This window comes from Nycticebus coucang, chromosome 22 (assembly GCF_027406575.1).
Source record: "Nycticebus coucang isolate mNycCou1 chromosome 22, mNycCou1.pri, whole genome shotgun sequence".
Lineage (NCBI taxonomy): Eukaryota > Metazoa > Chordata > Mammalia > Primates > Lorisidae > Nycticebus > Nycticebus coucang.
The window spans coordinates 19,599,679-19,884,534 of NC_069801.1; the positions used below are offsets into that span (position 1 = coordinate 19,599,679).

Here is a 284,856-nt window from a genome sequence, read left to right on the forward strand (position 1 = left end):
CCTGCCAGCAGTGATATCCTTGGGAGCAGCAGTGGGTCCCAGTCCTGCAGGTCGCCCCAGGCCACAAAGGCCTGTGCCAGCAGCTTCTTCTGCCTGAGAGAGATCAGGAGGGAGCATGTCTTGAATGCTGCTTTATTGCAATAAGTTTGTCTATTCAGCTCATTACATTTAATTAGAATTATTTAATTAGAATCTTAATAAAAGAGTAAAGCAGGAAGGAGGCTGAGGGAGGGAGGTAAGGAGATCCGTGCTGAGCCTGTGAAGAAGACTCAGCTGGGAGGGGGAAGGGGCTGCCAGGACATGTGCCTGGAAGGCTGGACAGAGCCACCAGCGCCCAGGGATAAGGAGAGGAAGACTTCAGGCAGGGAGGGTAGGGGATGGAGTTTGAGGCACCTAGGGGTGGGGACAGGATGAGGAGAATGTTCAGAGCAGAAACCTGGAAGCACCCCTCCAAGACTTGTTTTCCTCATCCTATACATGGGGGCAGTAATGGAACCCACCTCATGGGGCTCTTGTGCAGATTAGATGAGCTACTTCATGGAGAGCACTTGGGACACCACCTGGTACACAGTCAGTGCCGTGTGCACTAGATATTGTGCTTGTTGGTATTGTGTGAGTGGAGATGTCCAGTAGATGATCATTTAAGCCAGCAACGCTTCAGAGAGTAACCTGGGCTGGGGACATAGCTTTGGTAGTCACTAGAGATGCTGCAGCTATTGGCGAGTTCCCCACTTCAAAGCATATGGTAAAACTGTTGTCACCCAACCACTTTCATTTCCTTTTTTCTCGTTCCCTGGAAAACCCGTTTCGTTCAAAGATCTGTCCCCAACAGAGCGCTGTTCTTCCAGGAAAGCTGACCCCACACCCCAGCTCCAGAGGGGATCCTGGTAAGACTAAGCCAGTCTGGTCATGCCATCCCCTGGTGCTGGCCACCAGAGAGGCTGGAGGGCATGACCTGGTTCCATGTGTGCGCACGCGCTCTCTCTCTCTCTCTCTCGCTCTCGCTCTCTCTCACATGCACGCTCTGTCTCTCTTACTCTCTGACCCTCTTTCCTGGACATGTAAACAAAGAAGTGGGAGGCCCATGCCACCCATTTAGGGAACCAGATGTAGGATGTGATGTGCTGGTATGCCACTTCTTCAATTTAAAAAAAGGAAAGAAGGGGGCGGCGCCTGTGGCTCAGTCGGGAAGGCACCGGCCCCATATACCGAGGGTGACGGGTTCAAACCTGGCCCCGGCCAAACTGCAACCAAAAAATAGCCGGGCGTTGTGGCGGGTGCCTGTAGTCCCAGCTACTCGGGAGGCTGAGGCAAGAGAATCGCTTAAGCCCAGGAGTTGGAGGTTGCTGTGAGCTGTGTGAGGCCATGGCACTCTACCGAGGGCCATAAAGTGAGACTCTGTCTCTACAAAAAAAAAAAAAAAAAAGGAAAGAAAAGCCCTGATTTGTAGCATTCGCTGATTCTGAGTATAAATTTTCCCACCATGGCCAATTCCAAGCTACCAACATAACATCACTGAGCTTGGAGTTAGCATACACTCGATCAGTTCTTACAAGCCAGTATGCACCAGCTTGAGCCTACTCCGAGAATGGCAGAACCGAGAGAAGCACCTGCACACTGACAGCAAACTGCACCATGCCAGGAACCCGCCTACCTTTGGGCGTTCACATGCACAGTTTTCTGTTACTTGCCGCCAAACGCATCCCACGTGCTGTAGGGCTGCAGAACGAGACGGGAAGAGGACCCAGAGCCAGCCTGGAGGAACTGTTAGCATTTTCACAGCAGGCAGAGGAGCAGGCTGTGGCTCAGCTACCACTGTCATTTAGCAATACAAAGGGTCAGACTTTTCATTTGGTTTTCCACAAACTCCATCTGGCTGCCATAAAAGATAAGAGAATTTTCAGCCCACTTATAGAAAGTTCCTAGGCTCCCATCTATGCCTTGAGCCAAGAATTTAGGGATTTAAGCTTGTTATCCTTTTTCTTGTAATTGTCCAGTGTTATAGAAGCAGCCACCTCATCTCTGAAATCTTCATGCCATTCACGTGTTCAGTGGCAGTGTTGACATGAGCCCTCAAAGTTCTGCCTTTAATGGCATTTTTTCCCCAGTTGTCTGCAGGTCATAATTAATTAATACATGTTCAACTTAATTAGCTGTCTTGCCACTACATACCCCAGGCTGCTAGATTCTCATGCCTGGGTACTAACTGGATTGCCCCTACCTTCAGCCTGACTAGACCACATAATCGTTTCCCCCATTTCCCTAAAGATGTCTGAAACCCATCCCACCCCCCCCCAGACCAATTCCAAACCAGTCAAGTTTCTTAGTTGAAAACAGTGGAAACTGATTCTCACTAAGTTAAGCAGAAGAGGAGTTTATTGGAAGGACACGAAGAAGTTCATGCCATCAACTAGAGAAGTGGGCTCAGGGACAGAACAGATGTTGAGGAGTCTGGCAGCTCAGGATACAGCCAAGGTGCCCCAGTGTTTGGCTCTACAGCTGCAGCTGTGGCCGCTGTCACTGGACGTCATGCTTTAGCACTGCTACTGGCAGAAGATCTCAGCTATTCCCTGCAGTGCCTTTGCATTGCCCTGGTTCAGGGCAGGCTCCTGATGGATCCAGCCAGTTGTCATGTCCTCTCCCAGCTGACTGGGGTGAGTGCCGGTTTGTGTAGTGGGAGGACAGAGCTGCCTCCCTCCAAGGTTCACCTCAGGGGTAGTCCCCAAATAAGAAAGGTGGTTGGGCTGGGCATGGTGGCTCACACCTATAATCTTAGCACTTTAGGAGGCCTGAGGTGGGAGGAATGCTTGGAACTGGGAGCTTGAGACCAGCCTGGGCAGCGTAACAAGACCCCTTCTCTATAAAAAGATTTTTTGAATTTGCCAGACATGGTAGGTTAAGCCTGTAGTCCTAGCTACTCAGAAAGCTGAGAGAGGAGGATTGCTTGAGCCCAGGAGTTTGAGGCTGCAATGAGCTATGATCTTGCCACTACACTCTAGCCTGGGAGACAGGGTGAGACCCTGTCTCATTAAAAAAAAAAAAAAAAAGGCAGGTGTAGGGGGATAGGGCTTGACTGCTAAGCAGAGGGAGGAAAAAGCAAAATCAAAAACCCCAGCAAATGTTCTCCTTGGATGAACGTTGTGCTAATATTTTGGCTGCATTATTTCCATTTAATCCTCACAATTATCTTTGGAAAGGTGTTACTTTTATCAATCCCATTTTATAAATGGGGAACAAGCTCCGAGTTTCTCCATCAGTAATAACACCTAGACTTTGGGGTGCTGCAAGAACAAGGGTGGACCTCTGAGACAGTGCATGGGTCAGAGCCACGCTTCTGGGGTGTGACCATAAATTTAGGCCAACCTTGGTCTGGGGGCCTCAGCAGAGGCAGGAAGAGCTTGTCCAGTCTGAGCCCTTCCTGGTTCTAGATGATGCTTCTCTTAGCCTCCTAGGGCAGGTCCTAGACCAAGGGGGTGTCATATCAGGGACTGTGCAGGCACTGTGAGAAACAGAAAGGTAGAAGTCCCTGGCCCCAGGACTGGCAAAAGAAGAAGGCATCTGAAAAAGAGAAAAGCCATCCAAATCCCAAGGACCTACTGGTGGCTCAGGTCTCCCCCCATCAGACCAGGGGCATTTGAATCTGGGTGGTCTGGGGCCCCCCAAGGGTAGAGCTACATCTCCTCCAACCTGGTGGTGGGAGTTCCAGTGTGCAGGACTGTGTTTGCTACTGCAGATTGAGTCTTCTAAGGGCCGGCTCTTCCCTCCAACTACAGCTACCTGCAGGCAGGGCTGAGTGTTCTAAAACTCGGAGTCAGCCACAGCTTTGCTGAAACCAGGAGTGGAAGCAGAGCTAGGAAAAGGAGGAAAAGGAAACTCGAGGAGGGGCAGGGACCGGCTGAGCTCATCCCCCGGGGTGTAACTGACCAGGGCAAAGGGACAGCAGGGCAGCATCCCAGTGTCCCTGCCTCCCAACCAGGAGCTTCAGGTGAGGGGTCTGGCCTCAGTAACACAGCTCCCAAAACAAGGCAGGAAGGGCGGCCCTGCAGGGCCCAGGCTCAGCGCTAAGCTGCCAGCTGCACCCTTGGAAGCACCTCCTGTTTTATCCTGAATGTTTGAGTCCTTGGCCAGGTTCCTGGGTGATTGCCTCATCCCACTGAGCGTGACAGATGTGCACAGCTGTGGGAGGGGGCTATCCGTGAAATCCAGCCCCGCCCAGCGCCTGCCTGGGCCAAGAGGTAGAAATCTGGGCTCTGATCTGGGCCTCCACGTTTGCGCTTTTGTGTGGCCCCGGGCAGCATGAATACCTCCTTCTGAGCCTCAGTTTCCTTCTCTGTTAAGTAGGGAGGCTCTTTAGTCTTTCCTTAGGTATCAGTGGAGGCTGGCCCTTTCTTGCTATCCTGACTCCAATATTTGGGGAGTGCATGGTTTGGGTCTGAGATAGTTCTCACCTTCTATTTTAAAATTTATTTTTTAAAGTATGGTAGAAAATACAACACATTCTATACAATTATACAATATAATTTGCCATTTTTACTATTTTTAAGTGCACAGTTCAATGACATTAAGTACATTTTCATGTTATATAACCATCATCAGTGCTCATCTCCAGAACTTTCTCATCATCTTAAACTGAATCTCTATTTTTAAATAACAGCTTTATTGTGATATAATTTACGTATCATACAATTCATTCACTTAAAATGTGCGATTCAATAGTTTTTAGTTTGCAGTGTTACAATGAGTTTCGGAACATTTTCATCACCTCTGGGAAAAATTCCCTAACCATTAGAAAAATTAGTTTTTATTTTACTTTTACTTATTCCTTCTCTGATGCGCTTCCTACTTCCTCAGATCCTAATTAGATCTGAGTTTCTAATTCTTATCATTTCAGCTCTCTCTAAAGAATGAAAAACTAAAATATTTCTTGTGGCAGGCATGTTGGCTCACCCCATGTCACCCCAGCACTTTGGGAGCCAGGGAAGGAGGATCACTTGAAACCAGAAGTTCAAAATCAGCCCGGGCAACACAGTGAAATTTCATCTCTTAAGAAAAAAAAAAAAAAAAGAGAAAGAAAAATTAGCTATGTGCAGTGTTACATGCCTGTAGTACCAGCTGTTCAGGAAACCGAGGCAGGAAAATTGCTTGAGCCCAGGAGTTTGAGGCTGCTGTGAACCATTATTACAACACTGTATTCCAGCCTCAGAGATAGAGTGAAATCCTGTTTCTAAAAAAAACTTTTTTTTAACAAAATAAAACATGTGCCAGGCATAGTGGTTCATGCCTGTAATCCCAGCACTTTGGGAGGCTAAAGCAGGTGGACTGCTTGAGCTCATATTCTTGACTAGTCTGAGCAAGAGTGAGACCCCGTCTCTACTAAAAGTAGAAAAAATTAGCTGGGCATTGTGGTAGGTGTCTGCAGTCCCTCTCAGCTACTTGGGAGGCTGAGGCAGGGTTGCTTGAGCCCAGGAATCTGAAGTTGCTGTGAGCTAGGGTGATACCACAGCACTCTATTTGGGGTGACAACGTGAGACTTTGTCTCAAAAATAAATAAATAAATAAACAATTATATATACACACACATATGGTAGAACCCCCATAGTTGACCACCTCCCTACATTTACCACCTCCTTAATTTGACTTAATTTTCATAAACTGGACACACACTATATGCACTTATTAGTACGACAGGCCTACCTAGTTCCTCAAGCTGACCACCTCCTTCTTTGTCAGTTTCTTCATTTGGCAAATATCCACGCTTCTTAGTTTATTTCATTTCCATTTCACAGAAGGCCACATAAGGGAATCAAGGAAGTGACACTCAGGTCCCTGGCATCCATCCCAGGGCTATTTCCCCCAAGGCTCTAGGCAATGCCAATCTCAGGGGACTAATGGTGGGTAATATGGATGGTTTTGGCAGAGGCCCAGACTTCTGAAAACAGGTAGCCCTGGTGCTCTCATGACAGGTTGGCTGGGGAGAGTTGCATCCTGAGCTGCCTCCCTATCCCTAAATCCATCTCTGGGCCTAAGGACTGATTCTGGTTTTCCTGGGGCTCCATCTGAGCTGTGCAGACTGGTACCTGCAGACACCATGTTCTAGCAGTGTCACAGTACTCCCCAGGGCCTTGTGCCCAGGTCTCTGCTTCCCACAATGCCTGTGTGTGTGTGTGTTGGGTTGGGAAGGGGGATGAGTTAGAAACCCTTGAACATGACACTGTAGCAGGGGATGGAGCTTTTGCTGGGGCTGAGGGTGGCTGTGCCTTTGCCCTCTCTGGGCTCCTCCCACTGGCTTTCACTCTAGCCCCACTCATACTCCAGGCCTGAAGAGCTGGGACCCCTGCCCAGGGAAGCCAGAACCTGATGATCCTCAACCCATCTCAAGGCAAATTCACATCCCTGAGCCCAGGCCCAAGGTGAACTACAACTCTAGTTCAAGGCTGAGACCCAAACCTGGACTTTGACTGAGCTTTGACCTCAGCTCAATGCTTAGCCCTGATCATTGTCCCAGATTGAGTCCTAATCCTGGTTCCAGGATGGGTCCTGACCCTGGTACCAGGCTGAGCCCTTACTATACACTAAGCGCTCAACCCAACTAAACCTTGACACTGATCAGAAATTTTGTCATGATACACCTTTAATTTCAGCCCTGAGCTCAGTCTCTGGCTGAACTATGACCACGAACAAAATCTAACCCCAAATTTCCAAACACCAAAACTAACCCTTGACCTCAAACCTAACCCAAATGGGATCTCAAGATCCCTTTAAATGGCAGAATTTATACTGAAACTAGAAGAAATGTGTTTTGTTGAGCAGAGCTGTGGAAACTGTGCATAAGGCATCGAGCAGGAAGGTATAGCCTGGAAACAGCCACATGGAAGAGAGAAAAGGGTGACTAAGGACTGGCCTTCAAGTTGGGAGTGAGTGTGGTAGAAGGACTCTGGATGCAGAGTCCACTGCGATGGTTTAATTCTATGCTTTGCCACTTATTAGTATGAGTCAAGTGGCTTCACTATGGTTGTTTCTCTGCCTTAAAATGGGTCCACTTGCTTTCTTCTTAGGGCAGGTAGCTCCTTGAGAGTGCTGCTTAGGTCATTTTACATACTCCCCCACTCTGCCTGGGCCACTCTTCTTTCCTTGTGCACCCTGGCATCCCCAAGGTGAAGTGTCTTTTCCTGGTGGTGGGCATAGGAAGGAAGTGCACCCCCACTTGGAGCACCAGGTCCTTCACAAAGTGGGGGTGCTGTCTCAATAAGCCTTCACCCTTCAGCTGTCATCCTATTGAGGGCTTCCCCCATCCAGAGACTGACTAATGACCTAAGGGAGGTGGTGGAGGGGAATCAAACACTCAGCCATCTCCAACCAACTCAGGACAACTCAGAAGCGCCATTCAGCTCTAGAAACTGGATGGATCCAGCTAAGGCTGACCTTGGGTCTATACTGCAGCTTTCCTCTTCTCTTCCACTCACTCCCTTCCGTAGACATTGATTTTAGGACACACCTGAAGGCTGGTCTCCATCTCAGATTCTGTCTCCGGAGAACCCAGCCTGTGACACCCCCAAGTCCTAGGTTATTCCCATGGCACCTGGTCATTTCCTTTGTAGCATTTATTACAATTTAGGGTAATTTCCACTAGAATTATAATGCTAGCTGGCCTGGACACACAGCACTAGAGCAACATGTAGATGGAGCTGGTCAGGGAGCAACCTAGAGGCGGAGGAGTAAATTGTCCACAGTCTTTCAAACTTGCATCCTCCTCAGTGTGGGCTCTCAGCCTGGTGAACATGTCCTCAACATGGCCAGTGTTCCAGCAAGCTGGACATACAATAAGCTCTAGGAGAAAGGACCTGCTGTGGCCTAAGAGGGAGGAGGGAACATGTGATTTCTCTAAAGAACAAGAAATAGGCTGGAAGTGAGCAACAGTATGGCGTGCGCTCAACAAGCATAATTTTATGTGTCAACTTGACTGGGCTGCGCAAGGGTGCCCGGGGAGCTGCCAAACCCATAATTATTATTAGTGTGTCTGTGAGGAGATTTTCAGGAGAGATAGCATTGGAATGAGTAGACTGAGTAAAGAAGATCTGCCCCCCTCCACTGTGGGTGGGCACCATCCAATCCTTTGAGGGCCCGAAAAGAACAAAAGGGCAGAGGAAGGAGGCTGGGCGTGATGGCTCACACCTGTAATCCTAGCACTCTGGGAGGACAAGGTGGGTAGATCGCCTGAGCTCAGGAGTTGGAGACCAGCCTGAGCTAAAGTGAGACACCATCTCTAAAAATAGCCGGCATTGTGGTGGGTGCCTGCAGTCACAGCTACTCGGTAGGCTGAGGCAAGAGAATCAGTTAAGCCCAGGAGTTTGAGGTTGCTGTGAGCTATGACGCCATAGCACTCTACCAAGAGTGGCAAAGTGAGACTATCTCAAAAAAGAAAAAAAAAAAGTCAGAGAAAGGATGAATTCTGTCTCCCTCTTCTTGAGCTGGGATACCATCTTCTCCCGCCCTCCAACATCAGAGCTCCTGGTTCTTGGGTCTTCAAATTCAAACTAAATCACACCACCATCTTTTCTGGTCCTCCAGCTTGCAGCCAGCAGGTCGTGGGACTTCTTGGCCTCCATAATTATGTGGGCCAATTCCCATAATAAATCTTCCCTTATAGAGTTCTCTATGTATCCTATTTGTTCTGTTTCACTGGAGATCCTGCCTAATACACCAAGGCCTGGTCTATGCTGAGGACTCCGGAAGAACCTCGAAGAGTCAAGAACACTGGTAGTGCCAAAGCTGATGTCAGCAGTTCCCCCAGCCTGGCTGGGTCTAGCAGAGACAACTCCAAGCTACCAAAGGCAGGAAGAAAACAAACTGGCAGGGTCCTCTAGACTGTCTCTGATTGAAAATTTATGCTTCAGGTGGGCAAGGGCTGAATCTGAATCTATCTTGTTCCCTGATCAGCAATGGTATGTGTGCTATGCACACAGAAATGAATAAATCCAGAGATAAGGATAGAAGAGCAATTTATAAACCTGACACATTACAGGGCATAGCTGGGGAGGAATGCTTTTTCTAGAAGTTATTCCGTAAGAAAAGGAAGGGGGGAAAGTCTATTAATAGACCTGATTAATAAACACCAGCCAAAGTAAATGTTAACAGGAAGTAGGCAATTCTGCAAATGTTGGGGGTGTCTCAGGCTGGGCTCAAGGTGGGCTGGCACTTAGGCCAAGAAGGCATCCTCTTTTTTGTTCTCAGGCCTACGGGGATCTCCTTCCCAAACCCCAGAATGGCTTCTCCAGGCCCAAGTTTGCTGCTCCCTGGAAGCTCTACCTTCCACGTGCATTTCGGTCACTCTTGCAGTTTTTTGGGCTTGTTAAAATTTACCAAAGTGTCATGTTTGCTTATTTACAGGGCAGCTTTGTGGTGGGCACCTGTAGTCCCAGCTACTCGGGAGGCTGAGACAAGAGAATCGCCTAAGCCCAGGAGTTGGAGGTTGCTGTGAGCTGTGACGCCACGGCACTCTACCGAGGGTGATAAAGTGAAACTGTCTCTAAAAAAAAAAAAAAAAAAAGAGCAGACTCTGGAGTCAGGCCCCCTGGGTTCAAATCCCAGCTACGTTGATTACTGGCTTTGTTCTCTTGGGTAAAATTACTTAACCTCTCTGGGTCTCGGTGTCCTCATCTGTAGAATAGAGACATTAAATACTAGGAAGGTCAGAGAGGTACTTGTGCTGGGATCTGAAGGAGGAAGGGTGGAAGAGAATCACAGACAGAAGGGAGGACCTTCTGCCTTTCTGCAGGTACAAAGGCCCTGTCGCCATAAGAGGAAGTAGAGCAGTTACTATAGACTGAAAGAAGGCCCAGGACTATAGAGATACTATAACTTGGCTTGCTCGGCATCTTGTGCCATGTGCCTTCCTGTACTAGAGAGACTAAGGAGCTAGATGTCTCTGAAGCCAAGGGTGCAGATGTGATTTAGGCCCTATTGATCAGATGTACCACAGACATTATTAGCATTGTAAGGCAGAGGCCATGCTTCTTTGGTTTTTGGGCAAGCAGAGTCACAGGGCTATTTGTTTTTCTGCATATAGAAATGTGTGTTGTGATTGTAGGAGAAAGCTTTGGTCACACATTCTGCTGCATGAATCAGGGCAGAATATTGCCCTGGAGCCAGCAGTAGTGGTGGCACCTGCTTTCACAGCTTCTGGATTATGGCAGAGACTACAGCTCTCGTGGTAGGCCAGTTCTGTAGTGTTAATCTAGGGATCATTTCTGAAGCCCAACCTAGAGCCAGACCGTCCAGACCTCCCAACAACGGTGTAAGCACATTTCCCCCAGTATTAAATTCCTTTCTGCTTAAAGGAGCTACAGTGCTTTCTGTGATCTGGGGCTGAGAGTGACATGGTAGATTAAAGATGGCTACAAATTCCTCCCCTTGAGAAATGGAGCTTATTTCTCCTCCCTTCAATCTGGACTGGGCCTCTGACTTCTTAAACAAAAAAGATTAGAAATGTTGCAGGAAATATTCCAGGCTTAGCCTAGAAATTGAGAGCTATTGGAATGCTTACTCTTGAGATACTCTTTCTCAGAACCCAGCTACCAGGCTGTGAGAAGTCCAAGGCACGTGGAGAGGCCATATACTGACAGTCCAGGCTGAACTCCCAGGTGACAGCTGGCATCAACTGTTAGACACATGAGTGAGTGAGTCATGTTAGAAAACTAGTCCAATCAAGCCATCATATGATTGTAGCCCCAGAAGAACCACACAGCTGAGTCTAGTCAACCCCAAGAATCAAAAGCTGTAATAAAATGGTTGTTTTAAGGCACTAAGTGTTGGGGTGATTTCTCATATATGAAAAGATAGTGAAAACACTGACTGATACAGCCGGAGGAGTTAAGAGAGAGGGAGTTGAAGTCAGAGCAGTCAGCAAGGATAGATGATGTGGTAGGCCATGGTTACGAGTTTTGTGTTCATTCCAAGAGCAGCAGAGAGCCATGGAAAGATTTTTTTTCTATTTCTTTTTCTTTTTTTTTTTTAAGATAGAGTCTTACTTTGTCTCCGTGGCGTCAGCCTACCTCACAGCAACCTCAAACTCCTGGGTTCAGATGATCTTCCTGCTTCAGTCGCACAAGTAGCTGGGACTAAAGGAGCTCACCACAACACTTAACTAATTTTTTCCATTTTTACTATAAATGGGATCTTGCTCTTGCTCAGGCTGGTCTGGAACTTCTGAGCTCAAGGAATATTCCTACCCTGGCCTCCCAGAGTGCTAGGACTATAGGTGTAAGCCTCTGTGTCTAACATGTGGAAAGGTTTTAGATAGAATGGTAGCATGTTGCATTTACCTTTCACATGGGTCGATCAGCCTGCTGTCTGGGGGACAAACTGAAGGAAGCCAGAGAGATGGACCAGCTTGGAGATTATTGCTGTTGTTAAGGAGTGTAGCTTGGGCTGGAGGGTGGGGGTGGGGGAGCTGGTGGTCTTAAAAAGGAGCAGAGTATATCATTCAGAGCTACTTAGGAGATAAAATAATAATAGTAGGATACTCGGTGACAGCTGAGGGGCTGTAGTCACTCCGTGTGAGCACTACCTTCCAAACTCTCTGTGCCTCACTTACTCAGAGCACCTGGTACCTTTACAGAGTCACACGATGGAAAGAGCCAGTGATTGGCTCGGCACCCGGAGCTCAGTGGTTACAGTGCCAGCCATGTACACGGAGGCTGGCGTGTTTGAACCTGACCCACGCCAGCTAAACAACGACAACTGCAACAAAAAATACCTAGGCATTGTGACAAGTGCCTGTAGTCCCAGCTACTTAGGAGGTTGAGGCAAGACAATCACGTAAGCCCAAGAGTTTGAGGTTGTTGTAAGCTGTGACACCATGGCACTCTACCCGAGTGACAAAGTGAGACTCTGTCTCAAAAAAAAGAAGGAGCCAGTGATCAGGTAACAGATACACTGAGTGTTAGTCCCAGATCCACCACCTACCTGCTGTGTTACCTTGGGCAATTCACCTAACTTCTCTGAACTTCAGTTTTCCTCTTCAATTAAATGGGACAATAGGAAGAATGATTAATAGAAATTCTGTCGGTTTATTGAACAGTACCTGGCACACAGTAGGCACTCAGTAAATATTTGTTGAACAAATGAATTGAATGGCGAGAATTGATGGCATACAAGGAGGAAACAGCCTTATTTTTCTCCTCTCCCTGCACTGCAAACTTGCCCTGTAAAGGGGAGGGTTTTCTCCCTCACTCCTGATGGTAATTCAGGCAGATCTATGACTTTCTGGTTGCTTTTGGTCAAAGTAAACAGTTTCATTTTGGTAATTAAAACTCACCTGCAGTAGCTAGAAAGTTCACTCTGACCCACTGAAAGGGGAAAAAAATTTTATTTTGAAGACAGTCTCACTTTGTTTTCCTCAGTAGAGTGCCATGGTGCCATAGCCTATAGCAACCTCAAATTCTTGGGCTCAAGAGATCTACTTGCCTTGGACTCCCTAAGAAAGGGAAACTTTTGATTTTACCTCCAGTTCAAAGTTTAAACAAATCCATCCTTCAATAAGCACCTGTGTATTGTATAGGCAGCTAAGGGCAGGTTGAGTTGTCAGATAAAGTACAGGAATCCCTGTTAAATTTAAGTATCAGATAAATAATAAGTAATCTGCTAGTGTATATATGTCCCCAGATATTGCATGGAGCATACTTGTTGAAAAAATTATCTGTTGCTAGTATCAAATTTAAATTTAAGTGTACTTCCTGTTCAGTATTTTTATTTGCTAATCTGGCAACCTTAGGGGCTGAAATGACTAAAAAAAAAAAAAAGTAACATTTATCTGCAACTTTGATTCTCAATATATAGGTCCCACGCCAATATCCAAAGTCAAAAAGAATTCTGTCTACCCCCAGGTATGAGATCAATTTCTATGGCCTCAGTCTCATCCTCCCCTCACCCCCTCCAATCTTTTATGGTTTCATAAATCCACAGCTCATATTCGGTGGAGAAGAAAGTGTATCAGCTTCCCCAATCCCCACCCCAATCTCAGATTTAGTGAATCTCTACTCCTGTAATACTGGGAGTAATAAGAAAACATTTTAGATCAGGGTGTCCAACCTTTTTTTTTCTCTGCTGCACATTGGAAAAGTGGGAGTTGTGTTGGGCCACACATTAAATACATAAACACTAATGAAACTTAATTAGCAAAAAAAAATGGTCTGTGCATTCTTTTGGTGGTATCTGAAATCACAGATAAGCAAAAAAAGTCCTCACAAAAATCAGCATACAACCAGACCACAGGCCAAAGGTTGAACACCTCTATCTTAGATAGTTACAGTTTTTACTTTCAACAGGAGCATCTTGAAAGGATTAGCTAAAGGAAGGGAGATAGCAGCCAGTTGTAATGCAGAAAGGAAAATTCCCCTATTGCAGACTAAATAAGGAAAAATGGACTTGAAATCTAGCCATACCCTGCCTTGCGAAACACTGAATTTCTTTTCCTAAAGCTCCTTTGGACAAGGGTAAAGATTTATTTATTCAGGATTCACTAGAACAGAGTGTTTCGAACTGAAGGTCATTAGCCATTACTGCCAGTCACTAGCCACATAGGGCTTATGGTGCACTTGCCCTGTGGCTAGTCTGCATTGAGATGTGCTGTGTGGCTGTAAAGTGCACACTGGATTAGGAAGACTTGGTGTGTAAAAATAAAAATGTAACTGGGTGGCGCCTATGGCTCAGTGAGTAGGGCACCGACCCCATATACCGAGGGTGGTGGGTTCGAACCCAGCCCCAGCCAAATTGCAGCAAAAAAATAGCCGGGCATTATGGCAGGTGCCCGAAGTCCCAGCTACCCAGGAGGCTGAGGTAAGAGAATCGCCTAAGCCCAAGAGCTGGAGTTTGCTGTGAGCTGTGACACCACGGTACTCTACTGAGGGTGACAAAGTAAGACTCTGTCTTTAAAAAAAAAAGTAACCTTTTTTATTAAGATTATTAAAATAACAACTAAAAGGATAATTTGGATATATTGAGTTAATATAGTATTAAAATGAATTTCACCTATAAAAAACATTTTAAAAGTCAAAAACTGGCCAGGCACGGTGGCTCATGACTATAATCCTAGCACTTTAGGAGGCTAAGGCAGGAGGATGTCTTGTGGCCAGGAGTTTTGAGACCAGCCTGAGTGAGGCTCTATCTCTACAAAAAAATAGAAAAATTTGCCAGGAGTTGTAGTGGGTACCTGTAGTCCCAGCTATGTGGGAGGCTAAAGCAGAAGGATGCTTGATTCTAGGAGTTTGAGGTTGCTGTGAGCTATGATGATGCCCCTGCAATTTAGCCCTGTGATACAGATATACTCTGTATCACAGGGCTCAAAAATAACAACAGCAAAAACAAACAAAAAACTCAGTGGCTTCAGAACCCAGAAGCCAACACAGCACAATTCATCTCTCATTTAAGCTCCATGCCAATACAGTATGAAGGTCTGCTTGTCATACCCACCCAGGGACCCTGGCCGATGAGCAGCTGTCATCTCAATCACTGTCTGTTGTCTTGCTAGTGGGAAGCTATAGCTCTGGAGGGTGCCCTTGGCAACAACATACCCTGGCCTGAAAGTGATAGCTGTCATTTCTGCTCACAGCTTATTGGCCGGAACTAGTCACATGGCTGTACTCAACCATAAAGAGGCAGGACAATCCTACCAGGTGCCTAATAGAAGAAATATTTGGTGAACCAGGCAAATGACTAGTTCAGTTCAACATTTTTATTTCTTTAAAATTCATAGAAAATAATAATAGAAACGCAGAATGGAAAAAATAGGACATATGGTGCATTTAAATTTAGAGTACATTTCAATTTTTTAAAATTATGGTAGCGGTACAATAAATATTTGTGGAATGTTAAAAATTCTTTCTGAAAAGGGATCATAGCTATAATAAGTATGTTTGTTTTGGTTTATCCATAACAAAGCACTCACCTGTTGATTATCTCATTTTGGGTATAATGGGCCCATTTCATGGATGAAGAAAGTGGCCTAAGAGAAATGAGTGACCTGCTCACATCACCCAATCAAGTGGCAGAGATGGAATTTGGGAACAGTAAGATAACTAATTGGATTCCCTCTTCAAACCCCTATTTCTCTTCTTTCATTTATCAACCTCTAATCTTAAATTTTCCTTTCTTTATTACTTTTAATATACTAACATTTAACATATGCTGAGTTTGGTTTTATTATCATTGGTATTTAATACCAAGGAAAGTGAGGCTCAAATAGAATGAGGTGACTTACTCAGGACGCATAGTCCCTAAGAGTCAGAACTTAGATTAAAATCCAGTTCTATGAGAATCCAAGCCACAACCACAAGGCCCTCCTGACACTCTGGCTTATTGATCTAGTTCTAGAAAGAACTTGAATGGCATAAGGAGTAAGTTCTGAGGGAACTTCCCATGATTGTTTTCAGTGGTTCTCAACCTTGGGTCGCGACCTCTTTGGAGGTCTCCTGCATATCAGATATTTACATTATGATTCATAACAGTAGCCAAATTACGGTTATGAAGTAGCAACAAAAATAATTTTATGGTTGGGGGTCACCACAACATAAGGAACTGTATTAAAGGGTCGCGGCATTAGGAAGCTTGAGAACCACTGTGGATGGTCTTCACCCAGCAACTCCTGCCTGATGCCTTGGATGCGTCTTACCTAGAGGGGAAGATATGTTGAGATTCTGCATAGAATCTGGAGCCTCAACTCATGGACATTAAAACACACACAAACATACACACACGCGCAAACAAAAACTCTTTGAAATTGGCAAGTTGAATCAGGTGACTAAATTATGTCAAGGTTGCATTTTAAAGAGACTGTTTTATGTCTAGCTTTACGAGGCTTGATGTAAGCTTTTGGAAATGTATTTTTATGAGATTCAAGGATATTTATTTTATATGCCCTTTTAAAAGTGTCAGTATCATAAATAATAATGGTTAACATTTAGTTCCTGCTATCTGCCAGACACTCTGCTAAGATATTAACATGGATTATTTCACCTCATCCTCACAACGTTGTGAGGTAAACATAACCCGGGACCGTGGGAATTAGAAGAAACTTGATGCCTTTCTATGCTGGTCTGCTTCCCATTGCAAGTTGCTTATAAGTTCTTTTTTTTTTTTTTTTTTGTAGAGACAGAGTCTCACTTTATGGCCCTCAGTAGAGTGCCATGGCCTCACACAGCTCACAGCAACCTCCAACTCCTGGGCTTAAGCGATTCTCTTGCCTCAGCCTCCCGAGTAGCTGGGACTACAGGCGCCCGCCACAACGCCCGGCTATTTTTTGGTTGCAGTTTGGCCGGGGCCGGGTTTGAACCCGCCACCCTCGGTATATGGGGCCGGCGCCTTACCGACTGAGCCACAGGCGCCGCCCCTTTTTTTTTTTTCTTTTTTTTTCTTTGTGGTTTTTGGCCAGGGCTGGGTTTGAACCCGCCACCTCCGGCACATGGGACCGGCGCCCTACTCCTTGAGCCACAGGCGCCACCCCGTGCTCATCTGCAGTATTCTACCATGGAGCTGAATGATCTCAAAACTCTTGGTAAGGAAGAGCTTCTCTGAGTAGTGCTTCTCACAATAGGACTTAATAAACAGCCACTATCACTATCGCCTGGACAAAGACCATATCTTTGGAAATGAAAATCAATGTGTACAGTTAGACAAATGCACCTTATAGGGACCATGGACAGAGCATTTGAAATTGGAGCTTTCCTGGAAACTTCTGTTACAAAGTTTCCGTTTGGGTTGCTATCTCTAGGTTGCCACTAGGAAATGAGGGGGCACTGATTCTTTTTTGTCTTTTGTGACAGGGGTTCACATTTATTGAGTATTCACTATGTGCCAGACACTGTGCTACGACGTTTACAAAATTTAGCTCCTTGGACCTCACAACCATGCTAAAGGTACTACAATCCTCTCTGTTTCACAGATGAGAAAACTGAGGCTTCCTGAGGTGAGCAGTATGCCCAAGATCTCACTGCTGGGAAGTGATGAGTCTAGGCTCAGGGCTGGCCCTCTAATTTCAGGGTCCTCATTCTTACCACTCTGGTTTTCCTCCTCCAGCAACATGAGGACTTGGCTTTGAGAGTAGATCAAGAGTATGTCCAACCTATCTGCTCACTTGAAGGGTGAATGCAACATTTGTTTCAGGCTCTTTATAATCAGTCATTTAATTCTTATATCATCTCTCTGAGGTGTGTATTACCCTGTTTCCCCGAAAATAAGACAGTGTCTTATTTTAAGGTGTGCTCCCAAAGATGCGCTAGGTCTTATTTTCAGGGGACGTCTTATCTTTCCTGTAAGTAGGTCTTATTTTCGGAGGATATCTTATTTTTGGGGAAACAGGGTACTACTAACCCCATTTGAAAGATAGAGAAACTGAGGCTCTTAAAGGTCAGGGAAGATCCTGGCTAGATCAACTAGCCAATGGGTGGAAAAGCCAAGATTCAGACCCAGGCCTTTCTGACCTCAAAGGCTTGGATTTCTTACCCTTTGCCCTATGATATCTGGGACCAGATAACTCTTCGTTGTAGGGGACTGTGCTGTGCATCATTGGGTCTTTGGTAGCATCCCTGACCTCTGTCCACAAGATGCCAGTACCACTCCTCTCCTAATTATGACAACCCAAACTATCTCCAGACACTGCCAAATGGTCTCCAAGAGAAAAATTGTCCCCTTGTAGAACCACTTCTATAACCACTAAACCTCCAGGGATAGGTCCCATGGCAAAAGCCTAGTCACAGGTCTGGAGACTAAGGCAAGAAAAGTTAGAAGGAAACTTTCATGCTCTTTTAAGAGTTTGAGAGAGGTGCTCTGAGTTCCCTGACCCTGAAATTGGCCTCCACTACACAGCAAGGTGTTGACTGGGTCCTGCAGCCTGCTGGAGTGACCCTGGAGTGCTCTCATAGAATCCCCCACTGTCATCATTGTCTGGTAAGGAAGCTGCCCAATGGTTATCTCTTGGCTGTAGCTTGGCATTTATTCTAGTCTTCGATTCTAAATGAGACTAACGGACTGAATGAGATTCAGACTCATTCTCAGTGCCTTCTCAGCTGCCTTGTCAATGTAGGAGGTAAGAGGAAGTCCCTTACAGCTTGGTTCACTGCTCTCATCTTAGCCCCATACTGCAGGCATGTTAGAGACCTGGGAGATTCCTCCCTCTCTATCAATGCCAAATTTCAAGCCATTACTCGATCCAGTCAATTTTGGCTTCTAAATATGGTTTGGATCCTGGGGTGCTACCCATTCCCCACTCTCCTAGTCCAGGCCAGTACAGACGATTGCAATATCCCCCAAAAGGCATCCACTTCATTCACTCCTGCCTTCCATCCTGTTTTCCACACTGTACCTAGAGTAGCCTTTGAAAATGTCAATTTAAATCCACTCAACCAATTCCCAATCCTGCTCTAAATCATTCCATGTTGCTTCTTATCTTTCTGCTTATCTATCTTACCTATTTTACCTTATCATCCATCTTATCATCACTCTCTTTATTCCAGACGCCCTGACATCTTCTGCTCTCAATAACACCATGGCTGCTTCTACCTCAGGATCTTCGCATATGCTGTCCCTGCAGCCTGGGCATTCTCACTACCCCTTTTTGCCTAGGTAAATCTACTTATCCTTAGGGGAAGTCTTCCTTAGCCAACACAATTCAAGCCTGTATCCATATCAGTTGTTGTATTTTCTTATAGCAGTGTTTCTCCCTCCATCCATTCTTAGCTCACATACTTCTTTGGCAGTTATTTGTTTAAACTCGTCTTCCCATATAGACTTTAAGCTCTATAATGGGAGCAAATTGTCTGTTTTTGGTCTCCATTGTATTCCTAAAGCCTAGCATATTGCCTGGAAAAAATTATATATATATATAACAGGTGCCTTATACATACTTGTTGAATGACTGAAAGACTCACATATTCCTCCCCACAAGCCCATAACTATCTTGCCTGAGCTGGCACAAGGGTGAGAGAGGACGTGGGTGAAGCTCTGGCATTGTGCCTGGTGGTTCCCTTCCTGATGGGCCAAATTGGTCTGTGCTGCCTTTTACACAAGCAGTTCCATGAAGGAAGGCTTCATGTCTTCATCAGGGCTGTATTTCTGTTTTTCATAGTCCATGTTGGAAAGGTGTTAGTCCTGGTCTGGCCCCACTTTCTACCATGACTCATGAAGCCATGACTAGATACTAGTCAGAGTGTCGCATCACAGTGAGCATCGCATTCAGACATCCACTTCCAAGACTCAGCTTTACCTTCCTCCCCTTCTCCTGAATCCTGCTTCACAGGGGACTCAGCAGTGATTCTCCTTCACTCTCAATACACAGCAATGCAGAAGAAGCCTCTAGTAAATGCTGCCTGGTTCTCCAAAGACAAAGCTGTCCTTTCCGGAGGAGATGCTTGAGTATTGGAAACATAGGAGAGGCGAGGTTAGGTCTCTGGGCTCCTGCACCCAAGTGTGCACAGCTGGCTCTGGGCAACTGACTCCTGCCAGACAAGCTCACAAGAAACTGAAACATCTAAATGAGAATTTTATATTTAAGCTAGGTGTATGTGGGGTTGGGAGAGATTATTCATCTCCAGTGACCAAAAGAGTTGTACCTGTCACCCAAAGTAGTCTTTTGTGTTTTATTTTCAGTTGAAAGGAATTTACATGCCAGGGGTATTTAATCATCAAGGGTGGGTCTGCTGTCAGTGGCCTGGCCAGAGGTAGAAGGATGACTGAGTCCTAGTGGCCCATCTGCAGCAGGCCTTAGGGAGGAAGCAAGATTTATGAGGTTGAGTGCCTGCTTGGCCCGCTGCTTCTATTCGGAAAGGCCTCCCTGCAGTATTTTCTGTCTCGTCAACACTGCATTTCATTTTAAATTGCAGCTGAAAGCAGATATTTTCCCTCTTGCCTATTACACCTCTTAATTTGTCTCTCCCTCTGCTGTTGTTTGTCTCTATAAAGTGTTTTGCATGAAAGACCCACACAGCACAATGTTGCTTTGCCCTAGGTTAGGTTTAAAAAGAAGGGAAGACACAAAGTCGGAGGAGGACCATGTGAAGGTATTGGGGTTGAGGACGTGCGTGTCTGGGAGCACATGCCTTGCAGTGTGTACAGGTACATGGTTTTGGAGGTATCTGTTACCTGGGTGTAGGAGTGTGCACGCACATATCTATATTTGCATTAATGTGTATATATGTATATACTTTGGCACAATCACTTGGGTGTCCATACCTAAATTGAATGTATGTTTGCATGCAAGTACACACACGTGCCAGTCGCTGTGCCTACACATAGAGGCACTCATGTGCACATAACCATACGTGGGCATCTGGGTATGTGTATGTGGTCTTTTGTGCTCGTGTCCAGGGTTCTCTACCTTTCCCTGCTTCTCAAGTATTGTGGTTAACATTTCTCCCTGCCTCACCCAGCGGCCCTGGCCCCATCTGGGGTTGTGGGAAAAGGAAGGCAGCGCAGTGATCTGCAGAGGCCAGTGGAAACACTGCCTTAGCCCGACTCTGACGCTGCTACAGCTCTGGCATGCCTCCAGCACCCCCACTCCCCACAGCCTGGCCCGAGAGCAGCACCGCCGCGGCTCCGGCGGAAGCACAGAGAGCCCCCCTGGGCAGCCCCCAGGGCGCGGGCCGCCAGCTCCCAGACAATCCCGGGCTGGCATTGAGGGGGCGAGAGAGGTCACCCAACAACCGGCAGAGGCCTCCAGCCTAGCTCGGTCTCCTGCTTGCTCCGGGGGACCAACCACCGGAGCAGTGCCGGTGGGAGGAGGGTGGTCTCGGTCGCTCTCAGTCCAGGGAACGCTGGGCAGTAACCAATGGACGACTAGGGCCCAACGGGCATCCCTCCGAGGCAGCCAATGACCTCGCTCCGCTCTCCACCCCGCCCTCGCCATCCCCGGGCAGCTGGACCATTGGCGCCGGTGGGATGGGGGGAATGTGCGCGACGCTGGCCCTGTAAGGGAGGGGGCGTGGTCTGGAGCCAGTTTCGGCTCCCCACTCTGGCTCGGCCCCTGCACCCCTATCCCTTGACACTAGGCAGTTGGGCCGGCTGCAGCGCCGCTGGTGTAGTGCGGGGACGGGCTGCGGGGTGCGCGCCGGTGGGCGTGGCCTGGGGGCGTGGCCCGGCGGGAGGCGGGGCCGCGGGCGCTGTCACAATGAAAGCCGGAGCGAGTCGCGGAGGCGGCGGCGGCAGAGCAGGCGTCCGGGCGGGTGCGCGCGCGTGTGGGGCGCAGTCTCGGCAGCCGCAGCCGCGGCGGCGGCCGGTCTGGAGCGGCCGCTGAGAGAACGCCAGCTGCAGCGGGGGAGGCGCAGCCGGGGCTCTGCACTCTGCGGAGCCGGCGGCGCCGGGGAACAGGTGATCCCAGCGGGAATCCGGAGCCCCACCGAGTTAGTGAGGAGAAAGCCCGCGCTCCTGGGCACAGCTGCAGCCGGCCATCCGCGGCTCGTCGCGGACGGCGCCCGGCTGTGGACCCGGGCTTGGGCATCCCTCAGCTCCCGGCAGCCCGGGCAGCCCCCTGTCCTCGCAGGCTCGGAAGTGTGTGCTCCTGCTCCCGGGCCTCTCCCCACTCCCCGGCGCCCGCTGTGCAGCGGAGCAAAGTTGTGGACGTGTCCCAATAGCCGAGCCAAGGCGCTATCGCCGTCCGACCGGGTGTACGCGCCCTCGGAGCGACGCTGACACGCCAACTCCGCCACCGCCTCGGCCCCCGAGCCAGCCCCCTCTGGAAACTGCTTCTGAGGCCGAAACTTTGGGCCCCGACGAGCGCGGGAAGGAGGCTGCGGGACTGACGGCGGCTTGGCGCGGGGGACGAAGACGCCGCCCGGCCCGGGCCTGCGGGCGCCGCCGGGCGCCGACAGCCTGGGCGTCGCGGACGTTATGTGACGGCCCCGGCGGCGGCCGCAGCGCGGGAAGACGCGGGCCCCGGCCGCTGCAGGGAGGAGCCGCGCGGCGGCCGGAGGGAAGGCTGCGGCGCGCGGCCGGCTGCTGCGGGCCCGGGCCCCGAGCTGTGCCGCCCGGCTCGCCCGGGCCCCGCCAAGGCCGGTGTGTCCCCGCCTTCACGCAGGGGGACTCGCTCGAAACTCGCTGAACTTCAGGGACAGTCCTTGAAGCGTCGAAACTGTGAGGGTTGGCAGCCCTGCCCAAGGGCCCCCATTCCAGGCAGCGCTCCTGGACGCCCCTCTCCTCACCGAGTACCCTGAGGACACGTGTCTGGACTCCGAGGGCCTCTGGGGACCCGGACAGAGCTGACGGTCCCTAGCCCTTTGCCAGGCCACCATGCTCATGAGGAAAGCGCCCAGCTTCGTCCCGGCCTCCCCGTGGGGGCTACGGCTGCCACAGAAGTTCCTTTTCCTTCTCTTCCTCTCGGGCCTCGTCACCCTGTGCTTCGGGGCCCTCTTCCTGCTGCCCCACTCCTTTCGCCTCAAGCGCCTCTTCCTGGCCCCCCGGACCCAACAGCCTGGCCTGGAGATGGTGTCAGAAATCGCCGGCCATCCCCCAGTCCGCGAGCAGGAGCCTCCCCCCAACCCTGCTCCCGCAGCTCCGGCCCCGGGTAAGGTTGACCACAACAGCCAGGTCAAACCCCACCGAAGGAAAGGGTGGCTGCGGCACACCCGCCCCACCGGGTCCCGGGAGGAGGCCACGGCGGCCCTCAGGCCGGGGGACGACAACGTCCTGTTCAGTTTTGACTTTAACGCGTTCCGGAGCCGCCTCCGTCATCCGGTCCTGGGGACAAGGGCCAATGACAGTGAGGAGCCCCAGGGTCGCGTGCGAGCCCAGAGGGAGAAAATCAAGGAGGTAAGGATACCCCATTTAAAGAAGAGACCCTCTAGCACTCTCATGTCATTCTCCTGGCCCCAGTCCCTCTTGGTAACTGCTCTTCCGACACACGCTGCACGTTCCTCTCTTCCCAAACTTCCCACCTTCTCTCCTGCCCGCACACTGTCCCAACATTGGGTTCGGTTAATTGTCCCCACCCTGACTGGGGATGAGCTGCTGGATGCCTAGGGAGTGGTAAGAGGTGTGAGGGTTTTGTGCTTTGCAGATAAGTGATGGTAGCTACACCCCGGGACGCCCAGACTCTCTGGTCTTTTCTGTCCAGTCCCCAGCCCAGGTGAGCTCCAGTCCTTACCTCCTGGAGTTGTTTGTGAGAGTGGAATTCAAGTTCCTTAATGAGCACCCTCTGTTTGTATTTGTAGCTGCCGGTCTACATTCTTTCCCACTATGTCCTTAATTCCAAAATCCCTGTAGGACCTGCTACCTGGAAACCCAGGATTTGGGAGGTATTTGGTGGCCTGAAAATATTTTGTAATCTAGTCAGCTGCCTATGAGGAGGATGTTGTGTATTCTTGCTATTTCTGTTGAGCTTTGGAACAATTGTACATAATTGCATGTGATGTAAGAAGAAATGATCAATAAGGCAGTGGTAATGTTTCAGAAGCAGCAGGGTTATGAAACGGGTCTTGGACAGGTTCCCTATAGGGATTGTACTAGGGAGGGGTTTAGAAGGATTACTTTGAGCCTAAGTCTTAGTTTAAGAAATCAAAAGCAAATGCAGCCTCACGTGGTTTGAAGACAGTTGCCAAGTTGCCACTGGTAACTAAATATTCTGCTCAACCACTGTTGGAGCTGCCTGCTTGAGATTTGTGCCCAGCAATGCAGAGTGGGCTGCAGTGACACCCCCAGGCCACAAGGGGGCTGTGGGCAAGCTGTGGGTCAGGTTCTCCTCCCTAGAAAGGAGAGGATGTTCTCCCCTTCCCAGGACCCAGAGAGAAAGGGCTGCATCTGTCAGGACTTCTGGGTTTGCTGCAAAGGATGCAAAGGAGTCACAGGTCTACCCTAATTTCCAGGGAGTGCAGGCAGCAAAGGTCAGAACCTGCCCTGCCAAGACCCACTCAGACCCAGGGTCTCCATGTTTGAACTATCCTCCCTTCCAAAGCCCACCTCTTCCCCACGTCTTATCCCTGTTATTACTCAGCTGTCCTATACTAAGCCCTGTTTGGAGACTGTCTTGACTAGCAATCACAGACGTTTTGTGAAGTCAAGATAGGAAGCCACAGGGAACCTGAGTCCTTGGGGTATGTACCTGCATGAGTACATGTGCTCTCGGTTTCCAAATTCTTATTGAAATCCAAAGGTTAACTGAAGGCTGGAACTTGCAGTAACTAAGTAAAGGGCATGCACTTCTTTCCTGTGTTGCTGAATACTCATCTGGGCCACACGCAGCTCCCTGGCTGAGCACAGCCACTCTTTCTGCCCTTCTCATCCTCCTAAAAGGACTGTAACCCCCAGTGAAATTGCATATAAACTGCATGTGGTTAGTTTTTTGTGGGGTGTCTAGAGCAGTCACCAGACTTTCAAAAGGATTAAGAATTAACTTCTGATCTCTTCAGAAGAGGTGCTTTCTGCATTCACTTCTAGAAGGTGGTCCATTTCTGAAAGCCTGGGGTTTGAGAGCCATGGCTGCAGGAGTGGGCTGGCTAGTGAAGAACTTGATTTTCTCCCCTCTATGAGAAGACAGCCTCTTTTGCCAGTAGAGGCTGGGAATGATGAGCTGCTGTATGCCTAGGGAGTGGTAAGAGGTGTGAGGATTCTGTGCTTTGCAGATGAGTGTAAAATTGCATGAAGAAGGCAGTCCAGTTTGGTTGCCAGATGTCTGGATCTTTCTATATGGTATCACCTCGTGCCCTGGTAATAGCTGGAAGCATGCTTGCATATACTTGGAGTTGTTGTTCAACTAGCCCTCTCACTGTCTTGGAGATCTTAAGCGTCTCAGAATGGAGGTGTAGTTAATATACACTGTGATGGAAACCTATTGTCTTCTTCAGTTTGACCTTCCCACCTACAACCTGAAAAATGTGGAGCAGAGTTTTTGATTTAGTTGTAAACACAAAGTTAGCCTCCCATTGTCCCACCTGGAGAGGGATGGATATGACTATTGCCAGCGGGTGTCTTTACTTCCTTCTCATTTAAATTTCTGTATGCGTCATGCCCAGCGGTAGATCATTTTTAGAGAGGTGCCTGTTTTCACAAAAAGGACTGCTGCCATCCTCTCTGGTTTATTTGCAGACATGGATTGATTAGACCCAAGGAGCAGAGGGGGAGCTAGCATCAGATAAAAAGGGCCCTGTTCTTATGAGGTTTTTAAAGTGAAAGTAAATTTCAAGAGGGAGTCAGAGAGTGAGATAAATGAGCTTGAATGAAAACTGGATACTCTGGCTCTAGATCAGCCAAATGTATTTATGAACATGTAAGAGCTGGACATAGGCACAAGGTCTGTGTTGAGATGGATTGAAGCTGCAGGTCCTGGGCACACATGCATCAGGAAATACTCTTATCACTAGAACCAGCTATTTTTCCTCACTTCCCTACTTTGGAACTGTGGGGAAGAAATCCTCAGAACTCTGACAAAAGTACAGTTACTTGGGAGACAAGTAGAGAAGGAAAGCGGCCAGAAACCAAATTTCATGATTACAGCACTCCCCTTCCCATACTCTTGTAAATCCTCATGACCCTGACAAGAGTACAGCCATCTTAGGAGGACAGCTAGTGATAGAAAGCAGGTCAGATACCACATGGCCGGTTCACAGCAACCCCCTCCCCACCCTCCTGAAATGCTTTAAGGCCCGTATTCTTGGGAAGCATCAGGATCTCCTACCCTGGTCCTGGCTGGCACTAGAGAAAAGGCCTTGTGCAAGTTTAACATCTTTTGTGGAAGGCAGTAATTCTAAAATCAGTCTTGGACATAGTGTCTTTCACTCTGTAGGAGAGATGACTTCCCTCACGTCTTATGACCCCTTCCCACATTCCAACTACACTAATAAAAGTCCCTTGAAACTGTGTGAGCTGAGCTGACTTCTGGTCAGACTCCATTCTGCTCCTTTAAAATAAAGCCTATCCTTTATCCCTGGGCTGGCCTCCTCTCTTGAGGACTCTGGCAGGACTCTATCCCTAACCCCTCTGGAACCTTGGAGAAAGCAGCATGGTAGAGAGAGGAGACCCTGAGAACATGGATTGGAGTCTCAGCTTAACTGTTAACTGTCTGACTTTGGGCAAGCCAATTCCTCTGCTTCCTAGGCCTTCTTGTAAAATGGGGTGAGGATGAGGAAAGTAGGTCATAAACACTCTTGTTTCTAGCCCTGGACCCTAAGTGGACTGTTAGTGTCGTCAGAGACACCTTAGCAGTTGGGCTTTCTCAGCTCTGTTTTTAACATATCTTAGTTCCATAAAGTCAGGGACAGTGGTGTGGCAGTGGTGGTGTTGATGGTGGAGATGTTCACTGCTATCTCCTAGGACCTAGCCTAGAGTAGATATTCAAATAGTTGATAAGTTAATTATTTCTGTCACCCATCTTGAGCTTTGGAGATGGGCTTTAACAGTGATAAATCCTCAGCTTGGGATCATGAAGAGGAAAGGTATTGGCTGGAATGTAAAGGGGTGAAGGCTTGGCAGCAGCCTTCCCTTGCAGATCCAAAGATACCATGGGTGATGGGGGACATTGTCCATAAGTGGGTGTCTTATGGATTCAAATTTAAACAGACTCTTCTTTCATATGACAAGAGTTGGGATGTGTATAGCTTGTCAGAGTTATGTCCCAGTGAAAAAAAAACTTCATTGAATCCTACTGATGGTGGTTTGCCAATCTGGGGTACCTCAGTTGTCCCTTTCAGTGAAAGGGGGTTTTGTTAAAGGGAACTGGGCAATCTGCGGTAGTGATTATGGGGTTCTGGAGTTGGGGCCTCGCCCAATCCATGTGGTGCTTTCAGGCAAACTACAGGAAGGGTATTTTCCTCTGGGAAATGCAGCTCCACTCTGGAGTGTGGGGGTGGGTGAGATGAACATGGGTTAATCAAACCTCACTGTACTGTCTGGCCAGGGCTCTTATACACTATTGTGTTCAGTAGTCCTGCTAAGAATACAACCTGGGTTCAAGTCTCCTGTTTATCACTGGGTGTCTGTCTTCATGGTAAAACCAAGAGGCTGGCAGTTAGGGGATTCTCTTCCATCCCCCACTTATGCTTGTTTACTGCCCAAACACCTAGAGTCGGGTCTGGCATTTAGTTGGAGCTCAGATACTTTAATGAATGACTGTATTAAAGATTTATGACTAACAGTTTAAGTTGCTGGTCCCAGAAGCTGGATATTCCCCCAGAGGCACCTGGAATTCTAAGGAGGCCCAGAGTAGGAACTGTAGTCAGATTTGTGAGCTTAGCAGCTCAGTGACCCAAGAGACCTTTTAGAAGTTGCAGTAATTTTCCAAGTACAAGTGTAACTTGAAGGGAGCTGAGAGGTGGCACCCATGAGTTAGTCTCTCATGCCTGGAGAGCAGGCATCTGGAGGCTGCCTGTGACTTGGCAGGGAGTGCCCTCGCTTTTGCCCTCTGTGCCTGCTGTGTTCAGCCTCTAGGATATTGCTGGTTACGATATGTGATAGTGTCTGAATAAGTCATCTTGGTAAATGATCTTTCCTCCCCATTAATGGACTGATTCGTTAGTCATGTGTGATTTCTCTATATATCTGATTTATCCTCACTGGTACCAGGGACAGGTAGGAAAATTAAAAGGCTTTGTGTTCTTTGTAGCATGTGAATCTGAGCCTGTGAGATGTAGAGGATAATTAATATTAGAAACAGCTCAGATTTAAATAGCTTTGCTTCGAAGAGCTCTGTTTGAGTTGCAAAGCCATGGAAGATCTTTTTCTTCCTCTCCTATCCTTCAGTCTCTTCAGTTTCCCTCTTGTCCTGCTTTATGATACATTTAACATAGATGGAAACTGGCCTATAATGACTGGACAGGTCCCTTGGAAGACCCTTACATCCTAAGCCTAGTGACACACACCTCCTTCTCCTTTCTTAGGATTAAGGGCCACAGTTAGAGTAAAACTAAGAACTTGTCCCTGCCAGGTATATATATAGCTTAACACCCATAGGTTGGTTGGGTCTCTATTTTCATTTTGAATCGCACCATCATTTTGGGAAATTAGGCATTCCAGGAACAATTTCTTCCCAGGCCTCACATTGTTAACTCTGTCTTTAGTGTTAGGGCTACAGACAATAGAATGACACTTTAAAAAGTCAACTGCTTATTTCACAGTACAGTTAGTAGTGGGGTAAGAATAGATTCCCCTGTGATTTTTAGAGTGACTGATTTACACCCAAGTCAAGAAATGCCTTTTCTCTAGCTTTCCCAAAAGACTGATCCATTAGTCTACAAAAAATAAATATTGTGATATATATCAGGCATACTTTGCTGAAAGGGACTTACATCTTTTCTTTTATTGAAAAAAATAAATCAGGCTTTCAGATTATAAAGCCCGGCTGGGAAGCTGCCTGGTAACCCAGGTGGGCACTCAGCCTTATGGGTTCTGGCTCTGCTTGAGGATGAAACCTCTCTTTGTATACTAAGTTGAATCTGTGTTAGGGGAGGCAGTGGGAGCTTTAGGAAATTCTCTCTCTCCCTGCCTTACTTTCATTGGCCAAATCAGGGAAGCCTTTGCAAGAGAATGATGGACATAAGATTCAGGAGAGTAATTGCCTTAGGTGAGCTAGTGGGTATTTATTGCATTGCTTGAAAATAGGGCCCACATATGGAGCAGGGATGAGTGTCATGTGCCAAGGATGATGATGATTCAAGTTCTATGCCAGGCTCATGAAACAGTAAGCCCTGGTTCTTGATTTCTCTCTACTCCTGGGTCAAGGTCTTCGTGTATAAGTGTTTACATAATTTGGGGAAAAGAAAACACATTTCCTTAGCTCTCTATTTCCATGGCACATGATGGTAAGAAACCAAATTGGAGACTCTTCAAAGAATTCCAAGGACATGAGGACCTGAGACTTCCATTCCCCCTTCCTCTGATGACTAGTCAGTAGCTAAAATAGCATAGTTTTGGTTCTCTTAAATGTACTGTTGAAGCAGCAGAGACTGTTGTAAGACGGCTTTGGTGGTGTGTCTTCCTGCAAAGAGAACAGAAGCCATTGAGATACAGCTACAGGTCTCATTGGTGACCCAGTTGCAGGTGTTTCCTCCCCCAAGAAGGCTGTTTTCTAAGATTTGGGTCGAAAGCTCCCTATACTTGGCAGTTCTAAGGGTGTCTAAGTATGTCTCTTGACTCTGAAACTTCTTTAATTAAGGCTGAAAACAGGGCAGTTGTCCATCTGTTTTAGTGCAGTGCCTTTAGTGGTAACTTTTACAGCAAAACTTTGGCATATTGATAAGTGCTGTCCTTAATAGATGATCAATAATTGTGCTTTTATCTGGCATCTTCTGGGAATCAGTTAGCTGCTCTAAAGGTAAACCTATGCAAACAATAGTCACTAAACAGCACCATTTTCAGTGGCCAAATAATAATAGATTTTTCCTCCCCTCCCTCCACCTTGGCCATCTTTCCAAGCATCATACTAATCACAAATCATTCTTGCTGCCTTGGTGGTCTTTATAAAGTCCACTGCGCAACACAAAAATGTCTTGTAGAAGCTGATGAGTGGTAAAACTAAGACTATTTAACTCTCCATGTTTATTCTTTGCGTTCTCATCTTATTTTTTTACATAACCTTTTGATGTAGGTACTATTTATAATTTACATATAGTGAAATACACAGGTATTAAATACAGTTTTCTGAATTTTAAGAAATGCAAAAGACCATGTAAACCACAGCCTCATCATCTAGGGCTGTGGTCCCCAACCCCTGGGCCATGGACCAGTACCAGCCTGTGGCCTGTTAAGAATTGGGCTACACAGCAGGACATGTGTGGTAGGCAAGCAAGCAAAGCTTTGTATTTACAGCTGCTCCATATCCCTTGCTCACCATCTGAGTTCCACCTCCTGTCAGATAAGTGGCAGCATTAGATTCTCATAGGTGCACATTCCCTATCATAAACTGAGCATGCAAGGGATCTACGTATATGCTCCTTGTGAGACTCTAATGCCTGATGACCTGAGGTGGAGATGTAATGCACTTGAATCATCCTGAAATCACCACCCCCACCCAGTCCATGGAAAAATTGTCTTCCATGAAACTGGTCCCTGGGTACCAAAAAGGTTGGAGACCAATGACCATTACCTCCGAAAGTTCCTCTGTTCCTTGCTGGTTGAGCCCCTCATCACCCACCTCTCATCAACCTCCATTCACTGTCTTTTTCTTTTTCTTTATTTCTTTTTAGAGACAAGATCTCACTCTGTTGCCCAGGCTGGAGTGCAGTGGTGTGATCATAGCTCACTGTAACCTCAGACTCCTGGGCTCAAGTGATCTTCTTGCCTCAGGCTCCAGGCATAGGCCACTGCACCTGACCCACTGTCTTGATTTCTATCAGCAGAGATTAGTTTTGCCTGACAAGGCTTCTTTCACTGAGGATAACGTTTTTGAAATTCGTCCATGTTGCATGTATCAGTACTTCATTCCTTTTTATTATTGATGTAGTCCATTGTATGACTGTACTGTAATTTGTTTATCCATCCATCTGATGTTGAACTTTTGAGTCGTTTCCAGTGTTTGGCTAGTGTGAATATGGCTGCTACGAACATTTTATGTACAAGTCTTTGTGAGGGCTGTGTTTTCATTTTTTTCACATGACTGTCTAAGGGTAGAGTTGCTGGCTCATAGAGCAGGTGTATGTCTGACTTTGTAAGAAACTGAAACACTTTCCCCAAGTAGTTAGACCATTTTATACTTCCATTGGCAATACGTGAGAGTCTGCATCCCCATCAACGCTTGTTGTTGTCAACCTTTTTAGCTTTAGCTATTCTATATGATATGCAGTAATATTTTGTTGTGGCTTTAATTTTTGTTTTCCTATTAACTATTGGTAATTGAATGTCTTTTCATGTGTTTATTTGCCATTTATGTATCTGCCTGAAAGTATCTGTTTAAACCTTTGGGCTTTTTTTTTTTAACTTAAAAAATTGGGTTATCTGTTTAAACCTTTTTTTTTTAATTGAAAAAATTCCTTACTGAGTTGTAGGAATTCTTTATATATTCTGGATATAAGTCCTTGGTCAGATACGTGTATTATAAGTATCTCCTCTCAGTCCATGATTTATTTTTTCATTTTCTCAATGGTGTCACTCAAAAAGCAGAATTTGAATTTTTTTTCTGAAATCCAAGGTATCAGTGTTTTCATTTTTATTAGTGGTGTGTCTACTTTTAAAAAATCTTTGCCTGCCTCAAGGTCATGAAAATAATCTTTTAATTCTAGAAGTGTAATCATTTCAGTTTTTCCATTTAGATCTCTCATCCACTTCGAATTAATTTCTATATATGATATGAGATAGAAGCTGAGGGTCATTATTTTCGATTTAGATGTCCAGTTGTTTAGTACTGTTTGTTGAAAAAATTGTCCTCACTGAATTGTTTTGATGACTCTGTCAAATTAAATGACCGTATATATGTGGTTTTGTTTCTGGATTCTTCCATTCTATTGATTTATGACTGTCATGTTATTTGGATGCTGTGGCTTTATGGTAAGCCTTGAAAACAGGTAGTGTGGTGCATCTTACAAGGGTATATGTGAAACTTAGTAAATGTAGAATGTAAATGTCTTAACACAATAACTAAGAAAATGCCAGAAAGGCTATGTTAACCAGTGTGATGAAAATGTGTCAAACGATCTATAAAACCAGTGTATGGTGCCCCATGATCGCATTAATGTACACAGCTATGATTTAATAAAAAAAAAAAAAAGAAAGAAAAGAAAACAGGTAGTGTGATTTCTTCATCATTGAACTTCTTTTTCAAAATTGCTTTGGCTGTTCTAGTTCCTTGGAATTTCTGCATACATTTGAGGACAGGCTTGTCACTTTATGAAAACTCGTGCTGAGAGTTGTTTTTTTTTTTTTTTTGGCCTGGGCTGGGTTTGAACCCACCACCTCCGACATATGGGGCCGGTGCCCTACTCCTTGAGCCACAGGCACCGCCCCTCCTGCTGAGATTTTGATTGGATTTGCCTTTGATTGGGTAGATCACACTGAAAAGAATTATTGTTTTAACAATATTGGCTTTTTCAATCTATGAATGTGGTGTCTCTCTCCTATTATTTAGATTTTCTTCAATTTCTCTCCATAGTGTTTTGTAGTTTTCAGTGAAGAGGGCTTGAACATCTTTTTTTTTTGTTCTTTTTTTTGAGATAGGGTCTTGCTCTGCTACCTTGGGCTAGACTGTAGTGGTGTCTGTCATCATAACTCACAGCAACCTCAAACTTGGGCTCAAGTGATCTTCCTGCCTTAGCCTCCTGAATAGCTGAGATCACAGGTATGCTCAACCACACCCTGCTAATTTTTCTATTTTTTGTGGAGATAAGGTCTCATTCTTGCTCAGGCTTTTCTGACCTCAAGTGATCCTCCTGCCTCAGTCTCCCAGAGTGTTGAGATTACAGGCATGAGCCACTGTGTCTGGCTTTGAACATCTGTTATTAACTACATCTCTCTTTTATGTTTTTGTAAATGGTTTTCTTTAAATATTTATTTTCCAATTGTTGTGTCTTGTAGTTTGTTGCTAATACATAGAAATGGTTTTTTTTTGCTTTTTGTATATTGACTTTGTATTACGTGACCTTGTTGAATTCATGTATTAGATGATTTTTTTTTCGTAGATTTCTTAGGTTCTATTATGGATACAGTCTTGTCTATGTCAAAACAGTTTTACTTCTTCCTTTACAATTTTTATGTCTTTTATTTCTTTTTTCTTGTTTCATTGCACCAGCTAGGACTTCCAGTTCAATGTTAAACATAAGTGGCAGGGCCAGGTGCAGTGCCTCATCCCTGTAATCTCAGCGTTCTGGGAGGCCAAGATGGTCCGATTGTTCGAGCTCCGCAATTTGAGACCAGCCTGAACAAGAGTGAGACCCTGTCTTTACTAAAAATAGAAAAACTAGCTGAGTGTTATGGTGGGCGCCTATGCCTATGGTCTCAGTTTCTTGGAGGGTTGAGGCAGGATGATCGCTTGAGCCTAAGAGTTTGAGGTTACTGTGAGCTTTGATAATGCCGTGGCATTCTACCCAGGGTGACAGAGTGAGACTCCGTCTCAAAAAAAAGAAAAAGAAAAAAAAGTGTTTTTGATCTCAAGGGAAAAGCGTTCAATCTTTTATCAAGTGTAATGTTAGATATAGTTTTTGGTAGATATCTTTTATCAAGTTAAAGAAGTTCCTTCCTATTCCCAGTTTGCCAAAAATTTTTAACAGAAATAGGATTGAATCTTGTCAAATGTTTTTTCCTAACAAATGCAAACATTGTAACCTAATTGTTTGTACCCTCACATTAACCTGAACTTTTTTTTAAAAAAATGGATTTTCTGCATCTGTGGAGATGATGATATGGTTTTCCTTTTTATGTTAACCAGTTTGATGAAAATATTTCAAATTGTATATGAAACCAGCACATCGTACCCCACAACTACATTAATATACACAGCTATGATTTAATAAATAAATAAATAAATAAAAGAGCTATAGCACCCACAAAATATATATATATATAGTGAATCATTGATTTTAAAAGAATAATAAACCAAATTGATTTTCTAATATTTTGTTAAGGATTTTTGCATTCCTGTTTATGAAGGATACTGGTTTATAGTTTTCTTGTAAAGCCTGTATCTGGTTTTTGTCATCAAGCACTATGTTGACATCATAAAATAAAGTAAAAAGTGTTCTCTTCCCTCTGTTTTCTGGAAGTTTATGGGACACTAATATTATCTCTTTCCTAAATGTCTGATGGAATTGATCAGTAAAGCCTGATCCTAGAAGATTTAGGGAGGTAGATGGGAAGTTTTAAATTATTAATGTAATTATAGAACAGATATAGGGCTATTCTGAATTTTTTCCTTATTCTTTTTAATGACTATCTCATACTCAAATAATTTCTTTTTTTTATGCCAGTTTTGCTGATTTATCTTTCAAGGAATTTTTCTATTTCACCTAAGTTGTAGAATTTATTGTGATAAAATTGTGCCTAAGGTTCTCATTTTCCTTTTAATGTCTGTGGGATCTGTAGTGGTGTTCCTTCTTTTGTTCCTGCTACAGGCAGTTGCTTTCTCTGTTTCCTTCTTGAAAATAGTTTAGCTAGTTCATCAATTTTATGGATCTTTTCTGAGAATTAACTTTTAGTCTTCTTTTAATACCATTTAAAAATTTTACTGATTTTTACTCTTTGTTTCTTTCCTTCTGTTTATTTTGGGGTTAATTCACTCTCTTTGCTACTATATTCTTTTTTTTTTTTTTTTTTTTGTGGTTTTTGGCTGCGGCTGGATTTGAACCCGCCACCTCCAGCATATGGGACGGGCGCCCTACTCCTTTAGCCACAGGCGCCACCCAATTCACTCTCTTTTTTCTAGCTTCTTTACAGTAGAGACTCATAACTGATTTTTGGATTCACTTTTCCAGATATCTGTCCATTGTTGATTTCTAATATAATTCCCTTGTGTTCCAAGAACATACTCTGATTTCAATTCTGTGAGACTTGTTCAAAAGCCCAATACATGGTCTACATTGGCAAATGTTCCACATGCACTTAAGGAATGTGCATCATACAGTTGTTGGATGTAATGTTCTATAGATGTCACTTAGGCCAGATAGGTTGATAGTGTTGTACAAAATTCTATCTTTACTGTTTTTTTGTCTACTTTTAAAATTCTTTATTAAGAGAAGAATGTTGATCTCCACCTATGGTTGTGGATTCGTTCCACTCTTCCCTTTAGTTCTGTCAGTTTTTGCTTCATATATTTTGTATTTATCTTATGTGTATTTGGTATGTACCTATTTAAGATTGTTATATCTTCTTAATGAATCAACCCTTACCATTATAAATGTATTTCTTCATTTCTGATCATTCTTTGCTTGTATTTTGTTTTTCTTAGAGACATGCTCTTGCTCTGTCACTCAGGCTGGAGTACAGTAGTGCAATCATAGTTCCATGTAGCCTTGAACTCCTGGGTTCAAGCTGTTCTCCTGCCTTAGCCTCCTAAGTAGCTAGGACTACATGAATGTGCTACCATGCCCAGCTAATGTTTGCAGTGTATTTTATGTGATCAATACACCTCTTCAGTCTTCATATCATTAGCGTTTGTATGGTATAAATTTTTCCATTCTTTTATTTTTTTAACCCATCTATATCTTTGTATTTAAAATGTATCTCTTATAAAGAGTAAATAATTGAATCTTGCTTTTTGAAAATTTAGTCTGACAATCTCTGCCTTTTAATTAGTGTTTATTATGGATATAATTGACATAATATTTATGACATTTGACATAATATTTATGTAGTTGGATCCAAATCCATCACATAATGATTTTTTTATGAGTCCCATATATCCTTCGTTTCTTTTTTTCTTTTTTATGCCTTCTTCTGGATTAATCAAGTATTTAAGATTCTATTTTATCTTATTAGGTAGACACAAACACATTTTAAGTGATTATTTTAATGATTACAATTTTCATCTCTATCACAATCTACCATGAAATAATACATCATTTCATGTGTAATGTAAAGCCTTTGCAACAATGTGCTTTTATTTACCCTCTCTCAATCTTTATTCTGTTGCTGTCATATGTTTTGCTTGTCCATATGTTATAAACTGTTTTGCTTTAAACAATTGTCTCAAAGAAATTAATAAATTAAAGACTTTTATTCACTCACGTAGTTGCCATTTCTAGTGTTCTTCATTTCTCCTTATATGTCTGCATTTCTGTCTGGTGTTGCTTCCCTTCAGCCTTAGGAACTTCTCTTAACATTTCTTATAGTGTAGGTCTGCTGGTGACAAATTCTTGCAGCTTTTGTGTATCTGAAAGTGTCTCTATTTTGCCCTCATTTTAAAAGGGTATTTTTGCTAAATATAGAATTTTAGATTGACTTGTTCTTTCTTTACACCAAAAGACACTATTCCCTGATGTGGTAGATTGCATTGTTTCTGATGAGAAGCTAAAAGATATTTACCTATAGGTAATGCCTTTCCCCTCCTGTTTATCTTGGGTTTTCAGCAACTTGGTTGTGCTGTGCTTAGGCATGGTTATCTTTGCCGCTCCTTTTGGGGGGTTTATTGAGCTTATTTTGTTTGTGAATTGATTTTTTTGTTGTTTAAAGTTTGGATCATATTTCTTCAAATATTTTTTCTCATCCAATTTTTTTTTCTTTTAGAACTTTGGGTTACATTTACGCTAAATTGCTTGGTATTATCCTAGAGGTCACTGAGTCTGTTTATTTTCTCTTTAGTCTTTCTTTCTCTGTGTACTTCAGTGGATAATTCATTTAACCTATTTTAACTTACAGTTCACTGAACTTTTTTTCTTTAGTGTACATTCTGTTGTTAAGCCCAGAATTTTTAAATTTCAGGAAATTTTCATTTCTAGAATTCCCATTTAGATTTTTATATAGTTTTGATTTTCTGAGATTTCTTATATGTGCACTCATTGTTTCCACATTTTCTTTTAAATATTAAAATATTTATAGTAGCTTTTTAAGAAAAAAAAAGTCTGTCTTTGTTATCATTTGGCCTTTCTCCATTGACTAATTTACCTCCGGGTTATGGGTTATATCTTCTTACATGTTAATGTGTTTAACTATGTTTTAATTCTATGCCGAAAATTTTTTCAGATTCTAGATTCATCTCTTTAGAAATAGTTTTTCTCCCCTCTGTGAGGCTGTCAGTTGTCACTTCTTGTAGTTGTTAGGTTGCCTGCCTCTGGCTGCTTTGTTCTCTACTTTTCCCATCTTATTATTTTCTAACCCGTGGTTGGCCAGGAAAGCATTTAAACTAGCTTGTTAGTGTCCTGTGTAAAGTACAAGTAAGAAGACTTTGAGTAGATCTCTAAAGACTCCTGAGTCAAATGCAGAATAGCATAGTTTAGATATTTAAAGATTCTTACTCATATTCTGTAATTGGCACTGGCTGAGTGAAATATAATTTTGTATTGAAACTGTGACCTGAATAGAGACAACAGTTCTCAAAAGGGCTTCTAATTTATGGTTGATGCCATCTCAAATTATTTGTGCATTTTTTGTTCATCTGCTTTTAGATGTTAGAATAAATATTAGCAGTGTTCCAGCAGCCTCTCTGAGGATGACCTTCCTCTCAGGATTTTATAACATATCAAAATTTTTCTCTGGGTTTTTACCTTAAGTCTAATGAGTATTTTTTTTAAAACTTGGTTTGTAAATCCTCACATTAAAAAAAAAAGGATCATTTACATAAGCCAAATTGCTGAATTACTGATGAGAGGGAAGTTAAGTATATACAATTGAAGAAATTTCCAAGGTAAAGTCTGTGAGGTCTGATCTGTTGTCTCCCATCAATCAGGAAAATTCAATATGAAATAAATGTCATATTTCATGGCAAAGGCTGCCTTTAATTTCTTTTGTTTCATTTGGGATGGGTGAAGGTGTTGAATAAAAGTTATAAGTCTCTTATAACAAAATTTTCAGAAGTTAAACCTAAACTTTGCCAAGGAAATGATGATTTCCTGGGAAGACATTTTGGCACCTTTTTTTTTCTTTTCTGCATTTGTGTTTTTGACCTAAATCAGCAAATCTTCCTCTTTTCCAACTCTCTCAGAACCATTCTCCATGTCTGTCACATACCTTTCAGAGCTCTGGAGTAGTTTTGGTTTTTAATTATGAGAGTCAATGAGAAAAGAAGACTTTAGTTTCTTCCTTTCAGAATTTAACCTTTTAGGTAACAGCCTATAAAATATAATTAATTTTGCTTCTTTGGAGTATAAGGAAGCACTTACAGAGAAAGGTTCATGTTTTCGTAGAGAAATAATTTTTAGAAGATCAGTCTAGAGCAGTTGTGCTCAGCCTTCCTAATGCTGCGGTCCTTTAATACAGTTCCTGTGGGTTGCGACCCACAGGTTGAGAACCATTGGTTGGGGACTTCTCTAGCAGTTTCAGATATAGGCCTTTTTCAGCATATAATACATAAAGAACCAGGGACCAGTTTCATGGAAGACAATTTTTCCAAGGATGTGGTGGGCGGTTGGTTTAGAGATGATTCAAGTGCATTAATCTCCACCTCAGATCATCAGGCATTAGATTCTTGTAAGGAGTGCCTCACATGTACAGTTTATAGTAGAATTCATGCCCCTATGAGAATCTAATGCTGCTGCTTATCTGACAGGAGGTGGAGCTCAGCTAGTGACGCAAGCAAGGAATGGGGAGTGGCTGTAAATACAGAGGAAGCTTCACTTGCCAGCCACTCACCTCCTGCTGTGTGGCCTGGTTCCAAATCCATGGACCAGTACTGGTCCTGGCCCAAGAGTTGGGGACCAGAGGCATAAGGGGTAGAGACCTCACACTGATATGCTCCCTGAGGTGGTATTGTGTAAAAACCTCCCTGTAATCATACTAGGAGGTCTATATCTGGTTATTCATCCTTGAGTAAGAATGGTACCAGAGTGGTATCAACCCAGATAGAGCAAGGAAGACAAACATTAGGTATTTCCTGTGATTGGGCACTATAGTAGATTATAGCATAAAAGTGCTCTAAGTGCTCTTAAACTTGGCACCAATGGAAGCAGGATTCCAGTTTGTCAGCCCTGGAATTTGAAGTCCACTTGCCTTGAAAAGGGGTTTCTGACTCGCTATACCATCTGTTGTCTTTTAAATGCAAGGATCCTCAGGTAGCCTACTTTAAAGGGAGCTGGGGCCAGGCTAGGATGACACCCTCCCTCCTCCTGGACAGATCGGGTCAAAAATCCCCTCTGTGTGTGGTATTCTTAGTAGAGCCCACATATCCCATTAAGACTTTTGCTGATCTTCCCAACAGCCTAGTCACATAAAGGGCATGGACTGTAATCCTATTTTATAGCTGAGAGAAGGAAGACCCTGAAAAGGGAAGTGACCAACTCAGTGTCCTACTGGCTTACATTGTGATACAGTGACTTAATTCTTCTCACCTGACTCTAAAGTTGATGTCCTTTCTATGACATCATCTGAAGGCTGGTGGGTTATAATTTAGAGGCAAAGTTTTCACTTTGGGATGGAATAAAGTAGAAATTGCCATAGCGTTTGTAGATATTCAAAATAACAGGTCCTGTGAATCTTTAGAATAGGAGTTCTGGGGAGGCGGAGCAAGATGGCAGCCAAGTAACAGCTTCCTTGCATCTGGGCACCGTGAGTCTGGGGAGATAGGACTCCAGGCATCTCTGGCTGGTGGGATCTGCCTATCATCACCCCGTGAGGATACAGGGAGTCAGCGAGAGACTTCTGGACCCCAAGAGGAGGACTAAAACAGTGGAAAAACGGCAAATGGTCGCACGTGTTCAATCAGTCTAAACCCGCCTGCAACTGTAAGTTCAGTAGCAGCGAGACTGCAAACCAGAAAGGCCTTACCTGTGAACTGTTTTGGTGTCTTTGGACTTGGCACTCAGTTGAACTGCCTTGGGGAGAGCCTGAGCGGGAGTGTGGAGAACTTTGGCTGTTGTCTAGGGCCCAAGTCTGAGCCGCTGAGCCAGACGGAGCTAATAGTGTTTGGCTGTGGGTCACAGGGAGCTATTGTGAGCAATCTGCCCCAGCAAGCTCCGCCCTCAGGGTCGCAGAGCTAGAATCGGGTGGGAGCTGGTAACCCAGTGACCAAGTAGCCTAAGGTTGGGGTCTGAGCCGCCTTGCAGCCCTAACCCTCAGGGGCAGAGTGAGACCGGTTTTGGCACACTGGGCAAGTGGATAGCCACTTCAGCAGTGATTCCAGCGACAAGCACTTTCCTGGGAAAGCTTCTGCTCAGCAAGTTTACAAGTTCAAAGTGCCTTTTAAGTGGGCTGAAGAGAGATTTAGGGTGTCTACCTGCTGGGGTTTGAGAAATCAGCAGCCTCCAGTGTATCAGAACTGTAATTAACATCTCATACCCCAGAAGACCACGTGTTGCCCAGACAATATTCAATAACATATACATACTGCTTTGTTTTTGGTTGTGGTTTTTTTTTTTTGTTTGTTTGGTTGTTATTTTTGTTTATTTTGATGTTGTTGATGTTGTTTTGTTTTTTAATTTCAACCTTTTCCATACAGATCCTTTTTCTTTCTCAATTTTTCTAGTTTAATTATAATTTCCCATTGCTGCCTTTTTCAATGACTAGAACTTCATTTTTGCTAGGGTTTCTACCACTATTATTTGGTTTTTCACCCAATTTTATCCCGTGAAGTTTTCTGTCTGCTTGTTTTGGTTTGATTTATAGCATTTTTGTCTTTCCTCTCTACTTGGTGGAGGTAGGGTACTGTGTCTGATCAGGTTAGCAAAGAGCTGCTGACCTCAAGGGAACCACCCAACTGGGCACCCCCAGAAGGTGGGGTTTTTTTAAGGTTGTGTCAAAGTACCCTACTGTACACCTATATTGCTCTGTCTCCCTCTTTCTGTGCCTCTCTTCTTTTTGTCAATATACCTTTTACCCACCCCCTCTCCTTTCTCTATTTTTCTTTTTTTTTCTTATCACTCGGTCCTCCTTTCTTTCATCCCTTTTTTGCTCTTCATCCTTCTCATCCTTCTGGTCCTGTAACCTTTAGTCCACAGGCACGAGAACTTAAAGAGCAAGAGGAAGTGAAAGGAAAATTAGGGCAAGGAAACAGATAAAAGAAATCACTCATGAGGAAGAATCAGCAGAAAACTCCAGGCAACATGAAGAACCAGTCCAGAACAACCCCACCAAGGGACCATGAGGTAGCTACTGCAGATGATTCCATCTATAAAGAAATGTTCGGAATGACAGAAAGGGCATTTAGAATACACATGTTGAAAACAATGAAAGAAATGATGGCAACAATGAAGGAAACTGCTAATAAAGTGGAAAATAACCAAAAGGAAATCCCAAAACAGAATCAAATAAGAAATGAACGATATGAAGAATATAAAAAGGATATAGCAGAGCTGAAGGAACTGAAACAGTCAATTAGGGAACTTAAAGATGCAATGGAAAGTATCAGCAACAGGTTAGACCAGGCAGAAGAAAGAATTTCAGAGGCAGAAGACAAAGTTCTTGAGATAACTCAGATAGTAAAAGAGGCAAAAAAGAAGAGAGAGAAAGCAGAACATTCACTGTCAGAATTATGGGACTTTATGAAGCGTTCCAACATACGAGTTATAGGAATTCCAGAAGGGGAAGATGAATGCCCTAGAGGAATGGAAGCCATACTAGAGAATATTATAAAAGAAAATTTCCCAAATATCACCAAAGATTCTGACACACTGCTTTCAGAGGGATATCGGACCCCAGGTCGCCTCAACTCTAACTGAGCTTCTCCAAGACACATTGTGATGAACCTGTCCAAAGTCAAGACAAAAGAAAAGATTCTGCAAGCTGCCAGGAGTAAGCGCCAGTTGACCTACAGGGGCAAATCCATCAGAGTGACCGCAGACTTCTCTAATGAAACTTTCCAAGCAAGAAGACAATGGTCATCTACCTTTAATCTACTTAAACAGAACAATTTCCAGCCCAGAATTCTGTACCCTGCTAAGCTAAGCTTAAAAATTGACGGAGAAATCAAATCATTTACGGATTTACAAACATTGAGGAAATTCGCCACAACAAGACCAGCTCTACAGGAAATACTTCAACCTGTTCTGCACACTGACCACCACAATCAGCAGCAAAGTAAGAACTCAGAAATTAAAGGACAGAACCTAACCTCCACATTGATGCAAAAGATGAAACTAAGCAATGGACTCTCACCAAATAAGATGAATAGAATACTACCACACTTATCAATTATCTCCATAAATGTTAATGGCTTGAATTCCCCACTGAAGAGACATAGATTGGCTGACTGGATTAAAAAACACAAGCCATCCATTTGCTATCTGCAAGAAACACACCTGGCTTCAAAAGACAAATTAAAGCTCCGAGTCAAGGGTTGGAAGACAATTTTTCAGGCAAATGGAATTCAGAAGAAAAGAGGAGTTGCAATCTTATTTTCAGATACATGTGGATTTAAAGCAACTAAAGTCAAAAAAGACAAAGATGGTCACTTTATATTGGTCAAGGGAAAAATACAACAAGAAGACATTTCAATTCTAAATATTTATGCACCCAATTTAAATGCTCCCAGATTCTTGAAACAGACCTTACTCAGTCTGAGCAATATGATATCTGATAATACCATAATAACAGGGGACTTTAACACTCCTCTTACAGAGCTGGACAGATCCTCTAAACAGAAATTAAACAAAGATATAAGAGATTTAAATGAGACCCTAGAACAACTGTGCTTGATAGACGCATATAGAACACTCCACCCCAAAGATAAAGAATATACACTCTTCTCATCACCCCATGGAACATTCTCCAAAATTGATCATATCCTGGGACACAAAACAAATATCAACAGAATCAAAAGAATTGAAATTTTACCTTGTATCTTCTCAGACCATAAGGCACTAAAGGTGGAACTCAACTCTAACAAAAATGCTCGACCCCACCCAAAGGCATGGAAATTAAACAATCTTCTGTTGAATAACAGATGGGTGCAGGAAGAAATAAAACAGGAAATCATTAACTTCCTTGAGCATAACAACAATGAAGACACAAGCTACCAAAACCTGTGGGATACTGCAAAAGCAGTTTGGAGAGGAAAATTCATCGCTTTAAATGCCTACATTCGAAAAACAGAAAGAGAGCGCATCAACAATCTCACAAAAGATCTTATGGAATTGGAAAAAGAAGAACAATCTAAGCCTAAACTCAGTAGAAGAAAAGAAATATCCAAAATCAAATCAGAGATCAATGAAATTGAAAACAAAAGAATCATTCAGAAAATTAATGAAACAAGAAGTTGGTTTTTTGAAAAAATAAATAAAATAGATAAACCATTGGGCCAGACTAACGAGGAATAGAAAAGTAAAATCTCTAGTAACCTCAATCAGAAATGATAAAGGGGAAATAACAACTGATCCCACAGAGATACAAGAGATCATCTCTGAATACTACCAGAAACTCTATGCCCAAAAATTTGACAATGTGAAGGAAATGGATAAATATTTGGAATCACACCTACTCCCTAGACTCAGCCAGGAAGAAATAGAGCTCCTGAACAGACCAATTTCAAGCACTGAGATCAAAGAAATAATAAAAAATCTTCCAACCAAAAAATGCCCTGGTCCAGATGGCTTCACTCCAGAATTCTATCAAACCTTCAAGGAAGAGCTTATTCCTGTACTGCAGAAATTATTCCAAAAAATTGAGGAAGAAGGAATCTTCCCCAACACATTCTATGAAGCAAATATCAACCTGATACCATGAAGCAAACATCAACCTGATACCAAAACCAGGAAAAGACCCAAACAAAAAGGAGAATTTCAGACCAATCTCACTCATGAATATAGATGCAAAAATTCTCAACAAAATCCTAGCCAATAGATTACAGCTTATCATCAAAAAAGTCATTCATCATGATCAAGTAGGCTTCATCCCAGGGATGCAAAGCTGGTTTAACATATGCAAGTCCATAAACGTTATCCACCATATTAACAGAGGCAAAAATAAAGATCACATGATCCTCTCAATAGATGCAGAAAAAGCATTTGATAAAATCCAGCATCCTTTTCTATTTAGAACACTGAAGATTATAGGCATAGGTGGCACATTTCTAAAACTGATTGAAGCTATCTATGACAAACCCACAGCCAATATTTTACTGAATGGAGTAAAACTGAAAGCTTTTCCTCTTAGAACTGGAACCAGACAAGGTTGTCCTCTGTCACCTTTACTATTCAACATAGTGCTGGAAGTTCTAGCCAATACAATTAGGCAAGACAAAGAAATAAAGGGAATCCAAATGGGAGCAGAGGAGGTCAAACTCTCCCTCTTTGCTGACGACATGATCTTATACTTAGAGAACCCCAAAGACTCAACCACAAGACTCCTAAAAGTCATCAAAAAAGACAGTAATGTTTCAGGATATAAAATCAATGTCCACAAGTCAGTAGCCTTTGTATACACCAATAACAGTCAAGATGAGAAGCTAATTAAGGACACAACTCCCTTCACCATAGTCTCAAAGAAAATGAAATACCTAGGAATATACCTAATGAAGGAGGTGAAGGACCTCTATAAGGAAAACTATGAAATCCTCAGAAAGGAAATAGCAGAGGATATTAACGAATGGAAGAACATACCATGCTCATGGATGGGAAGAATCAACATTGTTAAAATGTCTATACTTCCCAAAGCAATCTACCTATTCAATGCCATTCCTATCAAAATACCAACATTGTACTTTCAAGATTTGGAAAAAATGATTCTGCGTTTTGTATGGAACTGGAAAAAGCCCCGTATAGCTAAGGCACTTCTTAGTAATAAAAATAAAGCTGGGGGCATCAGTATACCAGATTTTAGTCTGTACTATAAAGCCATAGTGGTCAAGACAGCATGGTACTGGCACAAAAACAGAGACATAGACACCTGGAATTGAATTGAAAACCAGGAAATGAAACTAACATCTTACAACCACCTAATCTTCGATAAACCAAACAAGAACATACCTTGGGGGAAAGACTCCCTATTCAATAAATGGTGTTGGGAGAACTGGATGTCTACATGTAAAAGACTGAAACTGGACCCACACCTTTCCCCACTCACAAAAATTGATTCAAGATCGATGAAGGACTTAAATTTAAGGCATGAAACAATAAAAATCCTCAAAGAAAGCATAGGAAAAACACTGGAAGATATTGGCCTGGGGAAAGACTTCATGAAGAAGACTGCCATGGCAATTGCAACAACAAAAAAAATAAACAAATGGGACTTCATTAAACTGAAAAGCTTCTATACAGCTAAGGAGACAATAACCAAAGCAAAGAGACAACCTACACAATGGGAAAGGATATTTGCACATTTTCAATCAGACAAAAGCTTGATAACTAGGATCTATAGAGAACTCAAATTAATCCACATGAAAAAAGCCAACAATCCCATATATCAATGGGCAAGAGACATGAATAGAACTTTCTCTAAAGATGACAGACGAATGGCTAACAAACACATGAAAAAATGTTCATCATCTCTATATATTAGAGAAATGCAACTCAAAACAACCCTGAGATATCATCTAACCCCAGTGAGAATGGCCCACATCACAAAATCTCAAAACTGCAGAGGCTGGCGTGGATGTGGAGAGAAGGGAACACTTTTACACTGCTGGTGGGACTGCAAACTAGTACAACCTTTCTGGAAGGAAGTATGGAGAAACCTCAAAGCACTCAAGCTAGACCTCCCATTTGATCCTGCAATCCCATTACTGGGCATCTACCCAGAAGGAAAAAAATCCTTTTATCATAAGGACACTTGTACTAGACTGTTTATTGCAGCTCAATTTACAATCGCCAAAATGTGGAAACAGCCTAAATGCCCACCAACCCAGGAATGGATTAACAAGCTGTGGTATATGTATACCATGGAATACTATTCAGCCATTAAAAAAAATGGAGACTTTACATCCTTCGTATTAACCTGGATGGAAGTGGAAGACATTATTCTTAGTAAAGCATCACAAGAATGGAGAAGCATGAATCCTATGTACTCAATTGTGATATGAGGACAATTAATGACAATTAAGGTTATGGGGGGGAAGCAGAAAGAGGGACGGAGGGAGGGGGGTGGGGCCTTGGTGTGTGTCACACTTTATGGGGGCAAGACATGATTGCAAGAGGGACTTTACCTAACAATTGCAATCAGTGTAACTTGGCTTATTGTACCCTCAATGAATCCCCAACAATAAAAAAAAAAGAAGAAAAAAATAATAATAATGTAAAAAAAAAAAAAAGAATAGGAGTTCTAACCTTTATTGCAGTCTAGAGTTGCCTGGGGCATTTTAGAAAATACCAATTCCCAAATTCTTCCAATTGAATCAGAGATGTAGATTTAATTAGTCAAAATTGAAAAAATATCCAAGAACTAACCTAGTTTTGTCTTAGCCTTGGCTATATGTCCCTTCCAGTTATGGTTCCCTTCCACTTATATAAGAAATTGGAAATCTATATTTATTAAGAGACCTACCAGGATTGAGTAAGAAAAAAACTGGGGAAAAGTCTCAAAACTAAGTTTTCCAGAGTTAAGAACAGATACTGTTCACAAGATTAAGAAAAGCCATGAATTTATTAAAACTTTAAGAAAAATATTTAAAACACCAACTATGGGAGTCTCAGTTATATACAATGAGCTGAGAAAAGCAAAGATGAATCTCTGGCTTTTAGGAATTTGAAAGTGTAATATTTTCATGTACCTGACTCATTTCCTACCATACACAGATGCATAGAGGTAGGGAAACATTGCTTAGTTGCATAAATATTTGCCTGTCCCACCTAAATCTTTTTTGGGAAGCAAGCTGGGATATAAACAGCTGAAATGAAAATATTTGCTTGCCTAGAAGTAGATTTCTCCATAGGTCATCACCCTCCTTCCGGTGGCTGCCTCTGCTGCCTTCCAGTTAACAGAGCAGCCTCTTCCTATTGCTTTTTAGGTCTTAAGGGGTCCTGAGGGCAGCAGAGCTGGTCATTATCTGCAAAACCAAGTAACTGACTGATGCTCAGGAAAAAGGAGATACTGGGAATGAGCCCAACGCAGGCCCCATGTTGAGACTCACTGCAGCTGTGCTCTGCTGTTTTCTATCACCTCTACCATGCCAGGTGCTGGATGTGATTTAACCTGAAAACTGTGTTGATCAGATTGAATCTATCCAGGCCACCCCTGGCCTAAGCTGCAGGGAGTGAGAATATGCTGTAGATTAGTGCGAGTGTCCACCCCAGGGCTTAGTGATGGTCCCCTAGAGAGCTCTGTTTCTGTCCAAGAAACCTGTAAATTCTCAACCTTTGCCAACTTGCAATCTTTCTTCAATCTGCCTCAAATGTTTCTAGCAAATCCTTCGGCTGATACAGCATGTAAAACACGTCCTATTTGTCCCAAACTTATTTCATTCTAGCTTCAAAGGATAGACATTTAGCCCAGGAGCATTCATGGAGAGTCAGACTTCAGAGAAGAAATTTCTCCCTGTTAAATCTGATATTAAACCATGCTTGTTCGGAGTCCGCTGGCTGCAGGAAGCAGTGATGGGGATGGAGCTTGGCAGATGGCTGTCACCGTGGTTTCCTGGAGGCCTGTGTGGGGAGATGATTGTTTGTATATTGGTTTTCATTTATGTGTTGGTCTTATTTCCATTTTCCTGAGGTACCCAGATGCTATGGTGATAGATTGATAGGCAATGACTCATTTGTCAGGGTACCGTGGGGGATGTAGGTTCCCTTCTTGTGTGCAACAGAGTCTAAAATGTTTAATTAGATGCTGAGGCATTTCCACTTGGGTCTGTCTCTGCCATTTCTCCCAGGTGGATGCCATTCCCTAGGCTGGAGAGGGACTGGCCTGCTATTCAGTCAAAAGTCTGCGCTTAAGGAACCAGAAAGCCACATGTGGCCTTAGAGCTGCAGGTTCCCCACCCCTGGGCCACTGAGGGCTTTCCAGGGCTTTCACCTTGTCCCCTCATTTTGTCTTGGTGCAATCCTCAGCCCCACCTCCTTGTAGCTGCTGTTGCTTTTCCTCCCCATCATTGTCCTGAAAACTGCTTTCATGTAGCTGTTGGAATTTACAGAGCTGATTCCTGTTGGAAGTCTAGTTGTCAAGCAGGTCCAAACCAGACTTTATGAAATAAGGTAGTTGAACTGACATGCAGTGAGGGGAATATTAACTACCTGCTGCTTATCCGTTTTGTTCCACTTCAACTTTTTCAGGGCACTTAGTTGTTCTTACTGTGCCTGGGCAGTCCCTTATGTGCTGAGGATGGAAAGCTCTGACAGGTGCACCACCTACACCATGGAGGTACCAAATAAAAGTTCACACTGGGGAGTCACCTCAAGGTGACGTGCACTATGGGCATGGGGAAAAGAGCAACATTCCTGGTGAATGTGGATGGTACCGGGGCAGTGGGTTTGCAAGTGGAATAGCAGGAAGCTGCATGTGCCAAGTCGTGGAGGTGGGAGGTAAAGTTTAGAATGGCCACTTTTCTACCTGGGCCAGATGGTGGTGACATGAGGAAGTGGGGAACAGTGAGCAAGCCTGGGAGGGGGAGATGAATTTAATTCTAGACATGATAACAATGGGATGCTTGCTAAATCTGGATGGACACATCTCATGAATGGTGGTTGAAGAAATGGGCTTGGGGCTGACAGAGTGATGGTGAGGAGATATGGGCTAGGAGCTAGGGATAAAGTCATCAGAAGGCACATCAGGGGTACAGGGTTTGAGCACAGAGCCATTTGGGGAAAACCTGGGTAGAAAGGCAGAGGGCTTGGGGCCTTCAGGAATGCTGGTGTTCTAAAGAAGAACCAAGAGATTGGGGAGAAGCGAGGGTCAGGAGAGAGAGAGACCAAGAGAGTCGTGTTCAGCCTTCTTTTTTCTCTTACTCACTGATGCTGCCAAACCTGGTTGCCCACTGAGCCCTGCAAGCACCTGCAGCCTCCTGAGGGGCCGGCCCCTACTCCTTCTCGTCCTCTCCTGGTTACTAGAAGATGTCTTCATTGACCATAGACTCCTGAGCATTCCTTGCTGGTATCAAGGATCGGAAAGTCTGTTTATCGCCTGCATTTTTGTTTTTTGAGACAGTCTCACTCTGTGGCCTGGGTAGAATGGTGTGGCATCATAGCTCACGGCAACCCCAAACTCTTGAGCTCAAGCAATCCTCTTACCTCAGGCTCACAAGAAGTTTTTCTACTTTTAGTAGAGACAGGAGTCTTGCTCTTACTCAGGCTGTTCTGGAACTCCTGACTCAAGTAATCCTCCTACCTCGGCCTCCCAGAGTGCTGGGATTACAGGTGAGAACCACCAGGCCCGGCTGTAATCCCCTGCATTTTCTGATGACCTATCAGGACTCTGTATCCTCCTCTGCTAGGAGGAGCTGGTGCTCTGGGCTGGCTGCCTTCTGACTTCTGTGTGACTCTTCCCCTGGCCCACTGCTGGGTGAACACAGCCTCTTAGCTGTCTCCTTATCCCAGTAGAATGCTCAGAGCCAGTTCTCTACCTCTTTTCCAGAAATGGGATATATGCTTCTCTGGCTTGTCCATACACTGAAGATTCACAGGCAGCTCCTCCATCAGCAAAGAGGAGTCTGTATGTGATGGGAGAAGGCATAGTTTCATCTTCATTGCTGTCAAGGAAAGGAAGGAATTGTAGGGTGGTGAAGAGGTATTTTGTTTTTACCCAGTGACTACAAGCAGGCAGTGGGCAAATAGATAGCACCACGTTCTTCTTAGCCTGTGCCTGGAATCCTTCCCTGGAATGGTCATGTTTACCTAAAACCAAACCCCAACCCTTCAAGGGAGAATCACTGGCAAAGTCCCTGCTGAAACTGCTATCAAGGGATGTGTAAGTGGCATTCTTACCCCAGCCACCCTTCCATTATCACTGCCACAGAAGCCACCCTGCTCCCTCACCGCACCCTGGACTGGGTGTCTAAAGAAATCCTGAAGACCCTGCTGTCAAAACAGTCCCTGTGTATGGCAATCAGGTAGCCTTGGCTTTTCCTGTCTTGCCCAAATCATTCTGACTTTTTCTTTAGTGGCTTGGGCACCTTCAAGAATGAATGTTAAGGTCTGCTTGTCCCCCATGAGTGACAGGTGAGACGAGACCAGCGCTCATCAATTCCAGTTCAGTGTTGTGGAACTGAGAAGCATGTCATGCTTTCTCCTCTGTGGTCACCAGGTTTTTCAGCAGCCAGTATGTTCAGTTGCTCATCCTCCTCGGCGAGGTACAGAAAGCTACAGTGAGCTCCTGTCCTTATCCCATGCCCATGTTTGAGGGGTTTGTGCTGGCAGAGAGCACCGTAGCTGTCTGACCGGCAGTGTTGGAAAGTGTCTGACTTCCTGACTGCACGCATGTTCTCAGTGCACCTCCACCTCCTGCCGACCCCAGCCCTGGCCGCAGGTACCCTTCACCACAGCCCTGGGCTTTGCAGACCCAGAGTCTTGCCATAGCTAAGGCTGGAGAGATTCCTGGGGGGGCATAAAGGAACTGCATAGGCTGCTGAGTGAGGTGGTGACTTAAAAATTGTGGTAAAATATACATAACACATAACACAAAACATATTTTAACCATTTTAAAGCATTCCAATTCAGTGGCATTAAGTGCATCTGAATGTTATGTGACCATCACCACCATCTAGTTCTACAATTTCTTCATCACCCCAAATGGAAACCCTGTACCCATTAAGCAGTCACTCCCTGCCCTCTACTCCCACCCCAACCCTAGCCCCTGCTAGCCACTAATCCACCTTTGTCTCTGACTTTGTCTATTCTGGATGGCTTACATAAGTGAACCCATGTGTTATGTGGCCTTATGGCATTTTGAAAATTCATCTATGCTGCAGCATGTGTCAGAGTTTCATTTCTTTTTTTTTTAAGACAGGGTCTCACTTTGTTACACTCAGTAGAGTGCTATGGCATCATAGCTCACAGCAATCTCAACTCTTGGGCTCAAGAGATCCCTTGCTTCAGCCGCCGGAGTAGCTGGGACTACAGGTGCCCACCTCAATGCCCCACTAGTTTTAGAGACAGAGTCTCACTCTTGCTCAGGCTGATCTCGAACTCCTGAGCTCAAGGAATTCACCCACCTTCGCCTCCCAGAGTGCTTAGATTATAGGTGTGAGCCACCACACCCAGGCATAGTTTCATTTCTTTTCATAGCTGAATAGTACTTTACTATACAGATAAATCACATTTTTATTCATTAGTTTCTTGACAGACATTTTCAACCTTTGGCCTATTATGAATAAGGCTACTGTGAACATTCATTTATACGTTTCCGGGTAGAAAGATAGTTTTGGTTCCTTGGGGTATATATCTAGGAGTGAAGTTGCTGTGTCACATGGTACCTTTGTTTAGCTAACTGAGGAGCTGCCAGGCTGTCTTCACGGTGGCTGCCCTGCTTCACAGTCTCATCAACAATGGCTGAGAAAAGGCAGTGACTTTGGAAGCTGAGCATGCCAGCCTCTTGGGCATAAATCAAAGCAGTAACCTGTAGTGAGCCTTGGTGCAGGGTCTCAGGGACCAGTGGTGTAAGGAGCAAACAGGGAGGGGACATGGAGCCTTGGAACTCAGAGAGTCATAAGTGCAATTGGGCAGGCCAAGGTCCAGTTGGGGGTGGCCGAGCCTCTCCAGTTTGGTGGGAGAATGTGATGGGAAGGCAGGTGACTTGGGTGGGCTTGGGAGACTGATCCAGGTGGTAGCTGTAGTGGGTGGTATCTGAACTGGGTCTGGGGTAGTGGCAGAGTGTGGGCCTCTCAGAGAGGACAGGTTATAAGTCTGAAGGAAGAGGTGGATTCAAGCCCGTCCCATAGGTTAGGCTGATGTGAAGTAGTGATGGGTGTAGGTACTTCCTTGTGCCCCAGTATGGAAGTGCCATGTCTTTACCCTGAGCAATACCTATCTCTGAGGCCAAGGGAGCTGACTGCTTCTTACCTGGGGCTACCTTCTCCATCAGGCATGTGAGGTGGTTTTTGGTTAAAACCACCCTTGAAAATCTCTCTTAAATCTGTGTCCATATGAGGATCATTTCCAAAAAAAGGGAGGGGGAGAGAAATTTCTCCTTGCCAGAACCCAGTCCCTTGGAAATTCAAAAGCCAAAGCCAAGATTTAGCTTCTTTTGGTTGTCTGTCGATGGTGGGGTCTCTATTGTCAGGGTGGTAGAGACCAAGGTCCAGTTTGGGTGAGGAAAGAGTGATAGGGAGAATAGGGATTGGGAGTGGGGGGTTGGCAGGTAGGTAGTCTCTGTGGTTGATGGGGCCCCCAAGGCCTTGCAGCTGCTGACAACTGGCTTAGGACCTGGGGTAAGGGGAGAGGGGCTGGAGAGGACTAGAAAGGCTGGCATAGAGCCTCTGGGTCTGGACAGGTACTACAGGACTATCCTTGTACCTCTTGCTGGGGAGACCTGGAGCCAGGCCACCAAGAGCCTGCAGCCAGCCCAGCTCTGCACAAGTGGTGCTGGGTGGGCAATGTCTGTGTGCCTGAGCTCTGGGAGTCCCATCTGCATCTAGAAGAGGCCTCCTTTGGGACATGTGGGCCAAGTCAGTGCCACCTTATAAACAATGTTAGAGTTTGGTGGTGCTCCCATAGGATGGTGCTGCTTCTATGTTTGCTGCCTCCTTGAAGCATCTGGTAATCAGGAAGCATATTCCCAGTTTACAGATCGAGGCTTAGAAAAAGAGGGGCTTTCAAAGTTCCCTAATTAGGAAGAGACAGAACTAGGACACACATCTGGGACTCGTGGCTCTCGATTCAGCATTCTTTTTGTTGGATTCCTCCTGGCGGAAGCTATCTGATACTGGTGCTAATCTTTTCTTACACTCTCTGTTAGAGCAGCTGATACTCTTGGGGTCATGAGGTGCTGAGAATCTGGCAAGGACTGATTCTCATGCAAGGGGCTCTCTCCCACCAGGCACTGGCCAAATGTGACATGGATCTGTTTCCCCAGCTCTGCCAAGGTCATCTTGGCCCCTGGCTCTGCTCCAGCTGTTCAGGCTCTTTTCTGGGTGGCAGCCTCCTCAAGAGACAAGCTCTCACCTGAAATCTGCTGAGATTCTCCAGTTAAGCCTGGACACTGCAGCGGCACAGGTAGCTAGCACTCTCAGCTGCAGCCTGACTGAAGCAAATGGGAAACTCTACTTGAGGGCAACATTCAATTATGAAAATCTATTTCTCTTACCATATTCAAAAAAAATCTCCTAATGTGCCTTTGTGCACACACAAATTTAGTGACACATCACTGAATGTGTATGTGGTTGCCATGGAAATGTCTCTCTTCCAACATGGTATTCCAAGAGAGAAGAAAGGGTAAGTTTTCTTTGTAAGGAGAAGCAGAGCAGAACTTAGCTAATTGTCATCACACTAATCCCCAAACTGTCATTCTTTTCTGACTACCTGTCTCCCACTTCCTGTCAGTGACTTAACAGTGGAAACCAAGTCAGTGTATAGAACTGGGTCTCTCACATTTCCTCAAGAATTTCACAAGCATTCTTTTTTTTTTTTTTTTTTGCAGTTTTTGGCCAAGGCCGGGTTTGAACCCACCACCCCCAGTATAGGGCCAGCGCCCTACTTCTTGAGCCATAGGTGCCACCCCACAAGCATTATTCTTAACCCTTGCACCAGGCTCATACCAGGAAGGACCCTGGGTTGTCTTGCTTTGAGTGTTCAGCTAGAAGCTTAGAAAGTGTACCTCTCTGAACTGTCGAGTACCTGCCACTCATGAGTACTTGAGTCTCAGAAGAACTCTTGGCACCATTTTTTTACAGAAAGTGCAGTCTGCACAGGTCTTCTGAAGATGCTTTGTGTTTTCCACTAGAGCTTCAGTTTTTGTCTTTTTGACAAGTGCATGATGTGACAGCATACAAAATGTGCCAATAGGAAGGCACTCTTTGAATGTCAGACATCCCAAACATGTTCCTAGTTGTGGTGTGAACCCACAGAGTGTGGAGAAGATGGAGAAGGGCCCCAGGGCCTTAAATCTCTTGGATGGCTCTTGCCTTCCTCGCTCAGCCGCTGGTGAGTGCCACCCTTTTTCTCTTGTCCTCCTGACCTTGCTGACTGAGCCTCTCTGTGGGCAAAGATGTCCTTGTATTTCTGGACCTCACCAGCCAATTCTGAGAGCTGTGGTCTATATTGGCTGATGACTTGGCCTGGGTCATTGGGCTACATTGGCCTTCCCCAGTTTGAGGATGTTCTTAATGGTTTTGAGGTGCAAGTTGATGGGTCTTTTGTCAGATTCAGAGTTAAGAGATGGTCTCAGGGCTACAAAGGCTAGTTTTCTCCTATGCATATTTCTATCCTGGTATCTAATACGTGTGTGGCTTCTTGGCTGGAGGGTCCCAGAAGGCTGGACTCCCTGCCCCTCAAGGGGGTAGGGCCCTGTTCCTGGGGTTCAGATTGCATGCCTGCTGTTCTTCTCCAGCTGCCCTGCGTCTGCTGGAAGCATCTTGTTCCTGTCTGATATCATAGGTAAACTACAGGGGTTGAGTATATTCCAGCCTTGTTGCTTTGAATATTGAAGGGTGGTCTATCCTGTCTGTGGCTTTACTGGCTCACAAGAAGATCTTTAGCCACTGGTCTGGCTGACTTGCCAAAGTACGGGTACATTCCCAGTTTCTGTCTCTTCAGAGCAGGGGCTATAAATGTTGGATACCCCCTGTCCACAACTCTGCACTCCTGATGGGGGCCTGCAGGTCTCTACTTATGGTGGCCATATAGCAGGACTTTCTTGCCACAAGAGTGTCCTTCTTGCCATTGTCAATCAGGTCCTCACAATTGTTTCTTGCCCAGAATTTATTTCTCTGGCCCTCAAGAGACTGATGAGGAGGCACATGGCTCATGGCTGGTTGTGACCTTATTGAACATGTGTAAGTTTGATCAAGAGCTCAGGAGATCCTGCCAGCAGCTCTATAGGAATTCATAGCCTTTGTTTCCAAATCAGTGCCCTGTACTTGCCATGCTGAGGCCCCTGCAGGTGACTGCTGCTCCAGACTCCTTCAACATAGTTGTTGCTTTTGAAGTTGTTCTGAGCCTATTTTAGGACCTGTGTTAGGAGCTCATTGCCTCCCCCATCACCCCATCCCCCGGGAGGGCAGGTTAGGCATTACCTTACCAAATCTCTCCACGCAGGGACAGGGGCTTTTAACAATACTAAACTCTATTTGGGGACAATATGGAGCTTATCTCTAACAGCATGTTCTGAATTCTTTCTTTCTGCCATTTTAAACTCTGATATGTCTACCAAACTTGGATGTACATATGGCTATTAGGTACAGTTGTGGTGGCTCACACCTGTAATCCTCCCCGGGCATTCGGGGAGGCCCGGGTGGGTGGATTGCCTGAGCTCATGGGTTTGAGACCAGCCTGAGCAAGACCAAGACCCCGTCTCTAAAAGTAGCCAGGAGTTGTGTCTGGTGCCTGTAGTTCCAGCTACTTGGGAAGCTGAGGCAAGAGAATCACTTAAGCCCAAGCGTTTAAGATTGCTTTGAGCTGTGATGCCATGGCACTCTACTCAGGGCGAGAGCTTGAGACTCTGTCTAAAAAAAAAGGGGGGGGGGAGCCTCCCCCTTTTGCTCTTGGTTTATGTGAGTAAATATCAACTTAGTCCTTATAGTAGGAAAATAAAGGAGATTTGGTTTTTCTCCCTAATCTACAAAACCTGTAATTCTCACCTGGAAAATCTGGCTCTCCTACTTCAAATCAGTTTTAATGGTAAAGACTAAACAGAGGTTTTATTGCTCTTATCCAGGCTTATTTACACTCATTTTTTTTACTTGTTCATTCAGTAAATAAGAATCCCACCCCCTAGGAGAACTGGAGGAAATTGGCTTAGGAGAAAAGGAGAAGATGAGCAAATGTGGGAAGCTTGGTGCTAGAAAGAGTCCACACTGAGTGGTAGACCCAGAATGGGGTCCACTGACTAATGAAGCAGGCATTCTAGAAGTCACCAGGTGCCAGGAACCAGGGACTGGCTACCGCTGAGTTCTAGACTGCCATTTGGAAATCCTTCTTTCTGTCCCAGAGGGAAGCAGGCAGACTGGCCTTTGATGGAGGCTGCTGACAGCAATAAGGCTCAGCAAGCCAGAGGACGAACTGCCTAGTTTGAGAAGCAGGCAGGCCCTTGGCCTGAGCTCTTGGCTTATGGGGCTCTTCAGCGGTGCTGAAAGCCTCCCTTTGAGCTCCCTGCCTTGTTCCTGGCGCCTGGGACAGTTGATCTGGGCTGCTTGTTGTCCTGCAAGTGGTGTGAGTTGGATGGATTCCTGTTCCCATTCTGCCCTTGTCATTTGCAAGCAGGCTTTTTGGCAGGTAGGAGAGGGCAGCCCAGCACTGGAGACCAAGACCCCTCAAAGAAGCATCTGGCCCATCTTCTGTCACAGGGGCCATGACCTGAGTTGAAAATCCTTTTCTTAAGGAAAGATGCTCTCTGCAGGGAGAGACTAATGGTGTGCTCCTCTGTTCTGGCACCGAGCAGGTGCTCAGAACCGACATAGTTATTCTTTAACTACAAGTGAGTCCTTCTGGTCTGTTGGAGGATGTTGTAATCCCTACCCAGGCCATGACCTGAGGCCAAATGTCAAAAAGAAAAAAGATGTTACCCATGGGAAAATCTGTGTTTTGGGGATTATATTAGGTTTATTTCAAGTGTTTCCTCTGACTGTTGGGTTTTAGGATTTAGAAAAGTAAGTCCTGTTCCATCTGGGGTGTTTTAGCAATGTGGTCCCACATCAACGTAACAGTTGCTCATAAAGAGGGAAGGAGAACCCTACCGCCTCCCTGCAGGGCCTCAGTAGGGATTGATGAGTAGTTTGGGTGCCCAGTGGGCCTGTCCTGCTGCTCAGCAATGGCTACTCAAAGGCAAATGCCTTTCTGAGGGGATTCTTCATGGCAGCTTCTAACTCCTAGAAGTCTGACCAGGTGACCCCAAGGCATCCAGACACTTCCTGAGAACAGTTGTAGACACTCTTCTCCCAGGGTCTAAGCTGAGGAACCTTCCCACTCCCCAACCCCCGGGTGTGTCAGGGCTTGAAGGCCTATGTAGTTGCTAGCAGAGCCCTCCCTGACCAGCTCAAGGGACTCCAGCCAGGACAGCTGCCGCCTTCCTGGTTGCTGCTGGGAAACAAATGGCTTCAGCAAGTGACACTGGAACTCTTGCAAGTCCTGCTTACTGACAAAGGAGTCTTCTCAGCACAGCAGCCTTGTACTCCTGGGAAGTGAGCCTCTGTGAACATGTTCGCAAGTTCTGTTCCAGCTGGAGTCAGCCCTTCCCATCCCACAGGCTGAAGGCCCCCAGCACCCACTCAGGCATGGGGCCGAGTTGCTGGCAGCAGTTGGCACACAGCTGTTTAACCAAGCTGCAGCCTTCTGCCTACCTCAATCTGTGCCATCTTTTCTCCTGCTTTTGTGGGTCTTGGCACTGGCAAGAAGTTGCTTCTCCCTAAAGCAGAGTGTGTCCTTCCCACCAACATGCAGGACCAGTGGTGAGGTGGTGAGGCTCCAGCAAAAGTTACTTAGCCACTGCCTCAATTTCCTTTTCTACATAGTAGGTGATGATGCGGCCATCTTCAGGAGTATACATAAAGAGCTCAGCAGAGTGCCGGGCATGCAGGGATGTTTAGCAAATATTAGCCTCTATTGTCACTCCTCTGTCAAGACCCTGACCATTTCCCGGGGCCTCTCCAAGGGGCCCTCTAAGGAAACCATCTTTCCGTGCTGTGCTGTGACTACTTGTGTGCTCAGATTCCTCCTAATTAGGTGTCCTATACCTACCCTGCATGAGGCCGTCTAGCTTCTCAGATGGGGAACTCCATGCACTCCCTACTTTTCCTGACTCTTCTTCGACCCAGTAGGTGTCAGTGTCCTGGACTGAGGGGCTGTGTCAAAGAGGGTGTTGATCTTAAAAGCTGCTTTCCCCAAACTAGGCTGCTGTGCCTCAGCTTCAGCTTCCGCCAAGTCTGACTTTTGCAGGACATTTGCCTAGTGACCCAGCTCTTTCCTAGGGACCAAGGGACAAGGCATGTTTGGGTGGACAGAACTGGGTGAGGGGCTGCACTCTTTGAAACTTGCCATCCACTGCTTCAGTGGTTCTCACCTGGGATGATTTTTCCCCTCAAGGGATATTTGTCAACTTATAGAGATATTCTGGTTGTCACAGTGGGGATACTATTGGCATCTAGTATATAGGGGCCAGGGAAGCTGCTGAGCACCAAACAGTGCAACAGAAAGCCCCACAGCAAAGAATTATCCAGCCCAAAATGTCAGTAGTGCCACAGCTGAGAAACCTGCTCTGTTCTCAGCTGGGCAGTGAGAAGAATTGGGAGACTCTCAGGGTCATAGGAGCAGCATCACCAGGTAGATCAGCCTGAGTCCTTCACCCCGCATGTCCCCAGAGCTCGAGAACCCAGACTCACTGGTTCCTACCTATGTGTTGTGTTACTGTGGACAAATTCATAAAGCCCTCTGAGCCTTTGTTTTCATTTGTTACACACAGCAATACTGGGGTTGCCTTTCCAGATGAAGATCTATCAAAAGCTTGAAGTCTGGTGTGGAGATTGTTGTCTTAGGGGACCCCAGGCTGTTATACTGATTCATGAGGCACCTGACTCCTCCCAGAGTGTAAGGCTTTGCAAAAGGAAGGCAGTTCTGACGTATTCCGGGAGGACCATGGAGCTGCCACTGTTGAGTTGGATTCAAGCTCCTAGTCGAGGAAGCCCTATCCTATGGCTGAGAGGGCGCTCACCCCCGAGCTCTGCCATGGCCCAGGACTTGGCTGTTACTGAAGCAGCTTTCCTCTTTTTCAAATAACTGTCCTTTCTTTATGCTTAGCAAGCTTTTACTTTAATCTGTGTGGCTGCGCTGGGAAGGCCAACTTTATGGCAGATGCTGTGGAATGTAATCTGCTCACATTTAGGCTGTAAATTTTCCATGGTTCCAAAGTGCTGTGGAGTTCACCAGAACACATGCTGTCTTCTGATAATTGAAGTGGCTTAAAACAAGGCAAGGCCTTATTGGTTTGAAACAGACCATCTTGTGAGCTAGGCTATTTTAAAACTAAAACAAAACTTAGATCCTATTTCTACTTGAGGGCTTCAACTTACTTCATCCCCAAAGATCATGAATTAAGGAATTAATTCACTCTGTGATCTTGGGCAAGTCTTTTAAACTTGTCCACATCTGAGTTTCATCTATAAAATGTGGGGACAAAACTAGACCTCCAAGTCTCCTTCCTGCTGCTGCTCACTCAACTCCTGGCTTTTGTGGAACTCACGGACAAACCATTGTCTAATCCTGCTCTTGTGGGGTTAAAGTTGCCTCTTCTGAAAGGTGTAGTAAGTGGAAGAAGTCACCCCTCTCCTCACCTCCGTAATTTCGACTCTCAGATGCCCTCAAAATACCAAACGACTAGTTTAGTTACAGGGATTTGGCGGACACTTGAAGTTTAAATCTTTTTTTGGTTTCAAGGGAGTGAGGCAAGTTTGACAAGTACAAATGGAAAAGTGTTCTCTGGTTTTTTCCTCTGGCCCTTGGGGATAGAAGATGGTCGATGTCAGGCAGAGCAGAGCTGGTTAGGAGGCAGGCTCTTCCTCCTACGTCCTGTCCAGCTCCAGTCTCTCTTCTTGTGTCTGTTACTGGCCTCTGATCAGGGTACTGACTTCTAAGTCTATTGGATGAAATCTCTTCCTTTTTAAAACCCTTCAGAAAATGCCAATTTTCACTTAGGAATTTGTTCCAGGGGTTAATAGGGGAGTGTTAAGAAATTCACTTTTGCCTGAAAACCTCAATTTCTCCTGTTGCAGTTCGACTTAAAGAAGAAAACCTTGCCCTTGAGCCTGACAGTGTGGAATAGCTCCCCCCGGGCCTGCCAGTGGGAGAGTGAGTCCAGGCCAAGGACACTGAGGGTCCTTAGGAACTGCTTATTCTTTTCAGGGGGCTCTAAACGGGCTAGACAGTTTAAGGCTGAGGTAGCTCTTAGATGGTGTTGTGCCCAAGTCGCGGGGTACCCCTCATACCCGAAGACCAAGTCTGATGCAAAAGCAAGAAGTGGTTTGTTCACAAGCCTGGGCTTCTCCGTTCCTGACGCAGCAGGACAGCAGAGAAGCCCCAACCTCAGTGGTCCTTTCAATGGGACTTATCATGTCTTTTGAAAAGATATCTTTTCATAATATGGCTACAGATATAGTTGCACCTTCAACAGGGGTATTAATTTATTAGCTTTAATAGTGCTTTGCTTAACTATTAGCTAAAATACTTTTCCTCAGTTTTATAAGGTCAGCTCCATATTTGGAGTCAATAAGCATGAGTGTTAAATTCCTCCCAGGGTCTCTACCTTCTGCAGTTAATTCTCTGGGTGTCCCTCTGTGCTTATGCTACTTAATTGTAGTGGCTTCTTTGAAAGTGCTATCAGAAGTAGAAAGTTAAAGGAGAAGACACTTGTTTGGTCTTGCCCAAGCTGGCACCTTGTTATCTGTTTAGGTTTCCTGGTCAGGGAGGAGTCAAAGAGGAGAGAGATGAAGAGATAGATCAGCCTGGGTCTCAGCCAGGCAGAGGCAAGGTCCCCTGCCTGGGCTCCAGATGGAAAATGGATCCCAGGCCCTCAACCCTCTAAGGAGGGCCTGTCACAGCCATGCTTACCATTAACCAGGTGTACAGTTTTATGTCCCAAAATCCCTTTTCTAGGAATAAAGACAAGCAAATTTCCTCCCACATGTGCCTTTCTTAGTGTCTCTGTCCAAAGGCTGGGGAGAAAGAGGAACAAGGGTTATAATGTCATCCTAGTGTGGGGGGGTGCGTGTGGGTGGGGTGCTTAGAACAGAGGAACAAAGCCATGAAGCAGGGCCCCTGAGGCTTAAAGTAGTGGTGCCTGCCTTTTTCAGCCAGAGGTGCTTACCTTCTAGTGAATCATCCATACACAGAAGCGATTTATGCTCTTCATTATTCTTTAGCAAGAAATAATTTCCTACTCATCTGTCACTTTAAGACTAAGGGCCTTATGCTCTCTGTGCTGAGAGTATAGTAGCTTGTTGTACTTCAGTTCTATTTATGTCTCATTTGGGGGTTTGGGGGCTGCCCTTTGACAAACACACAAAAAAGAGATTGATACAGCCAGAGCCATAGAAAAATGAGAAGGCAGGCCCCAGGAGCATGGTAACCTCGCGTTAGGCCCTGTTACTCACAGGGGCTTTGGCCTCAGTAAGTTATCCCTGCCATCATTGCCTCATACATATCATCCTCGCCAGAGTGAAACGCCCCATTTAACCCTCAAACACCCAGTCTCCCTCCCTGCACTGTGATGGATCCAGGGGAAATGAGCTCCAGGCTGCCATGGCCCGCCTCCGATGTGCAGAGCAGAAGTGGATGAACACGCTGGACAGCTGCCAGCTTTCGGGAGCATGCACTGAAGGAGTGTTTATAACCAGGCCCCTGAGGTGCTCAATGGTGGTCTCCTTTCCCACAGCCCTATCCCCTAGGCCTTGGCCAGTCTGAAGATGAGACTACATTCCCTGCTCTCTGGAAGCCCCTGGTCCCTCTCTGGGAGACCTAGCAGATGTTAGTAAGGCAAAGCCAAAACTCAGCGACTACTGTTCGTCTTCATGGTGGTTTCTTCTCAGCCCCTGATGGAGGGCTTATTCTCTAATTTAACCACATTGTCACCCAGATGGACTAAGGTGTGACCCGGCTTGGAGATTGGTTCGTCTTGTTGCTGAGCCAGTGCTATGGGCAGCTTTCAGAGAGCGCGCGGTGGTCAGGCATGGTGGCTCACACCTGTAATCCCAGCACTTTAGGAGACAGGAGGATAGTTTGAGCCCAAGAGCTCGAGGTTACAGTGAATTATGACTGCATCAGAGCACTCCAGCCTGGGCAATAGAGCAAAACACACTCTCTAAGAAACAAACCAACAAAAACAAAGTCAGGGCTGTTTTGTTCCAGATGGCTTATCTCCATGGCTATTGCCCCACACCCCACATGCACTGGAGTCAACATAGCTCATGGTTCTGCTCCTGTAGCACTCCAGCTCTGTCTCCCACCCTTCCCTCAGACCTAGAAATATCTCTCACTTGGCAGACCTGCCTAGAGCTTCTGGTTTGGTCCTCAGGCCAGTTTCTCACGTTATATGCCTCAGTTTGCATAGTGCTGTATCTTTCTCAAGCCTCTGAGAGACAGGTCATGTCTTCCAGGAACCGAGCAGGCCGTGAGTAGAGCTGGAGTGTGACTTTTAGAAACCTCAAATCCAGGGGAGATTATGGGACAAGAGAAATCCTTTAAGTAACAGAAGTTACATGTTGTGCAAACATTGATATAGCTTCCTTCTAGCTTTCCTGATTACACAGTCCTGGGTGAGTCCATGGAAGCTGGATCTCCTGGGACCCAGCTTTGTCAGTGCCCAAAGCAGGGCTTTGTCTGCCTGCTAGATGCACCCAGTCATGTGCTAGAGCTGATTCACGAGAGCCAGTCATTAAATTTTGAGGAATTTTATGAGCCGGTAAAAACAGCCATTATTGACTTGGTGCCATAGCTCAGTGTTTAGGGCATCGGCCACATACACCGAGGCTGGCAGATTCGAACCCAGCCCGGGCCTGCTAAACAATGACAACAACAACAACAAAATAGCCAGGTGTTGTGTGGCTGCCTGTAGTCCCAGCTGCTTGGGAGGCTGAGGCAGGAGGATCACTTAAGCACAAGAGTTTGAGGTTGCTGTGAGCTGTGACACCGCAGCACCCTACCGAGGCTGACATAATGAGACTCTGTCTCAAAAAAGAAAAAAAAAAGCCATTATTTAAAAACTTAACTACAAAGAAATACATCAACTTTTTATTAAATAAATTCAAAACAAGGCTAACAAACTCAAAACTCATCCCTTCCCAATTAATTTCTATTTTATTATTTATCTATATACATCTATTATATCCATCAATAATGGTATGCCACTGCACATTCTAAATCTGTGTTTGGGGGGTCATCTTGGTAGCTTGAATATTTATACCACAGAAATTGCCAAACACTATCAATCAGGATTTGATTTATTATTTGATTAGATATAGAAAAGTCATCAAAACATTAATAAGACCAATTAGACTTAAAAGTGGTCATTGTGACTGATACGAAAAATTGAAAAAAAATGGGCACTCCCAGGGTTACAAACAGATTTGTTCTTTTTTTTTGAGACCAAGTCTCTTGCCCCAGGCTAGAATGCTATGGTGTTAGCCTACCTCACAGCAACCTCAAACTCCTGGGTTTAAGCAATCCTCCTTCCTCAGCTTCCCAAGTAGCTGGGACTATAGGACCCTGCCACAATGCCCAGCTAATTTTTCTATTTTTAGTAGAGATAGAGTCTCACTCATGCTCAGGCTGGTCTCAAATTCCTGAGTGCAAGTGATCCTCCTACCTCAGCCTCCCAGAGTGCTACGATTACAGATGAGAATCACCATGCCCAGCCCTGTCGGTTTATTCCTAAGCTCAATTTGTATATAAGTTGGAATAAGTATATTTATCTATTACCTGTAATAGCCTCCATTCATAAGTGTAAGTCATGTATCAGCTGGATGTTTGTAACATGGACACTGCCTATACTTAAAATATCAGCAAAGAATTTGCTCACATCATTGACAAATGAATAAAATTGTAGTATATTTTTGTTATTTCATTTTTGTCTTACTTTGTTAAGATACATGAAAATGTCAACCGATGTTTGTGTCAGAATTACATTCAGAGAGCTGGTTAAACAGTACACCATGGGCACAGCTCTGCTGCAGGTCCCACGTATTTTGCCACCTTCATGCCTCTGCTTCTGGCTCTTTCCTTTGACTCCTTTACTGTCTTGCTCAACTCCACTTTAGTTCACGGACTCATTTATTTAACAAATAAGTAGGAAGTGTGTACTATGTACCAGATACCAAGGACACAGTAATACACACACACAAAAAAGACACAAATATACCTTCTGTTCTGGTGGAGGTAAAGGAAAAATAAACAAAATAAATAAATATGTTAACATAAGGGCAGGCACAGGGGCTCGTGCTTATAATTCCAGCACTTTGGGAGGCCAGGGCAGGAAGATCACTTGAGGTCAGAAGTTGAGACCAGCCGAGGCAACATAGTGAGACTCCTGTCTCTACAAAAAAAAGGATTAGCTGGGGGTGTCAGCTACATGGGAGGCTGAGGCAGGAGGATCACTTGAGCCCAGGAATTTGAGGTTGCTGTGAGCTATGATGATGCCACTTCACTGAGCCCAGACAATAGAATGAGACTCTGTCTCTGAAACAAAAAAAAATTTTTTTCAAATTCTTCCCTCTCTTCTCCAATGCACAAATCCCCCTGTCTTGATCTCTCCCCACCGAGTGGGAGCCCTGCCTCCATTGTGCTCAGGTCTCAACCTCACCCAGAAGGAGACAAACCTCCGTTGGAGGGCAGAGTTGTGTGTGCATGGCTGAGACCTTGAAGTAAATGCCTGGCACTGTGGGAGCAAGCCAGGGAGAGAGAAGCAGAACCAGTGTCCTTAGAGTTTGTGAAAATAGGACACCTTCTCCCCATCTAGTCAGTTGTTCTCAATGCTGTGTAGAGTTAAAGGAAATCTAAGATGAAACCTTTGCACCTGAAAGTTAAAAATATTTAATATAAGAAATACCACAGGATGGTCGGCTCATTCGTTTGTTTGTTCAGCAAATACGAGAAAAAAAAAAAAAAGAAAAGAAAATAGTGACTAATTCTCACATAAATTGGATTTAATTTTGACCTAAGTACATTACTTGAACATTAATCTTTCATTCAACTTGTTAATATGTTGTTTAGGATATTGCATTCTCATTTATAAGTGAAATATGTTTGTAATTTCTCCTTATAATAATATATTTTTTCCAATTTTAATATCAGGTGTATCCAGATGAAGTAAAATGATTTTGAAGTATTTCTTCTTTTTCTATTGTCTGTAAGATTTGGCATGATCTGTTTTTTGAAATTATCTTTTATTTTTATTTATAACTATTGTCTATTTTTTGAGACTTTGGGGGGAAAAAATAAGAAGTTAACTGATGACTCCATACTGACCCTTAGAGTCAAAGCATTCTATGATAGACATACTCTTATCTGACAATGTGAATGTTATTTTTTTTGCATTATTATTATTATTGCTCAATATTTCCTTGCAGCAATCGTCTGATTTCTTTTCTGAATGTATCTGTCTTCGTTCATTCTTTACAAGGTTTTTATTTCTAGTCCTTATCTTAAACATTGTTACTGTTGTTAAATTTTAAGCCTTTTTAATTTTGTGAAGACAAAAAGTGGAAACCAAATAAACACATATATATGTATAGAGAAAAGAAGAAAAAAAGAATGTGATCTCCAGAGTAGGGACATGGTGCTATTCCTCCATGTCCCCAGTAGCTAGCATGGTTCTTACATGTAGGCAGTACTTAATGTGTCATACAGAAATCCCCCCTGATCTGCAGGGAACGTGTTCCAAGACCCCCAGTGGATGTCTGAAACTGTGGCTAGTACTAAACCTTATATATACTATGATTTCCTATGTATAAGTACCTATGATAAAGCTTAATTTATAAATTAGGCAGTATAAGAGATTAGCAACAACTAATAATAAAACAATTATAACAATACACTGTAATAAAAGTTTTGTGGATGTCATATCTCTCTCTCTCAAAATACTTCATTGTGTTGTGCTCACACATTTTGTGACTCAGTTGACTGCAGGTAACTGAAACCTAAGGGAGGACTACTGTACCGGTGGGTGAGTAGAAGGAAGAATGGGTGGACCAGTATGGAAAAGAGCATCCTGCTTTGCCGTGACCTACCCTGTTTCCCCGAAAATAAGATATCCTCTGAAAATAAGACCTACTTACAGGAACGATAAGACATCCCCTGAAAATAAGACCTAGCGCATCTTTGGGAGCACACCTTAAAATAAGACACTGTCTTATTTTTGGGGAAACAGGGTAGATAGAGCTGAGCTAATAAATCCATTGAAGTCCTGGGGGAGAGGGTCACTTGAACAGAGAATGGTAGCACTCTCATGCCATTGTCTGTCCTGGCCTTAAAAGTATGGTTCTGCCCACATCCAGGAAGGCTTCAAGTCTGTAAGACCTTTTATTTTCCAAATAAAAAGACATTGTATCTGACGCTTTGTCTGATGATGGGGCAGAATATTTGAAGTTGGGACTATCTCAGAAAATCAGGGATTACATGATTTTAAAGGTGCATAACTTAGTCCTTCCTGAGGCTAATTGGCTGGATCTTGGAGCGTCCCAAGGGGATGATCAGGCCTAGGTTACACTCCCCATAAGGGGCTCAGTTAGTCCTCCAGGTCTGGGTTGAGGGATCCAGCTTGCAGCCTCTCTGCTGGTCATCTGTGTTGGGTGGCTGAGCCCTAGCAGTGTTCCTCATTACTGTCCACCCTCTCCCCTGAAAAGGTGAAAAATCCTGGATTTTAAAATTTTCAACTCTTTAGAAACTTAACTTTTAAAAACTTTAATCTTAAACTTTTAATTTTAAACTTTTAAAAACTTTTAATCCCTGTTTTTTACATAGAATATTTGACAGTGTTGATTTTTAGACACCAGAACAGTTCAAACCCACGGAGGGAAAAAAAACCTACTGTATTAGAATTTGCTTAGAAAACAGTTGTCAAGGAAATAGATTTTGCAAAACATTTCCTCCCAGGAGAGCTCTCTCTTTCCATGTCTGCCTACATTGAACATTATTCTCCCATACAGAGTGGAAGGCAAAGGTACCATAGGCAGGTCATTTGTCGAGCCAACATCTAATTATGAATTAAAGCCCTTGCTGGAACTTACAAAGCTCAGCAGCCAATGGCAGGCAGTGTTCACGTTCAGTTTACAGTCCATCTGAAATATCTGTGGACATACAGGAACAATTTCTTGGCCCTGGCTATAGACGGGGGAATAGGAGTCCATAAACTCTATTAGCAGACAATGGAAATGTCTGGTAGATGGAGCTGAAATTGCAACACATTGTTCGATTAAAAGAAAAGGTGAAGACTGAGGGGCAGGGGCTGTGACTCAAGGCACCCTCATAAGGAGACGCTTATCTCATGATTGTACATGCTGGTGGCCCACACACCAGCAGTGTTACTTGGAGAATTCATCACTGTTAGATAAGCCGGCAAATGTATGTACTGCTCAGTTGTGAGTGGACCTCACAGGCGAGCCTGGTGGCTTTAATTATCACTTGTTAGAACTTAAGAAAGTGCTGCCCCGATGAGAGTTATGGCTGATGACACTGGCAGGTGTTTAATTACAGACACTTTCATTCCCATCGGGGTACCTGGCCCATGTATAGACAGTTTCTGATAAAGAGGCAGAGAGATGGCCATATCTCTCCATTATTCCCATTTGTGTCAGGAGCTATTGTATTTTCAGTAATCTTTAATTATAGAAGCTATTACTATGGAATGGATTATCAATGTTATTCATTTCTATAATGTTGCCTGGTAACATTCCTTTGTGTCCAAAACACACACGTCTCTGTAGTTACAGCCTGAAGAAGTGAAACCTTCCTCTCTTTTAGCCATTTTGCCATCGCAATATTATAAAAAGCTATTTTAAGAATTGGGAGAGTCCAGATTATAGGGTGAAAAATGGATTGGGTATAACAGCCTATGTCTTCAAAAAGATTTCATTTTAACCAGAGTAGTTTTTCTCAATGCAACGTTCCTCAGTAGCAAGACAGAAAAATGCTTCTAAACAGTTAAATGCATTCTGCTGTCTTCTTCAGATAATGTTCTACCCCATCACAGACCAGTCTCTACTGTGGGACCCATTTTCTGCACCCCCATGCACTGTATGAGACACGAGAAGTTGTGAGTCTTTAGGTTTTTGACAATTTCCAACCCAAGAAATGATCACTGATGGAGAAAATAGGGCATTAGATATTGCAGGTAGAGTCTGTGTATCTCTGTGAAGTCAGGTTATTTCCATCATCCTGCTGATTTTGAAAATTGCCCATTAGTGGAAGAAATGGTGGCAGAGTTATCACCAGAAGAACTCAAAATCATCCTCTTTAAAGGTCAGTGGAATTTCCAGATAATACTTGGCATTGCTTTTTTTTTTAGCAGGAAATCAGCTGCTCTGGCCATGGGAAGAAGTCATCTACTGGGTCTTAGTCTCAAGTTACAGCTATAACTCCACAGAAGTGGTTATCACTTAAACATAATTATATTCAGCATTGTTCATGTTAAACTCTTGAGATGGACTGATCAGCATATTTAAATCTCATCTCTTAGGCATTTGCTAATTATCATAGCCTAGTTGGAGGAAAAAGAAAACCATAATCAAATAGCTGTTTAGAGATATTTTGCATTTTAAAATTTGGTGCGTTCATAGGAAGAGAGGAAATCTTTCCCTGACCTCAAGAGGGTTTAAACTTTTGATGGTTTAAACAGCCATAGCTAACCACTCAAGAAACATTTTTACATTTAAGTCCTCCATCTTTTTGCGTTATTTTCATCCCTGACCACCTTTCTCACTTGGTGACTTTGCATTCAGGAAGGGGGCTGTTGAATTCCAGCTAATGAGCCCCATCTTTTTATTTATTTTAAGTGGTCCCAGCTAGACCTGGAGTCAAAACTAAGTGCAAATGATAACACACATCTTTTCAGGTTCATAAATGGGAACATCAGGTCCATAGGTCCATAGTAAAAGTGAGAGGAATTTCTCCCTCTTGTTCAGAAAAAGAAAGACAAAAAGAGCAGCCACTCAGGTCAGCAGGTTGCATCTTAAGCCACCCTCCTCAGGAAATGAGAATGTGGTTGTGTTATGTTTTGGGGTTTTTTTTTTTTTTTTGAGACAGAATCTCACTATGTCGCCCTTGGTAGAGTGCTGTGGCATCACAGCTCATAGCAACCTCAAGCTCTTGAGCTTAAGTGATTCTCTTGTTTTAGCTTCCCAAGTAGCTGGGACTACAGGTGCCCGCCACAACACCCGGCTATTTCTGGTTGGAATTGTCGTTGTTTGGCAGGCCCCATCTGGGTTTGAACCCACCAGCTCTGTTGTATGTGGCTGGTGCCCTAGCCACTGAGCTACAGGCTCTGAGCCAGTGGTTGCCAGTGGTTGTGTTATGTTAACAGCAGCCACTGAGGACCCCACCACCACTGCTGGCAGCTGAAAGAGCATTGTTTTATGCAATGGTTTTCTTCAGTCACTGTGCTTGGAATTGAGAAACCCAATGGTTTCCTTCTTTATACAAATCATACAGCTGTTAGTGACAGAAATATCACAGAGGCCTTTCTTCTGCAGGGAGTATCTGAAAGGGCCTGTCTCTGAGATGTGTGAAAGAGCCCATGAGCCACCATCTCCCATAGTTGTATCTCAAAAGCAAGTACAGGGAAGAGGTATTTGGTGAAGCTTTTGTCAAATCACCTGTCATGGGCTGTCATTGGTTCATTTGGATCCCTTCTGTGGAAAGGGTCTGTTTTGACTATGCTATAGGAGCTGCCATTTCCCTGCAGCACATTTATAGGCCCCAGCAGGAAGTCCCAGATCTGGAGGTAGCTCAGGAAAGAGAAAATCCTGGTCCTATTGGAAGCCAGAGCAACAGAGCTGAAGAAGGTGTATTCAGTTAATGGGGAGTGGGATGCATGGGTCTGAGGCAGCTGGGAGGAGAAGATTCAAAACCTAGCCGGCTGGAGGCCTGGTGAGCTTTGATGCTGTTCATTTAAACAGTTCAAACAATCAGTGAAACTTGAAGATCTGAGTTTTCTGTCTCCTCGTCTGTCTCTATTAGTTCATCATGATTAGAGCCTTTTGGTTTTCGTAGGTAACTGTTTTTTGGTATTCTATTTCAAAGTTTTGAAAATCAAATTGCTTGATGTTTTACTTGCTCCTGTGTGATTAGGTTATCTTTTACAACACGGCTGCAATAATCCTTTCAAGAACACAGTGCTTCAGCTCAGCGCTGTCAAAGAAAATATCCTAAGTGTCCTGTGAAATTCAGTCTTATCTGAGTGAGAAAACACCTCTAACCCCTTATTATGAATCCAGAAGTGCTACCACATATCATCCATCATCATAGACCTAGAAAAATGAAAAGAAACCCTATATTGAGCTGTCTCATTAATGCAAATTCAAGGAGTGCTTATGGGGTGCCAGCTACTTGGATTCATAGGATGGGTAAGTCCAGGACCTGAGTCATTTTATGTAGTATTTGTAAGGCTGAGCTCGTCTGTTTACTGCTTTGGAATTCTCTCTCCTGGTGTGAACCAGTAACCTTATCAGTGGTTTTTACAAGCATTTCTAGCCAGAAAAAAACACATATACGTACTCCAGAATCTCTGCTGATGGGGGCCTATGAAGAACAAAGAGAAGAGCCTTTTTCAGGCTATCAGCGGGGAACAGGAGGATAATTTTTTTTCAGATATGAATTAAAGTCTCAGCTCAACTATCATCTTGGAGGCCTTCCTTGGCCACTCCCACCCACTCAGTCACCCTCTACCACCTTGCCTTGCTTGGGTTTTCTTCACAGTTTCTCCTCTTTGTTACTGACCCCGTCACCAGACTGATAAGCTGTGAAAGCAGAAACCTTGCCCATCTTGTTTTCTGCTGCAGGTACCAGAGCATGGGGTATATAGTAGATGCGCAGTAAATATTTCTGAATGGATGTCAACAATGGGGGAAGGTTGAGAAAAGAACAGCTAAGCGGCAAAGACTGGAATCAGACCTGAATTATAGACCCAAGGCTTCTTTAAGTGAAAACAAGGAAATACTAAAGCAAGCAATAGACTTCCCATCTGAATACTAAAGCAAGCAAGCCCCCATCTGAATCCAAGGCTTCTGATGGCTGTGTGCCCTTGGAATAGTTATTGAACCTCTCTGAACCTCTGTTTTCTTATCTATAAAATGGACTTAATACTGCTTCCCAGAGTAGCGATGGAAGAGTAAATAAGATAAGGTATGTGATCATGTGTGGAATGGCGGGTGGTACATGGAGATGCTCAGTGTAGGAGCAAGGGGAAACTTGCTCTTTCCCCTCGAAATTCACTGAAAGATCAACTCACAGTTAAGGCAGATTCATAAGAGAAAGGATTTATTTACTGTGCACGTGGGGCAAAATCACAGAGTAATAACTCAATCTTCCAAAGGAGTGCAGATATCTTTATATAGGTCTTTTGGGGGGCGGGGATTGAGGCATATAGGGCATAAGTAGTTGCTAAGGAGGTTTCTATGGAGGAGGAATAGATGGGTGAGAAATGGATTGACTTATAGATTAACCCAGTGGTTTTCAACCTGTGGGTCGGGACCCACAGAAACTGTATTAAAGGGCTGGAGCATTAGGAAGGTTGAGAACCACTGGATTAACCTGAGAGACAGGTTTATGACCCAGATGATTTGGGCCAGGTCTACTTAACATTCCCAACCCTCATTCCTGAAATATTTTGAGATGACGGGAAGGGGGAGGGGAGTCAATTGTCTTTGATCCTCTAGTTAGGCCAGTCCAATTTATGCAGATGGAAGGAAAACCTCTTCACTGTTTTTGAATCTTGAATGGCTTTCAATTCAAAAGATTCTTTATACCAAGGACTCCTATTTTAGGGTGAAATTTCCTTAGCTCATTCATTAGTAAATCCTAGCTCATTCTCCAAGTCTGGACTGACATGATTTTGCTGAATGTGAAATAGGCCCCTTCAACTACCTGTGAATGTCCAGTAGTTCTCAGGCCGCCTCCTTGAAACCAGGAATGAGGAGAATTCTGTTGATTCTCTTTTAGCTCCAAGGAGAACCACCAGAAAATGTAGACAGCTCCACATGTTTCTTCAACATAGATTTCCTGAGGAGTCTACATCCAAAGCTGGTTTCCCCAGACAAGGAAACACTGGCTAGAAAGCAAGAGTCCCAGCCTCCTGGAGCCTGTGTTCTCATCTTCAGCTCAGAGCTTCCCTCTAAGCCCCAAATGCCCTGAAACCTGTCACTTAGACCCCCTTCCTGACAGAGAAACCACTCAGCAGTCTTGAGAGTGTGGTTATTCCAATAGCATTTCCTCCCCCTGGAAAACCAGATGTAGGGATCCCTGCGTCCCGTGCTCCAGGCAGGAGCTCTCTATTGCTTGCTTTAGTATTTTCCTTGTTTTCACTTAAAGCTCTTTCTTCCTTTCTTTTAAATTGTTAAAGTTTGGGCAGAAGAACTGGTTCAGCCTATTTTGTTTCCAGAGGCTCCAGACAAGCCATTCTGTCCCTTCTAGCAGACAGCTCTCAGGGAGCAGGAACATGGACAGTTCTCATTTACAAAGAGAGGCAGACATAGGATGGGCCAGTTGGCCCAGACACCAGGCAGCCGCCAGTCTTTGTTTGATTCTGTGTGCCACCTGCTGTCCAGAGGTGCTGGGTCGATGTTTTGTTGGTCCATTTGTTAGACAGTGGAGCAGCCTGGTGAGATGGAAGGGACACAGCCTTTTAAATCATCCAGACCTTGTCTTCAAACACCGGCTCTGCCACCTGCCAGCTGCATAGCCCCAACGTTGGGGAAAGGAGACTAATCTTACCTCTGAGGCTTGTTGGGTAGGAAGCAGTTTGCTGTCGTGGCTACGAGTGCAGGCTCCAAGTTATCTTGTATCCATTGCCCATCTCTGCCACTGTTTGTTCTGTGTCCTTGTACAAGTTATTTCACACTCCAAGACTCAATGGCTTCATCTTGCAATATAGGAATAATAATGGTAACCCACCTTACAGGGTTGTGAAGGACCAAACCCAGTGCAAGGTGTCCAGTCAGAGCTCAGTGGGCACCCACTCCTGGGTAACAGAGGTCATGCATGTCTGTTGTCAGGACTGATGTGCTGGGCTGACTCCCTCTGTCCAGCTAGGCTCTGTGCTCGGTGCTGGGGAAGCAGAGGGGACTAGGTCACAGCACTCAAGGGAAAGGAAGCTAGACATGAAAGAACTTGTAGAGGTGCTAAGCAGAGGTGCTAAGCATTGTCATTGATGGATGGCAAGGAGAATGTAGGACAGTGAACTCCAGAATGCTGGTACCCCTTCTCCAAATATCAGATTTCTTACATAAAAGGTGCTATGGTAGAATGGAAAGTGTGCTAGAGATTTGGTGAGTTGGTTTGTTTATTCAGTTATTCATTAGCCAGTACAAAGGTCTTGAAGTGATATTTTTAGTTTCCTGTTGCTGCAATAACAAATCACATAAACTCAGTGATTTATAACACAAATTTATTCCCTTGCAGTTCAGGTCAGAAGTCTTAAAATGGATCTCACTGGGCTAAAAATCAAGGAGTTGGCTGGGCTGCATTCCTTTCTGGAGGTTCTAGGAGAATGTATTAGTCAGATTTCTACAGAGAAATAGAACCAATAGGAGGTTAGGAGGAAAAGAGAGGAACGGACTTTATTTATTTATTTACTGATTTATTTATTTTGAGACAGTCTCAAGCTGTTGCCCTGGGTGAGGTGCCATGGCATCATTATAGCTCACAGCAACCTTCAATTCTTGGGCTCAAGTGATCTCTTGCTTCAGTTTTTTCTATTTTCAGTAGAGATAGGATCTCGCTCTTGCTCAGGCTGTCTCAAACCTGTGAGCTCAAGCAATCTACCTACTTCAGCCTCTCAGAGCGCTAGGATTACAGGCTTGAGCCACCATGCCAGCCTACTTAATTATTTTTAGAGGCAGGGAGTGTTGCTCTGTGCCTAGGCTGGAATACAGTGGCATATCCTAGCTGACCGGAACCTCAAACTTCTGGGCTCAAACAATTCTCCAGCCTCAGCCTCCCAGAGTAGCTGGGAGTACAGGTACCCGCCACACACTTGGCTAATTTTTCTTTTGTAGAGACAGGGTCTCACTATGTAGCCTAGGCTGGTCTCAAACTTCTGGTCTCAAGCAATCCTCTTGCCTTGACCTTCCAAAGTGCTGGGATTATAGGCATGAGCCACCACTTCTGGCTAGGGAGGGTATTTATTATGGGGATTAGCTCACACGATTTTGGAATCTGAGAGGTCCCACAACTGTAAGCTCTGTAAGCTCGAGAACAGGGAAGCTGATGTTGTAGCTCTCAGTCCAAGGACGAAGGCTTGAGAACGTGGAGGTATCTGGTGTAGGTCCCAGAATCCAAAGGCTGGAGAACCTAGAGCTCTGAGGTACAGGACAGAAGGAAGGTGTTCCAGCCCTAGGAGAGGGAGAGCAAGAGAGAATTAGCCTTTCTTCTGCCTTTTTGTTCTATCCAGACCCTTCTCCAGTTGGATGGTACCTACCCGCATTGGGTGAGGGTGGGTCTTCCATACTCAGTCCTCTGATTCAGAGGCCAGTCTCTCCTGGATGCACTCAGAGGCATACCCAGAAACAGTGCGTTACCATTTATGTGAAATGAACTGTCACAGGGAGAGTCCTTTCTGGGGACCACCAGCATACCTTGGCTCACTGCCACCCTTTCTGTCTTCATGTTAGCAGCAGCCAGGGGCATCTTCCTCACCCCTCACCACTTTGGCACTGAGTGTCCTGCCTCCCTCTCTTATAAGGACCCTTGTGATTACATTGGGCCCACCTACGTGATCAGGCTAATCCCCTTTCAAGGTCAGCTGAGTAGCAACCTTAATTCCCTCTGAAACCATAATTCCAGTTTACCCAGTAACCAAATATACAAATTCCGGAGATTAGGATGTCAGCGCCTGTGGGAAGCATTGTTTTACCTACCACAGGTGGGAAGGGGCTGTGCGCGTTTGAGGTGGTAGGCAAAGGGCCTGTGGCTAGCACGTGGTGAGTGGGGAAGGGGCTCAGGGAGAGGTCAGAGAGGACTTAGAGGAATGACGCTTAATGGTTTTCATTCTCAGAGGCTTGCTCTGGTACAGGTGTGGAGGAATGGGAGGGTTGAGGTGGGCAAGAGAGCAGCTGGAGACCATCACCCCTGAGGGCCATAGGAGGGCCAGAGATGGGCTGGGCAGGGAGGAGTTGAGGGATGTGGGGTGGGGAGAAGAGGAGCCTGGAGAGGACTGAGGTTTCCATCATTAACAGCCAGTTGGAAGGTGAATGTGAAGCACAGGGCAGGCAGCAGCACCCCTAACCCCTAGCAGGGGTGTTCTGTGTGCCAAGCACTGTGCTGAGGGCCTTGCACTGTAACGCATCCTTGAGATGCCCACACAAGGCAGGTGGACTAATATTCTGGGAAAAGTAGTGTAGTGTCGTGGTGGTGAGCACAAACCATCTGGGCTTATATCCTGGGTCTGCCACATACTGTCACACTTGAGCAAGTGCCTCAGTTTCCTCATCTGAGGATGAGAGTAATGATATACTAATTTTATAAGATTAGTGTAAAGAGGCTGGGCACAGTGGCTCAGGCCTGTAATCCTAGCACTCTGGGACGCAGCAGGTGGGGTGGGGGTGGGGTGGAGTGCTTGAGTTCAGGAGTTCAAGACCAACCTGGGCAAGAGTGAGACCCCCATCTTTACTAAAAATAGAAAAACTAGCTGGGCATTGTGGCAGGTGCCTGTAGTCCCAGCTGCTCAGGAGGCTGAGGAAAGAGGATTGCTTGAGCCCCAGAGTTTGAGGTTGCTGTGAGCTGTGATGCCATGGCACTCTACCCAGGGTGACACTGCTAGACTGTCTTAAAACAAATAAATTTAAATTAAAAAGTGTGAAGATTAAATAAGGTAATATATAGAGCCCTGACTCATGGAAAACACTGGATAAATATAATGTAACAGTATCGTTTTTATATGGAAGAGAAAATTGACGCACAGAGAAGTTAAGTACTTTGTCCAAGGACACTGAGATTCCAAAGCCAGGCTCTTCACTGCTGTAACTTCCCTCCTCCTAAAAAGTGCCCCTCGGAGGTGCGGTGAGGACTATGCATGCCGGTACACGCAGAGACACTCAGCAGGGCACGTTCCATAAATGTCTGCATGTGGAAGGGCTAGTCCTTTTTCTGTAAAAAGGGGGTGATGATGCCCACCCTGCCTAACTCACAGGTGACCATAAGGCTCAAATGAAGAATACAAAGCCCTTGGAAATGGTAGAGATCCTCGCACAAGGGTAGGTTTTGTATTACATTTCTTTATGCAGATCTTGTCAAATAAATTCCTGTTGGAATTCCATTTATAGGTGAACTGAGGTCTTCTCCACCATCACTCATCTTTGTCCCCCAGCGGACACCCAGTTGTGGTAGAACCAAGCAGTTGGGGAACCATCGCAATTCAGTGGCAGGGCTCAGATTTGCTCCTGTGTCTCCATCTGGCTGTTTTTGCCTGTCCAGACTGTACCAAGACCGTAAAGGTACCACACTGGGGAAATGTCCCGCCTGTTCCTGCTGTTTCTTGCAGCTTGGCTCTTATTAAAACACTGATTCTCATTCAGCAGGTGTCGGGTGGGGCCTGAGATGCTGCATTTCTATCATGCTTCCTGGGTGTGCTCAGATGTTGGTCCCTGGACCACACTTTGAGCACCAAGTATCTATCTGCCTCCAGAGCCCATAGTTTCATCCATGGTACCTTAGAAACAGCTACAGATGGGGTGAGATTTCTGAGACAGCGCAGATCTGAATCCATACGGCAGGATGTGGGAGGAATGTCTGGACCTCACAGAGGCTGGGAGTCTTAACACATCTTCATTTCCTACATTCACCTTTCAACAGCTCAGCCACACCAGAAAGTGAGAGGGTGGAAGGCAGCCCTTCCCCTCTACTCCCCCACCCAGTGCAACTGAACCCCACCTGTGTCCAGCTTGGATGCTAGACCAGGGTTTATGTGTCTACAGATGCCTCATTAGCAGTCACCAATCAAGTCATGTGTTGCACCAATGCATGGGGGATGGATCAGGAAATCTAACATGGATGGTTTTTAGGTACCAAGCTGTCAGCGGTTTCCTTGGGCTGTGTTGGAAATGGGAGGGGGAAAAAAATCAACTCAATGTTCTAATGTCTTTATCTGTCATTAGATTCCAGGATCATTAGAGACCAAATCCTTTCCCTCTTAGCCCCTGCGAATGGGGCCAGGCGTCACTGCTGGGAGACACCAGTACGACTGCGAGTCATGGTGTGAGTACTTGTCTTTAATGACTGGGAAAATGCATTTCCCTTCTTGGCAGCTTTGACTGTAGCAACCGTGGTTCTGGGTCACTGCCAGACCTGGCCGTGTGTGTGTGTGTGTGTGTGTGTATTTGATTTTTTAAAAGTGGGGGAATGTCTCAGTATTCATTGCTCACCTTCTTTCTCTCCATTTGCCCCCCCCAGATAACTTTTCCCATGCAAAGTTTCTGTTAGTTTTCCATTCTGGAGGCGGCCTGCCACCACCCTCATTTCCTCCCCACCCTGAAATACATTCTTTCTCTCTTGGTCCCCACTTCTGGTTCTCCTTGGCTGGGTAGGCATCCATGCTTGAACACCACAGCAGATTCTAGTTGCTTTTCTGCAGGAGAGAATTCTCAAGCTCAAAGATTAGGTAGCAAGAAAATTATAAAATAATAATGTGTGCCTCAAACTAGTAAATATTTTTCATGTCGTTTTGACTTGTTCAGGTAGACAAGAACATCTTTTGTTTCATAAAGAAGTGAAGAGATGTCTCTGGATTCAGCTCCAACTGCTCTGCCTGTCTCTCTCTCATTGGAGCTTTGTTCTCTGCCTTTGCAGGACTCGGGTAAAGGGAAGGTTTGTTAGGTGTTCTTTGAATCTATAAATCACAGACTGTGGGAAAAGAGGGGCTTCCAGAGACCATCTATAGCCACCTCTAACTCTAGCACATGTGTACACGCACTGATCACCTGTTGCATGTTTCTGGAACCCAGTGGGGGCAGAGGTACAATTTCCCTTAGTGTGTAGTCATCATGTCTCTTAAATGGTCTTGAGCCTGTCATGAATATCTCTTGCTGTAGTTCAAACTACCCCTCAAATCCGTATTCTTGAAGCCACAGTCATCCTTCTGTTTTTAACGTTTGTGTCCTGCCTATGGCAGGTCATTTCCCCTTTCTGAGTCTCCTATAGTTCTTCTAAAATTTGGTTTTGCAAATAGATGCTGTCTCTGGCCCTAAAATTCTGCTTGACTCTGGAATTTTGGATCTGTGCTTCTACTGATGATGTTTCTCGTGCTGGATGACCTCCTTTCTGATCCCTTGCTGTAAAGACCTTCCTTCTTTTTTTTTTGTTTGAGACAGTCTTACTCTGTTGCCCTGGATAGAGTGTTATGGCATTGTAGCTCCTAGTGACCTCAAACTCTTGGGCTCAGTCTCCCAAGTAGCTCCTAGTGACCTCAAACTCTTGCCTCAGTTTCCCAAGTTGCTGGGACTACAGGTGCCTGCCACTATACCCAGCTAGATTTTTTATTTTTAGTAGAGACAGGAGTCTCACTTTTGTTCAGATTGGTCTCGAACTCCTGAGCTCAAGCAATCCACCCACCTTAGCTTCTCAGCTAGGATTATAGGCATGAGGCACCGTGGGGGCCCTTCCTCTTTTATTTATTTATTTGTTTGTTTGTTTGTTTGTTTATTTAGAGTCAGAGTCTTACTATGTCGCCCTCGGTAGAGTGCCGTGGCGTCATAGCTTACAGCAACCTCAAACTCTTGCTTGAGTGATTCTCTTGCTTCAGCTGCTCAAGTAGCTGGGACTATAGGCACCCAGCTCAACACCCGGCTATTTTTTTGTTGTAGTTGTCACTGTTGTTTAGCAGGCCTGGGCCAGATTCGAACCTGTATGTGGACGGCACCCTAACCATTGGGCCATGGGCGCCAAGCCCCCTTCCTCTTTTTTAGCAAAACCCAGCTCAGTCTCATCTACCCCATGGCCAATCACCCAAGTATTCCCTTTGGATTTAAGGGTAGCCCTATATCATCTCCTTGTATTGTTTTTCACTTTAACAACCTTTATTTTTCACATCACAAACATTTATAGATATTCATTATAAAAAATTAGAACATTCAGAACATAGGGGTCAATAAGAAGAAAAAAAAATAAAAACCACCAAACTTCTCACTGTCAGATGAAACCGCTGTCAACGTTTTGATAGATCTCTTTTCTCTTAACACTCATTTGTAAATCAACCAGTGAATTGCATGCTATCCAATTCAGTATCCTGCTTTTCCACTTAGTAATATATAATGAGCATTTTTGCCTATCATGAAACACTTGTAAACATAATATCTATCTCTACTTTACATCTCAGACTTCAGCCCTTGCATCATTATTTCTTTTTTTTTTTTTTTATTGTTGGGGATTCATTGAGGGTACAATAAGCCAGGTTACACTGATTGCAATTGTTAGGTAAAGTCCGTCTTGCAATCATGTCTTGCCCCCATAAAGTGCATCATTATTTCTAATTGGGAAAAACACCTGTCCTGTCAAGCCCCCTGAACTACCCAGATCAAATGAGATATAGTCTGCAAAGAGCTGTACAAACGTAAGCAATGATTATTTGTGTTAGTTTTATCTCCTCAGGTGAACTAATTTATTGTGCTATCACAAAATTGTTAGACACTTTCCTATTCATCAAGTTTTGTACAGCAGTGGCTAAAACACGCTGTCTGTAATCTTTTAAAGGGCATGTATGTATTAATAATTTTTTTTAGACATGGTCTTGCTATGTTGCTCAGGCTAGTCTTTAACTCCTGGGCTCAAGCAATCCTCCTGCCTCAGCCTCCTGAGTAGCTGAGATTATAAGGCATGCACCACTATGCGTGGCTCATATTAATAATTTTTTCCAGCAATTTCTTAGAGACTCTGATCTCAGGTAATTATTCAAAATATTTTGTACACAAAGATGTTCACTAAGGCATTATTTACAATAGCCCCAAACTAGAAATTACCAAAATGCCTAATTATATTGGAGGGAGATTAAGTAAATAATCTTGCTAAGATATCATCTAGCTATTAAAAATGATGTTTACAAAGCCTTTGTCATAAAATCAAAAATGTTTCTGTCATCGTTATGGGAAGAAGCAAAAATAACATGGGTGAAAAGAATTGGGTAATACAGGTAAAAGAATAAAGAAGACACCAGAATGGGAATGGTGGTTGGAGTTGAACAATGAGTAGCTGTTTTCCTCTGTCTGCTTTTTTACAGTGAGCATGTGTACTTTTGATACATTCAGACAGATAGATAGAAACCTTAATTTAAAAATTATCTGAAAGGGATGGGTGCGGTGGCTCATGCCTGTAATCCCAGCACTTTGGGAGGCCAAGGTTGGCAGATGACCTGAGCTCATGAGTTCGAGACCACCCTGAGCCGGAGCAAGACCGCATCTCTAAAAATAGCTGGGCATTGTGGTGGGCACCTGTAGTCCCAGCTACTTGAGGGCTGAGGCAAGAGAATCACTTGAGCCCAAGAATTTGAGGTTGTTATGAGCTACGATGCCAGGGCACTCTACTGGGGGCGACAAAGTGAGACTCTGTCTCAAAAAAAAAAAATTATCTGAAAGGATATATTTAGAAGAGAGAAATAGGGGGCACAGAACTGGATTGAGCTGAGACTTCTGAGAAATGTTTAGAACCACAAAAGCAGACTTTTGATATATATATATTATTTATTTATTTATTTTGAGTAGAGAGAACACAGTAAAGACGGACACCTCCCTTGAGCCTGCTAATATAATTATAAAAGGAGAAACCACAATTGATAGTTCCTAATTTGTTTGCTGGGCTCATCCTCTGCCCAGGGTCAGGTAAGAGGTTTAGTGAAGAGGATACAATGGCCTTGGAGGAACCATGGGCTAAGAGGAACTACAGGGGCCAAATTCTGTCATGATTTATAAAAGGGGGGGGGGAATAGAATTCTATAATATATAAATTTTTGCATCAACCTCCAGCAAAATTTCCTTTTTTTTTAAATCATTGCAGGCTAGGTATGATGGCTCACGTCTGTATTCTTAGCACTCTAGGAGGTTGAGGCGGAAGGATCTTTTAAGCTCAGTAGTTCAAGACCAGCCTGAACCCTGAATAAGAGCGAGACCATGACTCTACTAAAAATAGAAAACAGGCAGGCACTGTGGCAGGTGCCTGTATTCCCAGGTACTCGGAAGGCTGAGGAAGGAGGATTGCTTGAACCTAGGAGTTTGAGGTTGCTGTGAGTTAGGCCAATGCCATAGCACTCTAACCTGGGTGACAGAGCAAGACTTATAAGTAAATAAATAAGAATCATTTCAGACTCATAGAAAACCTGCAAAAATCCAGCAAAGATGTCAGATTTACCTTCACTCGGGTTCCTCAAATGTTACTATTTTTAACCTGTTTGCTTTCTTTTTTGTTCATTGACTCTCTCTATAGATATATAATGCACATGTATACGTCCACATATATACACACATTATAGTTTTCTAACCCATTTAGAGTAAGTTGCAAATGTCTGTATAATGTCCCTTACCTCTAAGTAATTCATTGTGGTTTTCCAGAAAGATAATGACACTTTTCTATAAAACTATAGTAAAACTATTGCAGTCAGAAAATTAACATTGATGTGATAGCACTACCTGATCCCCATCCCCCCTTCACATTTTGTTAGTTATCTCAATAATGTCCCTTTGTGACAATAATAATAATTCTTATTTCTGCTCTAGGATCCAATTCAAGATTTTGCATTACATTTGGATGATGCTGCTTTTAGTCTCTTTCAGTCTAGAAATTCCTCGGTCTTTTCCTTCGTTTTATTGTTTTCAATCAGGCCCAGACGAGGTTTGCACTCTTGCCACCCCTGGTTTACAGCACTCCAACTACTGAGCTGTGGCTTTGTCGTTTTTGAAAAGTAAAGGCCATTAATGTTGCAGGTGTCCCTCAATTTGGGTTTGTCACATGTTTCCTCACAGATTAGTTCAGATTATGCATTTTTGGCAGAAATATTGTTGGAGTGGTGTTATGTCCTTTGGTGTGTATTGTATCGGGTGGCATATGGTAACTGTCCTCACTAATAATTTATTTAAAATAGATGTATAAATAAAACTTTATTGAGATATAATTCACATATAAAATCTACCTTTTAAAAATATAAAGTTCAGTCATTTTTAGTACTTTCACAGAGTTTTGCAAATCATCATCACAATTGTAGAATATTTTCATCATCTCAAAAAGTAGGCTTGGCGCCTATAGCTCCACGGCTAGGGCACCAGCCACATACACCAGACCTGGTGCATTCGAATCCAGCCCGGGCCTGCCAAACAACAGTGACAACTACAACCAAACAATAGTCAGGCGTTGTGGCAGGCGCCTGTAGTCCCAGCTACTTGGGAGGCTGAGGCAAGAGAATCGCTTAAGCCCAAGAGTTGGAGGTTGCTGTGAGCTGTGACGCTACAGCACTCTACCAAGGGTGACATAATGAGACTCTGTCTCAAAAAAAAAAAAGCCCCCATACCCTTTAGCAGTCCTTCACCATCTTTCCCTTCCACTGATCCTAAGCAACCATTGATCTACTTTCTACCTTTAAAGATTTGCTTATTCTGGACATTTTACATAAATGGAATCATACAATATGTAGCATTTTTATGTCTGTCTCCTTTTACTTACCGTATCGTTTCAAGTTTCTTCCTTGTTGTAGTATTTAACACAACTTCATTTCTTTTTATGGCCAAATACTGCTGCTCCATTGTATAGATAGACCACATTTTGTTGATCATTCAGTCAATGGACATTGGGTTATTTCCCGTTTGGCTGTTGTAAATAGTGGCGCTGTGAACATTCATGTCCAAGTTTTTGTATGCACTTATGTTTTTTCTTTTCTTGGATGTATGTTGGGGGGATCCCCAAGACCATCCCTGAGGTTCAGCAATTCACTCGGAGGACTGACGGTACTCAACCTGGCATCCTTCTCATGGCTATGATCTATTACAGTGAAAGGATACAAAGCAAAACTAGCAAAGGAAACAGTGCATGGGGAGAAATCCAGAGGAAACTAGGTGTGAGTTTCTAAGAGTTCTCTCCTAGTGAAGTCACATAGGATGTGCTTGATTCCTGTAGCATCGGGTTGTGACACATGAAGTGTTGTTTACCAGGGAAGCTCTTTAGAGGTTTGGTGGTCAAGATTTTTATTGAGGGCTGGTTTCATAGTCACCCTCTGCCTAACAAGTCTATATAATTCCAGATTCCCAGAAGGAAAGTTGCTCTTCAGCAAAGGTACATTGTTTGTACAAATAGTCTGGGTACAGTGAACTACCCTTATCAATTAGAGAATGATGGGAAAACCAAATTCCCAGACATCATCTGAGGCCCAATCTTGTCAGCAGGGCTGTCTGAGGATAGTAGTCTGAGACCTGCCATGTAAACCTTTCTGTGCAGGGATAGACCTGGACTGGAACTCCTAGGTGATACTCCATGATTAACTTTTTTGCCAAACTATTTTTCAGAGTGGCTGAACCATTTTCATTCCCTACTAACTACTTATAAGGGTTCCAATTTATCTGCAACCTGGCCAATGCTTTTTATTGTCCATCTTTTCTAATAAAACCATCCTAGTGGGATTAATAGGTTTTTAAGTTAGTGATTTTCAAGCAATTAGAATAAAACGTGATGATCCGTAGAAGCCAAAATGGTTTATCTAAGAATAATCATGCCAAACTAACCCCATATTTTCCTTTTTAAAAAAAAGAAATTCATTTTTTCTATACTGGCTGTACTAGGACAGAATGTTCTTATATTTTACTCCTGTCTTTCACAATGTCTTCATGTACAAAAATGGAGAAACAAGGGTTGTACTGATTGCTTGGTGGATTCTTTGTTCGCTGATGGATGACATCAAAGAACAGGGCCAGGGCCAGGAAAGAACCCTCCACTGTTGTTTCCCCAGCTCTGTCCTCATCCAGCCATTTATATTCTGTCCAAAACCCAGGAGGAAACACAGATGGCAGACCCATCACGTTTGTAGATTACCCAAAGCAGGCAGATGCACACGTCAAATGATAAGATCTGGTTCCAGAAGATCCTGACAGCATGGAATGGTAGACAGAGTCCCACAGGATGGAAGTTATTAGAGACAGTGGCAAGTCCACACCTACATGATCTATTCCAGGTGTAACCAGGGCGAGTACAAACTTTGGTCTTTGCTTTTCGTGTTACCCAAAGAATAGCCAGCCACACAAATGGGTGACTGAGTTTTGGGGCACCTGGAAGAACATTATGTCGCTTGGGTCTGCAGTTTCAGAGGTTACCGTGGTTGAGTGCAGGGGATTCAGAGCTTTGCCACAGGGGAATTGTTGAAGGAGCTGGCTGTTCAGGTGGCCAACAAATGGCTCCCCTGTGGCCAAAGGTCTATGGTGTGGGGGTGTGCTATCTCCCCTGTGGCCTGCAGGGGAAAACAGATTTGGGTTGAGGGACTTTGTGAAATTCCGCAATTGAACGGGCTGCCTGGCAGGGTGGTGAGTATCTATCATTGGGGGTCTTCAAGGAGACTACTGAATCCTCTCCTAAGGAACTTCCATGGGGAAGAAAGTGGCCCAGATGACTGTTGAGGTCTTAGAACTATCTAAGCATGAATTCAGAAACTGTCTATCTCTAAAACCAAGTGCAAAGATTGCCGTGGCACATGTCACAAGTGCCAGAGTGAATATATTATTAGCCTGTCTGTGGTCATCCTGTTCTCAGGCCCCTCACAGTCCTACCTGCCCATAAGAACTCTTGGGCACACACAAGTCTTCCCTTGAGATGCGTGTTTGCCCCCTCTGACTATTTGTTAACACGTCTTACCTGAGAAGCATGTGGTCCACATCAAGCCTCCCACTCATGTGTTAAGCTCCAGAGCCAATTTCCTTGTTTGCTTCTATGGTCATTCAGCAGAGACTTAATGAGCACCTTCCAAGGCCACAGTGAACGGGAGGAGGACTGGCTCCATGGTGGCAGATGTAAAAGCTTGACTGGGGGCTACCATAGGACGGTGCCTCAGAAATGTAGAGTGGAAGTCTGAGTTACTGGGCCTGCTTTAGGTTTGGCTAGGAAAGGGGCCTCCCTGCAAAGCGCCCTTGCAGCTGGGACCTGAGAGCAGATGAGCAGTTAGACAGATGAAGAGGATAGGGGCAGGGAAGCATTCCCACCACGACTACAGCCAAACATGGGACAGGTGGTAGGTGGTTGCTTAGGGTGTGTTAGGAAGAAGGTAAGAACCACCTGGCTGGTGGGACGGCGCCAGTGGCTCAGTGAGTAGGGTGCCAGCCTCATATACCGAGGGTGGCAGGTTCAAACCTAGCCCCGGCCAAACCACAACAAAAAATAGCCAGGCATTGTGGCAGGCGCCTGTAGTCCCAGCTACTCGGGAGGCTGAGACAAGAGAATCGCCTAAGCCCAAGAGCTGGAGGGAGCTGTGACGCCATGGCATCCTACCAAGAGCAACAGAGTGAGACTGTCTCAAAAAAAAAAAAAAAAAAGAAAGAAAGAACCACCTGGCTGGGAGCTGTCCTGTCCACTGTTCACCTAGCCTGAGCCCCTCACGCCCTGAGTTAAGAGGCACATTGGCCTGAGAGGGTCTGCATGTATAGGCAGCTCTGATTGCCTTCTTAATCCAGTCCTGAGTGACGCAGGCATTGTTTGTGCCTTCATTCCCTCAACTGGTGCGACAACTGTGAGAACAGGCCGCATTCCAAACGTCTCCACATTCCTGCAGTGGCAGCTTCTTTGATAACACGGAGATACCTATGATTCTCGTAATTACTCCTGAACACCCACTTCTCTCTCTAGGCAGGGGGAGTTTTCAGGGTCAGGTGTGCCCCCTTCCAGATCTCTGCTCTTTCTTTTCTGCTGTCATTTATGATTTGAACAGCCTGCTGCTCTCTCCCGCCCCCAGCCTCCTGCCCTCCCTCCCCTCACGCTGACTTAATAGAAGGAGCCTCAAATAAGAGAGACCAAGGGAGGAGGCTAGCCTCCCTCAAGCTCTCATACCCAACAATTAGTTTCTGCTATTGCCAATTCAAGATAAGTAGAAAATAACAGAGTGGAACCAGGACTCTAGGCCCATGCCAAGTGCTTAGCATGTGTTACCATGACATTTGCATGAGTGTCACATGGGAAGCCACATGTCAGGCCAAATATGGGGTGGGGTTTGCTGCCCTGGGAGTTGACCAAGCTGAATTCCTGCCTGGCTGCTGTGATGCACCAATCATTTTCCATCTCAGAGCCTCAGTTTCATCATCTGTGAAGTAGGGATGTGATACTAGGTTATTCTGCCATTTCACAGAGAGTCCAGGCCACATAGCTGTTTGTCCTCCTGGTCTGTACATTTGAGATGTAGCCATGATTATTATTGAGATGTACCTGGAAGAGACTGCTTCTAAGTGTGGGCACCAGGAGAGCTGAGCATGGAGAATCACGTAGAGATGTCCTAGAAAGGGGCTGAGGCTGGAGATACAGGCCAGGAGATGGGAGGAGAAAGCAGATGGGTGTAGGACTGTCTAGAAGTGAGAAAGCAGTAGAAATAAACAAATATTTGAGATCTGGGGTTCTCAAATGTGGCCATGGACCAGTAGCATCATATGAGAACTTGTTAGAAAGGCCAATTCTTGGGCCCAATAATGTGCTTTAACAATCCCCCTCACACACAATGATTCTGAAAAAGCAAACATTTGAAAACTAGTAGGCTGGATGGGGTGGGATTAGATGACCCAGATGGGTATTTTGAAGGCCATGGAAAGAAGGATCTAGTATTTGTCAGTCATTTGCTATGTCATGTCAGAAACTGGGCCTCTCCACTACATTTGTTCATTTAAGCCTTTCAGGACTGCAGCAAAGACTCAGAGACATTTAGTTTCATGCCACAGTCACAGAGACAGCAGCAGAGGTGGGGTTAGAAGCCAGACCTTTCTTGTCTAGAAGGCTGCATGCTTTCAGTGCACCAGCCTGCTTCCCTACCCTCTATCCCTTGGTGGTGCCACCACTGTCCCTGGCTCTTCCAGTGGTCACTACAAAGCTTTGCTCTGCTGGCTCCTTCACACCCTGCCATGCACAGGCAAGTAAGGGAGGCCTTGGGGGGCTCCGGGGCAGATTGTCACTTTTCATCTTCTTTAGCCTCTAGGTCTCGGTGCCACCGGGGAGTAAGGTGCTGGTGTGATGGTCCTGAGGGACTGTCAGAGTTGCCTTTGCATAGTAAACTTGAGCACATGCTGGGTGAAGAGTCCACAGACACCCCCTGATGCCTGCTTGTGCCAAGCCCTGTGCCAGGTGCTGTGGGAGAAACTGAGGTGAGGCGAGTCTAGTTTCTCCTTCAGGAGCCTGTCTGTGGCCCAGAGCCAGGGGAACAACAAATAACAGTGATCAGCTGGGAGCCTGGGATACCAGGGTAGGTCAAAGTGGTTCAAAGAGATTCATATGGTGACTTCAGGGGACAAAATCAAAATTTAGGGGACAGACCTAAGGCTTCAAAGCCAGAGGGCCCGGGGCTAGTCCCAGCACTCTCAGTGACTCACTGGGTAAGCCTGGGCAAGTTACCTCAGGTCTAGGACCTGTCTCCTTATCTATGCAATGGAGTCAGCAGACCGTTCAGCTGGATCGTAATAGGCACTCAGGCAGGAGAGTTAGTTTCCTCCCATCAGAGGATGCCATTAGACCAGAGCACAACAGAGGCTTCATGGGAGAGGTGGCTTTTCACTTCAGCACTGAATGGTGGCTAGAATTTAGGTAGTGTTTTTGTGTCTTCTCTGGGAAATCCACAGACATACTGTGGACACATGAACTTGGCCAAGGAGACCAGCTTTCCCAGCAGCTGTAACCATATGATTAAAATTATGGTGGAAAGGAAGTTGCCTTGTTTAATTTGGAAAATTTGGAAGATAATTCTTTAGATGGAGTTTTAAATCCTGTAGCAGAAGGCAAAGCCACTGAGGTTCTCTGTATTCTGCTTTTCCTTGCAGATGATGCAGTTTGCCTGGCAGAGCTATAAGCGTTATGCGATGGGGGAAAACGAGCTCCGTCCACTAACGAGGGATGGCTACGAGGGTAACATGTTTGGTGAGTTGATTTAAACCACTGCGCTGTCGGGGAGACCCCCTGGACCCTTGGTGGCTGAGTGGAACTTTATGGCTTTTTACCTTCTGACTCCTGTCCCTATTTATCCAGACCTGGGAGCTTCCACATCTGTGTTCTTTTTAGGCTCTTCAGGCTTCTGAGCCCTCCTAGATTGGGAGAAACCCATGTGCTTCTCTCTAACCTTACGAACCTCTTTGTATATAGCTGTCATTTATTTTTTAGAGTGCTGAAACTTGGGAATGTGAGTAGGGATGGTGAGGATGGAGAGACGGTTTGGGGGCTCGAAGGATGCAGAGGGCCGAGCTTAAATCTGCTCCTCCAGGGAGTGGTTTATAGAGAAACCAAACACATATTCACTGAGGTGGGTGCATGGGCTGCCTTTAGAGCCTTGGGTGTTTATCTCTCGCATGCTACCGGGTGGACAAATAGAAGAGCCATGTGTCGGGGTGGCATCACAGGGGCTGCTGCTTAACAGCATGCTGTGTTTTAGCCACAGCCTCACTTGCTGGTGTCTCTGCCCTCTCTCAGCCACAGGAGTCTCCTAACCCAGAGCCTTGGGAGCTTCTCCCTGTTTTTTGGAGAAACAGCAGGGTGCCTTCTTGTGGGCATGGTCTCAGATTCCAAAAATAATATCCTCCGAGTTGCCAGCTCCCCTCTCTGCAGACCTTTCCATGAGAGAAGATGCCAGAGACAGGAGCCGTGTGGGCCGGAGAGGGGAAATTCCTTACCTGCAGTCCTCATCCCATACAGATATAGGCTGCTGAAGTCAGGAGCCAAAGAACCAAGTCTGAGATGGAAATTCCAGCCCCCCAGATTTTCAAGGCAAATTTACATGGGCTGGCCCCCATGGCTATGGCCCTGTCAGGGGTATTTGTGTTATAAGAGAGATGATGGGGCTCAACCTTCCTCCTCCTAACCAGTCAGCAGCGTAACTTTTCAGGTTGTTCAGACAAGTTCCCCTTATGGGGGGTGGTGTATGGATTTGGGGAATTTTGTGTATTTGTTTTTCTGACTATCCTAGGAATGTAGGAGGGGGGAAGCAAAATATTTAAAAACATGTAAATTAGGCAAAAAACAAAAACAATTATCTTGGCTCATTTCTTTTCAATCTTTTCTTCTGTGTGCTTTCTTCCCCTGTTATATATTATTTTATGTCCTTTCTTTTTTTGGGAGGGGGATTATGTAACATCATAAGTGTTTCCTTAAGTCATCTCAAGTTTTTTTCATAAAGAATATTTCTCAAGGCTGGGCGTAGTAGCTCACGGCTGTAATCCTAGCCCTCTGGGAGGCTGAGGCAGGAAGATTGCTTGAGGTCAGGAGTTCAAGACCAGCCTGAGCAAGAGTGAGACCCCTGTCTCTACTTAAAACATAGAAAAATTAGCTGGATATAGTGGTGCGTGCCTGTAGTCCCAGTTACTCAGGAGATGGAGGCAGGAGGATCGCTTGAATTTAGGAATTTAAGGTTGCCGTGGGCTAGGCTGGAACCGCAGCACTCTTGCCTGGGCAACAGAGTGAGACTATTTAAAAAAAAAAAAGAGGGCAGTGCCTGTGGCTCAGTGAGTAGGGCGCCGGCCCCATATACCAAGGGTGGTGGGTTCAAACCCAGCCCCAGCCAAACTGCAACAACAACAAAAAAATACACCAGGCATTATGGCGGGCACCTGTAATCCCAGCTACTTGGGAGGCTGAGGTAAGAGAATCGCCTAAGCCCAGGAGCTGGAGGTTGCTGTGAGCTGTGACACCACTGCACTCTACCAAGAGTGATAGAGTGAGACTCTGTTTCTAAAAAAAAAAAAAAAAAAGGAGAGAGAGAATGTTTTTAATGGTTTCAGTTACTGTATGGCTATGCCATAATTCATTTCACCATCCTTCCAATGTCAGACAAAGATTTCACTGTTAGAATTAAGGCAGGAGTTATTAACTTTGTGCATAAAAGTTTGTCTCAGGATAGATTTCTAGAGAGGAATTCCTGAGTCAAATGTAAGGAAGCAAGATGTTTCCTTAACCTCAGATATGAAATATGTTGATTCCCACTTAGGAAACTGGCTGGCTTGTCTGTCTAGAATACAGACCTTCCCCAAACATCCCATATCAGCCCTGGGGAAAGATTGCTGGCATAGATCTCATCAAATTTGTTGGAGATTTGCTACTAGTACAAACAAGGTCATGAGCCAGAAGGCTTTCCCTCTCCTTTTCCCTAAACAGTTGGCAAATATTCAGGACCTGGTGGTCAGAGTTTGGGGTGGGGGTGGTGCAGGGCAGCCTGCTGATTTCTGAAGCTATCGTTCAGATCATCATGGGAGACACTTCTGGGAGGGCTTGGGCTAAACCAAGTTCTGTTTTATACAGTTCCCCAGAGTCTGGGATTTAAGTCTGGCCCCTTTCCCATCACTGAGGCTGGTGGAGCATGGGCCCCCTGGCATGGTGGAAAGAACCTGGACCTGGAGTTAGAAGCCCTCACTCTGTCTTGAGCTATGTGGTCAAGTCCAAATCACTTAATCTCTCTGGGCTTGTTCATCCTACACACTGGGGCTACTGTGATGATATAAGTGACAATACGTATGGATACACAAGGGGCCACGTATATGTGAGTGATTTATGATTTGTGTTGTAATAAATGAGATCAGCAGTTGCCCCAGCGAGCCCACAGTGGACTGTGAAGTCCCCTGGATTATCTGTCTCCCAGGAGCAGCCTTGGCAGAGCCAAGGGAGCCCTATGGCCTGCAGCACTCCTGGAAGTGAGGCAGAGCCTCCCCACTGCAGCCAGCAGTTGAGCTACAGAGGGTGGCTGGCTCCTGGGAAAGGAGGATGCATAGGGACCCAGGCACTGGGCAAGGAGAGCTTATCTTGATTTATTTACTCTATCACTCAACAAATGCTTATTGGGTGACAGTGCCTCATTCTGACTTCTGGGGACACAGCAATAAATAGCACAGTAAAAGTTCCACTCTGCCAAAACATACATTGGTAACCCTTCACCCCCAGAGTCTTTCTGGAGTCTGTCTGTGTGCTCTCAGAGAGAGGGACACGTCCGGCGATCACAAGTGATGACATGATGGGTCCTTACTGGCTAGAAGTTCATGTTTCTGGATCCTAATAGACCCAGATTCAAATTTAGACTTTGCTACTTCCTGGTTGTATGGCTTTGAGCAGTTCATTTCTCTCCAAGGCTGAGGTTTTCTATAAAGTAGAGCTAATGGTAACATCACACCTCTGCCCAGGGCCACCTGACAAAAAGAACCCAGTTGCTAGGCAGTAGCTGTGATTACTGCTACCACAAATGGGTCTTAGGATGAAGAGGCTTGTGGGAACAAAAGCCAACAAAAAACAAAAGGTGAGGGGCTGAGGGGCATCTAGGAGCCTGGGAGAAGTTCTAGTTGGGCAGGACCCATCTTTGAAGCTAGACTATTCCCAAAGATTGAAAGAGGCCAGCTGGTCTGAATTAAACATCTTGTCACACCACCACTACTTTTTCTGGACTCATGAGGATTCCTGTGTCGTGTCATTCCTGGACTCTGGCTGCACTGACATCAAAGACCTCCCTAAAGGCTCATCCTACAGGGACACTTAGGAAACTTTCAGGCAGCAGGCAGTGCCCATCCTGCTGTGCCTAGCTGAGTCAGAGGCACAGGGAGACCCTCAGCGGTCTCCCACATGGTTTGGATGTGGGCTGAAGCAGCATCACCCCTGACACGCAGGGCTGGCTTGGCTCTGCACGCAGAGGAGGATAATGAGTTCATGCTGGTGCCTCACTTTGCTGAGGTTTACAAGAGATGCAGTGAGGGCCATCAGATGACTAAGCCTAGTCTCCCTGGGCAGCATTTTACCAAATTGAATACCCCTCCCAATTGCCCATTTGCCCCTCCCCAAATCTATTCTTACTTTAAGGATAAGACCTAGGTAAGGCGTTTCTCAAGCCAATTTCTGTGTCCTGAGAACTTCCTTACAAAAGCAGCTTCCTTTTCCTTCACATCAGGCTCAGCAAGCCCTATCAGAAAATGTTCCCAAAACTCCAGGGATTGTTAGCAAAGAGGACACCGCCTGTTCCTTGCCTTGTGTCTCAGTCCAAGGCAGATGTCTGCCTCTTTCCCCTTCTATGAGAAGTAGTCAGATGGGACAGTTAGTGTCCAGCCGGATAGCTGAATGAGCGTGGAGCCCGAATCTAGAAGTGATGGGCCTGGGTTGAACCTCTGTGTTACCACTTAGCAGTTGTGTGGCCACAGGCCACATGTGGCTCCTGCCCTACATTCTGAAACCATGGTGACCATTAGGGAGGAGACATGAAAAGGGCTTAGCTTTGTGCCAGGCACAGAGCAGGCACCCAGTCGGGGATGTTCTTACTGCTGTTAAGTCACAGAGGTGATTTGTTAGCTTGAAGAATGCAAGAGAGATAGCACTGGCGGTGACAGGGGACCAGCCATAAAGTGGCAACCCCCAAAATGTCTGAGTCCCCTGAGGCCCAGCCTCCTCACCTGTAAAAAGGGGCAGATGTTGACCCTGTTGCTAGGACTTGAGGGAATAGTATAAGCTGGCTGAGAAACATGGACCCTGGGGCCAGCTTGCATTCGTGTGCTGCTCTGCCACTTACTAGCTGCATAACCTTGGGCAAGTTTCTTAACCTGTCTGGGTCTCACTTCCCCATCTGTAAAGTGGGGACAATAATAATACCTCTTTCATAGGATTATTCTGAGAATGAAGAGTTAATACACATGAAGTGCTTGTCTGGCCCGCAAGAAGCATTTATCAAGTGTCACTGCTGTAAGAATAACGTAAGGCTTAGAACAGCGTGTGCTGCTCCCATTTGATTGGGGTGTGCCTAAGTCCTCCTGACCCAGGAACTCAGCCCTGACACCCCCCTCCCCACCCTGCTCCCCCAACCCTTAAATGCCTGTGGCAGAAATCTTGGCTGGGCAGCCCATCCGTAGGCAGTGTACCTTTCACCCCTTCATTTAAGCAACTTACACTAGAACTTTTAACAGGCAAGAGGCAAGGAAAAGTTAGGGTTCAAGACCTTGGAATAAATCAGCTCCCTGCCAACATCAGGGTTTCTGGGCAGTTAGTAAGTGATACCTTGCACTCGGTTGTCATTTGGCCAACCTTGAAAGTACTTAATGAATGCTCATCTTTCTAACGTGTTAGTGCAAATGTGAGAACTTCATCCTCTCTTGGCAGCAGGACAAGTTGTCACGGGCACAGAGTCTTGGAATGTCATTACTGGAGGGGCCCTTTGATAGTGAGCCCAACCCCTTCATTTTAGGGTTGGAGAAATGGAGGCTCAGAGGGGAAAGGGACTTTCCAGGAGTGATGTAGTATGTTAACCATAGGACTGGGACTGGAGCTCTGGTGGCCTGAGTCCTAGCCTGGTGCTCTTTGCACCAGCCCCTCTGACATCAGCTAGATTGTCCACAGCCAGATTGTCAAAACACAGGCCTGCTATCATGGCTAAGTCACCACCAGCAACCAGCAATCCTCAGAGTTTAGCAGGGGCAAACTGTCTTTTAGGAATTATGCGACTTCAGCCCCCAGAGCTTATCCTCTCCCTTCATACACCCTATCTCCCTATCTGTCCCCACTTAACAGATAAGGAGCCTGAGACTTGGCAAGTTTTGGAACTTGTGTTATCTTAGTCCCAGCTCTGTCGGACTCCAAAACTCAAGCCATAAACTGCTGTGCCACCCTGTCCCCCAGTGACCACATACAGTGGTCACAGAGAAGGTAGTGGGGCAGAGGGATGGTCTCAGGGTTTGGTGTGTGGCATCTGCTACTCCATCCTTTCTGGATGGAAAGCTAGGGACAGCATGTGACTCATGGCCAGGGTCTACAGCCCCCCATCTCTAGGCATCATTTTTTATTGGACATTAGCTAGGTATTCAGGGACTAGACAAAAGACTCAGAGATCCCACTTTCCTTCCACCACAGGAAAAACTTTTATCCCTCCCCAATAACCTGAAAACAGCCACAGTTGACCCTATATGTATGGGGGTTAGAGGCATTGGCCCCCTGTCCAATGGCAAATCTTAGTATGATTTTTGACTCTCCCAAATTTTAACTACTTAAGGCTTATAGCCTACTGTTGATCAGACGCCTTATCAATAAATAAAATAAACGGGTGGTGCCTGTGGCTCAACGGAGTAGGCCGCCGACCCCATATGCTGGAGGTGGAAGGTTCAAACCCAGCCTTGGCCAAAAAAGGCAAAAAAAAAAAAAAACTAAAATAAATAAATAAATAAAATAAACAATTGAATAACATATTTTGTATATCATATTACATATGCATTATATGCTGTATTCTAACAATGAAATAAACAAGAAAAAAGAAAATGTTATTGAAAAAATCATAAGGGAGAGAAAATGTTTACTCTTCATTGCGTGGAAGTGTATAAAGGTTTCCATCTTTGTCATCTTCATGCTGAGTAGGCTGAAGTGCAAGAGGAAGAAGAGAGGTTGGTTTTGCTGTCAGGAGTGGCAGAGGCAGAAAAACATCCTCCTGTAAGTGGGTCTTCGTAGTTCAAATCCATGTTGTTCAAGGGTCAGCAGTATTTGCAAAGCAGACTGCTGGCTATCAGTGTGATAGACTGAGAGGAGCGTGGATTGAGACCAGCTTGAGTTTGAACTCAAGCTCTGCTACTTGTTAGTTATGTGACCCTGGGTGAGTTTCTTTCTGTTTTTTTTTTTTTTTATTAGATCATAACTGTGTACATTACTGCATTTATGGGGTACAATGTGCTGTGCTCCTCCGTTTCCCCTTCTTCACAATAAGGGTAATACCTACTCCACTCAGCAGGTGTAAAAGTTAAATAAGTTGTTGTGTGTCAAACACCTGGTACATATGTGTTCATTAAATGTAAGCTGCTGTCATTATTGTATTTGTTAAGAAGTTATAAGGAGGATCCTAGCACTTTGGGAGGCTGAGGTGGGTGGATTGCTTGAGCTCAGGGATTCGAGACCAGCCTGGGCCAGAGCGAGACCTCGTCTCTAAAAAAACAATGGCTGGGCATTGTGGCGGGTGCCTATAGTCCCAGCCACTTGGGAGGCTGAGGCAAGAGGATCACTTGAGCCCAAGAGTTTGAGGTTGCTGTGAGCTATGACATGACCGCACTCTACCCAGGGACCCAGAGTGAGACTCTGTCTCAAAAGAAAAGAAAGAATAAGGAAAATAATTATAGTACAAAGAAAGAAACAGTGCCTGGCACATAGTAGGCTCTCAATAAATATTGCAAAATGAATCAAGTGCCTGCTATAGTCTCTGCCTGAGCATTCTGCCTTCTGCCCTCCTGCCTGGGTCTGGCTGAGGAAGGGCTGGGTTTTGCTGTGCTCTCACTTCCTCTCTTCCCCTTCAGCTGCCTTGACCTCCTGTCACAAAGTGCACTTAGAATCAGCAGACAGACCCTGTAAAAGTAGTAGCCTGCTTAGTCAGCAGGTCTGGTTCTCAGGCATCTTCTCTGTGGAGGTTGGAGGTGCTGGCATGGCCGAAAGCAACGTCCCGCTGCTCTGAGCTGCCCCCAGGATGACCATGAGAGCCCCAAATTGGATTCTGCTTCTGCCTTGCGAATCCTGATAGAACTGCCATCCAATTCCCTGTTTTGAAGGATGATTTATAGCTTTGGGTGAGTTAAGAGGCAAAATGAACACAGCATGATTTTCAGATCACAGGCTGGGAATATTCGGCCTTGGCAGTGAGAAAAATCATCTTTGCCTTGTAAACGGAGCAAATATGATGTTGAAGAGGGAATAAATCCAGGCCCCCAGATGTCATTTTCACAATTGCTTTTCAGCATGTGACTTAGTGGTACCTTCTGCAAACCATTTACACTCCCCTGAGTATGCGCACACACAGCCGAGTCTGGCTGGGTCTTGTGTGGGGGTGTAAGTTACTCCACCAATGTGGCTGCATTGGAACTGCAGATTTTGCCAAAGAGATGGTTTGTGAAAACCACCTGCTTCCCCAGTTTTCCTTGGATCTCTACATTGCCTGCTCTGAGTTTGTTTCCAGGAGGTAGCAGCTTTGACTTCAGAGATACTTCGGGATTCAAATCCCATCCCCAGCATTTACCAGCTGAGTGAAATTGAGTAGAGTCACAGACTCTGTGAACTCAAGTTTAGTCACCTATGAAATGGGAGATGAGGGGGTCACATCGTAAGTCCTCACCTAATGTCGCATTGTTTTCTTCCCTGCATATGTGCGCACCTTTCCCAGTGCCTTTGGTTAGGTAACAGAGCATTTTGACTTATCTGGCTGGAAATACTATAACCACTTCATGAGTTTTGGTTTTTGGAGTTTTTTTTTCTTCTGGAAAAAAAATATCCAGTTTCTGGAAAATCCTTGTTAAGCTGTAGTGCTCACTGATTCTGGCAGGGAACGGTGCACATCCTGACCCGGGCTTTGAGTTTGTTTTGAGAAAGAGCTGTCATCAGCTTTGGAAGTGATGGTGTTGCAATTCCTTGGACAGAACTGGTCAGTTTTAAGGGCAGCAAGCAAACCTTCCTGGTAGTCACATGTTTTGGGAACCCTGAATGCTCCATCTGGAGGCCAGAGGCTATAAAAGTCAGAGGAAATGGCTTAGAAGCACCAGTCACTGGTGGCCAAGCCTTAGCACAAGGAGGATAATTGGAGGAAAATATTAACTCCCATGTTGACCAATGGGCAGGAACCTGCCATTCATAGACAAATACTGCAGCCTCCCCGGGGCCTTGAATAACACACCCACAATTCCTCAGCCACCACCTAATGACCAAAATGTCCCTCAAGTCAGCTGGGTGACCACTAAAGCTAAATTAGCCTGCTGGGTTGTCCTGCTCTGTCACTGCAGACTGACCACTCATGGTTCAGTACTCTGCACCTCCTCCTTCAAAGATGCTTTTTTGCCAAGCAGTTTCTAATTAAGATGTATCTTGGCCATTTTCTTTTTCTGTAAAGGACTTCCCACCAGTGCATAATTTATTTCTCTAGAAAATATAGGAGCAGGTTGTTGAAAAAAGAAAACTGGAGCTTGGGAGCCTCAGTTCTGTGTCCCACCCTGGTGCCAGCAGCTATGTGAGCCGACGGCATCCTTGGGCCTCATCTCTTCATCAGCACAAAGGGGTTTGTGTTCAGGGCCCTCTGTTGTTCTCTCTGTCCCCTCTGCTGCTAATTACTAGGTGGATTATCCTTCTCTTCCCTTCCCTTCCCTTCCCATCCTGTCTTTCTTCTTTCTTTCTTCCATTTCTCAGAGGGCATTTGGGCTAGTACTGGTCCTTTTAGAATCTGAAATTTTAGCAACAAGTCTTGTTCTTGTCAGGAGAGGAGTGAGTCAGGGTGTCTATTCGCAGAGCAAGTCACTGGGGATGTATTAGATGATTCATATTGAAACTGACATTCCCTACTGGTAGCTGTGTGTTTCGCCCACTTTTTAAAGACTACTTCTTCCTTGGAAACAAGGCTGAGCCTACAGCAACCGGCCTTCTTTTCTTCTCACTGCACTGATGGCAAGCACTTGCCAAATTTGCCAGCAAGCTCTGTGACAAATAGGTGTGTGGATTCCCAGAACCTCAGACAGTCAGTGCCAGTTGGATTCTTTATAGCCTGAGGATAGGGAACCAGGTGCTGAGAGGAGCAGGGACTTACCTGCCAGGATTTGAGCCCTGGTCTTCTAACTTGAATCTTGACTCAGAGCCCTGCTGGTCAGTAGCCTCCCAAGGGTTGCACTATTCTGACTTTTATCACCATTGATTAGTTGCGTCTGCTTTCCTTCTTCACTGAGTATTATATCATGAGCAGTAGTTTATTGCTTTTCAAGTTTACCCATTCTGTTGCTGGACATTTTTGTTTCCCGTATTTGGTAATTATGAGTAAAGCTTCTGTAAGGACTTTTTGTTTGCTTGTTTACAATTTAGTGGTTGTTAGTATATTCACAGAGTTTTGCAACCATCATCACAATCAATTTTAGAACATTTTTATCATCCCAAAAAGAAAACTTGTGCTTTTTTATTCCTCATTTCTCCGCATTATTCTTCCCCCTCCCCAGCCCTAAGCAACCGCTAAACTATTTCTGTCTCTGTATAGATTCGCCTATTCTAAACACTTTGTAGATGGTATCACACAATAGCTGGTCTTTTTTGACTGACTTCTTTCACTAGGCATAATGCTTCGAGGTTCATCCTCATTGTAGCATGTGTCAATACTTCATTCTGAACATTATTATTCAGAATTGCCAAATAATATTCCCTTGTGTGGGTAAACCACATTTTATTTATCTGTTCAGCAATGGATAGATGTGTAGGTTGTTTCTCCTTTATTTCTGGTATGAATAATGCTTGTATGAACATTCATGGAGAAGTTTTTGTGTGGACACAGATTGTCATTTTTCTTGGGTTTATGCCTCTGAGTGGAATTGCTGGGTCATGCAGTAACTCTACGTGTGATCTTTTGAGGAACTGCCAGACTGTTTTCCATAGCAGTTGCACTATTTTACAGTCCCACCGGGAGTGTATTTTGAAAACTTTTTGTGCATGATTTTTGGTGGAAATGGCAGTTGTTTCTGTAGGGCTATGCCCAGGATTTGAATACCAGGTTGTACCGTATTAGTATGGTAAGCTTCAGTTGGATGCCACAAGTTTTCCCAAAGTGGTTAAACTAATCGATAGTCCTGCCAGCTATGTGTGAGAGTTCTAGTTGCTCCATTTTCCTTGCCAGGGCCTGCTGTTGTCAGTATGCTTAACATTAGCTTCCTGCTGAATGCTGCCTCTCCCTTGATCAAGGCCCCCACGCTCAAAGCCCTAGCTTCCCTACATGTATTCCCCAAAGCTGTCCTGCTCAGCCCTGATTCAGAGGCAGTCCCTGGTCTTCCTGCCTTAACTTAGGGGTAAGTCAGGGCTCCCACACCAACTTCCTCAATGCTTCTTGTATCAGAAGGAGCAGTCGGCAAAATCTTATTTCACTACTTTCTCCCCACATTGTCTTCCCAGTGGGAAGACAGTGCCATTGGCCTCCCAGTCCACCCTAGCTCTGCCCTGCCAGGGTTACCATGGCATGAAATAGAACTTCTCCAGTTTGGTGACTGTGTCAGGAAAAGGGTATTAATGGAGAAAATGTTGACCTGGAAGTCAGGAGACTTAGCCACATCTTGGCTCCATCACCAACTTACCAGGCAGGGATCATATCTGCTTTCTGAGCCTTAGTTTTCTGTCCTGTAGAATGGAGATGATGATACCCTCTTGTAGGATTGTTGTTTGAGATCATGCAAGACCATCCCTCCACCTGTCAGTTATTGTTCAGTGACTGCAGTGTGCCAGACAATGTCCCAGCCACCAAACCAGCAGCAGGGAGCAAGATAGAGGCGCAGTGGACCTCCCCAGCTAGTGAGGAGCCAGATGCATGAATTCGTATTGTGAGTGCAATGAGATACAGGCTCATACCAAGGCTGCTTATCTCACTCTTGGAGGGATGGGCTTCCAAACAGTTTCTGGGGTGGGGAGTTCTACACTGAGGCTAGAAGCAGGAATAAAGAAACATGAGGGAAAGGGGCACAGTACGGAAACACATGTTCCAAGGCCTAGAGGGGGTGTGGAGCAAGACCTTGGCCCCTAGAGGTGTAAACTGATATTCAGTGTGGCTGGTGTGGGTGGGGAGTGGTAAGAAACCATCTGTGAGCAGCCAGTGGCAGAGACGGAGTTGGCCCAACAGCGAGTGGGGATCAAGCTATGGCCACTACTCTGGAAGGTAGGAGCCAGGGCTTCACTCCGCACTGCTGCTTGATGTGGCAGACAGATTGGTTTCCAAGCTCCACAGACAGCTGTTCTCCCAAGCATAAACAGTGGGCATGAGAACTACGCAGGGATCAATAGGAATTGTTGAAAAATTCTGAAAAGAGAGCCTGGAGGAAGACAAAGAGGCCCGGAAGTGTGTTGTCAGCACAATTTGGTGCTAATATTCAAGTTTATTTTTTTTTCCATCAAGTCTGAAAGGCAGTTTCACATCCACTGCCCTTGGGGGTTTTTTGTTTTTGTTTTTAATGACTGGATAAAGCACAATTGCATTTTCTCCCCCAGTAACTTTGAATTCTGGGAATAAGCCATGTGGGACAATCCATGGCCATGCAAACGATTAGGACTGGGAGGAAGGAAGCCGCAGGGCCAGAGGCCCTCTGCCTGTTTCTCACTTACTTCCAGCAGGCAGACTGCAGCTCCCCAAATAACCCTCTTCCTAAAATCGTTAGGTCATATGCTTAGTGAAAGAAGTCAGTCACAAAGACCAATGCGTGTGGAGTTGTACGTGGGGACGTGGAGAGTTTGAGTTATTTCTTAAGTCTTCCTTCGATTCCGCAACTTTATAATGAGCTCCTATTTTGTGCCAGGCTGGGAGATGGGAGTGCAGTGGGGAAGAGGGTGTGAAATAAGCAAGACACAGTGGGCTCTTTGGAGATGAACAGATGCCATCCACCTGTGCCTCCAGACAGAATGCCTGCCTATGGGACATGTCTACATCTACAAGACAGGAAGCAAGTATCTAAGAAGAGGTGCTCATCGAGTTCCCGAGACCCTTTTAAATGTCACAGGCAACAGTGCTGGGGCCCAGGGAAGGCACCATACAGCCATGCCGTGGTCCTTATCTTCCTCACCAGGTGAGGGCCTGAAAGCCGGTGCTCAGACTCCATGGGAAGGATCCCCTTCCTTCTTGCTGCTGTCACAAAAGGTGGCAAATAAACCCACTAAAAGCCCAGTTCTTTGTCTCTGTTAGTGTTGGGCAGGAAGGACAGAGCTGTGGGTGCCCACCTGCTAGGACAGGCACCTTCCTCTGACTTTCAGGATAACTGTCTATGGGGGGGTGTCATTATGAGGAGGAAACAGAGACTCAGAGGAGAGGTGACTTGCCAAGCCTGCGTTTCCCATACCTAGGCTTGCCTGCCTCCAAAGCCCACACATGCTGTCTGTCTCAGAGACTGGAAACTTCCCAGGGGATAGGACCTCCCACTTAACCTGCCTTGTTCAGCACCAGATGGCCAACCAGATGGCACTTTTGGGGGGTATTCAGGGGTAACACTGGACAGCAAAGTAGGGCTTCTTTTTTTTTTTTAATTTAATTTTATTTTGTTTAGCAGACCAAGGCCAGGTTTGAACCTGCCATCCCTAGTACATGGGGGCGGATCTCTAACCATTGAGCTACAGGCACCTCCCAAAGTAGAGCTTCTGTGTGTTCTGTTGATTCAGAGGGGGCTATGATATTCTTTTGACCCTGCTTGTTCTAGCCCCTCGTATTCCTCTTCCTTGTGTTAGAATTTTAAAATAAGCCAAAATAGTTACCTTCCCTGAAACAAGGAGGATAAAATCCCAAACACCCAGATAAGGCATTAAGAGTCACAGTGGCCAAGAGGATGTCCCTATAGGCCTGTGTCACCCAGATGGACTAGGGAAAGCCATCTGCTTTCTGCCGTTCTTGCCCAAAATGAAAATTTTGGATGCTTTGATAGGACAAGCCTCACAATGAACCCACTGGCAGTGTAGTTGCACTTGAAGGCCCTTGACTTCCCAGATCTGGATATAAGTACAAGAGGAGGTCCAGGCTGTGGTTCTCCCTCCTCCTCCAGAAGCAAAGTTGGGCAGCTTCTCAGGAACCATCCCCAGAAACATCTGGGCCTATAGCTGGACACACTGACAGGGAGGAAGCAAAACCATGGAGGAAGGATCCTACTGTTGTGAGGCAGCTAAAGCAATTAGTTGGGAGCGCAGGTTTGGGCCCCACGGTGCCAAGTTGGCTCACCATTTTTCTGGCTGTTTGACCTCTGGCAAATGAATTAACCTTTCTGTGCCTCAGTTTCCTCTCCTGAAAAAATAGGAATTATAGTACCTCCCTTGTAGAGTGATTGTGAAAATTCCAGTAGTTAATTCATTGTGAAAGGCTTGGGATAGTACCAATAGTAGCTGCTGTGGTCAGATTGTCATCATCATCATGATCTTTATCACTAACATGTTATCAAAGCTGCCGGGGGAAGCAGGAGAGTTGTGTCTCGTCCCTGCTGTGCCAGCGACTGCCTGTGTGACCTTGGACAAATCACTTTCCCCATCCCTCCCCAGGACTCAGTCGCACTATATATGAAATGTGCAGTTTGGATAAATTTGTGCTCTTAAGCTGGAGAAAGCATCTTATGCAAACATAAACTTTCAGGTTCCATCTCCAGAAATTTTGCTTCGTTGAACCTGGAGTTGGCCCAGGGATCTGCATTAAAAATAGAGTTTCCATAGATGGTTCTGATGCAGAGCCCAGGTTAGGACCACAGTTAAAAGAATCAGGTTAAGATCAGTCCCATCCCACACCCTCATTAGCTCAACTGGTGCTTTGGCAAGGGTGAGCCCCTGTCCCTTCTGTGGGTGCTAAGTCTGCCACTTGGGTGAGAGTCCCACTTTATTGGAGGCACAGGCCACCACTTCCGCTGGGAAGCAGTGGTAGCCTGGAGAACAACTGTGTTGTGTGAGTGTACATGTAGGGGTCTTGTTCAGCAGATGTTTAGCGAGTGTGGCATTTGCAAATGGCAGGCAGAGCAATTGTGAAAAGGAGGTGCCTTCTGGCTGCGTGACACTTGGGGACTGATCCCACCTCTGGTAATGCAGGATATTCTCTGTATTCCTCTGCACAGTATGGTTGAGAAAGGGCTAGAAGCATTGGTAGATGTCAGCCCCTGCCTTCCTGTGTAGCCAGGTTTTTGGATGCTTTGATAAGACAAGCCTCACAGGATCACAAGTGGCTTATGTCCTTGGGCACTGGTAGGGTCTTTTTGCCCAGTTCCCTGTCCATGCTGGTCCCATTGCCCAGCCCACCAGCAGATGCCTCACTAGCTGGGCCTGGCTCCCTATCCCTTCTTCTTGTTTCCTCCCCTCTGTCCTGATCAGTAGCAGCCAACCAAGAAGCAGTGTTTCGTGCTTACCGCTCTCTCCCAAGACTGTGTGGCAGATTAGCCCCTTTATCATCTTTCCAGTCTCGCAGTTGCCCATGCAAGGTAAATGGGATTTGTGTTTCTGTCTTGGAAGAATACCTCTACAACAGAAACTGACCAGCACAGTCTCTGACTGCCTGGGAAGCCCAGTGCTGCCAGGCACAGTACCAGTGGCTGAGTAATTGAAGGCATCACCTGTCCTGACACCCAATCCAGAGCAGCAGGGCCAAGTGGCCCCCAACATGGAAAAAGAGAGGTGCCTGTGTGACATGTGGGCAGGCCGTGGCATCAGAGCATTAGGGCCCAGCCTCTCAGCACATGCTTGCTAAAGAATCCCCATCGTTACTGCGGCTTCCACATTTAACCACTTCAATTTGACATATGTCTCAAGGTGCTGGGTAAGCATCTTGTCAACTTCAGCACAGCTGACAAAGTTACGGCACAAAGAATGTTTAGACTTTGCAGTTTTCCCCGACCTCTAGTTGATTCTGTTAAAATGTCTCTCCTCCTTCCAGGGAGCTATTTGTGCCCCCCCACATTTTCTCCTCTCAGTGGGAAGAATCTCTTTACTAGGTAAAACAGAAATTCCTTGTCATCCTGATACTCTGATTTAGCATTGTCTGGGAGGAAAGTATGTTTCATACGTGGTTTGTTACCGATTTTCAAGGTTGGTTTCCCCCGGAATGGAGCACAGAGAAGGATGCAGGAGGAAGGCTGGAGACACTTTCTGTTTTCCAGCTACTCTTCTCAGACACAAAACCTTTAAATGTGCGAGATTTTCCATTTCAAGGCTGCCATTCTTCATGCTTGTTCTCAGTTGGAGAGTGATAAAGTTTGAACAAATCCCTTTATCTGTGTTAGAATTATCTGAGCGTGAAAATCCTTTTCTCCCCTTCAGATTGCTCCATCTCTTTTTTTCTTCCTTTCATAAAAAGCAATAAACATAATAATATATTCCCACTGTAGAGAAATTAAAAATTACAAATAAGAACCAGGAAGAAAAATTCCTGAAATCCCAGGACCACGGATCCCTCCAGTTATGCCCCCCTGCAAACAAACAGATATAAATATGTATTTGAGGGGGAAAGGAGGAAAGGTTGGACTATTGTCATGTGTACTATTATACTGTACTTACTGGACATTTAGATTATTTCTCATTTTGTGCCATTCTGAGCAACAGTGAGATGAATTTCCTAATTTAGTTCCCTAATCTTTACACACTTGTCCTAATGTTTTCTTAGGATAATAAGTTTTTAGGACTAGCTAACATTTTTGAGCATTTATCATATGCCACTCTGCTAAGTGATTTAAATATATTATCTATTGAATGCTACATGTGATTCTATACAGAAATATCCACATTTTATAGATGAGGAGACTGAGGCACAGAGAGGTTAGGCGCCTTGGCTAGGGTTACATAGCTGGGAAATGGCAGAGCTGAGATTAGAACCTAAGCTCTGTGACTCCAGAAGCTTTGAATACAAAAGGTCAGATGTGTCTAGCCTCCTACTGTGTGGTCTCAGTATACCTGTCCCCTCCTTCATTTTCTACAGCTCTTTACTCTGTGACTGGATTCTCAGTCCCCAGCAGATGCCTTCCAGGGAACCATTAAGGGCCAGAAAGATGTGGCCATGTAGACACATCTTAGGGGAGCTGTAGGGAGGTGGCCTGGGGCCAGAATGCAGCCTGGGCTGAGCAAGCTTGTGTTGGCAGTCTGTGCCCTTTCTACACTAGATTCCTTGCAGAGACTGGGCTCTGGCTACATTCAAGGGAATTCCTTGCAGGCCAGTCTGGGTAGAGTTGGGCACGTGCAAGGCAGCCTGTGAGTCTGAGCTCTCAGAAAGGAGGGCATTGGGAAAAGAAGGCGTGCCCAGTCCCAGTGAGACATAGATTCCAAGCAGGGGTTGTGGGCAATTTACTAGACTGGGCAAATTTAAGGCAGAAGCCCAGAATCCCTGTCTTTTAGGGTCTACTCATCTATGACTCTAAGCCAGGCTTGCAACCCAGAGGTGAGACCAGGGCCCTCTTCTCATGACCCTCACTGTAAGTACAGTATAATAGTATACATGGCTCTTGGTTGGTATATCTCTGCCCTTTGGGGATAACCAGAAATCCAGCTGCCTCTGCTGTGGAGCTGGAGGACAGGGCGTGGCCAGTCCCAGTACATAGGCAGAGTAAGCCAAAGTATCTCCAAGTAGCAGAGGCTCTAGGATTCTCACCTTGGCCTCCTGGCAGGGAATGTCAGGCCCAGCAGACAAGACAGAATGGGGAGAGCTTACCCTCTGTTTGGCCCACTTATCTCTTCCCGATTTATCCATAGATTGAGCTTGATGATCCAGGCTCATATTCATTCAACTAATCGCACGAGTTATTGCTGTAATTTGGATCTTCAAATAAGTACACTTGGTTGCAGAATATGTGATCAGCCACAGATTTCTCATTCTTTAAAACCCTGGGTGCAGAAATGCCAACATATAAAGCCATCGCACAAGGCAGAGATTTTCAAGGCACTAAAATCAGGCCATTCAGAGTGTTGGCTCCTGGTCCTCCCATCAGGCTGCCACTTGGCCTGTCAATGCTCCATGCAGAGCTCAGGTGGGGGGGCTTTATCCATAAAACCCTGGAGAGGGTGGCAATCAATAGATAATCTGCTCACATTCTTTTTCTTTAACCACAAAATTGGAAGTAACATGATCTGAAGGAGAAATGCATTTGAAGGCTTTAAAGGGCGTAGATCAACTGGGAAAAGCTATGACAGGTTTTGAGGTTGGAAAGGTCAACTTCTGTTCTTGCTGCTCCAGACTGCTGTAACCTTGAACAACTTTTCCTCCTCCTCGTCACCATCATTATGATCACGGTCATCACCAGTCACTGGACAGGATATATCACTCATTCATTCAACAAGCCATTGTTGAACCTCCTTCAGAGTTCCAGGTATTGGATTAGGCATCAGAGATTTCAGAGATAAACTGGACCAGGGACCCTGTCTTTACATTGCCTGTAATCTCCAGGGAGGACAGCTGCAAACAGTTAAAACCCAAGTGGGGAAGCAAGTATTGGGAGTAGAAAGGAAGAGGCCCATCCAGGCCCTGTTTAGCCATTAGGTGGGGAGCTGCCCTGGGGCAAGGAGCATGGTTTCTGTTTCCTGTCTGAGAGTGACTGGGTTGGACCCCTGGGATGGAACCTGCCTGAAGTCTTGAATTGGCCATTAAGGAAAAGCTGTTTGTTCATTTCTGGCTGAGGCGTTCAGATGCTGCAGACTGGGGTGAACCATAGTGTGTTGCTTGAAAAGGCATCCCAGGAGCTGGTGATAGCTATACTGTCTATCTTGATCGGATTCTTCCTGTTTCCCAGGGCCAGTAACAAACACCACTTGTGGCCCATAAACAGAAGAGGTGAAGGTCTCCACACAAAATCAGTATATTTGGACAGGATCCAAGAGCACAGCCTCAGATAACAAAATGAGCTGGAGCCATAATTCCAGGCCAGCCCTTCATCCTTCCAGACTGACAGTCTCATTTTATTTGATCTCAAAACATATTAAAAAAAAAAAACCTATTGAAATAATATAAATGGCTCATTTCTTTCAAGGTAGCCCCATTGAGAAGCTAGCTCATATTTTGTAATGCCACCCAGTCTTCCAACGGCTCTGGCCACCTATCTGAGAGCTGCTTTCAGGAGCCAGTGCAGGAAATGCACTGTTGTGTCCTGCTGATTTGTTGTCATCCACAAGGCTGGGACCCCAATAAACTCTGACTGTTTCTATAGAGTAGGTCTCTGCCTGCTGCTGTGGAGATTCTAGACCTCAGTTTGACTTTTGCTTTGCCATTTTTTTATTACCATGTTGTGCAAATCACTTGGCTTCCCTGGGTCTATTTCCTCATCTGTAAAATGAGTATGTTACCATTTCATCTGATTGTGATGAGGGGTTAAATGAGGTAACACAAAAGCTCCTAACTGCAGCCAACACACTGTAGCACTAATCTGTCCCTCTGCTCCCCCCATACACCTCATTTATGTGAGGCATGAGAGAAAGAGCCCTGACTTCAGAGTCAGATAGGAAACCTGTGTGATCCCAGGCAAGTAATTTACCTCATCTGTAATGACCTCAGTTTCCTCATCTGTAACTGTGGCCAGCCTCAGAGGGTTAGGGTTAAAAGAGTTAGAAGACTCATATAGAAGTATTTTTAAAATACAAAACACTGGACAGCTGTATATACAATCTTAGCATCTAAGGTGTTGGGAGTTGAATCCCAGGTCGGTACCAAAAAGCCACTGTCTTGGAAAGTTTCTGAGAAAGCACCTGGTAAATGTCATGCTCATTTTGCTCCAATTGGGGCTTTAGCACCTGCATTTTCCTGAGCCTAGCCTTAGGTGGGGTGAGTATCCACAGATCCACAGGGATGAGATACAGCTGATGTCCACTGCCATGCAGCAGCCCCAGACCTACTGCACAGAAAGTAACCCAGGGCGCTAAGCATGAACAGCCTGGAGGGGATGGAAGGTCATCTGGGAGGGAAGAGGTTTTACTACTTGAGAGATGAAAGGCAAGTTCATGGATGGCAGTCCTCGTTGGCGTGGATTATAAGTGGCATTTCCTGCTCAAGGAGAAGGGATACTTGAGCCATGCTGGAGCCAGTGGAGAAGGTGACGAGACCAAGCAAGCTGGTTGAGTTGAGGAAAATCCAACAGACCACCTACTTATTTTTTCACTCATAAAACAGTGTCATGCTGGCTCAAAGTAGGTGCTCAGTAAATGTCTATGGAAGCAATGGACGGTTTCCTGTGGAAAATAACAGTGCTGGATCAAACTGGCATTCTCAAGACAGCATACAGACCTTCTTGTCTACTCTCACTACCCAGCTCCAAAGCCTATGTTCTCAACCAGGGCTCTGAGAGACCTTGTCAGCTGAGCTAAGCACACAGGACTATAGGCTGCCCCAGGTTACTGGAAGTGTCCTTCCAAGTTCAAGGGCCTGGGGTGGCAGGTGAGGCACCACATCCTCACCAATCCTTGATACTCTCCTAGCCTTGCAGGTAGAAGGAAACACTGCATTCTTTGTTGAAGCCTTTAAAATTTGTTTATTTACTTATTAGGCATTTTGTTCCATCTTTACTCTGTGCTAATCACTGGGGAGGACAGAGATGAATAATCACAGCCTGCTCTCCCATCGGCATGGGTCAGACAAAGGATGTGGGAATCCAGCTCTGTCACTTCCCAGCTTTGTTAACCTTGGACAAATTAATCTCACTGAGCCTCGGTTTCCTTATCTGTAAGATGGGGTTGGTACCTCAAGGAGTTTTGTGAAGATGAAACACTAACAATATGTGTAAAGGGCCCAGCCAACACAGGCAGTCAATAAATGTTAGCTACAACTGTCATTATTCATTCATTTTGCCTGCTGGTTGACAAATGGTAACAGGTTTAAGAAAAATATGTGAGAGAAGAATTTAATATTAATAATAACTAACATTGATTGAACATTTACTGTGTGCAAGTACTATTCTAAGTGCCTTTTATAGATTACTATTAATACTAAAAATCCTATTGATTTCCATAATTTTTTATAAATTGAAAAATGGCCACTATGGTTTGATTTGTCATGGCAAAACACGTGGTTACAATTTGTGGGGACCTAGTGGCTTTTCTAAGAGCATGACTGTAGAACCTCAGAGGTAGCAAGTTGGGAAATAATGAGATATACTTTTTTGTGTGTGTGTGACTTCCTCAGTGACCTCAGGTACCTGCTCCTGCTCATTGCTCAGAATCTAAGGGTTGAAGACTTAGTAAATATAAAAAAAAATGAGCTCTGGCCAGTGTGGTGGCTCATGTCTATAATCCTAGCACTCTGGGAGGCCAAAGCAGGTAGATTGCTTGAGCTCAGGAGTTTGAGACTAGCCTGAGCAAAGTAAGACCTCATCTCTTCTAAAAATAGAAAAATTAGCTGGGAATGGTGATGTGTGCCTGTAATCCCAGCTACTTAGGAGGCTAAGGTAGGAGGATTGCTTGCATCCATGAGTTTAAGGTTGCTGGGAGCTAGGCTGAGACATGGCACTCTAGGCCAGGCAATACAGCAAGATTCTGTCTCAAAAAAAAAAAAAAGGCTGGAGGGGTAGTTCTTGAAGAAAGATCAGCGTTTGTATAGTTGAGAGGACCCTGGGTAAGTGTCCATACTTTGGCTCTTGCATTGGCAGGTGTGGGGTTAGGGAAGTTCTTTCTCCTCTCTGATCCCCACTTGTTTGGAATGCTGACCTCGTCATATCAGTTAGCTATTACTGTGTAACAAACTACCCTGAAACTTTGTGACTTAAAACAAAAAAGTTTATTATTTTTCATGAGTTTATGGGTCTTGGCTGGGCTAACTCATGTACCTGAAGTCAGCTGTCAGGTCACCTGAGGACTGGCTGGTCTGGGATGGCCTTGGCTATATGACTCGGCTCTTTTCCATATAGACCTGACTTCTCATGACAGAGACAAAATCCGAAAGAACAGGTGAAAGTATGTGTAGCCTCTTAAGATCTAGGTCGGGAACTGGCACAACTCTGTGTCCTGTTGGTTAGAGCAAGTTAAAAGGCCAGCCTGGGCTGAGAGAGTGACAAGATAGACTTCATCTCTTGCCAGGTACACCTGCTAAGTCACATAGCCAAAGTAATAGCCACAGGGAAAGCTGGAGAATTAGGCACAATTTTGCATCTTACCATCCTCAGATCCCTTCCCATTCTAACATGTCTAAAATCAAGTAGCTCACAATGGATCAGTGTGGGAGGAAGAAGTTGAATTTTCTTCATCTTAAGCCAAAGCTAGACATTACCTTTTCTGCAGATGCATATATGGGTACTTAAGGAAAGAGCCGTATCTTGATGTGCTTGCATTGCTAGAAACAATGATTTAATAAGCTTAAAACCAAGATTCAATTGTTTTTTGTAAATAGGTTAGGAATTGAATTAAGAAAATGATGGGCAAAGGGGAACAGAGACAGGAGAGAAGTAGATCGGGGAAACCCAAAATCTGGTGCAAAATGTACTGCTTGGAAGCCTGGCCCTTTAGGCTTGCTGGAACTTTACCCCTCCCCTAGCTCAACTCCAACTCAGCTGGGAGGTCACTGAGCAGGCAAGGCTCACCCCTATATGGGGGCTGCCCTCTCAGGGTGAGTGAGTGCTTTGGGGGAATTAGGAAATGCAGAACGTGTAAACCTCGTTAAAGAGAGAAAGAGTCTCTCAGGACAAGATAAGGAGAAAAATATCTCCTTTCTTCTGTCATATCAGTATGATCAGAAGCATCAGTCCATCTGAGCACAAAGCTTCTTGAGTGTTAATTGCCACTTCTGTGATTTGTGTGTGTGGCCTAATTGGGGTCTGCTTTGACGTCCTGCTCCTGGACTGTATTCCCTGTCCCATGCTCTGTGTTAAGATCATAAATAACTTAGAGCAATAGTAGTAAATGGTAAATCTGTCTCATTAACATAGTTAAAGAAATAGTTTGGGGGTGGTGCCTGTTGCCCAAAGGAGTAGGGCGCCAGCCCCATATACCAGAGGTGGTGGGTTCAAACCCCGCCCCAGCCAAAAATTGCAAAAAAAAAAAAAGAGAAAAAGTTTGGATAGAAAATTCAAGCCCAGCAAGAACTATGATGTAAGGGTTAGCCTTTCCCCTTAGATTGAGGATTAAAAGAATGGTGTATGCAATAAAAATGGAGCTAGCCTGGAGCAAGGGGCTGTTCCACAGTCCTTATGCTTCCTCGGAGGTGGTCAGTCCTTAAAACCCTTTTTCTTCATGTCTTGACTATTCATTTTTCCCTCATCCTTTTATCTGCACTGTCCTTATGCTTCCTTGGAGGTGGTCAGTGTTTAAAATCCCTTTTCTTCATGTCTTGACTATTCATTTTTCCCTCATCCTTTTATCTCCACTATACTTCCAGTGGCAGTATAGTTTGGGGCTGGTCCCCAACACTTTCCTAGATTTGGGATTTAAAAAAAAAAATTTTTTTTTTTTTTTTTTTTTTTTTGAGAAAGAGTCTTACTCAGTCGCCCTGGGTAAAGTGCCATGGCATCATCATAGCTCACACCAACCTCAAACTCTTGGGCTTGCACAATCCTCTGGCCTCAGCCTCCCAAGGAGCTGTGATTATAGGTGTGCACTAATTATTCTAATAATTATTAGAATAATAATTCAGCTAATTATTCTATTTTTAGTAGAGACAGGGTCTCACTCTTGCTCAGGCTGGTCTTCAACTCCCGAGCTCAAGCAATACACCCAACCTGGCCTCCCAGAGTTATAGGCGTGAGCCACCACACTCAGATATTTGGGATAAATTAACCAGGTACCCAGTCACTGTTGGTGCTAAGCTCAGTTTCATTTGATCAATTGGACAGAACTAAGGAACTTACTTTTACTCACTCATTCTGCATTTATTGACCACCACTGTATGCCAGATCCTGAGCTAAGCCCCAAGGAAGCACACTAGCCTCTAGTGGGTCCCTTTGGGTACACAGACACATAAATTATTATAATGAAGCCTGCACAGGTAACTCTAGGACCACAGAGAAGGCATTCATGGGGCTCATTTTAACACAACACCAGAGGCCGTCCTACAATTTGGCCTTCCTTCAGCCCCACGCACACTGAGGCAGAACTCTGGGCCTCTGTTCAGACTTCATATGAATCAGGAAGCCTCAGGGCCCAACAGTCCCATTTAAACTTTGTGGCTCTGGAGTCAGACAGCCGGGTCCAAACCCCTCTGGCACTAAGCAGCTAGGAAATGAAAAAGTAGAACAAAGTGTCCAGAGCCATCCTGTGAATTTGATTATCTCCCTGTGCTTTAGGACTGCCTCCGTCTGCTGTTTGCTGCTGCGAACTCCGGCTACAGGTTCCTTCTGCACTTGAAGCGACTGGAGCTTTGCAGGGAGTTCAATCAACTTTCATGTTTCCTGCAGCCCCTCCTCAGATAGACACCAGCTGGCAATCTTCCTTAAATACCACTCATTTTTAAAAGGGAAAAAAATGTTGGTGGCATTGAAATAGATCACACTTTAAAATGCAGAGTAGCAGAGAGTCAGTTCAAATTATTCTCTTAATAGAGTTCTTCAGAGTGAGGAAGTGAGGAGAGAACATAATCGCTTCTTTTGTCATTTGGGCAAAATCTAAAGACTGCAATCCATTTGTCTGCAAATGTGTCCCTTTTGTAAAAATTGCAGCCAGCAATCCAATCCCAGGGTAAATGGTCTTTAATTAAAGTCAGTTCAGTTGCTCTGGATGGGTAGGGGAGGTAAGGGGTTTGAAGCCCGGGCTAATATAAATTTCTATCCCTTCAAAAATAAAAAAGAAAATATATATTTTTAATGACATTTCCTCCTTGACTTGATAATTAGGGGAAAGCTTTGCTTATAAAAACCATTCTGGGGCGGCGCCTGTGGCTCAATGGAGTAGGGTGCCGGTCCCATATGCTGGAGGTGGCTGGTTCAAACCCAGCCCTGGCCAAAAACTGCAAAAAAAAGAACATTCTGTCTCTTATTTATGAATAAAAATTTTTGCAGTAAGGCCTCTAAGAAGCAGTAGAGGAATTTCCATCGCAATCCTGGTAAAAACACATCCTCACACATTGATTTTTGTAACTGAAGTGCATTATGTGTTTTGCATGAGCTTTTGAAAGCTTAGATAAATGAGGTGGCTCAGAAAGCACATAAAAAAAATGGGAGGAAATTATACCGATCCAAAGGAAGATAAATGTCCACTAATTCTCAGATTAACATTTTAGACTCCTGTGTTTTTATAGGGGAATTTTTGCAATGCTGATAACGTGAGATAGGTGTACAACGTCACATACCAGTTTGAGTCAAAGAGGCCTTGTTGTGCTGACTTCTCAGGGTCAGCTATACTCGAAAGAAAGTGGAGTTAATACCACAACCTGCTGGTACCCCAGGGCTCTCATATTGGGTGCTAGCTCTATACCTAAGGTGATATATTTTAAGGGTGACATTGACCCTCAAGGTCAGCTATGTTAGTTTTCTCTCTCTGGGTTGTAAGAGACAGAAGCCAAAGCCTACTTGGTTTAAGCCAAAAAAGAATTTATTAGATCGCTTGACTGAAAGTCCACTGGGGATTAAACTCTAGGGACAGCTTGATCCAGGGCTCAGATGAAGACCAGAACCTAGAGTCTTCCTCAGCTCTCCTTTCTTCCTCTGTCTCTGTGATTTGTTTTCTCATTCTCAGACTGGCCTTCCTTTGTGTTAGCAAGTTGTACAACAACTGTAGCCTCCATCTACTGTTTGTTTCTGCTGCAAAATATCTGTTGCCACTTTCTTGATTGTTTCAGTTGAAGTCACAAGATTAACTCTGATAAGCTTTAATTGGGCCTATGGCTCTGACTGTTGCTAACTAATCCTCATTAGGTCTCATGGTCATCCCTGTTGCTGGAGGTCTGGATATTCTACCTTGAGCAAAACATAGAATGGGAGTTGGAAAGGAGGGGAGGTCCCCTAGAAGGCATTTCAGGAACCTGTTGTCTAGAAAAAAGATGGGTTGATGCTGGGCTGTGAAACCCTACATTTCCGCTATGTCAGAAAATCCTTGAGCACTCACAGCAGGCCTTGGACCTGGGTACTCTGGTGAATGGGAGGGTCCAGGCTCTTCGCTCAGAAAGCATCTAGCCTTCCTGTCCCAGGGCTGGACCATGCTGTGGCTTTCCAGCCACATGTGTGTTTTTACTGAGCTCCTGCTGTATGTCAAGGCCTGGAAACAGAGAAGTGAGGATGACCAGGGCCTCACCCTCAAGCAGCGCAGAGTGGAATAATGGTGGTGTCCAGGAGAGCACTTCACATCACTCTTTGTCTTCACTCATTTGATTAGTTAGGATTAGATTCTGCTGGAACTAACAGAAAACTGAAAATAGCAATGAATTCACCAAAATAGAAGATTATTTCTCTCTCACTTACAAAGTCAGGTAGTCCAGGAAGGGAGCAGTGACTCGGCCCTCATCAGGGCCCGCATTCTGCTATTTCTCTTCAGTAGTAGTTTCCACCTCGTGGTCCAAGATGGCTGCTCTGGCTCTGGTCATCATGTCCAGCCAGCAGGAAGGAGAAAAGGCAAGAGAAGAGAATGTCCCTTCCCTTTAAACATAATTTTCAGAACTTACGTACACCACTGCAGCTGATATCCCAATGGCCAGAACTTGATCCCAGGCTTACTCCTAGTTGCAAGGAATGCTAGGATATATAGTTTATATACTCATGGGCAGGTGCTTAGCTAAAACTTAGCTTATATTTCCATAGAATTCAAAGGACAATAAATACTGGGGGGCCAACTAGCAAATGTGGCCATTTATACTATTTGTTCTGCCTGACAGTTCCTGCCCTTTCTTCTGAATGTCTCTCAGATTCATTTTTAAAGGCCAAGTTTGCCTCCTCCTTGGAACCTCCTTAGTACCTCCTTCGTTTTAACCCCAATTGGAATCAATAGCTCTATCCTTTTTTAACTTCCTTGGTTTTAACCCCAATTGGAATCAATACCTCTATCCTTTTTTAACTTTCAAATTAACTATATTGAGACACAATTTAATACTTTTTGTTTGTTTGTTTTTTGAGTCAGAGTCTCACTCTGTTGCCCTGGGTAGAGTGCCGTGGTGTCACAGCTTACAGCAACCTCAAACTGTTGGGCTCAAGCTATCCCCTGGCCTCAGCCTCCCGAGTAGCTGGGACTATAGGTGCCCTTCACAATGCCCAGCTAGTTTTTCTATTTTTAGTAGAGACAGGGTCTCGCTCTTGCTCAGGCTGGTCTTGAACTCTTGAGCTCAGGTGATCCACCTGCCTCTGCCTCCCAGATTGCTAGGATTATAGGAATGAGCCACTGCGCCCAGCCTCATAAAATGTATTTCAACACTACCAAAATCAAGATAGAGTATTTTTATCTATGAAATTTCTCTCATGCCCTTTGCAGTCAATCATTCTTCAACTTCAACCACAGGCAATCACTGATCTACTTTCTGTCACTCCAAATTAATTTGAACCTTCTAGAGTTTCTCAGAATCATAGTGCGTACTCTCACACATTTGGTTCTTTCACTGAACATAATGCTTTGAAGGTCCATCCATGTTGTTGAATCAGTAGTTGCTCCTTTTATTGTGAGTAGTGGTCCAGCGGGTGGGTATACCACAGTCTGCTTTCTCCATTTACCAGTTGATGGACTTTTGTGTTTGTTTCCAGTGTAGAGATATTATGAGTAATGCTGCTTTGAATATTCATGTACAGGTTTTTGTATGGATTTATGTTTTCATTTTTTCTTACATATATATCCAGGAGTAAAATTGTTGGGTCTTATGTTAATTGCCTGTTTAACTTTGTAAGAAACTGCTAAACTGTCTCTTTCAAAGTGGATGTACCATTTTCCATTCTCACCAACAGGGTCTGAGAGTTCCAGTTGCTTCACATCCTCACCAACACTTGGTATCGTCAGTCTTCTTTTTAAAAAGCTTTTCTAGTTAATGTGTAGCTTTAATTACACACACATGCATGCACACACATTCTTCCCATTCTCCATTCCTTTTATACATCAGAATATTGGCTGTTCAGGGTTTAACATCATTATGACGGTGTACACACTCTTCACGCTGATTCTCATATAGTGTGATTTCCTTCCCTTTCCTTCTTGACTACTTGTTTTCTCTGGAGTTAGTGATTGTCCTGTTTGTTTGATACTTAGTTTGTTGTGTGTTTATTATTCTTTATCTCTACATTCTCCCCTACTTGTATAAATCTCCTCTCAATGTGTTCAAATGTGTTACACATTACATCAATGTCTTCCTCCTGAAGAATGAACCTGCTCCATTCTGGAGTGTTGGTCCCTATGCCTACTGTACAGCTCCTGTCTCTGGGGACCTTTTTACCTCTCTATTGTCTTGTTTTTTAGATTGTTTTGTTGACATATAATTTACATACCACGAAAGTTACCTGTTTTAAATGTGCCATTCAATGAATTTTAGTGTATATACAGATTTGTGTAAACATCATCAGAATCTAATTTGGGGATGTTTCCATCTCCTAAAAAGAAACCTTGTGTGCATTTGTGGGCACTTCCCACTCCCATTCCTAGCCCTAGGCAGCCATCCATCCACTCTCTGTCTTTGTACATTTGTCTATTTTTTGGATGTTTTATAAAAATGAAACCATGTAGTCTGTGGTATTTCGTGTCTGGCTTTTTTACTGAGCATAATTTTTTCAAGGTTCATCCATTTAGCACCCATTAGTATTTCATTTCTTTGTATTGCTGAATAATTCATCATGTATCTTCCACATTTTATTCATCCATTCATCAGTTGATGGACATTTAGTTTGTTTCCACTATTTGGCTACTACAATAATGCTGCTATGAACACCCTGGACAAACTTTTAAATGAACATATGTTTCTATACATAGGCCCAGGAGTAGAACTATTGGGTCATATGGGATCTCTCCATTGAACTTTTTGAAGAACTGCCAAATGGTTTTCTGAAGAGCCTGTACCATTTTACATTCCTGTCAGTGATGTAAGAGGGCTCCTACTTCTATACATCCTTGCCAGCACTTATTAATGTCTCTTTTATTATACCCATTCTGATGGGTATAAAGTATCATCTCATAATGGTTTTATTTGCATTTCCCTAATGTCTAATGATGTTGAAACTCTTTTCATGTGGTTATTGACCCTTTGTATATTTTCTTTGAAGAAATATATATTCAGGGTGGCGCCTGTGACTCAGTGGATAGGGCGCCAGTTCCATATACCAAGGGTGGTGGGTTCAAACCCAGCCCCAGCCAAATTGCAACAAAAAAATAGCCAAGCGTTGTGGCGGGCGCCTATACTCAGGAGGCTGAGGCAAGGGAATCACCTAAGCCCGGGAGTTGGAGGTTGCTGTGAGCTGTGACACCACAGCACTCTACCGAGCGCAATAAAGTGAGACTCTGTCTCTACAAAAAAAAAAAAAAGAAGAAGAAGAAATATATATTCAAGTATATATTAAAATCCTTTGCCTATATTTTTATTGGGTAATTTTTCTTTTTATTGTTGATTTATGAGAGTTCATTATATATTCTGAATATTGGTCTCTTATAGGATTTGTAATTTGCAAATATTTTCTTCCATTCTGTAGGTCATCTTTTCACTTTCTTGGTAGTATAGTTTTTACCACAAAAGTTTTAAATTTGATATAGTTCAATATTATCTGTTTTTAATTTTGTTGTTACTTGTGCTCTTAATGTCTTATCTAAGAAATAATTGCCTAGCCCAAAATCATAAAGATAATTCCTATATTTTCTTCTAAAAATGTTATAGCTTTAGCTGTTACTTTTAGGACTGTGACCCATTTTGAATATATTTTTGTATGTGATAGGACTCTAATTGCATTCTTTTTACATGTGGATATCCAATTATCCCCAACATAATTTCCTAAAGACACTTCTTCCCCCTTTGAGTTGTCTTAGTTTCCTTGTTGAAAATTACTTGACCATAAAGCAAAATATTATTTCTGCACTCTCTCAATAGTTCCATTGATCTATATGTCTTTTATTATGCCAGGATCATACTGCCTTGATTATTGTAGTTTTGCAGTTTTTAAGATAGTAAATGTGAATCTTCCACTTTTGTTCCTTTTCAAGATTGTGTTAGCTATTCTGAGACCCTTGTATTTCCATGTGAATTTTAGGATCAGCATGTCAACTTTTGCAAATAAAGTCATCTAGGATTTTGGTAGGGATCACATTAAATCTCTAGATCAATTTACAGGGGATTGCCTTTTTTTTTTTTTTGTAGAGACAGAGTCTCACTTTATGGCCCTTGGTAGAATGTCATGGCGTCACACAGCTCACAGCAACCTCCAACTCGTAGGCTTATGCGATTCTCTTGCCTCAGCCTCCCAAGTAGCTGGGACTACAGGTGCCCACCACAACGCCTGGCTATTTTTTTGTTGCAGTTTGACCAGGGCCAGGTTTGAACCTGCCACTCTCAGTATATGGGGCCAGTGCCCTACAGACTGAGCCACAGGCACCACCCAAATATTGCCATCTTAATAATACTAAATCTTCCAATACAGAATATGGAATGTCTTTCATTTAAATAGATCTTTTAAAATTTCTTTCAATAATGCTGTCTAGTTTTTAGTGTATAAAGTTTGCAATGATTTTGCTAAATTTATACCTAATATTTTATTCTTTTTGAAACTATTGTAAATGGAATTATTTGTCTTTTTTTGGAATTATTTTCTTTAATTTCATTTTTGGAATGTTTATCATTAGTGTGTAAAAAATACTAGAAATAAACAATTAGTATATCCTATGACTTTGCTGAACTCATTTATTAGTTCTAATAATGTTTAGAAGATTCCTTAGGATTTTTTATATGTAAGATAAAGAATTTGTTTTACTTCTTTCTTTCCAATGTAGATTCTCTCTCTCTCTCTTCCCCCCACGTGCCCTGTCTAAAACCTGTAGTACAATGTTAAATAGACATCCTGGTTTGTTTCTGATGGGGGGGTGGGGGAGAGCTTTTAGCTTTTCACCATTAAGTATAATGTTAGCTGTGAGCCTCTCTTGTTTTAGATCCCCCATTTGATGGATCCTTTATCTTTTTCGTTTTGATTGGTCTCATCTAGTAGCATCCTGGAAAAAGGGTACCTGTGAGAGTGATAAAACATTTGAAATTTTTAAAATCTGAAACTCTATCCTCCTCTCATGCTTTATTGATAATTAGGCTGAATAAAGAATTATAGCATGGAAGTCATTTTCCCTTAGAATTTTGAAATTTGGTCTATTGTTTCTAGCTTCCGGTATTCCTGATGTGAAGCCTGATGCCATTTTGATACCTGGTCATTTATGTGTGACCTGTTGTTTCTCTGGAAGTTTAAAGGACTTCCTCTTTGTCTTCAATGTTCTGAAATTTCATGACGGCAAGCCTTAGTGTGGGTCTCTTTTCATCCATGTGCTCAGAAATTAGTGGATCTTTTCAGTCTGGAAATCCAGGCTTTCAATTCTGGGAAATGTTCTTGAATAATTTCTTGATTATTTTCTTCCCTCTAATATCTTCATTTCTGGAATTCCTACAGTTTTTTTAATAAGACCTGGATATGGTCCTCTAATTTTCTTATCATTTCTCCTTTATTTTCTATGTCTTTATTTTTAGTTCTACTCTGGGAAATTTCCTCAAGTTTATCTTTCAACTCTTCTATTGAGTTTGCCATTTCTGTTGTCTATATATCAATGTGCAAGAGCTTCATTTTATTTTGGAAGTTTTTTGTGTGTACTCTCTCTTATGGATATGTCATTTTCTTTTGTCTCCCTGATAACATTATTTTTGAAGTTTCCTTCTTCCTGAAGAGTCTATGTGTTTTTCAACTCACTCTTCTTTTCCGTATTTTTTTTTAAGTCTCATCCTAGGTAGTGTGCTGTGGCGTCACAGCTCACAGCAACCTCAAACTCTCGGGCTTAAGCAATTCTCTTGCCTCAGCCTCCTAAGTAGCTGGGACTATAGGCACCCGCTCCAAAGCCTGACTATTTTTTTGTGGCAGTTGTCATTGTTATTTAGCAGGCCCAGGCCAGGTTCAAATCCACCTGCCTCCTTGTACGTGGCCAGCACCCTAACCATTGAGCTATGGATGCCAAGTCCAAGTTACTCTTCTTGTGTGTTTTCTTTTTATTTGTATGTCTATCTCTTATGTTAGTTTTCCCTCAAATGTTTGTGGCTCCTTGGCTATGTCTTCAAATTAAATGTGGAGCCTAAAATGAGATAGTTGGGGCTCTCTGTGGTGAGTGGGCTCTGTTGACTTGACGCCTCACAGCAGGATGATCCAACAGGGACACTCCTGATACCGGGATTTGCTCTCTAGGGCTGGTTGGATTCTGCATAGATGTTTCCATTCCCCTGCCTTGTGGCAACTCTCCGAGATCCACATGAGCAAGAGGGACAAAGTAGGACAGTCTAAAAACCTTTACTTAACCCCTCTGCCCTCAGGATGGTACCCTCTGCCTCTGCTGAGCATCCTACAGTCCAGAGCTCTGCTATTTGCTCCTTCCTGTGAAGACTCTACCTCTAGTTTTCTGCAGGGATGAGAGGGGAACATTTTCTTGGCAGAAGTAGGAAGATGGTCTAGGAATCTTACTGCCTTTTAAGCTGACTTTCAACACTTCATTCCACCTCCAGAAATATCTGGTGTTGCCACCAATCCCAGAGCTTTGGGGTTCCTTTAGTGCAAACCTGAGTGCTTGTTTGCCTGCATTATCATGGCCAAGGATTCTTTTTTCTTTCTTTCTTGCCTTCTTTCTTTCTTTTCTTTCTTCCCTTTCTTCCTTTCTTCCTTTTTTAGACAAGGTCTTGCTCTGTCATCCAGGCTGTAGTTTAGTGGCTTCATCATAGCTCACTGCAACCTCAACCTCCAGCGTTCAAGCAATCCTCCTGCTTCAGCCTCTTGAGTAGGTGGGACCATAGGCCTGTACCTCTACCCCTGCATACTTTTTTCTATTTTTTTGTAGAGGAGGGGTCTCACTCTTGCTCAATCTGGTCTTAAACTCCTAGCCTCAAACAGTCCTCCCAGCCTCCCAGAATGCTAGGATGATAGGCATGAGCCACCACACCTGGCCTTCCCTTGTCTCTTCTAAGTCAGTGCTACAAGTTTCTCTCTCCTTTCCAGTTGCCAACTAAGTTACTGTCATTTTCTCTGCTGATTGCTTTATGGATTGATAGTTTTTAATTCTGGTACTATTGTTTTAGTGGAATTTGTAAGAGAAATAGATGTTAATGTATCTGTTCCACTCACCATCTCTACCCACAGTCTTGCCTCTTAAGTTTGGTTCCCTGAGCCTCAGCATCACCATCTGTAAGATGAGACAAGTCATCCCTGTCCTGATATCTTCCCAGGAGGCTTTGTGAAGATCAGATGAGTTTTGTATAAAGATTTACCATTCACAGCAGCATGTATGACTCTCCATTCTAAATATGCCTGGTCTGAGAGTGGAAGGTACATTCCAGAGGCCAGAACTGGAGAAAAAGCTGGCCTAGGCTGAGGGATACTGCATGAGTTACCTGTCGCCACAGGATGCTGCATAACAACCAACCACAAGCCTTACTGGCATGTAGCAGTGAGTGTGTAGGTAACTGGGGAGTCTTTGGGGTTCAGCAGATCCATCCTGGGCAGGCTCAGAGATTCTGTAGATCTTGACTAGGCTCACCCTGGTGTCTAGGACAGCTGACTGTCAGCTCATCTAGGACACCCTTGCTGGGACAACTGGGGAATGTCATTTCTGCCAGGTGTGTTCTCATGAAGATGGCAGAGGGGTGAGAAAGCAAGTGGAAACACGTAAATGCCTTTTACATCACATTTGCTAACATTTGCTGAGGTTAGCCCCATGTACCTGAGGACAGGGAGAGACAGCCTACTCAGTGGCAAAAGGCGTGAATTACAGAAAGGGATAAGGAATTAGGACCATTGATGCCAGTCTTTACCAGGGTGCCCAGGCATGGCTCTCGAACAGAGTGCCCCTGCCCTCGATTTTTTTTACTGCCAACCCCAGAATATTTTGCCTAAATAAGGAACCTGCAGTTTCTGGCCCCCTGATTTGCATTTATTTGAAAGAGTCCCTCCTTTACTTACTTTTCAGAAGACAGGCTGCCCATCTCTAAAACAATCAGGAATGATCACTCTGACAGAGCAACATGCTCCCAGGCCCAGGCCTTAGCTTTAGATCACAGGCAACTGATTAAATCTGCTTAATTATTTGATTCAATCAGAAGTTGGCTTAATTATTTTCTTCTCACCTCTTTTGAATCCATTCTGGAAACTGATTATGTCTTTAGCACTAGCCTAGAGATAAGCGTTTCAATTGGGAAATGTAATTAGCCAAGGAAAATGAATATGGGAGCTGTCTGTTGTCAAAGCACCATTAAAACTCAACTCTGGTCAATACCAATGTTGTGTGAAGACAAAGGGTGCAGTTTGCTCCTCTTGTGACTGGAGAGGGAAAGCCTAGCAGGAGATGGGAAAAGAGGCAACTTTGGATCTTGGCAAAAGGAAGCTCATTCATTCGTTCCTGAGGTATTTCTTTTTTTCTTTTTCTTTTCTTTCTTTCTTTTTTTTTTTTTTGAGACAAAGTTTCACTCTGTCACCCTGGGTAGAATACTGTGGCATCATCATAGCTCACAGTAACCTCAAACCCTTGAGCTCAAGTGTACTTCCTGACTGAGCCTCTCGAGTGTCTGGGACTACAGGCTCCAACCTCGACACTCAGCTAGTTTTTCTATTTTTAGTAGAGATGGGGTCTTGCTCTTGCTTAGCGGCCTCAGGCTCCCAGAGTGCTAGAGTTACAGGTGTGAGGCACCAGACCCACTGCACCCAGCCCATTCCTGAGGTATTTTTTAGGCCAGCTCTGGACAGGGTGTTGGAGATGAAAGGTGAACAACCATGTCCCTTGCCCCAAAAGAGTTTTCATCTGGGAGGGAGAGACACACACGTAATGATGAGGTCAAAATACTGTGGGGTGTATTAACCCTAACCCTAACCCTAACCCTACCCTAACCCTAACCCTAACCCTACCCTAACCCTAACCCTAACCCTAACCCTCTGACCCCACCTCCACACCTTCCCAAAGCCCGACCCAGTGACATTGAGCTGGACTTTGAAAATGAGCTGACGCTTCCCAGGCAGAGCAGGCCAAAAGAGGATTCTAGGTGAGGGCACAGCATGTCGAGGGTGTGGTTATGTGCCAGTACAGGAGCAACCCTTGGGCACACTAGAACAAGGCCACCAAGGGCCTCGCAGGCCATCCCAGGGCCTCCCAGGCCATCCCAGGGCCTCCCCAGAACAGAGTGCACAGTGCATAACAACCAACCACAGTATGGCCAAATTCTTCTGACTTAGTCTTTAGTTCCTCCTTCCCCCTTGCTCATGCCTGCTCCTCGCACTTCACCCTCTAGAGTCTAGACAGAGTTAAGGATTCTCCTAAAGAGTCTATTTTAGTGGAAGTTAATGCTATATAAGTTTGGAGGGAAATAACCATTGAGAACAATAGATGGGCATGTGAGATTAGAACCAAAGGAAGGCCGGGGGACTGGGGAAAGAGGGTGCTCAGGGCAAAAGGTGCAGCCTAGGCTGGGTTAGGCCATGTGGCATGTTGCATTGAGTGTGACTGTAGCATGAAATGAAAAATGAACAATGAGCTGCCCAGCAGGGGAGAGCCTTTTAGAAGTCACAGAAGACCAGCTCCTTGGCCTTGGCCTCTGTGATGGGGATCATATGCGTAGGGCCCCTTCACATTGCTGGACTTTGGCTGCTGCTTCAACCCCTGTCTTGCAAGCCTTTGCTTTCTCAGATGCTGTGAGTGCACAGGGCAGTGGTCTCTGGTTTGCTTGGTCCGCTGCCTGAGACTGCGGCCTGTCTGGAATGCAGTAGGGTGGAAATGTTGCCTGGCCAGGTGTCTCCTGCACTTGGGGAGAGGAAGGGAAACACCCCACCCCTAACCCCACCTCCAGGGCCAAGGGAAGGTTGAGCCAGCACACCTGCACCCTCATTGCTATTCACCTTAACCTTTAGCAATCTTTACAAGGAAGAATTTGGCCGAGGGTGGCCATGTGCCAACGGAAGTGGCCAGGCCCTGCCTCCCTCTGAGACACCAGATCCCACCCTGTGTGATCCAGGTACATATGCTTTTTAATGGGGTGATGACCAGCGTATGTGCAATTTTATATTCTGCTTTTTTGGTGGGTAGGATCCTGAAGCCCCTTTCTCTGCCTTCCCCAGGTGGAACCTTTCTTATCTGTGAGGCTGGTGAAGAGGAAAAACACTAGCCATTCAGGCTGTGGTTCCTGCATATTTGCTGTGCAATCTTGGACAAGGTGCTTAACTTCTTTGAGCCTCAGTTTTGTCATCTGGAAATGGAGATAATACAACTACCTATGCTGTAGTTTTGTTATGAGGATTAAGAATAAAACTCTTAGTTTGGTACTTGCATTTAGAATGTATCAAACAAATGACTGGAATTATTTTGGAGGCTGCTAGGCCCAGCTCAAATTGTTGCCTAGTGGACTAGCTGGGTGATCTCTGGCACCAGTCGTTTAATCTCCATGAGCCTCAGTTTCTTCCTCTGTAAAATAGGAATAAGGGCACCCCTCACCAAGCGGGTTAATTATTGCTTGTGGAAGGACTCTAGAAGTGGATGCCTTATGTCATTATTGTAGTCCAGGACATTGATGGTCTTTACTCTTGTCAGGTGATCTGAGAACATAAATGCCCCTAGCAGGAGCCAGTAAACAAGACAGCAGGAAAGGAGGCAAGAATCTGGGAGATGGAGGAAGGCAGCCTCTGTACTCTCCTTCCCAGAGGATGGGACAGTATGTGATATGTGTGGGAGGAGGTGGCCTCGCCCTGACTCCAGGTTCCAAGGCTGCGGTGAGCATTCCCCACCTCCACCCTCACCCTTGAGCTGTGGCAGGGGATGCCCTCCCTCAGCAGAAGGACATGGAATGATGGGGGGCTTGTGAGAGTTGCCGAAGACCATTGCAGCTCATCACATCCAGTGTTGCTCATGCCCTCTTCATGTCCCTTCAGGGTCTCAGCTTCAATCCTGGGCTGAGAGTGGAGGGTTCTCAGGGTAGGGTAAGACTAAGCCTCTGCCACCCTCAAGAACCTCCATCCTGAGCCCCTGCTCCTCCTCACCAGGCAGTTTGCTCGAGCCGGGGTTTCAGGTCTCCAAAGGCAACTTGTGCTCTGAGCACAGCCTTGGCAGAGGACAGCAGAGCAAGAGCACACAGAGGCTGTGCAGACATTTGACAGGGTCTGATAACAGTCCACCTGATGTGTCTGAAGAATCAGGCGTGCGTCTTCCTGGAAGGGAGCACAATTTCCTGTTAACAAGTTGTGAGAAGTTGTAACAAGTTATCAGAGGGAGGCTGGGCCGATTTCTTCCCAGGGGAACCACCAGGAGATGGAAGCCAGACCCCAGCCTCCTCCCTCAGTGGGGGGGACTCAAATATTTGGAGAACATCTCTGCCAAAGGCAGAACTAAAGCTAGGAGGAAGAGCCTCCAGTCTAGGTCCACCTGCTGGTGGACCTTGATCTCTTGCCTAAAGCTTCTCTAGCCCTTGACTGTGCCCCTCTGTCCCAGCAGGGAGTCCAGAGTCACCTCCCCTGGGCAGCCTTAAGCTCCATCCTGTGATGAATGACATCTCTGTTGTTCTTCTCTGCAAAGTATCACTCACATCTGTCATCTACTGTCTCACAACAATCTGTGTGAAAGTGAGGCTCAGAAGTGAAGCAAGGTGCCCAAGGTCTTTCACTGCTAGGTGTATTTATTTAAGGTAATGCTACCTGCTGTAACAGGTAACCCAGAGACTGGTGGAGGCATGAAGGAAGCTCTGCTTCTCACTATGTCTCAGGGAGCCAGAGTGATGGAGGCACCAGCATCTTCAGGTTGTGACTCCCAAAGCCACTGTGGCCTTGGAGGATCCCCTGGGTGACTTTTGTGGAACTTATGCCCACATCCCGTTGACCAGAACTCTATCTGGCAGCTCCCAGCAAATGCAGCAGGGCTGGGAGATGTGGTCCCTACCTAGGCAGCCATTTCCTCACAGCAGCTCTGCCCTGAGAAAGAAACGGAAGCGGTACCTTTGCTGAGCAAAGTAGAGGGCATTTCCCTCAAACAAAGCCTGAGGACCCCAGATGAGAGTTCTTGGTGACACTTAAAAAGCAACAAGTGCCCAAAATGGTCTGAGACCAGGAAGATCACTGGACCCTGTGAGGAGCCTGGACCTCCAAACACTATTTCAGTCTTCTCAGCAGCCTCCCTCCTGCTCCTTAGGTAGTTTCTAATCTATACCGCTGCTCACAGGCCCAATCCCACTGACAGCCCCCCATGGCTCCCCGTAGCCCATGTTCCCAGTGCTTCCCTGGAGGATGGGAGGGTGGGAGCTGGCAGTGTTGTCTCCCCCATCTCCTCCCCACATGCCTGCATATATCCCTGATCAACTTTTCACCTCAGGGCCTTTGCATGTGCCATGTGTCTGCCTGAAGTGTCCTTTCTCCAACTCCCCACCCTGCAGACTCCTGCTCATCCTTCTTGATGCAAATCAAAAGTCACCCATGAGGCTCCCTCAGCCACACTTGTTAAGAACTTACTATGTACCAGGCACGTGATAAAGGCTTCCTAGGAGTTAAACTAATTTATCTCCCAAGCCTATGAGGTGGGCACCCTATTTTGTAGATGAGAAACCTGAATCTCTGAGAGATGCAGGAACTCGTGAGTTCACACAGCTAATGAGTGGCAAAGTCAAATTCCAAACCCAGGTCTCTATGGCTCACAGCTGAGCCTTAACAACTGCACAAACTTCCACCTATTTTTAGCACCGGTCATGATGCATCGTAATTATCCATTTCCTTACCATCTTCCTGTGACTTTGCTTAATGTCTCTGAGAAAGCGGCACCAATCTCCCCAAGGGCAGAGGCCATGCCTGATCCAACCTGGGGTCTCCTTTGCCACTTCCCCCACCCACACTAAGGCCAAGGTTTGGACGGTGATTTTCTCTCAAATAAATCCTTTGCCCTCTGAGAACCAGAAAGAAAAATTCCTCAGATTATTGTCTGTCCTAATCCGCTCCCTGCTTGCCTGTCAGTTTTTGAAAGTTACCCTGAAACCATGTGAAAAGGATCTGAGAGGCATAGACCGGCCTTCTCCACGCATGATTAAGTGCGATGGCTTTTTAATGACTGGAGCTGTGCCTTCCGTGGATTGACAAAAATGGATTACCATATATTTCTGAAAACTGTTGCCAAAATCAAATTATTTTTCAGTTTCCTCAGTCTTCCTCAAAAACCTTTGCTGAGAATGACAGATACTCATGGCTTTAATTGTTCAGTCACACAAGGGTGGTGCCTCCCGAGTTCCGAGAAGCGCTCTCGCCGGGAAAGACTTGAAATGCTCCTGGGTTTCGATCTTTGGGAAATTGAACTGTGTGTTTTCTCTGAAGCACAAAGCTGCCTTCCAGGCTGCTGCACGTTTGCTGCGTTTGTGAATTGTTTAGGCCCTGAGAGCTAAAGCAGAGGCAGCGCTCCCCCTGGAAGCACGCTCAGGGCTGTCACGCCAGGATGAGACTGGGGTTGGCTGTGAGCAGTGGGCATGAGTGGAGGAGGGGTTGTCTCTCCTTCCCCCGCCTGCACCCTGCCCCTCATCCATGCCACCCACACCTTTAGTGGGTGGTATCCTTGGTGCCTTCTGACAGAGGTACATTCCCTACTGGCTCCAAGAGGTTAAGTCCCGCATTGTGGTCGCTAGGCTTGCATGTTTTAAATAGAAGCCAGTTCTGCCACTATCACTACTGTCTCCAGAAAAATCAAATGAAAAGTAATTCACAGGCACCTCCTATAGCCCATTTACATTGAAAGGGGGAAAAAGCCCAACAAACCTCATTATGCATCTCTTAGCGCTGTTGTTGCTTTAGTAACACACAGTATCCTCCTTTCAGAGGAGCTCACAGGGTAAAGTAGCTAACCAGAAGTCACACAGCTGGTAACAGACAAAGGAAGGCTTGATTCTAAGTCTACCTGATCCCCAAGTGCCACCTTTCCCTGTTCTTTATAGGAAATCCATCCTGGGCCCAGGCCTCCCTCTCTATTAGATGGTCAGCACGAGTGACTGTTATTTTCTGTGTGTCCAAGTATCTTTCCAGTTACGGGGAGGAGGAAGAGTGGCTTCTATTTGATTCTTGAAGGGCCTATAGACCAAAGAAAGAGAAGACCTCTGTCTGTAGAGGAGGGTGGGCTGGTCTCATCACCAGATGCTGGGGGTGGGTCTCTCAGGGGCCTCATGGAGGGAGAGCCACCTGGTCAGGCCCCTGGTAATGCTTGCTCTGCACTCCTTCTCAGTGTCTCTCTGGTTTAATTCACTGCACATTTACTCAAACGCTATCAAGCACTCCGCATCATGCTAGGCTCTTGGATGGTTCCAAAGATGAATCTGGCAGGATCTCTGCCTTCCAGGCTCCCATCTGTCAGAGAAAGAGACCAACATGGTCCCTCCTGTGAGTCAGCCTGGGCCAGGAAATCAGCAGTGGGCCCAGAGTGGTGGACAGAGAGGAAGAGCACCCTTGAAGGGACCCCGGGAGGCTTGGTGGAGACAGTGGTGCCAGGCTGTGTATTGTGGTGTGAGGCTCCTGTGGCGGGTGCCCTGGCATCCCAGGGAGAGGCAGTACCTGCTGCAGAGGGAGCTTTGCTCCTGCTCAGAGGTGGGAGGGAGAGTCAGGCCATACCATGAGGCCCTGAGAAAGCGATCTGGGGTCTTGAGGCTGAAGGCACGTCCCTGGTGCCCTCTGTGCCAGGCCCAGTCCCCGAAGCTGGGCAGGAGCAGAATGGTGCAGCAGTGAAGTGCAGACCACCAAAGCAGATGGCCTGAGTTGAGTCCTGACTTCCTGCTTATTAACCTTGAGAAATTTACAAGATTCTATAAGCCTCAGTTTCCCTACCTGTAAAACAGGTGCAGGAACTATACTCTCCTCATCAAGTTATTGTAAGATTTAAAAGGTTTCTGCTTCCACGCAGGCTTGGCGACTGCCAGCCCAGGCAGTCTATGTCCAGTGTTGTTGGTGATCTCTAGCCCTCAGGATGCTTCACAAGGTGGAGGCAGCTAGTTAAGTGGAAGATCCAAACTTGAGTCTTTGTGGTTCCAAGGCTTAGCCCTTTCTACTGACCTATTGCCTGCAGGTCAGCCATTCCAGCAACTAGAAGGACCCTCTCTAGGGGCTCTGCTTCATACCAGCCTCTCTTGGCACTGCCTCTGCCATCTCTTTATGTTTCTCCAGGCATCTTCAGTTTTCTTTCTTTTTCCCTTTCCAATAATCATCATTCATCTTGTTACACATCTGCACCTCTTGGTTCTGGTCCACAGGTTGTGTTTGCTATGAATCAATGCATCGCTCAGGGTGGCCACAGCATATTCCCAGGAGAGCATTGTGACCCTACACCCATAGGCCTGTGAGGCCCTGGCGCTGTCAGAAGCAGCTGACAGCTCCCCCAGAGAGGCTGAGGGGAGGTTTCTGGTCACAGCTGTGCTGAACTGTGTGACTTTGGAACTGTCACTGCTGCTTTCTGGGCTCCAATTTCTCCATCTGCCCTTTTCTTCTTTTGGAGGTGTTTTGAGATGAAAGCAGTTCAGAGCTTGCTCTAAAGCATGATCGGTGGGTTATACACAAGTATCCAGGTCAAATAGTACCCTCAGCATTTGTTTAAAAACAAAATATTAACATTTTATAGACACACCCCCATTTTCCAATGAGCAGCTCTGCCCAGTGCACTGCTTCCATGAGCCATATCTGTCTGTTGGTCACAAGGAACCTAATTCAGCAGGCAGGCCCCCTCTGCCTACAGTGGCAGTGGAGCACGGCATTAGTTTGGGAAGGTTGGAGGAAGCCATCAGTTCCACCGGGACCCTGCCATCTGCAGCTGTCCATTTTGCCCCTCCAACAGGGATTGCCTCCGTAGCTGGCCCCTGCTGTGTGTATTGGGACTTCTCCAGGTACAGGAGGCCTGGCAAAGTGATGGAGATCCCCAAGAAAGTGCTGTTGGCTTTTCCACTAGCCATTCATCTATTCACAAGCACTTGTGTCCACCTTCTTTATAGTTGGCATAGGTATGGATGCTGGGGCCACTGGGAAGAGTTAGAGCCCGTCACTGGCCCCGGGATTCACAGGCATATAAGCAAAGATGTATGATGTGGCACAGTGCTGAGACAAAATCACCCACACAGCAGAGCTGGGTGGGCATCGAGGGATGGACTGGTCAGTTCTGCTCAGTGGCTCAGGAATGTCTTAGGAGAAGGCCTAATGCACGAGCTGAGGCCGGAAAGATGAGGAGGGTTTCCCAAGCCAACACTAAAAAGGAAGACATCCCACACGTGGGGCCCATGTCAGCTCATCCCCCAAGGGGTGTGGGGAGCTATTAGTGGTTTATTACGGAGAGAGCAGGAAAGAGATAAGGCTGGAGCTATGGCCTGGACCACGGACTCTGCACGCTGCACTCTGGAGATTGAACTTGGAAAACAGAGAGGAGGGACTTGAGGGCTTTGAAACAGAGCAGTGACATGATCAGATCTGCTCATCTTTTATTAATAAGACTCTAGTACGAGCATTCTGTTGGTTTCCTGGAATAGCTCCTAAAAAATATCTTTTCTCCCAGAGTTTCCAAGAAGCCTTTGCCTGGAAGCACTCAGCCTCCGAGCACAACTATATGTGACCCAGGAAATAGCCATCATGGGAATATTCAAGAATAATATCCCTGTTGAAAAAAAAAAAAATTAAACAAACAACAAAACCCAGACCAGATAGAAATGGAGAGGTCCCAATCCCTAGAAGGGTTTTATGCAACCTTGCCATATGAGATGATGTGGTTTTATACTCTGGAGTAGTAGGAATATCACTTTAATTAATCTTCCTAGAAACCCATGTGGCAGAACACTTGGTGTTCTGGAGCTATTGCTGCATAACGAATTACTCCAAAGCTTAGTGTCTTAAAACAATTATTTTGTTAATATTATGCTCACAGATTCAATGGGTCAGGAATTCAGAAAGGGGACAACTTATCTCTGTACCATCATGTATGTACCCTCAGCTGGGAAGGCTTTGAAGGCTAAGGCTGGCTCCACATCTGGGGGCTGATATTATCTGGAAGCTTTTATGTTCATATTGCTGGAATTGATGTTGGCTATTTGCTAGACCCACAGACAGAACTGTCAGTCAGAAAACTGACGTGTAGCCTCTTAGTGTGTTTTCTTCTTGGTGGCTATCTTGGGCTTCCTCACAATATGGCAGCTGGTTCCAAGATCCAGCATTCCAAGAGGTAGGATGTGGAAGCTACCAGTTTCTTAAGGTCTAAGCCTAGAAAATAGCACTTATCCCTTTTGCTTTGTTCTTTGGGTCTGGGTAATTACAACAGTCTGCCCAGGTTCAAGGGGAGGAGCCATCAAGGGATGGGATCTACCATGGCAGCCGTCTTTGGGAAAATGTGATCTGCCACACAGCCACAGGAATTTCTGTGGAAGCTGAGAAAAACATTTGCGTTGTTTCTTTGCAGATTAAGAAAAGTCTCTGTGGATTATGTCATTAAATTAAATGCAACCATTAGTATGTGGCTCTGGGGATACCGTGGTAATAGACTATGCCTTGGGTGATTTTTTTCCCTTTTAAATGTTCTTCCTGGAGTGTGTGCTGCCAACCTGACCCATTTATCTTTGTTAATGTAATATTGCATAAAAACCTTGTCACCATTAATATAGCAGAGCCAGCAGCAAAGTGAGATACATACATGGTCTAGGAGGATAGTGGGGTCCTGGTAAGGCAGCCCCTGGAAAGGAAGTTGTGAGAGCTGGGGGTTCATTCCTTTGTAGAGACTGACTTGCAACAAAAAACTTTTCACGGGACAATGGCTTGGGCATGCTTTGTCACCCTGGCCAGTGTGGCCATGGCCTGGTGAGAAGGTCATTTTTGTCTATTGGCAGTAGCCCCTGGAGTAGACAGTTAACCTTGCCCTGGACATGTCACCACAGATGCCCACAAGGTGAGCTCATTTTGTTCAACCCAACACATTTACCAGAGTTCAGTACCTCTCAGTGTCAGACATAGTCAGGCATGGGAAGTTGTGAATGAGCCACAGCTCCGCTGAAGCCCTCCCCACCTCAGGGCAGGGGGCCCTTTGTTTCCTGTTGTAGGATAGACCATGTTTTAGGCAGTGGGGATGGCAGTGATCAGAGTCCTCCCCCCAGGAGCAATTTTCCAGAAGGAGGAGATGCATAGTGAATAGGTGAGCAGGTTCTTGTGTAAAGCCCCTGGCGATAAAGGTGCTGAGGAAAAGTCAAAGGGGGAAGGGGATGGTGGCTGGAGGTGCTGTTTCAGAGCAACCCACAGTCCCAGGGCCTAATCAGGGAGCAGGCTTGGAGGGCTCAAAAGAGCAACCTATAGCTGGAGAGGAGGAGAGAGGCAGAGAAGGAGCTGGGGCTAGATTATAGGTCTTGCTAGGGACTATAAGGACTATGGCTTTTAACTCAGGTGGGAGCCATGGGAGGGTTTTGAGCAGAAGAGTGGCATGAGATGACTTGTGCTTTTTAAGACTCCCTCTGGCTACACTTTGAGGACATATTGGGTAGGTGGGGGAAGAGCAGATGCCGAGGGGGCAGTTAGGAAGCCCTTGGAATAAATCCAAGAAGACAAGAGGTGGCCAGCCAAGGCAGTTACATGGAGCAGGTGAGAAGTGAACAGGATCTGGGAGTCTTGCAGACATAAGGCCACCAGGATTTGCTATGGGACCAGATGAGAGGGTGAGAGACAGTCGAGGGTTTGGGGCCACAGCTCTGGGGAGGAGTGGCATTAGTCAAGATGGACAAGATTGGGAGGAACAGGCTTTGCTTTCAGAGAAATTAAATGTGAGATGCCTGTGGACCTTCACATGGAAATGTGAGGAGGAAATGGATATGTGAGTCTGGGGTGCAAGGACAAAACCCTGTCAGGAGATTTAAATCTGGAGTCACAGAACGTGCTTGGTTTCTAAGGTTTGAAACTAGATGAAGTCACTAAGAGAAGAGAAGACAGAAGAAGCCTAAAGACAAAGCCTCATGGCACCCCAGTCTTCAGAGGTTGGGAGATGGGGAGGAGCCAGCAAGAGAACCTGGGAAGAAGCCATCCCCGGGGTTAGAAGGAGAAGCCACAGGAGAATGGTGCGTTGGAGGCTGGGAGAATGAGCACAGGCTGCCAGCCTGGACTTCCACCCTCCTGCCTTCCCTGTGTCCTTCAGCAGCTTGTTCCTGAGCACAGGGAGAGCTCAGATACAGATCAGACCTCTGCTGTTACGAACGTCAGGGATAGGACATTGCTGATTCCTTCAGTGTGTGGGAGATGGAGGTGCAGGAGTGGGGCCCAGAGTGGGGCTGGGCAGACCTCTCAGAGGAAGAGGCATCCAGGCTAGACATCAGAAGAAAATGAGATCTCACGCAGACTGTGGAGTAGAGACCAGACTGACTTTGAGAAGGTGGAATGGGGAAGGAAGTTCCTTGCAAAGTTTACAGAAGAGTCATAAAAGTAGGAGTGTGTGAGGAGGCCACAGGGAATAGCAAGTGGTCTGAGCTGGGGGGCTCTGGCTTTGGAGCTACTTAGAGATAAGGCTAAAAAGTTGGTATGAGAGAGGCCCTGAGAACCCTTAACCTCAGCTCACAATCCAGTTGGAGAGGAGACAGAGCCCCACAGTATAGGGAGGGAGTGGTGGGTGGCCAACTCAGAGGCCCAATAAGGCACTGTGGATACTGTCTGGGCAAGAAGTGGTTAGCTAATGGAATTGGGAAGGCTGCCACTGAGAGGCTGACTTTGGAGAATGTGTAGGCTTTAAACACTCCAAAACACATAGAGAAGATTTCATGGCAGAGAAGATTTCATGTGCAGAAGTGTGGAAGCAGGAGTGTGTGCTTCTTATTGCTTAGGTACTGGGGCTGTGGAACCACTGCAGGCTCCCAAGCTGGGGAGAGACGCCGTTGGAGATGGTTTTAGAAAGACACATCAGGCAGCAATATACAGTCTGAATCGGAGGTGAAAGGAAGGGGTTCTGAAACTAGCAAGATCCTTTTGGAGGGAGCTACACACCCAGATCAGGAGTAGTAATGGCCTCAGTGGCAGATACAGGTGGAACCCATAACACAGTCTTCCTTTAAGATGGGCCAGGGGTTTGGCAAACTGCAATCTCTTGCCCACACTGCCCTGCAAGGTAAAGAAGAAGGCCGAGAATGTAGTCACACTACCAGCCCTCAGTGACCCCAGAAGACTTTGTGGAGGGGCCCAGGGCCAGTTGGGAGCATAGGGGGCCACATATACCCAACACCATGCCAACCCCTATCCATCCACTGCCTCATTTAACTCTCCCAGCAGCCTTCTGTGGTTGATTCCACTGTCATCCCCATTTTGCAGATGAGGAGAATGAGGCTTAGAGGTAAAATGACCTCCCTCATGCACAGCTAGTATGTAACAGAGCCAGGATTTGAACATGCCTCTCCCTACCATCAAAGCCAGCCTTTTAGCCACTGTGCAGGGTTGCCTTGGAGAGGCTTTATTCAGTAGCCAAAGGTCAGAAGAATCGGATTGAAGCATCCCCTACCCTCTACTTTCCCAAAGGGAGTCTCTAGGCCGCTCTTTCAAGGTGAGCTAAGAGTCTCCAGAAATAAGAACAGTAAGCTTATTTATCAAGCAGTTAGTCTGTGCCAAACATGCAGAGCTGTATTTAGGCCAGCTATGTAAATGATGTATTTATCCTGGCTCAGCAGGCTGCAGTGGCTCCCCAGTGCTCTAACCCAGTGGTCTGAATCTCATTTTACAGATGAGCATTCTGATGTTTAGAGCAGATGTGTTGCTGGCCCATACTGGAATTTGAACTCAGGGTTGTCTGATTGCTGGGCCTGTGTTCTTTCTAACACACCTCACTGCCTTCTGCCCTGCCAGGAATGGGGAGGTGTCCTTCATGAATCCCATGGGTTTAGAGCTGGAGCTAGGTGTGGGTTTCCTTCCAAACCAACATGGAATACCCCACCCCCGGGGCAGCCCCAAGAAAGCATCTAAGTTGGCTGCGTGACATTTTTTGTGCCCTGTTGGCTCTTTGCATATAAATCATGGGCCTGTTTACTGAACAGGGAGTATGCCTTTCCCCTGGAGGCCACAGGTGCAGATAGGGTTGAATTTGGGATAGGGCCTTCTCTTCTGCCTAACCTGGCTATGGAGTAACCTCTGGCCTGGAATGAAAGGCTTTCCAATAAGTGACTTGCTGGACTGCAGCTCAACTGTGTACCAGGTAAGGGCAGGGGTGGGAGGCCAACCAAGAGAAGCATTCAAGAGCCCAGGAGCAGGGGCAAGACCTTGCCAACAAACCTCTTAACAAGCTGCTTTCTTAGCTGGCTGCATCGAGTGTCCCCAGAGACGGCAGAGCTGGTCACAAGGAGCCCTGGCTGCCCTCCCAGCCTGGTCCAGAAGGAGAGCCCATGGGGTGAAACACCAGGCAGCCCAGGGCAGGATTCAGAAATTAGACACCATGGGCTGCCTCTCCCCAGCCTTGAAGGACTCACAGCAGAGCGAGTGGGTCAGATTAGCCATCAAATGAGAAGTGGTTTTCCACAGAAAATTGAAATCCCCCGAGATGCCATGGAAAACATTACCCTCAGCCTGGGACCGGGCCAGTCCTCTCTTGCCCTAATATTGAGTATGTCTCCTCCCCTCTTGGGTCCCTCATCTATGAAATGAAGCTGTGGGGCTGCATAGCCAGGAGTGTGGGTGCCAGGCCAGTGTTTCAGCCGAGCTCAGCTGCCTGAGGTTTCTGTCTTCTTGCCTCCTCCACAGGGTAAAGACATCCCCAGGAACTTTGTTCAGCCCTGCCACCTGCGGGGGAGGCAGCTGGCATAAATGGGAAAGGATCAGGTCTAACTCTGGCTTTGATATGTTTTCCTACCAATCCTTAAGCGTGGGAGGGGCTAAACATTCTGGAAATTCACTTCAACCCAAATACGGAAGCCATCCCAGGACTGGGTCAGGGAGCCACTGGGTTTCTCCAGCCCTCTCCTCTCTCCATTGCCAACTGTCCCTCTGGTAACCAATTACTTAACCTCCAGCCTTACTTTGCTCCCAACTCCTCCCTCCCTCCTTCTCTCTCTCCCTCCTGCTCTTTTCCAGGCCATGCCCTTTATCAGACTTGCCTGGCCCAGAGCAACAGGTAAGCATTTGAGCTTCAGAAGGATCCTCTGCCTGCAAAGTCAATGCAAGGGAGCAGTTAGGAGCCACTAATTAACTCTTGAGTTCTGGGGGTGCTGGCAAGGCCGTGCCTCAGATTCAAGAGGGCCCAGCAGGTTCTAGAGTTTCCACTGGGGGAAGGCAGAGCCTGTGCCTATCAGTGCCATCAGCCTCAGCAGAGAGGACACTGGAGGAACAATTACTCCTCTTAGGGCAGCACTCTGGTCCCTAAAGGAAATTGCTGCTGCCTGCAATGACTCTGTAGTTGTATTGTAAAAAGTTGATGGAAGGCAGCCGCTGCCTCCAAGAAGCCCTCTGGATGGTGCCAGGCACATCTCTTTCTCCCTCGCCTCCTCTCTCACGGTCCTCTACAGCTCCAGACTCTGGTTGTGAGGTCTTCCTCATTATTCTCCTGCCTAGTACTTCATGGGCACAGTTATCTCAGCCTCTACTCCCAGGAAAAGACTCTAACATTCAAAGGCAAGAGGCCTGGTAGTTTGCTCTTTGTGTACTATCTTAGAAAGCGTGGCCATGACATTTTTGGTTTGTTTATTTATTTGGGGTTTTGCCCAAACTTTCCTTATTCTTTTAAAAAATGGAAATAAATTCCTGATTATTAAAAAAAAAAAAAAACATGAGCTAGGCTGGGCCTGGTGACTCATGCCTGTAACCCTAGCACTCTGGGAGGCCAAGGCAGGTGGATCACCTGAGCTCAGGAGTTCAAGACCAGCCTGAGCAAGAGCAAAACCCTGTCTCTAAAAATAGCTGAGCATTGCGGCGGGCACCTGTATCCCAGCTACTGGGAGGCTGAGGCAAAAGGAATGCTTGAGCCCAAGAGTTTGTGGTTGCTGTGAGCTATGATGCCATGGCACACTACTGAGGCTGACAAAACGAGACTCTGTCTAAAAAACAAACAAACAAAAAAACCCATGAGCTGAAAAAAATCAAAAAGTACCTATAATCTCAGCACTCAGAGACAAGCACGGAATCACATCCTTCCAGACTAGTTCTGTACATTCACACTTTGCTTTACAATTTATACGAGATGCTTTTTTTAACCTACATAAAAAAAGAAAGATCGATTCAAGCAGGGCCCGTAGCTCAGTGGGTAGGGCACCAGCCACATACACTGAGGCTGGCAGGTTCAAAGCCAGCCTGGGCCAGCTAAAATAACAATGGCAACCGCAACCAGAAAAATAGCCTGGCATTGTGGCGGGCACCTTTAGTCCCAGCTACTTGGGAGACTGAGGCAAGAGAATCACTTAAGTCCAACAGTTTGAGGTTGCTGTGAGCTGTGATGCCAGGGCACTCTACCCAGGGCAACAGCTTGAGACTATGCCTCAAAAAAAAAAAAAAAATCCCCTGGATGTATTCCCAATAAACATAAGTCTACCTCACCTGTGCGAATGACTGCATAGTATCCTATTTTATGTTTGAGCCACAATAACTAATTCTCTCTCTCTCTCTCTTTTGTTTTTCTAATTTGAGATAGGGTGTGTTGCCTGGGCTAGAGTACAGTATCATCATTATAGCTCATTGCAGTCTCAAGCTTCTGGGTTCAAGAGATCCTCCTGCCTCTACCTTCCAAACAGCTGGAACTAAAGATGCCCGCCACCACGGCTGTCTAGCTTTTTCTCCTTTTTTTTGTAGAGATGGGAGTCTAAGCATTTGCTTGGGCTGGTCTCAAACTCCTGACCTCAAGCAATTCTCCCACATTGGCCTCCCAAAGTGCTGGGATTACAGGTGTGAGTGACCACACCCAGCCTGTATAACTAATTGTCTATTATTGGGCTTGGAGACTTTTCCCCAACTTTCCCCCAGTATACTTAGTACTGCAATAGATCTCTTCCTGGTTAAATATTTATGAGTATCTTTATTTTTTCTCTTAGAATAAAATGAGGGATGGAATTGAAGAATAGGAGAGCTTGCACCTTTGTTAACGATTTTTGTATGCCAAAGTAGAGAGAAGCAGGTACCAGGTGGTGCTGATAGTTGACTTGCTGACCACAAAAGAATGGGCCAATGTCTGGGAAATGACTTGGCCCAGGATTTCAGTCGCCCTGGCTGCTCTTTGATGCTTTAAGGAGGAAACAGCCCACAGGGAGGACACTGGGTCCTGGCCTCACCTTCACTGGTGGCACCAGAGTCCCGTGGGGCATGCATGCGTCCAGCCTTTGCCTTGGAGCCTGCCTAGGCACTAGCAGGAGCCTAGAGGATGATGGCTTGTCTACTTAGGGACAAAAAGCATAAGAATGACTCCGGGTCACACCTGTGATTCTCTGTGCCTACAGGAGGCCTCAGTGGGGCGACGGTCATTGATTCCCTCGACACCCTCTACCTCATGGAGCTGAAGGAGGAGTTCCAAGAGGCCAAGGCCTGGGTTGAAAAGAGCTTCCACCTGAATGTGGTGAGTCAGAGGCTCAGGTGTTAGGGCCAGAAGGGACCCAACAACAGGTCGGCAGCCAGCTCCCCTGTCATCACTGACACCCAGAGACTTTGAGAGTCCCACCCAAGGCTGCACAGCAGAGCAGTCCTGGAACCAGGGCTGTGGTGCCCTCTGTACTGAGCCTCTCACACAAGGCCAGCCATGAAGTGGGGACATTCCCCCTGCCTGGCATCCTCCTCTGGGAGGGAAGACAGCCACAACCACCCCTTTCCTCCCTGCAAGATCAGGCATTGCTCATTATGAGCACGGTACTCATACCCAGGACAGCCCTCTAGGGGTGTATATCACACAAAGCAGTCAGTCAGCAGGAACACCAAGGGAGAAGTGGCTCAAAGCTGCTCCAGGCTTAAGCTCCCACACTGCCCTCTTTGGGTGGGAGTGGGGGTGGGGGAAGGGCAGGATCTGGTTAGAGGCCCATGACCAGATCCAGGACCCTCTTGGTTCCCATCCTCACAGGCACACCTAGTCAGGTACAAGGGCCTTGCAGAGGGGTCAGCAATGTGTCCGGATAGCACAAAAGCTTTGAGCGCCAGGCCCCACCCCACTGATCTCAGCCCAGACTAAAGCCAGATGGGAGCGGGGGAGTGGTTGCATCCAATCAGGCCGCAGGGCTGTGCAGAGGTTCCTGGCAGAAGTGAGCCCTCTGCCTCCAGAGACAGATAGTTTGAAGCACAGAGCGTGGTGGAAAGGCAGCCTAGGGAGTCTGGGAAGGCAACACTTTGGGAGAGCTTCTCAGGGAGGCCCCTTGGTTTCCTGGCTGTCACAAACTTCTTGAAAATGTCATTGGACCTCCCTGACCCTTAGTTTCCTCCACTCTGCGATGGGGGTGACAACAACAGCAGCAGTAATAATAACACACAACTCACAGGCTCATTGTGAGGATTTCATATAACAGAAGGCTGGAAACAGCATTTTGTAACACGATGAAGTCCACATGTGTGGAAAGTGGTATCACCATCGCCTTACTGTTATTGGGATTACTTTGAGACTGTTATGACTTCCAGTAGTTTGTGTGAGGCCAGGGAAGTTTGGAATCCTCCCGTGACCTCTTCTATTGAGCTGGGGAGGGCAGGAGAGGGAAGGGGTGTCTTCAGAGGCCTCCTTGCCCCTCTGTGCAGACAGTGGCCCTTCTGGACAGTGGGCATCAGGCAGCTCCTCTGGGGAGCCTGGGACCACTCAGGCAGGCTGGGCAGGTTAGGGAGGGTCCCTGGAAGAAAGCAAGATGAACCTTGACTTTTTCATCTGAAAAATGAGACTGATGACACCTCCCCAAGTGCGGTGAGGCTGAAAAAGAAAGGATTTTGCAAGAGCTTTGTGGATGGGAATGTTCTCCCAGACTAACAGATGAGCACTGTTGTTGGGAATAAGGACTGTGACATGGAGAGCAGGCCAGGGAGCCTTCCGGGACAAGGCAGGTGCCAGCAGGCTCTGGGCAGGCCTCTTGACTGCAGTACTCCTATGTCCCACATCTACCCATGTGGGAGGCATTGTCAGCCCTTGTTCTGCGAGTGGAGAAACTGGGGTGGGAAAAGACTAAGTATCTTGTCTAAAGTGCCAAAGCCAAGTAAGGGGCTCAGATGGGATTTTTTGTTTTTGTTTTTGAGAGTCTCACTATGACAGTCTCTCTATGTTGCCCTCAATAGAGTGCAGTGGCGTCACAGCTCACAGCAACTTCAAACTCTTGGGCTTTGTGATTCTCTTGCCTCAGCCTCTCAAGTAGCTGGGACTATAGGCGCCTACCACAACACCCAGCTATTTTTTGTTGCAGTTGTCATTGTTGTTTAGCTGGCCCAGGCTGGGTTGGAACCTGCCACCCAGTGCCGTAAGCACTGTACTACAGGCACTGAGCCTCGGATGGGATTTTTGAAGTCCCAATTGAGGAAAGAAAATAGCAAGGATTAAGGCAGTGGTGGGGGTGCCCTGCAGGCCCAGGAGCCGAGGCACTGGTCACTGCACAGCATCTGCCTGGCACCCTAGGTCTAAGCCCCAGCCCCGCCCCCCAGGGACCTCCCGGGCCTTCTGCTAAGCCATGGGGGCTCCCCCAGGAAAGAGAGGTGGGGGACTAGAGGAGAATCTGCCTGCCCTAAGGCTAAGCTTCAGCCTGCAAGCTCCCAAGGCAGGTTCTTGAGCTTCTTGGAGCATAACATTATTCCCATGGCCTCGGGCAAGGGCTGGGGAAGGAAGGGAAGCCAGCATTTATTCAGAATGCTGTGAATGTGCAATAGCCACCCTCTGCCAGGCAGGTACTGATTTCTCTGGACTTTTGCTATGAAAACCACCCCCAAGGGTTTGCTGCCTGGCCTACTGGGGTTACCCGGAAGCGAGGCACAGGTTGGGGGCCAGGGTGACCTGTCTCAAGGGACCAGCTGCCTCTGGGAGCCTCTGCAGGCATCTCACAAGTGCCCCTGTGTCCTCCCTTCTTCTGTCTGTCCTGCAGAGTGGCGAAGCATCCTTGTTTGAGGTGAACATCCGCTACATTGGAGGACTCCTCTCGGCCTTCTATCTGACTGGAGAAGAGGTAAGTTGGCCCCTCACAGCCCATGAGCTACCCTCACCTCACATTCCACCAACGGGAAAAGGCCTTAAGGGGGCCGAGCCACCCCTGTTCCCCATGAGGAGGGCCTGTTTTCCAGGTGTCACCTGAAGACTCTTCCTTGTTTTCTCTCTGATGCCTCTATTCTGCTGCCCAGGTATGCGCCATTGGCTCCCACAGGTGGAAGTAAATTCTCTGAGGGCACCAGCTGGGTCCACACCCTATCCACTCAGACTTCACGGCACCCAGTGAGGATCTGGGCTGATTTTCACAAGTGTTGGTTCTCGGGACTCATAAAGCCAAGATTGTGTTCACTTTTCCCACAGTCGTCTGCCTCCTGGGCCTTCCACCAGCCAGACACCTCTCCAGGTCTGAAGGGGGCCACAGGAGAGGGGGCAGCGCATCTGGTCTTGTGTCATAAGCATGAGGCCTTCCCCCTTGAGCTGCATCAGTTTCCAGGAGAACTGAAAAGGGTGTGGGATGAGAAGGCAGAGCCAGGTGCTGTCAGAGAACCTGAACCTCAGGCCTACACCAAACTCCCTGCTCGTGACCTTTGCAAGTCCCTTCTTCCCACCCCTCGGCCCCACTTCCTTCCTTCCCCAAAATGAGATGATCCTAGTACCCCTAAGCTCAAAGAGCTCTCATAAAATGAGGTAGGAGGGCAAGGGTGTGACCCCAGAGCTGCTGACTCCACAGCCCATATTCTCCTCTCTGCCAGAGAAATTTGGAAACCACATAGCTCTGTGGAAAGGGGAGGCTTCTTTATCTTCCTCAGGACCTCCCATAAAAGCACAGCGGGAGTGTCTGGAGGTCCAGTCAGTGAGTCTCCAGAACGTATATCAATGGTCAGTTCTGGTCCCTGCTACATAGAGGGGCTGATATGGAGTCCCTGTTCTGTCCACCCAGAGACAAATAATTATGCCCCCCTCTGCGGCCTGAGGAGCCGTGGAGGTAAGGGAGGCAAACCGCAAAATAATCCCTTTTCACTCCACTGCTGTTGTCTAAAAAGTCATTTCTGCTTCCCTTCAACTTTTAAGGTCTCACAGGCTGAAGGTCAAGGGTTTAAAGGCAACAGACATGCACTTTCTCCTGTCACTTTAGGCCTCTCTCCATCAAGCATAATCTCCTCAGCAGAGATTACTGCTTGGACCAATTTGTCCCCAAGTAATTATAGATGGGAGTCCCCAGTTTTGAGCCACTCAAAGCCTGCATTTCATTTGAGAACCCCAGGAAAATGAAGGAGCAGAAAGAAGGCATCCCTGCTCTTCACGGGCATCTGCCCAGCCTTTCCGTGGTTGGTGGAGATGGATGCAGAGAAAGGAGGGAAAGGATGCAGCTTGAGGATCACGGGGCTTGACTTGCAGGTCAGCAGTTCAGGGAGGATTTGGTGGCTCCTCAGACCCATTGTTCTTCCCCATACCATCCCCAATCCTTCCTTCCTTCCCCTAAGGCAGGGGTCCTCAAACTGCAGCCCGCGGGCCACATGAGGCGGTGTGATTGTATTTGTTCCCGTTTTGTTTTTTCACTTCAAAATAAGACATGTGCAATGTACGTAGGAATTTGTTCATAGTTTTTTTTTTTTTTAACTATAGTCCGGCCCTCCAGCGGTCTGAGGGACAGTGAACTGGGCCCCTGTTTAAAAAGTTTGAGGACCCCAGCCCTAAGGTGTCTGTGTTTCTGAGAATTCCCTAAAAGGAACCAGACACCTGATTTGGAGAAACAGCTCGAAGGGCCCAAGGATTGGCCGGCATGGCCAGAACCCCTGGGTGAGCGGCTCCTGAGTCTGTCAGGGCAGCCCCTGCCCACAACCACCCCTCTACAAGCCCCTTCTGCCTCCAAACACCTCCCTGTGCCAAGCTGTGTGGTGCATGCCCTGTGTGTACCTAGCCCATCAGATGGGTATTGTCACCAAGTTGTGAATGAGAATACCGAAACTTAGAAGCGACTTGCTCAGGTCTCAGTCTCTATGAGCTGTGTGTGCTTGACTCCTTTCTGCCCTGTGCCTGAGTTGTAGCTGCGCCTGGTACTACTTGTCATCAAGGCTCAGCCGCACCAGACTGAATCCTCCCTCCTCTCTACTCTTGGAGCTCACACACAGTAACCTGTTAAGTGGGTCTTTCCATTCATGAAATTTCCTGCAAATGTTTATGGGGTGAATATTAAGGAGACCTCACACCTCTTCCTGGGCTGAAGCTCTCTCTGCTTCAGACGGAAGCTATAGGAGGAGGACCCCCGCTGAGCAGCCAATCTTCCCAAGGCTCAGCTCCCACGAGGACAATACACATAACCACAGCTGCACCAAATGGTGCTGGCACAAAACTTCACTATTAATGAAGCACATTCACGGATATACATCTTCTCATTCAATTTCTATAAAATAAACCTACAAAGCAGCCAGAGCACCAAGGTTCAGACAGTGTATAGCCCACCCACGGTTACATGGGTGCTAAGTGGGAGGATCTGGCCCCAGGCACTGACTCCCAGCCCTGGCCCTTTTTTGCCTACAGAATATATAATTCTTGCTGCTTTCCTTCACCCCTGTTCTGGAAGTCATCCTCCTGCAGTGCCAGCTGGCCATAGGGCCTTCTCTAGGACCTCCAAAGGAAGAGACATGGCATCCGGCGGAGAGGAGCACTTAGGAAGAGTTAGCTCATTTCCTCAGGGCCAAGGGCAGCCCTAGATTCCTGTTCTCGTGGGTTCATTTGCTTGTCATGAGTGGGCCACTTTGTGCCTTTCAAGTGAGAACAAGGACCTTGAGAACCCTTTGCTGTTGTTAAACCAGTGGCTTCCAAACCTGACCATGCACTAGAATACCCCTAGTGACTGGAGTGACTTGAGGCTTCAGAACCTGGAATCTAGACCAACTTCCCAAGGGATCTGATGTGACTGGTCCCTGCGCCTGCTTCTGGGGCCCCCTGTCTGGCACTGGACATTCTCATCTTCCCTGGCCCATCCCAGCCGGCCCCCTTCACTTCCTCCCTCAGCAAGAGGCTCACCCCTCAAAGGCCTCAAGTCCATATCCTAGTTTAAAGTAGCCTGAAATTCTTCCTCCTCTGTTCCCTCAATAGCTGCCTCAGCAATTTTAATTATTGGGGTAGGGGCGGGGACTCAAGAAGATTCTGTTTTTCAGCAGCTACAAGAGGTCAGCAAACTGGGTCACCCTCAAGTTCCAGAGGTGAAAAGACCAACGTGCTTGCCACTTGGAGTGGTTGTTTGGAGGATTGCGTCTCTACTTTAAAAATAAATATTTATTGTGGATTCATTTTTTTATCAAATCACACAGAAGATAGAGATAATCCCCCCAAAAAACAAAAATCACCCATCAGCTAAATCCTCCAAGAAGACCATCACTCATATTTTGATGTATCTCCTTCCTTTCCTTACACATCCATACTTTTTTTATTTTATTTTTTTTGAGACAGTCTCACTTTGGTAGAGTGCTGCAGCATCACAGCTCACAGCAACTTCAAACTCTTGGGCTTAAGTGATTCTCTTGCCTCAGCCTCCCAAGTAGCTGAGACTATAGGTGCCTGCATAATGCCCAGCTGTTTGTTGTTGTTGTCATTGTTGTTTGGCAGGCCTGGGCCGGGTTCAAACCCACCAGCCCCAGGTGTATGTGGCTGGTGCCCTAACCACTGAGCTACAGGCACGGAGCCTACAATTTTTTTAAGCTGAATTACTCTGTTTTGAAATTTTTTCTCTTAATAGAATATAAACCTTTTCTTTCTTCTTAAATATTCTCCTGTGACATTATCTTAGTGGCTGCATATGGCCCATTGTGTAGATGAACCATCATTTAACTACTTCCCTATTGTTTGATATTTAGAGTATTTCCATTTTTTCCCCACTATTCTAAACAATGCTGGCATAAGTACCCGCAAAATTAAATCTTTACAACATCCTTGATTATAAATTCCTACTGGGGAAGCCACTGAGTCAGAAGGCCAGAGGTCCTTTTGACTTAATCAGGAATTTCAGAAGGGCATTCAAGGGTCAGAGCCTTGGCAGGGCTGTGAAGCCTGGACCTCTTTATGGCTCCCTCACCATGTTGTGGGTGGGTTGGGAAGAGCCATTCATCCTGTCCCCTCATCACCATCTGTGCCATGGGGACATCAGTGGAATCAGCATGTTAGAGAAGGACGTGGGAAGGGCAACTATAGCCCAGAAGGTGGTGATTTCTGGGACTTGGGGGTCTTGACCCCCAGAGCACTGCTTTCTATACTCTGTGCAGATGGCACCACCTGTTTCTCATCCCTCCAGCCTGTGATATCCTGGTCCCATGGTGTGGGCAGGCACTGCCCAATGGGGACCAGCCAGGTCTTCATCTGGACTTGGAGATGGCCTCCTCCCCTGTGCCCTGCCTGCTGTCCCTTTCATCTGCCCAGTGGCCACCTGAGCACAATTCTAGTCATCGGAGCCTGCATAAGAGTCCTGACACTATGGTAAATGCCTCACAGCAGTTGTCCCATTTTCATCACACCAGCAGCCCTCTGAGGAAGATAAGATTACCTTCATGTTACAGCAGAGAAACTGGGATTCAGAGGAAGTGCTTCCCTGAAGGCCACACTGCCACTGGTCAGAGGGGTGAGGCACTCAGCTGAGCTGCCTCCTGCTCTGGTTGCAGCCATGACGGGTTTATCCTGCCAGCAGCAGCTTCTTGGCGTGACCCTACCCTTCCCAGCCCTGAGTCCTGGGCTTCACAATGGCCTTTGCTCCTTACTTTACAGGTGTTCCGCATAAAAGCCATCAAGCTTGGAGAGAAACTCCTGCCAGCCTTCAAAACCCCCACAGGAATCCCAAAGGGTGTTGTGAGCTTCAAAAGGTAGGGACCTCTCACCCCCCATGTGGGGCTCAGCTGCATCTTGTCTGGGTGGGGCCTGGTGAGGAAGCTCCAGGGGCAACTGACAGACAAGCAGGAATGGGGGGTCCTGGGATCAAATGCGAAACATATTCTTTTACAGATGTGGAAACTAAGGCACAGGGAGAGGACAGTACATACATTGGGAGTTACAACGAGTCAATAGCACAGTGAAAACGAGCCTTAGCCGAGGACACTCCTGGGCAGGTGTTTGTCGCCAAACCCGGCTCTGAGGTTTGAGCCACACAGGACTCAGCTTCTGTTAGTGGGAGGAGGCCATTGTTCCTCTGTGGATATCCCCCAGCACTGCCTTGGCATAGAGTCCTCCAAATGGGACTGACACCCCCTCAGCTGAAGGCACAAGGAGAAGATTCCCAGAGCTGCCAGGTGGTCAGGTGGTGTTAGGACCCTGCCTCTGCTACACAGAAACCTTGCTGTCAAGGACCCCTAGCTGCTGTCCCTGTGCTGTGTGGGGCAGACCCCAGGAGACTCAGTAGAAGACATATGGCACTCTGACAACTCCATCCTGCTCCCATCGCTGGGAACATCTCCTGACCCATCCCATCTCCTGACCTGATTTCTCAGGCTCTCAAGCCCACCAGAGCCTCCACCAGGAAAGGCAGGCAGGGGCCTCGGGTTCTGTCTCTGTTCTAGGGTGGCAGCACCCTGTATGTCGGCCTCACCCTTCTCCAGTCTTGCAAAGAGAGGGCTTGGCACGTTCAGCCTCTTCGTCAGCTGTCTTCTGTGATCAGAAAGCATTCCCAGCATGCTATCTCACCGAAATCTCACTACAGACCAGGTAGGGGCCCTCAGGAGCTGATGGAATCCCGTTCCCATGCCAGGATTGGCTCTACAGAGCTGGAATTGGACCTCTGCTCTGAGGTCCTTCCTCATCCACAAACACCGGTCCTGGAGATACACAGTCAGCTGTTGTGAAGCCAGGACGCACACATAACCATCCTTCTGGCTCCCTCCCTTTGGGTCTGGGATAGGACCTTATCAGGGGTGTCCCTCCCTCTTCTGTGCCCGGGCCCTGGCTATCTGCCGTGCCCGCGTCCCTCAGAGCACAGACCTGAGTAAGGAAGCGTGTTTGCTCTCAGGCTGTTGCGAGGTGCCAGTGCAGTGTGCACATGCGTGCATGCACATTCCCTGGTATTGACTGGGAAGAGAGTTTGCTGCTAAAATGCCTCTCCCCTTTCCACCAGGGAGAGTGGCAGGGCTGTCTGTGGACTATGTGGCACTGAGCTGTACTACTGTGCTGCCCCTGTGGGCAACTCCGACAAGGGGGAGAACTTCATCCCCACAGGGAGGAGAGGGGAAGTGATCAGGCGCTGCCCCAGCGCTTCTAGGTGGGAGGACCCTGAGGCAAGATGGTGCCCAAGCTGGTGAGAGCTGCTCCTCCTCCCTGGTGTCTGCACAGGCAAGGGGACCTGGGACCTGCAGGGACCACCGGACTGTCTGAGAGAGTGACAGTGGCCAGTCCAAGGACTTCCACCACTGAACCAGTCTCTACACTGGTGCTCTCTCACATACAGAAACACTCGACTGCCACCTTTACAAATCACAGAGGCCTAGATATATAAGCTGGCCTTTGTCATAGACACTCATACACATTCACACACAAATACACGTTTACACACTTGCATGCTCCTGCCTCATACAGATATACTTGTCTTCATGACTGCTGTCATCTGTTAAACACTCACTGTGTGTCAAGTGTGATGTGAGCACATGATTCCCTTTCCAACCTCCCAGCAACCACAGGGACCCCATTTTACCAGCTGATGATGGCCAGGTGCAGTGGTTCACACCTGTAATCTCTCAGTTCTTTGGGTGGCTGAGGCAGGAGGATTGCTTAAGTCTAGGAGCTTCAGACTAGCTTGGGCAACATGGGAAGACCCCATCTTGACGAAAAAAACAAAAAAATTAACTAGGCATGATGGTGCATTCCTATAGTCCTAACTTCTAGGGAGGTAGAGGCCGGAGGATTGCTTGGGGCCAGGAGTTCAAGGTTACAGAGAGCTACAATTATACCACTTCATTCCAGCCTGGGCAACAGAACAACACCTTGCCTCATAAAAATTAATTTTGGGGCGGTGGCCCCATATACCAGAGGTGGCAGGTTCGAACCCACCTCCAGCCAAAAAGAACTGCAAAAAATAATAAATAAATAAAAAGAAATACACAAGGAAAAAAATTAATTTTTATAGGCCGGGCACGGTGGCTCATACTTGTAATCTGAGCACTCTGGGAGGCTGCGGCAGGTAGATTACTTGAGCTCAGGGGTTCCAGACCAGCCTGAGCAAGAGCGACAGCCCATCTCTACTAAAAATAGAAAAACTAGCCAAGCATGTAGCAGGTGCATGTAGTCCCAGCTATTGGAGAGGCTGAGGCAGGAGGATCACTTAAGTCCATGAGTTTGAGGTTTCTGTGAACTGTAATGATGCCACAGCACTCTACCCAGAGTGACAGAGTGAGACTCTGTCTCAAAAAAAACCCAAAAAATTTATAAGAAGGAAACTGAGGTTCACAGAGGTGAAGTAATTTACCTGAGATCACAAAGCATCAGGCAAAGTTAGAATCCAGGTATCTCTGGCTCCAAAGTTAGTGATGGCAGCACATGCAGGCTTGCACACATGGGAAAGCTACAGCCAGGGTTCAGGGGAGTGTCACAGTGGAGCATCCCCTCCTGCCAGAGAGGACACGGGCTGCAGGCCCACTAGTACTTACAAGGCTAGGAGGGGAGAAGAGGGAGGGCAGAGCTTTCTATTGGCCCAGTGGCTCACAGGGCTAATCAGAGGGCCCCCTGGTGTCTAGGATGCTGCCTAGAGCAGATGCATTTGGGGTACAACATACCTAGGATTTGGATTTGGATTTGGATTCAGTTTTACCAACTCTACACCTAAATATTCTTACCTATGAAATAAAGATCACGTATCTACCTCTGAAGGTGGATGTGAAGGTAAAACAAGGTACCAGACTGCCTGGCACATATTAGGAACTTAAGAACAGTAAGGACACATAATCTACATGCGCACAATTCCATAATGATGAAAAGACAGTACTTAGCGCATGATCCTATAATCACAGATAGGAACTCTGTGAGGCATGAGTGCTGTCAGTTAAGGGATGAAGAAACCCGTCTAGGGCAGTTCGCTGGCCTGCCCAGGGTCACCTAGCAGAGAGAGGCCAGGCACCCAGACACCAGCCTGCCTCTGCGATGTCTGCACTCCAGGAATCTTACCCGTGTGGGGCACAGAAAGGAGGGAGAGAGGAAGGTGAGCATGTGGGGAAGTGAGAACAAAAGACAGCTGAGGGGCTGGGGGCTTTTTTTTTTTAACCTCACATTTCCCTGAGAGGCCAGGAAGAATCAATTATTCAGGAAACCTCTGTGGGTACCTGAGGCTCTCACTGAGATCACATGCTGGAGAGAGACCTCTGCTTGGCTTGGGGGGAAGAAGGAGGGGGCAGCTCCCTCTTTCCCTCTGGGTGAATGCGGGCATCTTAGGGTAGGAGGCCCAGAAGACCCTCCTCCAGCACCTCCCAGGGCTGACCTTGAACACTACTTACCCCCCCACCGTGAACCTCAGTCTCCTCCTTTGCATACTGGTACTAATGGATACTTTACCTTGTGGGTTTCAAATGAAGTAATGATAAGAGCAGCTTGCCCCAGTGCCTGGCCTACTGCAGCGGCTCCATAAACGGAAGCTATTTTGTTTACTATTATCCATAAGCCAAGTTTCCCCTCCTGTGCAACCCATCCCTCCCACACCTTCCCCCTGCAACGAGTCGTAGACAGGATGAAGGGGGTGGCTGTCTCTACGTTTCCCGAGGTCATCTGACCCCAGAAAAGATCTCAAAACCCAGGTCATCCATCTGCTTCCAGAATCTAGGAGACTGGGAAGCATCCCTACTTCCTAGGAAAAAACCCATCTGGGCCCAAGTATGGAGTTTAGAGCAGGCGTCCTCAAACTTTTTAAACCGGGGGCCAATTCACTGTCCCTCAGACCATTGGAGGGCCGGACTATAGTTTAAAAAAAAAAAAACTATGAACAAATTCCTATGCACACTGCACATATCTTATTTTGAAGTAAAAAAAAACAAAACGAGAACAAATACAATCATACCGCCTCATGTGGCCCGCAGTCTGCAGTTTGAGGACCCCTGGTTTAGAGGATAAAAAGGGCAACTTTAGGGGAGCCCCAGCCCCACCCCAGAAAAAGTGGTACCCTTCAAGTAACAAACAGTGACCTCTACATTCCACACTTGCCTTCCTAAGTCCTGCCCCTGGGCACAGGGAGATAGATGGGCCAGTTTGGGGGGAGCCCAGCGAGGAAGCCCCTCAGCCTGCCCCGCACTGACTGTGGCTGGCAGGAGATTCCTCCACCCCAGCTCTGTCCCCACCCTCATCCTGTACACCCTTCATGCAGATTTGGTCCCCAGTTGTCCCAGATATCCCACAGGAAAGACAGTCACAATGCACATGAGGAAACAGGCACAGGGAAGGGAAGCAAGGCCTTGCCCAAGGCCACCCCTGTTCTATACCCTCCTTTTCTCTTGATCCCCAAAAAAGCCCAGGAAGGAGGATGCATTAGCCCAGGAAATGGGAGATATTGTCCTTATCTTGTTTTACATCGCAGAAACTAATAAAGTATACAAGATTAGTGGTTTACCCTGGGCCTCCTGCTAACAACTTGAACCTGCACCTTCTGGCTCCAGATCCCAGAGAGATTTAAGTGAGAGCTCCTTGTTTTTACTACATGATTGAGAGAGGCAGGTGCCCATGCTCCAGTGTCTAAGCCACTTTGGGTCCCAGCTACTACACTTGCTGCATGATCTTGGCAGAGGATATCACTGTCCCAAGCCTTGTTTTCCTCATCTGTGAAGGGGGAAGACATGAGGATTAACTGAGAATCTGCTCTGTACTCTTCCTCTCAGAAAACACCCAGCCCCTGGTGAGGTTGCAGGGCCACACTGGAGATACCTACTTTGACTTTCTCCAGAGGTGTTTATAAGACGTGCCTGGTTAACAGCGGAGGAAACCTTTGCCCTGAGAGCCACTGCCTCAGTCGTAACCCCAGGCGTCCCAGGAGCTGGCAGCTCCACGGGCTCAAGAGCTGTCTGCCTGTCATGTGTCAGGTCCGTGAAATTCCAAGCTGGGACCATCGTGTGTCCTTGGGCAGCACCAACAGTGTGAGGAGAGGGAAGGGGCTGGGTGGGTCTCTGCTGTTTAGCTGCCCTGTTCAGACCTTGAACAGACCCTGTTCAAGCCACTACACCATTTATCCTCCGTATGCCTTCAGCTGGAGGATGGCACAGAGTGTTCCGTGGGTGTCGTCATAGTTCCTGACAACATAACCGATGGCCCCTGTAGATTTAACATAACTCTTGTGCCATGTCTTAAGCCCCCAAGTCTTATAGGGGCTGTGTGATGATAGAAACAAAGAATATTACAATCCAGGCCTGCGTTCAGATGACCTTCAGCAAGCCACATCACTGGCTGCAGCGTCCTCATCAGGAAGTGAGCCCAGGGAGGATTAACAGAGGTTATATGGTGAATGCTTCTAGTACAGTGCCCATCCCACGGTAGGTGTTCCCCACTGAGCAGCCACTGTTACTCTCAGATGATGGTGGTAGCTGCTTCTGTCTTTTCAGTGGGAGATGGGGCTGGGCCACAGCAGGCAGCAGCAGCATCCTGGCAGAGTTTGGATCCCTGCACTTGGAATTCTTACACCTCACCGAGCTCTCTGGCAACCCAGTCTTCGCTGAAAAGGCAAGTCTCTCCCAGCCCCTGCTCCCTCCCAAAGCAGCTCCCTGCTCTTCTTCCCACAGAGAGCAAAGGTGTGAGCACTGGGCATTTTCAGAGGTAAATGGTTCCTCCCTCAGTTCAGCAAGAGGGTGAGTGGGGGCAGGAGCCCCCAAGCCACTGCTAACATAGCAAGTAGCAATTTGCTATGTGGAAGATACAAGCACACCCCAGCGACAGGGGACAGGGAAGGTGAGCACAGGGAGTCATCAGGATTCTACAGAGGGCCAGAGTGAGACAAAAGTCTGCCAGGGAGAAAGCTGTCACCACTACATGTCAGCTCAGTGGCAGCCACCCACATATGAAATCTGGAGAAAGTGCAGCTGAAATCTAGGCACCACCTTGCACTGGCAGGAATGGGCTAACCCATGTAGAAGTCTCCTTTCTGGGGACATTTAACTTTTCGGCATATGATATGCCCGCCTCCTCTGTCAGCAGGCTGGCAAAGCACAGCACCTCCACAGCAGGTGCCCTTGGCTGTCCAAGGCCTCTGGGTGCTGAGAGGCACTGTCCAACCAGACAGCTGCTGGTACCTTTCCCTGCTGAGAAGCCCTGCAGCAGGGGCTGTTCTTCAGTTCCACAGTCCTTAGCAGTCCCTACTGTCTGGAAGTATCTCTGTAAGTCTGACCCTAAACCCAAAGAGGAGATGTGTGCATATACCACCCTCAGCTGTGGCTGGGCTGCAGTGGCTGCAGTCCCTCCCTGGGGACTGCCTGGGGAGATGGAGAGCCCTCCCAGGAGAACCTTTTGGAGACCTCCCATTTCCAGTGCTTCCTCTTCCCCCCAGAATGCCAGCCTCTGAGGCCAGCAGAGGTACTGCGAGATTACAGAGTCACACCTTGGCCCAGGGCTCCCAGCCTTAGGACACAGCCAGCCTCAAAGCATCCCCAGCACAGCTGTACAGAAGGCCCTCTGGGCTTCATTCACCCCAGGCCCTGGCATGTGTAGGATTAGCACTGCTGCTTACTCAGTGTAGGAATCCACCTGTACATCCTCAAGAAACTCAAGAATTTCTCAGGCTTCTTGATCACTCCCTCTGCCATGGAGCTCACTTAAACAGGCCACTGACAACCCTTCCTTCAAAAACATTTTACTTTCCTTGGGAGGGACTCTGCCTCCTTGAGAGCTCTGGGAATGAGTGTAATCCCACTTCTCAGTAGCTCTCCTTTTCTGATCCTTTTCCCACCTGCAAGCCCCTCCTCCAACCTCTCCGCTTCCACTGTTCTTGAGCCAAACTCCTCCAGGAAGGCTCTGACCTTCGCTGTACTCCCTGGTCAGTCTGGAATAATAGCTGCCATTGCCTGGGCGCCTACCGTGTGCCCAGTGCGTTGGAATAGCTCTTCCTGGTGTCCTCACTTCACAGAGGAGGAAACGAAGACTCAGAGAGGTAGAAAAACTTGCTCTGGGTCATCTAGCTGGGATTCAAGCCCAGGGCTTCCTGGCACCTTCCAGACCAGATTATTACAGCAGGCTGCGGGCTTCTGCTCTAAAGTTCATCTGTCTGTCTCTGTTTCTCTGAGTTTACATACACTCCAGCTATTTTCATCCCCCAGTCATGCCTCCCACAGAGGCAATTATTGGCAGTCAACAAATTGGCCCAAATTCTAGAAGCATCCGCACCCTCTGGGGGAGCTAATTTAGCCTGCTTCACTGCTCACCACCAGGACAGTTGAGAATAACTCAGGTACAAGCAGAGACCTGTCCCCCGTAATGGACTCTATTAACATAAATGGATGTGAAACCTTATGTGGCAAAGCCAAGTGCTGTCCCCTGGAAAAAAAGGTCTGACAGCTAACAGGCTGCGCTCTCAGCTCCTGGCCTTGTAGACAGATAAATCTAGTATCATGATACGGTGTGGTCCCTCAGGACCTTTCTCTCCAGAGTATCCTATGGATAAAGCCCCCCTGAATTCTACTTCTCACCCTTCGTGGCTCTGACGGTTGCAAGTCCAGCCTTTTTTTGCTCCAGTAGGAGCAGCCTCTGCTCCATGATGCTGTGTGGTCACTGCCCTGAGCCGGGTGGAGGGGCCTACTCTGTGGAGGGCAGGGAGTATGTGTGGTCTGTGTGGTCAGATAGACCCACTCACTACCTGGCTTTGCCACTTAAGAACTAGATGGCCGGCTCGGCGCCTGTGGCTCAAGCGGCTAAGGCGCAAGCCACATACACCTGAGCTGGCGGGTTCAAATCCAGCCTGGGCCTGCCAAACAACAATAATGGCTGCAACCAAAAAATAGCCGGGCATTGTGGCGGGTGCCTGTAGTCCCAGCTACTTGGGAGGTGGAAACAGGAGACTCGCTTGAGCCCAGGAGTTGAAGGTGGTTGTGAGCTGTGATGCCATACCACTCTACCCAGGGCAACAGCTTGAGGCTCTGTCTCAAAAAAAAAAAAAAAGAACTAGATGGCCAGGCAGCACCTGTGGCTCAAAGGAGTAGGGCACTGATTCAATATGCCGGAGGCGGTGGGTTCAAGCCCAGCCCCAGCCAAAAACCGCAAAAAAAAAAAAAAAAAGAACTAGATGGCCATTGGCAAGTCACCAAACCTCTCTGGGATTTGGGTTTCTTATCAGACTGAGATAATAATACCTTATAGGTGGGTATGATGGTTGGAGATAGGGTATATAACCGGTCTGGCTCAGAGGAACTGAGAAATATTAACAGCTATTATTGTTGTTACTATTAAGATTATTATTAAAACCCTGAGATGCCTATTAGGTGTGGGGAGTATTCAAGAGCCCAGGCCTCTCCTCTGAAATGATTCCAAGGTGTCAGGTAAAATAACACATGACTAAGTTGAGCCATTTGAAATTGCCAACATTTGACCTTTTTTAAAATTACCTTACGTATTTATCATTTTGGGGGGTGGGTAAGAATGCTTAGAGTTAACAACACTTAGCACTAAGCAATTTTCAAGAGCACAGTGCATTGTTACTAACTATAGTGACCATGTTATACCACAGATCTCTGGAACTTATTCCCTCTAAGTGAAATTTTGTATCCTTTGATCAACATCATCTCCCCAGCTCCCCAGCAACCCCTGGTAATCACTCTTCTACTCTCTACTTCTGTGAGTTCAACTTTATTGCACTCCACATATAAGCATGACATGCAGCATTTGTCTGTCTGGCCTGGCCTGCTTCACTTAACATAATGTTAACGTAATGTCCTCCAAGTTCAAATATGTTGCTGCAAATGATAGGATTTCCTTCCTTCTTAAGGTTGAATTGTATTCCATTGTGCATATAAACCACATTTTCTTTATTCATTCTTCCGTTGATAGATGCTTAGGTTAATTCCCTATCTTGGCCACTTGAATAACGCTGCCATGAACATGGGCGTGCAGCTGTCTATTTGACGTACTGATTTCATTTCCTTTGGATACATATCCAGTAGTGGGACTACCAGATTTGACCATTTTTTGACCTACTAAAAAGGCTATTTTTACCTAACACTTACAAATGGTTTACTGTCAATTATATGAACTCCCACAAAAGGATTCCTCAAACCAGCATGTGGTAAGGAAGTAGTGAGGGTGGGGTCAGGGAAGTTAGGCAGGCAGTGGGCCTGTGGCAAGACCAGCCTGGTAGTAGGCAGAGCAGGTCAGCGGAGTGAGGGTGAGTCAGGCCCCACCATGGCCAAGCCCCTTCACACCCTCCACATGGCACAGGGGAAAACTACCTCACCACCTCCAGGTTGGAAGATGCTGTTCACTGCGCAGCCTTGTCTTCCTGCCCCTGGACAGGTTTCCTCTGTGCACCTGACCCAGCTGTCTCCTATCCTCCGTGGGCTAAGAGTCAGTTGGCTTATTCAGGAGAGTGAAGGTGCACCTGGTGTCCATCTTTTGGCAGGTTAGGAACATCCGCAAGGTCCTCAGGAAGATTGATAAGCCCTTCGGCCTCTACCCCAACTTCCTCAGCCCAGTGAGCGGGAACTGGGTGCAACGTGAGTATAGAGACACCTCTGCCCCTTGCTCGGCGGATTCCTGTCCAGGCTTCCTGGTCCCCATGCTAAGCACCTGGGCTAAGTGAGGAGCAGCACGTTTATCAGAGCCACATCACCAGCAAGGCACCCCTCCTGTATGCCACCTGCCTCCCCAGGCCTCTGAGGGATTTGCCCACTGTGGTTACCTGGTATAGCTGCTGTTGATTGAGGCCCTGCCCTGGGCACTGATCACCCTAACTTCCCTGGCTCCTGTGGATGCCACAGCTCTCCATCTCTCGTGGCACCGTAGAATCCTCCTGCATCACCCTCCAGACTCCCAGGAGTGTCCCTAGCAGTCATCCAGTCTGGGAATGGCTCCAAGAGAGGCCATGCATCTTCTCCCAGTCCCTTTGATCTAGCTCCTTACTTCTCACTTTAATTTAAAAAAACTTTTAAAGCAAGGCCTGTAACTATACTGTAATATAGAAATTCTACAGCAATGTAGAAATTTGCCCTTGTATCTTAAACCTATAAAACTCAGTCCCAGGATTTTCAGTTGTTCTATTCAGAGACTTGATTCTGCCAGTCTTGATTCTTTTCAACCAGGCAGTTGTCAATCACTGTGGAGCAACATTCATAGTCCCCAGCCCACTCAGTGTAATAGTGGGATGCCCAGGCCCCTGGGATGTGGCTCCTGCTGAGGAAGCAGGGGCAGGCCAAGGATCCAGCTTCTCCCTGCCAACTGAAGCCCTCATCTTGTGGTCACAATCAGCAGCAGGAACTGGCAGTGGCAGATTCTATGTCTCTGCCTCTAGGGCCTTCCTAAGACCTGCCTAGAGGCCACTCCTCTCTGCCCACACAAGGACCACCCTCCTGTTGTTGGCACAACCCCAGTTGTGCATCAGCAAGGGCTTAGGGGCACAGTAGATATAAGTGTGATTTATGGCGTGGCTTAGGGGATGCACTTTGTCTCTTTGAACCTTGGTTTCCTATCCTGCAAAAAGGGAGAAGGGAGTGAGAGTTCTTTGTGTGCCACAGAGGAGTGTAGGAATAATGGTCAAGGACTGCAGGAAACAGATTTCAGTTCACTCTTCCAAAAAATGACCTAGGTTGTCTCAAAAGGGAATGATGCAAGCAAGGCCTGGAGGGCTGGCAGCAGGGACCCTGTGGAGAAGCAGCAAGGTCTTCCAACTCGAATTGGTTCCTTCCAACCTGAGCCCTTACTAGCTGCAGGCCCAGGAGGCCCAGAAAATCCAACCCAGGGATTTCTCCCCGGGGAAGACCTCACCTCTCATGGCCTCCTCCAAAAATCACTTAGAGAAATGCAAAATATTCTTAACCAAAACACACCAAAAAGTGCAGGAAAAAAATGAAGTCTCATATTGCAGATTATGGCCATGGGAAGAGACAATTCCATAACTGTTACTGTTTTTAATTGCAAGGCCTGGCTGTGTAAGGAGATAAACTATTCTGCCAGCCTCAGCTGCTCCGGGACAATGCAGCAAAACCCATGAAAAGGGTTGTGGGCTTCTCTGCTGAACAGTTACCTTGGCAAATTACAGGGGCGCCCCTGCTGAGAAGCATAATTTTCCTTCCAGGCTGTGCCAGGGGCTGCAGGTCTGGGCAAAGTCGATCACATGTGGGAAATTGTTTCATATAAATAAAATATGAATCTGTAGCCTGCCAAAGAGCAGAGGGGAGGTTATAACGCCCTGCTCATCTGGATGCCTGCCTCCCTCCTCCCTTGACTTTAGGGCCCCAAGTCATCTCAGGCTTCCTGTGGTTTTTGTTGGGCTTTTTGGTGCAGTGTGTATTTTTTTAACAGATCACCTTGCATAAGCTTAAGTGCACTCATGTTATTTTCTCTCCTTGAATCCTCAGAACACGCCTGTAGGCAAGGACTGTTAGGCCAATTTGCAACGGCAGAAATTGCAGCTTAGAGAGTACAGGAGGAATTCAGGCTGCATCCCAGTTATCTAGGCCTCTGCTCTGCCTGCTTCCCACTCCTCCTTGAAACGGAGCTTCCAGGTAATAGAGGAGGCCCAAGACCCTCCTGCCACTAAGATTTCACACCCAAGAAAAATCCACCAGGCTCCAGATGGCACCAAACACAGATGAGACAATCCTAAGAGCGACCCACCGAATCCCTGAGTAACTTGTCATTGTTCTTGGCCTGAACCCCACACTTTTTTCAGTGAGAGGGAGGCTGCAAGTTCAGGTCTCCCTGGTAGGTTTGGGAGCGTGATCTGCTATCAGCCCCAGCCCAGTGGCTTCCCTGGCATCATGCCAGCCAACTCCCAGACTTGTGGCTTAGCCTCTCACTGCCAAGTGTAATGAGAACATTGACACGGGCAGGACCTGCAGAGTCTGTCTCTGCTCTAAGGCTCATAACACTGGCTACTGCTCCCCTGTCACACATCCTATGCCTCCAAAAACTGAGGCCCAGGGTGGGCAGTGGCTCTCCCTGAGCTAGCACAGGCCCACATCATCTAATTCCCACTCCTGTGCCTCTCCCAGTTTACCCCACATACATACATACTATAAAGCAGTGGAACCTCCATGCAAGAGTCAGCCACTTAAGTCCCCCTTATTGGCTATTCGCACATACTCGAGAGGCAAATGTGTCTCAAACACCCTGGAACCCAGATGGCCTGGCTGCCCTCTCCTGCTTGCCCCTGCCAGAGGAAGCCCTGGGCCTTGTCTCATATACACTCCACAATCATACGATGAAGTCCAAACTCCTTGGCTTGGCATCCAAGGCCCTTTCCAGCACAACTCAAACCTACCTTCCATTACTTCGTCAACATTGCCTGGACACCTCTGTGTGCCTTACAGGTACTGGGCACAGAGGATGAATCATACTCAATCCTTGCCCACAAATGTCCCACAGCACAGTCCAGTGGAGGAGGCAAACTCACGCACAGATACTCGTCACACAACATCTGATGTGAAGTGTATACCCATGGTGCCAGGGAGAGCTGCCACTGAGGGTTCAAGGTATTGGCAGGTGCCTTATATCACTCACTCCTTCCTATGTGGAAGGGCTGCGAGCTGGGCTCTAGCAACACTGAGGAAAGCCTGCAGCCCAGACCAAGGGTGAGGAAGCATCAGCTGTGGAAAGGCACATCGGGCCCAGGGTTGGCGCAAGCCAAGGCACAGAGGTGAGAAGTCAGACAGGGAAGGCTGGGAGCTTGGGGTGTTTGGGTGGCAGAGAAAAAAGCAAGAGGCCAGGGCAGGAGATGAATCTGGATGTGACAGTGCCTGTAGCCACCTTGCCTGTGACAGGCCCCCCTTCTGTGGGCAGTGGAGAGTAGCAGAAGGGCTCTAAGGGGAGGCCAACCCAGTTTGACTTGCAGCCTCTTCCAAGCCCCTGCACAGACCTGCTCCAGCTGGGGACCTCCCATCAAGGTTCCAGGCCTGGCCAGCCCCTCTGTGCCGGCCCCTAGGAATGCTAGACAACAGGGGCACAATGCTGTTTCTCTCTTCCCTCCTCACCTGAGCAAAGTCCAGCCCACACAGACCCCTCCCAAGTCCTCCCAAAGCTCACACCTCATCTTGTCTGTTCTAATTTTTGCAGGTGCATGTTCCATGTGGGAACCCTTGCTGGGCCAGGACGTATTTATGGATCAGGGCTGGAGGGGGCGGAGGGCTGATTTAGTGTGCAGCTGGCCTCTCAGCCCCCTTCCCTGGCTCCCTTCTCTGTCTTTGTCCCGTATTTTGGTCCCTCTTCCCTCACACTTGTCTTTCTCTGTGCATCTTTGTCTTCACTCTGCAGTGGACTGTGTACGGCTACAGAAAGTGAGGGCTCTACTCACCTGCTTGGTGACCTTGGGCAAGCTGTTATGGCTCACTCTCGTGTTTTTCCATCTGGGAAATGGGGTCGATCAAATGCTTACCTTGCAGAGTGGTTAGGAAAAGAAGTTACAAATAATACAGCAAATGGACACTCAATGAGTGGCAGCTGTCAAGGTGTCCTCTGTCTTCCTCTCTCCCCTCCCCACTTGCTTTCTACCCCCTCCTCCAGAGGAGTTGAAAGCACACCGCCCACCCCCCAGGGTACCTTCAGCTCACCCCCACTTCCCTTCCCTTCTCTGTCTCTCTGCTTAAATGAATCAGAACACAGAACTGGTTTGTTCTTTGTTAAACCTATTAAGAGCCTTTATATTTCCCCATTGTAAATTTTCAAAGCATGTGAGTGAAGTATTTTCGTTCGTATCTTGCTTCTCAGTTAAGTGTTGCTGCCTTTCTCCTGAGACAGCCCTGGGTGGAGAGACCTCGTCATCCAGCCCAGCCTGAGTGGCCCTGCTCCCTGGGTGACTCCGGGCAGCCGTGGCTGGATCACTGCCCACCAGACAGATGCCAGCAGGCCAAAGAAAGGATCTTCAAACTCGATTCTTCCCTGCCCTACTCCTTTGAACTCATTTCTCCCAACTTGCTAAATTTAAACTCAGTTTTTCCAGTGTGACTCTTTACTTGAGGATCTGGCCAACTGAATTAAGGCTCTTATTCCTCCTTACATGGCCTTTTATGAAGCTGCCCGGCATTAATTACTATGTTTGTCAGCGGGTAATAAAAATCTCTGAACTCCTTGCCACCAGATTATCTATTTAAAGAAATGCAGCTCATTTACAGTTAATAACCAGAGGCCCTGGCGTCCTCAGGTGGCAAAAGCATTATGATTTATGGCATCCACCAGGTGGGCCCATGCGTTTTTGTGCAGAATAGCTGTTCCCAAGACGCCCTGGTTCCTCCCAGCCCTAGGCTGCGGCTTCCTCTCAGCCCCCATCTAGGCTCAGTGGGTGCTGGTCGGATGCTGACTCACAGCACCACGGCCACTAAGGCCATTGTGTGAGCCACCCTGCATGTCAGTCCCACTGGCAGCAGATGGAGATCATATTCTTTCCTCTTTCCCTCACAGACCACGTCTCAGTTGGAGGACTCGGGGATAGTTTTTATGAATATTTGATCAAATCCTGGTTGATGTCGGCCAAGACAGATATGGAGGCTAAAAATATGTACTACGAAGCCTTGGAGGTAAGAGGAACACTTGTTCTTCATGGGCCATTGGTCGTTAGCCACCAGCTCTCGCGAGCCCCAGGGCCCAGATGGGCAGAGGCTTGCTCACGCCTTCCCACGGGGAGCCGGTGAGAAGAATGACAAGACAGACACTTCCCGCCCCATCTCATGACTCCTGAACGCTCTGCATGCTCTGAAGTTGAGACTGTGTTCATGCCTGTGTATTACATGTTTGAAACTCAAGCTCAAGAGGGTTAAGTCGTTTGTTCGGGGTCTCATAGGTAGTGACAATTCAGAATCCATGGCTCAAAAGCCTCCTGGTTTCTGTACGTCCATTCATATATCAAAGCCCAGAATACAGCCAGACTGTGGGCTTGTCACCCCCGAGAGGAGGCAGCCAAAATGCGACCCTTGACTTTCTTCCTGCCAAACCAGAGATGATGACATTTTGAGGAGCACGTCTAAGCTTTGAGACAACTTCAGTGGGGCATCTAGTTCCCTTCTCTTTATGTGGATGGAAACCAGGGCCCATAAAGGGGTGGACATTTGCCCAAGGCCACATGCATGGAACTGGCAGGGCAGGCGCCACTGCCACTCTGTCCGCAGGGGATGGAGTAGACAAGGTGGTGGGAGGTGATAGACCAAGAGCAGTCCCTCCAAAGACAGGGCTCGGACAGCAGGGAGTCAGCCCAGCTGTCGGGAAGGGGGTTAGGGAATCCCACGGCCCATCGACAGATACCTCTGAGCCCAACTGATGAAAAGGCGCTGGGCCTCAGTTTCCCCATAAAGTTAGTTGAGCAAGTTAGATCTACTCTGCCACCACCTTGGTCTAAACTGCCTTCGTATTTCCTCTAAACTAGCTTCCTTCTCCCTACACGCTAAATCATTTCTCCACAGAGCAGCCGGAAGAACTGAAGTGCTTGTCCTTCTCTCATGGCTTCCCTTAGCACCTGGAATAAACCCAGCTCCTTTACTCACCAGGTCCCACCTGATCTGGCCCTGTCAGCACCCTGACTTGGTCCCCAGTACTCTCCCTTCTGCTCTCTCAGCTCTAAGCACAAACCTTTCTGCTGTTCCTCAGACATCCCAGTCCTTTTCCCACCTCCCGAGCCTTTGCAATTGATATCCCCTCTACCTGGAATATTATTCACATGCCTGGACCTTCTTACTGGTCACCTCTCCGCTACAATGCCCAGCCTCTGTGTCACACACCCCAGGCTCATTCTCTTCTTCACTTTTATCAGTGTCTGAGATTATCACATACAAAGATTTGTTTACTTGTTTATTGTTTATCTTTTCCAAATAGATCGTGAGTTATCTAGAAATGGGGAGCTTATCTACTTACTTGTCCTGTGTGCCCTGCTCCTAAAACAGTACCTGGCACCTAGTAGGCACACAGTAAATATTCTGTGAACAAATGTGGGCGTGAATGCTGAAAGGATGGACGGAGGGAAGGATGGATGGGTGGGTAGATGAGCTAGGTGGATGGGGGTGGGGGAGGGGAGAAGGGGTAGAGCAGATGGATAGGTAAATAGATGATCTCTACTCTCTGATCACATGAATCTGGCCAGGAATGATAATGCTTAAAAAGACACATGTTGAAGCTGAGGTGGTGATTCACACCTATAATCCTAACGCTCTGGATTGCCAAGATGGGGGGGGGGGGGGTCGCTTAAGCTCAGGAGTTCAAGACCGGCCTTGGGCTCTCTACTAAAAATAGAAAAATTGTCTGTGTGTAGTGGTGCATGCCTGTAGTCCTAGCTACTCAGGTAGCTGAGGCAGGAGGATCACTTGAACCCAGGAGTTTGAGGTTGCTGTGAGCGAGGCTGATGCCACGGCACTCTACCCTAGGCAAAAAAGAGTGAGACTGATGCACATTGAAATGGGCCTCTAGAGCCCTGTGGGCTCGGCAATGAGTTTTCCCTGCCCAGCTCCCCAGTGTAAGACCTCAGTCATGAAACATCTTGTGGAACTCTAGTCCCAGCTCAGTCTTGAGTCTTAACCCTGTCCACCCACCCTCAGAGCCTCAGCAGAACTCAGACCTGAGCCCCAGTCAAAGGATCAGCGTTCAGCTGGCGGCTAGGTGTGCTGGGAGAGAGGGGCCCTTTGTGTCTTTCCTTGCAGAGTAAACATGAAGTTAACAAGCTGCCTGGTTCCCTGCTCTCAGGGAGGCTTCAAGGGAAGAAATGGCCATGAATTATTTAAGAAAACTGGGAACACCTGTGGCTCAGTGAGTAGGGCGCTGACCCCATATACAGAGGGTGGTGGGTTCAAACCCGGCCCGGCCAAACTGCAACAAAAAAATAGCCGGGCGTTGTGGCGGGCGCCTGTAGTCCCAGCTACTCCGGAGGCTGAGGCAAGAGAATTGCCTAAGCCCAAGAGCTGGAGGTTGCTGTGAGCTATGATGCTACAGCACTCTACCTAGGGCAATAAAGTGAGACTCTGTCTCTACAAATAAATAAATTAATTATTTTATTTGATTGAACTTGATTGAACAGGAGAGAACTTTGAATAGGAGAGGCTTTGCTCCCCACATTTGATCTCCCCAGTAAAGAGCCTGGAGCAGCTCTGACTTGCCACTGGCAAGTTTGAGGCTTTGAAGAATGTTCTGGTAGTTCTCAACCTTGTTGGCATGTTAAAATCACCTAGGGAGTTGTAAAATCCTGATGTCCAGGCTGCACCCATCCCTGACTAACCGTATCAGAGCCTCCAGGCCCCATACCTAGGTGACAGTATCTTAAAGCCCTCTGGGAAATTCCATGGTGGGGGAAGTGGAACTACTGGGCAGACCAAAGATTCTCACCCTACCTGTATCTTAGAGTCATCTGGGAGCTTTAGATATCCCATGCTGGTGCCACCCCACCACCCAACCCCTGCCCCTGCTCCCATGGTGATCATGATGGGCAGCTAGGTTTGGGAACCAATCAGGTTAGATCATAGTCCAGCTGGGGTGGGTATGGGAGGTTCAGACAGGTCCGATGGGGCACAGCCCTGAGTGTCATGGGAGGATGGGCAACAAGATGAAGACAGGAGCACTTAGGTCACTTTGATTCCTTTGGGCACATGCTCTAAATGCCTTGTCTCATTCAGCCCCCATTTTACAGATGACGAAACTGAGGCCCAGAAAGGCCCAAGGTCACATAGCAACAAGTATCAGAGCCAGCACACAAACATGTGCCTGCCAGACCCCAAATCCGTTGTGCCTGCCCCCACTTAGCAGCCGCCAGCTCTAAGGGGAGCCTGGCTGGCTGAGAGCCCTCCCAGCATTGCCCAGATGGGGTTCTGACAGGAAGTACTGAGCCAGAGTCTTTGGATTCTTTTTCCTTTAGTCCTTGTAGCCATTCCAGAAATTATTATTCCTATTTACAGAGGAGCAAAGTGATTCTTCAGAAAATTAAAGTAACTAGCCCAAGGTCACACAACTCTTAAATTGCAGAGCTGAGATTCGAACCCTACTCTCTGACTCCCCACTCAGCTCCTTGCACTGCTCTTGCTTTTATTAAAAGGATTTACCTTGAGCCAAGCACAATGGCTCAGTGGCTCACACCTGTAATCCTAACACTCTGGGAGGCCAAGGTGAGTGGATCACTTAAGCTCAGGAGTTTGAGATCAGCCTGAGCAAGAGCGAGACCCGATCTCTATAAAAATAGAAAAACTAGCTGGGTGTTGTGGCTGGTGCCTGTAGTCCCAGCTACTCGAGAGGCTCAGACAAGAGGATTGCTTGAGCCCAGGAGTTTGAAGTTGCCGTGAGAGACTGAGTGAGACTCTATCTCAATGAATGAATGAATGGATGAATGAATGGATTTATACTGTAAAATTTGGATTCAGTCAAAGGCCACGCTTAAGGGTCTAGAAGGCCATATTTTGCACCCTTACAACCGCAGGTTCCCCATCCCTGAAATTCTTTACCAGTCAAACACCAGTATTGTGTTTTGCTCAGAGTTTTTGAAGCCTTGTTCTTTATCTTTGCACCTGCTTGTCTCAATTGTATCCTCAAGGAGACAGTGGTCTGTAATTTCCTCTTTACTCTAGTTGCTTAGCTTGGGGCTGACCCTAAACGGAAATAACCTACAGGCAGCTACAGAAGGTAAAGATTCCCAGCTCCAGTGCACAGCATCCTGCGTCTCCCTGAGATGCCCGTGTTCTCTCCAAAATATTGACAACTGGTAACTCTGCACCAGGTTTCTGGGCCCTGACACTCCTCTGTGCCTCATGCTCAGCAAAGCAGGCAGCTGCCAGAGATCCAGCTCTGCCCAGGAGCCAGGCTGGGCCCAGCACAGACCGCAACCTGGCAGCCAGGTGGCCCTGCAGGCTTCAGCACTCCCCCCATGTGGAGCAGGTGCCCTGGCATGGTCTATCGTCAGCACCTCCCCATCTGCCACTCAGCGAGGGTCCTGTAGGCAGCCCACCCGCCCTGGGCCCTGCCAGAGAGGACAAAAGGAAGAAATAGACCAAGGAGCAAATGTTGTCTGGGAGCGTCTTCCATGTTCCAGGCACTGGCTAGAAGCCGCTGCTGGTGGCTCCTGCCATCACACAGCACACAGAGCCCACAGTCACTCCGCAGAAACATGTACAAATGGTACTCTGTAGAGGGGTGAGGGGTCGGCAGAGTGCTGGTATAAATAGGGGTGTCCTCTCCCAGGAAGTGGCATTGAGGAGGACTCATGCCACCTCTGGAGGAGGACTAATGGCTGATCTGGAATCAGCAAAGTCAGGGCTGGAACACACAGGCTACCACTCCTTTGGGAAGAAGGGACAGAGCTGGCAAAGCCCTGGGCTGGAGGAAAATGCACACTGCATGAATGGCACCTTCTCAAAGAGACTTCCTCTGATATCTCCCTGCAAAGTGGGGCGCCCTCCAATCTTCTACCTCATGTCCTCAATTTGTTTCATTCAAAAGGCAGATCACATAAAAAATAAACTAGCCAAGTGCAGTGGTTGGGCACCTATAGTCCCAGCTACTTGGGAAGCTGAGGCAAGAGGATCACTTGAGCCCAGGAGTCTGAGGTTGCTATGAGCTGTGATGCCACTTTTCCGAGGGCGACTAAATGAGAATGTCTCCAAAAAAAAAAAAAAATTGCAGATCACAAACTGCACCAATTGCATGTGGCTTTGCTGGAAAGGCTCTGCACTCTTAGGTGAGGGCCCTGGGACAGGGCCATGTCCCTCTACAGAACAGCTGTGTACCTAGCACAACACTGGGCATCAAGGGAATATTGTCATGGGTGGGTGTGAAGAGGGAGGGCAGGGGACAGACAAGAGAGGAATCAGAGGAGCTGACATATTTCAGGGGCTCCTTCTAGGCTGGGGACTATGCCAAGCTCTGCAGACATATTTCATTTAATTATCTCAGCTCTATGAAGTATTTAATGCTCTTATCCCCACTTTACACACGAGGAAATTGAGGCACAGAGAAAACATATAATCTACCCAGCGTCATACAGCTTGGAACTGGTGGAGATGGGATTTGAATCAGGGGAGTCTGTGCCCAGGAGCCATAGCATTAGGTCAAACCTTGGAGGCTAGAGTGGGGGAGTCCTAGAAACCTTGCTGGACTTTAACCTCAGAGCACTTGAAAGCCACTGAAGGTTCTACGCAGGCAGCCATGTGATCATATTGATTACTTATGGAGTGCAGAGACACACACACACCACACCCCCATTCTCCTACCCCAGAGAATAGGTTGGAGGGGTGAGAGAGGAACCAGAGGCCTCGTCAGGACCCCAGAGGTCACCCACTGCTGTCCAGGACCAGCAGCCCATCAAGGCTGAAGCTGCAGCTGTGCAAGCAGCTTCCTCCATCACCTTGGTCTCAGGGCTCCTGGGGTCACAGTGGCCTGTCACCTGCACACTCTAACATCCCAGATCTTTGCCAACAACATCACCGCCCTTCCCACCAAAAGGAGCAGCCGTTGGGTAGTGGTCAGTGTGGCTTGGCTGAGGGGCCCAGACCAAGCCACTCCCCACTTTCATCTGCTTAGGGTACCACAGCTCAGGCACCCAGCTTACTGTGGACATTAAATGAGGAAACACATGCTAAAATACCTGCAAAGAGGCTGGGTGTGGTGGCTCATGCCTGTAATCCTAGCACTCTAGGAGGTCAAGGTGAGTGGATTATTTGAGCTCACAAATTTGAGACCAGCCTGAGCAAAACCCTGTCTCTAAGAAAAATAGCTGGGCATTGTGGCAGATGCCTGTAGTCCCAGCTGCTCAGGAGGCTGAGGCAAGAAGATCGCTGAGCCCAAGAGTTTGAGATTGCTGTGAGCTATGACACCACAACACTCTACAAAGGGTAACAGAGTGAGACTCTGTCTGAAAAAAAAAAAAAGTTCCTGCAAATAACAGCTCTTTATTTTCTGCAAGTCCTTTGTAAGGATCTGGTAGAAATAGATGCACACAAAGATCACATCCACAAAAGTGATGGATGTGAACTCCCGAAAACAATCCCCAGGCCAGCTGAGCTTTAGGTTAAGTCCTGCTAACAGAGGATCAATTGGGGGATGATGATGACTTTAATTTTTTTAATGTGTTTTTAAAACATACACAATATTAAAGGCTATGTGAGAGCCTCACCCTGGGGAGCTGCCTTGTGCCAGACCTCCCTGCAGGCACCAGGCTTGGCTCAGAGAGTGGCTGGGCCTCCCCTGGCCTGTGGGGCACCTCCACCAACAGAGATCAATGGGCCTCCTTTGCTTGTGATGGAGGGCTCAGCCTAATTGTGCATGCTGCTGTCTCCAAGATGTTCATTTTCCATCCTCTCCCCTCCCTTCTCTGTGCCCTCCCGCACCCCTTCCCCCTGCCTAATTCCCACCTTGCTCCCAGGCAATAGAGACCTACTTGCTGAATGTCTCTCCCGGGGGGCTGACCTACATTGCTGAGTGGCGAGGGGGGATTCTGGACCACAAGATGGGGCACCTGGCCTGTTTCTCCGGGGGCATGATCGCCCTTGGCGCTGATGATGCCAAGGAAGAAAAGAGGGCCCACTACCGCGAGCTCGCAGCCCAGATCACCAAGACGTGCCACGAGTCATACGCCCGCTCAGGTAACCCTACAAGGGGAAGGGGCAGCAGGAGAGACTGAGGCTAGACACCAGGAAGAACCGAAAAGACCAGCAGAGTGGCAGTGAGTGAAGGGAGCATGTGTTAGGGAAGTCTCCCAGTGGAAGTTATGCAGGATTTGAATGACACATGTGCTCTCCAGGCGCTGAGATTGTACCCCAAATTAAAGAGGAGATAGTAAACATATGTTATATTAAGCACTTTGTTTGTGCCGGCTACTATTTAGCCCTTGACTCATATCATCACTGAACCTCACAGCATAGAGGAGGAAACTGAGGCTCAGAGATGACCTGGCCCAGGTCCCTTGAGAGGGGCACAAAGGATCCTCCAGCTTCTGGGGCAGAGATGTTGACCTCCTAAGCCTAGCATGTTCCCCCACCTGAGTCCTGGCCCTCTCCCCTCCCCTAGCACCCACCTCAGAGGGCATCTCTCCACTTCCTGGAACCACCGGCTCAGTCACACTCAGACCCAAGACCACTGGGTAGCTTAAGAGCTTGGCCAACCACCCAGGGCTCACCCCAGAATTGTCAGTGCTAGAGTCAGAGGTCATGTTAGAGAGCATGACCTCATCTACTTTACACACACACAAGCTGAGTCAGCCCAGAGAAGGGAAATAATGCCGTGCGCACGTAGCTGAGTCTGGGCTGGAGCCCCAGCCTTCTGATGCCCAATTCCACCCAACACGCAGCCTGTCTAAGCAGTGCCCCTCAGGACAATCCCCAGCCCTCCACAGACCCCAGAGACGCCCACAGCTCTGTGTTGTAATCCCAGCCTTGGTTGGAGGAGAAGACACAAGGCTTGCAGTAAAAAGCTCTGGCTCAGATGCCACTCTGCCACCACCAGCGGGGTGGCCACTGCTTTCCTATCTGTTCCACGGAAATAAAAATACAGGAGTCCCTGAGTGAGGGAGAGGGTCCATGAGAAAGCAGTCTGGCAGCGCCCCCAGCCAGCAGCAGGCAGGCATCTGCTGGCAGCCACCGCAATGTGTCTGTGACAGCTCCAGTTGAATCTGGTTCTCCCAGAGCTGTTTCCAGGAAGCCAGAACTCTACAGTGGGTCTTTAAAACTGGTCTTCCATTCTCTTCAAAGAGCTCACTCTGCCAGGACTATCAACAAATAAGAAATCTCAGGAATAATAAAAAGCTTGCTATTTGTCTAGGACAATCAGCCCCAGCCATAAAATACAGCCGCTTAATAGAGCCTATTGTTGCCGCCAGCCCTGCTCATCCTGAGGACAGCTGCAGCGGTCACTCCTGCCCTCATCCCATTAGCCACTTGATAAAACGACTGTTCTCTGATGGCCAGGAGCCACTGTGCCATCTGAAAGGATTGGAGGGGCCAGGGCCTAGCTAATTCCTCTTCCATGAAGCCTTCCACGAAAGAGTAGCATGGCCTCCAAAGCAGCCTGTCCCACAAAGAAAAGCAACACAGGGCCTCTCAGGGTTCTGGACCCTAGTGGGAGGGTGAGAACACACATTAAGGACAGAGCGGGGTATTCAAGTGACCTGGACAGAATGTGCAGGCATTAAAGGGAGGAAGATCTGGCCCACATACCCTACACCTTAGACCCAAAGCATTAGACTCAGTAGGGAAAGAGAGCAGTCTGGGGAAAGAGCATCAGGCAGATCCAGGCTCACATCCCAGCTCAGCCATGACTTGCTGTGTTACCGTGGGCAAATTAGCCTCTCTGATCCTCAGTTTCCACATGCATGAAAGAGGGATAATAGCATCTACCTTAGCAAAAAAACATTTTTTAATGATTATAATCATGTATGCAAAGCACCCAGCATAGCCCTTGAAATCATAAATTGGTGGCTACAATGATGGTTATAATTGTCATGCAGAACGGCAGCAAATTGTCCACAAACATAAAATGACAACAAAAGCAGGACTTCACAGGGCAGCCTTCTTTATCCAGATGCCTTCTTGGGCAAGTCTTCCCTCATCTCCACCTCAGCAGTCTCTCAAACTGTCAGCTCTGGAAGGCTGAGTCTGGGGGGTGTTAAAAGCAGTTCTGTAAGAAAAGGAATCTGTGGAGAAGCATCAGTGCACGTTAGCCTATTAAAGGAGCTGATAAGCCCTGTAGCCTGGAGACCATTTCATTTTGTTTATCTCACTGTTCCCCACACGTTTAAACCTGAAACCCTTTCTTGGCTGAGCTCTGGCTAGCCTCTTGCAGAGCTCATGTCTCAAAATACACAATTGTGGAACACGGCCCAAACTTTTGTCTTCCCAGATTGCTCAGTAGCTCATTTGCATTCTCAGAGCCCAAAACTGCAAAATTCTTGAGGCCTCCAGAGTCTTGCTTTGGCCAGCCTAGGCCAAGGGGAAGCTGTGCATATACCCGGGGCAGTGCCAGCAGGTTCTACCCCATCCCAGCACACCACTAACCAACACCCTGGCCGAGGGGTCCAGGCAATTGAAATCTCTTCTGAAGCAGGAGGTGGAAGGTCTGACTCAGGCCTTCCGATTGGCTGTTCCTCCAGATACGAAACTGGGTCCCGAGGCCTTCTGGTTTAACTCCGGCAGAGAGGCGGTGGCCACTCAACTGAGCGAGAGTTACTACATTCTCCGGCCTGAGGTGGTAGAGAGCTACATGTACCTGTGGCGGCAGACCCATGACCCCATCTACAGGAAGTGGGGCTGGGAAGTAGTGATGGTGAGTGTGCCCCGGGGCTGGGCAACCAGGCACCCCTGAGAAATCACAGACAGGGCCCAACCCCACTCACTTGGGTATGGAGAGTCAGGTGAAGCCAGGGTGACCTCTGGGTAAGGTTCAGGGTGCAAAGGATCAGGTGGTAGTTGCAAAGCCAAGGGTCCCAGCTGGACAGTGTTCTAAGTGCCATGGTCTAGGAGCCTGAGACCAGGACTCAGCAAGCAGAGGGGGCCAACAGCTGGGCAGCTCCCTAGAGCAACATGTGGTCACCACAGTCCCCCGAGATGCCTTCCCAACCTGAGGCCTGGACAGATCACTTGGAATTTCTCCTCTTGAACGCCAGCAGCTCCCTAACCTCCTTCCTCCTTCCACGGCCAGCCTAGCTTCAGGAGCCCCTGTGCCCCCATCCAGGCTATTCTAGCCCTCACAGCCCACCAACCCCTCAGCCCAACACTTCACTAAAAAACTCATGGCCCTCTTTCGGGTAGGTGTCAAAGGCAGGTGTGGGGATTCTAGAAGGTTCTGTGATGGATGCTGAGCCTTCCCTGGTCCATGTCCTGTGCACATTCTGAGCTGACAAAGGCACCTCCTGCTCTGGGAAGCACAAGCTGTCCCAGGGAGTCACACACCCAGAGTACCAAGCCCAACAGGGCATAGGGGCTGCTCAGATTCACTGGCGAGGCTGTTAGCAGTGTCTGCTGCCTCTCTGAGGCCCTGGTTCTTACCCTTCAAAGGCCAAGTGTTTTGTACTCCTGTGCCAGCCCACAGACTCATTAGTGCAGCAGTTCTCAACCTGTGAGTCGCAACCCCTTTGTAACAATGAAAATACATCCTGCATATCAGATATTTATATTACGATTCATCACAGTAGCAAAATTACAGTTATGAAGTAGCAACGAAAATAATTTTATGGGTGGGGGTCCCCACAACATGAGGAACTGTATTAAAGGGTTGTGGCCTTAGAAGGCATTAGGAAGGTTGAGAACCACTGCCTTAGTGGGTACAAAACTGCATCTATATGCAAAAGGCAGACAGCTGGTGGCTCACATTCCTTTGGCCCAGGATCCGTGTCTCCAGAGAATCCTTGAGGGTATGGAGCCCATTCCCCTAGTGAGTCCCAGGCTCACTAGGGGCCTTCCTCCCCTCTGTCTACCACTTAGCAGCTTCCTCTAAGTCTCAGCCTGGTGAAGTACTCAGGGAAGGCACCCCATCCATACTAAGTTCTCAGAGGTGGGTGGAGGGACAGGTGGCTGAGTCTGGAAGGGACAGTTTGGACCTCTGTTCCCACAAATGCTGGGGTTCCCAGCTGTGGAGTCAGGAGGCCTGTTTGGTTTTGACCTCTGACTCACTGGGCGGGCACATGTCTTGGGGGGCCTTTTCTCTCTCCTGCTAAGGCTGCCTGCCTTTCATTCAGGCCTTGGAGAAATACTGTCGAACAGAAGCCGGCTTCTCTGGGATCCAAGATGTGTACAGTAGCTCCCCCAACCACGACAACAAGCAGCAGAGCTTCTTTCTAGCGGAGACGCTAAAGTGAGTTGGGACCTGGTCAGTGTTCTTTCCAGAAAGGGCAGAGTGCAGGGTGGGAGAGTAAGGGTGGGGCACAGGTCTGTAGTCCATCCCCTCAGCTTCAGCCAGGTTCTGCAATCACAGGATAGGAACTCAAGAGGGACTTAGGATCCAGAGGGTTACACCACGCCAATGTCTCCACTCAGCGAGGAGGCTGGGCTGGAATCCAGCCCCCTGAAGTATGAACTTTGTGACAGTGCTATTTACCTAAGTTACCTCAGACTGTGTCCTCATCTGCAAAATGGGAACGGTGGTCATAGTGATGGTTTCCCTCCTGGGGCCCAGCGGTGTTGCTGCTGCATCCCTCCCTCACTTTCTTGGGGTGGGAACTGGCTACCCCACCTCCTAGCTATTTCCCAAAGCAAGCCCTTTGTGCTTTAACCCTTTAGGATGAGTTGGAATGGTTCGTTCCTTCCAGTAAAAGAAGAAGGGAAGGAAGAAAGGGAGGGAGAAAGGATTCCCCATGGCCTGGACACTGGGTTCTGGAGTTACAAATCCTGTTTGTGTTAGTGCCCTAAGATGCACGTGGCCAGGAAAGTCTCCTTGAGGGACTAGTGCAGCCACTGCAAAGAAGGAGAATGTAGGTCCTGGCAGGGCTCACACACAGGGCCAGGCAGGTGAAGTCGGCTGCATGTGCAGGCTGGGGACAGAGCCAAGTAAAATCAGATCCCTCTGACCCCAAAGCTCAAGACCTTCATCTGCATCTACAGTGTCCTTCCCCAGGAGAAGCCCTCCAAGCAGTCTTGGGATCTCAGTCTCCCCGTTTTAACTACAGGCCCATCACAGAGGCCCTGAAATGCATCCCCATGGTCCACCCTTCTTCCCCAGGATACTGACAGGCTGTCTTGCTTCCCTGCCCTGCCCGGAGTACAGGTATCTCTATCTTCTGTTCTCTGAAGATGACGTGCTCTCCCTGGAAGACTGGGTGTTCAACACTGAGGCCCACCCACTCCCCGTGAACCACTCAGACAGCTCTGGCAGGACACAGGGCAGGCAGTGACCCCACCTCCCTGCCGCCACAGGGATGCCTTGTCTTTTGGGGATTTGGGACTATCACACAGTTCAAAGGGATTGGGAACATAGGTCCCATCTCGGGTAGACCCCGAGCGGATGTGTCAGACAAGCAACTTTTCCTCTGTGAGGAGTCCAGACTTGGAGATGCAGCGGTGTCAGATAAGGGCCATGGTCACAACAGGCCTAGACATTCCTTCTACAGAGAATTTTATGAAGCCCACTCAACTTGCCATTCTAGGGCCAAGGACCGGAGGTTTGCATATCTACCCACATATTTGATTTGCTTCCTTTCATTTGGGGGTTTTTGTTTGTGCTTGATTTTGCCTTTTCTCTACAACTGAGTTTTGTCATAATTATTTAGTTTTCAAAATCATGTGCTTTCTAAAACAGTGTTATCCTGATAAATACCCACACCAAATCTTGACCCCATTATCTATATTTTAAATGCCTTTTGCCCCACATTTACTCCATGTCCAGCTATGTGTCATTTATCTTTTAATTGGAGGAGGGGGTCCCTTTTGATTTGGGCCTAAGTGTTACAAATCACTAGTGCTATTTTCATTATTGTAATGGAGAAATCTGTGAACTAGAATAAAAGAGTTTATTGAATAAGAAATATGATTGGGCTCATTGCATATCAGTCACTCCAGGGAAAAATCATTGCAATGTTATCATCAGAAAGAATAATCAGGGCAGCGCCTGTGGCTCAGTCGGTAAGGCACCAGCCCCATATACCAAGGGTGGTGGGTTCAAACCCGGCCCCGGCTGAACTGCAACCAAAAAATAGCTGGGCGTTGTGGCAGGTGCCTGTGGTCCCAGCTACTTGGGAGGCTGAGGCAAGAGAATCCTGAGCCCAGGAGTTAGAGGTTGCTGTGAGCTGTGTGATGCCATGGCACTCTACCAAGGGCCATAAAGTGAGACTCTGTCTCTACAAAAGAAAAAAAAAAAAAAGAAAGAATAATCAACCCACAGTTGATTTAAGGTATGATTTAGCACATAATTTCAACTTTTCTTATGTGGACCATTATGAAAGTTTTGGGATACACAAAAATCAAGAAACGTCAAAACGGTGCAGACAATTTGAAACAAATGAAGCCCTTCCAGCCACACGGATAAGCCGAGCAGAAAGGATGCTGTCAGCCGTGTTTCTTGAAAGTGAAATAATGGACCATATCACAGTCTGTGTCAAAATTTTTGGACTGACCCACATATCTTCCCTTAAGTTGGGCCTAGCATATCCAGGAAGTATGTGACCAATCCTTTAGGTGGAGTTGCGTATTTATACTGAGGTTGAGATTTGCAAGAGGCCCAGTGAAGAACAGCAACTTGCTTGGGGTGACACAGCCAGGAAAAGGCAGAGCCGAGCCTGGCTCCTGCAGTCCCCTGGCCACCTAGCCACGTGTGCATCTGCTCCATCGGTCATCAGATACTTGGTAAGTGCCTGCAGTGGGCCAGACACCAGGCTAGAGGCGAGGGCCTCAGCTGAGAGTGGGGCAGACAGAAGCCTGAAGTTGGTGGGGAGAGACAGGTCATAAGTAAACTGACGTGAAGCGCGGTGGCTGCACGTTGTAGGAAATGCCACAAAGGAGACAAATGGTGCCTAGGTGGGAATGGCCAGGGCAGGTGACCATCAAGCCAAGACCAACCGTCAAGCTCTGAAGAAGAGGCAGAAGACCGCGCCTCCCCAGCATGGACCCCCGTCAGGCCTCCACGTCCCACTGCCTGCTTCCCCAGGGCCCCAGCACTGAGGCAGAGCTTCTCCTCCCTTCACCTCCAGCGAGTTTGCGGCTTGTCCACATAGCTGAAACCACAGGGGAATGTTGAGCCCTTGTGCTCAGCTGCCGAATTCGGGCTCTGTTCATAAACTTTACTAGCCCCTGGGGTTCCAGACCAGCTGACCGGGCTTTGACTCCCTGCTGTGTGAACCCCGGCAGGTCACCTCACCTCTCTGGGCTCTTACTTTCTGTCAGCAGAGGAGAACCTCCACCTCACAAGGTTGCTGTGAGAGTAAGTGGATGCTGCTGGTGCCCCGGGTGCGGGAAGCACTTCCTTCTTGTTTGGGAGACTCAGACATCCCCAGAATGTCTTCAAGCAGAGGTGTTGGTGAGCAGCCCCAAGACAGGAACGTGGTGTAAACAAGTCGCTGAGTTCTTGATGGACAGCATGAAAGTGTGAATCCCGTGACCTACTTGCACTCACTTTAAAAAAGGGAAAACGCTGGGGCAGCGCCTGTGGCTCAAGGGAGTAGGGAGCTGGCCCCATATGCTAGAGGTGGCAGGTTCAAACACAGCCCTGGCCAAAAACTGCAAAAAAAAAAAAAAAAAAAAGGAAAACTTGGCTCGGCGCCTGTAACTCAAGCAGCTAAGGCGCCAGCCACAAACACCAGAGCTGCTGGCAGGTTCGAATCTAGCCTGGGCCTGCCAAACAACAATGACAACTGCAACCAAAAAAATAGCTGAGCATTGTGGCAGGCGCCTGTAATCCCAGCTACTTGGGAGGCTGAGGCAAGAGAATCGCTTAAGCCCAAGAGTTGGAGGTTGCTGTGAGCTATGACACTACAGCATTCTACCCAGGGTGACAGATTGAGACTCTGTCTCAAAAATAAATAAATAAATAAGGAAAACTCACACTGCAAACATTGTAGGAAGATTAGGAAGTGAAGATAAAATCATCTGCCGTCATCCTGTGCAGAATGGTTACATTTTCTTCTAGATCTTTTTCTACGAGTATATAGAAAATGTATTCTCTATGAACCTCTTTCCATATCAGCAGATACACACTTATCGTTGTACGCACTTTCGCAGCATTCCATTCTGTGCTTTAGCACGCTTTGTTGATGTAAGCCCTAATGGCTAGGCATTTAGATTTGTGTCCATTTGGGATTTTAATCACAAATAATAGAAACCAGGCTGGCCTCGCTCATGCCTGTAATTCTAGCACTCTGGGAAGCCAATGTGGGTAGATAGCCTGAGCTCAGGAGTTTGAGACCAGACTGAGCAAGAGTGAGACCCCCATCTCTACTAAGAATAGAAAAACTAGCCAAGTGTTGTGGCAGGTGACTGTAGTTCCAGGTGCTTGGGAGGCTGAGGCAGGAAGATCTCTCGAGCCCAAGAGTTGAGGTTACTGTGAACTATGATGACACCAAGGCACTCTACCTAGGGAAACAGAGTGAGACTCTGTCTCAAAAAATCAAATAAAATAATAATAATAGAAACCAATTTAAGAAAAAAGAATTTATTGGTATATGGTGGTAGAGCTTATAGCAGTGGTTCTCAACCTTCCTGATGCTGCGGTGTATTTTCATTGTTAAAAAGGGTTCGTGACCCATAGGTTGAGAACCGCTGGCTTATAGAATCTCAGGAAAGAATAAACAGCCAGGCCTTAAGAAAGAGGATTTAGCTGGGGATCCTGCAAGAATCAGGGTCAGCCTTCCCAGGCTCTGCCTTCAGGGCGGCTGGATCCAGATGTTCCCAGATCCTACTGTGTCTCCTTTCCCTTTGGCCTGGCCTGGGTCACATGTCCACCTTAGCCAAGAGCAGGACTAGGCATCATGACTGACAGACCCACAAGGACCCCATGCAATGGGCCACTGACTGTTCTCTGAATAAAGAAAAAAAAATGAGGTTTGTTACCAAAATAAGGGATCTGCAGGCTGAGTAGGCAAAACAGCAGGGCTGTTTATAGTTAGCTGTGATCTTTTTAACTCTGTATTACAGAGTTATGAAAAGCACACTTAACCATTCCTTCTTTGTCCCTTGTCCAATTATTTCCTTAGAATCAGCTCCTAGAATGTCTGTCTCAAAGCCACTTTGTAGTTCCCCACGGCCCCAGGCTTCCCCGCTGGACCTATGTCACTGTCCTCCTCCCCTCTCCCAGCATCCCTATCCTCTACTTTATTGCTAGGAGGAAATTGTAAAAAATGAATATTTTAAAATTTATCCTCCAGCAGGGCTCTTGCAGGTGGAAAAATATCATCCTTTTGGCAACTTAACTCCATTCCAGGGATAAAAATAAGTAAGACCCGAGGTAGGCTGAGACAGGAATTTAAGGATGAGTCATTCTCACTAAAGGGAGGAGAGAGCTTAGGAAGCCACAGACTCCTAGCACCTTTCCCTGGAGCAGCCTCTCCTCCCCAGCTGGGGGTCAGCAGGTGGCTGCCAGACCCTTTTAAGCTTCATCTACACCCTTGCTGAGCGTGGAACCACCACATGCACCTGTTTCCTTCATAGCCAGGCATGATGCTGGTTCCTTCCCAGAAAGCCTCATTAACACCTGGCTCCAGGCCCTGAGACCTGTGGAACATCACGCCCCAGAGAAGGGAATGAGGCTGCCTTTTTCTAGGTGCCTCCCTTTAAATGATTGTCTGTTTGTTCAGACCGGTCAAACGCAGTGTGAAGAAAAACCAAAGTGCAAAATCTTCTAAAGGCAGCATCCCCAAGATCCAAGAAGCAATCCTTGATTCTGTTTCCTTTGGGGAGAGTGAGCCCATTGTGATTTGAGAAGGTGCTGGAGACGGAAAATGGGCCAGCTCCCTCCAGCTGTCCCCTAGAGATCTGTCCTTGGAAGGATGGTCATTGGTGGTCATTGATCACGTGGCAGAGATGCTCAGCCCTCCATGACTAACGCTTAATCATGACAGTGAAGGGGGGAGGTGATGCTGTATTTTGGATCTGAAAATATGTGCTTGGTTTCCTATATTTGAAGAAGTATTTTGTTCCTGCTCAGCCTGTCTCTTAGGTCAGAGCTTCTCAAACTTGAATGTGCCCAGGAATCATCTGGGGATCTTGTTAAAATACAGGTTCATATTCAGTGGATCTGGCATGAAGCCCGAGATTCCACTTTTCTAACAAGCTCCCTGGAGATGCAGATGCTGCTGGTCCTTGGGCCACATTTTGAGTAGCAGCAAGGCCTCGGTGGCCACTCCTTTGGCGTCTTTTTATTTGCATCCCTGGAGCTATAACTGCTCCAGAGCGGCATCAGGGGCCTCGCTGTTGGGGTGGCATCTGTAGGTATCTTAACTGCAGAGGGGCGTATCTTGAAACAGGTGTGTCTATTACCTGTGCCAAAGGCTCCTCCTCCTTTAGGAAAGTCAGGATAAAACTGGAACAGGCTGCTGGTGGCTTAACACAATGCTGTCCAGGAGGGTGGCTGCATGTGGATCTTGAGCACTTAAAATGCGGCAAGGAACTGAATTTTAAATTTTATTTCATTTTAATTAAATTTAAATTGCTATGTATGGTTCCTGGCTATTGGATTTTTATTTATTTTATTTATTTTTTTTTTGCAGCTTTTGGCTGGGGCTGGGTTTGAACCCACCACCTCCAGCATATGGGGCCAGCGCCCTACTCCTTCGAGCCACAGGTGTCACCCTAGATTTTTTTTCTTAAAGAGATAGGGTCTCAGGTGGCGCCTGTGGCTCAGTGAGTAGGGCGCCGGCCCCATATGCCGAGGGTGGCGGGTTCAAACCCAGCCCCTGCAAACTGCAACCAAAAAATAGCCGGGCGTTGTGGCGGGCGCCTGTAGTCCCAGCTGCTCGGGAGGCCGAGGCAGGAGAATCGCGGAAGCCCAAGAGCTGGAGGTTGCTGTGAGTCCTGTGACAACATGGCACTCTACCAAGGGCGGTACAGTGAGACTCTGTCTCTACAAAAAAAAAAAAAAAATTTTTAAATAAAATAAAATTTAAAAAAAAGAGAGATAGAGTCTCATTCTGTCACCTAGGCTAAAGTGCAGTGGCCTAATCTTAGCTCACAGGAGGATCACTCAAACTGTGATCCTACCGCCTCAGCCTCCCAAGTAGCTGGGACCATAGGTCTGTGCCACCACACCTGACTCATGTTCTAATTTTTTGTAGAGACGGGGTCTCACTGTGTTGCCCAGGCTGGTCTCAAACTTCTGAGCTCAAGAAATCCTCCCACCTTAGCCTCCCCAAAGGGCTGGGATTACAGGTATGAGCCACCACACCCAGCCCTGGCTGTAGTTTGGGATTGCTCAGTATCAGAACTTAGAAAGTGAGCACCTTGCTTGTGGTTTGCTGGACCCACTACCATCTGCACCTTAGTACGTAGCCCAAAACATATTGTTTGGGGACTCAAGTATTCCCTTGAACATACTGGGTTATTTTTATACTCATTCCACCCCCTGTTTTCTGCTCAAGCCTCTGGTTTTTGTTTTGTTTTGTTTTTTTCTCACTCGTTTGTCTGTAGTGAGGGGTGCATTGGGTCAGATTGAAGCCAAGAGAAGCAGAGTGACAGACAAGAGAAGACAGCACAGCCTTTGAAACCAGATGAGCTTGTGTTCAGCTCTGTTCTTGCCCTTTCCTCAGGCTGTGCGACCTTGAGCAAGGCCCTTAACCTCTCTGAGCCTCTGCTTCTCCATCCCAAGAAAAGGAGAGTTTTTTGTTTTTGTTTTTGTTTTTTGTAGAGACAGTCTCACTTTACCGCCTTCAGTAGAGTGCCATGTTGTCACAGGACTCACAGCAACCTCTAGCTCTTGGGCTTCCGTGATTCTCCTGCCTCAGCCTCCCGAGCAGCTGGGATTACAGGCGCCCGCCACAACGCCTGGCTATTAGGAGAGTGTTTTTTTTTTTTTTTTGTAGAGACAGAGTCTCACTTTATGGCCCTCAGTAGAGGGCCATGGCATCACACAGCTCACAGCAACCTCCAACTCCTGGGCTTAAGCGATTCTCTTACCTCAGCCTCCTGAGTAGCTGGGACTACAGGCGCCCGCCACAACGCCCAGCTATTTTTTGGTTGCAGTTTGGCCGGGCCGGGTTTGAACCCGCCACCCTTGGTATATGGGGCTGGCGCCTTACCAACTGAGCCACAGGCGCCGCCCAGGAGAGTGGTTTTAAGCATTAAGCACAGACCGGCCCTTATGTTTAAACTCAATACATAGTAGCAATGATTGTTATTGTTACTATGTAAACCTCTTTGTAAACTGTAAAACCTTGCGTAAATGCAAAGCAAAACACTGCTGTCAAAATTCTTCTTTTTAAACAAAATGCTCTGCAACTTGGAGGAAACTGCATCAACCAGGCCCAAGAGACAAACCGAACTCTCCAAGCAATAAATCTGAATGTTTTTTGCTTTTCCCATTGAGCAAGCATTTTGCCGTTAGCTCTGAATCTACAGAAATTGGGATGAAGATTTGTAGATTGTCCAGAATCTTCCAGGGACCAGCCTGATGGTGGGGAGTGGGGGGTGGGGTGGAACTTGGGCAGGGCCAAGGGCTGAAGGAAGATGCTGAGAGCCTGCTCGGGAATCTGGCTGAGAGGCATCTCTGCTTTGCATATTTGAGGTCCAGTTTGCTTTTCCTCTTCACAGATTCCCTGGTAAATCCTTTCTACAACTTTGCAGGGGGTGGGCAGGCAGGAAGAGGTGGTGTCACCATTTACAGAGGAGAGAACTAAGACCCCAAGAAGCTTGCTCTGGTCAAATGGCTGTTTCTGGAAGCCCACCATGGGCTCTCTGCCATACCTCACACCCTTCCTCTACCACCGTGTGGATGACCCAAAGTCCAAGGTGACCATCCCACTCATGACAGTTTAGTTTTAACCTATTGTTCCAATATAATAATTAATAGGGGTGGCGCCTGTGGCTCAGTCGGTAAGGCGCCGGCCCCATATACCGAGGGTGGCGGGTTCAAACCCGGCCCCCGCCAAACTGCAACCAAAAAATAGCCGGGCGTTGTGGCAGGCGCCTGTAGTCCCAGCTACTTGGGAGGCTGAGACAAGAGAATCGCTTAAGCCCAGGAGTTGGAGGTTGCTGTGAGCTGTGTGAGGCCATGGCACTCTACCAAGGGCCATAAAGTGAGACTCTGTCTCTACAAAAAAAAAATAATAATAATAATTAATAGTACCCTCTTTTAATAATAAAAAAGTCCTGATTTGGACAATAAATTATATGGCCCCCTTGGTTGAAGTAAAGACAATGATAACTGAGCTGTTTTTCCCAGAAGCCTCCAGTGCTCTGGGAAATGGAAAACCCAAACTGTAAAAGCATTCAGGTGTCTCCAAGATTCTTTCCACTAGAAGCCAAGCTGGACATTCTCCATGTTCTCACACATCTCCATGCCTTTCCACACATGGTGCCTCCTGCCTAGACTTTGCCCCAGCTATGCCTGCCAAACTCCTCTTCACTCCTCCAAGCAGCCCTGAATGTCACCTCCTCCAGGAAGCCTTTCCTGACTTCTCCCTGCCCTTCCCTTGACACAAAATGCTTTTTACCCAGGTTGGGCAATGTAGTGAGACCCTATCTCTATAAAAACTTAAAAACAAAATTAGCCTGGCCTGGCGAGCACCTATAGTCCCAGCTACTTGGGATGCTGAGGCAAGAGTATCACTTGAGTTGTTTAAAGTAACAATGAGCTCTGGTTGCATCACTGCATTCCAGCCTGGGTGACAGAGCAAGACCCTGTCTCTAAAAAAATGCAACAAAAATTGGTGGCTCATGCCTGTAATCCTAGCATCCTGGGAGGCCCAGGCAGGTGGACTGCCTGAACTCACAAGTTCGAGACTAGCCTGAGCCAAAGCAAGACCCCATCTCTAAAAAAAGGAAAAAATAGCAGGCGTTGTGGGCGCCTGTAGTCCCAGCTACTTGGGAGGCTGAGGCAAGAGAATCACTTAAGCCTAAGAGTTTGAGGTTGCTGTGAGCTGTGATGCCATAGCCTACCAAGGGCAGCACAGTGAGACTCTGTCTCAAAAACAAAACAAAACAACAAAATGCAATAAAAATAAAAGAGCCTTTTACCTGGGCGCCTACAATACTTGGGGCCAACCCAGGTTTGCATGAGTTGCCCCTCCATGGACTGAGGCTCTTAGTTAACAGGAAGCTTGTCTTCTTACCTTTGAGTCCCCAACGTGTCATAGACAGAAATAAATATCTGTTCTGAAGATCTAAGGATTAACCACACACTCAGCCTCCCTCCAGATTGCAAATGGTTGATTATAGACACAAGGGCTGGACCCGGTGGCTCACACCTGAAATCCCAGCACTCTGGGAGGCTGAGGTGGGTGGACTGCCTGAGCTCACAGTTTCAAGATCAGCCTGAGCCAGAGTGAGAGCCCCCATCTCTAAAAATAGCTGGATATTGTGACAGGCACCTGTAGTCCCATCTACTTGGGAGGTTGAGACATAAGGATCATTTGAGCCTAAGAGTTTGAGGTCGCTGTGAGCTGAATGCCATGGCACTCTATCCAGGGTGACAAAGTGAGACCTCTGTCTCAAAAAAAAAAATAATAAATAAAAATAGACAAAAGGAGCCATATGGGGAAAATGTTTACCAGTTTTATTGCAGGGTCTCTGTGGGCCATCCTGGTCTGGTCTGTGGTCTGACTGAAGATGCCAGAAAGCATGGGAGAGGAAGGGGAGGAGTTCTATCCGCTAATGGACAAGAAGGTTCCAAAAAAGATGGAGTGTAAGTAGTCGGTGGCCGTTTTTTCAGAGCGGTGGACGTTCCCTTTCCCCTGGCTAATGCAATGAGGTTGTCAGGACTCACCCAATCTCAAGTCCCCCTTCCTTGTCCCATGGAGACAGCAGGGAAACAGGCCAGACCTCTATGTCACTCTCCAAGTGGGGAAGTCCCCAACCCAGGGGCTGAGATGCAGTAAAGGAAAGGGGTCCCACACCTACCACACACACACTCACACACTCACAGGTTGACTTTCCTCTCTAAGCCTTTGGATTTCTCTTGGGAACTAGACACATGTTGAGACCATCCCACCCTGACTCTCAGGCGGCCTCTTGCCAGCTGGTCACTGCTCCCTTGGGAGTTCCCCTGAGCCCCGGGGTAGGAAACTCTGCTTTGGCCTTTAGCCCAAAATGACTCAGAACCAGGCAATCTGCAGCCCCAGCAGCACCTGGAAGCTTGTTAGAAATGCAAATTCTCAGGTCTCACAGGGACCAGCTGCGTCAGCAGCTTCTGGGGCAGCCCCGCAGTCTTGTCTTTTACCGTCCCTCCAGGTGACACTGAGGCAGCTGCAGTTCAACAACTGACACCTGGGCCATCTCCCCGTCCACCCCGTCCACCCTGTCCACACAGCAGCCCCTCCCTGGGCCTGTTCCTTTTGAACAATAGGAACACGCTCCACTCAAAAATATATATATATTCAGATGCACAGTGAAATCTCTTTCACAATGAAAACTGAAATCCAGAGAAACTAATGTCTAAACTCTTCCCCCCTCAGTGTTTACTGGGCTCACGCTTGACTGGAGGGCTCGTTAGGTGTCAGAACCTCTCAATGCCAGGAATCCTGGAGCTGCTCCTGGGCATCTCCTGCACCACTAGTGTGGCCCTTTCATCTCCCCACCTCCACTCCCCACCCCCCCGCGCCCACCCGGTGAATGAACCTGACCCGAGTTCACAGAGCACTCTGCTCTTCCAAGGTATGACTGCATGGGACATGAAGGATCTCAGGAACAGTCAAAGATTAGGAACAAGTAGCAAACTCCATTCCCTCAGGCAGCTATCTCAATACAATTGTGCCCCCAAAACCCGGATAATTCAGAGCTACGATGTCCTCACCATCCAGGGACCAGAGCAGAGACAGGGAGCAAACTGGGTGGAGAAAGGAGAAGATAGGGGCCTTGGCCCTGCCAGGGGGCTGCTTCTCAAAGAGGGAGGCCTTAGGGACACTTCATCCTCTTGCGCAATTTACAAAATTCCAACTGTGGCTTTCCCAGGTCTTAGGGCCTGCAGGGGCCCCCTTCCCCAGGCACTGGGTCCACCTATTTTTAATGTCTAGGCCCTCTTTGCACTCAGGTCCTGGCGCCCTGGCATGCGGGCTCTGTCTGGGGCATAGTCTCCAACCCTATGTTTGTAACAAGTCCATTCCTCACTGGCTATTGCATTCTCTCTACAGGTATCTGTTTAGCACGTTCTTCAGGTTGGGTTATGGGCTCATTGCTGCTGCCCAGCCACTTTTCTGGAATCTTCCAGCTTTTGTAACTCAGCAAGTGACCACAGACCAGCTCAGCCAGCCAATGGGCAAGCTCACACTGCAGCTGTGAAGGACAAGGACTCCTGCCCCCAGGCTAGGGCAGGGGGGGAGGCCAGGACCAGAAATGCAACACCTCAGCGAGGTCGTGCTAGGGAGGTAAGTCTGGGGAGGTCACAGCTGGGACAGATGACACAGCCTGGAGGAGTTCCGGAGATGGGGAGGTCAGAGGAGCTAACATGTTGCCATCTGATGGTATTGAGAGGTGGGATCTGGCCTGTTAGGAAGTGATTAGGCCGTGAGAGCTTGGGCCCTTGTGAATGGTTAATGTCATTATCACAAGAGCGGGCTGGTATAAAAGCTTGGCTCTCTCTTGCCCTACTGTCTTTTACCACGACAGGATGAGGTAGCCCAAAGCCCTCACCTCAACCTCAGACTTCTCAGCCTCTAGAATTGTAAGAAATAAATTTCTTTTCTATATAAATCACCCAGTCTGTGGTATTTGGTTATAGCGACACAAAACAGACTAGAAGTTTAATTTTAAAAGAAGGGTTTAAAGCAGGGCATGAGATGACCCACTTTACATTTCTGAAAGTTTCCTCTGACTTCTGAGCGGAGAGACCTAGGAATCCTTTTTCCCCTTACATCTGTCCCAGTGGAAAACCATTCTCAGAGTCCTAAGCATGAGCTTCTGAAACCTGTGCCCCCGAGGGCAGAGAGGACGGAGAGGCCTCTGCCGTGTGCCCCTCTGATGGGGCTCTCTTCAGCTTTTGTTCTTGAGTTTTGAGAAGCCTGAGAGACTTCAAGGGCACCCGGGACCTTTCCTGTGACCCTTTTCTCTGTAGCTGCAGCTCCAGCCTCTGGCCTTCCTCCCTCTGTTTTTCCCGCTCCTTTCAAGCAGGCCCAAGTATGCTTTTAAAAAACAAAGCTGCGCCTTTCTCGCTCCCCGGCCATCTTGGCAGCTGGTCTTGGTTGGGGGCCGTCCCGCATCTAGGGCAGGAAGATGGTGGCCGCAAAGAAGACGAAAAAGTCACTGGAGTCGATCAACTCAAGGCTCCAGCTCGTTATGAAAAGTGGAAAGTATGTGCTGGGGTACAAGCAGACTTTGAAGACGATCAGACAAGGCAAAGCGAAATTGGTCATCCTCACCAACAACTGCCCGGCTTTGAGGAAATCTGAAATAGAGTATTATGCCATGTTAGCCAAAACTGGTGTTCATCACTACAGTGGCAATAATATTGAATTGGGCACAGCATGTGGAAAATACTACAGTGTATGCACACTGGCCATCATTGATCCAGGTGACTCTGATATCATTAGAAGCATGCCAGAACAGACTGGTGAAAAGTAAATCATGTACATTTTTTCTTTAATAAAACTTGCTAGAGCTTGTTTAAAAAAAAAAAAAAAACGAAGCTGCTTCCTAACATGGCCCTTCTGCTTCACTAGCACAGGTGAACCATGGCTGCTGACGGGTCTTTTCTTTTTTACCTTTGGAACCTTCTGGATTTGTTGCAGGTATGAAGTCAGTGAGTTCTGGGCCTATTGAAAGCAAATATTGTTCAAAGGTTCTTTTCTGTCTAACTTCATCCCTCCCACAAGGGTAATTCCAACCAGGAGACAGTCTTCCCCCAGTGTCCCACACCCACCTGGAGCCTTTCTACGCCCAGCCCATCGTTCTCTGCGTCCTTCCTATAGAGTCCTGACTCTATGCCTGGAGGGCCCTTCTGTCTCTCACTTGGTTCCCACCTACAATCACCATGTGGCCTTGACAACTTCCCTGTCCAAAGTGCTCCTGATCACCACGGGGATCAACCCAACAACCTTGACTGCTGCTAACTCACTGGTGTCAAGGACCTCAGCTCCTGGAGGAAACCATCTAATCTGCTCCCTGAGATCTTGCCCGTGCCTCTGTTAAATCTCTTTGGGTACCTGAATCCCTCTCATTGAGGAACGATTACAGTATCTCCCAATCTGGGGTGGCGCCTGTGGCTCAGTGAGCAGGGCGCCGGCCCCATATGCCGAGGGTGGCGGGTTCAAACCCGGCCTCGGCCGAACTGCAACCAAAAAATAGCTGGGCGTTGTGGCGGGCGCCTGTAGTCCCAGCTGCTCGGGAGGCTGACACAAGAGAATCGCGTAAGCCCAAGAGCTGGAGGTTGCTGTGAGCTGTGTGACGTCATGGCACTCTACCCAGGGTGGTACAGTGACACTCTGTCTCTACAAAAAAAAAAAAAGTTAAAAAAAAACAAAACAGTATCTCCCAATCTGGTTAAGTGCAGCGGCCCATGCCTGTAATCCTACAGTTTGGGAGGCTGAAGCAAAGCATCTTGGCTGCATATCAGAATCTCTGGCAACCTCTAACAGTGCTCCTTTATCCCCCACCAACTGGGGGTTGGTCCTGGGTGCTGTTCTGGTACAAAGGCCCCAGGTGACCTGGAGGGCAGCCAAGGTGGGCAGCCGAGCTAAATAACTCAGGGCCTCTGCACCCACAATGCTGAGAATAAAGCCAGTCCCGTCTGGACAGAGGCCCAGGGGCATTTCCTGACCCCAGCAAACAAATCTCCCTCCCTGCCTAGAGAGTGTGACTGAGCCAAGCCTGTCACAACCTCTAAAATGAATCTATTTTCTGGCTAATCACAGCCCCAGCCCCATGTCTCTGAATCTAGCCAAAGCCACTCACCACTCTAAGGCACAGTGGCATCTGTGGCCCACAGGCCAAAGGCTTCTCCTCTCTTCTTCAATGACCCCATTAAATCCTGTGGCTTTAAATGTCATTTTTAGGCTGGCAACTCCCAAATTTATAGCCCATGCACTACCTTCCCTCTAGCTCACAGCTCCTGATGCACAGGCACAGCTGCCTCCTGACACCAGGGCTGCAGCGTCCCTGCGACAGCAGCTCACAGGCATCTCAACCTGCCAAGCTCCTTGTCTCAGGGTGGTGCCACCAGCTACCTGAGCTCAACCCCAGAGCTGACTCTGCTTCTTCTCACCTCCCACCTCTAAACCATCTCAGGTCCTGCCTCTGGCCTCACCCCATCCCTGCCGCATCCAACCTCTCTCCCTGGACAAGCCCAGACCCCTGTCCCCTTAGGTCTAGGAGACAGCGCCAGCCTCCTGCCTCCCTCCTTCCCTTCCTCTCCTAAGTCTATTCTCTACCCAGAAACCAGAAAGATTCTACACAAACAAACACCAAACATCTTTACTGGGATATCCTCATATGCCATAAAATCCACCCATTTAAAAGATGCACAATTCTTGGGTGGCGCCTGTGGCTCAAAGGGGTAGGGCGCTGGCCCCATATGCCAGAGGTGGCGGGTTCAAACCCAGCCCCGGCCAAAAACTGCAAAAAAAAAACTAAAAGATGCACAATTCATATTTTTTCATACATTCACAGAGTTGTGTAACCATCATCATAATCTAATTTTAGAACATGTCACCCCAGAAAGAAACCTTGTAGCCATTAGCCATCACTCCCCAGCCCGCTCCTCCCCCTCTCCCACTGTGCCCCAGGCAACCACCAATCTACTTTCTGTCTCCATGGATTTGCCTGTTCTGGACATTTCGTACAAATAGAATTGCATGGTCTTTGTGTCTGGCATCCTTTGCTCAGCGTTAAGGTCTCTAAGATCTCTCAACGCTGCAGGTATCCAAGCACCTGGACCGGCCACATGTTGTTCATCAATTCCCCAGTGGAGACTTGGATTTCTGCTTTGGGGCTATCAGAAAGGTCTTCTAAAAAACAAGTCACATGTTGTCACCTCCCCCTGCTGGAAACCCTGGAAACCCTTACCACACACCTAGACTGAAGCTTGTTGCCATGGCCTGCAGGATTTATCATGCTGCTACCCTCTCTAGGTTTACTCTGCCTTCTTTGTTGCATACACCAAGCTTGTTTCCACCTCAGGGCCTTTGCACTTGCCCTGCACTTGCACTCCCCCCCCCCCGCCCGGGATGCTCTGCAATGCCCTTGTGTGTGTGTCTAGCACCTTCCACCTAGTGCAATATTTGGCCCCAGGAAAGGCAGTCTCTTGTCTGTCTTCTCGACTACTGTGTTCCCACGCGTAGAATAGTTCCTGGCACACAGGAATCACTTAGTTTGTGGAAAGGCCCACAGGGTCCGGGCATGCTTAAGCTACTCCTGCAGTGGCACCAGAAGCCTCAGTTTCCCCAAGTGACCCTTTGTTCTCAAATGTCGGTCCCATTATTGGCCCAAGATGTTAGGGGTTGGGTTTGGGGAAAATCACCTTCCTCTCCAGGGTCGCAGATGAAGAGAAGAAACACCAAAATATGAAGTCAAACGGCCCTCTGCCTGGCTTAGGCAGCCCCCTGGTAAAACAGGAATGGAAAACTGTGTTGATTTTACTTCTGAGAGAGCAGCAGCGCCCCCTGCAGGAAGAAGGCCCTTCCTGGCGCGTTTACCCGAGGGAGAAGGAAGCAGAGGGGAGGATGCTGTTAAATACCAGAGGGCAGCAGGGCTTGTGTATGGGAAAGAGAGCAAAATTGCTATGAACACTTCATCTGATCCTTTGCCTCTGCTGTTCCCACCCTCTGGAATGTTCTCTGTGAATCGTCTTCTGAGCTCTCCTGACAGTCGGGGGGACCCTTCCATGCATACATTCCTCCCTCAGAGCACTTACCCTGGGAGAAGAGGGTCACAGTAGAGACAGGCCAGGGTTGGAGGCAGTGACCCGGCCCCTGCTTAAAGTGGCTGCTGCCAGGTCAGGCCCTCCCACCTCTTCCCATGGGTAGAGGGGCCCGGAGTGTGTGCATCAATATCCTTTGTGCAGTCAAATCATTTGCAGCAAGTGTGGAAATAAGAATTCCTCTGCCTCCAGGCAGAAGCAGGGACCCAGCAGGGAGGAAAAGGACCCTCCCTCAGCAGTCTGAAAATCCTTCCTCCTCTCCCTTCATACTCCCCTTTAGAGTCCCTCTGCTCTAATTGAATGGACTGTGTCCTCCATTTCCTGTAGACAGACTGGGCATAGCAGCTCGTGCCTATAAACCCAGAGCACTTTGGGAAACAGAGGTGGGAGGATCACTGGAGCCCAAGAGTCTGAGACCAGCCTGGGCAACATAGTGAGACCCTGTCTCTATAAAAAATAAAAAAATTAGCCAGGTATGATGGCACATGCCTGCAGTCCTAGCTACTCAGGAGGCTGAGGCAGGAGGATAGGATTGCTTGAGGCCAGGAGTTTGAGACTGCAGTAAGCTATGATCACACCATTGCACTCCAGTTGGGAAGATAGAGACACTGTCTCCAGAAATTAAAAAAAAAAGTTATGGACATTCTGTCAGTTTCATGCCACTGGACCTTTGCCTCTGATGTTCCCACCCTCTAGAATGTTTTTCTCTGGGTACTGCAACTGGCAACTTCCTGAACTCAAGGCCTGGCCAAACCTCTGCTGTGAAGCCTCTTCTGAGCCCTCCTGACAATCAGGGGACCCTTATTCTATGCACGTCCCTCCCTTGGAGCACTTATCAGAAGGGAGGAGGGTCACAGTATCCATTGATGCATCTCTAAGAGCAGAAACTCTGCTTTGCTCTGTGATGGACCCCTAATCCCCAGAACCAAGCATAGTAGTCCCTCAGCAAATATGCGCTGAACGGATTAATGAGTTCTCCGCTAACCTCTGAGCTCCTCAAGGATGTGGCCAACGCATCACTTAACGTCGCTGTAGTTTCCATTTGCTGCCAGTTCCCAAATGCCATCCTTGCCCACTGGGGAAGCCAGAAAAGGGTGCCAAAGACATTCTGTAGGGCCACCCCTGGCCAGAACTGCCCGCTGGCCCAATCTCTCAAGGCCCTGCTCTGCCCAGGGTTTTGGCTTGGAGACAAGCCCTCCTGGGAAGGGTGCCCACCAGCAGGGAACCCGGCCCTGCTCCACTGCCAGTGCCCAGACAGGAGTCTCTCCCAGGGTAGGGCGCAAGACCGATCTTTTTCCCAGAGGCTCTTTGACCTGAGCCAAGTCTCATAAACCCACCCCTGCTCTATGCCCTCCCGAGCTTTGAGAGGCACCCTCCTTGCCCCTCCACACCCCCCAGCAGGCCCCAGAAGCCCTTCTCTTCAGCACTGGGCAGAGGAGACCAGTGGGGTATCAGTGTCTTTAACAAAAAGCAAATCTAATAAGTAAAGGTAACCTGGCAAAGAAAACTTCCCTTGTTTATTTTCCAGGGGCCTAGCTTATCAATCTTCCCCTCCTAGCCTGCTTTGTGCTCTGTTAGCTTTGCCTCCTGACAGAACAGAATTTGGTTTTCTAATAGCATCTGTCATATGCAGGGTGTCCCCAAACATTAGCAATAATGACTTGGAAGTGGCAGAGTTGGAAACCTTTGGAAGCCAACACCAGAGGTCAGGCCCTCAGTGGGTAGCTTTGAGGACATGGGGCCTGAGCACAAGGAAAGGGTTGGGTTGAGCCCACAGTCCTGGGTGGTCCCTGGGAGTCATTCATCTAACAAGCAGGGGAGTGCTCACCATGTGCCAGGGCCTGCCTGCATGGCCATGAAGGACATTGCTGGCTACTGATGAAGGACAGAACTGGCCATAGAGACAAACCCCTGGCCCCCAACTCAGTCAGCTGGGAGGCCTGAGGGGCAGAATAGCAGGGGATTTGAACTCAGACCTGGGTGCCAGGCAATCCGAACCTCACCAGGTGCACGAGCACTGGGGGCTGGTGGGGGTCTCCAAGGGCGGTCCCTCATTCACACCCGCCCACACAGTGGACTTGAGGCCTTGGTGGCCCACTGTGGCGCCTTCCCTACAGGACGTGTGGCCCTCTCCGGGCCAGGCCCCAGCCCCTTCTTTGTCCCAGCTCCCAGTCTGGAGTTGCTGTCCCGGCTCAGCGAGGCGGGAGGGGCCGCAGGGGCCTGGCTTAGGTTTGGGAAACTACAGAACAGGAAGGAGGCGGGGAGGCAGGAAGGGGCCCGGCGTCCCTTTCCCTGCCGGGCGGCCGCACTCAGCACCCACCGGCGCCCCCTGCGGACGAGCCTCCCGGGCCGCGGTGCCACCGGGGCAGACCCCGCCCGGGCCCCGGGCCGCCCCGCCCCCGGCCCCGCCTGCGCTGACCCGAGTCGCGTCTGGGCTGCCGAGAGCCGCCGCCAGCCGCCGCCATGGGCCGGGCCCGGCCGGGCGAGCGCGGGCAGCGCAGCCCCAGCCCCGGCCCCGGGCCCGCCGAGCCGCCGCGCCGCCGCGCCCGCACCCGCGCCCTGGCGCTGCTCGGAGCCCTGGTGGCCGCCGCCGCCGCCGCCGCCGCTGCCCGGGCCTGCGCCCGCCACGCCGAGGCCCAGGCGGCCGCGCGGCAGGTCGGGGCCGGGGAGGGAACCGGGCGGGGGTCCCGGGAGACCTGGCCGGGGGAAGGAGGGGGCGGGGAGCCAGGAGGAAGGATGGAGGAAGGGGGATGAGAGGGAAGGGGAAAAGGGACCAGAGGCCGGGTGGACTTTGAAGGACAGATGCAGAGGAGATGAAAGGACTGGCCCAGTGTGAGGCAGGGGACAGACTAGAGGGGAGAAGTCCAGAGGGCTGACCTGGGCAGCAACAGCAGACAAAGGCATAGAGTGAAGCTGGGGCCGGGGACCGAGGAACGCTGGGACAGTGCGGAGGGGGAACAGGGCAGGGCAGGGGGTGTAAGAAGTAGGGCGGAGGAGGATGGGGGAGACTGGGAGGGGACAGGCTGGGAGGGGTCTTAGCAGACAGCAGAGGAAGTCAGGTCTACAAGGGGGATTGGAGGCCCTGGGCAGTTCAGTCCAGTGATATCTGGACAGATGGACCAGGAAGTATTGAGAGAGCTCAGGAAGATGGTGATGGGAGCTGCTCCCTCAGAAAGCGGCGGCCTGTTTGGGGACAGGGAGACACAGGCGTCCAGCTGGTGCTCAGACCCGCCTATCCCTTCCTCCCAAGCAGGAATCTGCACTGAAGGCCCTGGGGACAGACGGACTTTTCCTCTTTTCTTCCCTGGACACTGATCGGGATATGTACATCAGCCCGGAGGAGTTCAAACCCATTGCTGAGAAGCTGACAGGTACCAGGAGAGGCTGGTGGCTGGGGTGGAGGGAAGATCTTGGGTCTCTGTGGCCCAGGGCTCCTCCCCACTCTAACACTTTCTAGCAGTTGGCTTCCGGGAGCTGCTTCAGCACCCCTAAGCCTGTTTTCCTCATGTTGGTGAATAATATACATTATTATTAACATTTCTTGGCCACCTCCCAGTGGCAGGCATCTCTTCTTGTGGGTGCCTTCCTTAAACCTCACAATTGCCCTGTGAGATGGCCACCTCATTATCCCTGTGTTTGTAGTTTGGGAGACAAGGCACAGGCAGGTTCACCAACTTGCCCAAGCTAGAAAGATGGGGAACCAGGGATGGAGCCCAGGCATTCTGGCTCCAGGGTCCTGCACTAACTCACAGGTTTGAAGATTACAGAAAATCTGATCGCTGTCAAGAGACCGTTAGGGAGCTGATATTCAGTAAACAAGAGCCATACCTGTTACTACTAAATCTGAGACTCTGCTTAGGGGCAGTGCCTGTGGCTCAGTCCGTAAGGCGCCGGCCCCATATACCGAGGTTGGCGGGTTCAAACCCAGCCCCAGGTGAACTGCATCCAAAAAATAGCCGGGCGTTGTGGCGGGCACCTGTAGTCCCAGCTACTCTGGAGGCTGAGGCAAGAGAATCACCTAGGCCCAGGAGTTGGAGGTTGCTGTGAGCTGTGTGAAGCCACGGCACTCTACCGAGGGCCATAAAGTGAGACTCTGTCTCTACAAAAAAAAAAAAAAAAACTCTGCTTAGCTGCAGTCAGATCTCTGTCCCATTCTTTTTAAATTTATTTACTTATTTATGTTTAAGTCTGGGCTCTGCTCTGTCGCCTAGGCTAGAGTACAGTGGCATCTTCATAGGCTCACTGCAATCTCAAACTCCTGGGTCCAAGTGATTCTCTCGCCTTAGCCTCAGGTTAAAATTCGCTACTACGCCTAGCGAATTTTTAAATTTTTCTTGTGGAGGTGGGGCCCTTGCTATTGCCCAGGCTGGTCTTGAACTCCTGGCTTCAAGCAATCCTCCCTCCAAGACCTTCCAAAGTGCTAGGATTACAGGTGTGAGCCATCACACCCACCTCTGTCCCATACCTACTATTCCTTTTTGCCAGGTTGTAATCAGCGAATTTTTTTTTTTGGTAAAGATAAGGGCCCGAAACATTCTAATGAATATATAAAATGCTTCTCTCACTGCCTTCCCCTCCCAACTCTGTGTCCATTTCCCTCCAGCTTCTCTTGACATCCTTGAACTTGGGCACCTACTTGTTACCCCAGATTGCCTGGTGCAAGTCAGTCAATAGATGGGAAAGGCACGGAGGCACTGTCATGGGCCTTCTGTATTTCAGGGGTAGGTTAGGTGGATTGGCCACTTGCTGGCCTGGTGACCTGTGGTCACTGCCAGAGGAGGAAGGTCAGATGAAAAATGCTAATTTGCTGGAGTGGATGTGTATCGATGTGTATCGGTGTCTCAGTGGCAGGCAGTTCTATCCTGAAAGCAGATGAAGCAGATGGGCGGATAAACAGGTCATCCCCTGTGGCTTTGCTTTTACCTCGTATTTTGCATACACTTCTCTGAGCATTAGCACAGCAATTCTTTGTCCTTTTTTACGGCCTTGGCCGGAGCTTGAGAGTTTTCTCATGACCTTAGCAACGCTTGCTGGGCTTGGGACCATTTCAAGAATCTCTCTATTACCTTGAATGAAGAAATGGACCAAGTTTTGAGACTCAAGGGTGTGGGGGGGAGATCATATCCAAGCCAGAAATAGAGCTGAAAGTTCTATTTGGTAGAGTTACGAATATGTTTAATTTTCTGTCTTATACCTTAAACATTTTACGAATTGCCCACATTGAGCAAATGTTACCTATAAGTCAGGAAATAAAACTTTTTATTAGAAAGCCAAAGGGCATAGTCGGGCATTCTGGCAGGTACCTGTATTCCCAGCTACTTGGGAGGCTGAGGCAAGAGAATCGCTTAAGCCCAGGAATTTGAGGTTGCTGTGAGCTGTACACCACAGCACTCTACCCAGGGTGACCTAGTGAGCTTCTGTCTCAAAAAAAAAGGAAAAGAAAAGAAAAAGAAAGCCAAAGGGCATGAAATGTTGAGTATTATTACTAATAATAATCTATAATGCCAGTAAAATAATTGAACAAGTAAGGCAGACTTGTAACCCTGCATATTCCTATAGTCCCCTTCCTCTCAGATTTCTAGAGGGTTGTTTTGGAAGGTTTTCCTGCATTGACTTACAAATGCAGAAATAGTAGTGAGTCTTTAGAACAGGGGGCTGTGCACTTAAAAGGGCACTTTCCTGCCTCTGCTCCTTTAAGATTCCAATTCAGGAGGCCTGCAGTGGGTTCTGGGCATCTGTAGTTTAAAGAGGCATCCTGGGTGATTCTGAGGACAGTCTGGTTGAGAACTGCTTCTAATGCCTTCATTCAGCCTGCCAGCCAGTGAGTCTGCAAACGCCAGGCATCATCTCTGACCACGCCCCTGCCGTGAGAGAGCAGGCAGGATAGGACCTACCCGGCGTTATTCCATTATCAGAGTCTATTTGTCATCCCTTTGAAACAGGCTTCATTTCTCCCATAAACCTTTGTAATAGCCACTTCCATGCTTAGCAGATCTCTGAGCAGGAAAAGATCCAAAAAATCGAGTTCAACCAGGTCCTTCTTACACATACAGGGTGATGAGCCACCTAGAAAAGCAGAGGGAAGTGGGTCTCCTTTCTCTTAAACGCGTGCTCGTTGACACCAAAGATAGCCTGATTCTGCTTCTTGCTTGTGTTCATTATTCTGATTCCCTTGACTGAGTCCCTCTCAGTCCCAGGAAACCCAGATAGGGTCACGGTTAATCATGGGTGTAGAGTAAAACAAGTTTGGGTTTGAATCTTGACTCCCCTACTCCCTAGCTGTGTGGCCTTAGGGAAGTGAGTGACTTCACATCTCTGAGCCTCCACATTCTCATCTGCAAAATGGAGTTGGTAATAATGTTATTATCTGCCTCCCAGGGCCATTGTGAAAGTAAAATGTGAGGCCTAGGTGCAGTGGCTCACGCCTGTAATCCTAGAAGTCTGGGAGGCTGAAGTGGGAAGATCCCTTGAGCTCAGGAATTCAAGACCAGCCTGAGCAAAAGCAAGCGTCTCTACTAAAAAATAGAAAAACTAGATGGGCTTATGACCGGTACTTGTAGTCCCAGCTACTTGGATGGCTGAGGCAAGGGGATTGCTCAAGCCCAAGAGTTTGAGGTTGCTGTGAGCTATGATGACACCATAGCACTCTACCCAGGGCAACTGAGTGAGACTCTGTCTCAAAAATAATTTAAAAATAAGGGCGGCACCTGTGACTCAAAGGAGTAGGGCACCGGCCCCATATGCCGGAAGTGGTGGGTTCAAGCCCAGCCCTGGCCAAAAACTGCAAAAAAATAAAAATAATAAATAATAAAATAAAATAAAATGTGATACATTGGTTGTTACTTTGGTGATTGTTAACCATCCCCCAGCTCCAAGCCTGGCTCTCTTAATCACCAGCTAGTGTGGATGTCCCGAGAGAGAATCTGTGTCTTGTAGGGTCAACTCCTGCAGCCAGCTACGAGGAGGAGGAGCTTCCCCCCGACCCCAGTGAGGAGATACTCACGATAGAAGCCCGATTCCAGCCTCTGCTCCCAGAGACCATGACCAAGAGCAAAGATGGGTTTCTAGGGGTGAGTTCAGGGTGGGGGTGGCCTCATGGGTGGGACCACAGACAGCAGGACCATCTGCAAGCACCTGCCTCCTGAAGGCAGGTCTGTGCTCTGTTCCTCTGTCCTTCCTCCATCAGCTTCCCTCTGTGTGCCCCTGAGCCAGGCCCCATGCCAAGCCCTAGGGTCCAGGTGGGCATGAGACCATCCCTGCTGTCCAGGCACACAGCTGGGGTTGGGGGAGCAGGAGAGAGAGAGACGGGGGATCTGGGGTGGTTTCCTGGAGGGAGAGACATCTGACAGACTACAGGGTGAGGAGGGCTCATCCAGTGACCAACCACAGGGGTGGGAGGCTTCTGATGGGCAGAAGCTGCAAGTGAGACCCTGTTAACACAGCTGCACATCCATCTTCCCCTCAGCTCCCTGGCCTCTGCCATGATGCCTGACCCCTGAAAGGTGCTCTGTTGAACTCCTGATGAACTAGACCTGAGATCTGGTCCCTGGCAGGGGCTATAGGGTGGGGGAGGGATCTTGAGAAGATGGAGGTGGGAGGTGGACAAATGGTATTATTGCCAGCCCCTTCTTCACCCAAGGCCCTGCAGCCCATCACAGGCACCGGGGACCCTGCCTGCCTCTGTGCACCCTCCTTCCCTCTCCTCTCGGCTGTCTCTCTTCCCACCATATCAGACAGCCGTCCTTTCTTCCATATCACCTGGCCTTCTTTCACCTCTGAGCCTCCTCATATGCTGTTTCCTCTGCCAGGGATCTGTTTCTCTTTGCACAGCCCACCCCGACTCAGCTGAGACTTGTCTTCAGTGTGAACACAGTCCTGAAGGCAGGAAGTGCCCGGCCAGGCAGCAAAGCCAGATTGCTGGTTTGGCTGGACCCAGGTCATATGGGACATGCAGGGGCATTCCAGTCAGTGGGGCTGGCAGAGAAGCTGAGGTCTCACTGCCTGACTTTGGCCTTTATTCTGCAATGGTAAAATACCATAGCACTTTTATTTTTTATTATTTTTTAAATTTTATGACAGAATCTCACCCTGGGTAGAGTGCTATGGCATCATAGCTCACAGCAACCTCAAACTCTTGGGCTCAAGAGATCCTCTTGCCTCAGCCTTCCAAGTAGCTGGGACTGTAGGTGCCCACCACCTACAGGTGCCCACCTGGCTAGCTTTTCTATTTTTAGTAGAGATGGGGTTTCATTCTTGCTCAGGCTGATCTCAAACTCCTCAAGTGATCTGCCCGCCTTGGCCTCCCAGAGTGTTAGGATTATAGGTGTGAGTCACCGGGTCTGGCCAACCATAGCAGATATTTAAAGAAGAATTACCTGTGGGCGGCACCTGTGGCTCAGTGGGTAGGGCACCGGCCCCATATACTGAGGGTGGTGGGTTCGAACCCGGCCCCAGCAACTGTAACAAAAAGCAGCCGGGAATTGTGGCGGGCACCTGTAGTCCCAGCTACTTGGGAGGCTGAGGCAGGAGAGTCGCTTAAGCGCAAGAGTTGGAGATTGCTGTGAGCTGTGACGCCAGGGCACTCTACCAAGAGCTACAAAAGAATTTCCTCATCAGATCAGGCTTTCCAGGCTGGCGGGGGGTGGGGTGGGAGATGGGAAGAGTAGCATAGGGAGAAATGAGAGGCAAGAAGAGCGGTTCCCAGGGAGTTCTTAGCGCGGGGGTGGTGCAGATGGAGGGCACGGGTAGCCTGGAGAATTCGAGGAAAGGAAGGCCAGGGTGTGGCTGCTGATGGGAAGTGGGGTACAGGATCAGGGATCTCAGGCTTCTGGCTGGTATCCAGGTACATGGTGGGGTACTGCCCAGACGGAGGCTGTGTGAGGTTGTCTGATGGAGAGAAAATGACATCAGTTTGGAAATGTAAAGTCGAGGTGCCCGGGATATGTCCAAAGGAGAGTCCAGTAAGTGGTTGGAAACTGAGGTTTATCTTCCAAAGAATGGTCTGGGGTAGAGATGGGTTTGGCAGTGATGAGTCCTGCACTGAGCAGCAGGAATAGTGTGGGGCAGGGGCCTGGGGCACACCTGCACTCAGGGACAGGGCAGGAGCAGCACTGCCAGCCCCGGCCCTTCTCCCGCAGCTCCCGGCTTGGGATGGCCAGCACCCAGTCGAGTGGGCAGGCCCATCCAGGCCCTGCACAGCCAGCTCTGCTCTGAGAGCCTGCCTGTTATCCCTCCCAGTGAGCTCGTTGCACAACTTTCCTCCTACCTCCAACCAAGTGGTTACTGATGAGGATGCGGGCTTAGGGAGGACTTTAGCCCAGAGTGCCCAGAGGTACCGAGGCAGGGGCCTTTTTGGAGCTGTCCTTCCTTCCCCTCCCCTGTGGTTTAATCCTAGACCATAGAGACTTTACCAACAACATGATTATCCGTCCCCTGCCCAGACTTTGCTCCAGACCTAGACTGTGAGCTCATCAGTGGGACATTAGCCCCAGAAGCAGACTAAGAGAGGAGGATGAGGGGACAGACAGCAAGGCTGGTGGAGTGGTGAGGAAGCTGAGGCCCCACCAGGTTGGTCTGCCAGCAAAGCAAGGCAGGACCATGTGAAGCCCAGAGCCCCCTCCCCCACTGAGTCCTGGGAGGCTCTCTCTGCCCCCTCTTCAGCTCCCTACCCCGGAGCGTTCTGCTCTGGCGAGGGCTGTGCCTGGATGGATGCTGAGGCTCTTCATCTCAGGCTAAGCCCGCAAGGCTGAGATGAGCCTCTCTCTGGCAGGGTATTTCCAAGCTTGTGTCTGTTACCAGAGCAGGAGCCTCCCCAGGGTCCCTCTGCTTTCTCAGCCTGTGGGCTGGCTCAGGGCTTGAAGGGCTTGAAGGAGGCATCTGTGTATATGTGCAACAAGCAACCCCAGAGTCATGGTTCTTGGTGCCCCAGAACTTCGTCTTTCCCCACCCTAGGTCTCTCGTCTCGCGCTGTCTGGCCTCCACAACTGGACAACCGCAGCCTTGCCAAGTGCAGTGTTTGCCGCCCGCCACTTCCAGCCCTTCCTTCCCCCTCCAGGCCAGGAGCTGGGCGAACCATGGTGGATCATCCCCAGTGAGCTGAGTGTCTTTACTGGCTATTTGTCCAACAACCGTTTCTACCCACCACCACCCAAGGGCAAGGAGGTAAGGGCAGCTGTGATGGGACCCAGGGCCTCTGCCCCAGCCTAGGAGGGGCCCCTCACCATCTGTGCCTGGACCAAAGTGTCAGGCCTGCACCACCTCTGTCCTGCCTCCCCCCGGACATGCCCTTCGCTCAGCAGGGTCCAGCAGGCCAGCCCGGGTCTGCACTTCTGTCCCCCAGGTCATCATCCACCGGCTTCTGAGCATGTTCCACCCTCGGCCCTTTGTGAAGACCCGCTTTGCCCCTCAGGGGGCTGTGGCCTGCCTGACGGCCATCAGCGACTTCTACTACACTGTAATGTTCCGGTGAGGGTCCCTGCAGCCAGGCCTGGAACTTTAGGACAGCATGGGGGGTGGGGAGGGGCAGCATTTGGAGAGAGGGCCTAGCTTCAGGGTTCCAACTTTACCACTCCCCGGCCTATGGTCTCAAGCAAGCAGCTTTGGCTCTGAGCCTCAGTTTCCTCATCTGTGTATCAGGATGGTGATGACTTAAAGTGAAAAAAGTCGTGCTTTGCAAGGGGCTGGTGGCTGAGATTGTGTCAACCCCACAGAAGGGGGTAAGGACACAGATGGTGCATGCTGGCTAGAAGCTAGGAGAACTCAGGGGAGGGTTGAAGCAAAGCTTCCAGTGAAAGCAGCTGGGTTTGAAGGACAAGTAGTATTTGGAAGGCCCCCCCATCTGCTCCCGGCCACACACCACCCTCCCCTGCCCGGCCTTCCTGCTTCACAATAGTCTGGCCAAGGGTTCCCAGGCCCAGGGGGAGAGGGTGGGCAGCTCCGGCCCAGCAGATGCCCTTACCCACAGGATCCACGCCGAATTCCAGCTCAGCGAGCCACCCGACTTCCCCTTTTGGTTCTCCCCTGGCCAGTTCACTGGCCACATCATCCTCTCCAAAGATGCCACCCATGTTCGTGACTTCCGGCTCTTCGTGCCCAACCACAGGTGAGAGCTTTGGCCTGGCCCAGTTCCAGCACCCTGCTGCAGAATGTCCTGTCCCAGCTCTAGGGGCTCAGAAGCAGGGCCCCCAGAGCTAGCCAGGCATTTACCCAGAAGAAGGCAATGTGAGGTGAGCTGGAAGATCACCCCACCATGCACCCTGGGGCTCGGGGCAGCAGCCAGCAGTCCCTTGCTGAAGCTGCTGCCTCCCCATCACATACTGTTGCCAGACCCCAAACAGACATAACCACATCCTACTCATGCCACAGACGGCACACCAGCAGGGGGGCAGGGACCCTGTTGGTTGGAGTCCAGGAAGGCTTCCCAGAGGAACTAACATCTGAGCAGAGACCTGGGGGTGAGAAGGTTTATGCAGGCAGAGGGAACAGCACATGCAAAGGCCTACACTGCCACAGACCCTTGCAGGGGCTTCTGGGATGCTCTGTGCCAGCCACCGGCCTGCCTACCTCACCTGCTCAGAGTTAGCCACCTGTCAGTGGAGCAGAGGTCCCAGGAGGCCCTGGCTTCACATTTTTCCAGATGCTTCCCTGATAGCAAGTGGCTGCCTAGCAGACCTATGTGACTTCCATACCGGGACAAGACCTGGGCTGGGAGCCAGGAGGCCCATTGTTAAGTCTCAGCCATGGCATCAATGGGCTGCATGTCTGTGGGCAAAGCCCTGGCCCTCTCTGAGCCTCAGTTTCCCCATCTGCCAGTGGGGAGACTAACTTCTGGCCTGTTTCACCCGCAGCAGCAGGGGATGGTTGAGATAGCCTGGGAAGAAGACAAAGGCACGGCTGTCCCCAACCCAGGGTTGTTGGGTGGGAGATGAGGAGTGCATCCTAGACTGGAGGAGACAGGAGAGAGGCAATGACCAGCCCCAGGACCGGATAGCTGCTCCGGACCTGTGTCTGAGGCAGAGGAAGTGGCAGTGGTTGGTTGTCAGTCCTGGGGCTCCCCCGTGTGGCGAATCTGCAGATGGCACTGATCAGGCCAGACTTCCTGTGGTCCTGGAGGCTGGACAGGGAGCAGTAGTGCGAGGGCCAGGTTTTCACTCCTGCCCTCCTGCGTCCTGAGGGCAGGCATCAACCATCTCTCTACCTCGAAGGGTCAGAAGCAGTCTATGACAGTGACTGTGACAGCCTTCTGTGAACTAGAAGTGGCTGGGCTGGTGGAGGGTGATGTTCCAGTGCCGCAGGAAGAGGCAGCTGGCAAGGAGAAAGAGCCCACCCAGGCCCTGGGAAGGTGGACGTAACCTTGCAAAGCCTCACTGTTCTCATCTGTAAAATGGAGACAGTTGTGTGTGTTAAGGAAGATAAAGTAACATGGTTAATGGGCTTTGACGATGATGGTTCTCTGCCCTGGCTATCCCCAGGTCTCTGAATGTGGACATGGAGTGGCTATATGGGGCCAGTGAAAGCAGCAACATGGAGGTGGACATCGGATACATACCCCAGGTGAGCACACAGGTGGTTCCTACCCGGACAGGCCCAACTGCGGGGCACTACACCCCCTGGCCTCCACCTCCCCACCTCCACAATGATTGTCCATGAGGATCTCTCAGGACTCCTTAAGGATTCGTGCTCATCTGAGACACCCTTCACCACTGACCTCTGGCCCAGATGGAGCTGGAGGCCATAGGCCCCTCAGTGCCCTCCGTGATCCTGGACAAAGATGGCAACGTGATCAATAGCCACCTTCCCTCCGGGGAGCCCCTCCAGTTTGTGTTTGAGGAGATCAAGTGGCAGCAGGAGCTGAGCTGGGAGGAGGCCGCCCGGCGCCTGGAGGTGGCCATGTACCCCTTCAAGAAGGTGAGGCCGGGTGGCCGTGAAGGCCAGAGCCAGCCCCAAGGGCTGAGGCTGGGGCTGTGGAGCAGCAGGTGGGCACAGGCCTGCAGCGTGTGTGGGGCTCGCTGCCGAGGCTGCTGCACCAGGGAGCCAACCACTGGAGCCCCACCTCTGCCATCCGAGCTTGGAGGGGGTGTCCCCCGGCTCAGCATTGCCTCCTTCGCGCGCGCGCGCGCACACACACACACACACACACTCACTCATCACCTGAGCGGGACCCAGCCACACACAGTCGCTTCACTCTGTCTTGACTTGGCCCCAGGTCACCTACCTGCCGTTTACCGAGGCCTTCGACCGAGCCAAGGCTGAGAATAAGCTGGTACACTCGATCCTGCTGTGGGGGGCCCTGGACGACCAGTCCTGCTGAGGTGAGGGGCCCAGGCAGTTCTGAGGGGAAGAGTTTGGGGAAACTCCATACTTTGTGGGGTATAGGAGGCTCTGAGAGTAACAGGACTGTTCTGCTTTCGTGACAAATGTGGGGCACTCAGTGGGGCACTCAGGGCAGGGGCATGGAGTGAGGTCTTAGGGGTTTCTGTGCTGAGGAAGCTTCTGGATATAGAAGAAAGGGCCTTGGAAGATAGGGTTCAAACTCAGCCCTTTTTAAGTCACTTTAACCCAAGTGACTTTCCCTTCCTGAGCCTCAGTTTTCTCAGCAGTAAAAGGGAATGACATACTTACCTCCCAAGAGTTGTGATAATGGCTGTGAAAGAGGCTTGTACTCAAAATGTTATCCACAAGTGAGAAAACTGTGCCAACATTCTCAGTGTGGCTACTTAAAATCCTTTTAATGAAAAAGGAAAAAAATAGTACCAGAGGCTGGGATTACATTACCTTATTCAGAAAACTCACCAAACACCTGCTAAATGCAAAGTTCTTTAGGTGTCTAGTGGTGGATATAAAGATGAGTAAAACAATGCCCCTGTCCTCACCTCGTCAATCAACAAACCTGCACAGCAGTAGGCTAGGCTAGGTATCTCCTAGAGAGAGCTGTCAGAAAGGTCTCTGCCCTCAGGGAGCACACAGTATAAGTCTAAAAAGCAGACATTGAATAAATACAAGCATGGTCAGACTTATACAAGGCAAGGCCCAGAGTGGCCTCAGAGTGTCCAGCTGAGGGGTCAGGGAAGTCTTCTTAGAGTGACATTTAAGCTGAGACTTTGAAGAATGAGTAGGAACAGTCTGTGCAAAGGCCCTGGGGCACAGAGGGTTCAAAGGACTTAAGACACTGTCACTGTCAGCTTTCTACTTGTCATTTGGGCCAGACAGAACCCTGACCCCTAACCTTAGCCCAGGATGCCAATATGATATTGATATTAATTCCAACTAACATCTATTCAGCACCTACTCTGTGGCAGGCTCTTTGATTCTGTTACTTCACCTGAGTGCAGAGACCATTCCCTAGCCCAGGAGGTTCACTCAAAGCAAGATTATTGTGAGGAGCCCCTAGTTAGACCTTGGGACCTCACTCTTCTGGTCTTCTCTTCCTGAACAGGTTCAGGGCGGACTCTCCGGGAGACGGTCCTGGAAAGTTCGCCCATCCTCACCCTCCTCAATGAGAGTTTTATCAGCACCTGGTCCCTAGTGAAGGAGCTGGAGGACCTGCAGGTGAGGGGCAGGTGGGCAGGCACAGCCCCGCGGGAGACCCAGGACAGTGCTCGGGACCGAGGCCTCAGGAGTGTGCCAACTCTCCCCACAGAACAACCAGGAGAACCCGTCCCACAGGAAGCTGGCTAGCCTGCACCTGGAGAAATACAGCTTCCCCGTGGAGATGATGATCTGCCTGCCCAATGGCACTGTGGTAGGCACCCCCCTGTCCAGACCCCACCGTGCCAGGCGCCGGGGGGCCCAGGGTGCAGCAAGCCAGGCCTGGACGTGCAGGCCACATTTGGCTTCAGCTCTGCTCTGCCACATCCTGGCTGTGTCTCCTGACCCAGTGGAGCCTCAGTGACTGCCATTGTAAATAGGAATGGTGATGTAGGTGTTGTACTTGGGGATTGCGCAGCCGTGAGCTTAGTCCAGTAGCAGGGTCAACACCCCGTGCCCCACCATATGGCCTGGAAGGGAAGGCTCACCTCAGACCATCGCAGCCAGCCCTGGGATGGAAGGGGAAGGAGGAGACAGGCTTTGTGTCACAGAGGACCAGGGGAGGGCCCTGACTAAGCCAGGGTTCAAGGCCCCATCTCTCCCCATGGGCCCCCTACACGCCATTCACCATGTCCTCTCACTAGGGCCTTGCAGCAGCTTTGGGAGCTGGATGGTCATGAATGCCCATTTCACAAGCAAGGAAAGTGGGATTCAGAAAGGCTCAGACTTGGCAAAAGTTGCAGACAACTAAGAAGTGCAATTGGCCGGGTATGGTGGCTCACACCTGTAATCCTAACACTCTAGGAGGCTGAGGTGGAGGATCATTTGAGCCCAGCAGTTGGAGGTTGCAGTGAGCTATGCTGATGCCACTGCACTCTAGCCTTGGGGGGAAGAGCAAGACTGTCTCAAAAAACCTGGGCCTACCCATGAGCCTCAGATCTCCAGCCCTTCTGATTGAAGCTACCCCTTGTCCTTAAGTCCCAACACCTGGTTAGTGTGGGACGCAGACTGTAGAGGGTTTTCAACTTCCTCAGGATCTTAGGGTGGGAGCAGGCCAGGAGCAGGAGCTGGGGTTGGCCTGGAAGAGGCATCCGGCAAGGGCTTGTGGAGAAGAAAGGGCACCAGCAGGTGGCTTCTGCTATCTGTGGCTCAGGGTGATGAGATGGTATCAGGGAACCCGGGAGGAATAGCCTGGGGGCCAGAGCTGGGCGCTGCACATACCTCCCGGTGCCCGCTGTGGTTGAGCCAGGCCCAGGAGCAGGGGTCACAGAGATGAGCAGACAGGACTGTTCCTGGGGACTCTGTCAGACACATGTTCTTTCACTTATCTGCTGGTTTGTTTGTTTGCTTCGTTATTCACTCAGTTGTTCATTTACTTGGCACTGACTCTGTGCCAGATAAAGACACAGCTCTGCCCCCAGGTGCTCACTAGCAAAATCAAGGACAAAAGGGGCGATAGATCTGTAAAGTGTGTGGGCATTTTGGTAGATGGAGGTGGAGGTCACGGTCAAAGGAACAGAGGAGAGGTCATTTTGGAGGCTAGGGCAGAAAATGGAAAAGGTCATGTTGGAAGGCATTAGGTTTTTACCTAGTGGACAAGGTGGGGATGAGCACCCGGGTCCAAGTCCCAGCATGAACAAAAATAGGAGAGAGCAGCCGGCCTGGGCCGGGTTCTGGCGCGTGCTCGCGGCAGCACAGCCTGTCCGTCCCTGCCTCCAGCTGAGGCTTGAGCGTGGCTGCCTCTCTCAAGATAACACAAGCGACCCCAGAGCGGAGAGCACACAGAGCCTGGGGCCCCCGCCCTGCTTTCCTCACCCAGCCTTCTCCCAGGTCCATCACATCAATGCCAACTACTTCCTGGACATCACCTCTATGAAGCCTGAGGACATCGAGAACAACATCTTCAGCTTCTCGTCCACCTTTGAAGACCCGTCCACAGCCACCTACATGCAGTTCCTAAAGGAGGGACTCCAGCGGGGCCTGCCCCTCCTCCAGACCTAGCGTGTCTACTGGGCAATGTCATGGACAAGCCCTCACGCCCCAGGGCCAGAGTGGTCCTCGGCACATTTCAGCCTACAGACACTGCCCTCCCCCACCCCACTCATAGGCTGTCTGGTGGGGTCCAGAGTCAACTGAAGGTGGCCATCCTCGCTTTGCCTCCAGGGTGGTGGGTAGACAAGGAGTGCCTGGGATGACTGGGTGGATCAGACGCTGACTGCCACCATCACCCCTTTCCTACCCACCTTGCTTCAGAAGCTGCTTGGGACCCCATGCCAAATCGGGGCCGGGTGATCTCCCTGGACCTCAGCCAGCCAGTCACATAGTCCAGGCCCTTGGGGGGTGAAGAATAGGAGGGCAGAGTGGGCTGGGAAGACAGCCACGCTCTTTCCTTGCTTTCACCCCCCACCCCCCACAAAGAAACATCAAGAGTCCTCAGCCAACGAGGGGGCTAGGCTTCCAGAGCAGCACTCCTGTTTGTCCAGACTAGACCAGCAGTTCTCAACCTGTGGGTCACGACTGCGTAGTAGTTCTCAACCTTCCTAATACAGTTCCTCGTGTTGTGGTGACCCCCAACCATAAAATTATTTTTGTTGCTACTTTATAACTGTAATTTTGCTACTGTTATGAATCATAATGTAAATATCTGATATGCAGGAGGTATTTTCATTGTTAAAAAGGGGTCGTGACCCACAGGTTGAGAACCGCTGGTCTAGAGCTTTCTTTCCTGGCCATACCCTCCTGTGCCTGACGTCCACAGCTGGGGTCAGCCTGAACTGGAGACAGACTTCTGAGCCTCTTTCAGAAGTAGAAATTATGTTGTCCCTTGCTACCCCAGACCATGTCACTCACCTAATGACTAGACTCTAGAACTGAAGTCGGGAGTTGCTGAGGGCCCCTGTCTGGGGAAGTTTACTGTAAAGTAGGCTTCTGCACGGAGAGGTGCCTGGGGCCCACGGCCAGGGAACTCTACCGCCTGTCCCAGACCCCAGCTCCACAAGAGTACAGCCCAGCTAAAGAACAAAGCTTCCCGTGGAACTGGTGCTGTCCCCTGGGGGTGCCCCAAGCCCACCCATCTACCATGGGTGGCTGTTGATTGTCCTTAGTCACTATGGGGCTTTGGTCCACATCCTGAGCCACCAACTACAGCCAGTCTTTTTTTATACATGCAGAAAAGATTTTTTACGTGACCTTTCTCACAATTTCTAGGTATTTTTTATAACCCCTGTGCTGAGGAGAAAGAAGGGGGCAATGGCTTCCCCCAGCAGCAGCCCCATGACAGCTGGATCTGAAATCCTAGATGGATCCAGCTTGATGTCTGTGCAGTTGCACATGTGGGAAGAAGTATTCCTCTTCCTTCTCTTCCAGCTTTTTAAAAATAGCCCTCAGAGGATCAGTGTACCTACATTGTACTTAGAGGACTCCCTTCTGTCCTCCACCCAGGCCTAAGAGACATCTTTGGACTTTTCTTTCATTAAGGTCTTGAAGTGAGGCTGCACCCCATGCGCCCAGTTCTCTCCCCAACCCCTCAGCCCACCAGGGACTCACTCTTCAACCCAACAGAGGAAGAAGGAAGGTAGACGTGTGCTTGGACACTGGTTGGACTGCCCATCAGCCGAGTCCCCGGCCTGCCATGGGAGTGTCCACTAAGCCTTCCTCACAGTCAAGTCTATTTTTTTTTTTTTTTGAGCCAAAGCGAGTATTGTTCTCAATTTTGTATCCAGTGTAATAAGAGCAACCAGTTATCAAGAAGCCTTCTCTATCTGGGGCCCGTCACTAACACAGTACTTTTTCATTTAGTCTTCACAACAAGCCTGTAAGGGATGCTGTTAATTGTTCCCAGTTTGTAGATGAAGAATCTTGATTCTCAGGAAAGTGAAGTGACTTGCCCAAGGTCACTCAGAGTGGTAGAGTTGAGATTCAAACCCACATGTGCCTCTGAAGCCTGTTTCCTGAGTTGGGGTATGGTGTTTCCCTAAAGGTGGAGAGGAAAACCAGGATGTCCCATTCCCCTCTGATCTCCAGACCTAGTGGGGCATGAGCCAGTGAGGCCAGCCAGGTTCTGTGTCCTGTTGGGAGGCAGTGCTCCCACACCCCTGTAGGAGAGAAGGCACCTGAGCCCTGCTGTGTGCCTCCATCCTCTTGTCAGGCATGGGATCCTATGCCTTGAGCCTCCCACCCCAGCCTGCCCTTCTGCTGCTGTTGCTCAGGGAGGAACTAGGGACAACTCCACATCAATCATGTAAGGCTCTGATTGCTTGGGTTTTCTGAATCTTCCTCTGATGCCTCTGCCTGGTCCCCATCATCCCTCAAGGCTCATGGTGGGACAGAGCCCCCGGCTGCCCTCTTGTCACCCCTCTGCCACTTCCTTCCTCTGTCCTTAACATGTGCTATAATAAAACTAAAGAGACTAGGGTGGTTCTAAGTGCTTTTCCTTTGAGTGGGACATAGTTCAGGTCTGTCCTTCCAGGGTCTGCCTCTCTCGCTTGTTGGGATTGGCTTGGCAAATGGACGAGAGAGTTTGGTGGGGCATATTTGAGCTGGAATGCTTTGGGGGACTATCTTATCTGTCACTAAAGGGCTTGAGTGACTTGTCCCCAAAAATGTTGTGATAGACCAAATAGGAGGACTTATTATATTGACAGTCTGGTGCTCTGTGTTAAGAAAAATCCTTAAGTTAAACCCATGTCTTAGAAGCAGAGCCTGAAACACGCCTGCCTGTGGGGTTGTTCGAGGAAGTGAACTTCAGAAAAAACCCATAAAGGAGGATGGAAGCAGAAGAGGAAAAGGAAAAATGCTGAGCAGGGACAGTCTCAGCCTAGCCTTGGTCTGATCCACAGGGTAAGGGTGCTGGGGCACAAACCACACTGCAGAGTTGAACCAACTTTTTGTACCTTGAATCAATCAATCATTGGCTTGGGAAGTGAAGTAAATCCCCAAGTGAGGGAGCTCCTAGTTCTTCCTGAATGGAGATCTGGATGGGGCACCAAATAGCATCCTTACCCAGGAAAGACAGCTAGTATAGATGTGTATAATCAAATAAATAAATAAAAATAGATGTGTATAGTCTGCCATTGCCTAGGAGGGTGAGGTAATGATTAAAGCACTTTTTCTTTTTTTTGAGACAGTCTTACTCTTGTTGCCCTAAGTACAGTGCTATGGCATCATCGTAGCTTACAGCAACCTCACACTCTCAGACTTGAGCAATCCTCTTGCCTCAGCCTCCTGAGTAACTGGGACTACAGGTACCTGCCACAATGCCTGGCTAGTTTTTCTATTTTTAGTAGAGATGGGTTCTCACTTTTGCTCAGGCCGGTCTTGAACTCCTGAGCTTGGGCAATTCATCTGCCTTGACCTTCCAGAGGGCTAGGATTACAGGCGTGAGCCACCACACCCAGCCTAAAGCACAATTTACCATCTTGGAAAGAGCTGGACCTGGAAGTCAACCTTTATCATTTGAAATGTGGGGAGAATCAGGGTGGATGACCTCTGAGGTCTTGGCCAGGACCAAGCACATAATTTACTGGGCCCAGTGCAAAATGAAAATGCAGAATCCCTTGGTTAAAGATTATTAATATTAATACTTTCAAGCGGGCAATAGCTGAGTATTAGACCAAATACAAGGTTCTTCTGAGCATAGGGCCCATTGTGATTGCATGGGCTGTTCACCTGTGAGGCCAGCCTGGTCCCTGGCAGATAAGGATTGCAGGCTTTTGGGCCCAAGGAACCATAGCCTGGGAGCAAGGCACAGCTTGAGCTTGTGCTAAGGGTGGAGGAGGAAATGTGACCCAGGAACCAGATTCCATGGAGACCAGACAGTGAGGGTTTGAGCACAGAGTGGGTTAGTGAGCTTGGCAGGAATGTGGCTGTCTCCCACGCTGTCTCTGGGACCTTGCCCATCAGGCTACCCATCTAATCAACAAAGTCACTGAATATACCGTGTGTGTGTGTGTGTGTGTGTGTGTGTGTGTGTGTGTGTGTGTGTGTGTGAGAGAGAGAGAAAGAGAGAGAGAAAGGCTGAAAATAGAAGAAAGCTACAAAGGGCTAGAGGGCAGGAATGAGAGAAGAGGCCCATTTTGCCAATTCTTGCTAGGAAGAGACTTTGTAGAGGGCCTTGGCTGGGAAGCGACTATGAAGGGGACAGGAAGAGAGGAGGCAAGATCAGGGCCAGATACAAACGTTGAATACGAGGGTGGGGGTGTTTCTGAATTTTGCAGTATGGGTAGCGGTAGCAGACATCGCATATTTTAGGGGCTGAGCAGTGACATCAGACCCCAGCTTCCAGAAGATATATGGGAGTAAACGTGGAGAGCAAGAAGCGGGGGACACGATGAATCAGGCCTGGAAGCCCGCCCAGACCAGTCAACGCTTCCCGGCGGCGCACACCTCCATGGGGGCGTGGCCTCTACGAGAACCGCGCGTGCCCCCGGCAGCGCCGTGGTCGCCCCGCCCCCAAGCCCGCCCACCTCGGCCGGGCGCGCGGGGACGCGGCTCGGTGCGCAGCTGCAAAGGATCACTTCCGGGGGGCGGGTCAGCGGAAGTGAGGGCAGCTGGAGCTGGGCGGCCCTCTTGTGGTAGGAGGGGCGGTGAGGTGAGCGATCCTGGAGCCCGAGTCTGAGGTGAGAAACGCTCGAGGGCCGCCTGGGAGGCGGGAGCGGTTCCTCCCCGCCCGGCTTTGCATTGTGCCTCGGTGTTAGCCGCTGTGCGGAGTCCGCGGCCCCTGTTCCCGCGAGAGCTGCTGTTGCCCGCCTTTTGGTCGAGGGGAAACTCAGTCCCGGAGGGGTAGTTGCTCGTCCTAGTCACCCACCAAACTGTGTCTGAGCCTCGACCGGCCGGCCTGCTGTGCCGCTCCTTCCGAGACTCGGCCCCTGCTCGGAGGCTCCCTCGCCGTCAGATCCCCGGCCTCTGGGTCCCAGGGCCGCCGAGCAGGAGGCGAGGACGTGACCGACCTTGGCCGGATCCGCTCGTCTGTTGCGGAGGAGGGGGAGCGCGCCCGGAGCCCAGTGTCCGCAGCGGCATCCCCCGCGCGGCCGCCTGGGGGATGTCGGCGCAGGTCTCCCAGCGCGGGTGCGCTCGGCAAAGTTTCTCCGAGCGCTGCGGCCCCCGGGACGCGCGGTGCTGCGAGGAGGCCCTGCTGTCAAGGAGCTCGCAGTCTCTCGAGGGAGACGCGTGTAGACGGAGCATGACAACAGCCTCGTGGGGGGCTGTGGGGCGCGGGGGCGGTAAGAACCCACCAGTGCTGCCGGCGAACTGGGGGAAGAGCTTTCTCCTAGCACTGACACTTGGTGGGAGTTGTTCAAAGCTAAGTTAATGTCCCTTCCTTTATGTCTTTAATTCGATGCGTTTAAGGGCTCACTATGTCCTAGGCGGACGCGGTTTTGTGAATGGGGCGGGGCAGTCCCAGCCCTTCAGACAAAGGGCAGAGTACACAGTTACTTAGGATCGAGAGAGGGCTCCGAAGGAAAGGCAGGGTGCTGGGGGAGCGCAGGAAAGGACCTGACCCTGTCACAGAGAGGGGAGGAGATGCTTGAGCTGAGCTCTGGAATGTTGGAGAATACATTCGGTGCGGGGAGTGCTGGTGTTTCAAGCAGAGGGAACAGTGTGGACAGGGGCTCAGAGTGGTGTATTGGGGCTGAAGGGAGGCCAGGGTGGCTGAAGGACAGAGGGCAAGGGGGACCTCAGGGGCGTGGCTGCAGTGAGTTTGGCCTAGAAAGGGCAGAGAAAGATGAGGTTGGGCTTGATGGTGAAGGGCCATTTAGGTCATGTTGAAGAATCTAGATTTTATCCTGTTGGCTCTAGCAAGCAGTTTTATCATATGAGTGATAAGATTAGCAGTGTGTTTCGGAATGATCCCTCCGGCTGTTGTGTGAGGGTTAGGACCAACTGAGTCTTTGGAAGTAAAGGTGGAGAGGAGGTGGCTGTAATGACCAAAATGCAAAGCACGGAGTAGTGCTGTTGTGTGAAACTTGTGGCAGGCACTGACATTTAGCACACAGGGGGACTTTGATAAAAGCTTGAACTGAGGTGAGAAGATGAGTACATGTAAGAGCAGACTTTCCACTGGCATGACCATTGAATGACCTTAGACAAGTCCCTTCCTCACTCCAGCCTCCTTTCCCCACTGTGTATCATAAAGTCCACTTCCTCTCCTAGGGGTGGAAAAGACTCTCCAAGAGAGATCTTCAGAAAGAGCTGCTTTGTCAGTCCAGTTCCTCCCCTATTTAGAGTCCGCCTGAAGCTCCCTGGTAACTTCTCACCCAGACGTTCCTAGCCTTCATGACTTGACCCCCGTCTTTTGCAGCCTTATTCTATTCTGCTGCTCTTTATATCTCTCCCGTTCCTGTGCTGGACCTGTGCTCTTGCTGCTGCTTTTCTTCCCTTCCTGCTCCCCCTAAGTTCACCACAGGGCCTTGGGGCCAGAGGGCCGAACTCATTTGGCCACCTGTCTAGTGTCTCTGGGTGTATAACTCCAGATGTAGTGATATTCAACATTTGCTGGGATTATGTAGTCATGTCCTATATCTCAGCTGGATTGTGAGTTCCTTGAGAGGATGACTGTGCCTTACTCCTTCCATAGCCCCTACTGTGCCCGGCAAAGGGCCTGACACAAGTGGGTATTGTTAGTGTTTGAGGGACAAGGGAATAGCTCACTGATTGCATCTGCTCACCATGCAAGGACAGCTGTAAAGAGTACAGTCAGGAGTGACTGATTCACCTGTATCACATTTTAACAGTTCATTGAGCACTTCAAAATCTCCCGTTTTACCCACTGACCCTTAAGGTAAACCTAGAGTGGAAACTTTTCTTGTCCCCTTTTTACAGAAGAAGCCAACATTCAGAAAGCCTGTTGGTGGCTAAGCCAGGATAAAACTTTTTGGGGGTTTTCCTTGTAGCCCAGTTTACTGAGAATGGTATGAGCTGGCCATTTGTTCTCTTTTCTCTCTGATCTCTCCTTCAAGAGCCCAGCAGTGCTAGGCTGGTGGCACGTGCTGTGCTTTTATATCTCATCTTCAAGAATGAATCCTGAGCAGTACCTACCGTTTGGCTTTCCCATGTGCTTTGTAGCTACTAAAGGGTTCTGTTTACGTCTTTAGAAATTTTGCCTCAGTAAACCTTAGGGCTCAGAAAGGCTCTCTGGGCCAGCCAAGTTCACCCAGCAAGCCTAGAACAGAACCTTTAAAAGTCTGGACTGTTTTTCTCCCCTGTGACACTTGAGAGACCCTTTGGTGTCAGTCATAGCTCTGTGAGACCTGATTTTGTAGGACTTGTGTTGTGACCATTGAGTCCCCACTGTGGGGGTTGTTTTACAGGAAGGAAAATCTGGTGTTCCTCTAGATGGCCTGATATGAAGGACTCACGCTTCACACCTCCGGGAGCTGTAACTGCCTTGTCCTTCAAGTGCAGGAACTGGTTGAAATGTCAGGAATGGAAGCCAATGTGGTAAGGGGCATTCCCAAGGCAGCAGTATGGTGGAGAAGTTTGGGTGTGATATATGATGTTCTGATACTCTCCAGTTAATTCTTCCTTTCCTGAGGCCTAGAATTGGAGTGGGGCTTCCTCCCCACCCTCTACCCCCAGGAAGAACCAACCATGGTCTTCAGGCACTTCAGGAGTCACTGTGTTTTATTTAGCCTTTCTGTACAGAGGAGGGGAGAAAAGCCTGGACAATTCCTATACCCACCCAATTCCTCACCCTTTCACTAGGTCCTCCCAACATTGCCTTAGCAGCAGCAGGTATCTTCTTGGACTTGACTTCCCCCGCCCTGAGAGTGTCCTGTCCGTAGAATTGGGGAATTAAGTCTCTTGGCTAGAGGATAGGATAGTAGTTGGACTCTTTGTCTCTCAGGTTATGACTGTTTTTGTCTGTCTTTGCTCTAGACTATCCCAATCTGGCAAAACAAGCCACATGGGGCTGCTCGAAGTGTAGTGAGAAGAATCGGAACCAACTTACCCCTGAAGCCATGTCCCCGGGCATCCTTTGAGGTGAGTATGCTAGAAGAGAAGGTAGAGGCTCAGAGTCTGGCAGGGACAGTGCTGCTTCTGTGCCTTGGACCTCTTAGCCTTGCCAAGGCAAGGTGTTTCCTGGTCACTTATTTTGTCAAGAAATGTTCAAGTGCTTATAATGGATCCTGGTCACTGTGTTTTCCTAATTGCATATAAACCTGTGATCAGAACAGTCATACTTCCAATTTGCTCATAAACTAATAGTCTTGCATCTTTGTTCCTCTCCTTTGTTCCTGTTTCATCAGGTTATAGCAGTCCAGTTAATCAGAGCAGGCACCAATGGCCCTTGCTGAACTAGACTAGTTTTGTCCTTTTTTTTTTTTTAAGCCAAGTGATCCACTGCTAAGATCCAGAATAATTTTGTCTGTGCTCTGATATTTCCTTCAGCCAGGTTCCCATTAGGGACACTGACTGTTGGGATTCTTTTTTTTTTTGTAGAGACAAAGTCTCACTGTACCGCCCTCGGGTAGAGTGCCGTGGCGTCACACGGTTCACAGCAACCTCTAACTTTTGGGCTTACGCGATTCTCTTGCCTCAGCCTCCCGAGCAGGTGGGACTACAGGCGCCCGCCACAACGCCTGGCTATTTTTTTGTTGCAGTTTGGCCAGGGCTGGGTTTGAACCCACCGCCCTTGGCATATGGGGCCGGTGCCCTACTCACTGAGCCACAGGCGCCGCCTGACTGTTGGGATTCTTGAATTAAACTCTGCTTTTCTTTACCAGCTCTAAGAATTGGTCACTGTGCCACTACTTTTAGATTTTCTCTGAGACCCTAATTCCTTAGCTTTCTCTTTCTGGCCTATCTGGCTGCTTCTTTACTGGGCTACTTCAGTCTTACCTCTGTGTCTAGGGATCCTTTAGAACCAATGTACAGCAGAGATTCCTGCCTGTTTCAGGTCTCAGACCCCTTTCTGTAATGGAAAGCTAAGTAGCAGCTGTTAGTCCCCACTGCTTCCCTCTAGGAGCTAATGGTTAAAGTGCAGCTCCAGGGTGGATGGTTAAGATCTACCTGTCTTTGGGGAGCTGGGACATGAAGTACTTCTGCTTTCTGTCTACACAAAGGATGTAGACACTGGTAGAAACAGAAATGAATGAACTGAATTTGAGTATCAGATGCTAAACTACAAAGTCTGTAGAAATCGAATCTAGATTAGGTGTCAGGGTTTGGTAATAGAGTCAGGAAATGTGATTGGAAGTCTTCGGGGAGTAGAGTTGGGAAGAGCTGTTCCATGACCCAGATTCCCAGTTATTCAGAATTGCCTAAAGGGCCTGCCTCAGTAGCCTCAAAAATAAAGGGAAAGTGGGAGGCCAAGGTGGGTGGATTGCCTTAGCTCAGGAATACAAGACCAACCTGAGCAAGAGTGAGACCCCATCTCTAAAAATTACCCGGGCATTGTGGCAGGCTCCTTTAATCCCAGCTACTTGGGAGGCTGAGGTAAGAGAATCACTTGACTCAACAGTTTGAGGTTGCTGTGAGCTACGATGCCAAGGCACTCTATCAAGAGCACCAAAGTCAGATTTTGTCTCAAAAATTTTTTTAAATAAGATAAAGGGAAAGATGGCTAGGGAGTGTGACTGAATCCTTGGAGGTTGCCCCTACCCTCTCCATTCCTTTGGGCAGATTGTCAGAGACAGAAACAACAATCAAGGGCATAGGTTCCCATAGAGCCAGTATGTATAAGTAGTAGTTGTAATACTAACATCTACTAAAACACACATTGTGTGTCAGGTGCTGTGCTGAGTACTTGATATGTGTTAATTCATCTAATTGCCAGGTGTAAAGGAGCATTCAGAGCTAATCCAGGAAAGTAAGTGGAGGCTTCTCCTTTAGGCCTATCTTAGCAGTACTCCTAGGTCAGTGGAAGTCCTCCTCTGGGTGGCCCTGGAGTATCTGTCACTTAACTACTAAATCCAAGAACTATTAACCCTTGATCCATCTACTAATTTGTAGTAGAGACAGACGGATTTAACTCATGTGTACATGTACATTTATTATTAACTATTATTAACTCTAGATTTCTGTTGTAAATTACCTTAAATATTATTTAAGGGAATCTTACTGACTTATTTTTAAAATTTAACCTTACAAAAAATTAAATTAGGGAAAGCAGAAGAGAATACCTATAATCACAGTCAGTACAAAATAACTATTAATGTCTTGGTATAGTTCCTTTCTTTTTCTACTCATAGGTGCTTATTTTTCACTTTGTTGTAATTACAGTCAATATATGGTTGAATCTTCCTAATTTTTCATTTAACCTGGTGTCATTTATATAGCATCTCTAGTCTTTGGTTATTCATATGGATTGAGGATTATTTTAGGAAATCCTATTATGGGGCCAGGTGCAGGGGCTAATGCCTGTAATCCTGTTACTCTGGGAGGTCAAGGTGGGTGGATTGCCTGAGCTCAGGAGTTCAAGACCAGCCTGAGCCAAGCGCTAGACCATCCCTACTGAAAATAGAAAAAACTAGCTGGGCATAGTGGTGGGTACTGGTAGTACCAGAAACTCAGGAGGCTGAGGCAGGAGGATCATGTAGCCCAAAATTTTGAGGTTGCTATGAGCTATGATGATGCCACCACACTCTACCAGGGCAGCAGAGTTGAGACTCTGTCTCAAAAAAAAAGAAAAGAAAAAAGAAATCCTATGATGGTTCTTTTTGTATAAATATTTCTTCCTGTTTAGATATATTCAATTTACCAGGTTTGCTTAAAACATTCCTGTAACAATGTAGATCCCAATTAGCTATAAAGATGTTATAAATAGCTAGTCAAGAAAAATTTCCTGTTGCTGTAACAGGTTTTGATGATCTTGCACCTATATTCTCACCAGAGAGTAGGGTGGTTTTATACAGTGGGCGTCTCCATTAAGAAATAACTCAGACCAGTCCCACTTAAGACCCTGCACTATTTGTAATCCCACAAACTCCTGTGCATCTGGCCTCTTAATGTATTTCCAAACAACCACCTTCAACTCCTCCCTAGCAAGCTTTCCTGACAGCCAGTGCTGGATTAGATCACCTTCCTATGTATTATGCAGTTTCTGATTGGTTCATCATGGTATCAAGTAAATGTTTGTTGATGAATTTTGCTTCCCCATAGACCCTGCCCAACATCTCGGACCTGTGTTTGAGAGATGTGCCCCCAGTTCCCACCCTGGCTGACATTGCCTGGATTGCTGCAGATGAAGAGGAGACATATGCCCGGGTCAGGTAGCTAAAGCAGTAGGGGAACTGGAAGCTGCTTCTCAGAAGAGGTGGCAGGCAGCAAGAAGGGAGCTTGGGAGAGGCTGAGGGCAATAGAAATGAAAGCTGTGGGCTCAGAGGGAAGCATAACCTGAGTGTCTTATTGTAGTCGGAGCAGGGTAAATTTTAGAGGCGTGTTGTGGTCTGTTGTCCCTGACTGACATATTTGTCTTTCTCGGGTCCAGGAGTGATACACGCCCTCTGAGGCATACCTGGAAGCCCAGCCCCCTGATTGTCATGCAGCGCAATGCCTCAGTGCCCAACCTGCGTGGATCAGAGGAAAGGCTTCTGGCTTTGAAGAAGCCAGCCCTGCCAGCCCTAAGCCGTACAACTGAGCTGCAGGATGAGCTGAGCCACCTACGCAGCCAGATTGCCAAGATAGTGGCAGCTGATGCAGGTAAGAGCCGTTGAGCCAGTACCAGAATATAGCAGGCTGTCCCTTCACCCCTGGCTTTTGGGAGTAGGGATAGGTCCAGGGCTATGGGATTTTCCTGAGCCTTGGCTAGCCTGTAGTACACTTAGATGGTCTTTACCAACCATTTTGGGCTGAATGGTTTGGCTAGGAACAAAATCTTCACTTAACTTATGCTCTCAGGCAGATTCCCTCCCTTAGCCACAAACCCCCTCTCCCATGTCTCTAAGATTACATATTCCATAAGCCCAAAGCAGCTTTCCTTTTCAATGTGAGAAATAGCATTCACCACTACTGCCACCACTGCTAAGAGACATATGCCCCATAAACACCTGTTTTCCCTTTTCTGTCCTTTCTTTTTTTTTTTTTTTTTTTTGTGGTTTTTGGCCGGGGCTGGGTTTGAACCCACCACCTCCGGCATATGGGACCGGCGCCCTACTCCTTGAGCCACAGTTCTGTCCTTTCTACCAGAGATCATCTCTCTATTCCTCCACCTTTCTGTCTTCAGTTAAGTCAGAACCACTAGAAATTGATGGGAGCCTGCCTTGATCAGAGGATAACAGCCAATAGGTGGATCTCTTCCCAAGATGCTCAGGATTTATCCTCATATTCCTCCTATCCTTATTTTTTCCACTCCTCATTGACTTTAAGTCAGAGGTTCCAAACTTATCATTTGGTAGAGCACGTGAAAGTCATGGTGTTCTCTTTGAAATCTTCATGTATTTAATTTCTCATATGGAAGGGTTTTTTTTTTTTTTTTTTTTTTGAGACAGTCTCACTCTGTCACCCTGAGTACCTTGGCATCATAGCTCACAGAAACCTCAAACTCTTGGGCTTGAGTTATCCTCTTGCCTCAGTCTCACACGTAGCTGGGACTAAAGGCATGTGCCACTATGCCCAGTTACTTTTTTCTATTTTTAGAAGAAACGGGGTCTCGCTCTTGCTCAGGCTGGTCTCAAACTCCAGAGCTCAAGCAATCCATCTGCCTTGACCTGCCAGAGTGCTAGGATTATAGGCGTGAGCCATCACACATGGCCTCTCACATGGAAGTTTTATAGTATTGCACTGAAATTTTCGATTTATATTTCTTAGCTACCTTTTTTGTCATTGAAGAAACAAGCAGAAGTGGTTTGTAAAAAATTATGGAGTGTTTTAAACTTAGAAATTGAGGAAATTCTCTCCACCTAAATTTGGGACATTCAGAGGACTGTAATGATTCTAGTTTTGCTTAGAACTCTTCTTTTAGTTCATAGATAAAAAGATTCAGAGGAGCAGTCAAAAGCACCAGCCCAGTTAGAGAAAGGGACACATTTATGCCTTGACTTTGTCACTGTTGCTTCAGCCTAAGACAGGGCTGTCACTCCATGCCTACTGTGAATTGGAACTGTTAGGAGCCAAGGCCTTTGTGAGCTGGGTTTTTCTGCCCTCTTAGAACACTAGAAAAGCCTAGTGCTTCTGTTATTTGAGCCCCTGAGTGAGAAACATAAGAGAGGGAGACCCTCCACTGGCTACAGATCCAATAATCCTGGCTGTTGCAGGATGTCATGGTGTCAACCCAGGACATCAATGTTTGGTAGATGGTGCTATGGGGAGATGATACTGCTGCTATGTTCTAGTCCCAATGTCCATCCATGCCTATTGTTTTCTCTTTCAGCTTCGACTTCATTAACGCCAGATTTCTTATCTCCAGGAAGTTCAAATGTCTCTTCTCCCTTACCTTGTTTTGGATCCTCATTCCACTCTACAACTTCCTTTGTCATTAGTGACATCACCGAGGAGACAGAGGTAGAGGTCCCTGAGCTTCCATCAGTCCCCCTGCTTTGTTCTGCCAGCCCCGAATGTTACAAACCAGAACACAAAGCTACCTGCAGCTCGTCTGAAGAGGATGACTGCGTCTCTCTGTCCAAAGCCAGCAGCTTTGCAGACATGATGGGTATTCTGAAGGACTTTCACCGGATGAAACAGAGCCAAGATTTGTAAGTATTTCATGAGCTCTGATGATCTATTTACTCTTTAAGTTGCTCATGACCAGTGATGTAATACAACATAATTACATAGTAAGTCCTCAGTAGTAGCCATCTCACATAATTCTCAAAGCTTATTGATGACCTGCTTGCTAGTGTTGCTTTCCATTTGAAGAAAGAGCAACATTTTACATTTGTTGGGCTAGGTCACCCCAACCAAATGTTAAACTTTTAGGGATTTTTTTTTTTTTTTAAGAGACAGAGTCTCACTTTATCACCACCGGTAGAGTGCTGTGGCATCACAACTCACAGCAACCTCCAACTCCTGGTCTTAGGCAATCTCTTGCCTCAGCCTCCCAAGTAGCTGCGACTACAGGCGCCTGCCACAATACCCGGCTATTTTTTTGTTGCAGTTTGGCCAGGCTAGGTTCAAACTCACCACCCTCGGTATATGGGGCTGGCGCCCTACCCACTGAGTCACAGGTGCTACACACTTTTAGGGATTTCATAACATGTCTCATCCAATCCAACTTCTGTCCTCAGTTGGCTTTACCACTCCATTTGTCATACTCCTAGTGACAGTGTCCGGAGGGTTACGTGACGTGTTTTGGTATCTCAAATTGGTAGACTTCTTTAGTGGAAGGAGACTTTTATAAAATTGGGGATTTCTGCTTTAAAATACAGTGATCTGGCTCAGCACCTATAGCTCAGTGAGTAGGGCACTGGCCACATACACCAAGGCTGACGGGTTCAAGCCTAGCCCTGGCCTGCTAAACAACAGCTGCAACCCAAAAATAGCCAAGTGTTGTGGTGGGTGCCTATAGTCCCAGCTACTTGGGAGGTTGAGGGAAGAGAATCGCTTAAGGCAAAGAGTTTGAGGTTGCTGTGAGCTGTGATGCCACGGCACTCTATCCAGGGCAACAGCTTGAGACTGTGTCGTAAATAAATAAATAATTAGTGACCCATTATGCAAACCAACTCTGCAAATTGAGGGATTTGAGAACAAGGCTTTTGTAATTCACAGGTAATTCCTAAACCTAGCTGCTCATCAGAATTATTCAGATTTGTTCAAAATACACCTCAAATTTACTAAAACATAATGCCCACGGAATGAAGCTCTAGGTTTTTCTGATGGCATATGAGGGACTTTGGGTAATACCTACCTTGAAAAAAACTCATTTAGCAGGTAAGTCATAGGTAGTAACACTCTTCACCCTCTGAGTGTTTTCTCCAAGTGTGGTTTGAACAGCTCTGCAAAGGACTCACCAGAGGAACTTGTTCAAGTAAAGAGTTCTGAAAATTTGGCTTGGTGCCCATAGCATAGTGGTTACGGTGCCAGCCACATGCACCAAGGCTAGCAGGTTCAAACCCAGTCCATGCCAGCTAAACAATGACATCTGCAACAACAACAACAACAAAAAGAAACAGGTGTTGTGGTGGGTACCTATCGTCTCAGCTACTTGGGAGGCTGAGGCAAGAGAATCACTTAAGCCCAAGAGTTTGAGGTTGCTGTGAGCTGTGATGCCACGGCACTCTACCAAGGGTGACAAGTGAGACTCCTGTCTCAAAAAGAGTTCTGGGGCGGTCTGTGGCTCAGGTAGTAGGGTACTGGCTCCACATGCCGAGGGTGGTGGGTTCAAGCCCAGCCCTGGCTAAACTGCAACAACAAAAAAATAAAAAATAAACTGTTTAAAAAAAAAAAAAAAAAGAGTTCTGGAAATTCAAGATCTAGACCTTAATGATTAATGCCCACGGTATGCAGTTGTGTTTGTAGATATAAAATCTGTTCTAGGGACTGGGAGGTGAAGTCTTTTTCCTGAGTTGATGAAATTCCTACTGAAGGAAATATTACATACCCCATGTAAGGATTCATTTTTGTTTCCTGGGCCCCATTTCCCATTAAAAACTATACCAGGCTAAGTGTCTCTCTCATTGCTTCCTGGAAATTAACCCTTTAGGGAAGTCATTCTTACCTTCCCTTTGTGGCTTTAGCCAGGTTGGTCATACTGACCTGCAGTTCTTTGGCCTCCCATATTATCAAATTAAGTTGTTTCTTCTTTGTGTGTTCTGAGTTTTTTTCTTTTACTTATGTTTTCTAGATTGACTCTCAAACTTTCCTTACTAACCTCTTGGAACCAAATCAGATCCAAGACCCTTGTTGCCAACCCCTTCTCACTAGTGTTCTGAGACCAGAAGCTGGGTCAATGACTAAGGATAGGAAAGTAGCCCAGTCAGCATAGATTCAGAAATTTGACAGACCAAAAGCAATTCCTCTTGTTTTTTGTGCTCAAGGTTTAATAGCCATTCTTTACCATCTCTTGCCTAATAACCAATGAACACCTTCATGGGGATGAATGTATGTAAGTTTACTAGAATTTCAAGCATCTCTTATAGGTATCTATGACCCTCTTATATATGGTATATTATGTAATTTGAGCCTATCCCAGTAAAGTTGGTTTTCTTCCCTTAAGTTCCTCATTGTGACTATTTTTCTATAATTCTGGATCTCTTATTTGAAAAATCAAAATCTCAGCTCCCTTCAAGGGAGACAAGGTAGTAGGAAATCCTCAGCACACATTTTCCCCAGAACTATTAAGAGTCAGAATGGCCAAGAGTCACCAGGCACAGTGGCTTATGCCTGTAATCTTAGCACTCTGGGAGGTTGAGGCAGCTTAGGAATTCAAGACCACTCTAGAGCAAGACCCCCATCTCCAAAAATACCTGGGCATGGTGGTGGCACCTATCGTCCCAGCTTCTTGGGAGGCTGAAGTAAGAGGATCACTTGAGCCCAAGAGTTTGAGGTAGCTGTGAACTATGATGCCACAGCACTCTACCAAGGACGACAGAGTGAGACTGTCTCAAAAAAATAAATAAATAAAAAGTAAAATAAAATAAAGTAGAGCCACGGCACTCTACCGAGGGTGAAAAAATGAGACTCTGTCTCTAAAAAATAATAATAAAATAAAAAATAGAAAAACTGGGTGGTGCCTATGGTTCAGTGAGTAGGGCGCCAGCCCCATATACCAAGGGTAGTGGTTCGAACCTAGCCCCAGCCAAACTGTAACAAAAAAAAAAAAAAATAGCCAGGTATTGTGGTGGACACCTGTAGTCCCAGCTACTTGGGAGGCTGAGTTAAGAGAATCACCTAAGCTCAAGAGCTGGAGGTTGCTGTGAGTTGTGACGCTGCAGCACTCTACTGAGGACAACAAAGTGAGACTTTCTCTTAAAAAAAAATAGAAAAACTGAGGCAAGAGGATCACCTGAGCCCAAAAGTTTAAGGCTGCTGTGAGCTATCATGATGCCACAGCACTCTATCCAGACAGAGTAAGAGTCCATCTCAAAAAAGAAAAAAAAAAAAATGACCAAAAGTCATCAGTCACTTCTCCTGACTGGGGAAGTGCTACTAAGATAGGGCCAGAAGGTGAGAGCAAAAGCTTAGCCACTGGAGACCAACTCTTAACAGACTGATGGTCGTTTACTTTACCCATGCTGTATAGCAATTTCTAAAAATAGTAAAGCATTTTAGTTAAGAGAGATCTTTGGAACCAGCTACTTTGGTTTCAAAGTTTGGATTCACCATTTACTTGCTGAGTGACTTTGGGCAAATTGTGTATCTGTGTTTCATTGTCATCACCCTAGAAAGGGAACTGTAATAGCATCTACCTCATAAGGTTGTGAGGAGTCAATGAGATCATGTGTGCAAGGCTCAGAACACTGCTCAGGACAGAGTAAGTACTCAATAAATATGAGCAGTTTTTGCATTTACAGGAACCGGAGTTTAATGAAGGAGGAAGACCCTGCAGTGCTTATCTCTGAGGTCCTAAGGAGGAAGTTTGCTCTGAAGGAAGAAGATACCAGTAGAAAAGGAAACTGACAACACTTCTCCCTGCAAACTCAGTTTCATGCTCCTGGAATTCCTTCAATAGCTGCCTTCCTCACCTGCAGATGTTTCTGCCTCTCAATGAGAAATCTTCTTCAACAGTCTTGTTGACAAGCTAGAGCTTGGACTAAAAGAGAAGAACTGGATTATATACTTCTCATACGTCAAAGTCTAGCAGAAGCTAAGGCCTGTAATTTGTTACAGGTAATTGTATAGAATGTGGTATCTCGGTTTAAAGGGTAAGACAGAAAAAGTTTCTGATTTTTCCTCACCCGTGTGTGAAAATAGGTTCTAAATGAAATGACTTCACTGCATTAGACTCTATAACTGATCTCATCGGACACTGGGCTAGCTTTCACTCACTCTCAGTGGCTTCCTTACAACAGAGCAGGACTGAGGGAAGGGACTATCAATCTCTGTGTACATGTTCACAGGGCAGGGAAATTCTTATGCTGCTCCATCATAAACCTATACCAGTATGCAGCAAACACCTTGCAATCACCCTCTCCCCTTCTCTGTCTATATAGAGAGTTTGGGCTACTGAACTAGCCAACACTTGGGCTACTGTTTGGGAGGCCTGGGCTGTTTTTTTCTTAAGCATATTTTATAATACTGAACAACCACATCTACCCTCCAAAGCCTTGGAGCCTCATCATTTCCACTGATTAAAAACTTTCTCTTCCATGGACTTTAGTTTAAGCCTGGTAGGAAAGATAAATGGGGCAGGGAAAGAATATACCATCTTTCTTCCAGACCCGACTGCTCCTTTGGCCAAGGTTTGTACCTACCACACCATGCATGACTCAGATGCCTTCAAGTCCCTTTCTTTAAGGTATATGTACTGTGTATGTTTGGGTTGAAGTACTACCTAACATTAAAGGAAGGATTTAGAGAGATGCAAATGCTGTGTCCATCTCTTGTGATTATCCAGTATCCCATGGGGGTATATGATTCCTTTTAACTTGAAGGTGTATGAAACTTTCTTAAATAGGCTTCTAAGGTTTCCCTTTTTTCTTTATAAGGTCTTGCCCTAAACTCTCAGAAATAGTTCCATCCTATAACCTCCAAGTTTGCCACTTAGAGATTTTTTTAAGCCTCTTAGATACCACACCTGCAACATGAGAAACTGCCAAAGATAATGTCTTCCGTTGAACACAGGTCAAACCAGACTTGTATTCAGTTCAGACCCAGGGCAATGACAGGGTATACTATGAAAATGTTACTTTTTTAAAAATAAAATTAACAATGTTTTAATTATCACCAGAGGTACCTTTGTAAACATTTACATATATTCAGTTTTAAAAGGGGGATTCCCTTCTACCTTGTGAGAAAAGAGTAACTTAGGGAATGATATTTAAATATAAAGTATATAAATTTAAAATGCTGTACAGTTACCACAAAAAATAAAACTACCACCATTCTACCTATCTTTCTTTCTACCCATTCTCACACATCTGGGTTGTGAGAAGATTTACCCTATTCAAAAAGGAGTCAGGGGCGGCGCCTGTGGCTCAGTCGGTAGGGCGCCGGCCCCATATACCGAGGGTGATGGGTTCAAACCCGGCCTCGGCCAAACTGCAACCAAAAAATAGCCGGGCGTTGTGGCGGGCGCCTGTAGTCCCAGCTACTTGGGAGGCTGAGGCAGGAGAATTGCTTAAGCCCAGGAGTTGGAGGTTGCTGTGAGCTGTGTGAGGCCACAGCACTCTACTGAGGGCCATAAAGTGAGACTCTGTCTCTACAAAAAAAAAAAAGGAGTCAGGAATAATCACCCCAGGCTTAGGTTGAGTGGGTAAGATTGAAGCCAGAGATAAAAAGAACTCATCCATAAGTAAGGTCCCAGTCAGACAACTGAAAGGGCAAAAGTTGGGTCAGGTGCAATAGCTCACACCTATAATCCTAGCACTCTTGGAAACTAAGGCAGGAGGATTGCTTGAGCTCAGGAGTTTGAGACCCGCCTGAGCAAGAGTGAGACCTCATCTCCACTAAAAATAACTTGTTCAGGAATTTGCTGTTCATCTTTTTTTTTTATTGTTGGGGATTCATTGAGGGTACAATAAGCCAGGTTACACTAATTGCAATTGTTAGGGCTATTCACTTTCTTAAGTGAAAGCTATAATGCCAATCACACTGTCATAACAATGCCACTGCCTGCTTTATTTACACAAAGAAAATGCTCAATAATGACAACAGTTTCACAGCTTTGTCCCATCCTCCTTCCCACCTAAACAAACCTCCCCGCCCCCAATTATAAGGTAATTCCCTACATAATCTGCCATTTCAAGGTACTTTTAGAAACCCTCAGAAACATTTAGAATCTGTGTCTGATAACTTGATTACCTTCAGAGTCCTGGGTAAAGAGTAAATCAGGCTGCAGATTTGACTGTGTTGGCCCATCCTGGTACTGAGCCCGAGGGCTGGTAGGAAACTGCCCTAAGCCCTGATTACGGTTATTGGTCAAGTCTTGGAAAGGAGCTCTAGTGTTATGGGCAATGACTCGCTGGCCCTGAGAATCTTCTGTGAAAAGCTGACTCCACGAGTCCTTGTCCTTTTTGCCATCCCTGGAGAACAGAGAAACAGGACAAGGGCTTTGTTTTGCTGATTCCGTGTTTTCTCCACTCCAGGCTTCCCTGTACGTTTTAAGGAGGACAGGGGCCTGCCTGTTTTCTTTGGCAGACACCTTCTTTTTCAATTTAGTTTTATCTGAGAGCTGACAGCATTTGTCCCAAGATGGTTTGATGTGTTTCTGCAGGCCCTGATTATTATTCTTAGATCCATGAAGCCATTCACTTTTCATGGCAGAATCTCTTTCTCCCTCCTTTTGGTCTGACAAACAAGAACTTTCCAAGTCCTGGGTGAAAGAAAAAGCCAGTGAGGCATTACTTTCTCCAGCACAGTTTAGGGTGTCAGGCTGGTGCAAAGATAGCACAGACAAAAATGGGGTTCCCATTCTGTGGTGGCCAGAAGTCTGGAGAAACTGTGGAGAAAGTCCAGCTTCCTGGATGTCTGCAGGGGTTGACGTGGCTAAAGGGGATGCCACACAACCATCCTCTAAGCCTTGGATCAGATGGTCTAGGTGGGCTGCATCTTTCTTAGATGAGTTGTTGATCTGACTTTCTGTATGAGATGGTACACTCCTCTGGTCACCACCATTTGTCTTTCCTAGTAAAACAGGAATGAACAAATATTATTCGGTGGGAAAATTCTGACCTGGGCAGGATTTAGTTGTTTTTTTCTGAAATCAATACCAAGTACTATTACAACCTAGTAACGGAATCTTCACATAACTATGTAGCTAATCCTCCTGCTTTCAATCTCGCTATTCCTTCCTGAATGATCTTTCTAAAACATAGATCTTATATTCCCCTACTCAAATACATGCTTCCCATGATCTATCTGATAAAATCAAACAAGACATACAAGACCATAGTCTACTTCTCCAGCTGAGTTTTTAATAGTGGGGTTTCATATGGGGCACATCAGTTTTGCTTTTTATTTTTTATTTAAATGTTATTTCTACTAAATATTAATAGTTCCCCTGACCAAATAAATACTCCCAGATATTACCGTTAAAAAATCATACTCATTCTATAAAGTCTCAAAAAAATCACAATAACTAATACTGAGAAACTTTTCTGGTGACAGTGTGAAGAATGTAGGTTCCCCACTCCCAACATTTCATGGGAAAGGGAGAAGACTCAGGATGCTAAGTCCAACCAGTATAAAGGACAATAACAAAACAACAACTAGGGTATAGCCTGTCCATTTTATCAGCCATGGAGTAGGTCCTGTTCTGCCTTAAGATGAATGGCATGGTATTCCCAGCTTTCCCCAAATTACACCACAATCTAATTACAAGTAAAACAGAATAAATCATTTCCTCTTTCCCTCTCCAATAAGCATTATACTGCAGAAACTGTGTGTTTTGTGAAAATTATCAACTTTGCCTAAGAATTCAATACAGACTATAAAATATACCAGAATTTGTAAGTAGAAATAGTGTTTTTTGAGAAAAATTAGTCCTTATTACATAAAGTAAAAGGATATTTAAGTTTTTATTTGGAGGAGGGACAATGCATTTTGAAGGTTTATGTGAAGCACTCCTTCCAGTACTCTCCAACTGACAAGAACTGGCTCTGGAAGGCCCAGCCTGCTGAGAAGCATCTGCTCCCCTGAACAAGGACATGCAAGCAAAGAAACTGCTAAAGGATGAGACATAAGCCAACTTTATTACAACCATTCTAAGCAAAAAGCATCTTTGAACCTTTGATTAATTTGAGAAGCTTCATAAAGAAATAATAATTAACAATTAACCTTGGCCCAGAGCCTGTAGCTCAGTGGATAAGGGCACCGGCCACATGCACCAGAGCTAGCAGGTTCAAATCCAGCCCGGTCCTGCCAAACAATGACAACTGCAACCAAAAAATAGCTGGGCATTGTGGCAGGCACCTGTAGTCCCAGATACTTGGGCGGCTGAGGCAAGAGAATCACTTAAACCCAAGAGTTGGAGGTTGCTATGAGCTGTGACGCCACAGCACTCTACCGAGGGCGATAAAGTGAGTCTCTACAAAAACAAACAAAAAAAAACCTTACACAAATTACAAATCGTGGCCAACCCAAGACATATACCTAATGGCAGGTCAATTCCCAGGTTTTTTTTTTTTTTTTTTTTTTTTGAGACAGAGCCTCAAGCTGTTGCCCTGGTAGAGTACTGCAACGTCACAGCTCACAGCAATCTCCAACTTCTGGGCTTAAGTGATTCTCTTGCCTCAGCCTCACAAGTAGCTGGGACTACAGGCACCTGCCACAACACCAGACTATTTTTTGGTTGTAGTTGTCATTGTTTGGCAGGCCCGGGCAGGATTCGAACCTGCCAGCTCTGGTGTATGTGGCTGGTTCCTTAGCCACTTGAGCTACAGGTGCTGAGCCAAGTAAATTTTCTTATTACCCTGTGAGTAAATATAAATATTTATTATTAAGCTGAGCAAAATGGAACCAGAAAAGTATGTTTGTAAGTTTGTATATACTACTCCCCCACCTTTTTTTTTTGAGACAGCCTCAAGCTGTTGCCCTGGGTAGAGTACGGTGGCATCACAGCAACCTTCAATGCCTGGGCTCAAGTGATTCTCCTGCCTCCACCTCCCAAGTAGCTGGGACTACAAGCGCCAGCCACAACACCTGGCTATTTTTTGGTTGCAGCCGTCGTTGTTTGGCAGGCCCAGGTTGGATTTGAACCCACCAGCTCAGATGTATGTGGCTGGCGCCTTAGCCACTTGAGCCAAAGGCACCAAGCCACTGCCCTTTTTTAAAATCCAAAATGTGTTTATTGGAATGGTTTCCTATTCATTTAAGCAGGGTGCTTTCAGTGCTGCTTCCTTCTGAAGGAAGGTCCTTCTTAAGCTTTGCTTTTCCTCCTGTAAGCTGGCAGAGGACACCAGAGCAACCAACGCACAAAACTATTATTCATGCATGGCTAAACACTGGTGGTTTCACACATCCTGGGCATTTCACATCCCAGAAGAACCATAAGGCAGTTATTTATTTATTTATTTTTTTGAGACAGTCTCACCATGTTGTCCTCGGTAGAGTGCCGTGGTGTCACAGCTCATAGCAACCTCAAACTCTTGGGCTTAAGCGATTCTCTTGCCTCAGCCTCCCAAGTAGCTGCGACTACAGGTGCCCACCACAACACCCAGCTATTTTTTTATTGCAGTTGTCATTGTTTAGCAGGCCCTGGCTAGGTTCTAACCCACCCGCCTCAGTGTTTGTGGCTGGCGCCCTAACCACTGTGCTATGGGCACCAAGCCCAAGCAGTTCTTATGCTTCCTCATCTCTTCTGGACAGAGATGAAGGAGATCCTTTGCAAAAGGCATCTTCTTGTGTGAAGGCCCTCACCACCCGAAAACTATATATTGCTTTTCAAAAGGCAATCTTGGGGTGGCGCCTGCCACATACACCAGAGCTGGCGGGTTCGAATCTGGCCCCAGGCCAGCCAAACAATGACAACTACAACCAAAAAAAAAAAAAAAAATAGCCGGGCATTGTGACCTGTAGTCCCAGCTACTCGGGAGGCTGAGGCAAGAGAATCGCTTAAGCCCAGGAGTTGGAGGTTGCTGTGAGCTGTGACTCCACCGCACTCTAGGGCGATAGCTTGAGGCTCTGTCTCAAAAAAAAAAAAAAAAAGGCAATCTTGGGTTTTTTTTAACCTTTTCCAATAGGTCTGTTAAGTTTAACACAATGCACTAGTCTGGCCATTTCTTTTTTTTTTTTTTTTTTTTTTTTTTTTTTTTGTAGAGACAGAGTCTCACTGTACCGCCCTCAGGTAGAGTGCCGTGGCATCACACAGCTCACAGCAACCTCTAACTCTTGGGCTTACGCGATTCTCTTGCCTCAGCCTCCCGAGTAGCTGGGACTACAGGCGCCCGCCACAACGCCCGGCTATTTTTTTGTTGTTGTTGTTGCAGTTTGGCCGGGGCCGGGTTTGAACCCGCCACCCTCGGCATATGGGGCCGGCGCCCTACTCACTGAGCCACAGGCGCCGCCCGGCCATTTCTTATAAATGTTCCAATATGGAAAAATAAACACACACTTGTTTTGCTCCCCAGATAATGAAGTACTTCCCAGACAGGTCACCATACCTGGTTGCAGGGTAAAGAAGGAAGCAATGCTTCTCTGTTTGACGCCTGTAGGTGGAGTTCTTCTTTGAGTAAAAGAAATATTCGTTCTTTCTCCAGGAAAGAGTGTTAGCATTTTGGTGCCTGGTTTGATTAAATGTGTCTGAAAAGGGGGGAATAAAAGAATATTAGACCTACTGATATGAAAAGAGCTGTCAGATAGGTGATACTTTATAAACACCAGTGACCCTCTTGGAACCACACTGGACCAGTTGGATTCCACTTATATCTTATTATTCAGGTACTTTGTGCTGGACATCATCTTTCATTTCCTGCCATCCTGGTGATTTTTTTATTTTAATTTTTAAGTAATCACACATTCCTACTTTAGCCTAGTCTTTCTGTTTTCCATAGAAATTAGAAAGACTGACTAAACAAGCAAAATTTGTTAAAGGGATTCCAGAGATAATGTGCTTTCCTTTATATTTAAGGTTGATTAATATTCTATGTCAGCACCAGTTGATCCATTTTCGGTAGTTTTCAAGTAAGTCACATAGCAGATAAGGGCATGGCTCCAGAACCACACAGCTGGGGTTCAAATCAATTCCAATTCTGCTACTATTAGTTATACGACCGGCAAGTTGCTTAATCTGTTTCATTCTCATGTGTGAAACTGGGGCAATAATAGTACCTCTCCCATATGGCAGTTATGAAAATTTAGTGATTAATTCACATACAAGGCTTACATAGTTCCTGACACACAGGAAGGATTCAGTAACAGCTGACTAGTATTAAGTGGAGGGGTAATGGGAACAGCACCAGTCTCACTACACTTTCATCTCAGGCTGTTTTTTACTTAACAGTGTGGTACTGGAAGACAGGCAAGAGAGATTGAGGAACTTGAGTTTTGTTAACTGTCTACAAATACAGCTTTATCCAATCCAGCCTGGGCCTGCCAAACAACAATGACAACTGCAACCAAAAAATAGCCAGGTGTTGTGGCGGGCACCTGTAGTCCCAGCTACTTGGGAGACTGAGGCAAGAGAATCGCTTAAGCCCAGGAGTTGGAGGTTGCTGTAAGCTGTGATGCCATGACACTCTACCCAGGGCGACAGCTTGAGGCTCTGTCTCAAAAAAAAAAAGCTTAAAAACTTTGAAAGTATCAAGCTGATTACTGTAACTTCCTGCAAAACAAATTTCAGTATTCTTTGAAAACAACATCCAGACACAACAATAGCACAGATGTTGAATGTGCAGTAAAAAAAAAAACTATTAGATATGTGAAGATACAGGAAAATATCTATGATTGAGGTGTGTGTCTGTGTAGGGAGATGTGTTAACAGAAACTGACCAAGAAATGTTATGGGAGAATTAGCAGACAAGTTAATAATTAACTTAAAATAGTTACTATAGGCCAAGTGAGGTGGCTCACGCCTGTAATCCTAGCATTCTGGGAGGCTGAGGCAGGAGGATTGCTTGAGCTCAGGAGTTTGAACCCAGCCTGCACAAGAGTGAGACGCCTGTCTTTCCTAAAAATAGGAAAATTAGCTGGGCCTGTGGCAGGTGCATCCCAGCTACGTGGGAGGCTAAAGCAGGAGAATTGCTTGAACCCAGGAGTTTGAGATTGCTATGAGTTAGGCTAACGCCACAGCACTCTAGCCTAGGCAACACAGTGAGACTCTATCTCAAAAAAAAGGTTACTATAAATACACACAAGGATTTAAAGGAAAATATGAATATAATAGGAGAAAAACAGACGATAAGAAATTTACTAGTCTTAATAACAGATCAGAGGCTACAGAAAAAAATATCAGTGAACTGAAAGATACAGCAAAAGAAACTATACAAAATGAAACCAAAAAATAAATAAATAAATAAAAGGGGCAGTGCCTGTGGCTCAAAGGGGGAGAGCACCGGAGGTGGTGGGCTCAAACCCAGCCCTGGCCAAAAACTGCAAAAAGAAAAAGAATAAACAAAGTCTTAATAATCTATAGGATATAAAGCATACATATTATTATAGTCTCAAAAAAAACAAGGTAGAAGGGAAAGAAAATCTATTTGAAGAATTAATGGCCAACGCCTTTTCCAAGTTTAATGAAGAGTACAAACCGTACTAGATTCTTTTATAATGATAGCCAACACAAAATCTCCCATTTCACATATTCTTCTCATGCAACCATGACGCTCTTTCCATCAGGTGGCAAAATCTGTATTCTTTTACCTTGAACTTAAAAAGAACTTTGTGATTACTTTGACCAATAAAATATAAAGAAGTAGGGCGGCACCTGTGGTTCAACGGAGTAGGGCGCTAGACCCATATGCCAGAGGTGGCGGGTTCAAACCCAGCCCCGGCCAAAAACTGCAAAAAAAAAAAAAAAAAGGAAAAAACAAAAAAGAAGTAACAAAACACTATATGATTTCCAAAACCAGATCATAAAAATCCCATGTACTTCTTCCTTGCTCTCTTGAGATGCTCACACTTGGACCCTGGACACCGTATTATGAGGAAGACCAAGCTAGCACATGGCTCTTTAAATTTTGTAAGAACCACATCCTAGCTATGTGAAATGATGTGGATTAATAGGTCCACAAATATTTGAGCACCTGTATGCTAGGTACTGAGAATTTAGTTATAAAACAGATTGCTTGGCACCTGTAGCTCAGCAATTACAGCGCCGGCCACATACACCGGGGCTGGTGGGTTAGAACCCGGCCCGGGTCTGCTAAACAATGACAACTACAACAAAAAAAATATCTGGGGTTTGTGGCGGGCACCTGTTTTCCCAGCTACTTGGGAGGCTGAGGCAAGAGAATCACTTAAGCCCAGGAGTTTGAGGTTGCTGTGAGCTGTGACACTATGGCACTCTGAGGGCAACATAGTAAAACTGTCTCAAAAAAACAAGATTGCTCAGGAAAGTTTACAGTTTAGAGAGGAAATACATTAATAATTACACAAATTACCATAAGTAAGGCCAGGCGTGGTGGTTCATACCTGTAATCCTAGCACTCTAGGAGGCTGAGGCAGAAGGAATGCTTCTGGTTAAGAGCAAAATCAGCCGGAACAAGAATGAAACCCTGTCTCTATAAAAAATAAACAACTTAGCCAGGCATGGTAGTGCATACCTATAGTCCCAGCTATGTGGGAGGCTGAGTTAGGAGGATCACTTGAGTCTAGGAATTTGAGGATGCAGTGAGCTATGATGCTGCCACTGCACTCTAACCAGGGGGACAGAGTGAGACTGTCTCAAAAAATAAACTAATTAATTACAAAAGTATGCTAAGTACTATAAAGAAGCTTTACGGAAAGCTACTGATTATCAGACCTCAATTAGCAAAACATCTGGGAATAAAGCTTTTACCAAGTTGACCGAGTTAGCGGAAAGATGTTCCTACCTTAGTTCAGAGTGACATCAGAAATGACAATGTGCCAGTTACAGCTTTCTTAGAAAACCAGTGGCTTCAAGGATCTTTTTATCTCAGTGGAATGTTAAGACTGAGTGAAGACAGATCATCTGAACTGAGAAGGACCCAGATACAAAGTCCTTCAGCTGATTATCCCTACCTCAAAACAAAGGCAGCATCTGTGTGTATTTTATACAGTATAGGCATATCTTGTTTTATTGAGCTTCACAGATACTGCTTTTGGGGTGTGCGTGTTTTAGTTTGTTTCTCTTTTTGCAAATTGAAGGTTTGTGGCCACCCTGCATTGAGAGCAAGTTTCTCAGTACCATTTTGGTAATTCTCATAATATTTCAAACTTTATTATTTAATAATTATTATATCTGTTGTGGTAATCTGTGATCAGTGATCTTTGATGTTTCTATTGTGATTGTTTTGGAGTGCCATGAACCACATGCCTATATGATGGTAAAGTTAATAAATGTGTGTGTTCTGACTGTTCCACTGATTAGCTGTTTCCCAGTCTCCCTCTCCTTGGGCTTTTCTATTTCCTGGGGACACAACAATGAGTTAGGCCAGTTAATAACCCTACAATGGCCTCTAAGTGTTCAAGTAAAAGGAAGAGTCACAGGTCTCTCACTTTTAAATCAAAAGCTAGAAATGATTAAGCTTAGTGAGAAAGGCAAGTCAAAAGCTGAGAGTCCGAAGCTGGGTTTCTGACACCAAAATAGTTAGCAAAGGTGTGAATGCAAAGAAAAAGTTCTTAAAGGAAATTAAAAAGCGATACTCTAATGAACACACAAGTGGTAAGAAAGTAACTGATATGGAGGTTTGAGTGGTCTGGATAGTTCAAACCAGTCACATCCCCCTTAGCCAAAACCTAATTCAAAGCAAGGCTCTGACACATTTCAATTCTGTGAAGGCTGAGAAGGGTAAGGATGCCGCAGAAAAAAAGTTTGAAACTAGGAGAGGCTGGCCCATGAAGTTTAGGGAAAGATGTCTCTATAACATAAAAGCAAAAGCTGAGGTTTGGTGCCCGTAGCACAGTGGTTACAGTGCCAGACACATACACCGAAGTTGGCGGGTTCGAACCCAGTTCAGGCCTGCCAACCAACAATGACAACTGCAACAAAAATAGCCAGGCGTTATGGCAGGCACCTGTAGTCCCAGATACTTGGAAGGCTGAGCAAGAGAATCACTTGAGCCCAAGAGTTTGTGGTTGCTGTGAGCTGGGATGCCATAGAACTCTACCGAGGGTGACATAGGAAACTCTGTCTCAAAGAAAAAAAAAAGCAAACGGTGAAGCAGCAAATGCTGCTATAGAAGCTATGGCAACTTATCTAGATCTAGTTAATTGATGAAGGTGAACAACAGATTTTCAGTGTAGATGAAATAGCCTTATATATAAAAGAAGATGCTATTTAGGTAGGACTTTTATAGCTAGAGAGAAGTCAATGCCTGGCTTCAAAAGACAGGCTGAATTTTTTATTAGGGGCTAATGTAGCTGGTGACTTTAAGTTGAAGCCAATGCTCGTTTACCATTCCAAAAATCCTATAGTTCTTAAGAATTATGCTAAATCTACTTTGCCTATACACTATGAATGTAACAGAGCCTGGACAACAGCATATCTTTTTACATATCTGTTTTCAGTATGGTTAACTGAAAATTTTAAGCCCTCTCAAGACCTACTGCTTAGAAAGATTCCTTTCAAAATAGTACTGCTGGGGGGCGCCTGTGACTCAGTGAGTAGGGCACCGGCCCCATATACCAAGGGTGGCGGGTTCAAACCCGGCCCCAGCCAAACTGCAACAAAAAAAACAGACGGGTGTTGTGGTGGGTGCCTGTAGTCCCAGCTACTAGAGAGGCTGAGGCAAGAGAATCATCTAAGTCCAAGAGCTGGAAGCCATGGCACTCTACCGAGGGTAACAAAGTGAGACTCTGTCTCTAAGAAAAAAATAAAAATAGTACTGCTTACTGACAATCAACAATTCACCTAGTCACTCAAGAGCTCTGATGGAGATATACAAGATGTTTTTATGCCTGCTAACACAATATCAGTTCTGTAGCCCATGGATCAAGGAGTAATTATGACTCTCAAGTCTTATTGTTTAAGAAATGTATTTCAGGGAGGCACCTGTAGCTCCATGGGTAGGGCGCTGGCCACATATACCAGGGCTGGTGGGTTCAAACCTGGCCCAGGCCTGCTAAAACAAGGACAACTGCAACAACAACAACAAAAAAATAGCTGGGCATTGTAGCAGGTGCTTATAGTCCCAGCTAACTGAGACTGAGGCAAGGGAATCACTTGAGCCAAAGAGTTTGAGGTTGCTGTGATCTATGACACCACAGCACCCTACCAAGGGCAAAAATGTAAGACTCTGTCTAAAAAAAAAAAAAAAAGGAAAAGAAAAAAAGGAATTGTGTACAAATTGAAATGTCTGTACTGATGCTCAACACAACCAATAAAATCTCAATTACAAAAGGAAATAAAAAAAAAAGGCTGTCAGGATTCTCATCATTGCATACCTCCAACAACCTAAGTCATCTCTGTTGAATTAGTAACAAAGAATTAATTCAAAACTTACTTCAAGCCCCACTCACCCACCCACCCCCGGCTCAGGGACTCAAACATGCAGAGGATTATTTCTATCTGATACTCTAGAATAGAAATAAGTAACAGAAACACTTAGCACACAGCCTGAAAGGAGGCTCTAGAAGATGGTTTTGGAGGGGGCCAGCAAGGTGGCTCACGCCTGTAATCCCAGCTCTCTGGAAAGCTGAGGCAGGTGGTTTGCTTGAGTTCGCGAGTTCAACACCAGCCTGAGGAAAAGCGAGACCCCTGTCTCTACTAAAAGTAGAAAAACTGAGGCAAGAGGATCACTGAGCCTGAGTCTGAGGTTGCTGTGAGCTATGACACCATAGCACTCAACCCACCATGACAGCTTGAGATTCTGTCTCAAAAAAAAAAAAAATCTTACTTCAGGCATAAGGTGGCTCACCCCTGTAATCCTAGCACTCTTGGGAGGATTGCTTGAGCTCAGGAGTTCGAGACCAGCCTGAGCAAGAGCAAGACAGCTGTCTCTACTAAAAATAAAAAAAAATTGGCCAGGTGTTATAGAGTATGCCTCTAGTCCCGGATACTTGGGAGGCTGAGGCAGGAGGGTCATCTAAACCCAGGAGTTTGAGGCTCCTCTGAGCTAAGCTGATGCCAGGGCACTCTATGCTGGGCAACAGAGTAAGACTGTCTCTCCCTTTCCTCCTCAAAAACACCCACAAAAAAACTCAGTTCCAATCTATTCAAAATTAATAATTATATTTTTCTGTCAGAAGCACTGGTCCAAATGCTGTCATGGTTGTGCTGTACTTCAACTTTTTAAGAGGTAGTCAGTTAAATGATTCTCAATTAGGATTCCCTCTGGAATTAACGACAACAGTCTAGTTAATCACTAAATAACTTAACATCCATCTTGCTCAGGACTCGTGTATTAGATTTTTCCAAGTCACTATTGGTTGCTAAATGGTCTCCTGTAACTAGAAATCCTAGGAGAGACCAGAACGGTTTTATAGCTGCATGCCTACATTCGTAGCTTGTTACTTCAACCTGTAATGTCTTTCTCCTTTTCCTTTACCTGTCTATCTACTTGTCCTCCAAGATTCAGCTCAGATATCATATCCTCCAAAAACATCTTTTTTTGTTTTGTTTTTTAGACAGAGTTTCGCTTTGTTGCCCTTGGTAGAGTGCCATGGCCTCATAGCTCACAGCAACCTCAAACTCTGGGGCTCAAGATATTCTCTTGCCTCACTTTTTCATTTTTAGTAGAGACAGGATCTCACTTTTGCTCAGGCTGGTCTCAAACTTGTAAGCTGAAGCGATCCACCTGCCTTGGCCTCCCACAGCGCTAGGATTACAGGCATGAGCCACCATGCTGGCCATCTCCAAAAACATCTTGCTAGAGCCTCCTTCCAGACGGTGTGCTAAGTGTTTCTGTTACTTATTTCTATTCTAGAGTATCACATAGAAATAATCCTCTGCATGTTTGTCACACTCAATTTTTCAAGGCTAGGATTTGGTATCTCCAGGAAAATTCATAGTCCTTGATACCTAGTAGGTTCACCACTTATTTTTTTGTACTATGGTATTCCATTTTGTTTAGATAATGCACACCCAACTGTGCTCAAAACCTCCTTGGAACTAGATATCCTTATTCATGGAGGAGACATTTTTACCATTCAGTTGACAAATATTTATTCATCTGTACCCCACACCAATTACTGTAAAAGGTTATGAAGACTCTAACAAATTAGGAGATATCATCCCTGCCCTCTGTGTTCACAGCATATAGGAGCTAGGAGCCAAACTTTTGTGCACAGTGCAGGCAGAATCGTTACCATAAAGGCTAGTACTACAAATTTAATGCAATCCCCATTAAAATATCAACAGCATACTTAGACGAACTGAGAAAAATAATTCTTCATTTTGTATGGAACCAGAAAAAAAAAAACAAAAACGTATAGCCAAGGCACCCCTTAGTAATAAAAACAAAGCATGGAGGCCATCACTCTACCAGACTTCAGGTTATATTGTAAGTCCACAGTGATCAAAACAGCATGGTATTAGCATAAAAATAGATACAGACATATGGAACAGAAAACCAAGAGATGAAACCATCTTACAATTCTTTATCACCATGTGATCTTCGACAAACCAAAGCATACACTGGGAAAAGAATCCCTATTCAATAAATGGTGCTGAGAAAACTGGATAACCACATGCAAAAGACTGAAATTAGACCTGCACCTTTCACCACTTTATAAAAATTGACTCAAGATGGATAAAAGATTTAAATCTAAGGCACGAAACAATAAAAATTCTAGAAGAAAATGTGGGAAAAACTCATAAGGATGTAGGTCTGAGGAAAGATTTTATAAAGACCTCAGTGGCAATACAACAACAAAAATAAACAAATGGGACTTAAATAAGCTGAAAAGCTCCAGCACAGCTAAGGATGCAATAATTAAAGCAAATAAACAACCTCCAGAATGGGAAAAAAAATTTGCATGTTTACAAATCTGACAAAGAGTTAATAACTAGAATCTACAGAAAACTCAAATTAATCAACAAAAAAACAGCAAACATTCCCATCTATTATGGGGGGCAGAGACATGAACAGAACCTTCTCTGAAAAAGACAGGCAAATGGGTAACACATGAAAAAATGCTCATTATCCCTAATCATCAGAGAAATGCAAATCAAAACCACCCTGAGATATCACCTAACCCCAGTGAGAATGGCCCACATCACAAAGGCCCAAAGCATGAAAGAGGTACTTGGTAAATGTAGAATGTAAATGTTTTGGCACAGTAACTGAGATAATGCCAGGAAGGCTATGTTAACCATTGTGATGAAAATGTGTCAAATGGTCTATGAAGCGAGTGTATGATGCCCCATGATCATATCAATGTATACAGTTATGATTTAGTAAAAAAAAAAAAAGAAAAAAGGCCCAAAGCTGCAGATGCTGGTGTGGATGTGGAGACACGGGAACACTTTTACACTGTTGGTGGAACTGCAAACTAATACAGCTTCTTTGGAAAGAAGTATAGGAGACTCCTCAAAGAACTCAAAATAGACCTTACATTTGATACCACAATCCCATTACTTGGCTTCTACCCAAGTGAAGAAATTGAACACAAACTGAAAAATTCTAAAAGTCATGAGTCCAAACGCTCCTTTTCCACATTTTTGTACTGAAACTTGCGGAGGGGATGTAACTTGAGTAATGTCACCACATAGATTAGTGTTAGAGCCAGAGTATATCCCAGTTCTCTTTGGTGCTAAGGATATTTTTACTTTTAAACGCTGCTTATACATCATATTTGCCAGCTTGCTTTTTCTAAGTAAAATGAGGTTTGAAAAAAAAGTACTTTCTTCGAGTATGGAAATATAAACATCTTAAAACTTTCTAAAATGCTCCTTCAGGCTGGGCGCAATTGCTCACTCCCCTAATCCTAGCATTCTGAGAGATCCCTTGAGCTCAGGAGTTGAAACCAGCCTAAGCAAGAGCGGGACCCGTCTCTGCTACAAGTAGAAAAAAATCAGCCAAGCTTTGTGGCGGGTGCTTCTAATTTTTATTTTTATTTATTTATTTATTTTAGAGACAGAGTCTCACTTTGTTGCCCTCGGTAGAGTGCTGTGGCGTCACAGCTCCCATAACCTCCAGCTCTTGGGCTTAGGCGATTCTCTTGCCTCAGCCTCCCGAATAGCTGGGACCACAACGCCCAGCTACTTTTTTTTTTTTTTTTTTTGCTGCAGTTTGGCCGGGACCGGGTTTGAACCCGCCACCCTAGGTATATGGGACTGGCACCCGCCAGTCCCAGCTACTCGGGAGGCTAAGGCAGGAGGATCGCTTGAGCCTGGAGTTTGAGGTTGCTGTGAGCTGACACCACGTCACAGGACACTCTACCCAGGGAGACGGAGACTCAGTCTCAAAAAAGAAAAGAAAAAAAGGGAAAAAAAAACTAGTTCAATAAAGACACGTTGTAGTCTAAACGAAACAGACCCTCGGGGTGAGAACTCAAATTAGCACAGGCTTCTACCTCCCAATAGCTCAGCCATTACTTGAAGCGTCTTGCAGAAGCCCTGCGCTCAAGAGTCTGCGCGATTCAACTCCTCAAACCTTCTACCTTCTCCCCTTGCCTCGAAACTTTGCTGTCCCAGTCCTTTCATATCCCTTCTTCAGACCCCAATCCCTCTCGCCCGCGAATTCCCAAAGCTGTTCCTTCCAGTCTCAAGCTTTCCTTCCATCACCCCCAGCTTTCCTTGCCCCTCCCCCCACAATTCTTACCCCTTCTGGCCCTCACCCTCCCTCAGTACCCTCTCACCCGCCAACGACCCACCTGCATTTTGCGCCTCTTCAGCGCCGCTGCGTCCAGCCACACGCCGCAAGCGTCCTCCTCGGAGCTTCTCGGTTTCATGGCTATGGAAGAGAGCAGGATAGTAGCCCGCCCGGCTCGGGTAGCCTCAGGGAACTGCCACCGCCGCCGAAGTTTGAAACGCGCGCCAACGCTGGGGGCGGGGCTACGCCGCGGATGACGCGAGCTCAGATACCGCCCCCCGGGTAAACTCCGCCCATTTCTTGAAGCCACGCCTCGCGTTGACAACAGCGCGGCTGGCCTCAAGTGTGTGGGGGGGGGAGTCTTTGCCTTCTCTTACGCGTGGATTTTTTCCGAGCCAGTCAAGAGCTAGATTCCGTGCTGTGTGAACAGCTGTCTACGTCGTCAGGAATGTGCATTTATTTTTGCTGCATTGCAGATTGCTTGCTGTAAATATGTATAGCCCGAGCCCCTTGAGATTTTAGTACCCCGTCATTTTTAGTGACCCAGACGATATAAGTTCTGACTAGGCTCTTCCTTATTTCCACGCACCTGATACCTGCTCGCCTCCCGCCCAATATTGTTTGTTGTCGCATTAACTGTTGGTGTGCTGGGTTTTTGTCAAGCAGTAGGTGTGAACCTAACCAACTCCCCTCAACCGAAAAGGACTCTTCTTGGCCAACGGGATACCAGGAAAAAACTTTTTTTTGTCACCCTGGGTTGAGTGCTTGCCGTCATAGCTCACAGCAACCTCAAACTCTTGAGCTCAAGAGATCCTCTTGCCACCAGCCTCTGAAGTAGCTGGGACTATAGGCGCCCACCACAACACCTGGCTATTTTTTTTTTCTTTTTAGAGACGGAGGCGGGGGTGTCTCGCTCTTGCTCAGGCTGGTCTCGAACTCGTTAGCTCAAGCAAGCCACCCGCCTCGGCCTCCCAGAGTGCTAGGGTTACAGGAGTGAGCCACCGTGCCCAGCCCATAAAAACCTTACCGAGTTCCCAGCTATGAAAGCATGGGAGGGTATAAAGCAAAATCATCCTTGCGCGGTCTCTCTACATAAATATTCATGTTGCTGTAGCTTGTTAAATAGGTATATTTAGCTACCCCGCTCAGTAAAAAAAAAAAAAAAATCCTATTCCCTTTGTCTCTCCCTTGGAAACCTGTGTTCCTAGCTTGGGGCCAGAGCAGTTTCCTAGCCTGTCAGAATGGCCACTGCAGGTTGAGAACCTTTCAGGAGAAATAAAACTCTCCTTTTTCCGAAGTAGAAACCTTAATTTTTTTTTTTTTTTTTTTTTTTACGTTAACAGAGACAACTCTAAGGTGCCAAGAAAAATTTATGCGTTTGCTTTGGAGAAGAAAGGAATGCCTTTGAGGAAATTCGCTGCTGAAGCTCAGAAGCCTAGTTGCTCAAGGTGTCATCTGAGACTTTATTTTATTTATTTTTTTTTTTTGCAGTTTTTGGCCGGGGCTGGGTTTGAAGGGTTTAAACCTGCACCTCCGGCATATGGGGCCGGCACCCTACTCCTTTGAGCCACAGGCAGCACCCTGCCTGGCTAGTTTTTCTATTTTTAGTAGAGACAGGGTCTTGCCCTTGTTCTGGCTGGTCCCAAACTCTTGAGCTCAAGCAAACCACCTGCCTCGGCCTCCCAGAGTGCTAGGATTACGGGTGTGAGCCACAGTGCCAGGCCTTTGAACCCGCCACCTCTGGCATATGGGGCCGGTGCCCTACTCCTTTGAGCCACAGGCACTGCCCCATCTGAGACTTTAGAAACAGACTTCACCCTAGTAATACAGGGAGGGTGGCGCCCCATCTTGGGCTGCCCCAGCCTGCCAGCGAGGACCTGCCTGGCCTTCTGCTTCGCTGCCCTGGGGGTGTTTGTGAGGCAGGATGTGGGGAGGCCAGGGCTGGAGAACCAAGTGCAGCAAAGAGAGGCAAGTGCAATGGAAGCCTGCAGGTCCCTAGGAAGTTGCACTGCTGCCTGTGCCAACTCCAGAACCACCCTGGGACCTAGAGAGCCCTCCTCCGGCTGCGCTACTGCCCTATGAGCATTTGACAGGCCTAAGAGTGATACAGCGTTCCCCCATTCAAGGCTGAACAGGGACCCCCCATTTCCTAGGCCTGGGCAATTTCATGTAGGTTTCCTAGGTCTGCCAATGGCTCATTCACTCTGCCCCCAACAGAAGGGACTGTATCCATTTGTTAGACTGTATATACCCCTAGAAAGAACCCAAAGTGGGGAGATTTTCCAACTTGGGTGGGTCTTTTCCTCTGCCAGGTGCTCTGGTACTTTTTCTGTATTCTTTTATATATAATAAGTCCTGTCTTAGCACTGATCTGTAGTCTGTGGGTTCATTGTTCAAATCCCCAAGACCCAGGACCTACCGAAGAAATAAATTCTGGTAACACTAGGACACCTGGAACCCTCTCTTACCCTGCATAAAACCTCCCTTCCTGGGTGGCAACTGTGGCTCAAAGGAGTAGGGTGCCTGCCCCATGTGCCGGAGGTGGTGGGTTCAAACCCAGCCACGGCCAAAAACTGAAAAACAAACAAAAAAACACCTCCCTCATCTCTTCTGGAAGACAGATCTGACAAATCTTGCTCTCCTGTCTTCTCCCTTTGATCAAATGGAATAAAGTTTCCTCTATCTCCAAGCACAGATGTCATAGTATTTGACTTGAGCTGCACATGGGCTACAAAAGCCTGAATTTGAGGTTCTACAAATATAATTACACTGGGATCAGGGCTTTCCTCTTCTTGTCGCTGAATCTTTGCAATCATCCCAAAGTGAAGCAATGGAGCCAAGGATCAAGTCCATGGACTCCAGAGCTGGGGTCCTCACCCTATCAGGGGACCTCAAACTACGGCCTGTGGGCCACATGAGGCGATGTGACTGTATTTGTTCCCGTTTTATTTTTTTACTTCAAAATAAGATATGTGCAGGGTGCATAGCAATTCGTTCATAGTTGTTTTTGTTTTTTTTTAACCATAGTCCGGCCCTCCAAAGGTGTGAGGGACAATGAACTGGCCCCCTGTTTAAAAAGTTTGAGGACCCCTGCAATGGTTACCAAACACTTGAGTTTGTGAATTACTTTAGCAAATAAAAGAGAAAATCTAAATTTAAGTACAAGAGCCAGGCACGGTGGCAACACCTGTAATCGCAGCACCCTGGGAAGCAAGGAGACAGGTGGATCCCTTGAACTCACCAGTTTGAGACCAGCCTGAGCCAGAGCAAGACCTCATCCCTAAAAATAGCTGGGCGTTGTGGCAGGCGCCTGTAGTCCCAGCTACTTGGGAGGCTGAGGCAAGAGAATCGCTTGAGCCCAAGGGTTTGAGGTTGCTGTGAGCTGTGACGCCACAGCACTCTACCAAGGGCAACAAAGTGAGACTGTCTCAAAAAAATAGATAAATAAACAAGTAAAAGAAAGTACAAAATCACATGGAATAGGATTTTTCAAAAGGTTAAGTAAAAATTTGAAACTAAAATGCTGACATTCTGACTCTTGTAGTTCCCCCCATGCACATGGCATTTGGAAATAAACCTTTCCCTTATTAAAAAATAATAATAATAAAATAAATTGCTGACATTCCAACCATCCTTCCGGTCCTAATCACCATCTCCAGAGATGGAATATATGTATATGTATCTGTAATTTCATATATTACATATCAGTACCCTGTTTCCCCGAAAATAAGACCTACTTACAGGAAAGATAAGATGTCCCCTGAAAATAAGACCTAGCGCATCTTTGGGAGCACACCTTAAAATAAGACACTGTCTTATTTTCGGGGAAACAGGGTATATATCAAAATATGTGCCCACACACATATATGAGGGCCCTCAGGATAATTCAGCAGTGAAGAGGTATTTCTTACTTGTTTGGGGTTTTTTTTTGACCCAGCTTTACTCCTGATTTATTTAAAGTCCTGTTTTTTTTTTTTGTTTGTTTTTTTCTTGAGATAGAGTTTCATTTTGTCGCCCTCGGTAGAGTGCTGTGGCATCACAGCTCCCAGCAACCTCCAGCTCTTGGGCTTAGGCGATTCTCCTGCCTCAGCCGCCCAAGGAGCTGGGACTACAGGTGCCTGCCACAAACGCCCGGCTATTTTTTTGTTGCAGTTTGGCCGGGGCTGGGTTTGAACCCGCCACCCTCAGTATATGGGGCCGGTGCCCTACTCACTGAGCCACAGGCGCCACGCTGTTTGGGTTTTTTTTTCCTTATCTTCCTACTTTTCCTTCATATTACATATATTGCTTGCGTACCATAAATAATGAAACGTTATGAAAGTTAACATAAAAAATCCTTCTTGAATGAAGAAAAAAAAATCTGTTAAAATATAAAGTGGGATTATATATATTTTAAATTCATTTTTTAAATTATTGCTAAAATTTATTAAGTAATAAAACTGCCCCCAGTCCCTCACCAAATTTTACCTCTATGTATACAGTGCATAAGGTCCCACCCTACCCCCAGAAAAAGATAAAACAAGAAATGCCCCTCTCAGATAAAACAAGAAGTTCCTCTCCACCCTGTATCCACCCCCCTGGGGCCCCAATTTCCTCCAGAAAACCTCCTCCAATACTGTGAACAGGGGCCCCTCCCTGGGACAGGAAACAAAGAGCAAAGAGGCAGCTTCTGTCTCGGCCACTTTATTACATCCAGGACATATTGGAGTCCAGACCACCTGGCCCCAGCCCCACTGAACTCCTCCTTCTCACCTCTGGGCCTTTGCACAGGTTTTCCCTCCATGCCTGGAATGCCCTTTCTATTCTCTGTCTGCAAACTCTGATTTACCCTCCCCAACCCAAGACCCTGAGAGTCCCAGGCAGCCTGGATCATTCCCTCTCAGTGCTTCCCTTGACATGAAAGCCTTTGTCATCCAGTGTTTTGATCCACTGGGCCCAGCTGGTGGCCTGCCTCTGAGCACAGGCCCAGGAAACACTGAATGGAAAAGTGAATCATGAACTAGGGAGGCAGGAGAGAAGCTGGGAACAGGCCGTGAGGCCAGAGCTAGGAAATTTGAGGTTCACTGTCTGAGACTGAGGGCTTCTGAGGCACTAGATGGGATCCATTTGTGTCTGGCACAATCTTCTACCTGTGGAGGTCTCTGGAGATCCAACACTGCAGGCTGCAGCTGCACTGCAAAGGATAGCAAGTCCCACACATATTTTGGTCCTGCCCCTTCCCCATCCACGGATGAAATCTAGAGGTGGGGTCCTGAGGTTTTCCCTGCCTCTCAGCCCACCAAATCTGACTGGGGCCCTAAACGTCACCTCCCATCCAGATAATCTAAAAGCCCTAGTTAGGGTCCTGACTCAAGCTGACACCCAGGCCCGCCCCTGGTAAGTGGAATGGAGGAGCAAGCCAGGGCGACCACTCCCAGGGCAGGAAGCTGATGCAGGCCCAGGAGTGGACCCCTGCAGCTCCTGGCCAATCTTTAAATCCAAAGATTGGCCAATGCTGCCCCTGGCAGTTGAGGTGTACACCGAGAGTCACCACAGGCCAGACACAAACATCTTTACCAGGACTTGTCCCCATCTGGAGCCAAGCCCAGACCCTTTTCTCCCCACTATACCTTGTTTCCCCTTCTCTACCAGTTGCAACCCCCTTTACTTGGTCTTCTGATCAAGTTTGCGCCGTACCAGCTGGCTCAGGAGGAACGCAGTGAGGAAACTGCTGCCCACAGTGAACAGGAAGAGGCCAGAGAAGTTGTGGGGCCAGTGGGTGTGCAGAGGCTCGTAGATGGGCCGCCGAGACTCATAGTCCAGCGCCACAGCCTCTACCTGAGCCAGCGTGCACAGCACCAAGAAGACATGGAACAGTTGGTGGCCCTGCCCAAACACGTGGCAGCTGCCGGGGAACCAGCGCTCAGGCACGAAGGTAGAGAAGAAAGCAGCAGCCAGCAGGAAGAATACCACCTGGCACTTGTGGTAGAGAAGGGCTGGGTCATCCATGGGAGGGCCAGGGGACACCAAGATGCGGTGCACTACAGGGCTGATGTCCAGCGCATAGGCCAGTACTGAGGGCACCTCCTGGCAAATGCGGCCCAGCAGGCCTGGTTTCTGGATGAACTTGTTGTAGCAGGAGCCAGTGCAGGAGAGCCAAGCAAGAAAGGCAGCCGTGGGCAGGAAAAAGGCCTGCACCTTGGCATGCCAGACAGGCTCGATGGCATAGTAGAAGTGCACCAGGGCGCTGCCAAACTGGTACACAGCCACCCCTACATAGTCCAAGAAGAAGAAGCTGTAATGCCAGAACTCAGACTTGGCCTGCAGGAGGTGGGCCCCGGCACTGAAGGAGAGGTAGGTGAAGGAGGCCAGGATGATAATAAAGAGGGGCAGTGCATGAGGGTCTCCCCAGAAGTCCACAGTCCTGGCAAACACGGCCAGCCGCAGCAGCAGCACCAGGGCCGCCAGCAGGTGGGTCCAGACATTGACCGCCTCATTGTGCTGCTGGAACAGCGTGCGGAAGTAGAAGTACCAGGTCTGATGTAGCGGCCGGTAGCCTACGTAGATGTACGGCTTCCAGAAGAGGGGTGGCACCTCCGCTCGGCCCACTGTGAAGATGGGCTCTAGCTGCACAGATGGCTGGGGCTCCCGGCTAACCTGTCGGAGACTGGGCAGGAGGTGGCTGAGCTTCTGGGCCGTGGCCATGGCTGTGGGCCTGGGCAGGGTGCTAGGAGAGAGGCCAGAGCAAAGTCAGGAGTCCGGTGTCCTCCTTCCCCTCCATGAGCAGCAGCCGGGAGGTGGGGCTCTGACCCCCAGGTCTTACTCCCCCTCCCCCACACCCTCATCGTTGGGCTGGGTTTAAAGAGAGAGCAGACATCCTAAGGAAGAGCTGAGCTCTGACCTTGTGAGAGCAAAGGTTATTGTGTTCCCTGATGGATCCCAAGTACCTAGAACAGTGCCTGACACGTGATAGGTGCTCAATAAATGTTTGAGGAATTAATAAGGCTCCCTGCCTCAGTCATTTCCTTTCCAGTCCAGGCTCCACGTTTAAGTGGCCCTGCTGTTTCCTTCTGTAAAGTACACATGCAGTCATGTGTTCCACATGAGATGGGGACAGGCCCTCGCAGCCTGTGTTTATGCCACCATCAGCATTCACCTGGTGGCAACAGTGACCCCCTCTACCTATAGACACTACAGGGACTAGCCCAGGTCACCTGCTGACCCTCTGTCACCCTACATGCTCTGGTCTCTGTTACCTTCTCCAGCATTCTTGTTCAACCGCAGTGCACGTCAAATCCAGTCACAGCCTCACCAAACCCCCGGACTGCTGTTGTGCATGTCTGTAGCTTTACACAAGCTGTTCCCTATGCCTAAGTATTTTCCTCCTCTTGCCTACTAAGAAAATTCCTAATAATCCTCAAAACCCATTTCTTCTGTGATGCTTTCCTGGGCCCCATGAACCTCCTATGATGATACTTCTACTGGCATGCCTGCCCTCAGTCACACCATCCTGTGACCATTATAACACTTCTCATGGGCATTCTAGTTGTTAATGTGAGCTCACGGAGGGCAGGCAGTCTGTCTCATTTTGTGAACCTCTGGTGCTTAGCGAGTAACTGGCGCTCAATGTTTGCTCAAGGAAAGAACAATATAACAGCAGTCTGATAACACTGCATATCCTTCAAGGCTCCAAAGAGCCACTTTTTTTCCTGAAAGTCCCCAGCTAACCACTGATTAGCCACACCCACTCTCAAGTTCCTCTTTCCAGCACCTGCTCTGCTGCCTATGGTTGCTAATTCCAAATTAATTAATTAATGAGCAGTTAGAATTATTTGAGTGGCTTTGGGGGTGCTCATCCTGGCATTCAAAGCCCTCACTTCCCATGTAACCTCTCTGTGCCATCTTCCTCTCTCTGCACTGAAGTCCTTTAAGGCCAGTATAAGCTGCCACCTCTAGGGGGCCTCCCCATTGCTCTCCCCCAACTTTCCCCTGATCTGTGATTTGTTAGACAATTTAGCCTTTAGTTTAAAACATACGTGCATTCATTCATTCATTTAGTAAGCATTGAGCCTTCTACACCTGTGCTGGAATGGGAGCGGAGGAGAGAGTAGTAGAAAAGGATTTGATTCCCTGTCCTCAGAAACTTCATGATCTGGCCAAAGTTACAGAAAGGAAAACAAATCACAACAAATACTTACACAGTACTTGCTACAAGCTTCATAACAACCCTATGAGGTAGATACTATCATTATTCCCATTTTCCAGATAAGGAAACTGAGGTGCAGGGAAGTTAAGTACTGTGCCCACCCACCTTAACCAGGAAGTGGCAGAGGCTTGCTCTGAATTCAGTCTGCACTCTTAACTATCATCCTAACTGCCCTTTGCAAGACCAGGTAGCAAGCCTAATCACCATTTTACTGTTTTGCATTGCATCAGTTGCATAATTCAAGTTTATCATCATTCATCGGGTCATTCATTAACCCTAATGTCTAATGAAAAACCTGCCAAACAATTCCCTGACTACCCTTCCCCTGCCAAATAAATTCTCTCCAGCAAGCTTACTGAACTCAGTGTCCAGATTCATCAGATACCCATGATAACCAACTTTGCCCCAGTCACGGTAGGAGGCAAAGAGATTCAGGCAGCGCAAGCAGTCATGTTCTCTGCCACAAGCTGCGCTGTAATCACCCCCAAAGCCACTCAAATAATTCACATACAATCCAAGTGAATGCAGGGTGCTTGCTATGCAAAGCATCAAGATGATCAGTCTCCCAGCCCACACTCCCTCTGGCCTGGTCTGCATTCCTAAGCTGCTGCTGCATTAGGATTCTGGAGTCAGCTCTGGCCCCTGGCCCTTCCTAGTCCAGTGGGGCAGCAGAAATTCATAAGTCATCACACTACTGCACCAGGGCTGCTGCATAACAACAGGGAAGGTTCTGCTCCCTAGAACAGGTTTTGAAAGCAGACCTTCCTGATGGACTAATTTATGGGGCCTCCCTGTCTGGTTGAGGAGCCAGTGCTGGATTTCTTCCTCTCCCTAAGAGACTGGGCTTTGGCCTCAGTAATCGGGCTTCCATGCTTGTCCACAAGTTTGTCTTCCCATCTCATGCAGCTCCCTTGTTTTACATTAAACCAGAGCCGAGAAACAGGAAGGCCTTCCCCAGAGTTATCCAAGCCAGCAAGGTTTCTATTCCACCATGTGGACATAGACCAGGGAATGATGAAGCCTGATGGTACCGTGTGGACACCAAGTTCCTTCCTGGGTCCCTGTGATTTGTTAAGTCCAGTCCTATGTTTCATGTCCCATTCTTAGAACTGAACAAGGCAAAACAGCACATTAAAGGCTCTGAGAAGTCCTGTAGCAAAGAAGTCTGCTTAGCTCTGCTGAATTTGCATTTGCCAAGTTTATACGACCAGGGATTCCTTTCCCAGAAATATAATAATTATACCATAAAGCTGGTTGAAATGTAGTAAGCACTTACTGTATGCTCACTCTATACAGCCTTGTTGCAATTAATTCTCATCACTTGCCCTGGAGGTAGGTATTATTCTGCCCATTTTATGGTTCCAAATAATGAAATTCAGAGAGGTTAAGAGCTCCTTACCCAAGGTCAGAGAGAGGGAGGAAGGTGGAAGGAAGTGGAGCTAAGACTGGACCCTGCTCTCTGACTATATAGTTCAGATTTTCCATTTGTAGCCATTCTGCTGCTGCCCTGCTCTGGTCACATTTATCTGCACCCCACAGAACAATCTCACAAAATCCTGATCTAAAGCAGGCAAGCAGGCCTTTCCCTGTGAATTACTTGGCTTCTAGAACTCAGTCTCTCTCAGTTGCCGGTTATCCACCTGCTCTGCACCACAGAGGCCTGCCTCCCAGCTACCTCCTCAGGGGGTGATAGTGCTGGCTTACAATCCCCTCCCCAAGACACAGGGGCCTTAAGGACAAAACCCAGAGGCAACATGCTAGGATGACAGAGGCCCCAACAAGCTATTTTCTTTAAACTTTACCCAGAGGCCCATTCCATCTTATTAGGTCAATTGTCAAAATAGTTCCTATCTCCTAACTCTATGGAAAGGGACCCTGATCCAGGGGAAAGGAAGAAGCAGAGGCAGGATAGAGATGAGGGTGGGTGTCCAGACGTCACCATCAGGGCATCCTCTAAGTAGTCTGCCTCTGAATAGTATGCCCACCAGGCTGCTGGGCCCTGCCTGTTCCAGCAGCCCAGCCCAGCCCAGCCCGGTACATATCCACAGGCCCCCTCCGAACCTCCCAAGTTGCCTTGGGTACCTGGGGGTTTCCCTCAAGCCTGGTGGCTGATGACTTCTACTGTGGGACTGAGCAGATTCACCAAATGCCAAGCACTGGGTGGCACTTACACCGGTGAGGGTCACCAGGGGCGTGGCTTCCAGCGACTGGAGGTGTCTTGTGTGATGTCACCAGAGGGTGGGACCGAAGACAACCTCCCGCACCTCACTCTTTCCCCTCTCTCCTTGGTTAAACCAGGCTGTGTGCTCTCCTAGCCAAGCCTCTGCTGCAGAAAGAAGCTCATCTGGAACCTGAGTGGGACATGTGGAAAAACTGAGAGGTTGCTGAAAAGTTAGACTTACCCAAGATCACACAGCAAAGCAAAGGCAAAGCTGGGCTGGGATCAAGTGTGCAGGGCCTGGTTGACGGAGGTCAGGCAAACTTAGCTGGCTCCTGTCCCCTGCTCAGTGGGAATCAGAATGGGAAGAAGTTAGAAATAAAGGAGAAAGCAGACACTGTAAAGGCTCACAGAGGAGATGGACTTCAGATGGAACAAACCAGGTTTGATTCCTGATTCCATAACATGCTAGCTGTATGACTTCAGACAAGTGATTCACCTTCTCTGATCCTTAGCTCCCTCGTGGGAATCCACAGCATAGATTGCCACAAAACTAAATTTATTAAAACAAAGTTTAGCATAGAGTAGGGACTCAAAAAATAATTGCTATTATTAACAATAATAATGGTAGAATTTGAAATTTCCCTAGCCTGAGAGATTTGCTTAGGGTTGGCTAAAAATCTGTCCTCTTTTAGCCCTCAATAGCCAGTTCCACTGGATTTGAAGAGCCTCAGAAAGTTGACTGTATCTCCTAAACACATGCCTAATCCCCAGGGATCTATTTGAGGACCAGGGAAATTTGGCTAGAGTTTGGACTTCTGAGGACACTGACCATACTTAATAATTAAATATACTCAGCAAAGACCATTCAGAGTACCTGCTTTGGATTCACAGAGCCCTGAAAATTGGCACTTGCCTAAAGGCCCAAGAGACTTGGGTGAACAAGGACATTCTCAGGGGAAGGGGCATCAACTCCAGGATCCTGGCAGCCTACCCCAGAGTGGGAGGGTGCAGGAGGGCGTATTGCCTTAGCAGGTAATCCAAAAAGCATGAGCTCTGGCCTGGGCATGTCTTGCAGGAGGATTGGGAGGCTTCTGGGTTGGCTCCAGTGGGAGTTCCTCTGTCAGTCTGAGCAGCAAATTCCTCCCCTTTTTCCTCAACTCAAGGTCAATGCTTTTCACCCCGCTTCTCAACCAAAGCTTGCACCCCCTAGCTCCTCCTGGTCAAAGGTTCTCACAACTCGCCTGGAGCAAAAAGAAGATCAGGTTGGGGAACAAGGCTTTAGAGAGGGAGAACCCTGGGTTACCCCCATCCCACGGATTTCACTGAGTGCTTACCAGGATATATGCCAGCCACAATGCTACCAGGCTGGGGCACAGGGGGAATGAAGCAGCCGGGTTCCCTGCCCTAGTGCACTTACCCACACAAATGCCTGTGAGCCTGAGAAGATGTACCCAGGAAGGAGGCCGCCCAGGTTGTGACCCTAGAGAACTGAAAAGAGCTGCTGCCCTAAGTGTAGGCCTCCACCACTCAGCTCCAGAAGAGTATTTCAAGAGAAGCCAGAATCTCCATTTTTATTTCAGGTCTGGAACTTACCAGTTGTGTGACTTTATAAAAGTCCCTTAACCTCTCTGAGCTTGTTTCCTTAGTTGTAGTTAGAGGAGAAAAAATAGCTACCCTCTAGAAAGTGCGTGAAAGTGAAAGATGTCATGGACACTTGGGGTTGGCTCTGTACTATGCTGACTCCACGGATTCTGTTGGATTCTCATCCTGCCCAAGCACTCAAATCCTGTGTGACTTGGGCAGCAGCTCTTTCCAGTTCTCTAGGGTCACCACCTGGGCGGCCTCCTTCCTGGGTACAAATCCTCTCGTGACCCTGTCTCTCCAAATGTCAAAGGAGAGAATGAATTCACCAATGACTTCAAAAGGCCCTCAGGCCGTGACAATCCAACAGTATTTATTTTAGGCCTACTATGTGCTGGGCACTGGAACTTTGACACAATCCCCTCTCTAGGACACAGGCCTGAAGGACAAAACCCCAGAACAGTGCAATTTAAAGAGCCATTTAAAGTGCTGCCCTCATAGAATTTACAGTCCAGGAAATCAACACCAAAGGGTATCAATACCCTGCCCTCTTGGTGCCGAAAGCCTCAATAAATTACACCTATTACAAGTATTACATAGTTACAATTCCATTCCCTCGCTTGCCTTATTCCTGGCAAGGAAAATATTCATTGTTGCTTTTCTGGGCCCTGATTGTTCAGCATATTCTCTTAAAGATAACTTTATCTCAAAAAATAAAAATAAAAAATAAATAAAAAGATAACTTTATCTTGCCATAGAAGGCAAAGTCTAATTCCATTAAGAAAAAGTAAAAAGGTCAGGCCAATGTTCACACTGGGGTTGTCCGGGGTAAACTTTCTTGAGGTGTCCTGATGTGAGGACACTACATGGCGAAGCCCGAAGCATTATTAATGGGGGATCAATAATTTATAGTAGCTTGCCATTAATAATTTATAGTGGCTTGCTGTTTAACAAGTATTTTCACACACTTTTCATCTCTCCCTTAACAACTCTCTGTATCCACAGCCAACACGTGTCCTCTGTATCCAGCCCCGGAGGAAGGATGGCAAAACACATCTGTCTGACTCCAAAATCAGGGTCTTGCCCTTCATCCACTGTGGGCGACTTGCAGGTACCCAGCAAGTAGCTACAGATTATTCAGGCAAAGTTTTCATCCCTGGCTGGCTTCCCCATCTCTTAGCAACGGGTCACCTCCCTCAAAGCAAACCAATGCCCCAACTCGGCTCAGTGGTTTAAAGAAAAAGCCCCTCCATGTCTTCCAAAATTGAACAGAAAGCACTTTTTTTTTTCTAACTGTATTTTGGGACTCCATTTGTACTGGAGAAAGTGAGGAGAATGAAATAAATAATTCTTTTTTTTTTTTTTTGAGACAGAGTCTCACTTTGTCACCCTTGGTAGAGCACTGTGGCATCGCAGCTCACACAGCAACCTCAAACTCTTAGGCTTACAAGATTCTCTGGCCTCAGCCTCCCAAGTGGCTGGGACTACAGGCACCTGCCACAACGCCCGGCTATTTTTTGGTTGCAGCTGTTACTGTTGTTTAGCAGACCTAGGCCAGGCTCAAACTCACCAGCCCCAGTGTATGTGGCCGGCACCCTACCCACTGAGCTACAAGCACTGCCACAGCTATTTTTTTTTTTTTTTTAGAGACGAGGTCTCGCTCTGGCTCAGGCTGGTCTCGAACTATGAGCTCTGGCAATCCATCCTCCTCAGCCTCCCAGAGTGCTAGGATTACAGGAGTGAGCCACTGTGCCCAGCCGAAATAAATAATTCTTAAAGTCTGTGAAGCTCAGATTCACAACTGCTCTGAGGAAGGAGATTCTTTTGGACCAGAGAGGTTGGGTGAACTGACTATAGTCACTCAGCACAGGGCACAGAAAAGGTACCTGAGCTTCATAGCTGACCAGCAAGGGCCCTTCTGGGAAGGGAAACTGAAGCTAGTGAGGGGCAGCTTCCCAACAAGAGGACCCGCACAACCCTCACTATGCAGAAGTCCTGGGCCCTCTTCCTAGGAGCTCAGACACATCGATCCATCCAGGAGCATCCAGACTGAGAATCTAGGAAACTTTTCAGACTCCAAGGCCTAGGCCTGACCTAGCCCCACAAGCCTTGGGGGCTTCCCCAGGGAAATCTCTGGGTGCCGCCCAAGCCAGCAGCCTTGAGACTAGTGTGGGGTCCCCTCACTTTTCTCACTGTGTGGGAGGAACCTAGGCCCTCCGGACACCAGGGGAGGGGTCCTCCTCCCAAGGACCTTGGTCTACTCGGGCCTTTGGAGCAAGAGTTCCTCTTCGCCCCCAGCAGTGCTATTCCTGGGGCTCCTGGTTCCTCCAACCAGGACCCCTCATATCACTCAGCTCCAGGCGCCAGCACCCCTTCTTGTCCCCAGTCTCACCTGGATTCCTCCTCCAGGAAGCAGCGAATTCCCTGCCTGTTCATCAGGACCACTGTCTTCCCCAGCAGTGCCCGTGCCCACTCCCTCGCCACTGTTGCCACTGTTCTCCCCCTTCCCACCCCTCCAGGGTGCCCCCCTCTCCACAGCACCTACACGCTGTCTCCCATCCCTCCTCCCGCGTCTTCCCGCATCCTCGCCCTTCCCCATCCCTCTGGTCCTGAGCCCCCTCACCTCCGCCTCCTCCCACTCTTCCCAAGATCTCCCCTCTGGCTCCGGCTCCTCCTTCCTGGCCCTGCCAGCGGATCCCCACCCACCCATCCTCTGGCGCTAAGCCTGACCCGGAGATGCTCCCGGCCAGCGCTACTGCCCTGCTGGTCCTCTCCCCACGTTCCCGCGTGCACCGCGCCCCACGCAGATCCCTGAGCGTCGCACGGCACCCAGCACCCCAGCCGCGGCCTGCGGGGAGCGCCCCTTTCTGCGTCCAGCCCGGAGCCCGTACCTGTGGCCTGAGCAGAGCCGGGAGCCACCACCCCTGGGACAGCCGGGCGGGCAGATAAAGGGCCTGCGGGCGGCAGGCAGCGGCCCCGCCCCCGCCCCGAGCTGGGGGAGGGCGGCCGGCCTCCGCCTCGGCCTCCGCCTCGGCCCGCAGCCGGGCGACCCCCAGCCCCCACACGCCGCCGCGCCGTTGCACAAGCGCCTCTCCCGCACCACGCCCGCATGTTGCACGCACAAGCAGAGGGGTCGCCCGCCCCAGAGTCTCGGGACTTCCTGTTTGTGCAGCCGGGGATGGAGGCCTGGACAGCGGTTGCCCAAGTTCCTTGGGGCCGCTGCTGAGCCGGGTCGCGCCGCTGGAAGACACAAGGACCAGAAGCATAAGCTCCAGTTTCTGGGCCCAGCTGACCTGGAGAGAACAGGAAACAGTGGTAGCTAGAGAGTGGATGAACTTCCCAGCCAGAGCCTGCTGTCCAACCCCCATTCACTCGCAAGGCAGCTTTGGTACCTTCACCTGTCTGCTGGGGACCTCCGGCTCGCGCCTTGGGCACCCCAGCTTATTCGAGCTCCCACCCAAACCCCTCCTCTGGCAGCTTCTCCTGGTCTGTCCAGCCAGTGCAGTTCCTGAACCCAATTTAAAACACCCACTGTTTTCTCCCTATTGACACACTTTCCTCCAGGAGTGGAACGCCCGAGGCCTTCAATAAATATTGGGTCAACAATACCATAGGTTGTCCATTCCTCTGGTGTGCAAAGGCTGGACCAGGCAGAGTGGGGACACCCCTTCCAGCCTCTTAGGAGCACACAGCCTGGTTGATGTGGAGCTAAGAGAGAAACTGCTCTTCCCTAGGGGAGCTTTGAGTCCTCTGGGAGAGGCAGTTGTGATGCCTAAAGGTGAAGACAAGATCTGAGTCCTAATGCTACCCCTAACTCACCTGGGGCCTTGGACAAGTTTCTGTTCTCTCTGGGCCTCAGTTTTATGACCAGTAAAATGGAGATAATACCACCAACCTGCTAAGACTTATAATTAAATAAAACAACAAACATGAACATTCTTTGTCCACTTCAAAGCACTAAAGGAACATATATTTCTCTATTATATTATAGTGAAACAGGTAATCGTAATGTAAAAGCATGAAACCTGTCTCTCCTCCAAGAGGTTCAGACAAACCCATAGAATTAGTTAAATTTCTGTTACTCTGTTACATAGATAGGAAATCTCTAATTAGTTAATCTCTACTACATAGATAGGAAAATCCCTCTACAGGGCAGCGCCTATGGCTCAAGGAGCAGGGCGCTGGCCCCATATGCTGGAGGTGGCGGGTTTAAACCCGGCTCGGGCCAAAAACTGCAAAAAAAAAAAAAGAAAAAGAAAATCCCTCTACAGATATAAGAAATCAAAACAAGTACAGATATTATGGGGAGGCTGGGCACTGTAGCTCACACCTATAATCTTAGCATTCTGGGGAGGCCGAGGTGGGTGGATTACTTGAGTTCAGGAGTTCGAGATCAGCCTGAGAGGGAGATCCTGTCTCTACCGAAAATAGAAAAATTAGCCAGACATCAGGCCGGGCACCTGTAGTCCTAGCTACTCCTGGGCTGAGGCAAGAGGATGGCTTGAGCTCAGGAGTTTTAGTTTGCTATGAGCTATAATGATGCCATAGCACTCTACTCAGCGTGACAGAGTGAGACTCTCATCTCAAAAAAAAAAAAAAAAAAAAAAAGACACTATGGAGAAAAAAAAAAATACATATATATATATATGTATACAGTATATCTCTTTGTGTGTGTGTGTGTTAGAGAATGGGGTTTTGCTCGGTTGCCCCGACTGGAGTGTAGTGGTACAATCATAACTCAAGGTAACCTTGAACTCCTAGGTAAAAGCAATCCTCCTGCCTCAGTTTCCTGAGTAGCTGGAGCTATAGGCACAAGCCACCAGGCCTGGCTCAAGAAAATGTTCTATATTCTATCATAGTAAATAAAAGTTTAAAACTCAGAAGGTGGCTTCCATTTTTGGAACACTGTATCTGTGCTGGGCTCATTTTGAAAACTACAGTTATGTTCTTGCCATGTGAGCAGTGCTCTAAACGGTTTCTATGACTACGTCTTGGATTCAGATAATGCTACAAAGCAGGTACTATAATTAACTCATTTTACAAACTGGGAAACTGTGGCTCAGAGCAATGACAAGGAACTTAGATATTATTTCATTTGAGCCTCATGCAGTCCTTAGAAGTGAGTGTGATGACCCTGTGGGGGGCTCAGAAAACGATACCCCAAAGTGAAACCCTCAAAAGCAGTCTCTCTCTGACCATCTTCTGACCTCCTGTCTGTTGTCCCTAAGCCATAGTAACTAGACCCCGTCTTTCCCAAGTCTGGTCCCAAAAAAACCTTTTTTCCCAAAGCCAGACATACAGCCTAAAAATATTGCCCTAACCTCCTTGGACCCCTACTTTTTTCAACTACCAGTCATAAAGAAATTAAGACCTTCACTCATCACTTGGAAGGAATCATTTAAACTATTTTTATTATTATATTTTTGAGACAGAGTTTTACTCTGTTGCCCTCAGTAGAGTGCTATGGCATCATAGCTCACAGCAGCCTCTGAAGCAATCCTCAGCATCCTCTTGCCTCAGCCTCCCAAGTAGCTGGGACTACAGGCGCCATCCACAACAACCAACTATTTTTAGAGATGGGATCTCACTCTTGCTCAGGCTGTCTCAAATTCCTGAGCTCAAGCAATCCACCTGCCTTGGCCTCCCAGAGTGCTTGGATTATAGGTATGAGCCACTGCCCCTGGCTGAAACAATTTAAAAATAAAATAAGACAATTCCAGAAGAGTCCTACCCCATGACCAGGAAGAAGGAATACTACACAGAGAGGCCAAGAAAAACCTGAACAGACAGACCTTGCTGGGTTTCTCCATTCAATCTATTAGCATTATATCAAACCCTTTTTGTCCAATCGTGTCTCTATAATAGTTGTTCATATTTCTTTAATCTAAACAAAATAATGGACAGTTTCCCCTATACCTTTGAGTCTTCATTCTGAAGGCTCTGTATCATGTAAAACTATGATCAAGTACATTTTTTATGCTTTCCTCAACTTGTCTCTGTTACAGGAGTGTCAGCCATGACCCTTGTGATGGGAGGAAAAAGATTACCCTCTTTCCACTCTTACAACCCCATTCTATGGATAGAAACATTGAGGCCCAGGTCAAAGTGGCTCACACCTGCAAACCCAGCACTTTGGGAAGCCGAGGTGTGAGAATTGCTTGAGAACAGTGTGGGCAACATAGCAAGACCATGTTTCTACAAAATATTTTTAGAAATTTAAAAATTAGACATGGGGAACCCAGGAGTTAGAGGCTGCAGTGAGCTATAATTGCACTACTGCACTCTAGATGGGTAACAGAACAAGACCCTGTCTCTAAACAAAATGAAACAAAACAAAACAAAAGAAAGAAAAACTGAGGTCCAGAGAAGAAAGACAATGTGTCTCAGATCACACAGCTCCAGATGTATTCAGGTTCTGGGAAGCAGATCCAAGGTGGGCTTGCAGGAGAGAAGTCATTTAACTGTGAAACTTGAATGTGACTATCTGAGAGCTGAATGATAAAAATAATAAAGGCTAGGGAGCAGTTATGAATGCAAAGCCCCTTCCATGTTCTTTCATTATCTCAATCAACTTGAGAGATTGCTGCTTGCCCAATGCTCAAGGCCACCTAGATGGCTAGGGGCCGATCTTGATCCAAGCCCACTCCACCCCCATGTTCTTCTCTGTCCCATTGGTATCTCAGAGGGAAGCTGCGGGCAAGGACTCTTCCTTCTTGTTCTGCTCAGTTCCAACTCCTCCCCCCACCCAGTCACCTCCCTCCCTCCTCCTTAGCTCAGCCTGGCAGGGTGATAGCATTCTGGCCACCTTGGCAAGGCCTGATGATACATTGCTCTGGGGGCCCAGAGCCCGGCCACCCTTTGAGCTCAGAAACTTGGACCTGGGGGGAAACTAGGCATCATCTGGCTGCCTCCCCAGGTACCAGACTTAGTCCTCAGAGGATCAAGGCCCCAGCAAGACTGGATTCCCAGGCAAACCTGAGTCAAGTACTCAAAGGAATTAAAAGGCCTTGAAAGTCAGTCTCGGAGAGGGGAGACTTCAGGAAGAGCTTCAGTGGACTCAAAGTGAAAGAAACGATGAAGGTGGTGTCTGAGTTTTCTCTAACACCTTATCTTTTCCCCCCAAACAAGGTCATCCATTCACTGGAGGTGGCAGAGCAGTGAAGCACATGGGTGCATTCTGCCTGGGCTCACACCACAGCTCTACCCACTCACTAGCTGTGTGACCTTGTGCACATTGTATAATCTCTCTGACATCAGTCTTGTCAATGCCAAACCAGAGTAATAAGACCCATTCCATAGGGTTGGTGTGGGGATGAATGAAATAACACCTTTAAGGTGCTGATGGTGCCAGCTACAATAACTGCTCAATGAATGCCAAGTATCATCATTCTATTTCAATTCTTCACTTCCCCCCTTTGCCAATAAGCAAGAAAAATAAAGGTTTAAGTCCCCAATTTTTTTTCTTTGAGACAGAGTTTCATTTTGTTGCCCCCAGTAGAGTGCTGTGATGTCATAGCTCACAGCAACCTCAAACTCTTGTGGGCTGAAGCGATTCTCTTGCTTCAGCCTCCTGAGTAGCTAGAACTACAGGCACCTGTCACAATGCCCAGCTATTTTTCCTATTTTTAGTAGAGACAGGGTCCCACTCTTTACTCAGGCTGGTCTCCAACTCCTGAGCTCAGGGAATCTACCCACCTTGGCCTCCCAGAGTGCTAGGATTATAGGTATGAGTCACCATACCCGGCCTTAAGTCTCCCCAATTTTTTTTTTTTTTTTTTAGATAGAGTCTCACTTTGTCACCCTGAGTAGAGTTCTGTGGCGTCATAGCTCACAACAACTCATCTCCAACCCATAGCTCACCCCAACTCTTGGGCTCAAGCGATTCTCTTGCCTCAGCCTCCCAAGTAGCTGGGACTATAGGTGTCCACCACAACGCCTGGCTGTTTTTTTAAAGATGAGGTGTCATTCTTGCTCATGGTCTAGAACCTGTGAGCTCAGGCAATCCACCTGCCTCAGCCTCCCATAGTGCTAGGATTATAGGTGTGAGCCACTGTGCCTGGCCTAAGCCACCAAATTTGAAGGTGTTTTGTTACACGGCATTGTTGTGCCATTCCCACCTCATACACACAGCAAAGCCAGGATGCAAACCCAGGGAGTCTGGCTCATGCCCACAACCTCAGCCACACTCAGTGTAGAGGGAGCACCCTGGGAAAAGGGACTAATTTCTTTGTTTGTTTGAGACAGAATCTCATTCTGTTGTCCAAGCTAGAGTGCTGTGATGTCAGCCTAGCTCACAGTAACATCAGACTCCTAGGTTCAAGTGAGCTTCCTGCCTCATCCTCCAGAGTAGCTGGGACCACTGGTACCCACCACGATGCCTCACTAATTTTGTCTATATTTTTAGTAGTGACAGGGTCTACCTCTTGCTCAGGCTGCTCTTGGACTCCTGAATTCAAGCCTCCTACCTCAGCCACCCAGAGTGCTGGGATTACTAGCCTGAGCCACTGCTAAGAGACAGTCATTGCCTTATGGCCCCTTAGAATGAGTCACACAGGGTAAGGAGGGAAAAGGACTTTTCCCAGTAGAGGAGAGTAGCATGTCTGATGAAGAGGTGGGGCTGGGGCAAGCCCAGGGCATGAGCTGTCACGTTCTGGGTCTGGAGCACAGGGACCTGGTGGTGCAGACATGTTAGAAAGGCAGGGTGGAACTCTGTCCTGAAGGCAATGTGGAGGCTGGAGTCAGACCGCGGATAGAGGGTTTTCCCTGGAGAGAGCTGAGTGGGATGGGCGGCTACCCTCTCACTCCAAGTCCAGGAAAGGGGCTTCAAGAAGCCCAATCAGAGGCTCTGCGCCCATAGCACAGAGGTTACGGCACCAGCCACATACACCGAAGGTAGCGGGTTCAAACCTGGCCCAGGCCAGCTAAAACAACTGCAACAACAAAAATAGCTGGGCATTGTGGCGGGCACCTGTAGTCCCACCTACTTGGGAGGCTGAGACAAGAGAATCGCTTAAGCCCAAGAGTTTGAGATTGCTGTAAGCTGTGATGCCACAGCACTCTACTGAGGGCCACATAGTGAGACTCTGTCTCAAAAAAAAAAAAAAAGAAGAAGAAGAAGTTCAATCAGAGAGGGGGTAGGTGTCCTCTGAGGCCGCAAGGTGCCTGACTCTTGCCCAAGAATCCCAAAGAGGAAGGGATGACTGAAGCCCCCTGAAGCAGCAGAATAAAGGCCTGTGGTGAGAGGGACATGTGACCGGGCCAGCCTGAGATTCAGCCCAGTGAGGCCTCCTCACAGACCATGGAGCCTCATCAGGAAGAAGCTGGAGAGGTCCTGGGATTGGGGGAGATGGAGCTCCCCCAGGGAACATCCGCAGTGGAGCAGACACAGGAGCGCGCCAGGTTACACCTCAGATGTTGGTCTCTGCAGTGGTGGACAGTGCCACTCACCCTGATGCTGACCCCAGCACTCATCAGGTGTCCATGCACTTGGCTGCCTAGGGGTGCCCTCTGAAGTTGTAGGGGCCACTCGGCTTGCAGCATACAGACTGGAGGTACAAGCAGTTAATATCCTGGGCACAGCCCTCACCCCGTGGTGTGTGGGAGTGATTGAAGAAAGCCCCCACCTCCCGTCTAAAAGAGGACAACTCACTCTGCCTGCCTGTTGGGCTTCCTGAATTCTGGCTCCATCACCTAAAGCAGCAACCTCCTTCCTGTCGCACTCACTTCCTAGGATCACCTCCCAAACCCTGTACACCCAAGGCTCTGTCTCGGGCTCTGCTTTAAGGGGAAACAGGACCAAGATTTGCAGGAAAGCAACACCATTCCACCCCACCAAGCATGAAGAGTCAATCCCTGCCAAGTCCAGAGAGCTTCAACACTAGCTCAAGACAGGATCAGTAGGCTTAGACTTCTCCTGACTCTGGATCCTGTCCACCCCATACCTTGCATCATCCCTGGAAAGGCCAGCACCACAGCGGGCAGCTGGTGCAAAGGGAAAAGGGCAGAAAGAAAAGATAAACATCCTGTCCTACTCCAAACTCCAAAATGCCACCCCTTGCCCACTCGTGATGGACCCGTGCCTGCAACTCACTTAGCCTCAGACAAGACCAGCTATAACTTTGTGGGGCCCTGGACAAAATGAAAATGCAGGTCCTGGTTCAAACTGAGAATCTGAAGACAGCAACAGCAGAGCAGGAAACCCAACACAGGGCCCTTTGCAGTGGCAGCCCAGCTCATACTGCCATGAAGGTGGCCTTGGTTCCCAACAACTGGAGGAGTGACTTCCTCACTTCCCTCAGATCTCTGTTTAAATGTCACATCAGACAGGCTTCCCCTGACCACCTATGTAAACCTAGCCTGGTCTCTACCCCCCACCTCCCTTCACGGCACTCTGCACCCCAGGAAGTATTGTCTGATTCTCCCCACCAGAATGTAAGTCCCCAGAGGTCATCTGTCATGCTTGGGTACTACTGTATCTCAGGACCGGCACGATTCCTGACACACAGTAGGTGCTCGATAGACACTAACAGGAGGAGGGAAGGGAGGGAGGAAGGAAAGAAGGAAGGAAGGAGAGAGGAAAGGAGGGAGGAAGGAGGAAGAGAGGGAGGGAAGGAGCAAGGATCTTCCCACCTGGAGTCAGCCTAGGCTGGGAGAGAGGAAGTCTTTGGTTGAATAGCCTGAAGATGAGACAGACTACTAGGTCTCAAATTACTAAACTGAAACTGATGATGTTTCACAATCTGAGAGTATTGAGTCAGGTGAGCTGCTTATGGTTTCAACCAAAGGACCAGAAGAATCGGCCTACAGAAATTGGAGACAGCAGGGGCTGAAGATAAAGCTGTTTTCTTTGATACAATACACGAGTCTTGTCTAGCAGGTACATGTGTATGTACACTCACAAACCCCTTTTGTGTACACAAATGGTAGCAGACCACACACAGTGTTTACTACCTTCCTTTATCACGTAACATTCTTGGAGACCATTCCTTTTATGCACATAGATGCTTCCTCTTTCCTGTTTATGGCTGAATAGTTTCCACTGTATGTAGGGATCGTAATTTACATACCCATCTCCTATTTAGGGGCATTTAAATTGTTTCCACTCCTTGCTTATAGACAATGCTGCAGTGAACAACCCTTCACCTACATCATTATATGCAAGGATATTTGTAAAATAAAGTCCTAGAAGCAGAATTACCCAGTCAGTGGAGATTTTGGTAGGTGTCGCCACACTCCCCCAAGCAACATACAGAAATGCTTGTTGCCATCACAGCGTGGCATCAAACCTTTTTTTTTAATTAAGTCTTTTGTACATAGATCATAAGTACATTGATGCCATTTTCAATGTGTTGATTCTTTGTACAAATTGGAGTGCTTACATCATACTAATCAACATAGCTTTCACCTCATTTACCCAATTATAGCCTTAGGACATTTGTGTTCTACACCTGATAGATCCAACTTGTACTTGTAATGTGCTCCATAGGTGTGGTCCCCCTGCTATCTCCTACTATCTCTCCCACCCCATCCCCTCCTCTCTCCCTCCTTCATCCTGGGCTAAAGTTGTGTTTCATTTTTCATATGCAAATGTGAGTCATTATAAATCTAAAGCAATCTACAGATTTAACGTGATCCCTATTAAAGCACCTCTGTCATATTTTAAAGACCTGGAAAAATTAGTACTTCATTTTATATGGAAACAGAAAAAACCTCGAATAGCCACCCGCACCTTTTAATCTCTATGAATCTGCTATGTGAAAATGGAATCTTGGGGGTGGTGCCTGTGGCTCAGTGAGTAGGGCGCCGGCCCCATATGGCGAGGGTGGCAGGTTCAAACCCAGCCCCGGCCAAACTGCAACCAAAAAATAGCTGGGCGTTGTGGCGGGCGCCTGTAGTCCCAGCTGCTCCAGAGGCTGAGACAGGAGAATCAGGTAAGCCCAGGAGTTAGAGGTTGCTGTGAGCTGTGTGACGTCATGGCACTCTACCCGAGGGTGGTACAGTGAGACTCTGTCTCTAAAAAAAAAAAGGCCGCTGAAAATGGAATCTTGGTTTCCATTTAGTTCCATTTCTATTATTATGAGTGAGGCCAAATATCCATTGAAATAGAGGCAATTCACCCACAAACCCTCTCCCCCCAACACTCTAGTTGGCTTTTTTTGAGACAGAGTCTCACCATGTCACCCTCAGTAGAGTGTTGTGATGTCACAGCTCACAGCAACCTCAAAACTCTTGGGCTTAAGTGATTCTCTTGCCTCAGCCTCCTAAGTAGCTGGGACTGGAGGCACCTCCTTCAGCGCCCGGCTATTTTTTGTTGCAGTTGTCATCAGTGTTTAACTGGCTCTGGCTGGGTTTGAACCCGCCACCCTCCCTGTATGTGGCTGGCACCATAACCACTGTGCTTTGGTGCCGAGCCTCTACAGAGATTTTATGTTCTGCTCTTTCACTTCATTCATTTTTACAACAAACTTTTACCCACCTACTATTCAGGATGAGCAAGTTCATAGCACAAGAACAAACAACCCCAATATCTCAGCGACTTAAATCAGGTTGTACATATTTCTTGTTTATTTTAAATGTCCATTGGCCATGTTTCTCTCCATCGTCCTCACTCCAGGGGCCAGGCTAATGGAGAGGCTACCAGCCACCTCTGCAGAGATCCAAAGAGTATGGCAAGGTTTTGCTCTGGCTCTTAAGTTTCTGCTCAGGAGTGACCTACATCACAGCCATTCACATTTCATTGGTTAAAGAAAATCATGTGGCCACAACTCATCTCAAGAGGTGAGAAAGTACAACAGGAAAAGAAATATTTGGTGGCCAAGTGCCCACCAACCCAGGAATGGATTAATTAGCTGTGGCATATGTGTACCATGGAATATTATTCAGCCATTTAAAAAAGATGGAGACTTTACATCTTTTGTATTAACCTGGATGAGTTGGAACACATTCTTCTTTGTAAAGTATCGCAAGAATGAAGGAGCAAGAATCCAGTGTACTCAATTCTAATATGAAGTCAGTAGATGATCTAATACACACCCACATAAGAGAAAAATCAATTCAAGGTGGGGAGGATGGGAGAATGAGGGAGCAGGGAGAGGGGAGAAGGGAAGGGAATGGGTGTGCCCCCACTTACTAGGCACAGCGTTAGGGTATATGGCACACCTCTTTAGGGTGGGACACAATTATAAGAGAGACTCTACTTAACAAGTGCAAATGCTGTAACCTAATTCCTGTACCCCCAAATTAACCTGAAACAATAAAAAATAAGAAGAAATATTTGGTAGCCAGTACTAGCAGCTCCACACCTAAGTATCACATCTGTGCCAGGCTCTCTGCTCGTTCCTAGAAAAGAGCAATACATTACATGTGGTCCCTATACTCAGCATTCTCCATGGTGCTACATCATCAGAGCCATCTTTCTACGGAAACGCATAGCGATCACTTTGAACAGTTCTAGAATAGTCCATTTTTAAAAGAACAGACCCAGCCAGATGTGGTGGATGGATTATACTTGTAATCCCAGTACTCTGGGAAGCTGAGGCTGAAGCTGAGGCAGGAGGATTCCTTGAGGCCAGGAAGTTGAGACCAGCCTGGACAACAAGCCATCTCTCAAAAATTTTTTAAATTTGCTGAGCATGCTGGATGGAATTGAAACACGCATTCTTATTAGTAAAGTATCACAAGGCTTGGTGCCCGTAGGTCAGTGGTTAGGCTGCTGGTCACATACACTGAGGCTGGCAGGTTTGAATTCAGCCCAGGCCTGCTAAACAACAATGACAACTGCAACAACAACAAAAAAAATAGCTGGGCATTGTGGCGGGAGCCTATAGTCACAGCTACTTGGGAGGCAGAGGCAAGAGAAGCTTTTTTTTTTTTTTTTGAGACAGAGTCTCACTATGTCGCCCTAGGTAGAGCACCGTGGTGTCACAGCAACCTCAAACTCTTGGGCTTAAGCAATTGTCTTGTCTCAGCCTCCCAAGTAGCTGGGACAACAGGTACCTGCCACAATGCCTGTTTTTTTTTGGTTGTAGTTGTCATTGCTGTTTGGCAGGCCTGGGCTGGATTCAAACCCACCAGCTTCGGTGTATGTGGCTGGTGCCCTAGCTGCAAAGCCACAGGCACCGAGCTGGCAAGAGAATCTCTTAAGCCCAAGAGTTTGATGTTGAGCTTAATACCGAGGGCAACACAGTGAGACTCTGTCTCAAAAAAATAAATAAATAGTGCGGCGCCTGTGGCTCAAAGGAGTAAAGTGCTGGCCCCATAAGCCGGAGGTGGCGGGTTCAAACCCAACCTTAGACAAAAGCTGCAAAAAAATAAATAATCACAAGAATAAAAAATCCAGTATCAAAATTATGAAATCCTAAGAAAGGAAATAGCAGAGAATATTAACAAATGGAAGAACATACCATGCTCATGGCTGGAAAGAATCAACATTGTTAAAATGTCTATACTTCCCAAAGCAATCTACCTATTCAATGCCGTTCCTATTAAAATACCAACATTGTACTTTCTTTTTTTTTTTGCAGCTTTTTCTTTTTGGCTGGGGCTGGGTTTGAACCCACCACCTCTGGTATATGGGGCCAGCACACTACTTGAGCCACAGGCACCGCCGCCAACATTGTACTTTCAGGATTTGGAAAAAATGATTCTGCATTTTGTATGGAACCAGAAAAACCCCCGTATAGCTAAGGCAGTTCTTCGTAATAAAAATAAAGCTGGGGGCATCACCATACCAGATTTTAGGCTGTACTACAAAGCCATAGTGGTCAAGACAGCATGGTACTGGCACAAAAATAGAGACATAGACATTTGGAATAGAATAGAAAACCAGGAAATGAAACTAACATCTTACAACCACCTAATCTTCGATAGGGGGACAGACTCCCTATTCAATAAGTGGTGCTGGGAGAACTGGATATCCACATGTAAAAGACTGAAACTGAACCCACACCTTTCTCCACTCACAAAAATTGATTCAAGATGGATAAAGAAAAAAAAAAGAGAAAGACAAAAAAATAAATAAAAATTAAAAAAAAAAGATGGATAAAGAACTTAAATTTAAGGCATGTAACAATAAAAATCCTCCAAGAAAGCATAGGAAAAACACTGGAAGATATTGGCCAGGGGAAAGACTTCATGAAGAAGACTGCCATGGCAATTGCAACAGCAACAAAAATAAACAAATGGGACTTAATTAAACTGAAAAGCTTCTGTACAGCTAAGGAGACAACAACCAAAGCAAACAGACAACCTACACAATGGGAAAGGATATTTGCATATTTTGAATCAGACAAAAGCTTGATAACTAGAATCTATAGAGAACTCAAATTAATCCACATGAAAAAAGCCAACAATCCCATATATCATTGGGCAAGAGACATGAATAGAACCTTCTCTAAAGAAGACAGACGAATGGCTTACAAACATATGAAAGAATGCTTATCATCCCTACTTATTAGAGAAATGCAAATCAAAACCACCCTGAGATACCATCTAACCCCAGTGAGAATGGCCCACATCACAAAATCTCAAAACTGCAGATGCTGGCGTGGATGTGGAGAGAAGGGAACACTTTTACACTGCTGGTGGGACTGCAAACTAGTACAACCTTTCTGGAAGGAAGTATGGAGAAACCTCAAAGCACTCAAGCTAGACCTCCCATTTGATCCTGCAATCCCATTACTGGGCATCTACCCAGAAGGAAAAAAATCCTTTTATCATAAGGACACTTGCACTAGACTGTTTATTGCAGCTCAATTTACAATCGCCAAAATGTGGAAACAGCCTAAATGCCCACCAACCCAGGAATGGATTAACAAGCTGTGGTATATGTATACCATGGAATACTATTCAGCCATTAAAAAAAATGGAGACTTTACATCCTTCGTATTAACCTGGATGGACGTGGAAGACATTATTCTTAGTAAAGCATCACAAGAATGGAGAAGCATGAATCCTATGTACTCAATTTTGATATGAGGACAATTAAAGACATGGTGGGAGTGGGGAAAGGGGAGAGCAGAGAGAGAAAGGAGGGAGGGGGGTGGGACCTTCGTGTGTGCCACACCTTTTGGGGGCAAGATGGGATTGTAAGAGGGACTTTACCTAACAAATGCAATCAGTGTAACCTGGTTTCTTGTACCCTCAATGAATCCCCCCCCCAACAAAAAGCCAGTATCCAGTGTACTCAATACTAATATGAAGCTAGTAGATAAACTAATATATGCCCACACAAGAGAAAAACTCAATTCAATTCAAGACGGGAGAAGGGGGGAGGAAGAGGGTGGGAGAGGAGAGGAGGAAGGGGATTGGTGTGTTTCCACTTAATGGGCACAATGTAAGGGTACATGGCACGTCTCCTGAGTGTGGGACACAACTACAACAGGGACTTTACCTAACAAATGCAAATATTGTAACCTAATGATTTGTACCCTCATTTTAATTTGAAATAAAAAATTAATTAATTAATTTAAAAATTTAGCTGGGCATGATGATGCACACCTGTAGTCCTACCTACTAGGAAGGCTGAGGCAGGAGGATCACATAAGCCCAGGAATTCGAGGCTGCAGTGAGCTATGATTGTGCCACCACGTGCCAGCCTGGGCAACACACTGAGACAGCATGTCAAAGAAAAAAGAAAAAACAACTCAACAGACCATAACTTGCTCAATCATTTCCCAAGTGTTGCATATTCCTGATGTTTTTATTTTTTTCTTTCTCTTTGTCTTTTTTTTTTTTTTGAGACAGTCTTACTATGCTGCCCTCAGTAGAGTGCTGTGGTGTCACAGCTCACAGCAACCTCAAACTCTTAAGCGATTCTCTTGTCTCAGCCTCCCAAGTAGCTGGGACAACAGGTGCCTGCCACAGCGCCCGGCTATTTTTTTGTTGTAGTCGTCATTGTTTTGGCAGGCCTGGGCTGGGTTTGAACCTGCCAGCTCCGGTGTATGTGGCTGGCGCCCTAGCTGCTGAGCTACAGGTGCTGAGCCATTTGTCTTTGAATATTAAAGTAGCACTGTGCATAATCACATCAAAAAGAAGTAAATACTGAGGATTAAATTTAACAAAAGGAGTACAGGGCTTGCACAATTAAATCTACAAAATACATCTGGAGATCTATGTGTACAAACTCAATTTCTATTAAACTCCTAGCAGAAATTAATGAGCTGATCCTAAAATTTATACAAAATCCAAAGAGTTCAAAATAATAAAATCAATTCTATTCCTCAAAGAATTAAACACAGAGTTACCACACAACCCAGTAACTCCGCTTCTAGGAATCTACCCCAGAAAACTGGAAACATATATCTCCAAAAGACATACGCACAAATGTCCAATGCGGCATTATTCATAATTGTCCCCAGAAGGAAACAACCCAAATGTCTATCAAATGATGAATGGAAAAATAAAATATGGTATGTACCTATAATATTGTTTGGCCATGAAAAGGAATTAAGTACTGATACATACTATAGCATGGATGAACCTCAGAAATACCATGCTCAGCAAAAAGAATCCAGATACAAAAAAAGGAAAAAAAACTCACATACGTGCGTATTGTATGATTCCGTTTATATAAAACGTCCAGGAAAGGCAAGTCTATCAGACAGAAAGTAGATTAGTGGTTGCCTGGGCTGGGTTGGGAATAGCATAAAGAATCTCTATGGGATGATTGAATGTTCTAGAATTAGATTGTGGTAATAATTGCCCAACTGTGCAAATTTACCAAATGTCATTGCAATGTATACTTTTATTTTTTGTAGACAGAGTCTCACTGTACCGCCCTCGGGTACAGTGCCATGACATCACACGGCTCACAGCAACCTCTAACTCTTGGGCTTACGCGATTCTCTTGCCTCAGCCTCCCGAGCAGCTGGGACTACAGGCGCCCGCCACAATGCCTGGCTATTTTTTTGTTGCAGTTTGGCCGGGGCTGGGTTTGAACCCGCCACCCTCGGTGTGTGGGGCTGGCGCCCTACTCACTGAGCCACAGGTGCCGCCCAACAATGTATACTATTTTTTTTTTTGAGACGGAGTCTCATTATGTCGCTCTTGGTAGATTGCTGTGGTGTCACATGGCTCACAGCAACCTCCAAATCTTGGGTTTAAGCGATTCTCTTCCCAAGTAGCTGGGACTACAGGTGCCTGCCACAATGCCCAAGTTTTTTTTTTTTGGTTTTTTTTTTCTTGCGGTTTTTTTGGCTGGGGCTGGACTTGAACCCGCAACCTCCGGCATATAGGGCCCGTGCCCTACTCCTTTGAGTCGCAGGCACCACCCTTGCTGGAGTATTTTTTGTTGCACTTGTCATTGTTGTTTAGCTGGCTGGGGACGGATTCGAACCCACCACCCTCAGTGTATGTGGCTAGCGCTGTAACCACTGTGCTATTGTGGTGGAGCCTGCAATGTATACTTTATTTTTTTGCAGTTTTTGGCCAGGGCTGGGTTTGAACCCGCTCCGGCAAATGGGGTTGGCGCCCTACTCCTGTGAGCCACAGGCGCCATATATACATGGCGCTTGCCACCCACCAAAAGCAATATATACTTTTAAAAGAGGTGAATTTTATGGTATGTAAATTATGCCTCCATAAAGGTGTTTAAAAAATAGCATTGCAATTAACATCTTTATTTTTTATTTTTTATTTTTTTTGATGTTAAATCCCATGTCTTTTTTTTTATTGTTTTGGATTCATTGAGGGTACAAAGAACCAGGTGCAATTAACATCTTTAAACAACAAATTTTAAAACTTGTATTTTCTCACTACACGGAGGAGGTTATTTCTTAGACTTGCTGCCTGACTCCCTGACGCCTGCTGGAGTCTGTTTCAGGCCCTGGGCTCAGGATATGCACACTTTACCTGCTTGGAACTGAGAAAGGTTTTTTCACACGCTGGGAAAGTCTGGCAGGCCCCTTTGACAACAGAGGTATTTCACACTAGAGACACTGAGGCCAAGAGAAATAAAGGGCCTTGCCAAGGCTGTGCGGGCACCTGGCAGCACAGACCAGCTTCAGAAGGCAAACACTGGGGCGCCATTCCTGAGTGCGGCCCCTTGGTCCTTCCTTGCTAGAGCCCCTTTAACTCCTCTGCAGGCTCCTGTCCCTGCCTGAGATAATCTGGTAGCTTTTCTCTCTCACATGCACAGCACAGATTCGACTTTCAGGTATTAAAAAGTCTGGTCCCTTTTGCTGTCAAAATTACTATCGTCTGTTCAGTCTGAAGCTTCACCTGCTTTATTCTGGAATAACTGGGGGAATAGGAGGTTGCAATCAGCTTCTTTATTTCTCCACCTTCCTCTCCCCGTGCTGGCTCCCCAGGGCTGGGGCCTTAGAGCTGGAAGAGATGAGAGTAGAAGCACTCTTTCTCCTCTGGTGTGGTTGTAATCAGGCTTGTTGCTTCTGGGTAATGCAGGTACCCAAGGGCTGATTCTGTCCCTATGGGGTGCTACTGAGCCTTCCCAGGAAAACTCCCCACCAGGGACCTCATCCTGCATTTCCAGGCAGGTGGTGGCACTCTCTGGCTCCCTGTGACCGCCCACCTCCTGCCCCTACACCCAATCACCACTCCTGGGAGGAAACCACCTTGGGCAGAATCCTTTTCAGAAGGCTCATAGACACCTTCCTTCCAAAGGTCCCACTTGCCACCCACCAAAACAGTCACCATTCCCCATCATCAGGGCAACAGCAGTCTGCTTCCAGGGCAACTGACTCTTACAACAAACTGCAAGGTAGGCATTTATATTCCCCTATGTCCCCTCTTCACAGATGGGTAAACAGAGGCAAGCAGACCTAGCTGATGTGAGACTCCAAGTCTCACTGACACAAAAGCCCCCTTTTTTCTTTCATATCAAGGATCCTTTTAGGCCAGAGATCATCAATCTCAAGGTCACTGCCATAATCCACAGCAAATATTTATTAAGTACCTAGTGTTGGTGAGATAGGGTCAGACCAGGTAATCTGTGCAGACTGGAAGCCCAGGGCTGGGCAAAGGGCAGGAACAGAAGGGAGGCAGGATTGCTTGGCTAAGGTCTGTCCTCAGGCCTAGGCCAATGAGTCCATAAAGTAAATCTGGAAGAAGAAAAAAAGTCACCAAGTCATCTGCAACCCAGGAGCCAAGTTATAGGAGATGAAGGTGCCATCAATCAAGGCTGAAATAGTAGTTCTCAAACTTTGCTGCAAATGGAATCATCCAGGGATCTTTAAAAAATACTGATGTCTGGCCCCCAGCCCCAGACATTCTGATCCGGCTAGCATGGGGAGCAAAGCTGCAGCAGGAAGGGGTTTGGGGATGAGGTTTGACAGGCACAGGTGGCAGTGACATGTCCCCACTCCTCAGCCTCCTGAGGCAGGGATCTCAGAGTACTGGGCTGGCCCAAAGTAGGGATTTGGGAAGCATGAGCTGGAGGACAGGGGAAAGAAAGGTGGGAGAGCAGGACAGAATGGGAGAGAAAAAGAGCACCAAATCCAGCCAGTGCAGTGAATTTGAGTCTATCCTCCATCACTACCTTTCTGTGTGACCTTGAAGAAATTGCTTCCCCTCTCTGGCTTTAGTTTCTCCATCTGGAAAAGCAGAAGATTGAGTTTGTTAATAATTAAAGATCCTTCTGTCTCTGTGGCTCTAGGATGCCCCAGACTGGACCCCCACAGTGTGAGATAAGCCCAATCTGCAGGTCTATAAACAAAGCTGCTCTCCCTGACTCCCTGCAGAGGGTCAGGCACAGACGTTCAGGAGCAGCCCTGGCCCCTCCTTGGGCTCCCCAGCCACTCTGTTCATGTTTCCAGATGAAGTTTATGACTGTGGAAATTTCCTCTCGGACCCGCTAGCTCAGCCCAGGGAACATGACTGTCCCAGCTTCCAAGTGGAAATTTCCATTCTCTCCCCGCAACAGCTGGTGGCAGATGCTGGCACCAAGGAGCTGGAGACAGAGATCACAGCAACGGGGGAGGGAACAGGGGACAGGGGACAACTCTGGATTATAGGCAACACAGGGGCAGTCAGGGGTCCAGGCATCTTCCTTCCAGGTATTTATCGATCACTTCACCTATTACTATGTGCTGGGCACTATTTCAGGTGCCAGGGACACAGGTATAAATAGGATAGACCCAGTCCTCATCTTCCTGAACATCTTCCGATGGGGGGAAAGAATCTACATAGACCCTGTGAATAAAAACAAAGCAGAATAAGGACAGAGGGAGTGATGCTGAGGGCAGAGAATTCAGAGAGGGTGCTGATAAGTTGACATTGTGTGATTGTCAAGGGAGCAGCAGATCTAAGGCCTGGGCCAGAATGCTGAGTTGAGGATGGTGGGGGATAAGTGATGAGATCTCAGAAACAGCTTGGGGTCTGGGGGCCTTCCGGCCATGATAAGGACTTTGGGGAGCCCACAAGAGGTTTTGTAACAGTGGGGTGACATGATCTGACTAAATTTTATTCATTTACTTACTTTTTACAACCCACTATGACAATTTATCTAGTATCAAACACAGGTTTATTTTCAAAGACTTGGTCTGGTTTCATGAGGCTGACATAAGTGTATGTATTCCACCAGGGCAAATGTAGGATTGAGAATTAACTCATGGTGCAGTTGCATCGCTTACAGGCATTTGTGGTGGACAGTGGGTGGGCCTGACTCATCCTACCCCTGTGGATTGCAGCCCCACATCTGCTGGGAGGGGAGAGAGCAGCCAGCAGAGAAGCACCAACCCAGAATTCTTTTATTTATTTATTTATATTCTACGTTTAGTAAGTTTCACATGTACCAAAAATATGGAATGCTTCGAGAATTTGCGTGTCATCCTTGCGCAGGGGCCATGCTAATCTTCCCTGTATTGTTCCAATTTTAGTATATGGGCTGCCAAAGCAAGCACACCAACCCAGAATTCTTAGCACCAAGAGCAACCCTCTTTGTTTTCCTTGTACCGGGGTCCAGGGCTGTGATAGTCCCCTGTGTTCTGTCGGCAATTCTGGGATACGTGGTGGTACCCTGGCAATACTGTGTTGGCATACAGACCCGTTCAGATGTCAACATTACACTTCAGGACTGAACTGTCCAACTTCCAGATGCTTGGACACCTGGCCCGCCCGTGGCCAGAGGCGGCCTCCCAGCCATCAGAAGCTCATGGCCCGTCTCCTGCCAATCCCTTCTCAACTGCGGTAGTGAAGCTGAAACCTCTTTTCGTCAGGATCTTCGTGAAGTAGCTTCTCATGTCACAGTCCAAGCGGTCCTCAGGGAGGCCACAGCCCTGCTCAGAGCACATAGTAGATATCGAAGGTTTCAAACCTGACCTGAGTCATCTTCTGTCCGTTGGGGCAGATTTCCACAGAGCTTTCGTAAGGAGAACAGGTCTACCTTAGAGCAACGAGCAACATGGAGTTCGTACAGAGGGTATGATGCGGGGTTTTTCTCCAAGTCAGCCAGTTCAATTGGATTTTTCAGGGTCAGGATGCTGGTATGGCTCTGAGCTATCACGCACACATTTGTCCCATGTTTACCACGTCCCTCTGGGGCATCATTCCCACTATGGCCAGCTCTGCAAATGCCAGAGCCATTGTCGAGGACTTGTGCAGCAATTTCTTCTTCCATTTTGATGCAGCTGCTGGGGCAAAGGTACCAGGCAGAGGGCTGGGGTGGAGGATCTGGCCTTCAGGCACCACTCTGGTTGCCCATAGGGAGCACACTGTAGAGGGCAAGGATGGTGCGGACACTACTGTGAAGATTCCAGCTGTTGATGGTGGGGACCAGGCATGGGAATCTTGGAGGCCCCCTGGTGATGGGGTCCAGGTGGGGGGATGAAGTTCAAGCACCCGCCTAGCTTGTGCCCAGATCATTCAACTGCTCCCCATCCTGCAGGACACATGCAGGGAACCCCAGAGCTATCATTCTTTCTTTCACACATTCATTGGACAAGTATTTATGGAGTGTCAAGACAAATCTGACCAGGACTCACCCTGCTCCCCACCCATTGATGGCTCCCCAGTGCCTTCAGATTAATTTTCCTCCTACAAGTCCAGATTCCGTGTCCTGTGACCTTGTATCCCTGTCTCCCCGCCCTACTTCATCTGCAGTCCAGCCACGTCCACAGGCTGCCATCTCAGCCCTCTTCCTGCTGCTCCCTCTGAAACACTCACTGCTGCTTTTTTTTTTAATCTGCTCAACTCCTACTTCTCCTGTGGGACTCAGCTCAGGTGTTAAATCCTCCAGGAAGCCCTCCCTGACTGGTCCCTACCACCCTGGCTTCGTTGCCCTTTTTTGTACTTCTTTTTTGTTTTGGTGTTTGTGTGTTTCTTCATTTGTTTGTTTGTTTTGTGAGACAGAGTCTCACTCTGTGGCCCTGGATAGAGTGCTGTGCTGTTGTAGCTCACAGCAACCTCAAACTCTCGGGCTCAAGTCATCCTCTTGCTTCAGCCTCCCAAGTAGCTGGGATTACAGGTGCCAGCCACACTGCCTGGCTAGTTTTTTTTTCTTCTTCTTCTTCTTCTTCTTCTTTTTTTTTTTTTTTTTTGTTTGTTTTTGAGACAGAGTCTCACTTTGTCACCCTCAGTAGAGTGCTATGGCGTCATAGCTCACAACAACCTGTTGGGCTCAAGTGATTCTCTTGCCTCAGCCTCTCAAGTAGCTGAGACCACAGGCATCTGCCACAATGCCTGGCTATTTTTAGAGACGGGTTTCGCTCTTGCTCAGGGTGGTCTCAAACCCGTGAGCTCAGGCACCCGCCTGCGGCCTTCCAGAGTGCTAGGATTACAGGCATGAGCCACTGCGCCTGGCCTAGTTTTTCTATTTTTAGTAGAGATGGGTCTTGCTCTTGTTCAGGCTGGTCTAGAACTCCTGAGCTCAAGCAGTCCACTTGCCTCAGCTTCCCAGAGTGCTAGGATTATAAGTGTGAGCCACCATGCTTGGCCTCTTTTCTGTACTTCTACTGGTCCCTCTGACCAGACCCATCACACTGCGACACCTAGTAAGTGCCTGTCTCTCTCCTGGGCTGTGTGCTTTGTTGTTCTGTATTCCCAGCACTCAGAATGGAGAAATCTTGAAAAGTGGGATGAGGCTCGGCGCCTATAACTCAAGCAGCTAAGGTGCCAGCCACATACACCAGAGCTGGAGGGTTTGAATCCAGCCTGGGCCTGCCAAACAACAATGACAACTACAACCAAAAAATAGCCGGGCGTTGTGGTGGGCGCCTGTAGTTCCAGCTAGTTGGGAGGCTGAGGCAAGAGAATTGCTTAAGCCCAGGAGTTGGAGGTTGCTGTGAGCTGTGATGCCACAGCACTCTACCCAGGGTGACAGCTGAGGCTCTGTCTCAAAGAAAAAAGAAAAAGAAAAGAAAAGTGGGATGAATGAATGAAGGGTGTAGACCCTTGTTAGGTGCCTGGACTATAGAGATGAAAAAGAGACCTTATCCCTGTCCAAGCAAGGAGAAAGGGGAAATCAGGAAACTGTCAAATAATGACAAAAAGTGGTGCAGGGAAAAAGGGTAAGAGGTTTCCCATGGGGATCAGTGAGTACAATGGGGTTTCTAGAGTCAGAAAGCTCTGGATTCAAATCCTACTTATTAGCTGTCTTTTTCTTTCTTCCATTCTTTTTTTGGAGACAGAGTCTTACTTTGTCACCCTCGGTAGAGTGCTGTGGCATCATAGCTCACAGCAACGTCAAACTCTTGGGCTCCAGCGATCCTCCTGCCTCAGCCTCCCAAGTACCTGGGACTACAAGCGCCCACCACAACATCCATCTGTTTTTAGAGATGAGGTCTCACTCTGGCTCAGGCTAGTCTCAACTCATGAGCTCAGGCGATCCACCCACCTCAGCCTCCCAGAGTGCTAGGATTACAGGTGTGAGACGTCTCTCACAGCCTCACTCCTGCTTTCTTAACCTTCCTCTCCCTTAGAGACAGAATGCAGCACAGTGTTTGGCTCACAGAAAACACTAGAGAAATATGCTGACCATTGTGATTTGCTAACCTGAAGGGTGGATAATGAAGGCTGTGGGAGCAGACATGCCATCCTCAACCCTGTCACCTGTTCTTACTTCAAACCCTGCCATCCTTGGGATCAAATGAACATGCACTAGCCAGAAGTCAGGTTTTGCTTCGTGGTTATTCCAGAGTGCGAGCTACTGGAGGGCAAGAACCTTTGTCTATTTTACTTGCCGCTAAATTCTTGGCATCTAGGATAGGGCCTGGTACATTGTAGGTCCTCAACAAAGAATGAATAAATGACTGAATTCTGATTTGGCTCACTTAGAGCATATGGGTAACCCCTTCTTTCTTGGATCCAGGTCTCTTCTCCTAAATCATCATAAATTCATTAGCTGTGACTTCATTTAATAGCAAGGAATGAAAAGCCACAAAGCACAGGTAAAAGGATTAATTTTCCTCCTCCAACAAGAACCTGCTGGGGGATAGGCAGTCCAAGGCCAGTAAGTCAGCCCAGTGATGTCATCGAGATCCCAGGCTGTATCAATCTCCTTGCTCCAGCTGCCTCATCGCACAACTTTTGTTCATGATTATAAAATAGCTGCTGGACTTCTAGGTATCATGTCCCCATTCCAGGCAGGAAAAAGGAGGATGGGAAAATGGCAAAAGGAAGAAGGAGAGGCCAGACAGGCCAGTACTTAAAAACACCTTTCAGGCTTCTGTTATAAGGAGAGCATCGATAGTGGGAGGGGAGCCAGCAAGGTCTGCCATGACGGCCAATGGAACTATTCCTTCTTCTTCTTTTTTTTTTTTTTTTTTGTAGAGACAGAGTCTCACTTTATGGCCCTCGGTAGAGTGCCGTGGCCTCACACAGCTCACAGCAACCTCCAACTCCTGGGCTTACGCGATTCTCTTGCCTCAGCCTCCCGAGTAGCTGGGACTACAGGCGCCCGCCACAATGCCCGGCTATTTTTTGGTTGCAGTTTGGCCGTGGCTGGGTTTGAACCCGCCACCCTCGGCATATGGGGCCGGCGCCCTACCGACTGAGCCACAGGCACCACCTGGAACTATTCCTTCTTTCTACTCTGCTCTTCACATCTGTTCCTTCTCTGGGCTTCTTTTTCTTTTTTTTTTTTTTTGAGACAGAGCCTCAAGCTGTCCCCCTGGGTACAGTGCTGTAGCATCACAGCTCACAGCAGCCTCCAACTCCTGGGCTCAAGCGATTCTCCTACCTCCACCTCCCAAGTAGCTGTGGCTACAGGCGCCCGCCACAACACCCAGCTATTTTTTTTGGTTGCAGCCGTCATTGTTGTTTGGCAGGCCCAGGCTTGTATTCAAACCCGCCAGCTCAGGTGTATGTGGCTGGCACCTTAGCCGCTTGAGCCACAGGCTCCGAGCTAGGCTTCTTAATTTGTGTAGTTGACATCTCCCTTCATCATCTTTTCATGTGAAAAGCGCAGGAGGCATCCCTCAACCCACGGCGCACATCTAGTCCACTAGTTCTTGTTGACTCCACCATGATCTAGATCCTGAATCCGATTACAGCTCTCCATCCTGCTGTCTGAGCCAGCCTCTTCTCTTTCCCTCCTGCACTCCAGCTCCCCTCACCCTCCGTTCTCCTCACAGTGCCTGAAGACCCCTTTACACACATAATCTGGTCACATCACTTCTCACTTAAAGCTCTCAGAGGCTTGGCATCGAGCACTGATAGACTATAATGAAAATCTGCACCCCAGCCCCAAGGGCAGCTGGACCTTGATCACCCCCCTTGCATGGGATCCCCCAGCTCACCTCATCCAGCCTCACGGGCCTCATTTATGCCCAGTCCTCACACCTGCTGGTTCCTGCCCCTGGGCCTTTGCACTAGCAGTGCCCTCTGCTGGGAAAACATGCTCCTGCCTGCCTCATCTGTGCCCGCCCCTTATCCCCTGCCACAGCTATTATCTGTCATATCTTCTCCACAGCACTCATCACAATCTATCACCTGTCTCCCCTCCCAGAATACACAGGCTCGAGGGCAGGGACTTTGTCTGCCTAGCCATCACTGTCTCTTGAGGGCCTAACACTGTGCCTGGCAAGTAGGAAGGCTCAGTGCACATTTGTTTAAGGAATGAATGAATGGAGAGACTTGTTCTAGGTGAGTTGTTAGGGAAACTTCTAGCTCTTGGACATCTACAGAGAAAGGAGAAGAGGGAGAATGGGGGTAAGGACCATGACACATGAGAGATGCCAGAAACTGGAATCAACGCCCCAACCTTCTTTCCTGACTGCCCAGGAGATTGTGCCAATGGGAACAACTCTGAGGGTACAGCCAGAGACCATTTGAGAAAACAGAAAGGAGGAGGGAAACACAGGTACTAGCACAATGAGCCCACTGAATTCAGGCCCAAATGGGACCTGACCTTCTGGGAATTAGCACTGAGAGAGCAGCCTGCTGCCTCTGCTACGATCAGCTATGACCTCTGAACCTCGGGTTCCTCATCTATATAACGGGATAAGAACAGTATTTACTTCCAAGGTTGTTTTAAGGATTTGATAAGATGGATTATGTAAAGTGTTTATACAACATGTGACAAACAGTAAGAGCTTAAAAAACCTTAGCCATAGGGTGGCACTGGTGGCCTCAAAGGAGTCTGGTGCCAGCCCCATATGCTGGAGGTGGCGGGTTCAAACTCGGCCCTGGCCAAAAACTGCAAAAAAAAAAAAACACCTTAGCCATAAAACAGAAGGAAAGAGTGAGAAAATACAGAGCAAGGTGACACTGATGTAGATGGCCTGGTCCTCTGGGGGCGGCCTAGTCAAGAATGCTGTGAGGGGTGGCGCCTGTGGCTCAGTGAGTAGGGCACCGGCCCCATATGCCGAGGGTGCGGGTTCAAACCCAGCCCCGGCCAAACTGCAACAAAAAAATAGCCGGGCGTTGTGGCAGGCGCCTGTAGTCCCAGCTGCTCGGGAGGCTGAGGCAAGAGAATCGCGTAAGCCCAAGAGTTAGAGGTTGCTGTGAGCCGTGTGACGCCATGGCACTCTACCGAGGGTGGTACAGTGAGACTCTGTCTCTACAAAAAAAAAAAAAAACAAAAAAAAAAAAGAATGCTGTGAGTTTGGACCTCCCAGAAAAGAGACAAAAATTTAAACCATCCAAAAATTAGCATCCCCAAATGGATTTTTTTTTTTTTTTTTGTAGAGACAGAGTTTACTTTATGGCCCGCGGTAGAGTGCCATGGCATCACACAGCTCACAGCAACCTGCAACTCCTGGGCTCAAGCGATTCTCTTGCCTCAGCCTCCCGAGTAGCTGGGACTACAGGCGCCCGTCACAACGCCCGGCTACTTTTTGGTTGCAGTTTGGCTGGGGCCAGGTTTGAACCCGCCACCCTCGGTATATGGGGCCGGCGCCTAACCGACTGAGCCACAGGCGCCGCCCCCCCAAATGGATTTTTAATTTTTCTGGTCCCACCCCTTCATTTTGCAAACGTTCTGAGTCCCAGAAAGGAAGACAACACTCAGAATTGGCAGCAGAGTCAAGTGAGGAAAGAAGGCCTGTTGGGGAGAGGGATATTCAGGTGGGCCAACGTCATGGGTGTCCACTGTTCTCAGTCTGGGGGCAAGGGGAGGGTCTGCCTCCCTCTGTCCCCTCCCCTGCAGTGACAGGAAATGGCAGGCTGAGAAGACCCATGAAATCAGTAGGGGGAAGCCAGGCCAGGGAGGGGCTGTACCCTGGGTGGGGTGCTTCAATGAACCCAGCACTAGGCTCAGAACCCAGCTGGCCTGTGGGGTTACCCACAGTTAAAAGATTTGGGTGTGGGTGCTCCGCTGTGGAGCCAACAGAGCCAGAACTTTGAATCCTGTTCTGTCTGACTCAGAAAATCTCTGCCTTTCTTTTATCTGGGAATTGAAAGGCCTGTATTTGAGACCATCACTAACTGGCTGTGACCTTGGGAAAGTCCTAGCTCTCTGGTCTCGAGTTCCTCCTCTAATCAAGGAGGAGGGCCCTTAACATTCAAGGCCCTTCCAGCGGGAGCTGATATTCTTGAGATTTTAAATAAACACCTCCCCAGGCTGAGTCCGAGGGAAAGCCTGACTTCTAAACCGAATACCCAGTGGTCTCTCATCTAGCCTTTGAGGCCTGGGAGCACAGGGCAGCCCTATCCAGGAGAGCCCTTCAGGCCTGCCCCAGCCCCAGGTACCCATCAGTCCACCTTTCTAACCCAGGGCCTCACCCCACGCCATTCTTTCGGACCTAACTCCACTCCACAGTTTGGGGAAATGAAGCCAAACAACATAATTAAGCCCCTCAATTTCATGCCTACTTCTTCCAAACCTTTAAGGCCTTGGAAGCCCAAATATCAACATTTAGGTCAGTGCTTCTCAAGCTACATTAGAAAAGAAATTAATTTGTTGATAACTTATACTTTTGTAAAATTTAAGAAAAATCGGCTGGGTGCCCGTAGCTCAGTGGTTAAGGCGCCAGCCACATGCTCCAGGGCTACCAGGTTTATATGGCCCGGGCCTGATAAACAGAAAAAATAGCTGGGCATTGTGGTAGACGCCTGTAGTCCCAGCTACTTGGGAGGCTAAGGCAAGAGAATCGCTTGAGCCCAAGGGTTTTATATTACATTATTTTACCGAAAATAATTTTTATAAATAGGAAACGAAATAAAAAAATGCAAAATTCAAGCCTAACTTCATCTAAATAGTATTCAACAGACCTTATAAAATTGCTATAAGTTTTTCTTTTTTTCTTTTCTTTTTTTTTTTTTTTGAGACAGAGTCTCACTCTGTCACCCTGAGTAGAGAGAGTGTCATAGCTTACAGCAATCTCAAACTGTTGGGTCTGAACAATCCTCTTGCCCCAGATTCCTGAGTTGCTGGGACTACAGGCATGCAACAACACCCTCAGCTAGTTCTTCTATTTTTAGTAGAGATGGGGTCTTGATCTTGTTCAGGTGGTCTCAAATTCAGAGCTCAAGCAACCCTCCCACCTTGGCCTCTCTGAGTGCTAGGATTACAGGTGTGAGCCACCGTGCCCATCCAAAATTGCTATGAGTTTCTAAATGCTTACTTTCAGATTCTGTACTTACCTCCTGGCAGACCTATGACAGTTTGTGGATGGGCAGCAGTCCCTGACCTATACTTTATACTTTATAGCCATGGTTCAAGCTGCTGAAAGGTGAACTCTGGCTTTGCAGAGCCCCCTGGAGACTTTCCAGAAGGCACAAGGTGTCTCCACGGCAACTTCCCCCAATGCTACTTTTGGATGCCAGACTGGCCAGCCCCAAGCAGCTCAGCCCAGCATGCTAGTCTGACTATGGCTCCCCCCCTCCCTCCCCAGTTCATCTCCCAGGGCCTCCTGATGTACATTGTTAACAGAATGTCCCCAGTCAGTGGCCAGGAGAATGATGCTGCTGCTGATAGCCACAGAGAATCACTGGCTAGGGAAGCACAGGCTAGATAGAGGTGTGCCTCCTTTGCTTCTAATCCCGACATAAAACTTGGCTCAAGCATCGTCCCCTACTAGAAGTCTCCCATGGCCTGCTTCTGGATGGAGGAGCCCCTGTCTGTGCTCCACATGCTTGTGTTGAATGGTTGTTGTGGTAAATTAGGAAGTGGGGCCTTCCCCTGAGGGAAGCAGGGGAGAATGGAGGGAAGGGGACGTAATATGGACCTTGGTTCTAGGAATGGCTGGATTTCAGGCCCCAAGTTCCCTCAGCAGAGTGCCCCTGTGTAGGGTGCCATCTGCACAACTGTGATGGTTGGTGCTCCAGACCCACTTGTGCTGCACTGGGGGTACTCGAGAGTGGCAATGGTGTTTGGCATGTTGCCTCCTGAGTAGAGTGGTCTCTGCTGGGCTGAGCAACAGAAAACACCATGGGCTTTAAAAAAATCTAAACCCCTGGGCCCCAATTTTAGAAATCCTACCTCCTCCAAAGGTATGATGAGGATCTTAAGTCTCCCTATTTTGAAAAAGTACCACGTGCCTCTGATGCTCAGCTGGAGCTCTGGGGACTGTGCTTGCAAAGGTACAGCAGTGGATCATGCCTGTAATCCTAACATTCTGGAAGGTTAAGACGGATGGATCCCTTGAGCTCAAGAGTTCAAGAACAGCCTGAGCAAGACCCAAACTCCATCTCTACTAAAAGAGAAAATTAAGCTGGGAGTGATGGCTCACGCCTGTAATCCTAGCACTCTGGGAGGCTGAGGCTAGTGGATTGCCTATGCTCACAAGGTCGAGACCAGCCTGAGCGAAACCTTGTCTCTAAAAATAGCCAGGCGCTGTGGTCCCAGCTACTTGGGAGGATTCTCTTCGCTCAGCCTCCCAAGTAGCTGGGACTACAGGGCCGCAACAACCCCAGGCTATTTTTATTTATTTATTTTTTTGGTTGTTGTTAATTGTTGTTTAGCAGGCCCAGACCGGATTCCAAGCCACCAGCCCCGGTGTATGTGGTGGGCGCCCTAACCTGTGAGCTACAGGCCCCACGCCTGTACTGATTGGACTTTTGACTTTAAAAAACATTTGGCGGGTGGCGCCTGTGGCTCAGTCAGTGGGGCGCCAGTCCCATATACCGAGGGTGGTGGGTTCAAACCTGGCCCCGGCTGAACTGCAACCAGAAAAAAAAAAAAAAAAAAAAAAAAAACATTTGGCTGACCAGTTGGCGCCTGTGGTTCAAGGAGTATGGAGCCGGCCTCATATACCGGGGGTGGCGTGTTCATGCCCCGCCCCGGCCATAACTGCAAAACACACACACACACACAACCATTTGGCTGACCAACGGAGCTGCTGTCGGGGGTTGTGTCAGGGACAGCAGACGCTTGGCACCCAGCGGGGCTGGGCCATCCCGTTATGAACAGGAGAGGCGGCGGGGCGAGGAATGGTGGGCTGTAGAGCACAAGTCCCGCCTCCAGGGGGCAGCAGCTGCACGAGCTTGCTAATGGCGTCTGGGTGAGACTGAGTTCAGGGCTGCCAGACCTTCCGGTTTTTCAAGATAAGCCTGAAATCAGATTTTCACGTGTTAGTGTCAACACATTCCACAATTTAAAACAGCTGGGCCGAACACAACATGCCTTTGGACCGATGTTGGCTGCAGGCCCCCAGTTTGTGCATTTGGATCTGGGAGCATTCCATTAAGGATTAGTCACATTGGAAGCCAGTCTGCAAAGGTAGGGCAAAGACATCATTTGCTTCTATTTTCACACATGATGAGGACAAAGCAGGTGCCCAGAGATGGACCACGGGAGTCACCTACCTACTCATAAATCTAAGCCAGCACATAGTCTCCTCCCGCCATGAGCCAGGCCCAGGGCTGGAGATCCAGTGGCAGGCAGAGTGCCTGTTCTTAGAGACCCTATGTTCTAGCAGAAGACATGTGCTTGAAACAAATAATTGTGTAACAATGACATTTGAGATACATGAGGGGCTGCAGGATAGCAGTGAGGGTTGAAAGTTTGATTCCTGATTCCACCACTTGGCTGTTGGTGACCTAATAGTTGCCTCATTCCTCCCCTGTGAAAATAACCTAATAAGGTTTGTTCTGGGAATTCATTGAGATAATGCAAATAATTATTAGCTGCTGCCACTAAGAAGAAAGCAGATAAGAGGGGAACCTAGGCTTAACATGGGGAGCTTCCACCAAGCCCTGCATCTCAGTGAATATTGAAGCTTTTTGGTAATGATGGAGGCAGATAGCCACAGGCGTTGGAAGCCCCAGGCCCAGAAGCAGCAGTAGCTCAGCCCCTCCACACACACACACACCACTCTACTGAGATGGCTGCAATGGGACACCTAGCTCATTTCTCCCCGGTTTTTTCTTCCTTTGGATCTAATTTCAACAGCCTACTCGTCTCAGTAGGATTTTGTGCCCAAGGACACAGAAGGTACTGCTCTTGGCTATGCCAGGAAAAGGCTAGATCTTTCCAGCTATGAGCTAGAGCCCTTCCTCTGAGGCTTCTGCATTTTGGAGTTCATCAAACTCTACAATTACGTTTTATAAATCTATATACAAAACAAGTCAGAAAATCTTTCCTTTGCTCCTATGTGCTTTGGCTGGCAGAGGCCTAAGGCACGGGGACCTTCTGTTTCACTTAAGGAGGCAAGGGTCAAGAGACTCGGCTCACCAGAAGTATATCTGGGGCCTTGGAGTTCAGCTCAGTTGGGAAATACTCAGTGTTTATGACATGGTCCCTGATCCTGGGGAGTCTTGCACTCCAGCCAGGTAGAGAATCACAGTCTTGGATTTGGCAATGAACTTCCAGGGCACCTAATCCAACCAGCATCCACAAATGGAAACACCTCTATAAGAAGCATGGCCTTTGTCTTCTATATTGACCTCTCTCCTAGGCATGTCCAAATAATGAGATGGTCTTAAATTGCCTTTTTAAGGTGACAGCACTGGCTGATTTTAGGGCTTTCACTTGCTGAGTCCGTGTGCAGTCTGAGATAGAGGGGAATTGTTTGAGACAACAGAGGGACATTGAGCTGCCAGAGCAGTCCCCTTCCCTGTTTAGGGACTGGAGTAAGACTGCCTGGGTTAAACTTTCTGAGTAGCTCAGGACCTTGGACAAGTTACATAACGTTCCTCATTCTGTTTCTCTGGGCAGTGGAAACTGTGTGCACAGCAATGCCTGGATGTAAGTGCTCCATCAACAGTGGCACTACCATTTTTCCAGTCAACTGTGGAGTTGTTGTTTTCTCTTCCTCATGTCCCATGTTTAGCAGCACATGCCCCAGCTCCTCAGTACAGGATCAGCCACATGTATTGCTCCAGAGCCCAGGCCTCTCCCACATGATCCCTATTCTGCCCCAGTAGCCCCCTCTGGGATTTCCAGTCAACTCATCCCACCTCTATTTTCTCTTCCTTAAAATGGCTCCATTCACTGACCACTGTGTTGGTCAGCCTTCAAAGGGCCTCTACCACTTAACATAGGACGGGGCTAGAGACCTTCCTGGAGAGACTGCCATGAGCCATGAGCAGGTTCTCTGTGCATGCTGCAATTACAGGCTAAGGGTTTAATAATTAAATGCTTTAATGGGGTTTGACTTGGGTCCATCTGACTTCTCAAAAGACTAGCTCAAGTCCTTTCTCCACTGAACTTCCCAGATCATAAAAGCCCTCTGGTCATTCCTTTTACCAAAGCACTAGAACACACCTGGTTAGTATAAGTTATGTGGTTGACAACATCATTCTCAGCTAAATGTTACACAACTTTCCTCCCCCTTTGTGTGTAAGCACATGACATGTTCAGCCCTCTCTTCATCTTCATCCCCAGCACATAGCCTAATGTGGAGCAGCACATTGTGCTTGTTAAATGTTGACTTAAGGGCCTCCTTCATGTCCTTCAAACCTTTTTTTGTTCTTGACACAAGGTCTCTTTCTCTGTCACCCAGGCTACAGTGGAGTCATTGTCATAACTCACTGCAACCTCAAGCTCTTGGGCTCATACAAAGCTCCTGCCTCATCCTTCCAAGTAGCTGGGACTACAGGTGCACACCACTACATGCAGCTAATTTTTCCATTTTTTGTAGAGATAGGATCTCACTTAGGCAGGTCTCAAAGTCCTGGCCTCAAGCTGTCCTCCCACCTTGGCTTTCCAAAATGCTAGGTTTACAAGAATGAAACACCTTGCCCAGCTTTTTGAGACAGGATTTCAGTCTGCTGCCCAGGTTAGAGTGCAGTGGTGTCATGACCAAACACCTTTTCTACTGTGCCCAATCATAAAATCCAAGAGTATAAAAGCCTCCACAAGAAGGGGCAAGCTCATTTCCC

At 47.3% G+C, this 284,856-nt stretch overlaps 7 protein-coding genes, 1 non-coding gene and 1 pseudogene across 14 annotated transcripts in view; 4 read left to right on the forward strand and 5 right to left on the reverse strand.

Annotated features, from left to right (window-relative positions):
- The first annotated feature begins 22,047 nt into the window (after positions 1-22,047).
- On the forward strand, positions 22,048-172,440 carry MAN1C1 (mannosidase alpha class 1C member 1). The gene is made up of 12 exons (XM_053576015.1): positions 22,048-22,791; positions 87,197-87,293; positions 137,248-137,363; positions 139,840-139,920; positions 144,663-144,757; positions 150,449-150,566; positions 154,444-154,537; positions 159,435-159,550; positions 166,354-166,573; positions 169,075-169,247; positions 170,659-170,774; positions 171,684-172,440. Exons 1-12 carry the CDS (start codon positions 22,273-22,275, stop codon positions 171,808-171,810), a joined length of 1,872 nt encoding a protein of 623 aa, XP_053431990.1. The 5' UTR covers positions 22,048-22,272; the 3' UTR covers positions 171,811-172,440.
- Positions 172,441-182,002: 9,562 nt separating this feature from the next.
- LOC128574945 (60S ribosomal protein L30-like) lies at positions 182,003-184,141 on the forward strand. Its single transcript, XM_053576030.1, has one exon. The coding sequence runs from the start codon at positions 183,761-183,763 to the stop codon at positions 184,106-184,108; it is 348 nt and encodes a 115-aa protein (XP_053432005.1). The 5' UTR covers positions 182,003-183,760; the 3' UTR covers positions 184,109-184,141.
- Positions 184,142-189,776: 5,635 nt separating this feature from the next.
- Positions 189,777-206,338, forward strand: SELENON (selenoprotein N). 2 transcript variants are annotated; one of them, XM_053576016.1, is made up of 12 exons: positions 189,777-190,055; positions 190,654-190,771; positions 194,337-194,470; positions 197,352-197,561; positions 197,740-197,864; positions 198,364-198,501; positions 199,871-199,952; positions 200,118-200,306; positions 200,605-200,710; positions 201,835-201,947; positions 202,039-202,140; positions 203,757-206,338. In XM_053576016.1, the coding sequence occupies exons 1-12, from the start codon at positions 189,864-189,866 to the stop codon at positions 203,925-203,927; spliced, it is 1,680 nt and encodes a 559-aa protein (XP_053431991.1). In that variant the 5' UTR covers positions 189,777-189,863; the 3' UTR covers positions 203,928-206,338. The 2 variants fall into 2 exon arrangements, with proteins under 2 accessions (XP_053431991.1, XP_053431992.1); XM_053576017.1 differs by lacking the exon at positions 189,777-190,055 and adding an exon at positions 190,214-190,232.
- Positions 206,339-208,449: 2,111 nt separating this feature from the next.
- Positions 208,450-222,322, forward strand: MTFR1L (mitochondrial fission regulator 1 like). Of its 4 annotated transcripts, none has more exons than XM_053576023.1 (7): positions 208,450-208,543; positions 211,235-211,364; positions 211,803-211,907; positions 215,028-215,137; positions 215,356-215,567; positions 217,237-217,558; positions 221,300-222,322. In XM_053576023.1, exons 2-7 carry the CDS (start codon positions 211,341-211,343, stop codon positions 221,418-221,420), a joined length of 894 nt encoding a protein of 297 aa, XP_053431998.1. In that variant the 5' UTR covers positions 208,450-208,543; positions 211,235-211,340; the 3' UTR covers positions 221,421-222,322. The 4 variants fall into 4 exon arrangements, with proteins under 4 accessions (XP_053431998.1, XP_053431997.1, XP_053431999.1 ...); XM_053576022.1 differs by lacking the exon at positions 208,450-208,543 and adding an exon at positions 209,019-209,146; XM_053576024.1 differs by lacking the exon at positions 208,450-208,543 and adding an exon at positions 209,019-209,146 and having other exon boundaries at positions 221,315-222,322.
- Positions 222,323-223,449: 1,127 nt separating this feature from the next.
- Positions 223,450-238,465, reverse strand: AUNIP (aurora kinase A and ninein interacting protein). The gene is made up of 3 exons (XM_053576018.1): positions 238,335-238,465; positions 228,062-228,200; positions 223,450-224,585 (listed from the first exon to the last, which is right to left on the reverse strand). Exons 1-3 carry the CDS (start codon positions 238,410-238,412, stop codon positions 223,735-223,737), a joined length of 1,068 nt encoding a protein of 355 aa, XP_053431993.1. The 5' UTR covers positions 238,413-238,465; the 3' UTR covers positions 223,450-223,734.
- On the reverse strand, positions 226,786-226,952 carry LOC128575431 (40S ribosomal protein S27-like; annotated as a pseudogene).
- Positions 238,466-243,807: 5,342 nt separating the features above from the next.
- Positions 243,808-253,678, reverse strand: PAQR7 (progestin and adipoQ receptor family member 7). Of its 3 annotated transcripts, none has more exons than XM_053576020.1 (3): positions 253,323-253,678; positions 248,861-248,958; positions 243,808-244,979 (listed from the first exon to the last, which is right to left on the reverse strand). In XM_053576020.1, exon 3 carries the CDS (start codon positions 244,955-244,957, stop codon positions 243,917-243,919), a length of 1,041 nt encoding a protein of 346 aa, XP_053431995.1. In that variant the 5' UTR covers positions 244,958-244,979; positions 248,861-248,958; positions 253,323-253,678; the 3' UTR covers positions 243,808-243,916. The 3 variants fall into 3 exon arrangements, with proteins under 3 accessions (XP_053431995.1, XP_053431994.1, XP_053431996.1); XM_053576019.1 differs by lacking the exon at positions 253,323-253,678 and adding an exon at positions 253,092-253,288; XM_053576021.1 differs by lacking the exon at positions 253,323-253,678 and adding an exon at positions 252,593-252,679.
- Positions 253,679-269,899: 16,221 nt separating this feature from the next.
- STMN1 (stathmin 1) overlaps positions 269,900-284,856 on the reverse strand; it is a 23,932-nt gene continuing 8,975 nt past the window's right edge. Inside the window, exon 5 of the mRNA XM_053576029.1 lies at positions 269,900-270,257. Within this exon, the coding sequence (XP_053432004.1) occupies positions 270,231-270,257 (27 nt within the window). The 3' untranslated portion in view covers positions 269,900-270,230. The remainder of the gene's footprint in view (positions 270,258-284,856) is intronic.
- Positions 271,951-272,057, reverse strand: LOC128575625 (U6 spliceosomal RNA). Its single transcript, XR_008377052.1, has one exon. It is a non-coding gene; the product is annotated as a U6 spliceosomal RNA (small nuclear RNA).

Excerpts from the sequence above, each read along its gene's own strand:
- MAN1C1 (XM_053576015.1), top strand. The coding sequence starts at position 22,273 with ATGCTCATGAGGAAAGCGCCCAGCTTCGTCCCGGCCTCCCCGTGGGGG. Across the intron at positions 144,758-150,448 it reads GGTGTTGTGAGCTTCAAAAG|TGGGAGATGGGGCTGGGCCA; the intron begins GTAGGGACCTCT and ends CTGTCTTTTCAG. Across the intron at positions 169,248-170,658 it reads GGGGCTGGGAAGTAGTGATG|GCCTTGGAGAAATACTGTCG; the intron begins GTGAGTGTGCCC and ends CCTTTCATTCAG.
- LOC128574945 (XM_053576030.1), top strand. The coding sequence starts at position 183,761 with ATGGTGGCCGCAAAGAAGACGAAAAAGTCACTGGAGTCGATCAACTCA.
- MTFR1L (XM_053576023.1), top strand. The coding sequence starts at position 211,341 with ATGTCAGGAATGGAAGCCAATGTG. Across the intron at positions 215,138-215,355 it reads GAGACATATGCCCGGGTCAG|GAGTGATACACGCCCTCTGA; the intron begins GTAGCTAAAGCA and ends TCTCGGGTCCAG. Across the intron at positions 217,559-221,299 it reads ATGAAACAGAGCCAAGATTT|TTTTTGCATTTACAGGAACC; the intron begins GTAAGTATTTCA and ends AAATATGAGCAG.
- AUNIP (XM_053576018.1), bottom strand. The coding sequence starts at position 238,412 with ATGAAACCGAGAAGCTCCGAGGAGGACGCTTGCGGCGTGTGGCTGGAC. Across the intron at positions 228,201-238,334 it reads TGAAGAGGCGCAAAATGCAG|ACACATTTAATCAAACCAGG; the intron begins GTGGGTCGTTGG and ends CCCCCTTTTCAG. Across the intron at positions 224,586-228,061 it reads CTTCTTTACCCTGCAACCAG|GAAAGACAAATGGTGGTGAC; the intron begins GTATGGTGACCT and ends CTGTTTTACTAG.
- PAQR7 (XM_053576020.1), bottom strand. The coding sequence starts at position 244,957 with ATGGCCACGGCCCAGAAGCTCAGCCACCTCCTGCCCAGTCTCCGACAG.